Genomic DNA, 231,862 nt, shown 5'->3' on the forward strand with positions numbered 1-231,862 from the left:
GTTGTTCAGTCATTTCAGTCCTGTTCAATGCTTCATGACCCCATTTGGGGGTTTTCTTGGCCAAGATGCTGGAATAGTTTGCCATTTCTTTCTCCATCCCATTTTACAGATGAAGAAACCAAGGCAAACAGGGTTAAGTGACTTGTCCAAGGTCACACAACTAGTAAGTGTCTGAGGCCAGACTTAAACTCAGGAAAATGATTCTTCCTGACTCTGGACCTGGCACTCTATCCACTGTGCCACCTAGCTACACCAGGCAGCAAGGAACCAAAGTCAGGGATAGCAGAAGAGAAAACAGGACTATATTGATAATGGATGAGATTGGTAGCTACTGTGAAACCCCCTCTTCAGAGGAGATAGAGCAGGAGGTGGTACAAATCTCCAGAACTTTTCTGTTTCTCTAAGTGCTTGGTGAACTAATATTGTTGAGTTCAAACCACCAGTCCCTTTCCTATTTCTTCTGTTTCCTTTGGACAGAGAGCAGAGGGAAGGAAGATCAGAAGAGAGATGATACATGATTAACAATTTCCTTACTGTGCTTCAGTAAAACATGTGGCCACAGTGAATTGTCTAGAACCTATGAATGAATTTAGTCCATCAGAAATATGAAGGAGAGACTCCAGATTTGGGGACGGGCGGTGAGCAGGGTTAAGATTTTCCTATTATGGAAACTTTTGAGTATGTCTCAGCTTATCCTCATGAATCAGGAGTGAGCTCTGGGAAAGAATTGACATGATTTAGTATTGGAGGGTGAATAACTCTATCATGTTTATAATCATCCAAGGCCCAGGACTTCCTGGGATTTGACTCCTGCTTGGGCCATTAGATAGGTGGCACAGTGGATAGAGTGCCAGCTGGAGCCAGGAAGAATCATCTTCCTGAGTTCAAATCTGACCCCAGACACTTGCCCCACCCCCCCTCCAAGAAAACTACAATTAAATTTGGAGATATATATGTGTGTGTGTGTGTATACATGTATATGTATGTACACACACACACATGACCGTACTATGCTTATTTCCTCCTATCCTCTGTTTATTTAAATGCGGATAGCATCTTCCTTCATATATCCAAGTCTTTTCATGTTTTTCTAAGTCAACCAGTTCATTTCCTGCACCACAACAATATTTCTTTCTGTATGCAAACAACATCTCACTTCATAGGATCTTTGACGTTAATTCAGGTGTTTATGATAGTCAGAATGACTTGGTTGCTCAAAGTTGTTCTTAAAACAGTACAGCTGTTACTGTATACAATGTTTACTTGGTTCTGCTCATTTTGCTCTTTGAGATATCTTGCTCTAAGCTATCTGGTTCCCAGCAGGAGAACTCTTTGTATTTTCTGTTATCTTCTAATCTGTATAACTTCTAATTTGTTTGCTATTTGCTTTAATAAACGTGTTTATTCACTATTCACTATTTGTGATGGTCTTTTGCTAAACAGTGTTTGGTGGGAAGGAGTTAAGCACACATAGGAGAAGAATAATACATTGCCCTCTGCGAAGAATCCCCTGAGGATCATGGAGGAAGAGCAGAGAACACTTGGTCAGAAGGAACATAAGAGGAATGACTCAATAATTCAATTTTAAACAACTTTAAATCCCTACCTAAAACTTAAAAACCATAAGAGGGTATGGCTTTGTGTATTCAATGATCAATATACTACCACGTTCAGACAAGTCCTCAATAAAAGCTTTTGTTTGGGGGAGCTAGGTGGCACAATGAATAGAACACCAGCCCTGAAGTCAGGAGGACATGAGTTCAAATGTGACCTCAAACACTGGATGCTTACTAGCTGTGTGATCTTGGGTGAGTCACTTAACCCCAATTGTCTTGTCTTCCTTCCCTCCCCCCCAAAAAAAGCTTTTGTTGATTATCTGAGACCAAAATTAGAAGCCTAACTCAATTTTCTTTGCATGTCATCTCCCCTATTAGATTGTAAGCTCCTTGAGGTTTCAGACGGTCTTTTGCTTCTTTTTGTATCCTTGGTGCTTTGTATGGTGCTTAATAAATGTTTATTGATGGATGGATGGATGGATGGATAGTATAAGGGAAAGAATACAAAAATTAAATCAGAAGACATTTCCCAGTTCTGTTACTTTGTTGTCTTCAGGAAACTACTGAGCTTTCAGGGACCTTCATCTCATTTGTAACACTGGCTAAGTCACTAGGCTGTGGTCAGGATCCAATAAGATAATGAAAGAGAAAACTTTGTAAACCCATACTGCAACAAAGAAAAAAAGTTATTATGTCTATTTTATTAATGCTTGGTTGCTTCCCAGCAAACCACCTCCTCACCTGCCAGCGTCAGTCGGAAAACAAGGTTCAGTCGATGTTAACGGGATTAGTAATTCCTGATATTTATACAGAGCCTCTCTCCTCTACAAGCAGCTGGGGCCCAGAACACCGCCTACTTCCTTTTTGCCCTCAATCAGTCAGGTCCAGGGATAACTTATTCATCTGCCCTTCTGACTCCTCGACCCATCCCTCTCTGTCTTCTTACTCGGAGAATAAAAACCAAAGCAATGTTACTATTGTTACTGCGTAGGGTGTGACAATCTACCATCCTATTTCTAACCAGGACTGTGCTGGAACCAGCTCCAACTGAGTCATGAAAGTTGTCCCAAAGCTCATTGGAATGGGACTCTCTCCTTACTGGTGGAGATAAAGCCTCTGCCCTCAGTGAGGGGAGGGGTGGAATTGATGAGGACAGAGAGCTTCAGTTCCTAGCCACTTTCCTTGGAGAGTTGACTCTGTCACACGCACAGAGGGTCATCAATGTAGCCTCTGTTTGAAGATCTCCATCACCCTTTGAGGCATCCCATACCGCTCTTGTTACTGTTGTCGAACTGTTTCAGTTGTGTCTGACTCTTCATGACCCCATTTGGGGTTTTCTTGGCACAGAAGGAGTAGTTTGCCATTTATTTGCCATTTCCTTCTCCAGCTCATTTTACAGATGAGGAAACTGAGCCAAATAAGGTTGAGTGACTTGCCCAGGGTCACATAGCTAATAAGCGTCTGAGGTCAGATTTGAACTCAGGCCCAGCACTCTGTGCACTATGGCACTCCCTAGCTGCCCACACTACTCTTGGACAGCTTTAATTCTTAGGAAGCGTTTTTTGATGTCTAGCCTAAATGTCAGTGCCATCAGTCAGTAAGCAAGCATGCCTGCCATGTTCCAGGCACTGTGCTAAGTGCTGGAAATACAAAGAGAGGCAAAACCAGTCCTTGCCCTCAAGGGCCTCATAATCTAAACCTTCCTTTGTCTCTATCCCTCACTACCCTCCCTTTCCACCTGTGCCCTTCGGCATCCCAGCTATGTGATTTGGAATCCCCCTTAGGTTGATTAACCGCCCTTCATATTAGATTTGTGGCACTTCCCCCCAATTACTTCATACATATTTTCTATTTAATTTTCTATGTACATAATTGTTTTCTCTCATTAAAATGTAAGCTCCTTGAGGGTAGGAACTAATTAATTTTTGTCTTTGTATCTATACATATATCCATGCATATTTTAACCCTAGCCCCTAGCACAGTGCATGGCATATGGTATGAGCTTAGTAGATGCTTGGTTAATTAAAATTAAGTTAAATTAAATTAAATTAAATCAATATAGAACCTCTGGCCAACAGCACCATCCATGAGATCAGGAGAGTTCCAGCAGGTGGGAGGGCAATGCAGCCAACTTAAGTGTGGACTGAGTGCCCTCTGGTGAGCACTGGGAGGTATTTAAGCCACTGGGAAAGCTTGTGCATTCACAGTATCCTCTGACATATCCACTGATTGGTGACAACTATATTCGCTACCCACATCCCTATAAGCCATGGATCGAGGGCTGGGCTTAGAGTCTGGAAGACTTGAATTCAAATTCAGCTTCAAGAGACTGACTCTATGATCTTGGGCAAGTCATTTAAACTATTTGCCTCAATTTCCTCAACTGTAAAGTGGGGGGAATAATAGCATTATAAGGCCGGATGGCAGGTCTCCTAATGCTAATGGATAATTCCTATTTAGGTTCAGGGTTGTTGGGAGGAGCAAATAAGACCATGCTTGTAAAGCACTTACAACGGTGTCTGGGATACAGTAGGTGATTAATATATATCTGGACTAGCCAGATATAGATGAGTATTGCTTTGGAACAATATGAAGGGTATTCTGAAAACCCATACCACTGGACATGTGGAGTTTCTTCAGCTAAAATGGGGATAATAATCCTTCGGTGGCTGAGGGTTAGAGAGGGGCACCATGATTTGCCCCCAAATTGTAGTCAGAATTTGAACACAGACCCTCTGACTTCTACTCTACCACACACCCAGTTACTTTGTTTGGCTCGGTTATGGGAGATAGTTGCCAGAAGGCTGAACACAAGAGGGCATTACTTTGGTTATAGCACTGGAAAATTCGTTTGATCCTTTAAAGGGCGGAAACATTTTTGTCGATCTAAATTGACGTGGGGCATAACAACCCTGCTTTGAATCCTTTGAAATACATAAAAATAGTGATTTTTAGTGACCTGTGATTTCACTGGTATAGGGAACCTGGGGTAAGGAAACTCCCTCCACCAGTGACAATAGTCTTAGGGAGGTCACCTTAGGGAACTGAGAATTTCAACAACTTACAGGGGATTTGAACAATTTACAGAGGCTCATACGGCCATGTCAGAGGCAAGCCTCGAACCCAACAGAAGCCCAGCACTAGGCCAGGCTGTCCAACAACAACAGACATTTAAGTTTATAGGAGCTTTCAGGTCAACAAGCACTCCCTCCAGGAAAGCCCTAGAACAGAATCTCAGAGGGTTAAGTGACTTGCTAGTTAGTGTTAGAGCCAGAAGAATTCAAGCCTAGGTCTTCTCCCTGGCTCTTTTCACTATGTATCAAACTCCTGTTGCTCTGCCCCACCATGCCCATGCATACGTTTACCTCATGTATAGACACTGTGCCTTTGTTACTGTTTTCTTGCTTATAAGTGTGTGTGTGTGTGTGTGTGTGTGTGTGTGTGTGTGTGTAGTGGTTGAGAGGGGAGGGAGAAGGAGTAAGTTGACACCCCTGATGAAATGATGGTGTATTGTTATCTTCATTTCACATTTAGGAAACCAAAGCAAGCAGTGATTTGCCCAGGGTCACACAGCTCCTAAAGTATTTGAGACTGAATTTGCACTCAGGTCTTCTTGACTTTAGGATCAGCATTCTATGCATTGCCTGGATACACTGGATGGCCAAAGATAAGCCATGTCCCTGATGGCCTTTAAAAAGCAAATTCAGTAGCTCTAGAGGCAGTCAAGTCCAGGGAAGCTTTAGAGTGTGTCCATTGGCAGCAGAGAAGAGAGCTAATTATGCAAGAACTTTGCTGTTGGTCTCTTCCTTTTTCCCTCTCTCATAGGCCAAGGAGGGGGGTGGTGGAGAGGAAAAGTTCTCTCTTTCTGCCAACTCTGAATTAGCCCTGGAATACTACAGCTGCGCTAATCACACCCGGTAGAAGGCAAGCCCAATGTGTCTGGGCAGGAGACAGCTTAGACGAGTATGATCTCTGAAAACTGAAAAGAAAGCCCTTCCTGGCCATTGGGAGTTAAAGCGAAGAAAGGAACAAGACCAGAAAACTCAGCTGAGTACCACTGAGCCCAGCAACACAAGGATATCATGAAAAGAAAAGGGATGTAGTGTTGTGAGAAGTTAGAGGTATGTGTTGCCTTGGCCACTTCTATTGCCTATATGCCTCCTTACTTAGGTACTCCATACTCTGCATACTGATTCCATGTATAGTTGTGTGCGTGTAGAATCTTCCCTGAGTTCATCATAGGAGTGCTTCACTATCATTGTTTAAGCTATGCCGTCTCAGTAAATGCCTTTCTTTAGAGATAATTGGATCTACGGGATGATTATTACAGGAAAATGCACTGGTGGGGGCTTGTGCATATCTATAAAGCACTTTGGAAGTTGAGGTAGCCACTCTTTTGGAAAACGAAGGTGGGGGAGAATAGTTCTTAGAGAGGGGAACTACATGTAATACTAGCAACAGCTATAGGGCTTTAAGGTGAACAAAGCACTTCGCATACATTAGCTCATTTGAGTCTCACAATGGCTTTTTCAGGTAAATGCTATGGGTATTATTATAGTGCCCAGCACATAACACAGTACCCGGCACATAGTAGGTGATTAACAAAAATGCTTGTTGACTGTCTGAGGGTTTCCTCATTTAAGAGGTGAGAAAACAGATTCAAAGCTAAGTGACTTGTTCAGCTTCCCACAGAAGCAGCTAGTTGGCATAGTGGGTAGGGCGATGATGGGCTTAATCACTGAGTTACTCAGGTGAGTTGCTTTGCTTTCATTTCCTCTCTTTAAAATGGGGATAATAATACTTACCTCCCAGGGTTAATGTGAGGATAGAGTGAGATGTAAAGCATTCTCCAAACCTTAAAGCTCTATATAAATGTTGGCTATTTATCATTACTATTATTATGGTAAGAGGCAGGATTCGAATCCAAGCTTTCCTCACTCTGCTCTGCATTTTCCTCCAGTGCACTATGCTTTTTCTTTATAGCCAAACTTAATCTAATCACTCCCATGCCCATTTGACTCCCTTTAGATTACAAGTTCCTTGGAGGAAGAGACCATGTCTTCCCAATACTCTATAACTCCCGCAAATGTTGGTGCCACCATGGAGGCTCGTTCGGCATTGGTCAATACTGATGGCTAACCAGGAAACTAGCCCAGGACACAGCTATTGGGTCTCAACAAAGACTGTGCAATACAAGGACTGCACTGGGTAGGAACTGGGAGGCTTTGGTTAACTTTACAAAGCAGAGGGCCATGGCACCAGATTACTTGCGTGTGTGTATATCTATCTGCCTGTCTGTCTGTCTGCATGCATGCATGTATGTATACACATGCCAGATAGGTGGCAGTAGACAGAGTGCCCGGCCTGGAATCAGGAAGACCTGAGTTCAAACCCAGCTTCAGACACTTCTTAGCTATGAGCTTGAGAAGGAAATGGCAAACCACTCCAGTATCTTTGGCAAGAAACATTACCCCCACTCTGCAAAAAAGGGTCATGCAAAGTCAAATATGACTGAAAACAACTAAACAACCTATACACACAGACACACACAAGGCATTTTTTTTTTTTTAGCAAGGCAATTGGGGTTAAGTGACTTGCCCAGGGTCACATAGCTAGTAAGTGTCAAGTGTCTGAGGCCACATTTGAACTCAAGTCTTCCAGGGCCGGTATTCTATCCACAGAGCCCCCTAGCTGCCCCACGGCATTGATCTTTGGAAGTAGTTATAAATTCTTTTAGGTAGGCCAGGCTTGTGGTCTCCAACCACCTCAGACCAGGCATCCTTCTAAGTCTCACCCTTTTGACAATAGTCACTGTCCTTGACGACAGTGACTTAAGGAGTTACCCCCATCCCATTTCCCCAAATATCTTACATAATAATTTTGTCCCAGATAGGCTAAGGCCACTCCTACTCATTTCTCCATTGTAATAAGGTGCTACTTTATTATATAGTGTTTTATGTCTCACAAAGGCTTTCACCTGCATGATCTCACTTCACCTCCCCAGACAACTCTGAACCTAAATAGAAATTATTATCCATTAACACTAGGAGCCCTGCGTCCTAGCAGCTAGCATTATCTTGCTGTTACTCTCATGTTCTGGGCCAGTCCCCTAATAGTTTAGGTTTGACATTGGAACCAAATGAGACAGTCGTAGGTCATCAGTCAACAGTTAATTGAAAAGTTGGAATTTCCCCGAGCCTCAGTTTCTACATCTATACATTCATGGTGTAGTGGAAATTCAGGTATGACCTTGTTTAAGTTATTTGACTGTTCTAGTTAGGGTTCTGTTTCCTTGTCTGTCAAATGAGGAGGTCGAACCTTGTGAGTGTAAGGATCCTTGAAGCCCTGAATCTACAAAGTCAAGAATGTTAAGAATTAGAAGAGGAAAAAAAAAGAATTAGGAGTATAGAAATTTAGAGCTGGACAAAATCTTACCAATCATCTTAGGGAGGCAGCGTGCTAGAGAGTTCTGACTTTGGAATAGGAGGACCTGTGTTTAAATGGGCAAGTCACAACTTCCCTGGGCCTCAGTCTCCTCACCTATAACATAGGTGCGTTAGACTTGATGGCTTGAATTCCGTTCCAGATCTGTGAGCATCTAATGTAGCCCAACACCTTTATTTTACAAATGAGAAAACTGAGGCCCAAAAGGCTGAACCAACTTGCCCAGGGTCTCCTGATTTCTAGGCCAATGCTCAGATTCACATTCCAGGGGGTCTTTCCCTTCCAAAGTCCTGGGACCAGCCCTACATGATCAGGTACATTTTGATAGAATGGGACTAGGGCCTGATTGGAAAGTTTGTGTTTCCTGCCACTTACTTCTTACTAGGAACAGTTTGATGTTTTATAAACTTAGCTGCTAAAGAAATATTCATGCGTCACCTTGGTCAAGTGGAACATCTGAATTGGAAACAACATACAAAAGGCCCAAGGAAACTCATGGAGTCTCTTAAGAGATTTACTCTCCATACTACCTTCTTACCAGGCCAAAGTTTCTGGAATACTTCAAAGCTTGACTCTGTACCCTCTAGCACTTGTCCTAGTCATAGAATATATAAAGTTTTTATGGCTCTCTTTACACTAGCCCTTTGCAAATATCCCCCGACCCTTATAGATTCTTCCCTTGTACAAAAAAAAGTTAAGCAAAACTGACCGACACATAGATGTCATACCGATGCAACTATGCAACATTCTATACCTGTAGTTCCACATCTCTCTAATGACAGGAGGGAAACCTGTCATTCTCTATCCACGGGGACCAAGATCAGTTGGTGTACAGGGTGTTCCTAAAGTCTAGACACATAGGCAAAAATGCATATTTTCAAGAAATGAAATGAAAATTTCAACCACATTTTATTTAATTGGAATATTAACAAGTAACATCTTCAATATGATTTCCATCATTTGTGATTGTATTGGCAATTAAGGAGGGCTTTTAGCACTTATTCAATCAAGTGCCCTTGAAGAGTTTGGCCTTTGTTTCCTTGATTAAATTAGGAGTCCTCGATGACCTCCTTGCCTCAAGGGAAAGCCTAGTTTACATGGGTTTGAGTGACATGTTTGTGACATCAGAGGCTTTTAGACCATGTGGGTTTAAGTAGCATTTTTGTGATGCTTTTAGGTCACTGGGTGAGTTGCATGTGTGACTCACCTTTGATCCTGAACAAGATATGTAAACACAGAGGTTGGCATTCTCCTTTGGAGCTCTGAGCCACAGGAGGAGTGGCGTGTGACTCTGGGACAGCCGTTGTCGAGCTCCCGGCTGGTGAACTCAGATGTTGATGCTTTTTCGTAACTGAGTCGTGATTTGGTCTGTTTCTAATGTATGTTTGTAGTTGTATTTGCTCTGAAGTTCAGGGTTCTGGCTTTTCCTCCTGAACTAAGTGAGTTTATATGTATATGTTGGATTAAAATGAGATTGTTAACCCCTTAATGTTACTTTCCTTAGTAAAGCAGATCAGAAGAACCTGGGCTGGCAGCGTTCTTGTTGTTGGGCTCGTGTTGGTCTCTCACCCCAACAGCTGCTAGCCGACTTGTCGCAACAGTGATGCAAAGGTTGATGCGCTCTGCAAGATTCACGTGAACTCAATGTAATAACTCCACATTGCCATCAGTTTTCCTATGTGTCCAGACTTTAGGGACACCCTGTACTTCATCTGAATTCAGCTGGCAGTGTTTTTACAAACATTATCATGTTCTCCTAGTACTGCCTTCAGTTATATGACACGGAGTTGGAAGAGACCTTGGAGAGCGAACCCCCACCCCCATCCCCACCCTCACCCCAGACAGCCAGAGACAATGGTGGAGAACTCCAAAGGTTTTCACCCAGGTTAGAATGGCACTTTGTTGGGGAGGAGGTGGCTCACCTGGGAACTTCTACCCAGAGCTAAAAAATTGGGGAAAGGAAACCACAAACGGCAGACAAAATAGAGAATGTTTCTAGCTACCTCCCAACCAGGCAAGGATGTATGAATAGACAGACACACAGATATTAGGATAATAAACACACTAGTCCTTTTATTCCAAAAAGACCAGGCCACAGTGTTTAGACATGGTTTGCTCTGTTTTAAAACAGCTACAAGAATAGGGTCCCCCCCCCCCGGATTTAGGGGATAAGATCCTATGCCCTTAGCCCTTAGGGGGTCCCAGCTCCCTCAGGGACTCAGTTGACAGTACATTTCTAAAAATCCATATTCATTTAAATGTAAAACCCTACAGGATTTTTTTAAAAAGTACCAAATAAATCATCATTGTGTCAGTCCAGCGAAGAGGTAATAAGGTATTTATTAAAAACTTTTTCACCCAGAGGCAGTTAAAATTTATAATTTAAAACTTATCCCACTACAAAAGGAGAGGGGAGGGGGAAGAGAATAAAAACTGTGCAAACGTTGACAACAGGGACTAAGACAGACAAGGAGTAGGGGAAGGGGTCATCCTGTCCATTGGGGATGTCTCTGGATTCCAACCTTACCCCCTACCGAAGAGGGTGGGGGAAGGGGATGGTGGTTGTTGGAGAGGCTGAAGAAGCAGCAGAGGTGCAGGCCAGGGGGGTACTCCTGTCCAATCCTGGATGGGCCCCGCCCAGACCTCCACCAGGGTCAGCACCCTCCGTGGTAGGACCTTCAGTAGTGTTGTGGCACTTAAGTCTTTGAGCAGCCTCTGTATCTGCAACGATCACTCTACTGGAGAAAGAGAAAGAATGGGCAACTGGCATCTTCACGGGATATGAGCAGTCCTCAGAGAGTGACCCAGCCCAAAGAGGCATCCAGAGGGACTGGGTGGGTCAGGTTGGGGTGGGAAGGAGGGAGATGGGTAGAAAAACACCTAAGTGTTCAGGGGAGGCTGGACTCCTTCAAGTGAGAGAGTTCCTGAGTCTAGTATAGAAAAAACCCTGAGCTATAAGCATTTCTGAAAGCAGCCTTGGCATGAGAGACTGGGAGCCAGTGTGTGTGTGGTGTATGTTTTCACCTGTCCCTCCCGGGGTTTTTACGGGTGGGGTTTTCCATGAGCAGAGCACTTAAGGAGATGGAACAGAGGAATCCCTGTTCTCTGGGCCTTGGGCACTCCCCTGTACCACCCAAGACGCCTGGATGCCTGTCTGGGGTGGGGTCCCTCTGATTAGTCTCAGGGGCTCCCAGAAAAAGCCCATGGTGACAGAAAGAGTGGAGGAGCCCCTGCCCAGGACCCTCCAAGGTCACCTACCTCCCCCATTATTGTGTCTATGTCCCACTGCAACTTGCTGGGAATACCACTCCCCATAACTCCTGCAAAGAGAAAACCATCACTGCCTAGCTGGGACCTAGTGAGGTTAAGGAGCATTCTATTCAATTCAGTAAACATGTGCACAGAGAAGGACTGTGTAGGTCCTCCAGTACTATTCCTGTGTGCTACAGGAGATACTGGGAACTAGACACATGATATAAAAATGGCACCTTGTAGAATGCAGGAAAAAATACCCCAGGTTCACCGGGACAATGTATTATCCAGTCATAAGGGAGTCACACCACTGAGTGAATCCTGGTTCTTTTTTTTTTTTTTTGAAGAGGGTAGAAAGGGAAACAAGGGGAAGGCATGGAGGCACACTCACCCTCTGTCACCTTCCAAAGTGCTCTGGATCTCCTTCAGGACTCCTGCAAAGAGAATCAATTCACAAGCATTTATATATACCAGGCATTATGACGGCTGCTGGGGGTACCATGGTAAAGAATGAAACTCCCTACCACGTACTACATTGCATGTTTTAAAAATCTTACTGCAGTTTCAGCTATTAAAGCTTAAATAGAGTAATAGACAAATGTAAATAAAGCCCTGTATCAGCATATCAAGAACAAATGCAAAGCAATGAGCTGCAACTTAGTCGGGAGGGAGGGCAGGGCAGTTGTGTGGTGGTGGTGGCAGGTGAGAGGAAATCAGGAACTGAGAATGGGATTTGAGCTGTGTTATCAAGGAAGAGAGGGAAAGACACTGCCCTATCCTAGTGGTCAGGGAGGAGCTGGGATGTGTTGCCTTAAACCCAAATATCTTACATGTGTTGACAGTCACACTTTACACGTACTGTGGGACGGGGGTGGGTAGGGAAGGAGAGGGAAAGTGGGTCTGGTGGTGCCCCATCTTCCTTCTCTTGCCAACGAACTCAGGATATTGCCCATAAGGTGCATGGTTCCCAGGACGGGCCTTTTTGGGATCTCAGGGAAGTCATTCACTAAGCCTCATCTCTGTTCTTAGGCTTCTTGCTAGGATGAGGTGTAGTACTCATCTCCATTTCTTCCCCAGTTCAGATCCTCTCAAATTTCCCACTTACTCTCATCATTGAGTAGGGCCCGTTCCATCAATGGTTCCTGACTCCTCCCTGCAAGGAAGAGGAGTCCACAGACCCACTAAATCCTGACCCTGGTTCCCCTGGAACTCTTCCCCACATTATCCCAACCCTGGCACCAGGGGAGTATTCTAAGGCTGTGGTTTGCAAAGTATGGTCTGGGGATCCCTGTGGGGTCCTCAAGACCCTTTCACAGGGTCCTCGAAGTCAAAACCACTTTTGTAATAATACTAAGACATTTCAATTTCTAATATGGTGGATAGCTACAAACCCACATAAATAAAAGCTCTTTGGAGAGTCCCCAACAGCTCGGGGTCTGCCTGCATCCCGCTCCAGTGTGGCCAATTGGGAAATATTAACAAAATAAATAAATACAGTAGAATATGGGTAATACTAATGTCGATGTGCAGCCCAGAGATGGGTTTGGTGGACCCCTTCTAATTGAGTATGACACCACTGTCCTAAGGAATGCCCCCTTTTCACTCCCAGCTCAGACAGGCATGAAGGGTACAGCTCATGTGAGATGACAAACATCTGTAAAGGGAGCAATTTCTTCATCATCAACACCCCACTTGCATTCAGAATTTCCCCCTTATTCTCATTCTCATGAAGCTTCTGTCCCACCCCAGAGGCTCCTTTAATGTACCCATGGTCAACAGGTAGGTTTACTCACCGCCTCCATCTCCCAAGCTCTCCGAGTTCCTGCAGGGAGGTGACAATGAGGTTTTCTAAGAGCCAGGAAGCAACTTTTGCTTAAGTTGGTCCACCCAGCCCCCAGCCTCCCAATTCCTGCTGCTTCCTGGCCACTGGGATGGAGACATTCAAAGACGGGGGAATTCTTCCATCTGCTTTCAGACCACAGCTCCCCTCTTGAACCAGCTTGCTCTCTCACCTGGCTTTGCCTGGGGCCTTCTTGACGCCTGATCCGTTGCGGGGAGAGCAGTGGTTCTTGTTTTCTGCTGTATCCACTATACAACGAGGCTCAACCAGCCATTTTGTGGAGAGAGAGAACCTCTCAAACTCCGAGGGCGAGATCAGGTAGAAGCCTGCAGAGGTAAGTAAAGGGGTAAAGAGATGGCAAGGTGTGAATCTAACAGGAAATCCAGGGAGGCAAGTGAAGATCCCCTCAGGTCCCAAGCTTCCCCTTTCTTTGATAGCCTCTTCGGTACATCTCATGTCCTGCCGCCATCCAGCCTCTGTCCAGGCACCCACTACTATCCTGAGCATGGCTGAGGGTTTTAACCCTTGGATCAGTAAGCAGAATAATGTCTTAGGAAGACGCATGAAGGTACTCAGCTTTCTGCCTCCACCCCTACCCAAAGGACAAGACAGACAAAGGGTACAAGGGCATGGAAGTGATAGGGAAGGCCTTCTTGGTTTGGGTTGTGGGGCCCCAAGGCCACTGTACCTTGGCCATATTTGGTGAAGACACAGGAAGCGATACCACTAACGTCCTCCTTACGGATGCAGCCGTATCGTACCTGGGGCTTGAGGAAGGGCAGGGAGACTACCTGCACATCACCCAGATTTGTGAGGACCGTTAGGTGGTGTTCTCCATAGTCTTCTGCCTTGCAGCTGCCAAAGTGGGCTACACTGACCCGCCGTACCCGTGAGCCCTCCAATGCAGTGAGTTTGAGTTTCAGCTTTGCGCTAACCTTGGGCAGAGTGAACACCTATTGGGAGAAGGGGGAGGACAGGGAGAACACGATATTATTTATCACCAAAGCTCCCCTGAGAGCCCAGTCCTTCCAAGGTCATCATTTACAAACCTCCCAACAGGAAACTTCATTTTCTACCCTCCCCCATGGTCCTCCCTCTCTTATGTACTGGCTTGTACACATGCCAATCACATCTCCTGGGGGGAGGGGGGACTCGAGATGATTTCTTCCTCATTCCTCACTACTGAAGCCTGTCACTTCCTTCATCTAGGTTCTGCAGAAAAATTAATTTCAGAGCACATTGTATACAGTTACAGCCACATTGTACAATGACTAACTTTGTTAGACTTGGCTCTTTTCAGCAATGCCAGGTTCTAACACAACTCCAAAAGACTCATGATGGAAAAAGCTATCCACATCCAGAGAAAGAACTATGGAGTCTGAATGCAGATTGAAGCACACTATTTGCTCTCTTTTTTTTGTTTTGTTTCTTCTTTCTCAAAGTTCATTCCATCGGTTATAATTCTTCTTTGTATCATGACTAATGCGAAAACATGTTTAGTGTGAATGTATATGTAGAGCTTATATAGAATTGCATGCTGTCTTTGGGAAGGGAGGAGGGGGAGAAAATTTGGAACTTAAAAAGCTTGTGGAACTGTATGCTGTAAACTAAAAATAAATAAATGTAACAAGAAAAAGAAAAATTAACTTCAGGAAGCCTTTCCAGGTGATTCAGTTGTCAGCACTCTTCATCCTATCCTCACACTTCTCCTCACTGTCATACATCCTATCTCTCCCTGGAATCAGGGCTCACACCTTCTCTTCCTTCTAGATACCCAAGATACCCCTACAGAGCCCTATACATGGGTGACCTACTGGGTCACCCACCTGAAAATAAGACTTGGGTCCAATCCCAATGTTCCAGTCTGAGCCTCCTCTACAAAGTAGCCCTGGTTTGCTTCTTCTGGGTTATGTTAATGGAAGGGATGTCCCTATGCCCAGCTACACTCAAATCAGTAATCATTTATTAAGCACTTTTTATATACCAGACCCTGCGCTAAGTGCTAAAGATACAAAGAAAGGCAAAAGCACTAGCAGAGAGGGCTGGTTTCTATTAGTCTCAAGATCAGGAATTAGCCCCTGCCTGCCGACTACCTTGAACTGCTCCTCAGACACAACAAGGAGCTGGTGGCTGCCCTGCATGTCTGGGCTCTTCGAGAGGTCGTGGGCTGCCTCCAGGGGCTCAGGGAGGGGCAAGCCTCGCCCATCCAGGACCAGGATGCCTATGACGGGGGCACGGTGCATCAGCTGGATTTCCTTGGCTAGAAGGAGAGAAGGTGAGGCAGTGATGAAGTGGAGGCATGCCCCTTGACCAGATTCAAGGACTTCCTGTTTTATGCCACGAGAAAGAGTCTGGTCTCCCCCCTCACCCCCCATCCCTCTCCCACTAAGGCCAGACCCTCCCAGCCACCACTCACCCTGTTCAGCTCTGATCGGTTCCTCCATTCTCCTATCAGGAGGTGGGACACGCAAGGAAAAGGCATAGACCGTACCGCCATTGGTGCCCACCCACAAGGAAGGGCAGTGGCAAGAATCTGTGAAGATACAAAGAGTCCTGAGCCACCCATCTCCCTGGAAGTGGGGCAGATTATCCCAGTACACTCACTTTCTAGGCAGCCTAGAAGAGCCAAGACTAACCTAGCCAGGATCAGCAAGTCACTGTGGACCCAAAAGACCACTTCTATGAAGTCCTTCCCCCTTCCCCCCATCCCAGATACACACACGCAGGCTCATATCCTCCACTCTAGAAAGTAGGACTGACAAAGGGACAGCATTATCTTAATACCAGATGAGGAAACTGAGGGACAGAAAAGTCTAATGTCCAGCATTATACACTTAAGAAGTGGAGAATGCAGACTCAAAGCCAGGTACTCTGACTCTAGACATTCTGAACATGGTAGAAAGGAGGACAAGGAACAGAGAAGAATTTTCTAGGGTTGCTGCAACAGGGCAAAGTAATGCTGAGTCAGCTAGTGGTTACTCCTCTCCGCCCCGCGCCCCCCACTCCTTTCCCCACCCCAACTAGACTGAACAGAGGCTGCTCACTGTCCCGAAGGTAGGTGTCAGCGAAGTAGAGGGTCCGGACAAAGCCGGTGAATGAGTCCTCTGCCGACCTCGCCTCAATCTTCCTCTGCACTGGGGCCAGTTCCATGTTTTGCAAGCCTACTCGATCTGCCCTGGCATTCGGCTCCTGCAACTAAGCCAGAGAGGGGGTTGGGGATGAGGTGGATAGGAGAGGAATAGCATAAGTAAGGTATGAGACACAGAAGGGAGAGGTTTGTAAAGCAATACCACTACTGGGTCTGTGCCCCACAGAGATCGAAGAGAGGAAAAGGACCCATGGGAGCAAAAAATATTGATAGCAACTAGAAACTAAGGGATGGCCCACCTGTTGGGGAATGACTAAACATCGGTAATATGGATGTAATGCTAGTCAATGCGCCATAAGATATGACAAAATGGATGAATCTAGAGGAAATTAGAAAGACCTCCATGGAGGACGGCAAAAAGAAATGACGGAAAGTAGGGGTATGATGCCAGCAATGAGACTGTGAGACATCCACAAGGGGCAGGACAAATGCTTTTTGTACCCTGGCCACAAGGCAGCCAGAAGTACCCAGGGAAGCATAAAGAAGAACCTATTATAATACTGGCAGTTTGGGGCTCTCTGCTTCCTGGGAGCCAGATCAGGCCGAGAAGAAAGAAGAAATTAACTTCTCTTCTCTCCAGGCTTACCTCTCCTAAGTTGCCAGCCATGCGCCGCTTGCGACCGGATGTCCTGCTCCGGCTCATTCTTCGGAATGACTGCCTCAAGGATTTCTTCAGAGACTTTACCCGGGACAGGGGACCCTCCATGGCTAGTTGGTCACTGGGGTGCAGTGTACATCTAGGGATGGACAGACACAGATCAGAGGCCCTCAAGTGGAGGCCTGGATAGCCATGCAGCTCATAATAAGAGCTCCCAGCAGAAGATTGAAAGGGAGTAAAGGAAACACATGTATACTTATCTCTCCTTTTCTCCCTCCTTCTGTCAAAGGAGGTGAGATGGAACTACTGAGGTGACAAGATATAGCCAAGAGACCTGACTTCTACCTATTGGCACCCCTGGCTTCCCTTTAAGAGTCAGCTCAAATCCTACCTTCTTGGGAGGAGGTGGGGAGTGGTCTTTCCTATTCTCACCTGCCAGTGCCTTCCACTACATTGTCAGATTATCTTGCATGTACATAGTTATTTACCTGTTGTCTTCTCCATTAGAATGTTTGCTCCTTGAAGGCGGGGACTATTTTTTAAACTATATTTTGTATTTAACATGGTGCCTGGGGCACAATAAGCCCTTAATAAATGTTTGGGGTCTGATTAGGTAATGACTGTCTTCTGCCTGAGTTGCATCCCAGATCTTTCCATGTCTCAACCCTTCTCCCCAGGGGAGGTGCCAACTCACTTGACAAAAATCTGTTTCTTCTGCTGGTGATCAAAAAGCCCAAAGCCATGACTTGTTCCAAAGGCCACAAGCTTCCACTCCGAGTGCAGGGCCAGGGAGGTGACCACTGCCGGGGGCTGGCACTGAATTAGGATGAAAGGCTGGAAGCCAGGCTCGAAGCGGATGGGCCCTTGCCGAGCCCGAAGCCTCTCATGCCCCTTCCACCGATAGCCTTCTTGATCCTGCAACAGGTTAGCTTCCACATGGTCCACCGCCTGCTCTGCCTCCTCATCATTCAACTCTAACACGAGCACCTGGGGGGGGGGGTGGAACAGAGGGGCTGAGGTTGGTAGCTGCCTGAGAGCAGAAGGGCCCAAGCTCCAGCACCTACCATGTGAGCTATGGCTCTAGGACGAGAGGCTGCAGTGTATAGCCAGGGTCACTGAGTAATGGAAGGTAGAAGGGGAAGGGGTGCAAGTTAGGCTGGAACAGAATCCATCCTTCCCTCCCTCTGCTCAGGCCCTCAGTCTCTTACCTGCCCTGCAGTCCCTGCCACTGCCAAGTAACCGCTGTATTTGCAAAGGAAGATCTTCTGAATCCCCAGTCGTGGGTCATCGCTATAGGGATCAAAGGAGCCAACCTGACCAGGGTTGGCAGGAAAAAGTGAGACCTTCCAAATCAGCTCTGAAAACATGTTTTCCCCAATGCCCACCGCCTGCCCGTTCCTAAAGGAGCACCTGCCTGGCCTTACCTTCCTCAGGGGGGGCCACTCATCCTCCCCCAGTGCATTGAGGTTGTCGTTGGGGTCAGTGTCAGTGAGGAACACACGGACTGTGCTTAGCTTATAGAGCAGGCGTAGGCAGACGCCTGAGGCATCCCAGAACCTCACTGTGCCATCCTCATGTCTGCGGGCAGAGCGATCAATGATGAATAGGGGAAAAAGGATGCATTTGGATATGATGGAGTAGCATGGGGACACACTCTGGGAAAATGAGTGGAGTGACTCAGCATACCTGCCCTGCGTGAGATAGACTGTCACACTTACCCAGTGAGCAGCAAGTCCCTCTGAGGTGGATCCGGGGCCAGACTGGTGCCCCCATCGATGGGCCACACCTGAAAAAAACATGACCAGACCTCAAAAGCTGAGCCCCAAAAGTCTGGAAATGCTAAGGAGAAGAAGGCCAGTTTGAGATGGGTGTAATCTTCCTGGTATAACTACGCCCCAATTTGACTTTTAGCCAGATGTGGGAGGCTTTGAGGAAGAAGAAGGGCCACCTTCAGGCCATAAACATACCATGGTGGAATAGCGAGAATTCTGTTTGTTTCCAGCTGCAATGATCCTCTCCCACAGCTTCAGGGAGATGCTAGAGACGTGGTGAGAGCAGGTGATGGCAGAACAGTGGAGAGATGCTAGGTACGGGGCTTGGATGGCTGGCCAGCCTGCTGTCTTCAAGTCAATCACCACCAACTCCTCTTCTGCCAGCACCACCATAGCATATGGCTCATCAAAGTCTAGGGAGATAGAATAGGACCAGACTCAGCAGTTTCAGGCTCCCTCCTCTGCGCTCTGCCAGAGCAGAGAAAACCACTATCTGTCCTAGCCCACTAGGAGGCAGTCTCATCTCCCCAAATCTAGGTTACCATTCCATAATCTAGATAGGAGCCCAGCAATATTCCCCAGAAAGTTGTACACATATTTGGTTACCCGCAACCAAAATTCCCCTGCCCACAGATTCTGTTGACCGTACACAGCTAACTTTGGGCCTGCTGCTGCAAAGCATGGACCCTTACGCTGGGTGAGTCCTAAAAGCAGGAAAATCAGATCACAGAGATGTCCTCTACCCACTCTCACATATGGCTCTCCAGGGATGGAACCATAGAATTCCCATCCCTCCATGTATCCTAATGAAAAGAACTAATTTTCATCTAGTTTTATAAAACCAATTAATATATATTTTTAAAAACAACCCAAATCTCTCCTTCAGAGATTTTCTCAGAAGGGATCAGGAATTCCCCAAGAGAGCCCAGTCTCATGTTTTCTGAATGTACCTACACTTACTGATCCCTCCTATACACATTCAGATTTGGGAATCCTTCCCAGAAGACACACCCCTCCTCCCACATATCAGGTCACTTGGCTGTGTGTGTGTGTGTAGGAAGTGGGGATAAGCTCCCAGGACAGGTGACAGGAAAGGAACAGGCCCACCTTTAAAAACCCCACTGGTTATAAATAACTTGCTGGGTTCAATCAGTGCCTTGCTCACCCTTTAGGACAAGGTTGTTAAAAGTTTGAACTCATTTCAGAGATGGAACTTTGTGATCCTTGCCCAGGGGAATCCCAGTGACCAAGCAAAACCCTTATCCACTTACCCCTACAGCACTGGAAGACCAAAAGACTACTGACTTCTCAACCTTCCATCCCCCTACCAGCATCACCCAAGTGAGTCTCCCGATTTTGGCAAATCTGTTCTTGGCTCCTGAAGCTCCCAGTCCTTTATAGGACCTTTGTACTTAGGAAGGAAGGGTCTGTGATTTTTGTTAATTTATAGAATTTCTAGGTGTGTTAGCTCCACTGAGTAACAACTCCAAGCTAAGTGGGTTAAATCCTACTAAGTTGCCAGAGGCACAAATCAGGTAAATAACTTTCCCAGGGTGAAAAAGCTAATAGCTATTAACATCTATATAGTGCCTTTTTTTTTTTTAACATTTTTTTTCAGGGGGAAGGCAGGGCAATTGGGGTTAAGTGACTCGCCCAAGGTCACACAGCTAGTAAGTGTGTCAAGTGTCTGGGGCCGGATTTGAACTCAGGTCCTCCTGACTCCAGGACCAGTGCTCTACTCACTGTGCCACCTAGCCGCCCCCATAGAGTGCTTTTCAAAGCTCTTTCCAGTTATCCTATTTGATCCTCAAAATAATCTTGAGGGTAGGTGTTACTATCATCCCCATTTTACAGATGAGGAAGCGAAGGCTAGGACAATGACTTGCCCAAGCTCGCACAACTAGAAAACGTTTACGGTAGAATTTGAACTCAGACCTTCATGATTTCTAGCTTTCACTCACTGTGCCACCTAGCTGTCTACAGGACAAGATTCTTGGCAAAGAAACCACAGACTGAAAATAACAGTACAGATTGTTAAGTCTTGGGGAGGGGGAAGGGAAGGGAGAAAAATTTAGAATTCAAAATCTTACAAAAATGAATGTTGAAAAATATCTTTACATGTAATTGGAAAAAACCAAAATACTACCAAGTGAAAATAACAGTAACACACGAGCATGAGCCAACAAGAGAACGACGGAGCTGACACTTCCTAATTGGTAAAAGCAACGACAATCTAATTAAATCAGACAAGGTGGTAAAAAAATGAAATTATCAAGATTATTTGAAACAAGGATTTGATATCCTCTATCATTAATTATGAATCTTGCCCTAAGTGTACATGGTGCCTTGAGATAATGAAGTCACAGCATGAAACCACTGTAATTAACAAGAGTCAAAAACTTCAGCTTTTGCTGTTTGAAAATGGTGTGTGTCACCTACACAAGCATTCATATCTGTGTACAAACTGGGAAAGGGAATTTTTTAATCTGTTGAGAAATTTACCAAGTGAAGAGTTTCAGGAGTTGAAATTAATAGGTTAAATTTTTTTTTTTTACAACGCAATATCTCCTGATTAGTTTGCCATCAGGGAAGATGTACATGTGCTGACCATATTTCAAATAAAAACCTTTGCATATGAGTGGATGAGACTGAAAAATGTGTATCGTGATCTAGTAAGCACAGCCAACAATCCTCTTCTTTGACTGTGCTCCACGTTTTTGTGCAGCTCTGCCTCATTTAAATTCAATTCACTCAAAAGTCAAGACATCACATCACCCTTGTGATGTCATTGGCCCCCTTCAAGAAGGGAGGTTGATGAACATTTTTGTGAGGTAGTCTTTTTCTGCCATGACAGCCACTAAAACCAGAAATCAAACTAGACTAAATAGAGAACTGACCATTGAACCACTGCATCACAAGATTAAAAAAAAATAACAAAGCAATATGAAATCACATCCATGCTGCCGAAACATTACCAAAATGATGGTCAATTAATAATTTTAGCGAAAGAAAAGGTTTCCCTGCTAAAAATGATTTTTAAACATAATTTCATCTTTACCTCATCCTTTTTAATTCCTATTTTTGTGTAGATTTTATGATGAATATACTCATTTACAATGCATATGCACATACATGCACATGATTTATAGATATCTGTATATTGGAGATGCTCAATTTTTTAAAAAATAAATACATGATCACAGAAAGGCTTGGAGACCACTGTTTTAAGGCACTGAAAAACAAGACACAATATGAAGATACAAGAAAATACATGAAGACATCTAAGTGATGCAGAGCAAGATAAGCAAAATCATAAAAGGCATACAAACTATGAAAAAAAAAATAAAGCTGGAGGCAGAAAAGCTTTATGGAAATTCTGACTGCCTGGGAAGAAGACACAGTACAAAAGGATCTCCTATTTGCTGGTTACTTCTTAAGATGGATACAGTAGAATGTTTTGTTTTTCTTTCCCTTTCTGAGATTCAAATAGAACATGGTTTCATAGTGATAGATGAAGGTGGGGGGCAGTGATCATTGAAGATACCTCCCTCTTATTCATTTCTTCTTCCTAGGGGGTTCTCTGTTGACAAACAGGGGTTCCCTACCTGGGGGACACGAAGCTAGTAAAGAGGGTATGGGGAATATTTAGCAAATAATTATGCCATCCTATTGAAATATTACAAAAGTGGCAGGGTTAGTGATAACTAACAATTTAAGGATGGAGAAAGTCAGGTATTAGCAATTTAATCCAGCATTGTGTAATGGAGAGAGGCCTAGACTTTCCCAAGACTCAGTTTCTTATTCACTAAAAAGGCCAGATGACCTCTAAGATCTCTTCCAACTCTGGATCTAAAATCTCCTGAATTAGGAATAACAACCCTGCTCCCTGTTACCAATCATATCCAAAGCAAGAAACAAAGTGGAGGCTGAACATAATTTGGAGGATGGGGTATCTCTTTTTAAAAGTACCAAGAATTAAACTGTTGTTTGACAAGAAACAGAAACAAGGGTCTCTAATTTATTTGATTGTGTTCTGATAAACATTTAACAATTTTATGATCCTAAGTATTGAACAAAGGATTCCTTATGAGAAAATTAATCTCTTTGTTTTATTTATGGGTATACACATGGTAAACACTTAAGTTTATTACTTTTCAAACTGAATAGAAGACATGGAGGTTTACTGAAAGCCAATGTCAAGAGAAACCAAAAAAGGTTGGGGACCCTAGTGACAGTGGACAGACAAGGACTTTGGGCAGTGGGTTCAGGTATGGCTAGGGTGAAGTGGACATACAGAAACACGGGCTTACCTATTAGTGAATGGCTAAACAAATCGTCGTATATGGATGGAAAAGAATATTGTTGTGCTGTAAGAACTGATGAAATGGAGGACACTGGGAAGACTTCTATGAACTGATGCCAAGGGAAGTGAACAGAACTGAGAGAAACATTTATGCCATGATAACATGACAAAGAAAAACAACTCTGAAAGACTTTAGAACTCCAATCAGTGCAATGATAAATCCGGATTGCTAAAGAGCATAGCATGTTACCCACCTCCTGCTAGGCAGATGATAGACTTAAAATGCAGAATAAGACATATAACTTTGGACATGGCTAATATGGGGATTTGTTTTGCTGGACTGTGTATATTAATTATGAAGATTTTCTTTTTTTAAAAACTGTTCATTGGGGAAGGGCCAATGGGAGAGATAATACATGCTTAAAATGAATGAATTTTTTTTAAATGACAGGTCACAGAACTAAAGAATGATGGTTCCCCACTACAAAAGCCTCCCATTTATAGAATCTAAATTTTTTTTTCAAATATCTTTGTTTCTTATGAAGTATTATCTTCCCAATATCTTTGTGAGGCTATAATTCTTTCCATGCTTGCAGAGAAGAAACTCAGGGAGGACAAAGGCACCTCCTTTTATCCTTCGGTATTGTTTTGTATTTTAGCAATTCGTGCCTGCCTTATCTCCCTGACTACATCATCATGTCAGTCACCTGAACCCCGTCTTACTTGTTTTTTCACCTCTAAAGCTTAACACAAAAGGTGGCACAGTGTCCTTAGCTGAAGTTTGTTGTGGAATTCAGTGACTTAGCAGCGTCACACAGAAGGTGAGTGACAGAGCAGGCTTAGAACACCACTGGACTGTAGCCCTAAGAGGATGGCATGGCAAACAGTAACCTAGGTGTGTCAGGCTCTCCAGAGGAGGAAGTGGAAGGAAAACATAAGGGCTGAGTCTGAATGAAAGACTTGGTAGGCTCAGTGAGGACAGAAGAACACAGACAACAGCAGGGCCGGGGTAGTCCTGGGATTGCCCTACCCTTTCTTCTCCAGCTCAAAAGGCCTCATTAAACTGGAATAATTAGGAGGAGGAACTCCTACTCTCTCTTTCTCCCTCCAGGTTTCAATATCAGCCCCCTTTGATCTCACCCAAGTTTGAAGACTGATTCACCCCTGTGCTATTTGATTCAGGCTGTGCCCAGCTTTTGCAAGGGAAGACTGGGGTGGGGGTGGGAGGAGGATAGGTCTCTTAAAGTCACCCTGACTACTCTCCCTAGCCCCCACCTTGTTTCCCTTAACACAAGAGTTGGTAGAGTAGATTTTTAAGCAGGAAAAGTCATGACTGAGAGCAAAAATTACGAGCGAATTAGCACTGACTCTCGGAGGATGTGGATACAAACTTTACCTCTATGTAATCTTGGGCAAATTGCTTACGTTTCCTAGGCCCAAGTTTTCTCAAGTACGACTTGAAGGGCTTAGACTAAATGTCCTCCAATGCTCATTTTTGACTCCTTCCTCTGCCCCTCCTTTCAATTCAAATACAAATGTTAAGGACCTATTACAAGGAGAGGGAGGCTTGAAGTCATTGAGACCCGGGTTCAAGTCTAGCTTCTGACATATACTGGCTTTGTGACCTTGAGCTAGTCATCTAGCTTCTCAAATGCTCTCGATGAGTGGTGTCCAATAGAAATGAAAGCCACTAACCCACGTATTAGGATCCCTGTAGGTATAGATTGACTTAGAAAACCATTTGATTGATATTCTTTCTAGCTGAGTGACCCAGGGCAAGTCACTTAACCTGTGTCTAATCTAGTTTCTCCAACCGATAAACGGGCATGAGAATAGTAGCACCCACTCCCAAGGGCCATCTGGAGGACAAAGATGAGATAATATTTGTAAAACACTTCCCACAGTGCTTGGCACAGGGTAGGCAATATATAAATGTTAGCGACTATCATTATGGTTATTGTAACTATATGTAGTAATATAGATAACTCTATATGCTATTATATTATTATCATATGTTGCTACATTGGCAAAGGGAGTTTCCTCACTTAGCAGTTCCCCTATATTAGTGAAATCACAGGTACGGTCCCCATTCATATTAGGTAGGTGGCAAGTGCTGGGCCTGGAGTTAGGAAGACTTGAGTTCAAATCAGGCCTCAGACTCATTCTAGCTGTGTGACTCTGGGCAAGTCACTTAACCTCCGTCTGCCTCCATTTCTTCAACTGTGAGATGGGTGTAATCACAGCATCTATCTCCAAGGGTGGTGGTTGTGAGGATTAAGTGAGATGTTTGTGCTTAAAAAAAAAAAATGCTTTCTCCCCTTCCCTCCTACCCCCTCTATCCCTCTGTGAAGGCCTTCTTCGCTTCATCTACTGACCCACAGCTCACCAGAGTCGGCTTCTGCGAGGACGGTGAAGTCAATGACGCGAGAGGTGAAGTCAAACGCTGTCTCCTGGCTCCCATGAGTCACGGAGATGCTGTGCCGGTCTCCATAGCTGGCTCGGGGCATGCCGCCCTGGAAGATGATGTAGGGCAGCCTGGGAGTGGGGAGTCAAACCAGGAGACACAATGAGCTCTGCCAGGGGGGAAGTGGGGGCGTGCATTCAAGGCAAGGACAGAGGGGAGCATCCTTCCTACTTTTCTGGAAAGGGTCGCTAGACAAAGAGGACAATCTAAGATATCCTATGACCTGCCTTGTCCTGGGGAGTCTGATACAACTTGTCTCCCTTCCCGGGAGTCAGTTTCCCAGGCAGTGATGGTGACAAGGACATAACACTATATGCTCCTAAGTAGGAAGGGAGATCTGGGCTTTTTCTCTTAATTCACCCCTTCCCTTTCTTTCTGAATATGCCATTTTTCATAATGAAACATCGTAGGGCTGAAAGGATACTGGGAATAGGACTCCCAGTCATTGATGTTGGATGCGTACATATGTGTAAAGAGAATTAAGGTTTATAAATGAGTCAGGAGTCTTTCCCCTCCCTTCCCAGAAGGACCTGAATGCTCTTGGCTCCCTTTCTTATTCCCCGATTCCTATTCCCCTGTTGGGTTAGGGGCCAATGGCTTCCACTCACGGTGGATGGCAGACTGGAAATCATCACCGATGTGTTTCTATCAAGCAGAAAAGTGTGTGCTTGTTTAGGGAATATGGGTCACTTTCTACATACTGGGGATGGGGGTGGGGGGGAATAGATGGTAGAGTGAAAAAGAGAAGAGGGAAAAAACCAAGAGGCATACCCTTTCCTGGTCTTCAGCCAAAAGATTTTAGAAATAGCTTTACAAGGATAAGGACCTGGGTTAAAAAAAGGAGAAATGGAATCGGTTAGAGAACACACAGGCTCATCGATTCATACGTCTACAGATGCAGAGATCTGCTGAAGAGACCAATGCCTGGGGCCCTGGCGCTGAGAACCAGGTACACCCACGCCCACTGACCATAAGGCACTCTGCTTTGCACCGGCTCAGGATGCTGGGCTTCACTGGACACTTTCCACTGGCAGTAACTCCCATCATAATGGCAACTGACAATGCAACCCCCGTCTCGCTGCCAGCAGACATTCTCCAGTTGCTAGAGGAGGGGAGAGGTGGGAAGGATATCAAAATTGAGTAGGCAGTTTTCCCCATCACCTAAACCCTCTCCCCCAGTTTAAATACAGAGGGTTAGTACCATAGCATGGTGCAATGGAAAGAATCAGGGGACCTGGTTTGAATCCCAGCTCTGCGTCCCTTCTCTGGGCCTCAGTAAAATTAGGGGGTTGAACTCATGATGCAAAGTCCCTCCAGTTCCACACCCTAGGATCCCATACAAGTTCCTCTAGAGTGCTCAGAGTTCGTAGGATATCAAGGGGTAGGGACCATGTATATTTGTTCTGCCCATGCCTATCTGTCATCAGTACCAGGCACTAGCATCAAAAGAAAGCTATCGGATGCCCATCCTACTCCCCCACAGCCCCTGGGCATGCTACCTACCTGGCCACTCAGGAAGTGTTGCAGCACCCGGCTCTTTTGAAGGTCCCAGATAACAATGAGGCCCCTGCTATAGCCAATCAGGACCTGGGTAGGGTCCTGTGGGTGTTCCTGTAGTGCTTCCACCATCTCAAATGCCCGCCAGTGCTGTGCATCCTTGGGCAACCTAGACACAAGGAATTGACAAACAGACAGGTTCCCACCATAGCCAAGACTTTGTGGTGGGAGAGGAGTGTATGATGCTGATGGACAGCTCAGTGAGGTAGTGACCAAGGGAGCTGCGTTCTCTCCTCTTTCTGCTGCTGCTGGTGCAATGTAAGAAAGTCCCTGGCGGTGTGAGCAGGGAATGGATTCCCAACTACCCCAGAAATGCCAAAGGAACGGTGGATCCTAGCAAATCTACAGATGACTGTTTAGCATAAATTGTAATACGTATCCTCCAATACTCCAGAGCTGGAGGTCAGGCTCCTTGCTGGGGCCCTGGCTTATTTCAAAGGAGCCAATGTTCTCAAATGCCCCAAAATATGATGGTAAGCCCTGCTCCAGAAGCTGGCGCTTTGGGGTCAGTCCAAAAGCCAGACAAAGCAATCACACACGGTGTCTGATGACTACCCAGAGATGAAGTTCAAATCTGAACAAGTCCCAAAGTACCCAAGCTTCTTCAACAAGGGGAGAAAAGTCACTGTCTCCCTACCCTACCCCCTACTGAGGGCATGATCTGTCCTGAAATCTATACCCAACTTGCTCAGTCCTGAGATGGATAACTGAATGAGCTCTATGTTTTATATATACTGAATACCACCCCAGGTACACCCCTCCTTTCCCCCAACTCACTCTGGCTTCCCAGTCCTTTCAAGTTATACCATGGCCACAACTACTCCCTCACCCAGTGGATGAGGCTGGCCTTAGCCTGACTCTGTGAAAGTCTGCGGAGACCCTCAGCCCAGCTCACCATTGCAAGACAGCCTCAGTACTGATAGTCTGGTCCTCTAGCATCTGGAAAGAGGGCAGCTTCTCCACAAATATGTTACCACTTTCAGTGCCCAGATATAGCAGCTCTTGGGAGGAATGAGGCAGAATCACTGTGATCTGGGTGGCGCTGGGGGCAGCCCTGAAAATGGAAAATTCACTGTTGTATTCCAACTGCCAAAATCCCCAGTTAAGGCAGAAAATATGGGTGAGTGTGAGGGTCTAGGGAAGGTGGGGGGCAGGTTGTCTCTGCGAAGTCCCACTCATAAGAAGTCAGGCCCCTCCCCTTCTGAACTTTCCCTCCCTCCCCCTCCAGAATGTACTGTGCTTTGGAAATCTTGCTGAGATGGACAAGAAGACAAACATCAGTTACTCTCTGCATCAAACCCAGACAAATGGCTGTGAACTCTGAAACCTCAATGCTTCTTACACCATGCTGGAGAAACACACCAGATACTTTCTGAGGCCCTCTGTGTATCCTAGCCATCCATTTGGGCGGCTCCCACAAGCTGGCCCCAGGTACACGCTGAAGCCATACTCTGAGCTCATCCCAAGGTGAACCGAGCTCTCTGCTGGTACCAGGGGCAGGAGGCAAGGGGGGGTGGGGTGCGGGGTGTTAGAATTTGGCCTCTTCGTTAGAATCTAGGGAGGGGTAAGGACCTAGTCTCTGGGACTTACCCTGGGGGGCCCCGAAGTGTGGAGAATTTCTCTTCATGCAGCTCAGATACCCCATTTCTCTGGTTTAGGCTCCAGAGGTGCAGACTGTTGTCATCCAGTAAGGTGATCAGTTGGCACTGAGTGGAGGACGGGACAAAGATGGATGTTGGGGGTGAGATGGGGGTTGAACATGCTGCTTAAGTTAGCTGAGGTTGTAGGGGGAGGAGTCGGGGAGGAGGGCTAGTCGTCTTGGACAAAAACCCAAGGATCCTCTTACCACATTTGGTCTGGGGGATTCTTTGTGTACCAGTTAATAACAGGGCTTTCAATCTGCAGCTTGTAAAAGGAGGCGGCACCTCTCGTGTCCAAGGATAGCACCACTCCCAGTATTTTATGGCTATCATACCGTTTCCCTCCTTCCTCTCAGTTGCAACAAGGTGGGGTGAGGGAGGATAAAGGGAAAGCAAGACCCCTAGTCAACTGGTTTGCATTCCTTCTAGGTGAAGACAAGGCAAGACTCTGAATATCGATTGGGAAGAAATGAGGGGAGGGGGCTGGCAATCTTAGCAACAGTCTGCGCTTGGCTTTCTAAATCCTGCCCGATCTATTCCCCATGGTTCCAGAGCTACAGCCTGGGCAGTTGGGCAAAGCTGAGCCATCTCCTGTGATACCACCCTAAACCACCCCAAACCACCCCACTTCTCCCCTTTACCCCAGTCTGCACCTGTTATCACATTCCTTATTTTACTAGTATAGGACATCCTCACCTGGCCAGGGAGGAAGTGGATTTGTACCACAGCATTGTTCTCCCGGTGAAGACCCATGAACTCCACGCCGGGGGCACCATAGCTGGAAGCTGGTTTAGGAACAAGTTTAAAAGGAGAAGCCCCAATCCATTCTACCCAACTCCTAGGAAAGGTGGTGAAGAAAGCTCCCTCCCTTTCTGCCCCCCATCCCACGTCTAGCGTATAGAGCTAGGTAACTGAAGACTGTAAACTTCTCTAGCTCAGAGACCAGGGATTGGGCATTCACGAGGAATGATCATTCATTTTTCCAGTGGCCTTGGGGCAGGGAGAAAAACTAGTACTTTTTGTAAGGCAAGGAGACAGCAAGGGGTTAATTCTTTAGACACGCTGTTATTGTCAAAAGGTTGTCCCACTTTGAGGGTGAGCGGGGATGGCTTTACTTCTCTGTACTGTACCCAGACAGAGGCTTAAAGCTGCTGCTGCTGACCAAAGGTCCTCAGACCCCAAAGCTTCAGGGAGCCTAGCTTTCACACGGAGCATATACAAGGGACTATGAGAAACCCATACCATCCCCACCTCCTCACCCTAAGCAGCTGCTTCCAGACAAATCTGATGTATTACTGGTTGGTAACCAGGATATGCCCAGCCTTCTCAGGACTGGGTTGGTAATGATTAACCTGGCAGAGATGCAGGGCTGATTCACCCTACTAACAGGCAAGGCCCCATGTCCTCCCAACTATACCCACCCCTCCCACTTAAATTCAGCAAGACTTGTCCTGTCTTGTCCCTGTCCCCATCTCCCTTCCCCCAACTTAGGGCCCAGTTCGGATCAAATCTCTCCTCCAAGCAGGAAAAAAAAGAGGCATCCAGTCAAGGAGCCAAAGCAACTACATGCCTTTACTGTTTAATAATATGTCCTGGTTCAGTTCTGGAGATGGCACATCTAACTGAAAAGTCCTTAAAGAACCCTTGCCCCTGGTCCAGAGCCCTTTGGGGAAGGTTTAAGCATTAGATCTGAGTACATTTCATTTCCTGAAATGATCCAGAAAGCATTGGGGCAGCGGGAGAAGATTAACAATCCCAGTACAACTCAATGTGACCATTAAATCAGTCTGTACTCTTCATGGTTCTTGGAATGACCCCTTGGCTGCTCTTGGTCCACACTGGTCTCCCAAGAGCCTCTGGGTAATAACCAAGGGCCAGAATGGCAACATTTACCTATCTGTGCTTACCAACTTGCCAACCCAGGCCCAATCAGTCAACTAACATTAAAGGTGTCCTTCACTGTGTTAAATATTGGGAATAAAAAACAAAAGGGAAACAAAAACCCTGCCCTCAAAGAGCATATATTCTAGCAGGGAAATTAAGAGGTCTGGAGATAATGAAATAGGTTCCTTGCCTCAAGGATAACCCTCCAACCAAAGACCTTCTCAAAAGTTGTAGACCATGGACACTGTTGCAAGAAGAGGCCATAGATACCAAGGCAGCAGGTTGAAGTCAATGCATCGTATAGCAGCTAGGATACTGGACTTGGGAGTCAGAAGACCTGAGTTCTAAATCTAGCCTCAGAAATTTAATAGTCAGGTATCACCCTTGGCAGGTCACTTAACCTCTGTTTGCCTCAGCTTCCTCTGCTAGAAGAGCCTCTAAAATCTCTTTTAAGCTCTAAATGTATGACCCTACTCCTCATCTTCCCAAACCACCTACTCTTCACCCCCTCCCCCCACACTCGGGGGCTTGGGAGGAGCTAAACTCCTCACCTCTGAAGGCCCTGGGATCATTCAGCCTCCTTTTTTAGTCTGGTCATTTTCTAAGGTGCTGCAACTCCAACTTCCAGGCAGATGTCCAGGTACCATGGCTGGGAGCTGGGGCTCAGCCTCTCCATTGCAGCCTTGCTCCCCTGCCTCCTCCTGAAAGTATGATTTCCCCTCATAGCTTTGCAAACTCCTTCTAGGGCAGAGGCAACCTGGAGATTTTATATTTGTGCCATTAGCACATTGCTTAACACTTAGTAAAAGGACTTGCTTTTTCATCCATCTGGATTATTCCCAGGAGAGGTCTCAGGGGGAGAGGATTATTCCCAGGAGAGGTCTCAGAAAACAGGGGACCCTGCCCATTCCCCACCCCCATCCCTCTACCAGGGTACTCCACATCTGCACCCTTTGTTATCCCTCAGTAGGGATATAAAAAAAAAGGCAGTTTTTGCTGGTATTAAAGCCTCCTAGGAACTAAATAAAGTTAACCAAAGTTTAAAGTGCTAAGTAAGCACTTATCAATATTGTCAGTTGATTTGAATTCAATCTGTAGAATTCAACTCCCCCAGTGTGTAGTCTTGCCCCACCCCCCCATCAAAGGACAGCTTCCAGAGGACAGGGGAAGGCTCTGCTTTTGAATTTGTCTCCCTAGGGCTCAAACGAAAGACAAACAAGAGCTTTTTCACTTATTCGAAGGATCGGGTAGGGATAGGTAGGGTAAAATTGGAAGCTTAGAGGTCCGAGGGAGGAACACAGACATAGACCAAAGCCACTGCTTGTCAGTAACCCCCTCTCAGGTAACCTCCCCGACCTGAGACGGGCGGAAAAATCTGGGAGGAAAGGAGAGATGTCCAAAAGCCCTGTCCTTCCTCAGTAGGTCTTCTGGGAGCCTCTTTAGGGAAAGGGGGCCAGGGCAATGAAAAGGATACAGCTTGATGGCTCCAGACCGGGTCCCAATAGCCATGATCCGGAGGCAGGGGCTGTAGCCCAGGGCACTGGGCTGGTGGGGGAACCCATGTTCCACAGTCTGAAAAAGAGAGAGAACCCCACAGCCCCAAGTTAAGAAATCTGGCAACAGACAAAGAGAACTGCTCCATCTTCCTGCTTGGAACCTAGAGATCCCCAGGTCATGGCAGCAGTGATGGGCTTAGGCAGGCAGCACTGGGCTAATATTAGATGGCTCCATGGCTGGAATACTGGAAGTGGAGTCCAGAAGACCCGAGTTCCAATCTGCCTCAGGCTAGCTATGGGACATCCTGGGCAAGGCACCAAACCTGCCTAAGCCTCTCTTTTGTGGAAAACATAATAGCAACTACATCACTGGGCTGTGGTGAGGAACAAATGATTTAACTGGCAAAATGTAAGCCTTAAAGTATCAGATCAATGATAACTATCATGGTCATTATAATCTGATTCACTTCAATACAACAGGCTGTTATGGAGACAGGTGAAAAAGAGTATTAATGATAATTAGCATTTACAGAGCACTTTTAAGGCTTGGAAAACACTTTATAAATATTATTTCATTTAACCTTAACAATAATCCTGGGAGGTAGATGCTTTATTACCCTCATTTTAATAGATGAGGAAATAGAGACATAGAGAAGATAAGTGACTTGCTCAGGGTTACACTGCTGAGGCTAGATTTGAACTTAGGACTTCCTGACTGCTCAGGATAGTAATATAAAACTAATTAAAAAAAAAAAAAGAAACAACTCCACAAATGTTTCATCTAATATGGTATCAAAAAGTAAAGAACACACAAAAATCTATGAACTGACAGTTGAATAAAATCCACAGCTTATTACATAGATCCTTCTAGCATCAGTTACGTCTTGTCATTTGTTAGCTCAGTGTCTGGTACAGATGTTAGGAACTTGAATAGTCTTTAATGATAAGGCCAGCTTCAATCTTTGGCCTGGGGTCTAGACCATCTCATTTATGAATGTAAGCTACAGGGAGAGGGAGGTAGGAAAGAACATACAGAAGAACAAAATAAATATAAACATCGAATAATGAGTGGGGTGTGTGTCCTGAGTAGATAATTGGGAGGATAAAGAAAGGCCTCATTTAGGAAGTAGCACCTGAGAACCAGGGATTCCTAGAGGCAGAGGTGAGGAAGCTGAGTGTTCTGGGCAGGGGGACAGAAAGTGCAAAGGGACAGAGAGACCAGAGGGAAAACAGCACACACAGGAGGAGAAACAAGCTAGCCAGTCTGGCTGGATCATCGAATGTGTAAGAGGGAGGTAACAAAAGAAAAACAGGCTGGAGTCAAGATTCAGAAGGGCTTTAAATGCCCTTCTGAGATTTTATTATATTCTAGAGCAAGGATTCTTTTTTTCTGTTATGGACTCTTTTGGCTATCAGCTGAGTGCAATGTAGCCCTTCTCAGAAGAATGATTTTAAAAGCAAAAAAAAAAAAAATACATAGGATCACAAAGTAAGCCAATTATATTGAAATAGTTATCTATCTAACTGTTTATCTATCTATCTATCTATCTATCTATCCATCCATCCATCCATCCATCTTAAAAAAAGTTCCTGGACTCCAAAGGCTAATGACTCCTTATGAGAACCAAAGGAACCACTGACACTTTTTGTGCATGGAATTGACATGATCAGACCTGGCAGCAACTTGCTGGCTATGGAGAGGATGGATTGGACAGGGGGGAGGATGCAGTCAGGGAAGTTTTCTAATGTAGACGCTACCTGGGCTCTCTGCTTCCATACATAGCCAGCACACCTTTTACAAAAACCACATTGAGCTCAACAGAGAAGTAGAGTTAGAGTTGGAATTTTTTTTTTTAAAGAAATCAAGTTTCTGGGAAATGAAAATCAGAATAAGTGAGAAATAGGCACCCATCACTCCACTCTCCAAGTACCATATCCTGTCTTTCCTGGCACAGAGATCGCCTACTTACCTGTTAAATTATGGTACAATGGTTGATAATGCTAGAAGGGACTATGGTTGAGGAGTCTTTGATTAGAGGTGTCCGGAGAGCAGGAGACCGTATTTATTGGCACTGTCTCTCTCTCTCTTTCCAGTGCTTGTGACATCTTTTGGATGATGATGAATTTAAAAGATAAAGAGTCAGGTCAGCACCTCATCACCAACACCTACGGTGCCCTTGGTTTATGGGTTGTGAAAGAATATTTGTGCTGGATTTGGAAACAAAGGTCTTGGATTCAAGTTCTGAATGGACTGCTTCCTTTCTGTGTGACCTTGGAAAACTCACTTCCTTTCTTCTAGAACTCTGTGTCCTAATCTATAAAAATGAGGGGGTTGGGCTTCGTGATCTCTCTAAGGTCCCTTCCAGCTCTAAATCCAATAACCCTACCACTCCCTATGCTGGCTAGGGAGAAATGTCACTACAGGCAATAGAACAGGGCAAGTCAACAAGCATTTATTAAGCTCCTACTATGTGCCAGCAACAAGCATTTAATAAGTTCCTACTATGTAGCAGGCAAGAACCATTTATTAAGCTCCTACTATGTGTACTGAGGATATAAAGAAAGGCAAAAAAGACAGTTCTCAGCTCTCATGGAGCTGAGTCCAAGAAGTTATTTTCCCTACACTCAAGGCTTTAGTTTATCAGTAAAATTAAGGGATCAATCCACAAGCATGGAGGGGGGGGTCTTTCTTTTGTCATTCATGCAATAAACACTTATGAAGTGATAGTCCCTACCCTTGTTGAGGGAATTACATTCTACAGTCAGAATTTCCGGACCAGAACTCGTAAAAGAATAAATTCAAATTTACTATTCATTATGTTAAAAAAAAAACACCCCAGCAACCCCTAAACTCAGTATTTGTCCTAAAACTATTCCTTTGAAGTAGATTCAAAGAGATATCCCAGCCAGCCAGGCCTGTAATCCCTGCTACCTGGGAAGCTGAAGGCAGTAAATCTCTGGCACTGGGGAGATTCTCAATTGTAGTGGTCTAAGCCAACTGGGCGTCTGCACTGTTGGGCTTTAATATGGTGAGCCTCCAACGGGGGCCACCAGGTTGCCTAATCCTTCTTCTCCCTTCCCCCTCAATGATCTCCAAAATCCCAGGAATACGTGAGAATGCTGGGGCCAGACAAATGATGCAAGATTTTAAAACAAAACACCAACATTTAGCCTTTCCTGTTGGATTTAGGCAGACACATTTGGGGGTATAGGGGTAATCTAACCTCTTGAGGATAGGGACTATCATCTTTACATTTTTGCATCCTTAGTGCCTGGCACTGCAGGCACTTAACTTTTTAAAGAAGCTGAATGCCTAAAGTTTACATACACCCAGACACTCCTCTCAACCTTGTCTGATCTCAGTAGCAGAAGGTGCCAGGTTGTCAACTCAGGAAACTTGTAGTTCTGTCTTTCTCCCTTAGAAAGTGGCAAGCTCTGAGGTGGTTTAGTTGGAGAAGCCCCTATGCCAGGAGTGCAGAAAGAATTCTCCATCAAGGTCTACTTAGAAGTGACAGCTGAGAGAATCAATAGTAGGTGCCCAACCGTAGGACAAGACAAATGTGAAAGAGAGAAGAGGTGAAGGAGGAATGGGAGGCCATCTACTATTTCCCCAACTCCAGTTATTTAAAAAATGCCAAGCCTGGAAAAGCCCTGATTAGATAGTCAGTTTGAGGAATGTAAACATCCTCCCCCTTCCCACCCCATACTCAATGGGAGGGCACCACAGTCAGCGTGAGGGAGAAGGGGGAGGGAGACCAAGTCATTGCAGAACTACCAGATCTCATATTCCACACACTGAATGGGGGAGGGCTCTGAAAATGGCAGCAGTGGGGGAAAACCTGCCCAAAGTGTCAGGGAGCATGAGAAAGAGCAGCCAGGCTCAGAAAACTGGGTTTCATGGAATACCAAAGCATGCAGGGAATCTCAGAAGACTAGATCCAGGATCTTAGGTTTGGAGGTAGAAAGGATCTCAGAGGTCATGCAGTCCAATGTTTTTCATTTTATAGAGGAAACAGGGGCCCACAAAGGTGATGTGACCAGTCCAAGGTCACACACAGAGTAAAGACTGGAGCCAGTATCTGCACTGAGGTTCTCTGATATATTAAAGCCAGCAACCTTTCCACTATCCCATGTCAGAGAAGAGTTCTCAGAGGGCACAGTGGAAAAGGAGGAGGGGAGAAGAGGACAGCAAGTTGGGAAGAGCTGGAGTTGTTTATTATCTTACACAAGGTAGGTACCTAGACCAGGTAACTCCCTTAAGGACAGGACAGCGTAGTCTTCCCTTTTTTCAGTGAGAGAAGGACTCTAGGTGGGAGAAGGAGATGCTGCCCAGAGGAAGAATCATCTTACATAGCGCTTACGATGTGCCAGGCACTGCGCTAAGCATTTTATGGTTTTACGTCCTTTTATCCTCACAGCAACCCAAGGAGGTAGGTGCTATTATTTATCCCCATTTTACAGGAGGAAACTGAGGCAAACAGGGTTAAGTGACTTGCTCAGGGTTACACAGCTAGTAAGTGTCTGAAGCTGGATTTGAACCCCGGTTTTGGTTTTCCTGACTCCAGGCCCGTTACTTTATCTACTGCACTACCCAGCCAGCTTGGGATATCAACATCTGGGGCATAACCCTGCTTACCCCATACTAGTCTAGTCTGGGCTCTCTTTAATTTGAAAATATTTTGAATGGTGCTACTGTAAAGGAAAATAACCCACATACAAAGACAGAATACCCTTGGTTGGGCAAGGATGACAGAATTATAAAAGAGTCAAAAGGTGTTGATTAGAGGTGAAAAATCCTGATTGGTGAGTTTCTCTCCTGAAGCCCCATCTGAGGAAGTGTTGTCATTGTTGTGCAGTCATTTCAGTCATGTCCGACTCTGTTACCCTATTTGGCAAGGATATGGAGTGGTTTGCCATCTTCTTCTCCAGTTCATTTTTACAGATGATGAAACTGAGGCAAACAGGGTTAAATTACTTGTCCAGGGTCACACAGCAAGGTAATCAAGTCAAATTTGAACTAAGGTCTTCCTGACTCCACTCTCAGTGCCCTATCCACTGTACCATGTAGTTGCCCTAAATTTAATGTGAGGAAGTACCTCACTTTTAACCCAAACCCAGTTCCTTACTCTCGGGGCTACTTTCCCACCTGTTCTCTCCCAACAAATTTCAGCTCCCTTTTATGTGCAGTCATCTTCAATGAGAATGTAAGCTCCACAAGGGAGGGCAGGGACTATCTTTATTTTTGCAGTATTTACATACCCAGCCCAGTAAAAATAGTGCTCTATCTAGTTTTAAAAAGGAGAACCTAGAATAGGCTCCTAGAGTGAGATAGTGGAAAGAGCATAGCATTTGAAATCTGAAGACAGATAACAGCTGCCTGGTTCAAATAACAAACTACCTGTGTGACCTTGGTCATAGTACTTCCTTTTTCAGGACTTAGTCTATCTTTAAAATGGGGATGGGGGAAGGGAGGGGTTAGATTAAATGATCCCAAAGGTTCCTTCCAACTCTGAATTTTATTATCCTCCCTCCATTCCCACCCCTCACCCCCGCCCCCCAGCAATCCTTCATATAGCTGGGGAAAAAAAAATCACCTTCCTTATTATAAACAGAGCTCAATAACACTCCCCTTCCCAGAATTTTTAGCGGCAGTATATGTTCTTTGGAGGCTTGTCAGAAGATCATTAGGTCATTGTAGCCAGCTGAGGTCCATTTGGATAAAAAGTTAATTTGTTGCTAAACTGCCTATAGCAAAGGCTTAAGTTGGTGACTTGCAACAATATATCCATTACCCCCACCCTTCAGCACCACAAGCTTCTACTGAAGGCACTCTGCCTAGCGGGAGGATCCGGGGTGGCAGCAGCAGGGTAGGCTGCCAATTTCTCCCTGCAAGGGTGGCAGTGAGGATAACTGCAGTCTGAGGGAAGGACCAAGCCATTCAGGGAGTAAGATGTCAAACTGGAAATGGGAATGGCTATATCAAAAGCAGGCAGTGGCTGCAAGTCAGGGAAGTAGCAAGGTCAAGAAAGCAAGGACAGCTGTAAAACCAAAGAAGCAGCAGCATATACATAGCTCAGGATGGGGACTGCTGAACAAGACTGAGGAAGGGTAATAATCAGCAAGCATTTATTAATCACCTTTTATGTACCAGTTGTGTTAGGTCCTGGGGATACAAAGACAGAAGAAGTGAGACAAATCGAAGCCTTCAAAGAACTTACGTACTGCTGGAGAAACAAGATGTAGGGTAGTAAAGGTATATACAAAATTAGGAAAGGCTTCACACACAAAGTGGTGCTTGTGCTGAGCCTAGAAAAAAGACAAGGGATTCCAGGAGGTAAAGGCGAGGAGAGAGTGCATTCCAGGCAGGGGAGGCAGCCAATGCAGAAGCCTAGAGGTAGGAGATGGAGGTTTGTGTATGAGAAACAGGAGAGAAGGCCAGTTTGACTGGACTGAGGAGTGAGTAAATGGGAGAAATATGAAATAAAGCTACATGGGTGGGGTGGGACCGGGTTGTGAATGGCTTTAAAAATGACAATCAGAGGAGGCGGAAACCTATGAAGAAGAGCTGAACAAATGGAAAAATTATTCCAAAAGAATGGTTGGCCCTAAAACAAAAGTAGAAAATCACCAAAGGGAACGGATTTCAGTGTTCTGGTTAACTCTACAAGTGATTTCTCACAGTTTCAGGTTTGTAGAGGAAAAAAAGAGTGGACTATGATGGAAGCTTCCTGTTCTAAACAGATTTCATCCCTTTATATAGACTGTGAGTCACTTGGTCTGAGCCCTTCCGGAACTGTCTATCGTTCTGGGAAAATGTAGCTGCTAAGCTCTAGTCTGGGCTATAACCTCTCCAGATCTCCCCCAGATGAAACCAAAGAAAATGAATGGCATACAGTAGGCATTTAATAAATACAGGTTGATTGACTGTTGACTAACAAAAGCAAGGTATGATTGGGGTCTGCATGCATTTGGGAAATATAAATTGTGAATGCAGGAGACACACACACACACACACACACACACACACACACACACACACACTCTTTTTTTAAATTTAATATACGGCTCGACAATCACTCAGGCTACATGTCAGATTCCAGATACACTGATGAAGATGGGGAGGTCCCACAAGTAGAAGGACTGACTCTAGTCTCCCTCACGTGGCCATGTTCTCAGCACGTTTCAGTCTGTGGCTAGCATGTGAAGTGCTAAACCAAGCAAAGATCATGGAGCGCATTCAATCATATTACTTTCACCCCGAAATACAAATTATCTGAAAAACATCTCATTAGAGCATGCTTATTTTGGGGCGTGGTAGCATATTTTTTAAAATCTCTCATGGTGGCAGCCAGGTGGTACAGTGAATGGGATACTGGGCCTGGAGTCGGGAAGACCTGAATTCGAATTCAGCACCAGACACGTACTAGCTACATGACCCTGGGCAAGTCACTTCCCCTGTTTCCTCAATTGAATAATGAGAATAATAATAGCATCTACATTGCAAGGCTGTTGTGAGGATCGAATGAAATATTTGTAAAGCACTTAGCACTTAGCACAGTCGCCCGGCATACAGTAGACACTACATAAATGCTAGCAATGATGATCATGACAGAGTGCTGGCTGGCCTTGGAAACAAGAAGATCTGAGTTCAAATCCTGCCCCACTCACTAAAGCCAAACTAGAGAATTGCTCCGGGTCATTCTGCCCTCTCTTACCTTCCAGCATTTGCATTTTCCATGCCACGAATTCACTCCTTTCATATCCCTTTTGAAATCCTTCTTTCCTCCAAAGCCCAGCTCATGCGCCACCTTTTCCAGGAAGCCTTCCCCGATCCTTCCCCAAGCTGAAAATGAGCCTTGATGCCTCAAATTTTCTGGGAGCATTCCACTTCTGGGTCTTTACCTCCCCAGTAGCATACATATTTGTATGCTGGTCATAGTCACCCTGCCCTCTCCCCCCCCACCCCACCTTCCCCTTTAATTCTAAAGTCCTTCACAGCAGGAACAGGGTTATTTTCCTTCTGTGTACCATCTCCAGCACTGCTTTGTAGTTTTTTTTCCCCCAGGTGTGGATATGTAATTTCAGGGGTATAGGGAACTCCTAGCGGACAAATTCTCCCCACTGGTGAAGAACAACGACTTGGCTTTAAAACATTAATTACAGTGAAGGGGATAATTGACTTTCCTGGATTATACAGCTAGTAGGCATCAGAGGCAGAGCCTAAACTCAGGTCTGCCCATGTCCAAGGTCAGCCCTCTACCACCACACAAAAATGGTAGGTACTAAAGGCAGCTTGGTGGCCTAGTAGACAAGAGGTTTACCTCGGAGACAAGAACACCCAAGTTTATTCCTTGTTGCTTCTTTCACTATCATTTTCTATGTTGTTAGTTTGGTTTGTTACTTTAAAACAGACAGGAGAGCCTGTGAACTGGGAGCCAGTGAACTTAGACACTCACTGCATCACCTGGGGAAAGTCACTTAATTTTTTTGTGCCTCAGTTTCCTCATCTTGAAAATGAGATGGTTGGACTTGATGGTTCTAAGGTCCTTCTGGATCTGAATTTATGATCGTATTTAACACTTGTATTGAGAACAAGGGAAAGGATCCCAGAAAAGAGAAGGCACGTAATGCTGCTCATAAGAGGATGGACTCTTAGAAACCAGTTAATGCAATCTCTTCACTTTATGAATGATAAGATGAGGAAGGGCTGAATACAAGATCCAGGATGGCAGCCCTCAAGTACAAGAGTTAATGACTATCTTTAGAGAGGGCTGGGCCAAAAGACAAGACGCAGGCATAGGAAAAAAGTGAGAAACTAGGATTTCTAATGCGGAAGACAACAACAAGGAAATACCAGCTGAGTTGGAAATGGGGTCCAATGAGAAATGTAGTATTACTTCAGGAACTATAATGGAGACTAACAGCAGCAATAAACAGCCCATTACTATAGAAACAGCCAGAGGAAGCAAAATCCCAAAAGTCAAGCCATTAATTTGAGGTACTGAGGTTTAAAGAGCATTAGTTGGAAGTAACACCAAGTCAGAAGGCTCTTTCCCATCCTATCCCACTCATACCCCATCCCCAACCTTTTTACCAATGTCCCTTTCCCCTTTAACCCTCCTGGCCTGATGCTGACCTCCCCTTCACCATAATCCTCACCTCTATTGGAAGGAACTCAGAATCCCTACACTCTGACCTTCAGGCCTACTCCCCAAAGGGTCCAGTGGGTCAGTCTCCTCCAGGTTCCTGGGTGTGTGGGGATAGATAGGTTGACATACCCTAAGAACTCCTTTCCATTCATCCTATACCTGAACCTTCCTATGTACTATCATCAGTGTGGGCTCTCTAAGATCCACCATGATCTTCCCTTTCTATTTGTATTTGCAGTGCTTGGCACATAGTAAGCATTTTAAACTTTCTTATTCATTGATTCATTCATTTGGAGATAAAAATCTTGGGGAGATCTGAAAGAAAGGCACAGAAAGGGCTTAATTCTTCTTGAAATGGAAATTCCTAGGTCCCTTAGCTCAGATGCCGTCTCCTATACCTATACGGGCTCTTTACTCATCTCCTAACAAGGTGATGGTGTTTCCACTCCCAATTAAAAAACTTATTTATTTATCTGTAAGCTTGCTTCTCTCTTCCTCCCTGTAAGTTCCTTAAGGGTATCTTCAGAATCTAGCACAATGCCTTGTAAGTGCTCAAAAAAGGTTTGTTGAGCTCATAGGTTATGAACAAAGCATTCTCAAAGAATTGCAAAGTATTCACAACTGCATGAAAGAAGGCTCCGAATCACTAATAATGAGAGAAATGCCAATCAAAACAACCCTGAGGTTTCATTTCACAATGTGAAAATTGGCAAAAATGACAAACGGTCGATGTGGAAGGGATTGTGGGATGATAGGCACATTAATACATTGTTGGTGGAGCTGTGAACTGGTAGACCTGTTACAGAAAGAAATTTTTGAATTATGCAAATAGTGACTAAAATGCCCCAAATTTTTGACCCAAAGACTTTATAACTGGGCTTAAGGAAGCCACTGATTAAAAAAAGTCTCCATATACACCAAAATATTTATAGCAGCACTTTCTGTGACAGCAAAGAATTGGAAATAAAGTAGAACCCTATAGAGTGTGGAATGGCTAAGCTAAGTGTGATACGTGAATATAATGGGCCATGACTATATTGTAAGAAAGAATGTGTGTGGGGCAGCTAGGTGGCACAGTGAGTAGAGCACTGGTAGAGCACCAACCCTGGAGTCAGGAGGACCTGAGTTCAAATCCGACCTCAGACACTTGACACACTTACTAGCTGTGTGACCTTGGGCAAGTCACTCAACCCAATTGCCTTGCCTTTCCCTCTCCAAAAAAAATAAAAAAAAGGAAGAATGTGTGTGTGAATACAAAGGAACATGGAAAAATCTACGTGAACTGATCCAGAATGAAGTAAGCAGAGCCAAGAAAGCATACATAGTAATGACATTGTTATGTAAACAGAAAGAACAACCTCATGTTGAATGCAGCAATATTACAAAGATAATAATTATAACCACTATAGATTATAAGTTATAATTATCAATATATTATATAATAGCAATATGTTAACATGAAGTAAATGCTAATATATGATTAAATTATATATTACAAATTATAATTATATATGATAAATTATTATATATTATAAATCCCATAAAGATCCAGTAAGACTTGAATGAAGAAATATGACAGGATGCTCTTAATCCACCCTTTCACGGATGTGGGAGATGCATATTCTTTTCTTACACACTGCACAGATTTCTGGACTTTTTCAATGAACTGATTAATTGTGCTGATTTTTTTCCTTTTTTAAAAAATATTATTTGTTATGTAGGATAGGAGAGGAAGGGTTATTTGGGGAAACTATGATGATATAAAAAGCAAAAGATATCAGTAAAAACTTATTTTATAAAGTTTGCTAAATTGAATTACATGTATACAAACCTGAATAACATTTAATCTAATGGTATGTGGTTCATTTACCCCATACTCTCACACCACTTTGGGGTAAGGTGAGGTTTGGTTGGATACCTCAGCTATGTGTCCTACACTTGGTCAGACAGGGGATGGAGAGGGAGACAAGGGTGTCACCAGAGGAGCCAAGGAAATTGGGAAAGGCTGAGATCCAGGGACATTGTCCAAGTATGATGGAAAGAATGCTGGCTTTAGAGGAAGTACAATCAGATTGGAATCTAGCTCCCTTCTAGCTTTAAATTCTGTGATCTTGTCAGTTATAAATGGGGAACGGGGGTAGTCTATATAGGACTACTATGCTATAGTCGGTCAATTAATTAGCATTTATTAGGCACCTGCTATGCATCAGGCACTTGTGTATCATTACCTTTTCCTGTATGAAATGAGGTACAAGGCCCTGCAAATGGTACCTGGGCCAGGAGAAGAGCACAGGGGCCAAGGGCTCTAGGGACTGCAAGTCCAAAGTTCAACAGTCAATCCTTTCTGTGTCATTCCCTCTATGATTCAAGGTCCCTGACAATAACATCCCCCAGGCTAACCTACAAATTTAACAAAAGCTGGTCAACGAGTGGGCCAGATATCTCAGCTACTTCATTCAACTTGGCTCTCTTGCCAGGCCAGAACAATCCCAGATCTCAGGTGTCCAGCCTGAGATGGCAGGTTGTCTGGCTATGACTATGACAGATACGGCTGCCTGAGACGATATTGCTGTCTGGTGGCAGCAATGGCTCGGTTCTCTGGTTTCCTAGCTTCCTATTAAAAGAGTCCATTGTTCTGCCTTCCTTAAAGGTTACCTGTGCCAAGTAGCAGGATGCGGGTTGTTCTCAGCTGCTGGGAGATGTCAATGTTGCCACTCTTAGGGGAAGCGGCTATTCCATGAAAAATGAACAGCTGACTGGGAAGGAGGAGATGGTATGTTGAAGACAGGATAAAACAGCTTACAGTACTCCCATTTCATAGCTAGAAATAGACCCCATCCTGCTACTTGGCACAGGTAACCTTTAGGGAAGGCAGAGAGAACAGAGAACAATGGACTCTTTAATAGGGGGTTAGGAAACCAGAGACCTGATCTATAGCAGGAGCCAGACTACAATGTCACCCTCTTTCTAGAGAAAGTACTGTTTCGTTCTCCTCCTCAGGAGGCTACTATGGGCCCCCAAATCCATTTCAGCTTACCAGGAACCAGAGAGGTCTCCATCCTGTTAAAATGGCTGTACCTCCAAACCTGCCCCCGTGCCTTTGAGGGGGACAGCATATGAGGAGCAATGGAAGCAATAAAATTTGGAGCCAGACAAGGAAGGGTCCCTGTCCTGGCTTCATCACTTGTTTGCTAGCTGAATGACCATACGCAAGTTACTTTCTGTGCCTAAAATTTCTCATTTATAAAACAAGGATGATAATGACAATCGCTCAACTTTACATAGAGACTTATACACATGTTACTGTGTTTGGTCCTCATAAAAACCTTGTCAAGTGGGTGCTACCATTGTCTCCATTTTACAGGCAAGGAAACTGAGGCAGACAGGTTAGGTACGACTTTGCCCCCTGTCACATAGCTAGGAAGTGTACAAGGCAGGATCTGAAGTCTTCCTGAATCCAAGTCCCAAACTCTATCCAAGGTGTCACCTAGATGCCTATGCAGGGTTATGAAGGGTTTTCAAGGGCAGAGGAGCTTTGTGTTTTATTCTAGAGGCACTGGGGAATTAATGAAGTTTCTAGGCAGAGAAAGGATGTGGCCAGACCTGTGAACTTAGGAATATTGATCTACTAGTCTTGGAGGAGGTTGGGAAGGGGAGAAGCTGGAGGCAGAGAAACCAATTAGTCTATGCACTGTGCCAATACTTACGATACCTCCCAGGGTGTGTGCTCTGTAACTGTGACATACTGTGCAAAATATGAATAGCTACTACCATTATGATTTGAGAGCTTCTTTTCAAAGGTTGGAAGAGAATAGCAAGCAGGAGCCTGAAACCCAGCCCAGGGGCCTGGCCTCCTGGGGATGAGCCTGGTTTGGAGAGCTGAGGTTTTCTTTCTCTGGTCCTGGGTGTGGTTCAGATCAGGTTCCAAGCTGGCTGCAACCTGGCTCCTTGTTTCTCCTGTTGTCACCTCCCACTCGCCCATGCGGGGTAGACAGGCCCCTCCAAAAAGAAACCGAACGCCCTGTAAGCAGGGACAGGCCCATCTCCTTCAGGGCTTTTGCCCCAAAGCCAGAAAAAAAAAAAGTCCAAAAGCCTACCCACCCATTGTACAGAAATAGCACAGGCTGTATGACAAGCAGGTTCACCTGTCATCTTATCAGCCACAGCCAGTCCAGACATGCTTTCAGTTTCACCAAGGGAGCTAGGCAGACACCGGAGGGAGAGCTCAGGGAGGCGATTCTTCTGACTTTAGGGGTGACCTCAGAACAATTCCTCTCTACATTCACTGGCTCCCAGGGGGCTCCCCCTGCCCAGAAGATGATGCAAATAGATCAAGCTAACAACAAAGAAAAAAAGGATAGAAGAAGCAACAAGAGACAAACACCAATAGGAGCTTAATAAATAATGCTTTTTGCCTGAGTGACTATGGCTCCTTTTTAGACTAGAGAGATATACTAAGATAAAAATTTGGATCTTAAGTACCAAATTCCATTTATAACTGATAGTGAAGATAAGAAATTTGGGAGAGGGAAGTTGGGTCTGGCCCTGTGACTTCAATAGCAGTAATACCTTACATTTTGTGTTTTATCATATCAAGTGTTTTACACATCTTCTCTCATTTGATCTTCTCAACAATCTCGAAAGGCGGGTAGGGCAGTTATCATACCCATTTTAGAGCTGGAAACACTGAGGCTTTTCAAGGTTAAGTGATTTGTCCACAGCCACAGTTATTGACTCTGAATCCAATGCTTGTAACCAGAGAGAGTCTTCATGACTGATTAGATAAACCTATCAACAGGGCAGTCAATACAGGGGCTTCCTTTTTGCTAATAGGGATAGAACAACTCCTCTACAACAGACCAGGGACATCCTCAGGAGGAATGCCACTGTTACTACTGTAGGAAATTGTGGACATGGCAATCAGGAGCCGTAGGTTCAAAAACCAATTCTACCCCAACTATCTGTGTAAAAGTATTTAACTCTCTCTGTTTCCTAGCCTGAAAAAACGGGGATACTTGAACAATGTATCCCATAGGGTTGTTCTAAGGAAACCACTTTGTTTAGCCTACAGTGCTAGAGAAATGTTTGGTGGGCCCCCAATAGACATTTATGAAGATATTGACCAGTCAGGTACAGATGGACTGCATAACCGGAGAGACGGCCTGTATCAATGAGATCGCAAGTCCGTTGGAATATTATTATAAGCAATAAGTAGGAGGTATTCAGCAGACCTGGGGGCAAGGGGGGCAGGAAGATAAATGCCATATTTCCCTGTGGGAAGAATGGGGAGAGGAGAGCAATTTGGCCCATTACAGTTAAGATGGTAGATAAGCTTTATACTCCTAGAAGGCAAGGACTAAGGGAATATGGCTTGGCCTATAAAATGACCAGCATATGACTATATGCAGACGTATTTAATAAAGGCTTTCTGAGGATATGAGGAAACTAGAAGTCTGCCAAGTCTTTGGGGGTGGGGTGCATTGAACTTGGAATTAGAAGACTTGTCCCAATTCTCTCACTAACTTGAGTTACCTTGGGGAAATCACTTGTTTCTTTGAGCCTCCATTTTCTCATCTGTAAAACAGGGTAATAATACCTGTCCGGCCAACCTCTCGGGGCTTTGGTGAGGATCAAATGATATAATGGATGTGAAAATGTTGTAAAGTACAAGTCAATGAGGAAATAAAAGTTATTATTAAGGGATGGGGTAGAAGCTAAACCCATGATTTATTTCATTGGCAGAGGGAACTCAGAGGGGCAAGAAAATTTCCTTCAGTCAAAGCAGGTCAGCACCTTCTCTACAATTTCTAGTCTTAGAGAGTCACGTAGAGGTCTGAAGGTTAAGTGACTTGCTTTGGGTCACACAGCTAGTTAAGGTCTTCCTGGCTCTAATCCATTTCATCACCAGCCACTCAAATTATTATTATACTATTATAATATACAGATGACACATCTATACTACATATCTATATTATTATAACATATGGATATAATATCTATATTATCAATATATAAAATCTATATTATTATGTCTACAACAAAATCCCTCAGCTACCACAATGTCACAGGAAACAGAGTTTAGTTACTAATAGTAACTGAAATTTATTATAGGACTTTAAGGTTTGCAGAAGTTTTGCTTCACCCCCTATAGCCAGTCAGGCCCTAAGACTCCACTTATCCCTGCACTGATCTCGACTGGGCAAAACTAGTTGTGCTCCTCTGCCCCTTAGAGCACCCCATCCCCATTTTCCATTACTTGCCCAGGGATTGACACCCAAATCAACACGGTCATGCATGCCCTTCATAGCAGTAATCTACTGCCCTAAAAAAATGTGGCCACTACTCTCTGGACTCCTTCATACTCTCCCATGTCATCTCTCCGATATCACTGCATTCAGCCCTAACATCACACTTATCTTCTGCAATCCCCATTCTACTGTTAACTGCCCTTCTTATTAGACCTTTGTCCTTCCCAGAAATTACTTCATGTATTTCATATTTAAATGTACCTGGTGAATTTTGTGTGGTGCACCCCTCCCCCATGAGAATATAAGCTCCCTCAAGGCAGGAACTGCTTCATCGGGCTCTCCTCACTCCAGTCCATCCCTCCACTCAGCTGCCATACTGATCTTCCTACAGCATGTCTGACTATATCATTCTTCTATTCAATAAATTCCAATGCTCCCTCTATCACCTCCAGAATCAAATGTAAAATAGTCTGTCAGCTTTTAAAAGCCTTTGTAACCTGGCCCTTTCCTACCTTTCTAGTCTTCTTACCCCCTTATTCACTTTGATAGTCTGTGATCCAGGGATACTGGTCTCCTGCCCGTTCATCACACAAGACACTCTACTTCCAGACCCTGCATTTTCCCTGGCTGTTCCTCATGCCTGGAAAACTCTCCTCACCCCTGCCTCCTGACTTACCTGGCTTTTTCCAAGTCCCAAGTCACATCCCACCTTCTGCAAGAGGCTTTTCCCAACCTCCCTTGATGCGGAGCATCTGATGTATGCTCAGTAAGTCCTTGCTGAATTGAATTGGAGAGGTCAAGAAAATTGTCTATGGTAACACAGAATCAGAGGCAGAATTTGAATCCAAGTCTTCCTCAGTCTAATACTCTATCATGCTTTTATTCATTGAGTCTAACATTGGGGCAGCCAGGTGGTACACTGGATACACTGAGAGCAGAGACTGTAGTCAGGAAGACCCAAGTTCAAATCCTACCTCAGACACTTCCTAGCTGGGCAAGTCATTTAACTTCTGCTTGCCTCAGTTTCCTCAGCTATAAAATGAGCTGTAGAAGGAAATGTTAAACCACTCCAGTAACTCTAACAAGAAAACCCCAAATGGGGTCAAGAAGAGTCAGACATGACTGAAAAATGACTGAACAGCAAAAGAGATAAGACTGGTGTGGTCCACATTTGGGTTATCTCTCTGCCAAGAGAAATTCCCACCACTCAACCAGAAGAGCCCAATAGAAGAGAAAAGAAAGCTTAGAGGCTCTTTACTACATCAGGCTGCTTTCAAGACCACCCAGCCCTGGTCCCTAGGGAGGGTCGGGGAATGGGGAACTTCCCTATGCTTGGGTCAGAGAGCTCTGCCAGCAGCTCTGATCTGGGTGCTTGGGGATAGAATGTCTTATTCTTTACCAAGCCCGTTTGGCTGGTTTCTGTGTTTGGTTTCTCTTCTATTTTCTGGGAGACAGGTTATAGCTTCTTACTAGGGCAATTCCCATACCTAGTTACAAACTGCATAATCATCTAGTAATCGCTAGTTAAAAACAAAAGAGCCCCTGCCTTCAAGGAGTTTTCCATCTTGTCAAATGCCTGCCCTCCCTCACCTGGGGTTTAACTCTTTTCAAACTGCTGTACTTCTACTTTGGAAAGAACAGACCCCACCCTACCTAGAGTGTAGCCCCAAAGAAGGACCCAGGGGCTGGGCTAGTGCATAGTGTATTAGGTACTGAATAAAGTTATTTTTTAAAAATGAAAATATCTTTATTTTGCTTATTTATTATGGGTATATGCATGATAAACTGTAGGATTTATTTCCTTTCATATTGAATAGGTGGGGCATGGGGGACCAAAAAAATAGTTTAGGAATTCCTGATGCTGTCCAACTGCTTGGCTTTGGGGAGCAGACCCGGGAGGTAAAATTACCCATTTTAAGTCACAGGTAGGAGAAATAACAGGCAGTACTCAAGTCTGAATCTCCAGATATAATCCTTGTCCCCCTCTCCAAAAGAAGGGTACAGGACGGCTTTGCCTAAGAACTGTCTAGCCCAGGTAGAGTAGAATTGTACTGCCCTCCACTAGTACTCAATACCTGCAAATATTCTAAACTGCTTTCACTTAAATAATGAGTCCAAGGAAGTTCCCAAGGATCATTACTCTCTCTCTCCCTACTTGGATAGTGTGGGAGTTGGGAAGTCTAGGGTCCAGTCTAGCCACTGATACTTACCAAGCACCAGCTGAGAAAGAAAAGACAGAAAAAACCAATGACAACAAAATAAGAGTTCTTGCCCTCAAGGAGTTTTCTCTTTGGAAATCTGAAGGAGCTGAGTGAGGCAGTCAGAGAAAATCAGGTCAGCCTCCGATTTCCTCATCAGTAAAAGAGGGATAATGATAGATAGCAACTACCTCACTAAAGCAAAGATCAAATGAAAAGTATAAAGCTTTGCTAAGTGGGGCAGCTATGGAGGACCGGCGTTCGGATGTGATCTCAGACACTAGATACTTACTAGCTGTGTGACCTTGGGCAAGTCACTTAACCCCATTGCCTTGCCTCCTCCCTTGGGGGAAAAAAAAACCTTTGCTAAGCCTGGCTACCCCAACAAAGACTAGCAGTTAAAGGGATTTTGCAAAGGCCTATCACCTGGGACTCAAAAGAGGGGTGGGTCCATGGACAGGAATTATTTTCTCCACCCTCATCCTAAACCAGGGTTTCTCAAACCCAGATGCATGGACAAGGAGTCTGTGGGTAGATTTCAGGAAGTTGAACTTTCATAAGGAAAAAAAAATTACATTGTCACTATCTTCTAACTGAAATTCAGCATTTCTTTCAATAATATATGAATGTAGGCAACAGTATTCTGAGAGGGGGGTCGGTCCATAGGCTTCACCAGACCAGACTGCCAAAGCAGTCTCATACAAAAAATGGTTAAGAATTGGCCTAAACTAACCAAAATAGCCAAGCATTTTGAGGCTGGGGCCCTCAAAGAAATCCCTCCCTTCAAAGAGAGTTTAAACTATAAAGTTACAAACAAAAGTCAGCTACCATAACACTGCCTTGAAAGGTCAGGTGTGTCCAGATCCAGGGATTTGCACCAAAAACACCGGAGTCACCCTGGTGATTGGGCAATCCCAGGATTCCTCAATAGCTGCATTTCCTGCATTTCATCTACTTGAAACAACAGAGCAGTTCACAGAATGAAGGTCCCTGAAAAGCCCAGGGCCTAGATCAAAGTGGGAGAGACCAGGCTAATTATGCCACAACACCTCCCAAATTGTGGGGTACCCACTCCTGCTTATAAACTGCCTCCCCCTCTTATTTATGGGGAGAAGACTCTCTCCACACACCAGTCGGGGTGAAGAGGCCTCATGGGATTCTGATTCCGGGTCTAGACTAGGTCTTAAGTTATAAACAGGCTTTGGCTCCTGGGGAAATTAGAAGGTAGGAAGATAGGGAGCACATTATAGCCAACTCCTGTCTATTCTTCCTTTATAAGAAAAAGAGTAACTAAGGTGGCATTCCCCCAATGGACAGTTAGAAGTCTATTCAGTAATCTTCTACATAAATCTTCTGAATTTCTGTAGGCTCTTTACTGGGAGAGTTGGGGGCTGGGGGGAAGGGCAGGTAGGAGGAGAAAGCAATCAGATGAAAGCAGCAGTATCCTGAACTGGCATCAGGGGAATATACCTGGCTTCCCTGCCTCCCTCCCCCACCAAAATGATCTCACCCTTTTCCCCAGGCAGGAAAATACCCAAAATACAACACCCATGGGGCATATTTCAGGCATTTCTGAGAGCTTCCACACTTCAGGAATGAAAAAGAAAAATTTAACTGAAAGGCAAATATGCTATTTCTATACAATAGCACTCTCCAGAACCTGTTTCCAACACCACCCCCCATCCACTCAGCTCCCGTTCTCTCTCAGTTCCACTCACTTACCTTGTTAAATTTAAAGAGATCCTGTTTCAGTCGCTCCCGGACCTGGTCATGTCCAGCTCTCAAGAACCTTCTCATCCTCCTTGGCTCCTGGCTGCCCCACCAATGACCTAGAGAAAGACCCCAAAATTCCGGCTTTGAAGTGGGGCAAAATATTCCTGATCATGGATAAAAAGCCAAGACAACGACCCCCTGGGATCTCTCAGATGGTACCACAACAGAGCCCACAATAGTGACACAGTTATAATCATTTCAGGGTTTAATAGCCACAGGGAGCCATTGTCAGGTTTTTACGTTGCAGACTGAATAACTCAGAATTCCAGCCTCACTCTCTACTAACCTACATCTTAACTATTCCTCCCCTCCTCAGTTCTATGAAAGGTCTGCAGTGCTTCAGATAATAAGCCTGGGAAAACAAATGAAAAATACTCACTGATACCACCTGCTTCAGACCTGGACTTCAGCTGCCAATGTTCTATATTACTTTTGATAACTAACTTATCCTGTAACCAAGACAGCAGCAGGAAAGCCTGGAGGAGGGAGCCATTTAACCTGACTTTATAGGTACAGTTCTGCCTAACAAGATGGCCCAGCACTGCCTGAAGGTTAATTGTTAACTTGTTTTCTGAAAAACCACAAGGCTTTAGTTTCATAGAAAGGGAGACTTCCTAGCTTTCTCACAGGAGGCTGAAGGGAGTGTGACAACTCAGTAATTTCCTTTAAATTTTTTTTTTCTTTAACTGGAAACTTAATTATCAACAAATGAATATTTCAAGATACAAAGAACAGAAAAAAATTATGTAAGAAACGAAATTTATTATGCACAATGGATTTCTTTTAAATAAATACACATACTAAGCCCAACAAGGTAGTGAAAACAATGCTTTGTGTTCCCTTCAGTACTTTTTTTTTTCCTTTGGCACATTAAAAAGTTTTTATTGAATTTTTTTCTATTATAATTCACAGTAGTTACTTTCTCCTTTCCTTTCACCCCCTTAACACCCCCACATTATTCTCAGCAGAAGCCCTTCTTTGAGATGTGTGTATACATATATATATACACATATAAATACATACATACACACATATTTATTAGTGGAGACTCCAGATTCAAGCATGAAGATGAAAGACAAGAAAAGCCCATCTCTTGTACATATACTCCAGAGATCTGAAACTACAAGATAGAATCAAGATCAAGAAAGCCAAAAAGAAATAAAAATAGGCTCTTTCAATCAGCTCAAGACTATACAAAAGTGATGGAAAGGGCTGGGTCTCCTCTGTAGTCTGCTACAGAAAGGCTGGAAGACCCTAGCACCCTGACTGGAACACTGGGGCCAAAACAGAGTTTTCTTAGTATAGATACTACAAGGGAAGGAAAAGCCAGCAGCAGAAACACAGGAAATCAGGGACTGGAGGACAGTATGACCCATCCATTCAAGAGTATTGAAGGAATCAATTCATGGGCCAAGCACGAAGTCCAAAACCAAGAACTGAGACAGCAGCTATGAGGAAGACAACACACAAAAACACTTGGAGTCAAGAGATGCCCAAGAGGTAAAAACATAAGAGAACAACACAATAACTATAAGCAGTCTCAGAAAAACAAAAATATCTTGAAATGAAGGAAGACGAAAAAATGAAATTATAAATAAGAGCTCTGAAAGAAGTAGGAGAATAAAAAGCTCAGAAAAAAAGATTTTTTAAAAAATCTTACTCAAGTATCTGACGCTCTGAGGCTTAGAACTTAGAACAACATGACTATTAGACAAGAAATACTATAACAAAATCTAGACTGAAAAAAATAGAAGAAAATATAAGGTATCTACTACCAAAAATTACCACCTGGAAATCAGGCCAAGGAGAAAAAATTTAAGAATAAGAATTCTTAAAAACCATAACCAAACAAACTTAAAAAAAATACTGGATACCATATTTCAAGAAAATAGTCTGGATCGACTAGAGCCAGAGGCAAAGGGCATACAGAAAAAATTCTTTTGAAATTAGTTCCAATATTATATAAACCAGAGAGACAAAACAGAGAAAGGTAAAAAGGTGATGGACTAGAGGTACAGAACAAGACAAACGTTTTTAGACATAGACTATACTTATTCATCTGGAAGAGTGGTGATGATAATGATAACACTGCCTGCCTCCCAGGGTTGTTGTAAGGATAAAATGAGATAATATTTGTAACTGTTCAGTTGCGCCTGACTTTTCATGATTCCATTTGGGGTTTTCTTGGAAAAGATACAGGAGTGGTTTTGCCGTTTCCTTCTCCGGCAAACAGGGATTAAGTGACTTGCCCAGGGTCACACAGCAAGTAAGTGTTTAAGGCCACACTTGAACTCAGGAAGGTGAGGAAGATAATATTTGTAAAGCATTTTGCAAACCTTAAAGCAAGCATTCTGTAAACGCTATATATTATTATTATTGTATATGTGATATGTAATCATAACATTCTTTGTATGGTAAAGAAGAAAAATATGACTCTTCAAGCAAATCAAAATAGTGGAGCCAACTGAGAATGCAGGTCTAATTCTGCATCTCTACTTTCTGTGCCAAGAAATGGGAGGTGTGTTGGTTTCATCATCAGTCTTTTGAAGTCATGACCAACGACTTGGCTACTTTGGTCAGAGTTCTGAGCTACTGCAAAAGTGTCCTTTCCTCCTCACTTTATTATTTACAGGCAGAGAAGCCTCTGCAGACCCAGAGAGCAGAAAAAAACCCAATTGCTAAGAAGTAAGGATGGGGAAGGGGAGGGAAATATTGGCAATACTTGGAACAGTCAATCCCCTCACCCCCTCTTGATAGTCATTTCTAACTTCAGGGAAGGACGTCTTTGAAAATCCCACTTTTTAAAACAGGGAAAAGGCCAGATCTCTCCAGCCAACCAATGCCTTCAGCAAAAGTTACCCGCTATCTACCTCAACTTGTGACATCAGAGCAGACATTGTAGACATCATATAAGCAGGTTTTGGGGAGGTGACCTGAGTCCTTATTTAATTCCAGTGCTGAACATGTTGGGAACTTCTACAATTGCTGTGGAGGTACTGGCTGCTGAGGACAGGAGAAAGCACGGGGTTACCCACTACAGAGATATGGCATAGTAGGAAGATCATCAGACTTCGAACCAGGAGATGTAGAGGCTCCAGCTCTCCCTTTTGCTAGCTATGCACTCTTGGGGAAAAAAATTACTTTAATTCTCTGAACTAGCTAATCTCTCGGGCCCCTTTCCACTCTAACATTCTGGGATTCAAAGGAAAATGAAAACATTCCAATTCGGTGCTTGTGACCCATGATTGGAACCCTGGGTGCTTCTCCAACTGTGTTTCTTCCCCCTACCTTCCACTGGCCCCAAAGCAACTTTCTAAAATTAGCTCTTTAAGATTAGACTTGGCAGAGCTGGAATCCTGGGCAGGCTTCTTCCATCATTAGCTAGCACTTCTGGGCTGCAGCAACCCAATGCTTTGTTGACATATGTTTAGGAAATGGGAACTCATTTTCCTATTAGCCCAAATGAAATAGCAGAAAATTGGAGGCCACTGGGTACAGTGAAAAAGTGGGCCTGGGTTCAAACGCCAGTCTGCTTCTTACTCCCTCTGTGTGACCCTGGACAAGTCATGATCTTTGTGGGCCCCAGTTTCCTTATCTGTAAAATGAAGGGACTGGATTAGCTCAGGAGTTTTTGGGTGGGTGGGTGTGTGTGTGTGTGTGTGTGTGTGTGTGTGTGTGTGTGTGTGTGTGTGTGAGACAGACTCTTCTGGCAGTCTGGTGAAGCCTATGAACCCCTTCTCCAAATTTCTTTAAATTCGTAAAAAACATAGGCTTATAAAAGAAACCAATTATATTAAGATACAGGTGTCAAAATACTTTAAAAAGGTAAGAAACCCTGGGTTATACGATCTTTGAGGTCCCCCTTCCAGCTAAACCTAGGAAATAACAAATCTACCACTCAGGACAAGCAAAACTCTTCATACAAAGCATTCGAAAGCCTAATATAATTGGGGGTAGAAGCCATTGTTTTTGGATTATCTGTGCCACTAATTCTCCCTACCCACACTCCAATGTAAGCAAGGGCATCGCAACATTAGCCAAAATATAGCCTTTTCAATATGTTTCAATCAGGTAACACTGATAGCAAGCCTTAAAAACTCAAATGCAAAGAGCAAGTTCATAGAAAATTGGAAAGCAAACAGAATACCAGCTTATATTTACACAGGTTATATATTTGCATAGAGTGTTGCATGGGGAGCCATTTAGTAAGTAAAGTACTTCCCTTCCTTTCTGGATTGTAAATAATGTCATATTTAATATAACTAGCTGGAGGCCTGCTGGGGAGTAGGCTGGCTTTAGAGTCCTAAGGTCAGTCCCCAACTTATAGATAGGCTGGATTCCAAAAGCCCTTTTGTTGATTATTTGGAACCATAGAAACCATGTTATAGACTGTGGCTGAGGCCTCAGGCTATCTCTCCAAAGTCAACATCCTCCTCCAATGCCACAGCTTGGGGAAGAGGGTAACCGATTTTCTAGGGATGGGACAAGTGGCATATAAACTCTAGCAGGTCCTACATCAAACTTAAAGCTTCAACCACGGGCCCGGTGACAGACTGTGCATATTGTCCAAGGACCTTGCTAAGTTTTTTCACAAAACAAAAAAACAACAATGCTTTTTTGGCAATAACACCTCGAAGACTGTCCCCTCAGGTACAAAGGAGCTATGAACTGACTTTGTGATGGGGACCAGTATTACTAATGAAATCATTAATCTTTTGAACTGTGGAAATAGTTGGAGGGAAGAAAAGTAGTTGAAATACTATTAATACTAGTCCCAAGTCCCAGTAGGACCTTTGAACTTCTTTGGGTTCCGAGGGAGGAGAGGAATGGGAAGCTAATGGACAGATGGAGCAGCAGGGCAGGTAGAAATAATATAGTAACATAGGGGAGGCATGGAAGGGGCTGGGGAGAGAAGTTTTTAATGGTTCCTGCAATAGAAGCAAGGTTTAATAAAGGAAGGTTTCAGGCAGAACAGGAATAGGGCAGCTCAAGTGACCTGTGCAAGGTCAGAAGCCTGAATGGGAGACAAACTATCCAGGTTCTATACCCACTCCAGCAAAAATGTGAAATTCACACCAGATCGAATAATGATCAAGAAATCCAATGAGAAATTATAGCAAGTGCTCCCTTCTAGCACCTGGGAGATAGTAAAGGGGGCCACCAGCAAAGGCCAATCCAATCCAGACAAGCACTCATGCAACCTTGACCAGAGACAGATCAAAGATACTTATAACTTGCAGGGTTCTAGGTCCAGAGGCAGCAAGAGTGGGTTTTCCTCAGAAAAATACATGGAGGTTAAAAAAAAAGTCCCAGTGTCCCCACCCTAGAAGTCCAGGAAAGCTTTGGTGACCAATGTGGGGTGCAGAGTGCCAGACCAGGATACTTCGGGTTGTTAGATGTCTTTACTGGCAGGTCCTGAAAGCCATGCGAACCCCAAAGATCCAGGGTGGCTTGACCCTGGGAGACTGTGGTCAAGTAGGGCCAACCAGTGGGGTGGGGTCTGGCCTTGGTCCAAAGCCAATTCATTAACTAATACTAGAAAGACGAGTAAATCAAAGGAAACACTGACTAGAAGACCAACATAAAAATTATCGTTGCTCCAGAGATTCCCCCACCCCTTCCCCTCAATAAAGGATCAAGTAACTCAATAATAATTGTAAGTAGATTCAAGGGCTATGGGAATACCTAATGTCTATGCTTTGATCTGCGACAGAAAAGTTTACCTGCTTCCCTCGTCATATGCACAAATTGGTCCAAGTCTCTACCAGCCCCGAGATCCAGCCAGCATTGACCCTGAGTCTTTTAAACAAACTCATCAGCTTCATCTCGATTGGGTGAGTTGTAAAGACTGCCTTTCCCGATTCTGTTTCATTTCAAGGAATATGAAAGTTAGTTTCCATCTCCCAAGCATGCACACAATGAAGCAGTAGGTACTGGTGCTGGGCGATACTGGGTAAAATCAAGCCCAAGACACCAACTCTGTCATGGGTCATTTACAGAGCAACTTTCCAGTCAAAGGCATTGGCAGGGATAGGTGCTAAAGTTCTGATGGATTAGTAAACTGCTTACCATCCTGGCAGGGGATCAAACCCGGTCTGAATATATCCCAATGCGGGTGGTGGTCAGTGTTTCTCCATGAATGAATAGAACCAGCCACGTCAGGGGTTTTCAAAACAAACAGCATGCCAGGCAGCAGAGACTGGTCCCCGCCATGCTGCTATCAGCAGCCATCCAGGGAACAGAAAATGGTTCTCTGTCACTCAAAGGCTCTCTCCTTTCTGGAGCCTGGGAAAGAATGTGTGTCTGTGTGTTTGTTGACCTGCAGCTGTAAATCAAGCCTGCACACTTAAAGGGACCCTGGAGAGCAAGGCTCAGGGTAGGATCTTCCCCGAACCCCGGAGACTTGGAGGAAGCAAGTCCGGCCCTATTTTGGGGGGACTTGAAAGCTCACAGTGAGGGATGCCCTCCTACATTCTGGGTCAAGATGTCAATTGTAGATTTCAATGTTAAGTGGTCAAGTTTCAATGTAGGATCAAAGAATTGCTGATTTAGAGCTGGGGAGTAAGAGGAGGCAGTCACTTAACCTCAGAGAGTTCCAGGCATCCTTTTAAGACTATAAAATAGAATTATTGGGAGTGGGGGAGGTTTCCTCATCTAGGAATTCTCTGTAGTAATGAAATCCAGCCCCTTATCCCATCCTAATGGTACAGGAAACTAGTTCCACCACCTCTTTCTATATGGGGACACTGAGGCCAACCTTGACTGCCTCAAGGTCACACAGCTAGTTCTACCTCCTGAGCTGGTACTTAAATCCAAGTCTTCCAACTCCATGGACAATACTTTTTCTCTTTGAAAATGCTGCCTTCCCTTAAAAGACTCAGGATTCCCAGGTAGCTCATTTGAGTGGAAATTCCCAGGATAAGTTTAGTAAACAAACACAAGGCTTAAGGGGGAAAAAAAAAAGAAAAAGAAGAAATCCTGAGGCTCTTCAAATAGGAAAGAGCTTTCTTTCCTGAAATTACTGCCTTTCTAGATAAACATTGAGCATCTTTTTTTGGGGGGTGGGAGTAAGAAGGGGTATCTTGGCACATAGCAGGTGCTTTAAAAATCCTTGTCATTTCCCCCAAAATTCTTTAAATAATTAACAAGAGAAATGTAAATAAAAAAAGCTCAGAGGTTCTACCTCACAATCACCAGATTTAAAAAGATGACCCCCCCCCAAAAAAAGAGTGACAGTTGTTGGCTGGGCTGTGGGAAGACAGACTTTGGTGGAGCTGTAAAATGGTCCAATCACTTTCAAAAGCAATTTGAAACTCTATCACAAAAGGCACTAAACTGTACACACATTTTGATTCCAAAATACCAGGAGGTCAAAGATATAGGATAAAGACTCACATGCACAAAAATAACCATAGCAGCACTTTTGCTATAGCAAAGAACTGGAAACAGTGGATGCCCACCAATTGGGTAATGGGTAAAAAAAAAATTACAGAGTATGAATGTAATGAATTATTACCACTCCATAATAAATTACAAAATTCACACATCTAGAGACACTCATATAAATGCAATGACCTGTCATAAACTCTGATGATAACCCATGCTTCCTACCTCTTGGCTGACAGATGACTGAAGTGCACAATGAGACGTGTTAAAAAACAGACCCAGCCAACATGTGGATTTGTTTCCCCAACTACACATGTAATGTATTTATATTTGGAGGGGTAGGAAGGGGCTGATATCGATGCTAAAACAAAAGAGGGGGGAGCTAAGAGCATCAATAAAATATTTTTAAAATCTAGAGGAGAGCAGAAGGACCTTGATGAGGGGATCCAGACAAGCAAGGCAATTAGTATGACTGTGTTGAATTTAATATAAGATTCACAGTTTCATATGTAATCGTCATCTTCTCTTTCTTGTATATAGAAACATTTGGTTATGTTAGTGTTTTTCAAGTTCATAATTTTAAAAAAAGAAATAAATATATATATTTTAAAAACTTGCTTGCTAATTGACTACAGCTGCCACAATGCCCCAGGAATATTGGTGGGGGAAGGGCACGGAATCCATCAACGGGCTTTTAATAAGCTCTAGGTAGGTGCCAGATACTGCTCTAAGGGCAGGGAGGACAAAAAAAAAAAAAAAAAAGAAGAAAGAAAGAAAGAAAAACCAGTCCCAGCCCTTAAGGAATTCACATTCTAAAAGGAAGGGGTGATTAGATTAAAGGTGGGCAATGGAACTCAAGGAGAAGCCCAGAAGTCCACAGAAAGCACACAAAAAGTTCAACAGAGGGGCCATTTTGTTCTCTAGGACTCAACCTACCCTTTAGGAGTCCTAAGGGTAGGGAAAAAACCACGAATTAAAGATCCATTTTGAGAGTCTTTGACCTTACACTTTGTATCTCACCTTTGTTTTGTGCTTCACAGTTTGAAATAGACTGGACAAGTATCAAGGAATAAACAAGTTCCAAGAGTAAAGTCAGGGTTCACATAGAGTAGTAAATGGCTGATTAACCTGAGACTTGAACCCAGGGCTGGTTCTTGGCTACAGAAGGTCTGTGCTATTTCCCATATGCCAAGATTCTGCTGCTGCCTCTCCATGGTGTTGGTCTAGAGCTCAGTTTTGGGGGACCACTACAAGCTGTGATAATACTGAATGACCATTACACATTTTAAATGAGAGAACCCAAAAGTCAGCTTTCTCTGGTGTGGAAAACATCTATACACTTCTCTATACAATGCCTCCCAAGTTTGTCCCCAGTCCCCAAGCTGGGAACCAGAAGAACAGGGCAGGGAGGCCTTGCATAACCATTTAGGGAGCTCCTAAAAAGTCACCCTCTTAAATGCAGTCAGGAGAATCATGCTATCTGGTGGGCTGGCTGTCTATTCTATATTCTATATAGAATGATTTGATTTGTCCACAAATGGGAATCATTTTCGCAGCTGATACACTTCAGTATCCCCACCAGAGGGACTCCTATGGCTGGGTCTTTGCAGATAGAGGCTTTTCTGAATCACATCATATAAATAATTTGCATTCTCTCCAGGCAGTAAGGCCAGGCCCAGAAGCTGCTCCTCAGACGTATAGATAGATAACTGCTATACACGCCTCCACCAAATCCTATTCACCAAGCCAGGTTTGTCCTCTGCTTCCTAAACCTATCTCCGGAGCCCCAACCACAGCTTCTTTTCTGGAATCAATCAGATCAAATCTAAATTCTCAGCCAGGCCTTCAAAGCCCTCATCAATTGGCCTTCTAAAATACCCTTCGGCCTCATCAATCACTTGCATTATATCTGACCCCTTTGCCCCAGGCGAGTCTGGTTATCTGGTATGTCTCTGTCTCTCCCTTTTACATTTTCTGCCCACCTCTTTCCCCATCATCTTATGTTCCCTCCGGCCTCCTTTCAAGAGTAGAATGCCTACTATGTGTCAAGCATTGGGAGTGGGGGTAGATGAATAAAGACAAGCTCAAGTCCCTTGAGCTTACTGTGTAGCAGGGGGATAAGAAGAACACACAAGTAGCTACAGCAAAATGGAGAATACGGTTCTTATCATGAGAGAAATGCTATAAGTGTAATGTAGTGGGGGAGGAGGGAGAGAGTGAAGAGAGGGTAAAAGATGAGTAAAGCTGCAAAGAAGTAGCAATTGAGGGAGACCCTGACGCCTGGGCAGAGTTAACAGATGGAGATTAGGAAGGAAGGGCATTCTAAGTGGAAAGACCAGCATAAGAAAAGGTTTGGGAGGAAGAAAAGCAACAGGGTGAATTCAGGAAGGTTAGTGTTCCACTTTTTCTGGAATTCCAGCAGTACAGAGTGTTAGAAAAAGTATTGGTGGCTAAAATTAGGAGAGAAACAGGTAACTGGGGAAAAGATTTCTGTAGTAAGTTTCTCTGATATGGTTTTCATTTACAAGACATGGAAGGAATTGACACTTACTACGAATGAGTCATTCCCTAGGTGCTAAATGATCAAAGGATAGGAATGGGCTATTTTCTAAGGAAGAAATCTAAGTTATCAATAGCCACTTTAAAAAAATGCATGAAATCAATAACTGGAAACACACAAATTAAAACACTGAGATTCTACCTGATATCCATCAGATGGGCAAAGTTGACAAAAAAGGAAAACTGCCAATGTTGGAGGGGCTGTGGGAAAACGGGTACATTAATATAGTGCTGCAAGAGCTGTGAATAGGAAAGCCATTCTGGAAAGCAATTTGGAACTATACCTAGAAAGTTACCAAACTGTACATGAGGCAGCTAAGTGGCTCTTGGTGGATAGAGCACTGGCCCTAGAGTCAGGAGGACCTGAGTTCAAATCCAGCCTTAGACACGTAATAGCTGTGTGACCCTGGGCAAGTCACTTATCCTTGTTTGCCTCAGTTTCCTCATCTGTAAAACGAGCTGGAGAAGGAAATGACAAACCACTCCAATATCTTTGCCAAGAAACCCCAAACCAGGTCATGGAGAACTGAACACTTATTGTAAAGACACAACAACAACAACAAAAAGGAATATACCCTTTGGTATATATACCAAAGAGATGAAATAGAGAGAGGGAACAAAACCACACATACAAAAATCTTTATAGCAGCTCTTTTTGTTGTAGCAAGACTGGGAAACTCATGGGATGTCCATCAGTCAGGGAATAGCTGAACAAGTCATGGTCTGTGAACATAATGAAAGATTACTATATTGTAAGAAATGATGAAGGGAATGGTTTCAAAGAAACAAAGGAAGGCTGACGTAAACGAGTAGAACCAGGACAATCTGTACAATAGCAGCATTGTAAAGACAACTTTAAAAGACTTTTACTCTGATCAATGCAATCACCAACTGTGATTCCAGAGGACTCAAGGCGAAAGGAGACCCACCTCCTGACACAGAGGTAGGTGATGGACTTAATGCAGATTTTTTGGAGGTGGCCAATCCACGTGCTTGATGATGTATAATTGTTATGAATGATTTGTTACAATATGATTTTCTTTCATGAGGGAGGGCAGTGGGAGGGAAAGTAGGTTTTTGTTAATTGGGGGGAAAAAAAGAATTAAAGAGCCCTGGATTTGGGGGTCATAGGACCTGGATTCAAATTTTGAGCCTGGCTACCTGTGTGACGTTGGGCAAATTCCTTAACCTCTCTCTGGATCTCTTTACCCCTCTGTAAGATGAAGGAGCTGGAATAGAAAATATCCAAGATCCCCTTTAGTTCTTGATCCTATGATCCAATGAGAGAAGCCAGAAAAGGTAAGGGTAAACTAAAGCATGGGGAGTCTGGACGTTACTGGGTAGGCAGCGGGAAGCCAATGCAGGTTTTTTGAACAGGTGTATGTTATGATCAGAGTTCTGCATTGGGAAGATTAACCTAACAGGAATATACAGAATGGAATAGAGCAGGGCTTCTTAACCTGGTGTCTGTGAACTTAAAAACTTGATAACTGTATTGCAATATAAGTGGTTTCCTTTGCAATCCTATGTATTTTATTTTAGGAATTTAAAAACATGACTTTGAGAAAGGGGGTCCCTTGGCTTTACCAGACTGTCCAAATGACATGATACGACACAAAACTGGTCAAGAACCACCAGGAAGGTCAATTAGTTTGCTATCTTTTTTTTAAAAAAAGAGACCTGTAATTTTCTAAGTGTAGGGAGAGCCAGCTGAGGAACTTTCTCTACCAGCACAGATAGGCCCCTCCTGGGCATTTTAAAGTCAGAAACTGCCTGAGGGCACTGAGAAGATTAAGTGTCTGTTCTAGGATCCTACAGTCAGTAGATGTCAGAAGCTGGGGTAGCTCTGGTGCAAGGTCCTAAAGGAAGACAGTGGAAAGGAGAGGATGAATCTGAGAAGAGTTTGGAGGTTGTGGGGTGAGGTAGAGGGTGAAGTCAAAGGTGACTCAGAGGTTTCACACTTGGGTAAATGGGTCATTATAAAGGAAAAAAACTGTTTTAGAACAGTTCCACAATGAAACAAGCCTCCAAAATAAATAGTGAGCTCCCTCTCACCAGAGGTGTCCAAGCAGAAATTAGATGTTTACCTGGCAGAGATGTTGTAGAAGGGAAGCCTACTCATGACAGGAGGTTAGACTATATGACCTCTGAGGTCCCTCCCAGAGTCCAGTTCATGAGTTTGTGTTCTCCAGCAGTGGCTCTCATTTCTTTTTAAAAAATAGATTTTAATGGTTATTTTTTGTTTTTGTTGTCTCCTGTGCCCCTTCTCCTCCCCAAGAGATGTCTTATAACTAGCCCTCCTTAATCCCTCTCAATTCCAGTACTTTCACCTTCTAATTATTTTCTGTTTATTTTGTATAGGGTTTACTCTGTATATATTTGCATATTCTCTCCTCCATTAAACTGTAAGCTCCTTGAGGGCAAGGACTTTCTTTTGCCTTTTTGTATCCTCAGAGTTTAGCACAATGCCTGGCATATAGTAGGTCCTTATTAAGCATTTATTGAAGTGAACTGAACTAAAAATTTTTAAAAGGAGAGAGATGAGTAGAAAATTCAGCAAAACTAATTTAACACATTAAAAAAAAAATCCCTGGACATTATATGTGATATTACACACAGAAGTCTCCAACCTCTTCAAAAGGAGATGGAAGGAGGTGTCCTCTAACTGTTCTTCTTTGGGGCCAACCTTGGTCTTTGTAATCTTGCAACATTCAGTTTCAGTTGCTTTTTGGTGATTCTTCTTTCCATTCATATTGTAATCACTGTGTATATTGTTTTCTTGGCTCTGCTCACTTCACCTTGTATCAGTTCATATAAGTCCTTTCATGCTTCTCTGTAGTCATCATGTTCTTCAATTCTTACTGTAGAGTAATATTCCAGTACATTCCACAATTTATTTGTTCATTCCCCAATTGATGAGAATATATTTTGTTTCCAGTTCTTTGCTACCACAAAAAGTGCTACTGTCAATAACTGAGTGTATGGAGCTTTTCATTTTGCCAATGACCTCCTTATGCATTTCTCTAAACCTAGTGGAATCTCTTGAGATTCAAAAAGTATGAGCATTTCAGTCCCTTTCTCTGCCTAATTACAAACTGTTTTCCAGAATTGGGTTTTCCCAACTCACAGTTCCACCAATAATTCTTTCACTTCTCTGGCTCTCCCTAACCTTTCCGACATTGACCATTACTGGGTTTTTTAAAATCATTTTTGCCAATTTGTAGCTCACATATCTCAAAGCATATGGTTTCATCTCCCCAATTATACACTTTTAACTCCTCAAGGAGTTGACAGAAATGACAATGTCTACCTTGTGCATCTCCCACAGGGCCCATTGTGTGTATTGAAAAGAACACGAAGTCAGTAAACAGGGTTTCTAGACCTGGGCCTGACACAACTGCATGACCTCGGGCAGATCATTTCACCTATATGAAATAAATCACCTATGAAACAGAGATAAAACCACCTTCCAAGTCTGGTGTGAGTACTCAACAAGATCATCTGGAAAGACATCTTTGAAAAAAATGAAGCACTGTTACATAAATGTTAGATATTAATAGTATAATGGTAGGCAAATGACAGGTGGCTAATAAATATTTGCTGAATACCCCTTCTCTCTGATTCTGTGTAGAGATAAGGTGAAGCAGATGTCACACAGCCACACAGTTGCAGCCCCAGATGTCTGCCACAAAAACCCAACCAGCAAATAGAATAGAAAAATCATTCAGGCTAAGAGATGGTCAGGTCAGGTCCAGGCTAGCCATCACCGCTCCCTAAAATGAAAATGACCTCTAGAGCAATGCGCAAGGTCTGGAGAGTCCTCTAAGGACTCCTCTCTTCTTCTTAGACCCTAATATCTAGAACACTTTGACGAAGAACTGCATAGCTCTCCAAAGGAAGCTAAGCTAACCTGACCTTGGGAAGCCCACTGATCCAGATTGGGGACAGACCCCCAAGACAATTAGAGCAAATGCCTAAGACTACTACAGAAGGAATAAATGTCTCCTCATCGCTCATCTCTAAATGTTCCATTTTCATTAACTTCATTCCCTATTAGTCCTAACCACATACTTTCTTTTCAGCTGAGCTAGATTTTTTTCTCCATTCCTCATGCATCATTTGCTCAATCACTGCCTTTAACACAAAGTAAGGATTGGGGGCAGAGGAGCAGTATAGTATAATGGGAAAGGGTATTGGACTTTTAGTCAGAAGACATGGGTTCAAATCTCACATCTATTAACTTAGCCAAGTCTTTGGGCCTCAGTTTCCTCAAGCATAAAATACTGGGGTTGGAATAAATGATTTCTAAGGTCCTTTCCAGCTCTAAATCCTATGTTCCCACATCTTATATTCCTCAACCTGGAGCAAGAAAGGCAAAAACAGAATTAAAAGAATATGGAACATAACCCAATGGGACTCCCCTCACCCCAAACAAAACAAAAACTTCATAAACAGACAGAAAAGAGATCATAAGGGGCCACGGAGCAAGTAAGTTGTTAGAGTTATTTTGTTAAGGTTATATATAACTTCAAGGAGGCTATGGACAACAAAAAAGAACCCACGTGTACAAAAATGTTTATAGCAACATGATTTGTGATAACAAAAAATATGCTCAACAACTGGGGGAAGGCTGAACCGTGGTATGTATACAATGAAAGCTCCCTGAGGGCAAGAATCGTTTCACTTTTGTACTTGTATTCCAAATACCAATCATAGTATACAATAAGCATACAATAAATGCTTAATAAAAAGCCTTGATTAATGGATATGAATGTAATGAAATGACTGTGCCATGAAGAATGACGAAAATGAAGAATTTAGGTGCTAGAGTGAACCCAAGACAAACTAGAGAAATAGGAGACTTGTATGAAGTGATGCAGATCAAAGAAAGTAGAACCAAACAGTATGTAAACAATGAGAAACAGCAAAACTCTGGTCAGACACAAGGTCAGTGGTGATACCATAAGGGCACTGTCAGGGTAAGCAAGTCAGCCTTGATGAAGCAGTATGGCAACCCGAAGGAGAGGCAGCCTGGTACGTGCTGCCACCACCAAATGTAAAGGCAATCACTAAGTGAAAAGATCTTTGCTGCCCATTGAATAGGCTTCAGCTGGGGCTCCAGGTGGGGCCAACCAAGAGAGGTCTGATTAGATCTTTGCTCCTAAGTAGGCCCCAAACCCCTAGTTACTAGGTGCTAAGCCAATGTGGGCGTGAAGCTTTCAGGGCCCTAAGGAGGGTTGCTAAGACCAGAGCTAATGTAGCTAAGTTTTGGTCAATCAGATGGCAGCTAAGGACTGTATAAAAAGAGAGAACAGTTGTTTGCTTGGGGCTCTCAGTCACTGGAAGAGAGGCGTGTGGCTCTGGGCAAGCTGTTGTTAAGAGTTCCCTGGCTTGTCAAGCCAGATGTTGATGCTTTCCTGGTAACTATAAATTGTGATTTGGTCCTGTTTATATTGTGTATGTTTGTAATTTGTTTGTATTTGCTCTGAAATTTAGGTTGCTGGCTTTTCCTCCTGAACTAAGTGAGTTATATTTGTATGTTAGATTAAAGTAAGATTGTTAACCCCTTAAAGTTACTTTCCTTGGTAAAGCAAATCAAAGAACCTATGCTGGCAGCATTCCTGTTCTTGGGCTTGTGTTGGTCTTTCATCCCCACAACAGCCGCTAGCCAAACTGTTGCTACACAAACTATTGTCATATTAACCACCATCTCATTTCAGACCCAGGCAGCTAGCTAAGTGGCACAGTAGAAAGAGTACCAGTCCTGAAGTCAGGAAGACTCACCTTCATGAGTTCAACTCTGCCCTCAATTACTAGCCTGGAGAAGTCAGGTCCTAAGCAAGTCACTTAACACTGTTTGCTTCAGTTTTCTCATCTGTATAATGAATTGGAGAAGGAAATGGCAAAACGCACCAGTATCTTTGCCAAGAAAACCCCAAATGGGGTCATGAAGAGTCAAACATGATTGAAACACAACTGTTTCTGATTCCCCATTGTCTAATCTATTCCATTCTCTCCACTTTTAACCAGTACCAGACTGTTTTTATCTTTATTCCTTTAATTTCCTTCTCTTGTCTTTTTCCCTTGGTGGCAATTTCCAGAACTACAGTAAGGAGAATGAGCATTCTTCCTTCACGCCTGTATTTACTGGAAAAGTTCTAATGCATCCCCATTGCATATGGTGCTTACTTTTGTTTTTAGACAGATGCTTTTTATGATTTAATAAAAGGTCCTAAAAAAAATAAATAAATAAATAAATAAAAGGTCCTTCTTTACCTATATTTTATAGGGTTTTTAGCATAAAAAAAGCATTGTACTTTATCAAAGGTTTTTTTCCTGTATCTGTTATGATGATCATGTGATTTTGGACATTTTGGTTTTTAATATGATTAGTTATATCATTTTCCTAATTTTCAACCATTCTTGCATCCCTAATATAAATTCCACCTGCTCATAATGAATAATTTCTTGGATAAATTGCTTTAGTTTGCCAGAATTTTATTTAAAAATTTGATTCAATGTTCATTAATGGTATTGGCTTACAGTTTTGTTTTGCTTTTCCCATGTTTTATATTTCCCTAGCTTAGGTATTAGAGAACTATATTTGTCTCATTTCTGGCAGGGTACTTTCATTTTCAACATTTGAAAATAATTTGTGAAGTATGGCTACCAAGTGTTCTTTAAAAGTTTGATAGAATTTTCACTGTGAACCCATCAGTACCAGGAGTTATTTTTTTCCCCCTTTGGTAGTACCCTTACAGCTAAATCTATTTCCTTTTCTGAGATTAGGTTATTTAGGATCTCTACCTGGTCTTCTGATGGTTTGGGTATTTTATATTTTTAAAAGTATTCCTCTATATTGTGTTTTCAGTTTTGTTGGCATATGACTACATGTTGTGATTATTCTTTCTGTTTCTTCTGGTTTTGCTTGTTTACTATTTTACAGAGTTGACTTTCTGCTCTCTTTTTGTCAAAAAGAAGGCCCCTTTCCACCAAATCACAGTAGATTAATTCCTAACTCAAGAAGTCAGAGGGAAAGGTATCAGCAAAAGGAACAGGAGTCATGAGGTTTGACCAGGAAGAGGAGAAACCAACCTAGAGTAGTCATCTGAAGGAGGGAAGGGAATATGCATTTATATATCATCACAATGTGACTGGTTGGGGAAAGGAAAGAGAATCAGGAGCATCTCTAGACAGGTGATTCTCAGACCTATTAATCTAGCATCCCTGACCTCCTGTCTCTCAATTCCAATCGCCAATTATTGGACATGTCCCAGTAATCCAGGTTTGAAGCTTCAGTGTCATCTTTGACTCCTTACTTTTTCTCACCCACCATGCAATCTATTGCCAAATCTTGGCAATTCTATCTTCACAACATTTCTCCTGAAACTTATTGCAACAACCTTCTGTTCGGTCTCCCTGCTTTGGGTTTTTCCCCCATTTGAGTGCACCTCCACTCAGCAGCTAAAGTGATCTTCCTATATATAGGACAGGTGTGGCCATCTCACCCCTCTACTCAAACTCCGATGGCTCCCTATTACCTGCTGGATCAAATATAAAATCCTCTGACTTGTAAAGCCATTCACAAGCTGGACCCTTTCTATTTTTTAGTATTCTCTCACTCTACTGCCTTAGCCTGTACTCTACAGTCCAAGACTGGAGTTCACTAGAGGAACAGATATGTAGATTTGGGAATTATCTGTAAAGAGATGATAATTAAACCCACAGGAGTTAATGCCATCAGCAAAAGAAAGTATAGATAGAGAAGAGAAGGCTCAGGATAAAATCTTGGGGTAAACCCCCATAAGGGGCAGGATATGGCTGATAATCTCACAAAGGAGACTGAGAAGGAATGGTCAGACAGGCAGACAGAGAACTGGAGTGTCACCAAAACCCAGGAAAGAGAGTTGTCAATGTCATATTCTGTAGAGAAATCAGAAAGGATGAGAAGTGAGAAAAAGCCAATGGGTTTAGGAGTAAAGAAATCATTGGTAACCTTGGAGAATACAATCTGAGTTTAGTGGTGGGATGGGAAGCCAGATAGCAAGGGGGTGAGAAATTGGTTAAAAATGTCCTCACCCTGCAGAGGATAATCTGAGAAAGCTGTGAGCTCCATCTTTTTCCCAATTCTATATCTCATAGTCAGAGGACCGGTATTGCCATTCTGTCCTTTTGCTTCAGCTTCAGAGTAAAGAAAATCTTCCTCATAAAACTCTTTGCAAGAGCCCTCCCATCCCCTACAGGCTCCTACACTTTGCCATTTCCATCACCCCCTCTCTCATTATTATAACTTACTATCTTTCTGTATCCTCTAACTTCTTCCCTACTGCCTACAAACATGCCCCAACATACACTGTCCTTAAAAAACCTTTACTTGACCCTGCCATCACCTCATGCTAAGGACTTGTAACTTTCCTCTCTTTCACTCTCTTAGAAAGTCTTGCAATCACTTTTTTTCATTATACTGTGTTATGGAAATGCTTGTTTTATTCCACATATTAAAAATAAAAGAAATAAAACATAAAAAGAAAAGAAAGTCTTCACCGCTTTAGGTCCAAAATCTAAGAGCCATCCTGTACTTCTCACTCTTGCTCACTCCCCACGTCCAGTCAGTCACCAAGTCTTGTTCATTCTACCCCCTTAACATCTTTTCTCCTCACTCATACCCAAACTGTTCTAGTCCAGGCCATCGTCCTTTGCCTCGACTATGGCAATAGCCTCTTAAGTGGCCTCCCTGCACCCAGTCTCTCTCCTCTTCAATCATCTTCACATGGTTGCCAAATTGGTGTTCCTAAACAAAGGTTTGAACACTTCATTCAAGAAGCTTTGGTGGAAAGGTCCCCTTTACCTTTAGGATAAAAAGCATTCTCCTCTGTTAGGCATTTAAAGCCCATTATACCCTAGCTCCAGCCCATCTTTCCAGTTGCTAGGCCATCACCACTCTTCTTGAGTTATGTCTTGCCACTGAACTCCAATGACTCTGGAGGAAAGAGTGAGGCTGATGGCTTTGCATAGCTCTGCCTCACTTAAATCCCTCTTGCTGTCACTGGTCCTCTTCAAGAATTAAAGGATGAACAATGACAATCTTTCTAGTCTTATTACATATTTTTCCTTCTACAAAGTCTACAAGCCAGACAAAGTGGGTTACTTACTACTCCCCACACAACATTTCTCCTGCGCCTTTGCGCGCTGTTCCCATGTGCCTGGAATGCTCTTGGAGCCCCTGTTTTCAAGGTTCACCCTTTTAAATGTCACTGCTTTGAAGAACTCTTTCTCTCCAAAAGAGGTCCCTCCAAATTATGTTTTGCATGTGTATGTATGTATAATCTCTTTTACTCTTTCTTTTTTACTCTCTTTTACTATTTCTTGTAAATATTTATTTGTCCCTCACAGTAGAATGTAGTAAGCTCCTTGAGGGGCAGGGACTGTCTCTCTTTTGTACTTCTATCCCTAGGATCTCAAAGTTTTCCTGGAACAGAGTAGGCACTTAATAAAAATTTTTGTTGATTGATGGAGAGATGAAAGGATAGGAGCTAATTCTTCTAAGATAGTACTATTTGGGGATGCCTGATCCAAGTGGCCAGCTAGTCCTACCTGGCCATTGTTTCAGAGGTCCTGCAGAAAAGAAAGATGTCAAACCCTAGCAAAGGATTGGGATGAGCAACTTTGGCAGAGTTTGGAGAAGAGGGCTCTAGGCAGTATGGTACAGTGCGGACGTGCTGGATTTGGGGTCAGAAGATCCAGGTTGGAATCCTGACTCAACCACCTGTGTGACCTTGGTTGAATCACTCCACATTTGTAAGCTTTAGTTTCCCTTCTCTTTAAAATGAGGGGGTTGGATTGGATGATCTCTGAGGTACTACCAGCTCTGAATGCATGATCCCATGCTCCCAGGGGATCAGGGAATAGCTCAGATAGTGAGCTATGGGAGAAGAGGTTGGGGGGATGGACATGGGAAGCAGGCCAGGAAGAATGACAGGAGATCCTACTCCTTTTCAGAAGGAAAAGGGCCAAACTGAGATGAATCTTTTCTATGCCACACTAGACCAACATGTTATTTTCGGCAAGCAGCAAGAGGATACATGCCCATTTCATAGTCCCCAGGCCTGCCGAATGAATGAGCTTTCTAAAATACGCTTCCCTGATGATCCAACTCTACGGTGTAAGCCGCTAATTTAAGAAGGTGTCCTCTCCTCTCTAACATCCTGCAAAGCTGTGGCTTTGGCATCATGTCAATCATGCGCCATTACACAATGCCCTCTTCCACTTAGGGCAGAGGTAGAGCCTAGTACCAAATGACAGGTAGAGGCGATCGAAAGGCCATTGGGCTCATGCCACTATTTCCATCACTGAGGATCAAATAAAATCCTCTGGCTTGTAAAGACCTTCACAACCTGCCCCTCCTCCCACCACCTTTCCAGTCTTCTAACACCTTCCCCTCCCAAGACTCAAAACTGTTGATGAATGAATGAGCTTTCTAAAACACACTTCACTGATGCTGCTCCTTATCCAGTGACCTGGGCCTCCACGTCACAAGAAGGACATTCCATTTCCTGAGTCAGGGCATTTTCACTGGCTGTCCCCCATGCCTGAGATGTTCACCCTCCTCATCTCTGCCTTCTGGCTTCCCTCATTTCCTTCGAATCCCAGCTAAAATCCTATCTTTTACAGGAAGCCTTTCCCAGTTCCCCTTAATTCTAGTGTCTTTTTCCTCCTCCATTTTTTGGAGGCAATTGGGTTAAGTGAGTTGCCTAGGGGCACACAGGTAGTAAGTATCTGGATTTGAGACTGGATTTGAACTCAGGCTCTCCTGACTCCAAGGCCAGTGTTCTATGCACTGTCCCACCTAGCTGCCTTCCTTAAGTTAATTATTTCAAATTTATTCTGTATACAGCTTATTTGTAGATAGTTTACAAGGTTTCTCTCCCATTAGACTGTGAGTTCCTTGAGAGCAAGTACTGTCTTTTGCCTTTCTTTGTATCCCCAGTGCCTGGCACATAGTAGGTGTTTGGTAAATGCTTACTGATTGACTGGCAACCCATACTAGCTCTAACAACTAAAACAGCTTTTGTAGTGCCTAAGATGCCTAAGGAGATGCCTCTTAGAAGTCCCATCAAGATTCATTCCCCAACCTGAAAGAAATGAAACCTTGACTAAGGTCCTGAACCAACCTCACACACCACCACAAAGGAGAAGGGTCAGCTATGACAATGAACATGACTGCTCTTGGGAGGGTGAGGATGGCACTGTGCTCAAGGACATTATGAGAGCTCTTCCTCTTCTACCATCCCTGCTACCACATTCAATTAGATTTAACCACAACTCAGTCACACCTTATTAAGGAGGGCTGGTGGGAGAGGGGGAGGGAGAAAAGGAAGGGAGGAGGGGGAGGGGAAAAGAGGGGGAGAATGAGAGAATCTTATACATTCCAACAGGTTCAGAAAATCAGATTGTAGGGATTTAAACCCTAAATTCTCTAGGCTTATTTAAATAAATTACTCTCTTTCACACTGGTCCAGACAAACCAGGATTCTTGCTGTCCCTCATGCATAACATTCTATCTCCCACCTTTGCATATGCCTGTAATACAGTCCCTTTTCACCTCTTCACCTCACATGCCATCCCAAAACGTAGCCTTCTCTGCTCCCCCAGCCTCCTGTGCCCTTCCCCCTACACATTACCTCCCTGGATAGAATGCAATCTCCTTTGGGGAAAGGGACTACTTATTTTACTTTTATTTTTGCAGCCCCCAGGACCAAGCCCATAGAAAGAGCCTGTTACTGATAATTAAGGTTTAGTTGCCACCCTCCACCACCATGCCAGTAGGGCCAGATAAAGATACTAATATTCCAAAGCAAAAGGTGGCAGCCAGAGGAAAAATGACAAGCCCCAAAATTCCAAAGAAACAGAGCTCAAGTCGGGCAAGTAAGAAATGTAAAGATTACACCCTTGGATTGCTGCCCCTTCAACTCCAAAATTTCTGTTTCCTTTTCTACTCCCTCTGTGCTGTACCATGACTGGAGGGGTGAGGAGATAGAGGAAACGATCGAAAATGAGACCGACGCACATAGAAAAGGGAGAGGGGAGTGAGAAAGAGAACAAGTAAGGGTACCAAGCATTTGTTTTGGTTGAGTGATGTGGGGGGAGCCACTTAGGAGCATCACTCAGATGCCCCAATTCCATTTCCAAGTTTCTTTCCCTTCCTTGGATTTTGACGAACAGCTATGAGGATATACAGCCATTTTCAAGAAAACAGATAGTTAGGAGTACAAAGAAAAGATAGCTAGGTGGTGCAGTGGATAGAGCACCGGGCCTGAAATCAGGAAGACTCATTTTCATGAGTTCAAATCCTGCCTCAGACACTAGCTGTGTGACCCTCGACAAGTCATTTAACCCTGTTTGCCTTAGTTCCTCATCAGTAAAAGGAGCTGGAGAAGGAAACGGCAAACCACTCACTCCAGTATTTTTGCTAAGAAAACCCCAAATGGGGTCAGGAAGAGTCAGACAGGAATGAAAATGACTCAGTAACAACAGAAGCACAAAAAGAGTGGCCAGACAGGGCCTCCCATTTTCTCTGACCCAGGAAAAGATTGAGATAAACTGCATCCCAGCCTCAGTTTCTCCAGACAGCAAAAGAACGTATGCTCAGGGTCTTCTGGCTGAGGTGAGAACCCTGTCCAGTAGCCTGGCCCCCTGAGGATTTTCCTAACCTGCTTTAAGGAGATTATCTGGCCCTGCAGCATGCCTGGGCCCCTCAGCACCCAAGCACTCAGTTACATTCCCAGGATGTCCACCTACTCTAAGCCCTGGGATCACTGGGCCAGTTGCCTCAAGAGTAAACTCTGGTCTTTAAATTCCTGAAGGTCATAGAAACAGGGCAGTTGCCCTACTCATTCCTGAGAAGCCTCTTCTAGAGGAAGAATTCAATCGAGCTCCCTTGAAAAGGGAAGGACTACTGGGGTGATTCCCCAGAACACTGGCTTGGCATATAGTGAGTGCTATGTAAGTGTCTTGCTTGTCTACACTCCTGCCATCCTTGTCCTTGGAACCACATGCCCCAGGTCCTTGGACTCTGAAAGGTGAGTTTTCACTTAATTTTGTCAGGAACCAGGCCTTTGCATTGCTTGCTGGCCATCTCTGACCAAGCTGCCACTAGAGTATGCCTCCTTCCCCTCCCCCCTTAACTTTCCAAATCCCCTTTACTTATACATTATTTTCTCTATTAGAACGTAAGCTTGTTGAAAGAAGTGATAAGTCTATGATTGCTAGCACCCAGCAGATAGTTCAGTACTTAACAAATCTTTCATTCATTCATTCATTCATTCATTCATTCCACTGCTAGGCCCTGGGGAAGATCTCCCTCAAAGCAAGCAGGCCAAATCCCCAAAGAAGGCCACTACTAGGCAAGTGCAAACAAGGAGGATAGCCCCTAAATATATGACCGATTCACTGCCTCCAGACAAGGTTGTAGTCACTCCCTGCTCTGTCCCATTCTTTTTTACCTAGGGCCGGGCACTTAACCTCCTCAGGTTCCTGGCTTTGCTCAGTGCCCTGGGCATAGAGTAGGTTTTTAATAAATGCTTCTTGTTGTTGGCCCTCAAATGAGAGGGTTAGATCAAAAGACCTCAAAAGGCTCTATATGCTCTATGTCTTTGAACCTCTGATCTCTGCTCACTTAGAATAAATATTCAGGATTCACTATGCATTTCTTTTCTCCATAGCAGGTTCAAAACCTAACTGTAGAGATTTGGCAGCAAATGAAAAAAGTCACCAAGAAGGTTAAGAAGCTCCTTGGCTCATGCCAGAGAGGGGACCTAAGAGGTGAGAACTTTTTTTGCTCAAGCAAAATTCCATAAGCAACTAATGAAGAGCAATTCCCCCATGGTCCTTGAAAAGTCACCAGGCCTAGGTTGGAAGAGTAAGTTGGCTAGCCAAGTCCTAGGACACTGGACCCACTGCAAGAATTTTCCAACTCCAGACACTCTAGGTATCTGTGCTTGCTTCTCCTAACTGGGCTCTATAAATTTTTTTGGTTTTTGTTTTAAATATCTGATAACTGTATTTCAATATATCTGGTTGCCTTTGTAATGATATATCATTTTTTGTATTTACAAACATCATCCTGAGAAGAGGTTGGTCCATAGGTTTCAGACAGCCAAAGGGATCCATGACACAAATCAAGGTTAATGATGCCCTGGCCCACTACTTTTGGCCCAGGCCCTAACAGCTCCACAAACAAGTACAAAAGTGTTACCATTTGTGGGATGCACCATCGATGAGCAACCAGGGCAACCTAGAGCTAGAGCAGGGATCTCTACCACATATAACAAGTCCAGTGACCAGATACTTCAAATAGTGAAGGAGCCAAGGCATTTTTGCAATGTGGTGAGGGCCCTGGAACTAAGATCTCCACAAAGTCTTCTGTAGAATAGGAGGTCCCCCCAGAAGGCAACAGGAGGCTGCCTGAGCCCTGGAAAACTATGTCTAATGACCACACACTCTAGGAATTTGTACATCCTGTTTGATGGAGGACCTGAAACAATGAGCCTAAAAGCTCAGGAGAGCAAACTCGAAACACAACACACAACTAATTCTCTCTCTCTCTCCAATACTTGTCAAAGGAGCAATCTGGCTACTTTCAGCAGTGGTTACTCCCTCTAACTTAAGCCAGCCCCTCTTCTCCCAAGTTAGTTTCAGAAAAAGCCTAAAATTAGGCTGTAGGGAACCCTGGTCTTCCAACCCCTAATTCTTCTATGAAACAGAAAAAAAGCACCCACGAACCAGCCATTTAACTGGGTGCTGGTCAACCAGGTTCTGTCCTTGATCCAAAAATACAATGCCAATTGAAACTCTACCATTATAACCCCCCACCCGAACAAACACACACACACACATACACAGACCCCAAAAAATCCCAGGTCAAGATTCAAAGTATGCAGAAAACAAAAGGTTAAAAAAGTTTTCTCGAGTCACTAGTAGGGCATGTAATGGAAAGCGTCGTAAGTCATGAAGACCTGAAACTTCGATGCTTACTAGCTGTGTGTGGCCCTGGACAATCTCCTTCGCCTCTCTGCCTCAGTGTCCTCATTTGTAAAACAGGGATAATATTAGCACTCAGTTCACTAGGATTCCAAGAGAATAAATGAGATAACACTTTAAAGCACTCTACAAACCTTAAAGCACTGTATAAATACTTATTATATTCATCTCAGGTTCAATGCCATACTGTCACCTCAGAAAGATGCAGGTATTTGTCCCAAGGTGGGGAGTGGGGATAGAGACATTTTTGCACTCTTCTCCACCTAGGAAACAATGGTGATCTCAGTCTCTTGAAATTCTGCCTAGTAGCATCAAAATTATTTGACCAACCTGCTTCAGACATGCTGTGGATCAGGGCTGTCCAAAATGATGCCACAGTGCAATTTATGTGCTCGCCTACAAGCATAGAAATTTACATAAATGCTTTAGTAAACGAAGCCAAGCTACTGCAGAGTTCTCACTAAAATGGCAAATCAAAATATATTGTCTATTGTTTCAATAAAAACCTAAGGTTGGACAGCCCTGCTATAGATAATGGCAGCTAGGTGTTAGTTACAGTGGATAGAGTGCTAGACTTCGGAGTCCAGAAGGATGAGGTTCAAATCCTGCCTGAGATAGCTGCAGGACTCCAGGGAATTTGTTTGGCCTGTTTCCTCATCTATAAAATGGGGTTAATAATATGGAAAGGGCTTTGCAAACCTTAAAGGACTATATAAATGCTATCTTTTATTATTATTATAAATGTGCTAATTTGGTGTAAAGGAAACAGGTAGGGGATTGGAAGGAGATAGTGACCTGTGATCTAGTCCTGGCTCTCCCATTTTCTCACTTTGTGATCCTGGGCAAGTGAGTTCATTTCTCAAGCCAGGCTTCAATGGAGTTATCAGTAGTAAAATGGGAAAGTCCATGGGATTTAAAGAGAAAGGACCAGACTTCGAATTCTGACATGTAATTGCTACCTGTAAGATCCTGGATAAAAATCCCTTCCCTTTTTACAGTATCTTTATCCGTAAAATGAAAAGGTTGGACTAGATTATTGCGAAGCCTCCCTCCAAACCAGCGATCTTACGATGACATGACCTCTACATTTCTATCATGATCCAAATCCTTCTTTGAAATCTCCTTCTGGACCATTTTGTTGACCCTGTGAGGTAACGGGGTAACGTTTAAAGCACTTGGCACCATTGCTGGCACATAGTAGGTGCTATACACAAGCTTATTCCTATTTTGTTCCCCTCCCCCAACCTTACCTTAGCCTGTGAGCTCCTTGAGAACTGGTCTGTCTCTTACCTTTCTTTAAATTCTCAGCTTTCTGCAGAATGCCTCCAACATGAAAAGGCACTTAATAAAGGTTTATTGACTCAGGTTCCTATCCTCCCTCTTCTAATTCGTTCCTCCATGCCTCAAATTATTTTTTTCATCTGCTTCTCTCTATCCCTGCCCCACACTCTAGCCAGGTCTTGGACCCTCTAGGCCTTTGTATGCTTTGTAGACATGCTGTATTGCCTCCCCGGCAACAGACTTTTTCATTAACTCCAATTTTCCAATAACCACGTGCAGCACCAGGTCCACAAAACCACACAATTTTATTCCAACCCACTACACCAGAAGCATGTGCGCTAAGGCCTCAAGTAAATGGCCAAGACAGATCCCTGATTTTTAAAAATCCAATCCAAGATCAGAATAGGGAGGTCAGCTCAGAAATTACCTTGGCACGGGAGCTGCCCTCTCAGACCCATTCCAGAAGCAGATGGGGAAAGAGTCGGAGAGGAAGGAAAAGTGGGTGTGAGGTCCTCCTCCTAAACCTCTGTAAATTCCCAGCTCTCATTACGACAGTGGTCAAACATTCCAGCCAGATCAGGAATTAAGAATGACTCCAAGATCCTTTTTTTTTTTGGACTTGGAGAACACTGGGATTTTCCATTTCTCCTCAAATCTCTGTTTCCTACCCTCTCTCTGATGTGGGCAAAGGTGCCTGACTCCCCGACTTAAGGTCCCAGCTTTTCTACCCAACCAGTGTCCAAAACAGCCTGGGAGGGGAAGGATGTGTGAAAACACAGGTACCGCGAAGAACAAGAGAGAGAGAGAGAAAGGGCTAAAATAGCCGTCGGACTTCCTGTGTCTGCTCTGCTGCGGATTAAGAGGCTCACAGAGTCCAGAGCCCCAGCACGCATTGAGCCGGAGGTGAGTCTCAAGGGTTAAATGGCTCCAACAGGTCCCTTCTGGGGGAAAGGAGAGCTAGAAAGTAACTCTCCGGATTAGGAAGCAGGAAAAAGCCCCCAAAGCCAGCAGCTGGGGTTGGAGAGGGTAGGGGACGCTCTGGCCAGGCAAACTCTGGCGTGCCCCTGGGCGCGGCACCCCCTCCCCCACCTGGGGCCGGGCACCTGTTCCACCTTAGCCAAGCCCCAAAAACGATTGTGCAAACTAGAAACCCAAGTTCCATAACCAATCACAGGAGGATTACGCGGAGGGAAGTTCCGGGCGGGCGCCGCTTTCTACAGGTGCTGCGCTCTCCCGGGAAGCCGCCAGGCGATCGGACCGTGAGACCACCAGCTCTGCACTTTCCACCGGCGTCCCTGCACGGAACTCCTCGGACCCTCGGAGGTCTTAGCTCCGGCCTCCGTCCACGCGCATCCTCACCCAGCCCACCTTAGCCTGTCCTCCCCGATCCCCGGGCGCCCTCAAGGGGCAGATCCCCAGGTGGTGGACTCACCCCCACGCCGTCTCTCACCTGCAACTCTGGACTGGCCGCTGCCCCAAGGCCTCGGCGTCTCCTGGAGGCTGCAGCCGGCTTGGTTTAGCTCCCCTTCGCCTGGCCCACGGGCTGCTAAGGAGCGGTCTCCTTCCTGGTCACCTCCACCGCCCCGAGCCGGGGAGGAGGTGGAGCACGCCCAGCTATTTACATAAAGAACGGGGAGGGGCTGCGATCCTCCGGACTAACCGCGACGCCCCGCCCCATCCTCCCTAGAAGCTCAGGGAACGGTGTTCCCTCGGTCCCGCCCGACGGCCCCCAAGAGACTCCCAGGACGAAAGTTCGTGGAACTGGGAAAGAACAGCTGGAAAATAAGCCAAGGGAGGAGAGGCGGGAGGGGTGGGGGAAGAACGACCAATCCCTGAATTAAGAGAAGGCAAAGGGCGGGCCAAAAGCTGAACGTGAATATTCATGAGATGGGACTCCACGCCCACCTCCTGGCCTACCTGGGAGTACCTGGGAGTACCTGGGAGCCGCACTACTGTCCCCGCCCCACCCTGTGTTCCACCGCCGGGGGGAAGCGTGAAGTAGTTCTCGAAATGTTGCCCTCTAGACCATCCCCCACTACCACGGACGGCCACGCTGGGGAGGGGCTGTCCTCCTGCCTATAAACTCACAAAGTTCGCTTCTGCTCCAAAGAGAGTCAATTCTATTACCTCACTAATAAAGGATTATTAGCTGACAAAACGTCCAGTTTCTAGGATGAATGAAAAAAAAATTAAGTGCTTGCTAGATGCCAGTCACTACCTCAAAGGGCTAGGGATACAAAGAATTTTTAAAAGGGACGGTGCCTGCCCACAGAGTGCTTACACCATAAGCGAGGACGACATTTAAACCAGAAGTGACCAGAGTTTTGTTTGGGGGAAGTGGAATGGGGTTCCCTGGGCATGCAGATAGTAAGATGGCTTGGGTGGATGGCTAGACTTGTGAAGGTGAAACATTGTCTGGCATCTTACTAAGTTGGAGGTGGGCAGCCAGAACTCTTCCTCCCAACTTCAGATAGCCTCACCACCCCACCATCCCAAACCCTTAGGGCATAAGAAAGGCTTTGGGGCTTGGCTCTGGCCCTTTTGTTGATAGCAGTAGAACCAATGTGAATGAGCTGGTGAATGTGGGAGCCTGGAAGGCAGGGGACACATGGGGACTCCATGATATGTCCCACAGAACAGCTGTTCCCACACAGAATAATTTAGAGCTGCTGCCTTATTGCAGCTCAGAGGATGGCTCTCTGTACACCCAGCCTCTTTACCCTGGCACCTTGAGAGTTGGCAGAAGGTGTTACCATCCTGCTACAGAAACCAACCTACCATCTCTGACATGGAAGGAGCAGGACCAAGGAGAAGGGGTCCTGAGGAAGTAGAAAGGAGAAAGCTAAGTTTTACCCTACTCTCCTTACTCAAAACCTAAAAATAGAGGAAAATGCTTTAGAATCAAGTGATGCCAGGCTGCCTACTCATCTGGTATGAGGCAGAAAACATTCTTGTCCCCCACCCCCATCCCCAGAAATGAGTTTAGATGGATGACACAGGAATAATAGTGGGTGACCACACAGGTCTTTGTCCTCTAGGGAAGGTCACAAAAGTGGAAATGAGGACAGAGTTGACCACTGCTTCCAGGTGTAGGAATTTCGTGGGTTGGAAGATGAGTGGGTAAGATTTGACAAACTACCCTAAAATACACAGTCACAGCAGACATAAGAAAGGGGTTTAATGATTTTAGCCTCATCCATGTTTCCCCAGATGGATCCAACCTTTCTTACATTAAAACAGGACCAAGATTCTCTTATCTGGCCTGTGGGAGGAAAGGTACTAGGTCCTAAGGACACTACTAAAGAATCAGAGTGAACATGAGGAATGTTCCCCAACTAAGGCAATACAACTTGCCCGGCATTTTTTTAAGCCTGCTCTCCTGTGGAGATGGCTTAGGCTTCGATGAACATCGGTAAAGGATGAAGGCTCCAATACAGGAAACAGTTGAGAATCAGGGGTCTGAGTGGTAAAGTCATTCCTGAGAGCAAAGCTTGCCAAAACTGAAGCGATGCTTTCCCCCATCATATCAGCTGGGTAGCTACCTCTGACCCAGGCCAGAGGCTATCCCAATGAGATCTGGAGGCCAAGTGGTTAATGTGCCAGGTCCACGGGCAGTGTGAAATCCCTGAAGCTATAGAAAGCAATGTCGCCATGATCCACCAGGGCAAAGATCAAGGGAACATCCCCGCTCTGAAAGGACAGCCGCTTGAGGGTGTGCAGGTCTGGGACAGGTTCATCAAATCTGTAGAGAGTGGAATGAGACATTGAAAGAGCCCATAACTCTAGTCAAACCTCCCAAGTTTCCCCAGACTCAGCCCAGGGCCCTGAGCCAGGAAATTAATGGTTAAGGTGAACCAATGCTAGCTTCAAAGTTTCCCCAAGGCTCAGGAGCACACTGGCTTTGTTTGTGGGTCCCTTCCCAACTTGACTACTGTGAAGGATGACAAAAATTGTGGCAGAGGTACCCCCAACACATACACACACACACAAATGGCCTCAGAATATACTGGTGGTAGCCTAGGTAGGTGGTACAGCAGATACAGCACCAGCCCTGGAGGTAAGAGGACCTGAGTTCAAATCTGTCCTGGGGATATTTATTAGCTGTGTGACCCAGGGCAAGTCACTTAAACTCAATTGTCTCCTAAACAACAACGAAAAACCCAAAACAAACAAACAAAAATACACAGGTGGTGAGGTCCTCTTTACAAATCCTTCCTCAGGTTAGGTAACGGAAAATAGTCTCCTAAGTTAAGGGCTTAGGACTGGGAAGAAACCACAACTGCAGGATTGGGCAGGATCTCAAGTCTTGATCTTTTCAATATGACAGGTTTCCCCCTCTATGCTAGGCATTTTATTTTATGCACTTTAAGAAAACTGATTCTGAGAATGGCTCCTGAGGCTGCACCAGACTGCCACAAACAACGATAAGAACCCCTGATCTCTGTATATTAATAGTCCCTTCTGTATTCCTACAGATAACCTTCACTTGAAAATCTCTAATGAGGGGAAACCCCACCACCTCTGGGGGGCACCCTATTTCACTTTTGGACAGCTTTCACTGTTAGGAAATTTCCTTGATTAAAGCCTACATTAACCCCCTTCGCAAATTCCTCCTCCCTATTCCCTCTAATTGTTCCTGGTTCTGCCTTCTGGGGTCAGGCTGAGCATGCCTAATCTTTCTTCCATGTGATGGTCCTTAAAATATTTGACCACAGCTACAGGTCCCCTAGTAGTCTTCTGTTTACCAAGTTGCTTCATCCAATCTTCTATGGCACGATCTCAAGAGAAAAGGGGGTGGAGGATAGGGGTGAAAAGAGAGAGCTGGTTTGCTTCTAGGCCTCAGCTCTTATTCCGGATCATACCCACTGATGCACATCCGAACATATGGCCTTCCTGGGTCATTTTTCCGGAAACTGGATACACTATCAGCCTGATAGATGTCAAAACTGATCTCCATGTCCCCAGATTTCTCCAACAGCCTACTGATAGACAAAAAAGAGATCAAAGGGCCATAAGACTAAAATGGTATAAGGGAAGAAGTGGGGGAGGGAAGGGAGCAAAGCATTTAGAAAGCGCCTACTATGGGCCAGGCACTGTGCTTTACAAATATAATCTCATTAACTAGGACAGGAACTAATATTTCCAGATACTTCCTTCATTCCAATCCTGGAGGCTGAGAGAGCCCACATATGTCCATTCATTCTAGCACCCCTACCCCTATTTAGCTCCTGAAGAGGACAGCAGTTGCTGAGTTGCCCTAGTCTGGAGAACTTAGGGCAGGGATTCTCCCTTCCAGCCCAATTACTTTATGGCAGAGATCAAAACTGGATATCTGGGGTGCTGAGGACCCAATGCCTCTAAGAACTCTGAGGGGGCTCCAGACTTCCCAACAACTGGAGAAAGACCACGCTAGAGACCTACCCATCAACTCCATCAGTGAGGTGAGTGGTTTGCAGTAAGGAGATCTGTTGTAGAGCAGTGGCTGCATTGGGAAGGAAAAAAAAAATAGAATCCACTATGGAGAGGTTGTCTGTGAATTAATCTGAACATTAAAAAAACAAAACAAAGCCCATGCATTTCTAGCCTGCACCATTTCTTGAAATAATGAGTTCCATAATCTAAATATCTGTTGAGTGACAGGGTTCTCTCATTTGTCCTAAACTTACCTCCCTCGAGCGTTAAAGGTATCCACCCCCGTCGTAGTAAACAAGTCTATTTTTATCACTTCTGTACAGTTCGTATTTTTAGAGACTTTGTTTCTCCATTCAACCTTTATTTTTATAGATGGACAAATCCTATTTCCCTCATCCTCCCATTAATTCCCATGATCATTTGACTTGTCTCTCTCTGGTCCTTTGCCATAGGGCACGTTCTCCTAGCCTAGAGTCCTGAATGGCTCTTACTAGGGTGCCCAGGATAGCAGCCAGTATCACCTGTAAAGTTTCTTCAATGCAGCACTTCACCTGTTGAGTCTGCAATGCATGGTTTTCAGGCCCAAAGCTCCCCCATATTGTCAAGCAGCCCTGCTAAAACCATATCCCATTTCAAAGCAGTGAGGCCTGCCTCTTAAGTAGCATACCAAACTGACCCTCTTAGAATTTAGCGAGGAACCTGGCTGCGAACGGAGGCCAAAAAGATCAGAAGACACTTATACCTGGGCTGACTGCCTGGCTGGGGTTCAGCAGGGGAGTGACTGGCTGGTCCCACAAGTTGGGGTGTCGATTCCAGGTCTTCTGCTGCTGCCACCGCCGCTGTAGCAGCTCCTTATACGCCCGCCAGCTGGTGCAGCGCTGCACTTCGGGGTCTGCGTTCACATCACTTCGGAAGGGAGTAGTCCCCCTTTGCTGCTCCCTCTCCCTCCTGGAAAGCTTCTCTTTCCGCTGATTTAGCTTCTGGCACCAAGAGGCTGCATCAATCTCCCTCGCAGCAATATTCCCCGGGAGCAACTCTGGAGCTGGGGCAAGCAGTAGGGTATGGGGGCGATCGCAGGCCATGTTAGGGAATGCAATTTTCTCAAAGTCCCATCGGGGCTTACAAGCTCCATTGTTCCCATTATCATCCGTTGCTCTATCCTGGCTTTCTCTTCCTCCCTTCAGGGTCCTACCATGATGCTCTGTCTGGTCAGGGACCTGCTCTGGGGATTCAGGAGGCCAACTGGAGCCCCCTGGATCCTTTACATGGCTTGATTCCTGGGCTTTCTCCTCCAGAGATCTGCTGTTCTGGCTGGGGGCACATTGGCTTGAAGTTGCCTGACTCTCATTGGTCCCAATCACCTCTGGCAGAGGATTCTCCAGCACTTTGGGTTTCTTATTAGTGGACCTGAAGGATGTGGGAAAGAAGCACATCTGATCCCAGAGGTATCACCAGTGGGGCACACCATCAAAGCTGGCCCTAGAGGAGAAGAATTTCTGGTGCCATAAAACAGCTAGCCCAAATCTTCAGCCCAAGTAGCTGAATGTTTAGTATTTGTGTCTCCAGGAATTTAGTGTTGGTGGGGTCACACACACAGCCCTCATTATCACCTCCTCCCATGAATCCACATACCTGTCTCCACGCTGCTCTCTCCCAGCACTGCACACCCCCATCCTACCCCCAAGAGCAGTCACTAGGCTGTTATAATCTGGAACCATTACCAAGGACTAGAATTCCTCCTCTTTCTCTTTCCATGATACTTTTCAGAGCTCCAAATACTGCTACTCTCCAAGTTAAGCTGCCTCTCATAGGGAGACTGGACCAAGCTGTAGAAAAACAGAGAGGTCACTATAGCCACTTTCCTTATCTGCATCCTCCGAGCTGCATCCCCCAAGAAGAGAAGGTAGAGAGCCAGGATCGTGGGTTGTCCCTCGTTCTTGAAGGTGAACGTGATGTCAGGAAGGTGATGCCATGACTTGCGAGTGAACTGGATTTAAATGAGAAAGGGCTGTGCAGAATCGCCAGACTCACTTTCTCCTCAGAAGCCACCTGGGTCCAGGGGTTAGATACAGATCAGGACTGGACATGGCTCCAGATGCAGTGGGAGACCTTGGCTTTTTCGAGTTAAGGTCTTTCTCAGGTCCCAGTTTGACTGAGGCAATGCCCATTCAGTAATTAAGGCTAGGTAAGAAATGAGGCAAAGAATGGCCTCTTTTACCCAATCAAAAGAAAGAAAAAATCAATCTGGGAGGGGAAGAATCTCAGGATTTCTGTCCAAAACAGACATAACTGATACTTATACTCACTCTGAGCCATCAAGGCCCAAACAATGACCAAGTGAGGCTTGGGCTGGAATCATTTGCTGGCCAATCAATGAAACCCAAAATGATTTGGGTTTAAGGCATGGTCCTTAAGAAAGAAATCTAGGCCATAAACCCCAAGACTGGAAAGAAGAGCAAGGACAAAAATATACACCCTAGAGCTAGGATTTTATGTGTATTAGGTGATCACATGGGGAGGTTTCTGCGACGGGAAAAATTTCCATTTATTCTTGCCTAGCCCTCTTTATAGCCCTTAATAATACAAAGTTATGAGAAGGTAAGTTGGGATTTGGAGTATAGGGTGTGACCTCAGGTTAAACTAACTGGCTTTGACTCTGGTGAACTTAAATTCATCAATGAGGATGATAAAAGACTATTAAGCCTAAGAATACAGAACATCAATTAACAGATTAAAAGAAACAAGACTGCTGATTCCTTGAAGGAAGGGATATTTATTTGTTGAATAATCAAGTTAAACTGAAAATGATTCGAAGCTGGATACTTTATGATCACAAATGACATTGATGTAATGTTTTAAGGTATGTAAAGTGTGCTATATGTGTGTGTATGTATATATGCAGATACGTATACATATGTGTACATATACACATATGTATAGACAGTTATCTATACATGTATATGTGTGCATATGTGTGTGTGTATACACATACACACATATATGTATATGATAGCTCCCTTATAGAAGGGGGTAGAGAAGGAGGGTAATGCACCATGGACCCCATCCTACTCCCAAAGGTAGGGTTGCAAATCATCCCAATTTTTCCCGACCCTATTCTTGGCCAGCAGTTTGTTCTCTGAGCTACAGCAGGTGGCACAAGATTCTCATCACCCCCAGTTTTTTGTTTCTCTTCTCATTGCTTGACTTTAGACTGTGATCATTTTAGCCACCCCCATCAGTCTGCTAGATTTTTTTCCAATCTCCTACTTGACTTAATACGGTCAAGACAGTGCTAGAGACCACAAGAAATTTAAGCAATGCACCTACCCTAATCACACGGGAAAGAAGGCCAGCTGAAAGGACCTGGGATAGAAAGAGAGCAACCAAGTTGCCCCAGATCCCCCGGTCTACAATAATTCGAAAGGTCTTACCTAGGCTGGAACCTCCGAACCACATAGCCTAGTCTCTTCAGGTGGCTGAAAACCTTAGAAAGGAAGGGAGATGTCAGATATTCACCCCAATCTGAGAAAGAGGGGAATCTTCTGGACAGTCTTCTTTCCTGGCACAGAATTCCCAGCCTTGGTTACTCAACACTCCCTACGGTATCTTATAAGCTCCCGAAGGACAGAAACTGTATTGCTAGATTCCTGTTTTCTCTTTCCTGCCCTGCTCCCTTATACCTCCCTTCTCCCAGGTTCCCTCCTTCCACCAAATGCTTACAGGGCTCTACACACAAATCAAGTGAATTCAACAGCCAGTTGGCTCTGGCCATTAGTTTTTAAGCTGCAGAGAAATTCTGTGTTTTAAATGCTGAGGTATCCTCCTCCCTCCAAAACCCAAGATACTGATGGGGAAGAACATTCTTGGAGTATCTCAACATTAGCACTGGTTACTGGGTAAAATTCCTAGTTGTGAATCTGGACAGGAAGGTGACATTTCTCCGCTGGTATAAACTTAGGACGGCATAAGCAACATGTCGCATTTATAGTTTTGTTGTCATTTAGCCATTCTAGTAGTGTCTGATTCTTCATGAACCCTTTTTGGGAGGTTTTCTTGGCAAAGATACTAGATCAGTTTGCCATTTCTTTCTCCAGCTCATCTTACAAATGAGGAAACTGAGGCAAACCAGGTTAAGTGACTTGCCCAAGGTCATGCAGAGAGTGTCTGAGGTTGGATTTGAACTCTTCCTGATTCCAAGCCCAGTGCTCTAGCCACTGCACCACCTAACAGCCCACTCACATTTACATAAGTACTTTACAAAGAAAACACTCTTCAGGACATCCTGAAAATATCCCATCGAGTTAAGTCCTACTTACCAGTAACTATTATCCTTGTTTTACAGATGAAGAAACTGAAGCTCAAAAGTAAGGTTAGAAGACTTGCCCAGGGTCACTTAGCTAAATTAATTCAATAAGCACTTATAAAGTACCTATTATACACCGAGCACAGTGCATACAATGACAAGAATAACAAGTCCCAGCCCCCAAGGGACTTACATTTTAACTACTGGTTCTAGGACTCTAACCTGTGAGTTGGTAGATTTGGATCCCACTCGGGTTATTTGCTAAACAGACACATGCTGCTCTTGACTTGTGTCTGTGAAGTTCACCCACTGATGTCCTTTTCCCTTGCCTAAGGGGCGGGGGATGGGGGAATACCTGGTACTGCAGAAAGCCTCTTGTACCCTGGGCTAATAGCATCTCATAGGCCTCCTGGATGGACAGGGGCAGGTCTTGGTAGAAAAGTTGGATGGATCCCTGGAAGAGAGAAAACCAAAGCTCTGACTATAAGTACTCCCTCTTCCCTCTATTATCAACAAGCATTTATTAAGCACTTACAGTTTTCCAGGGGCTGTGCTAAAGGCGAGGGATACAAATAAAGACAAAAACAGTCCCTGCCCTCAAGGAGATTACATGTTAATGAGGGAGATAAGATGCAAACAATTATATCCACACAGACACAGACACACACACATACACATGCATTCACATGCATGTCTATGTGTGTGCATCTGTGTCTGTGTATATGTAAATGGGAGGAAATTTATTCCTTACTTTCATCCTCCCTCTCCCCCCCATCTTCCAATGTAGAAAAGCAGACCTAAATCTCCCAGTAGTAGGACATAGGGAAAAAAGTCAGCCAGCCCTGATGCCTTTCAAAATATAAGAGATCATGACTTCTTGAAGGTTGTGCCATCAAAGCACAAAGCTCTGGCAGGTTCTACACCAACTTTTTTCCAACCAAACTTTTGAGCATGGGCCTCATGATGGACTATAGCTCACCTGGTTCAAAGACTAGACTAGCTACATTCAGAGCAGGGTGATACATTTTTCAGTCATCGCAGCTCTTGAAAAACAGCTAAGTTATGGGAAGGTTCTGGTTTGGGGCAGGGATATGTTGGGAAATGCAGATATTAAGCAAAAGATATTTTAAAAAAATAGTAATAGAGGAAGCAAGTGGGGGTAGAGGGCTGCAAATGCCCGAACCTCACTCTCATCTAGGTTGAAGAAGAAACAACATGTACATCTGAACATGTTGAGCGGTAAGAAAATGGTAGGGGAGAGACTTTGCTTCCCCCCAACATTTTAAAAATATTTTATTTTTTCCCCAATTACATGTAAAAACAATTTTTAATATTTTTTTAAGTTTTGCGTTCCAAATTTTATCCCTTCCTTCCTTCCCTGAGATGCTAAGCAATTTGATATAGGTAATACATGAGCAATCACATAAAACATTTCCATATTAGTCATTTTGCAGAAAAAGATTTTAACAAAAAAAAAGAAAGTGAAAAATAGTATGTTTCAGTCTGTATCCAGATGCCATTGATTCTTTCTCTGGAGGCAGATAGCATTTTTCCTCATGAGTCCTTTGGGATTGTCTTGGATCATCGTATTGCTGAGACTAGATAAGTCATTCACAGCGTTCATCATACGATATTGCTATTACTGTATACAATGTTCTCCTGGTTCTACTCACTTCACTCTGCATCAATTCATGTAAGCCTTTCTAGGTTTTTCTGAAATAACTCTGCTCATTTCTTAGAGCATAATAATATTCCATTACATTCATATACCACCACTTGTTCAGCCATTCCCCAATTGATGGGCATCTCCTCAATTTCCAATTCTTAGCCACTACAAAAGGAACTTCTATAAGTATTTTTGCACAAATAGGTTCCCTCTGCCCTTTTTTAAATCTCTTTGGGATATAGACCTAGTAACTGGAATGCTGGATCAAAGAATATGCCTGGTTTTACAGCCCTTTGGCATAGTTCCAAATTGTTCTCCAGAATGGTTGCATCAGCTTACAACTCCACCAACAGTGTATTAGTGCCTCAGTTTTCTCACAGCCAGGGGAGAGTTTTTCAGGAGTGTATGTAGATTGGGAGAGTAGGAGGAGGGAGGGACTCTTGGAAGGATGGGTCGGATGGGAAGTGGAAGAGTGGGAGAAGAAGATAAGGTAACAGGGATACGGTAAAAAGAGAGGCCAAGAAAGAAAATAGTGTAAAAATAAGATGGAGGGAAATTCACAAATCATAATTATAACTTTGAATGTGAATGGGATATTTATAGCAGCTCTCTTTGTGGTGGCAAAGAACTGGAAATTGCAGGGATGCCCATCAATCAGGGAATGGCTGAACAATTTGTGGTGTATGGTGTGATAAAATACTGCTGTGCTAATAAGAAATAATAAGCTCCAATGATCTTAAAAAGGCATGGAAAGACTTACATGAAATAACAAAGTGTGAAGTTAGCAGAACCAAAAGAACATTGTACACAGTAACAGCAATATTGTTTTAAGAATGACTTTGTGTAACTAAGTCATTTTGACTATCATAAATATACAAATTAAAAATAGAGGACAGATGAAGAAAGATGCTATCTACATCCAGAGAAAGAACTGATAAATAGAAATATGTATAGATTAATTTTACATGTATTAATATATAATGTATATTAATTTTACATGCATATATACTTATTTGTGTCTAATAGTAGCCATCCCTAGGGTAGGATAGGGAGGAGAAAAAAACTTACATGACAACTTTATTATTTAAAAGGAATGGCAAGTTGTACATAATAGGTTTGCAGTTTCATGTGCAATCATGTTTTTTATCATACTGTGTTATAGAAATGCTTGTGTTAATCCATAAATTAAAAATAAAAATAAAATAAATTTAAATCTATTACTTAAAATTTAAAAAGAAACCATGGACTCACATGACTAATTCTTCAACTTCATAAAATCTTTACATGGAACGTTATCCTTGATGAAGAGTAGATGCAAAGAAGCAGGATTCTGCTTCTGTATCAGACCACATATTTATACACACAATTGATAGGAAATTATATTGAATATTAGGTCTTGCTGTGCTTATCATATGACTATTAAAAAAAAAAGGAGAGACAATGTGGCACAGTGGATAGGGAGTAACCCTCAGTATGGAAGACTTGGATTTAAATTCCACTTCTGGAATATACTGGGCAAATCACTTAACCTCTCAGTGTTATAGTCCATACATAGCAAACATGAAGTCTGGGGTGCTGTATGCAGCCCACATTCTGAGTACTGGCTGAACTAGATTAAAATGTAATTGGAAAATATTTAACAAAAGAAATAAAGGGGCAGCTAGGTGATGCAGTAAATAGAGCACTGGCCCTGGAATCAGGAGGACCTGAGTTCAAATCCGGCCTCAGGCACTTGACACATGTACTAGCTGTGTGACCTTGGGCAAGTCACTGAGCCCCAATTGCCCTGCTCCCCCCCAAAAAAACCAAAAAACAGAAAAAGAAATAAAAATACAACAAAACAAAGAATATTATTAATATGTGATTTTCTAAGTCAATTTCTAAGGAATCCTTATGTATACGGTTTAGTGGCCCTGGTTTCTATTTGAGTTGGATACCACTGCTCAAGGTAGTGCCTAAGGATTGTGATATGCCGATCTATTGCAAGCTACTTAAGGGTAGGGAGTATGCTGTGCTTCATCTTTATGTTCCTATGACCTAGCCCAGAAGCAAATGGACGTAAGGGAAGGAGAGCTTCATCATTTAGAGTTCTTTAAAAAACAATAAAATCACAGATAGGGTTTTTTTTTTTGGAAGTGATTTGGTAGAGCAAAATGCAGTCTCGAAAGCCCTCTCCCAACAAGGTATCTCTCATGCATGTATTAAGATTCTACAAAGTTCCTTAACTAAAGAGGCAAACACAAGAGGTAACCTCATCCATGATCCTCTGATTGATAATATGCAATGAGGGGTAAAACAGAAAGTTAAATGCTTGCCAAAAGGTTTCTCATCAAGGTCACAGATGCTATAGTCACAGTGCAGAGTCCAAATAAAAAAGGGATTCTTATAGATGGTGAAACAATACTGACTGCATCAAGCCTCAGAATATCACAGAGTTTCCTCAATGAAATCAACTATCATTCAAAAGAAGTCCTAAACATTCCACCCAGGAACAAACCAATGAGCAGAGAATGTCTGTTGTCCAGACCACCGAGTCCAAGTTAGATGAGTGGTTCACTGGATTAGTCCACCAGCACAAATATCTTGGACAGTGACTATAAATAGACAATAAATTGGGGCCCAGGAATGAATGAGACAAAGAGAGCAAGGCCATACTGTATCGCGGAAATTGCATAGTGCTTGGAATGATCCCAAGCTGCACCAGAGGATGAAAACTTATTTTTAAATTCCAGTATTCTTGCGGTGATGCTAGATAGCTGCAAATCACGGGACAACATAATTTGCAAAAATTCAAATTTACAAATGACCCAAAAGGGTCACATAGATATATACATTGGGCCTAAGAATTGCCAACAATGCTCTCCATTTGAGAAAGCATCCAAGAGATGCAAAATTAAAAATGGGCTGGTCATATGAGCAACCAAGGGATGATACAGAGGCAGCTAGAGGATTGAACTGTTACCTGGAGAAAAGTTAAAGACCTACAGAAGGCCTCCCCTGCATTGGGTAGAGCCCTGACGTTAATAAATGGGTTGCCCTCTCTAGTTTTGTGAAGAGTAAACAAGTTGTTCCAAAAGTCTTAGTACAGGTGAAAACTTTGATAACTTCAGAAGTATAAATGCTACAAACTTATAAAAAACAGCATCTGAAAATTTAATTATTAACATTTTAAAATATTGGTGGTTCTCATTAAAAGTCAGCAGGATTGCTGTCTTGTACTATGCAAGTACAAAATTTGCAAATTTTGAGATTGGTAAAAACTTTCACCAGGTGTTGCTCAGTGTCTGAATTTGTAATCCTGGCCTTAAGATCATCCAAACAACCAGGTTTTTTCGCATACCTGACAGTTTCGATGTGACTCACAAAGGGTCGGACATGACTCGACAACCACAACAGCAATGTTCCAGGCACGTAGTATACATAGATATAATTGAAGTATGTGTCTTAGTTTTCTAATCTCAACCAGTCTGCAAGTTCCTTTTTGCTCGGACATCCCATACAAAAATACTTGCTCCAATAAATAAAATTCCACACACTCAACAGAAGACACTGTATAGTTTGCAAAGCACTTGCCACACAAATTACCTCTGTTTTACAAATAAGGCAGCTGAGACTAAGACAGAAAAGTGTTCCGACACATCAGGTACCCATCCCCATTCCATGGCAACTTACGCATTCCAACAAGTACAGGGCCTCTTCTGGGTATAACCGCTGCTGACCCCCTTCAGAGAAGCCCATGGTTTGCCAGAATTTACCCTACATGGAAGATAACGGAAATTATAAAGGTGGAGGAGGGTGCCTACTGGTCACCAGGGGTCCCCCTGTCCGCCGGCTGGGTGCTAGCACTCACTGCAAAGGACTTCAGAGTTACCACCCCATCCTGAGGACTCCACTCGGCAGTCACCAAGCTGCCCCTGGAGGGGAATGGAAAAGGGACAGAAAATCAGTTCTAAAATTATCACCGTTAAAAACAAACAAACGGTCTTTCTCCCCCGGGTTTGGGGTAGCACCCCCTGAACTGTGGCTTTCTTTGAGGTCGTCAGGACATCATGTCCCCTTCCTCTTCTTCCTTGTCTTTCTCTCCCCGAAAACTTTGTAAATATCCAGACAGTGGCCCACCACGTACCCCCAACACACACACACACACACACACACACACACACGCCTTAGTTTCTCTCCTCTCTCCCCCTTCCTCCCACCCCCTCCCCAAAGTCTCTCCCACCGTCGCTCCACTCGCTCCTCCGCAAGGAGGGTCCACAGCTCCTGTCTACACAGCCGCAGCTGCTCCTCCTGGGCCTCGGAGCCGTCGGGGAGGAAGAGCTTCTGGCCGTGGGAGCGCAGGGGCAGCTTCTGGTCCCGAGATCGGGCTGCGAATAACTCCTCTGGGCTGCAAGAGGAAGAGAGGGTTAGAGCGGAGGAAGGCGGGAGCAGAGAGACCTAAGTCCACAAAGTTTGCGGTAACAAAGGCCCTCTGCCCTGCTTGTCCTGCCTCCCAGTCTTTGCCTCTCTTCGGTCTTAGCTGGTCCCCCTTTCCTCCCAAGCTCACCTGAGCACGCGGCCAGCGGGAACCAGCACGGCCCCGGGCTCAGGCTCCAGCCGCTGCTCGGGCGCCGGCTCCATCAGGCAGACCTAGGCAACTCGGAGTCAGGCAGGCCCAGTCTAGCTCTACCTCCTGGACGCCGCGCGGCCCTAGCGCCCTTCGGATTCTAGGCTCTTGCAACCACCCTTCCCCCTCCCCGGGTCCTAGTGCCCATCCCATATCTCTTCCCGCCGGGTTGGAGACTTCCCGGGCTCTTCCTTACGCCACTGCTAACCTCTGTCGGGTTGGGTGGAACAAGACCGCGGGCTCAAGGATATTGCAAACAATCTGACTTTCGGAAGACCCTGATCTCCACCCCACCCAATCCCCACCAACATACATGTGTCTGCACACTCTCCTAGGGAAGCTTCTAAAGCAGGACTAGAGGAGCCGAGATCTGGGGGTGGATAGGGTGGATAAAGAAATGCAGGACCCCGGGGCATGATATGTTTGTCTTGGGTCGCTAACACTTTTTAGGAGCTAAAACGAAGCCAGAAGGGGACGCTGGGCCGAGAAAAGAGCTTGATTCGAGGTAAGAGAGGTGGGTTCCTAAATTTGAATTTGAAAAATATTTGAATATTTTCTGAAGTGGACGCGGGAAATTCTACAACTGTATCTTGGACCTATGTCCTCCTTTAGTCCTAACCTAGAAATAGGGGAATAGGGGTTTTGGGGTGTTGTTGGGGGGCGGAGAGCTGTCCGACCCAGGATAGTGCTGAAAATGAAGCTTTCACCCGTCCCCTCCCTACCGAGGTCCAGGCAAGTGTCTTCACACTTCCATTATCCACAACCCCAAACCGCAAATTCTGGGTTTTCCGGAGGCAAAGTTGTGTTTTCCCAAAGATTTTGTCTCCAGGGCGGGAACAGGAATAACTAGGAGAGTGCCTTAATCTGTCTTCTGGCTAGAATTGGTCTTGTACCTGGCTAAGACAGGTCAGCCAACTCACAAGATCGTAGATTTGGAGTTGGAAGGAACCTGAAAGGTCATTTAATTCAGTCAGCAGCCCAGAAAGGAGAAGTGGTTTGTCTAAGATTGCACAGGTAATGAATGAGTAGCAAAACTCGGATTTGGATGCAGGGGTCCCTGGCTCTAAATTCAGCGTTTCCTAATACCCCCCCACACACACACACATACACACTCTCTCTCCCTAGTAAAAAGCAAAAGAACCCAGGATTCCCAACTGTAGAATTCTTCCTCCGCTCCCGCCTCTCCAGAGGTGTCCTTAAGCACGTTTTAGGGGTTTGGGGGCGGTCCCCTGAGGCTCCCTAGTTCAAGAGTCAGAAAGATTAAGGAGCGACTGAAAACTGCAGGACGGTCTCAGGATCTTCCGCGAGATGGAGCCATTGCTCCAACTAGACACGTAGGTCAAGAATAACTGGGGAGTCACACCTTTCGGGGGGTGCTTCTGGAACCCAGGAGTGAAAGGAAAGAGGGGGAAAGTAGGTCCCCAAATATTGTTTCTCTCCCGTCTCATGTTTTCTTTCCCCCTTTGGGTCACTTTTCTTCTACTTCCTTTGTCCCTTAATTTGGTGCCTTCTGCTTAGGATACTATTACCGGCCACCTTCCCGGCTCCAAAGATTCTCTCTCTCTCGAGGAGTGGTACTGGGATAGTGGAAGGGGGGTGGCTAGGGAAGAGCGGGAGCGTAGGGTAAGAGACGCGCCTCACCTGGGCGCATGCGTCATGTCAGTTTCGGACTCCCTGGGTCGGGCCGGGACAGAAGCGAGTAGGCGGGGCGGAGCAGGCTGAGTGACAGTCCGACGGCTTGGCCGGGAGGGCCCCAGAGCTCCCGAGCTCCAAATCCGGCTGGAGGGAGAGGAGGGTGTGGGGAGGGGGATGGGCGGGATTTCCTGCTGGAGGCGCCGAGCCGGCCGCGGAGGAAGAGGAGAAGGAGGAGAAAGGAGAAGGGCCGGCGGGAGCTGTGCTCTGGCATTGCAGGGGGCTGAGGCGGGGGGTCCTGCTAACAGGCGAGGCGGCTGGACGTGGAAGCGGTGAGACCAACAGCCCGGGACTGAAGGGGGAGGAGAAGCGAGACTGGAGGAGGATACAAAGTAACTTTCCCTGCGGGATAGGCAGTTGCCCCCACCTCCCGACTCTATGCTTCCCTTCCTATCCTTTCATCCCAACTTCCAACCCCACCTCCTCTCCCAATCCCCAGTCTAATCCGAGCGCCTGTTTCCCCTTCCCCGTCCCCCTTGCATTGTTTCTCCTCCCAGGGTAGGGGGTTCCGAAGGGGCGGGGGGTGGGGGGAAAGGAGGCTAATGAGCCCCGTACCCAGTCGCGGGCGCCCTCTTGCTAGATAGCTGAGATTTGGGTCCTGGAAGCGGGGTGGGGGTGGGGGTATCCAACCTGCCAGAGTGGTGCAGGGAGAGCCGGAGGGCTGTTTGTTTTTGGGGAGGGAGCCCCCAGCAACCTAGGTCCCGGGTCTCCGCCCCCAGCTTCGGGGTGGGTGAAAGCGTAGGATTAGCTGAGAAAACTAATGTTGGCTTGGTATCAGTTTGGGAGTTTAGGACTTGGATCCAGGGTGAAAGGTAGGGGGGGAGGCAGCAATTGGGAGCAAGATCTTGCCTCTTCTCTGTCCCAAAAAGGGGGTCTACTTTATTCTCCGCACACACACAACCAGGGATGGGTGAGCAACAGGTGTCCAGTTTTTCTGTCCAATAACTCGGCGCTGCCTCCTTCCACTCACAGATTCTTTTGGGGGTCACAATCGCGTCCTGTGTTCGTCCCCTCCCATCCCAACCTTCCATAAAGAACCCTATAATACCTAGCCAGTGAACTGAGGCCAACTAGGGAATGGGGGATCAGATGTATCTTTAGAGAGCAGCCCAGGATGTATATGGAGGATGGGAGTCCTTAATTTAAAGTAGAGAATGTCAACTCCCACCCGTTGGGATTCATGCCCGGTGCCCTAGGCCCCCTGCTTTCCACAGCAAGGCAGTTGTGGGTGTTAGGAACCTGGGACTATGGGGAGGGGGGCTGCTCTACCCTAGTCCCCATGTCATACTACTAGAGCCTCTTCTGCCCCAAGTCTGAGGTGCTGCCAGATGCCCCATGGATATATGTGACTCAGCCTCCCCTTCCCAGAACTCAGTGCTTCCTCCCATCAACCTAGCACCCCCACCCCTTCCCACTTTTTTACATCATGGTTACCTCTTAACCATCTTGACAGGCTCAGCCCTCCTTCACCATAAAGCAAAAGTCATTCTGAGATTATCTTGGAGTTGTCCTGGGATGGCAATAATACCCAGAGTGTGCCAGATCTCTGGCTCCTGGCCTCCCTTACAACTGATACCTTCTTTCTTCAATTTCTTTAGGCCACAGCTGAAGATTTGAGTCTTCCTCTCCAGCAAAGAGACTTCTATTTTGTGGGGAATGCCTTATCTTTCCAGGATAGAAACAGACCCCATGACCTGCCAGTGGGGATGCTGGCAATTTTCAGGATAGGCATTGGAGTTCCTGTGCCAAACAGGGAAGGGTGGCGTGGCCAGTTCTGGCCCATCCCGAAGTTGTCAGAAGCTGCAAGCTGGTCTCAGTCCAGATCTTCACCCATCCCACGCGCCCTCCAAGATTGGTTTTCCTGCTTGTGGTAGCAACTTTCTGAGCACCTGGAACCAGGACCAGTCAGCTGCTGACAGCCAGCCAGTGGCCCACGGGCACTGCTCCTCCTCGCCTCTGGACTTCCATCCCCAGGACTTTTAACTGGATTTTTTTGCCAGGACTTCTGAGGAGCTGGGGCATGGCATCTTGAAGCCCAGGATATCCAGGGCCATCTCCTGCTCTCTGTGCCCTTCCCCTTCTGAGCCCCAACCTTCCAATTCAGGATGGGGAGGGAGCAGGACCTGATTCTTGCTGTGAAGAATGGGGATGTAGCTGGGGTACAGAAGCTGGTGGCCAAATTCAAGGCGGCTAAGAGCAGTGAGTTACCCCTGGTGTGACTGGAAGACTGCCCTTTCCACAGGGTTTGGGGAGGGTGACCTTGGGTGGGAAGCCTTGCATTTGGCAGCAGAGAAGGAGGGTTGGCTGAGGTACATCATTGGTTGGGGAAATTGAAGGTCGAGTCATGTTCTAAGTAATGCCACTCAAAAGGAGGGAGAGCTCAAATTGGGAGGAAAAAGGATCCCATAGTCCTTGTAGACACTAAGCTTCCTTGTTATGTGGCCAGGACTGATCTTAAAGGAGTCATTCCATTAGTAGTATTATCCTTACAGTCCTGTGGGTGGGATGAGTTGGAAACAGGCCCAAGAGGATTCATGGCTTTGGGAGGTTTAGCCCTCAACGGCTACATCTCCTGGCAGTATAGTAGCTCCAGAGTACCTAGTGTTCAGAGCTAATACTTTGGGGAAACCCCAAAGTTGTTGTTCGGTCTTTTTTTAGTCATGTCCCATTCTTCATGACCCCATTTGGGATTTTCTTGACTAGCATACTGGAATGGTTTGCCATGTCCTTCTCCAGCTCATTTTACAAACTGAGGCAAACAGGGTTAAGTGACTTGTCCAGGATCACATAGGTGGTAAATGTCTGAGGCCAGATTTGAACTCAGGAAGAGGAGTCTTCGTGACTCCAGGCTTGATGCTCTATCCACTTCACACCCACCTAGCCGGCCCCACCGTGTTCGATTCTGAACTTAAAGCAATGAGGTTATTGTTGGCATCAACCTATTTATTTCCTTTCATGGGATGTGAGCTTCCAGAGAGGTCCGGAAAGATTTTTAGGAGGGCAGGACCTTGAGGAATTTACTGGGACAGGTCTCTTCTTTGGGAGTTGGGCACCTGTCTTTCCATGAGTTTTGAGTGTTCTGTACATGTTGCCTTTGGCTAATATTTCTCTGAATCAATCAGCAAGCATTTATTGAGACCGTACTATTTGGCAAACAGAGTGCTAGGTGCGGGTGCTGGGCCTGGAGTTTAGAAGACCTGAATTCCATCCTGCCTCAGACATGTACTAGCTAGCTGTGTGACCTTGGGCAAGTCTCTTAACCTTTGCCTCAGTTTCCCCAACCACAGAATGGGATTGTTGTGAGGATAAAAGTACAGCACATGGCAACGAAGTTGGTGTTATGTAAGTGCTGGCTATTATTATTATTAGCTATAAAAGTGACCCTGCCCTCATGTAGCCTACATTCCCCTTGGGGGTGGGGGTGGCCTTGGGATGGGGAAAGGAGTGTGTTGGTTCCAAGCTGAAGGTTGTCATGCCCTTCCCAGTTACAAGGGTATATTGACTTGATTATTTTCCCCGAGCTTGAGTGGACGGGTCAGTGTTTGAAAAGGAGGATTGTTTGTTGTGGGGTGGGGAAGAATAAGTCAGAGGAAGGCCAGAGATAACCACCTAATCTCAAACCTTTAAAAGCAGATTTGAGTCTTGCTGTGCTCTAGGGGTCTGCAGACTGTGTGAGAGGGTGCAGCTCTGCCCCACACCCTAACCCTGTTTCCCTCTCTTGCACTCTCTTTTCCCTCCTTCTCTGTGTTGTTTTTGGCCTCCTGCCCAGCACGGCCTTGATTGAGCTGCCTCTGTCCTCGTGGTTTGTGAGAACACAAAGTGAGAGCCACCCCTACCCCCACCCCTTCCAAACAGTGGAAGATAGTCAATGAATCCTCCAGCATTTATTTTAAGTGCGTACTATGTGCCAGGCACTGTGCTGGGTTAGGCTGGGATTAGGGTTGGTGACTAGGGTCATCAGTGAATCTGGGAACTCTGCTGTCACCTTACCTAGGCCAGGCATTGTGCTTGTGACATGGCAGTAATCGGGCATAGTGGTAGGTAGAAGGGAGGGCACAGACTGCCTGGGACCCTTTTTCTTTTCCCACTGCTGGCCTGCATTCCAAATGAGCCAGACTGAGAGAGGTCTATCTCAGTCTTGATATGGGTGCATCCCGACCTCCTCCAGGGCAATGTGCCAGACCTGTGCTAAAGACTAGGAATACATAGACAGGCAAAAACAGTCCTTGCCATCAAGGAGATCACATTCTAAAGAGGGAGACAAGATGCAAACAATTGTGTCCTTGAATGAGATGTGTGTGTGTGTGTCTGTGTGTGTTAACAGGTCAGTCAGTCAGTCAACAAGTGTTTAGGAATCTCTTACTATGTTCCAGGCACTATGCTAAGAGCTGGGCATAAAAAAAAAAAAGCACGAAACAATCCCTGTTCACAAGGAGCTCACAAGCTAATGGGAAATATGTAAATACCTAGGTACATACAAGCTATAGCTTTACAGACTAGATAGAAAGTAACCTCAGACGGAAGGCATTAGCAGCTAGGCAGGGCTGCCTTGAGCAGAAATGAGGGGAGTAGGGCATTCTTTAGTTTTCTGTTCCTCCCGCTCTGTCTTGGAGTTTGGGGATGAGAAGGATAGCTATGAAAGGGAGGCAAGAGGACCCAGTTTCTTCCTCCTGGGAGGAAGCTACCTGAGGTGGCAGAAAGGAAGGTGCTACCTTCAGTGGCAATGCCAGATGCCAGGTCTTGGCCTCATTCTGAAGGAGGAGCAGTGTGAATGGGGCCTCTGCTCCCTCCCCTGCTGGGGATCTGGTCCATGGTGCTCCTGTCCTCCTCATCTCCTCCTCCACAGCTGCTCTAGTCCCCTTAACCCAGATGGAGTCACTGCCTGCCTTCCCTTGGGTCAACTATACAAGAAAGAGCCCCTTCCATCCTGACTGAGAAGCAGGAGAGGAGCAGGTGGCCAGGAGGAGAGGGGTAGGGTTGCCTGGCCTTGCCCCTGCCCCTCCCTTTATTCCTCCCCACCTCCATCCCTTTTCTGTACTCTTTCCTTTTTTAATCAGAGGAAGGGGAAAAGCATTTCCTGGTTCCTGGAGCAGGGAGGGGGTTTGGGGAAGAGGCACTGAGCTCATATCCTGTCTTCCCAGGCTAGCCTAGCACTCCCCACCCTGTGTCACCAAGGGTACTGAGACCCCTAAGGGGAAGAGGGATTTGGGCAGGGCTACCCGGGGGAACATCATTCTCTCTCTGGTACTCTCCTTGTGGTACTCCACCCCCACATGCTAACAGTCTCTCCCCTACCACCTTTCCGGTCATTGTTCTGGCCTGGCTGGAGCAATCCAGCATGACCTGGCCCTTGTTCCTGTTGCTGGCTGTAAGACTGAGTTTTTCTGCTGCTCCCCAGAGGGCGAGTTTTTGGCTTCTCTCTGCAGCAGAACCACCTACGTGCCAATAAGGAGCTGAGGAAGGTCTCCCTTGTCACTCCTGGCAGCTTCAGCTCAATGGGAGTTATGACCTTTGAACCCCAACCCTCACCTCTGCCATCACAGTGATGGGAGTTTAGCACTGAAGATTGTGCTGAGCTGATGATACTCTTATCTGTTCCTTAGGGAGTTGTCAGAAGAGGAAATTGAGGTCCAGAGGAATAATTCCACACAGTCATGAATTTAGCGTTTTTCCCCTTGACCATCAAACATACCCCACTTAAATTCTCCTAGGTCTGACTCTTATTTCTGCACATAACCCCTTAGGGGGGAGTCCAACTGACTTCCAGAGAGAGGGAGCCCGGGGAAGACGCCATGTCAGCGCTCCCCCCGCCCCCCCCACACACACATACCCTCTGTACAGTTGGCTTGGCTCATCACTAATGGAATGACATCCTGTCCTGCCTAGGCTGCAGGGGCATTTAGGGGGCCCAGCTGGGACCTAGGGACAGGCCTAGACCAGTGTGCTTGGCTCTCTGCCTAGGCCTGGGGTGGGCCAAGCTTCCTCCCTGGCAGAGATGGGAACTAGCGGGAGAAAGGGCCTTCTAGGTCCTCAGATCTCTGACAGATCCCTCTTTGGTGGTCTGCATAGAGCCCCTTTTCACCCTTCCCTCCTGCATCTAATCACACATGGACCACAATTACACTTCCCATCTCTATCCAATTCCCCCTAAGAACTGGGATGTGCCAATAGATTACAAGTTACTTGAAGGAAGGGTGTATGTTGTATTTCATCTTTGTATTCCCAGGACCTAACCCAGTGTCCTGCATGTGGTAGTTAACTAATAAAATATGAATTTAGTTTCTAGCCCAGCCCCAACATGTGGCCAGCCAGGGGGGCATCTCAATAATTATGCCAGCCAAGATTGAATGTTGGGTAACCCTATGGCAAGAGATTGTTGCTGGAGCCCATAGTGAAGAAACGGTCCCCAAGGCGTGGATGGCATTTGCCCTTCCATTCCTAAGCCTTAGAACCCCACACCCAAGGTTTCTGTCTCTCCTTTGCCTATTTCAGCAAGAATGTCAACCATGTGCTCCATGGGCTTGTTCGGCATAGGGCACAGCGTGCTGGCAATGCCACCTCCCCCCATACACCCCCTCATTCTCCACTGTCCCTAGAAGCAGAAGCTAGTCTGGGGGATTGTGGAAAGAGGAAGCCTTGGGCTGCTGTGGTGGCTCCTTGATTTTGAAGAGCAGGGCATCAGTGGGGAGTGGGTCAGGGGCCATGGGACTTGTGTTTTCCTGTACACCGAGAGGTCAGTGCCAGCCTTTGCAGGACTGCGGGCAGGGTAAAGAGAAGTCAGGCTGGTTGTGTGTGTGTGTGTGTGTGTGTGTGTGTGTGTGTGTGTGTGTGTGTGTGTGTGTGTGTGTATGTATGTGTGTGTGTGTGTGTGTGTTGGAGGCAGGGAGGGGCAGGGTATAGGGTGGGCTATAGAAGGGCTCTGGCCCTGACCTAACTTCGCACCCTTCCCTCAGAACTCCTTGGCTCCACCAAGAAGCTCAACGTAAACTACCAGGATACAGATGGGTGAGTGAGTGCAGTTGCTTTCCCCATGGAGTACACAGTTGGGAAACTGAGGCAGTGGGTAATAGGAGTTAGGAAGCCCCAAGGGGGCATATACTTAGGGTGTCATTGACTAGATTTCTGGGATCTGAGGAAGCCTGGGGTGGGAAGAGGGGTATCTGAGTGGGTGGGATAGGGTCATACAGACCCACAGAGCTTGAAGGCATGTAGCTGGGTGGTCATGGGGAGGGGCTTTCCATTCTTTTAGAGGCTATTCCTTCAGGTCAGATTCCTGCTGGGCCCCCTTTTCTCCCCTCTAGGGTAGAAATCCTCAGGCTCCCGCTCCCACGGCCCCCTCCTCTGGGCCCACTGAGTAGGGGGGAGGGAGATGGCCAGACAAACAGGCCTCTCAGCCCAGACACTGAGCCCTTTCATTCAGCCAGCCTCTCACTGCGCTCCCACGGTGAGAGGGGGGAGAGGGAGGCGGAGAAGGTTGAGGAGGGGAACATCGGGCAGAGATAGCCCAGCCCTCTCCTGCCACCCATTCCCTGGGTGGTTCTGGGGCCCAGTGGATGGACCGGGAGAGGCCTAGGGTCTGGGTGTCAAGGCGGTGGGATTCGTGCCGAATTGGGACGCTCTTCTGCTCTGTCCCCCAGGTTCTCCGCTCTGCACCATGCAGCCTTGGGGGGCAGCCTGGAACTGATGGCATTACTACTAGAGGCACAGGCCACAGTGGATATCAAAGACAGCAATGGTGAGAACTTGGAATTTCTCATCCTTCCTGGGTGCCCCAGCCTGGGCACTCTAGACCCAGCTAGGCAGCTGTGGTGAGGCTCAGTGGAGAGAACACTGGACTTGGAGTCAGGAAGACCTGAGTTCAAATCAAGCTGCAGTTTCCTCAGTCTATAACGTGGGGACAAGTATAGGAATGTTGTTGTGAGGACGCAGTTGAATCACATAGATGAGGTGTTTTGTAAACCTTAAAGTCTGATATAAACACCAATTAGTATTATTAAAGGCCAAGGTTTTTTAGCTTTTCTTGTGTCATGGATCCCTTTTTGACATTCTGATGAAACCTATGAATTTCTTCTCAGAATAGTTTTTTTAAGTTCATGAAATAAAATACATAGGATTACCAAGCAAACCTATTAGTGAAATACAGTTATCATAGGATTAAAAACAAAAATCTCATGGACCCCAAGGTAAGGGCTCCCGTTCTAGACTCACCCCCACTGAGCCACCATTTTTCAATATCAGCTCAGACGCTTCAGTCCAAGCGCCTTGTCTCTGAGGGTGCTGAATCCAGATAATTTCAGCAAGTTCTTCCTACTCATGCCCCTGCCAGCCTGAGAAGTCACCCTTGGGCTGTCCCTCTCTTCGCAGGCATGCGTCCCTTGCACTACGCAGCCTGGCAGGGCCGGCTGGAACCCGTGCGCCTGCTCCTGAGAGCAGCCGCTGCCGTCAATGCTGCTTCCCTGGACGGGCAGATCCCACTGCACCTGGCGGCCCAGTACGGGCATTATGAAGTGGTGAGTGGGTTCTTGGGGTGGCAGTTTTCAGAAGTAGATGCCATCCTGGGGAGTTTGCTTTGTCTCCCTCCCCTCCTTAGCACAGAGGGGCAAAGGCCAAGGCTGAGTACTCACTCTGTGTCCCCTCCTCAGTCAGAGATGCTTCTGCAGCATCAGTCTAACCCCTGCCTGGTTAACAAGGCTAAGAAGACCCCGCTGGATTTGGCCTGTGAGTTTGGACGACTCAAGGTGAGGCATCCCCCCCCCCCCTTGCCTTCGCTGTACCCCAGGTCATCCTTCCCGCTTTTGGTGAGGCCTCCTCACCCTGTGTTCACTCTGCACCCCAGACTGTACTCTGGGTATACAGTGGGAGGGTAGGATTTGAGTGCTCTTGGGATAGATATTTCTGGGACCTAAAGGTTCCTGACATGGGCATGGTACCCACAGGTAGCCCAGCTACTCCTAAATAGCCACCTGTGTGTGGCTTTGCTGGAGGGTGAGGCCAAAGATCCGAGTGACCCCAACTACACTACCCCACTGCACCTGGCTGCCAAGAATGGGCACAAGGAGGTTATCAGGTAACTCTTGCTCAGCCCCTGCTTCCTCTTCTGTGCGTTCCATCTGCTCTCTCCCTTGCTGTCCTTTCACCTCCCGGTCACTGCCGGTTCTTCTGAGCAGCCTGTAACCTCTGCAGCAAACTCCTCCCTCTTTCTCCTTCCCCCACAATCCTCCATCTCCTTTCTTCAGGCAGCTGCTGAGGGCTGGGATCGAGATCAACCGCCAGACGAAGACAGGCACCGCCCTGCATGAGGCAGCGCTCTATGGGAAGACCGACGTGGTGCGGTTGCTGCTGGAGGTAGGCATGTGTGCCAAGAGGAGGATGCCACAGGGCACATGGGCAGGCGAGGGCATTCCTTCATTTGACAAATGATCATTGAGCAACTCCTGTGTTTCAAGGACTAGGGAGGCAGAGTCACGGCACAACGGGTCAGGGAGCAGTGAACTTGAGTTCCGAGCCTGCTCCCAGATGCTTCTTATCTCTGTGACCTTGGGTAAATCAGTTCACTTCCCTGGGGCCTCCATTTCCTCATCTTTGAAATGGAGTTGGAGATGGCCTCCAAGGTCCGTTGCAGCTTTAGACCTGTGAATGTCATAGCCTAAAGAGGATGACTCTTGGAGGAGTTTCTATGGGAGTCATACCAGCTGACATTTTAGTTGAGGGGAGAATTATGATCTTAAAGGGAATTGATACACAGTGGTCATCACAGGGTGGTGTGGACGTGAACATCAGGAATACGTATAACCAGACAGCCCTGGATATCGTGAACCAATTCACTACTTCTCAGGCCAGCCGGGAAATCAAGCAATTACTACGGGGTGAGTGGGAATAATATGATGGGAAAGTAGGTGCTTCAGGAGAGCCTAGACCAGGAGAAGAGATGATGAAGTCAGCATGGTTAGGGATTGTGGGGTGTCAAGGACTTGGGGCGAGCTGAGAGAGAGGCAGAGGCCACTGGGGAGAATTTCACATTCAGCTTTAGTTTGGAGCTTGGGAGGGAAGATTGAGGCCAGCGACGGAGTGGGGAGGGGAAGGAGGGGCTAAGTTGGGAGATGTCCCCAGCAATGTTTGCATCATCTCTGTTCTCCTGCTCTCTCTCTCAGAAGCATCAGGGATCCTGAAGGTCCGGGCTCTCAAGGATTTCTGGAACCTCCATGACCCTACTGCCCTCAATATCCGGGCTGGAGACATCATCACGGTGAGGGATAGTGAGGGAATCCTAAGGTCCATTGCATTGATGAGGTTTTATGATTCTTTAAGGGGAAGGGAAGAGTCAGAAAGACTATAAGACATCAGAGGTGTAGGGGAAGGTGGAGATCTGAACAAGGGGGTCTGTGGACCTGGACACCTGCTGCTCTAGGTCCCCAAGCCCTGCTGAACCAGTTCTCCATGCATGTCGGCAGGTTCTCGAACAACACCCTGATGGACGATGGAAGGGACACATACATGAGAGCCAACTGGGCACTGACCGGGTGGGATACTTCCCACCGGGCATCGTTGAAGTGGTCAGCAAGCGGGCTGGGGTCACCATACCCCGCCCCTCAGCTGGGACCATACCTCTGCGGCCAAATTTTGCCAGGACCCCTCAGTTGCCAACTGATGACCCCCTGCACCCTCTCACTTATAGCCAACTTCCTCGGATTGGCATTAGCCCAGATAGCCCAGGTAAGTCTCCTGTTTGAGGGCTTGAAAACTGACACTAACCCATTCCTCCTAGCATCCTCCTAGAGGCAGCATGGTATAGAGCCCTGGTCTCAGGGATAGGGAAATCTGGGTTCAAATCCTAATATTCTGTGTGATGTCGAAAAAGCTAGCTAATCTCTCTGACCTTCAGTCCCTTCATCTGTCAGATGAGGATAACAGCCCCTAACTCACAGGGTTGTTAGGAGGATCAGACGAGATCATTTCTATAAAGCAGTTTTGAAACTCTGAAGTTCTCTATAAATGTCACCTCTCATAAGTTGCCGATAGTGTCAACTGGGCTTCTCATTCTTTTCCTCCTCTTCCCAGCAGCCAGTGACAGGAACAGCGTGGGCAGTGAAGGGAGTGTGGGCAGCATCCGCAGTGCAGGTAGCGGTCAAAGTTCAGAAGGCCCAAATGGACATAACACCGGCCTCCTCATTGAGAATAGCCAGGTATGGGGCTGAGTCTTTGGGCAAGGGGGCATTGTATGTAACAGAAAGGGTGCTGAATTGGGCTTCTTGGCCCAGCTGTGGTTCTTGGACTAGATCTAAGGTGCCTTCTACTATAAATCTGATCCTATACCTATCCCCATGGCTCCTGACTCTGCTCTCCCCTTACAGCCACTGACCCCTACTGGAGAAGACCTGTCTCTGCCTGGCCTGCACCCCACATCCCTGCCAGGTGAGGGGACACTAGCACTGGTAGGGGTCTATGGGCTCTACCCCATGACTAGGAAGTGTGGCCAGAATTCAGGAGGCTGAGATGGCCAAGACACTGCACTCATCTTACCACATCTCATTTGCCTCCCCCAGAAGGCTTGAGCCACTGGTCTCTGACAAACCACCGCCCTAGGGAACAAATCTTCAACCAGGATGTGAGACCAGAACAGCTGCTGGAGGGGAAGGTATGACCCCTATTTGGGAAGGCATCCCTACCTCCTAGACCTTGAGGTTAGAACAAGGTGGATGTGTGTGTATGTGAGAGTTGCAAGGAATTGTAATCAGACCTGGGTTGTTGGAGAAGGGTATGCTGAGGATATTGCCAGGGTATGCTTCATCCACTGCAAGAACTAAGGTGCGGGAGTCCAAGGAATCCAGTCCATAGGCTCAGTTTGGATGCTTCCTGGTTCTAACAATGATTATCACCCTCTACTCTCTCCTGGTTTTCCTCCTGCTCTCCGACTACTCCTCAGTCTTCTGAGTCTCCTCTCCTGATTCATCATCTGTGCCATGCCCACTGACTGTGGGTGTACCCCAAGGCTCTGTCCTGGGCCCTTTTTTCTCTCTACACCCTCAGTGACTTCGTCCACTTCTCTGGGTTCCATTACCGTCTTTATGAAGATGATTTCTTGACCTACAGTGGTGTGCAAATGAACTGGAACACAGTAAAATAATTTAAAATTATCGACATACAATAAACCTTCTAACTTTTTACATCTTTCAAAAGCTTTGAATGTGCTCCATGGCCTCTTTTTGCTGCAGTCCATGATTTGGCTTTGAATTCACAGGATTTTAAACCCATAGTCTGCAATTCTTCGTCATAAAGTCATTCTTTTATTACATCGACTATTAAGTGTACCTTTGACAAACAATTTTGCCAAGTCTAGCCTTGATTATGGCCCATAAGTTTTCATTGGTGCTTAAATCTAGCAATATCTCAAACTACCAAATTAAGCATGTTTCTCTACATCTCTTGGATACATGTCTTAACCTTTCATGACAGAGGGGCTAGCGTGAGGTTGTGTTGCAGTATCCCATCTCCATCTGGAAATTTCTGTAATTCTGGAATAATTCTGCTTCTGAGTATATCAATATGTTACTGATTTCCTCAATGCAAATAGGTCTTTTAGGCCCACTGGAAATTTAAAAAAAATCCCCAAAACATTTTTTGGAGTAGATGTTTTTGCTGTCTGATGAATATGTTCAGATATCACAGGGTCACTTTTACTTTTTCTGACGATGGTTTTGGTATTACCTCGAATGAAAGTAAGTTTCATTAGTAAGTCACCTTCAGTACTCCAGCTTTTATATTATCTTGTTCACGACAAGCCTTTTTTCTTCATAGCAACTTCGTATCTTTTAGCTGCTCTTTTCCTGTTCTTCCAGCATCAAAAAGCCTGCACTGTACTAGAGGAATTAACAATAACCCCTTCAGCTGCCAGGTCCCTCTGAAGGTTTTTACTTATGTTCTTGGGTGTTTAGCAATACTAGTTTGTCAGTGCTTGACCTTGTTTTTCGTTTTCCACACTTTCCTTTCCACTTTGATGTAACAATCCTGTTTTGAAGGATTCTTGAAATACTTGACATCGGTAGGCATTGCAATATCTCTAATTGTCATTGAAGTGTGCTCTTTAAGAGCTATAACTTTAGCACATTTCCTTGGAGAAATCACAGAATTAAAAACACAACAAATAAGAGTAATGAAACACATTTATGGCATGCACGTACCTGACATCATGCACCTGACAAGAGAAATGACTAAAAGTATGGGAAACCAGCTCAAATGGTTTCATCTGGTCAAGATTAGACATTTTCAGTCAGCCTAGTGTTGGTAGACAGATACACGCCTGACAATGGCTGTCACAAAATGAAAGCATAAAAATCGATCAAATTACTTGTCTCAAACAGTTTGCACTCCATCATATACTTCTGGCCTGAGTCTCTCTCCTGAGCTCCTCATCACCAGCTTTGCCTATTGGACAAATCTAGTCAGATGTCCAGTAGGCATCTCAATGTCCTAAACAGAGGCCCTGCCTTCCATTCTAAAAACTTAACCCTCTTCCAAATTTCCCTATTAATATTAAGTGTACCACATTCCTCCCAGTCACCCAATTTTGTTACCTTGGTGTCATCCTCAACTCCTTACTCTCATCCCACATATCTAATAATCACCAAATCTTGAAATTTCTTTCTCCCTATTATTTCTTGAATACCGTGCTTCTCTATTCGCACGGCCAATACCCTTATTCAGACCTTCACTGCATTTGGCCTAGAATATTGCAACATCTCATGTCTCCCTGCCTCAAGCCTTCCCTATGCCAATCCATCCTTCATATAGCTCCTGAAGTAATTTTCTTTTCTTTTCTTTTCTTTTTTGGAGAGGGGAAGGCAGGGCAATTGGAGTTAAGTGACTTGTCCAAGGTCACACAGCTAGTAAGTGTATCAAGTGTCTGAGGTCAAATTTGAACTCAGGTCCTCCTGACTCCAGGGCCAGTGCTCTACTCACTGTGCCACCTAGCTGCCCCAGTAATTTTCTTAAAGCACAGGTCATCTATTCCTCTGCTCAAAAAATTCCAATGGCTCCCTATGACTTCTAGAATAAACTTTGACATTTAAATTTCTTCAGAACCTGACTTGTTTCTACCTTCTCAGTCTTTACATCCCTCCTCAAACTCTTTCATCCAGCTATATTAGCTTATGTGTTCTGCATGTGTAACACTCCATCTCACACCTCCTGATCTTTGCACTGGCTGTGTCCCCTGCCTAGAGTGCAATCCATCCTCACCTCCATCTCATAATATCTAGTTTTCCTTTAAGACTTAGCTTAAGTACCATCTTCTACTTAAAGCCCTTCTTAGTCCCCACAGCTGCTAATGTATCCCATCCCAAACCTATCTCGTATTCATTTGTATACATGTATATACGCATATGGATGTACGTATGTATGTATTTATATATGTATATGTGTGTGTATCTGTTTCTATGTGTACATGTTCTCTCCCATTAAACTCACTGAAGACAAGGACAGTTTTAACTTTCTCTTTGTAGCCCCAACACTTAGCACAGTGCCTAGCACACAGTACATGCTTAATCAATGCTTGTAGATTAATTGATGGACGGGGTCAAGCTCTGGGCTGCTTGGGGAGGGAATCGAGGAGCAGAGCCTTCTGAGTTATCGTCCTTCCCTTCCTCCCCAGGATGCTCAGGCTATTCACAATTGGCTGAGCGAGTTCCAGCTGGAAAGCTATACCACTCACTTCCTGCAGGCTGGTTACGACGTGCCAACCATCAGCCGAATGACGCCAGAGGTCAGTGCTGGTGGAAAAGGGCAAGGGATAGGGAAGAGCCAAGGTAGGGAGGTGCCAAGTAATAGAATCTGATGGGCATTACCCTGCGTACCAGGACCTGACAGCCATTGGGGTGACGAAGCCTGGGCACAGGAAGAAGATTGCTACTGAGATCACCCAGCTTAACATTGCAGAATGGCTACCTAGCTATATCCCGGTGAGTGGCTAATTAGAACATACTGGGTATTGCGCCCACTCACCCCCAAATGCCTTGTGGAGGAACACAGTCCCCATCCCCACCCTCCACCGTTGGCACACTCCCCACACCAGGACAGATCAAGCACAGGTGGTCACGTGCCCAGGGCTAGATAGCACCCCCTGTACTGGGCTCTGGATTACATGCTTATCCTGAGGCTTGGAGCTGATAGCCACTGTTGCAGGCGGACCTGCTGGAGTGGCTAGGGGCCCTGGGGCTGCCTCAGTACCACAAACAACTAGTGAGCAGTGGCTATGATTCCATGGGGCTGGTGGCCGACCTTACCTGGGAGGAGCTGCAGGAAATTGGAGTCAATAAACTCGGTAAGCATGGTGAACCACCACCTCCAACTCCCAGCCACCCCAGGGACCTCCATCCAGCCTGCCACCTTTTCTAATGAGTCTGTCATGTGTCCATCTGGAAGCAGCTGGGGGAGAGGAGCAATCAGGGTGCCCCCTCTTCCCTGTAGTAGTCCTGGACTTGGAGTCAAAAGAGCCAGGTTCAGGTGACAACTTTGTCACTTTACTAAGCTGTATGAGCTTGGGCTAGAAAGTCTTAATCTGTAAAATGGGGATTAGCTCTGACCCTCACAACAATTGTGAACATAAATAAGTGCTTTGAAGTCACTGAGCATGAAACATGTAGAAGGGACTTTTTTTTTTGAGTGACTAGGCTAGGTGGCAGGGTCCTGGGACCCAGCCAGCCTGACTCCCTCTGCCTTTCTCTTCAGGTCATCAGAAGAAGCTGATGCTGGGAGTGAAACGTCTGGCAGAGCTTCGACGGAGCTTGCTCCAGGGGGAGGGACTGAGTGGGGGTGGGGGTGGGAGTGGGAGGCGAGTGGCCGGGGGTCCAGAAGTGATGGCCATTGAGGGGTTGGAGAATGGCGATGGCCCTGCTGGACCCCGGCTGGTCACCTTCCAAGCCAGTGAACTCAGCCCTGAGCTGCAAGCAGCCATGGCCAGGGGTACCCCAGAGCCGCTGACCTTGCCCCCAACCCGTTCCCCTAGCCAGGAGAGCATTGGGGCACGTTCTAGGGGTTCTGGGCACTCTCAGGAACAGCCTACCCCTAGACCCAATACTGGGCACCCCAGTCCCCCTCCGGAGAGGAATCTGCCAGAGGGTAACGAACACCCTTCCAGCAAGGACACACCCCCCTATATGCTCATGCATCCCCATAGTTCACCCCCTAGTCCAGCTCCCATGCCACCTTCTAGTGCCTCCCGGGCCTTCTCCTACTTGTCTGCTTCCCCTTCAACTCCTCCTGACCCTCCCCGACCCAAACGCCGCTCCCACAGCTTGAGCCGCCCAGGATTGACAGAAGGGGAGGCTGAAGGACCAGTGGGCAGTGCCTTGGACAGCTATGCTACCTTGACTCGGCGCCCTGGTCGAAGCACCTTGACCCAGGTTAGCCCTGGCTCTGCTCTGACTAGAGGGGCTCCCCGTAGCCAGTCCTTTGCCTTACGAGCTCGCCGAAAAGGGCCTCCGCCTCCACCACCAAAACGTCTCAGCTCTGTCTCTGGTACCACGCCAGACTCTCTGTTGTCTGGTGGGAGTCCAGGGCCCGAAGAAGAAGCCGTAGCATCCCGGAGACGCACACTGAGTGAACCAACTGGTCCTTCGGATCCCCCCAGCTCTCCTGCACCTGGGAGTCCTGCTTCAGACACAGAAGAGGAGCGGGGTTCTGAAGGAACATCCCGATCCCGGGGCAGCTCTGGTGAGGGACTGCCCTTTGCTGAAGAAGGCAACCTGACTATCAAGCAGCGGCCCAAACCTGCTGGGCCCTTGAACCGCGAGGTCTCTATCCCCCCTGGACTTGACTTCAACCTTACAGAGTCAGACACTGTCAAACGGAGGCCCAAATGTCGGGAGAGAGAGCCACTGCAGACAGCACTTCTGGCTTTTGGAGCTGCCAGTCCTACCCCAGTTGTCTCAGCCCCACTACCTTCACAGCCCACCATGGATTCCCCAGCACCTCCCCCACCCAGCTCCTCCACTCCCACCCCTTCTGGTCCTGCCTCTAACAATTCACTGACTCTTAACACCCCTGCATTCCCCCTCTCCACCAATACCTTGACTCAGATTCCTGGTCCCCAGTTGCCTGGGTCTGGCCTGGAGGACTCAGTGGCCACCCCTCAAAAGGGGGAGATGTCCCCAGCCCCACCCTTGGCCCTCATCAAAGTGCCAGTAGGAGGTATGAGGGGATGGCGGAGGGGTATTATGGGTTTTGAGAGGCCCTTTTTCCTATTGCAGATAACAGACTGGCCGTTTTCTTCCTCCTTAGGACCATCTCACAAACCTGTGTCAGTGGCTTGTACACAACTTGCATTCTCAGGGCCTAAGCTGGCTCCCAAACTTGGTTCTCGCCCCATCCCCCCACCAAAACCTGAGAGTGGGGGAGCACCCATTGCTGCTCATGCCCAGCAGAGACTAGAGCAGACCAGCTCTTCCCTGGCAGCTGCCCTGAGGGCAGCTGAAAAGAGCATCGGTGTTGAGGATCAAGAAGGGTGAGAGACAGGGGAGAGGAGAGGGTGGGGAGTAGGGGCAGTTGCTAGAAAGACTGAAAATTAGAAGCAGCTACCCACCCTCTCCCCCAGCCCCTGGTGTCATCTCCAGGAGCAGGGTGATAAATTCTACAGCACACAGATGAGGGCCATGGGGGTTTGTCCTGACACCAATCCTGTCCTCTCCCCTTCCAGCAGCCTTTCCCAGCCTGGCGATTCCAAACACATCCTGGATGATATCAGCACCATGTTTGATGCCTTAGCTGACCAACTGGATGCCATGCTGGACTGAGCTGAGACCTAGCTCTTCACGCAAAGGGCAGCATGTGGGACGTCCTGGCAGTGACACCTTCGCTCCAGCAAGGAAGGAGTTAACAGTACAAAGGGAAGGGCCAGGGCCTTCGAGAAGCAGGAGCAGAACTAGAGTGCTGTCTTCCTTCCATGCCTGCTCCTCCTGTAAGCCAATACCTGTCAGTAACCACAGCTCCACCCCTGAACAGCCCCTAGCCTGAGGGGCAAAGCAAACTTGTTGGAGCCTGACAGGCTCAGGGGCCCCAGCTCCAGCACCTGGCATTGTGTAATCTGACCTGACAGCTCTGCCCCCTTGGACATGGCCTCTGGGAAAAGCTTCCTCTCCAGGCTGTAAGGGACAAAGGCCTTGTGGTATTTTATTCCTGCCCATTCCTATCTCACTCCCATGCGGAGCAGCCCTGACAGGCAAAAGAACTTTCCCCAGAGAAGAAGGACTAGAAGGGGTTCGAGATGAAGGGATGGCTAGGAGCAAAGTTCAACCCCCTAACCTATCCGGGACAGTCTTCCTTGCTGTCCCAGCCGGACCTGTGTGTGTATATAGGACATGTAAATAGGCCACGCTGGGTATGGCAGCAGGGCATGGCACCGAGAAGCTATGAAACCACAACCAGGTGCCCACCAGCCTCATAAGCTTTCCCCTTCCCCCTACTGCTCTGACAAAGCTGCTGTGATGTTGGGCAGGGTGCCCAGGCTGTGTGATGGGCCTGGTGTTACAGGCCAACTTGTGTGTAATTCCAGATTTTTTAAGCAGAGAGAAAGGTGTATATTTTAAATGAAATATTCTCTATTAACAGGCAGGGAGGAGCTAACGCTACCTTGGGCCAGAGAAGTGCTCTGGTTAGGTCAGTAGCCCCCTCTCTCTGACCATTAACCCCTTCCCAACACTAACTTCAATGAAAAACTCATTCCACTCGATGCAGTTGTGTGTTTTGAATCTGTCTTCGCCTCCTCAGCTAAGGTTTCTCCCTCTACACATCTGGAGGTCACCCCTCTCTGCTCCTCCTCAGATACCAGTCAATGACAGATTCAATTTACAAGTTTTAATACAAATGGAGTTTTTACATTCGTCTCCAAAAGGCTCATTTCTGATAGAAAATATACACCAGTAAAAACACTCTCACATAGGAAAGACACTGGAGGAAGGGCTGGGAACCCTGCCTGCAGTGGCATCCAGCTGTTAGGGGTGTGACCAGGCTGCTCTCCATCTTCAGTCCCAGAGAAAGGAAGGCAGGAACTGCAGGCTCCTCTCATAGCTTGGGGAGGGCTGGAGGGAGGCTCAGAAGCCATACGCCAGCCCTGGGAAGACAGGGTTAAGGGAGGGGCCTGTGGCTACTGTCTTCTGTGGAGTCAGGGATGGGAAGATGAGGCAAAAATACCCCCTGCATTCAGTATCACCACCTAAGGGGGAGCTCAGTAATTGCTTAGGTGGGGCTTCTGCCCCTAAAGTCTGGGTCTATGCCAAATGGCTCAGGTGAGGGGCCCTTTCTGCAAAGGTGCATTTCATTCAAATGTACCCCAGGCTGGGCTCAGAAAAAAGTCTGGGACTGGCTGAGCCCCTGCTGGGCTCTAGGACTCCTCTGAAAGCATGTGGTAAAGGGAGAAATGGAAGACTCTAGAGTCTAGTAGGAATAGAGCAGGAAGGCTTGGCCCACAGGCCCTGGTTGCTCCTCCTACCTTGTATTAGTGTAAAGGGCCCAAGGACCTTCTCTCCAGTAGTTACAACCTCAATGCCCAAACACACAAGTGGTGGGGGGGGTGGAGGGCACAGGTGGAAGGTCACCAGGAAGGTGAGGATAGCTAGGTCAGAGGAAGGTGACTGCATCCAACAGCTCAAAAAGGGGAGTTCATGCCAAGTTTAGTTTCAAACTGTAGTTTCTGCCTCTTCTGGTATCGGACCCGAACCCTGATGACACAAGATGAACAGAGGGTTAGGACACAGAAGGACAAAAAGGAAAGCAGTCGATCAAATGGCAAGTAGAGAAAGGCTCGGGTGTTTTTCCATTATGGGTTGTGAGGAACAGATTTGGCAAACTGAGGGGGCTGGACTCATGTTGTTCCTCACCGGATTTCATGCAACTTGACACTTTCATTGGTGACGACCACAAGGATGAGGGAGAGGCAGCCCAGGAGCCAGGTGATCAGGGGCACATCTGCCAGGCCAAAGTTAATATGGCTGTCCCTGTTTGTCCAGAGCTGCAAGTCCACTGCCGTCTGCACAAGCTGCCCCAGAAGCCTGACAAAGGTAGGAGCAAAGACGTAGAGCCTGTGAGGTACAATCCTTACCAGCTCCCCAGTGTTTTGCTGGGTAAGCATTGGTTATCTATCCCTGTGTGACCCCTGAAATCACAAACGTCTACCTCAAACCTTGACTCAGACCCAGACAGCTGATCCAGAAGCCAATTTCCAATTTCTAACAACAACCCTCAAGAAGAGAACAAGCCCCGCCCAAAAGCTGGATATACTCACACCACAGGTACTGTTACGGTCCACCAGAGATTGGAGAAGGGGCTCTTTCTCCACAAGGGCTTGGTGCGGTGCACATGGGTGATGGAAATGAACACTGTTGGGGGGAGGGGGGGGTGACAAAACAGCCTGGGTTACCCATTCCCCATGTGACTCAGCCAAGGCAGCTACTGTCAGTCCTCATCTGGCAAAACTGGAGGAACCAGGCCAGAAGTTCCCAGAGGTCAGGACACTCACCAGTGTGTAGGACGATTAGGGCAGCTGTAAGTTTCTGGGCCAGCAGGAGCCCATTGGCAAAGTCATCAAACCAATTTGGAGCTTTACTGTCAAATCAGAAGGAAGCACAGCTATAAACCAGGGCAAAGGAGGTAGGCAGTAAAGAGTAAAAAAGGCAAAAAGGGAGACAGTGTCCTCTTAGAGGGTAAAGGAGCAGGGAGTCCCCTCACAGGAAAAGTTACCAGCAATGTAGGGGGGTCAGTGGTGGGGCCTACCTGCTCAGCATGATAGAGGAACAGTTAGTAAGGTTTCGGATCTGGGCACTCTCACAAAAACTCTGCAGGATGAAGCCAAAGCAGATGAGGCCCGAGCCTATGGTCAGGCTAAACTTGAGCAAGAAGCAGAGGAGAAAGTAGTGCTGGGTCTGTGGGAGAAGAGGGGCCATCATTCACAGGAGACAGGACCACCCCAATAAGCTGATCCTACCATTTCCTGCTCAGCCCTGAAACAATCTGATGGCCAAGTGCTGAGGATGAAGAGTATAGGAGCATCTGATGTCCACCCCACCATCAGATATTTGTTGTTAGGCACTAACTGACCAGAAGATGGATCCCCCCATAAAGACCTCCTTATCTCCAGATAACTTCAGTTTTGTCCAATCTACTTTACACCACTGCCACCACTGAGGGCTCAGGAAACCCAGAAATCGACTGAAATCAAGTGCAAAGGGGATACTGCCTCACCTACCTTCTTGGGGATTGAGAGAAGATTCTTCCCTGTAGCTACAGACATGACAGAGCTGTGTGGAGGCTTCCCAAGCAGGGAGACGCTGCAAAGCAGATAGCAGGGTCAGGGGATGTATGGCTCCTTGGAGCTCCACTTCCCCAATTCATCCTGAGGGATGACAAAAACCAGACCAAAACCATTGGGAGGGCAGGGACACTCACCATCCCCACCTGGATTGGCTCCAGGGTGTCCCATAAGGGGAAAGGGGAGTAGCACACGAACCACTAGGAAGTTGGGGTAAGGAAATGGGAAAGAAGTTCCCAAAGGACCGTGAACACCTGCCTCAGAGGAGCTGCACCCTGCATGGTTCTCCATGGAGCCCATGCTTTCAGGAGCACCAAGCCCCATTTTGGGATGCCACGTGGCTTCTCACCTTAGAAGGGGATAGCAGAAGCAGGACAGCCACAGGATGTCAGTGGTGCCCAGGAGTGGTGGCAATTGTACCAGGCAAGAAAGGAACTAGATGGAGGAAAACAATCCCAGAAGCAAGGATTAAAGAAATGAAAAAGGGGATAAACCTTGAGGATCTGTGGCACTACCCCACCGTAACCTAGCCCCACTACTCTCATTTGCTGTAAAGGGAGGCTCAGAGGGATCTGGGGGGAAGGGGGTCTGAGGACATGAAAGTACTTCGCCAGGCTCCCACCCTTATCTAAGTTACTCACAGCCACAGCCATCCCTCCTTAGGCTTCTATTTTCCCTCAATACCTACTGCCTTACTCCAACCTCACCTGGATAACTACTAGAGTCAGTTGGCATTGCAGCAGGAAGAGGAAGCACTTGCGGATGCCGTAGGTAGCATGACGGGCCTGCAGAGATAATCACACCGGATCTATCAGTGGGAAGGAGAACTGATAGGTGCGGGAATCAATCATCACTTCAACCGGAATGACCCTTATCTACCCTCCATCCTCTGGTTCCCAGGCTTGTCTTAGGCTCCTCTGAGCACACGGTGGAAAGCCTAAACCAAGAGCCAACAGCACAATTGTCCCTCTCGCTCTAATTCAACAAACATTTAAGAAACGCCTGCTATGCTCAAGGCAGTATGCTAGGCCCTAAAGAAAGATGAAAATGAATGAGGCCTCTGTGCTTGATCCTGGATCCTCACCTGCTCAATAAGCCGGATGATACTGATGCTCTCCTCCTGCCGAAAGGCCATGGAGCAGGCCAGGCTGTTGAGCTGCCCCGAGAGCTGCAGGGGAGACAGGCCATCTGAGGCCTGGGCCATGCTGGTGCTGGTGGCATAGCCAAAGGTCTCCCAGGAGCAGCGGGATGGATACAGGGGATCCAGGGCAATGCTGCTTGGTTGAGGGGAGAAAGAAGACATCAGGTCCTATCCTACAAAGATTTGCTGTTTCCTAACAAGATTTGGGGCCTAGACCCTTTGCTCTCATTCCCTGGCTGGCCACTCAAAGTACTAGCAAACACAGTCCAAGAACAGGCACAAGCCATGAAGTGAGTGCACACAGGAGAGAGCAGGCACATTCCCACCACTTCTAACACTGCCCCTCCTGCTATCATCACCACCACCCAATCCACCTGTGACCTCCCTGGAAGACAGGGGCCACCCCTCAGGGTCACATCCCGGAGTCCTGGCTCATCCAGACCTGATGTCACTCTGCGAGAAGAGGCAGCTGTTGCGCAGGTTGGCGGAGCTACCCAAACAGCACGTCACCTCTCCATACTCTTGCATGATCTTAATCATTTCACACATGGCTGAAAAGAGAGAAGGAAGAGACGGTCAACAATAGACCTGGGACACTCCCTCACAAAACCCAGCACCTGATCCTATGACATTCATGCCAAATATACTCTTCTAGCCCTGGGTCAAAAGGTCTAAGAGTGAGGAAGTAGGTAACCCATAGCCCTCCTGGAGCCAGGCACACCCACTGCAGCTCACGCTGTATATATATGTATATATGTGTGTATGTGTGTGTGTATATATATATATACACATACACACACACACACACACACACACACACACACATATATATATAGATATAGATATAGATATAGATATAGATATTGATATACACCTACTTACCACATATTTAATTTCTAACCCACAGGTTTCCAAGTTCTAATGACCCATATCTACCATAACACCCTCCCATACCTGCCAATAAAAAAGCTCAAATGTGGAGCAAGACCCTGCTGGCTGATCAGAGTTTGCATTTTCCTCATAGACAGAAACCTAGAGAGAAGAAGGTTCAACAAGATGGCTTTGAACTAGGGGCCATCTTCAAATATATAGGAGCCAAACAAATTTATTAAATAAGTCACATTTAAAAAAATAGCTTTCAAATGGTCAAATATATTATAAAGAAGCAGGAGGAAAACCAAATTAATAAAATTTTAAAATGAACGAGATGAAGTCACAATAAATAAAAAAATTATACAGTCAGATGACAGCAAAATTGAGGATTATAAACAAAAATGTAAAATGCCAAATTAGCAGAACATCAAATAGAAATCTTGGACAGTTCAATTTCGAGAAGAAAAAAAGGAAAAGAAATTGAACTAGTTGTAAGGAAACCACCAAAAGGAGGGGGTGGGGAGAGACCCTGGTCCAGATAAGAGAATCCTATCACACCTCAAAGAACAATTAATACCTACGTTATGGAAAATAACTATACTATTCTCAAAAAGCAAAAAAGAAAACACTCTACCCCAACTCCTTGAAGGAGACAAATTTAGTACTGATATAAAACGGTCATATGTGTTTTGATTCCTTTTTTGTTTTCCATGCACACAACCAAGAGATGGGCAGAAAAAGAGGCTTCAGGACATCACTGCAACTTGAGACTTAACCTCACTGGGAGTTTTACTTTAATGGGGAAAATTCCTTCCTTTATCAAACCTGCATGAGGAATACCAGAAGGGATCCAAAGCAAAAAGAAGAAGCCTGGTAGGGCTGGCGGGGAGGTTGGCCTGCTTCCTTTCCCAAGCTAGCCTGCTGAGGAGGGGGAAGAAGGGTCCTTTCATCCTACATCAGAAACAATGCTAGGGAAACAACAGCTCTCTGGGGAAATGGAGTATTAGCTCTCTTAGGTGAAAGGGGACCCTCCATAGTTTATAGCAGACTTCAGTGGAGGCCATTCCATGTGGGGGGAAATCAAAGACAAGAAAGAGACTGCTTCGTCACTCCAGCTGTTGTAGCAGGTGTGTGCCTGCTCAATGGGTATGGGGCCAGGAAGCCCATATGATGTGAAAATGGTACAATGGCCAGAGGCACCTGCATGATCTCAGTGAGACAATGAGATGCAGTGCGCAGACACAGCAGGAAACTCGATTTCCCCCACTTCCCTATGCCCAGTGGCTTTGTCTCTACCCTGAGCTGGAAGCCCCAGGCTCAAGTACTGGCTCAGCCAAAAGTGCAGTCAAACAGCTTCCTCAGGCCCTCTAACTGACTGGTCCACACTTCCCTCAGGTTTAGAGCCTATTTGACACCTGACATATCCAGTAAGAATTCCAATGCACCAACTTTCACCTGTACACTCATCTTTTATTATCCGATCATTAGTCAAAAATGGGAGGTGTTCTAATAAAATTTGTAAGAACTATATCCACCTAGCCCCCCAGAATTTACTGAGCCCTGCACTAGCTTTCTCCATACTCTAGTAAGAACTACAACCCCAGAATGACTTTAAGATAAGGGGTCTGACTCCTCCCCTGAGGAAGGCAGCCTAAGTTGCCCAAGCAACAAGACTTACTTTCAGGGGTGCAGTCCGTGAAGAGGGGTACCAGCAGAGGAACATTGTCGATGTTCTGTAAGTGTGGCCGTACTTGGTGGATACCCCGAGGCAGCTTGGCCTGCAAGGCAGAGGAATATAAATAGGCCTGGGTTGGGGCTCTGAATGAATGAATGAGATTCCTCCAGTCTGTTTGTCCCCAACAATATCCAGGACTCTCCCCACACCTCCGACCCATCATACTAGAGGTATAATTTACATGAGCCTGGAAGCATGCACACATCAACTATCTGGCGAGATTGTGGGATTTGGCAGGCAGGGTACCCTCCTACTCCAGGACAGTCCACAGGGAGCCAGGCTAGCTACCATACCCGGTTGCAGTCTTCTAAGAAGCTAGGGATGTCACTGTCGGTAGGCTGGAAGCTGATAAGGTCAGAGTGACCCTCCTCCTCCAGGAGCAGAAGCCCCTCAGCATCATCCCGGGACACTGCAAGAACGGAACCAAATCGCCTCAAGTTGAAAGCTACAGCTTTCTTGTACCCTTTCTTTTCCATGTCTTTAGTGACTAGAGCTTCCTTCAAGAAGTTCAGAACTTCATACCTGGAAGTCTCCTCTTCCCTTCCTCTGAGGACTGCTTTTACTTTAACAGGGGGAAACACCTTTGAACAAGTGATTACAGGGGCTACGTCCGGCAGCAGTTACCCCAAGGAGAAAAGATCTGGGAATCCCTGCCCCTCCTCTGCCCCTTCCCTTCTAACCACCCTCCTCTCACAAACCCAAGAGGCCGTGTCCTCACCCTGATGCAGGTCATCATGAAAGGAACCGGCATGACTGGGGCTAGAAGGGGGAATCTCAGAGCCTGGAACATCACCATTTGGTGTGAGGGAGATGTGGCAATTCCAACCTGTCTCAAGGCCCATCTTTTCTGCAAACACCTGAGGAAGAGGCAATAGAAACAAATAGAGAAAAAAAGAAAAGAAGAAGCCTGCTCCCCTCAGGTTGCTGAAGGAAGGAAAAGGCTAGTCCCACCTTGCTCTTGAGCTCATCCTCCAGGGAGAAGTAAACGAAGCGGATGCAGGCATTGACCAGCCCATCGATGAGGCGCACGATGTCCAGACGAGCCTGGTACTGGGATGACACCATACCCATGAAGATCTGGCCGCTCAGAGCTTGCATACAATCCTCCTTCTCCATCACTTCGCCGATCCCTTCTTCAGGCAGCGCAACCAATGCATTCAGGCCAGCCAAGGTACAGCCACAATAGCCAAATATCACAAAACCCAGACGGGAAGTCACACATATTGGATTGCCACACAAATGCAGGCATTCAGTGCATTATGTACATAGCAAAGTACGTAGACATAAGTCAACATCAGCATACACATGATGCAGTCAATCAGACAGACAGACAGACACACACACACACACAAATAACACAAAAAAAGACAATAAAAGACACCCATCAGTGAGTTGTAGGTTGTGGAAGAAAGTTGTGTGGACACAGGTGTCCTTTTCCCCTAGTCAACCCTATACATCCAAATTGCTTAATTCCCAAGCTCCTGGGTGCAAGAGTTTCCATGAGTAGGTCAAAGAGGAAAGGAGCATCAGTCCTCTGAGAGGCTCTGGTCAGGCAGGGGATAGAAAGCTGGCCCTCATACATCAAGAGCTAAAAGGGAACCAAGAAATCAGTCCAACCCCTTAATCTTACAGATGGGAATACTAAGTGTCAGACAGGTGAAAGGTCTTGCCACTCACACGTGGCAGAGACAGGATCTGAACCCAGGTCTATCAGACTCCAAATCCATTACACTATACTAACAGAACAAAGGCAGACAAGTGCTTGAGCCTCCCCCAGCCTTGAAGGCTCCCCTCTAGACCGACAGGGCCAGGCCAGTGACAATGACTGGCTCAGCCTCCCCTAGGAGAGAAATCAAAGAGAAGGCCCCGAGGCTGCCCTGGTACCGTCAGAGCTCCAGCTGTTGCGGCGAGTGTTTTGCTTGATGGGTATGGTACCAGGAAGCTCGCAGGAGGTGCAGATGGCACTGTGGCCAGGCACCTGCATAAGCTCGATGCACTTGCCATTGAGCTGAGAGGACAAGGCGCAGTGCATGGGCTTGTAGGCAAAGGCAGAGCAATAGCCTGAGAGGCAGGCTCGCTGGTAGAAATCTAGCACTTTCTTTCTGTCAGGGAAAGAGAAGAGAAGAGAATGACCCCAGGTGGCAGGGCAGTGGGGCTGGCTGCTCCCAACCCCTGGAGCCCTCAGACACCCACCTGTCTGAGCCAGAGAGCGGGTAGATGTCTGCTCCATCCCAGAAGTCTGTGCAGGCCTCCAGAACCACATCTGCTGTGCCGTGGGACAGCATCTGCTCAGTGCCTGTGACAGACAGGGCCAAGACTTACAGACGAGCTCCAGACTCCTGAATGGAAATCCCCCACAACCACCTCCGATGTCTTGGGCCCAGCGTTCTGAGGCTTCTGCAACAAGGATGTCTTTACAAAGATGGGCTGCACTCCTGGTGTCAAAGAGCCAAAGGGAAAAGCAGGAGCCAAGCAGCTCCATCACCCAGAAGCAGTTCGGAAGCTAGCCTACACCCAGGATAATTCTACATCAGCAACAACCACTAGTTACTGACGCCAGGCCTCGCATTCTCCAGGAGTCGAAGAAAAACAGGAAGACCAGTGTTTAAAAGTCTCTAGCCAGGTGAGGGTTACAAACCTCATCCCCATCACATCCTCAGCTCTGAGCACTAAGGCACATAGCTCCCCCAATCCTCTCTCATCCCTCCACGGTCCTTACAGCAACTCCAGGAAAACTCCCTTGAAAGAGCAGCACTACCATAGTGAAAACTATTGGCTGGGACCATTTCTTTGGGGGAAACTCCAGAGGCTTCTCTTCTAGATTTCCAATGAGACCCTCATAACTTGAAATGTTGGAGGACGTGTCCACTTTGACAGGTATACCTTCACGAAGCTAAAGCCTACCCAATTCTTGCTACAGATTGATTCTGGGGAATCCAGGGACTCATCTCCCCTTCCCTCCCTAGAAAGAGCCAACAATGGCCAGACCTTCTCCACAGGTTGCCCAGGTGACCAGGAGCAGTAAGCCAGGCAGCTGGCTACAAAGGAAGACATCATCTCCCTTCTGGTAACAGGCTTGGAGTATATGGGCCCCATTTCCCACCTCAAGGAAGACTTGGCTTGGGGATACAATGGGATAGCAGGCTTACTGGTGGTTGTGTCCTTGATAAAGAGGCTGATCATATGGCTCAGGGGTGGGCGCCGCTTGGTAACACGGGATAGTTTTCCCAAGGCTGTCTCCTTCACCATCTCAGCGCTGGGAAGGCGATAGAGTGCTAAGTGGTTTTCCTGTTTGAAGAGCTCTTTGGCGCCAGGAGTGAAGCCTGTATTAGATTGAGAGTGGAAGGAAAAGAAGCTCAGGGCCTCCAAAGGGGGACCTCAGGCATGCTTTTCTCCCTAAAGCCTATCTGGGCCGAACACATCTATCTTCCTGACCAAATCAACCTAATCACATAGCAGAGGCCACTTAAATGGAAAGGAACAGAAGTAAGGTCCGCTTGGGTTCATTTTATCATACAAACGAGCCTCAAACAGTATACAAATACTACAATGGCTTTGGAATCACGAGCTCTGGGCTCTTAGGCCATCCTCTTTCAGCTAGCTCCCAAGGTTAATGTCTATCCCCTCAGGATTCAGGCATGCCCCACCTATGGCCATCCCACCCCAGCTCCTGCCAGCAGAGAGGACAGGCTCCATACCGATGAGTCGGGCGAGCTCGCAGAGCCCCCAGGGCACATGTACAGGCAGCACAGCACTGTGGCTCTCCTGGAGTGCGATGTTACAGAGGTGGTCAGAGAAGCGGCAGAGGCGATCAGTGACGCTGGCATTGCACAGGTTCAGCAGCACATTGAGGCCGAGGGGCTTGAGGGAGGTGAGGTGCAGCTGCCAATTAGAGTCATCAAACTGGATGCAGGAGGGATTCTGCTGGTCCTGAGACAGGCTCAGCATCTCCAAGTGGTAGTCACATACAAAGTCATCCGCCTCGCAGGCATCCCCTTCGCTCACAGCCTGGATTGAGCAGTTCAGGCAGGAGAGGAGGGAGGGAGGGAGGAAGGGAGAAATGGGAAACATATCCATCAGTCTGGCCCAGACAAAGGTGAGACTGCTCCAGGCTTCACCCTCCTCCCAAGCTCCAGGGAAGGGGATTCTCAGGACTCTGCCAGAGAGAGTCAGTCAAAGCTCAAGGCCTCCCTGCCCCAGAGGCAGTCTGAAGGATCAGAGGGATGTCATGGATCTTCTTCCCTCAATCATCCCTCCATGTTTCCCTCTCTGCCTCTTCCAGTCCTGCCCCCTGAATCTCAAAGAGGACATAAAGAACCACTAGAAAAAAAACCAAAGGAGAAAGGCGTGAAATGATCTAAGGGGGGAGGAGGAGAGATAAGGAAAGGTTAAAAGATCATTTCACTTGGAAAAAAGATTTTAAGGGCCCCACTGGCTTCTTCTTTCTGGAAGACAGGTAAAGGAAAGGACAGAATTGCCCTGTTCTTTTTTCTCCCCTCACCTTAAATGGCTCCTCTTCCCCTCCCTCAATGTCCTTGCTGAAGCTCACATTGGAGCCAGAGGGATGTTTACTGCGCCCATGCAGCTTTCGGTGAGAGTGAGGTTCAGGTGGTTTGGGACCATCCCCAGGCCAGTCACCCCTTTCCTGCTCATTGGAGAGGTGCAAGGTGTCATTCAAGGGACCAGACAGCAAAGCGTCACGCTCATGGGGCTAAGGAAAATGTGAAAAGGGAGGGCTGAGAGAGAGGCCCCAGGGACTCCCTTCTTCCTCCCCATTAACTAGAGAAGACTGTTGTTCCTTCTAATGTTTTTACCCTCCTTGATCCTCCCTGGGGGCCACACTCACTGCCTCCAGTCAGTTTCCACCCTCCCTGAGGCCACTGGCCAGGCTCCAGGGGCTGAACAGCCTGGCCCAAATTTGGGCCTACAGGAGCCGGCCCGGCCGTACCTCCTCCACTACCTCAGGGTGGCAGAAGGAGCGGGTGGACAAGTCATCAGTCAGGTCCTCGTGGCTGCTGTGAGGTGGTTCCATCTTCCCGCTGAAGAACAGGACAGTCTCAGGGCTTGGATTGGGCCAGGACAGGATTCCTTGCTTGTCTACACAGCACAGCACCTGTAGTAAGAAGGGGTCTGATAAGGGAAGTGCCTAAGCACGGGACTCTGTGAGTGGCAGAAGAAAGGGAAAAGCATCTTCCTGCATCTGGGCACAAGCTGCCTGTTGACCACAGAGAAGAGAAGGCATCGTGCAAGTCGTGAGGACTCTAAAGTTCAAAGGAGAATTCCGGGGGAGGGAAGGAATAGAGAAGCATCAGTCTAAAGCAAAGCTTCTCTGGTCTAGGGGCAGAAAACATAGGGGGTGCGATGGCTAGAGTACTGGCCCTAGAGTCAGGGAGATCCAAGTTCAAATCCCACCTCAGACACTTTCTAGCTATGTGAATCACTTAACCTCTGTGTGCCTCAGTTTCCTCATCTGTAAAACAGGGACAATAACAGCCACTCCCTCTCAGGGTCGAGTGAGATTTATTTGTAAAGTGCTTTCCGACGCCAGCTATTATTATTACTATTATCAGAAGACAGGAGCTTCTCTCTCCAAACGTGGGGTTCCTACAGTGCCGCACCCTCCCCCAGCTCTCCAGGGATGACCCTCACCGTCACAGAGCCCAAGCTGTGCAGCAGGCTGGAGCTGTAGCTCAGCGTCGATGACTTTCCTTGGATCACCCTGAGGAAGTGTCCCCAGATGCAGCGGAGCATTTCCTAGTGGAGAAAGAAGACAGTGTGAGGACCATGAGGATTTGGGGCCTCAGATTTTGGGGGATCGACCCTACAGCTCAAAGGGAGAATTCTAGGGGAGGAGGGGGATGGAGAATTATCAGTTTAAAGCAAAGCTTCTCTGGTTCAGGGGCAGAAGACTAGGGGAAAAGGCTTGGATTCCGTCCACACAAGAAAGGGACTTTAGGCTACAGAGGCCCAAGGAGAGGAAGATCGGGTCAAAGTCAGGCAGAGGAGAATAAGTTCCCAGGGTTTAGGGGAGGGAACAACACAAGGTAGTAAGAATCTGAAGGTAAGGAGATCACCATTCTAGTTCACAGACCTGAGAGGAAACCACTTCTGTATAGCTGCTGAGAGTATCTTCTGAAAACTTGGCCAACTATATCAAGACATAAGAGCTATTATCAGTGAAAGAGAAAGGATATGTTGGAGCAGTAGCCAGTGCTGGCAGCAACCAGAACCCTGCCCTAAGCTAGTCTTAAGTTCTTCTGGAAGATGATAGACACTGTAGTCCCCATAGGAAAGAGAACTTGGGGGGTGGGGGGAGGATCACTAATGGTACAGAAACTCACGTTATGTCCTTCTCCTGGGCTAACTAACTACACCCAACACAGCGGTCTGATCCCAGTGTATAAGCCAGATTCTGGAGCCTAAGATACATCCCTGGGGCAGACAGCCAAACCCCTTCTTCTCTTCCTCCCTCTCCACCTCAGATGCTGTAGGGCTCCCAGCTTAGAAGACCTACCAGGGAGCTAGGTGAGGCTTTGCTCATCTGGGCCAGGACTCGGGCCTCCCCACAGGCTGTGGCCAGTACCCACAGGACTGGAAACAACAGTGGGAGGATTGGCAGGACACCATTCACCTGAGGAAAGAAAAATCTGCCTCTGTTATACCCTACAGATCTATCATACTGGCCCATGAGGGGAAAGGAAGGGAGGAATTTTTCTAGTTATGTGGCCAATCCATAGGTATAGCATCCCAGCAGTCCAGAGTAGGCGGCAAGTACCAACACAAGGGATTTTCTGACCGTGAAAGGAGTACAACTCAGGTAGGAGCTTAGGTATGAGACTCTGGCTTCACTTCATATTTGAAAGATGGCCTTCTCTTGGCCATCCCATTTCACACCCCACAAGAAAAAAATTTAGCATCAGAGTAGCTCAATAGAGAAGATCCTTGCACACCTGGGCTAAATCTGAGCAAAGGCTGCTCTTTGGTGAGGGGTATATCAGAGGACCCCACAGGTGGAATCAAAGAAAGAACCAGGCTCAAAGGAAGGAATCCACTACCTGCAGCTGGAGTAAGGTATACTGCCAAGAAGTGATCCCCGGAGCACCGAACACAAAGCGCAGGGCATTAGTGATGAGGAAGCTGGCCTGTTGGGAAAAGGACACTCTCAATACCTTCCAGCCTCCTCAGCATGAGGAGCAAAGCCTACACTCTACACACTTGCCCTTCATTTCTCCCGAAATTTGCCTGCTTACGTCTCAGGACCCCTGGCAACATTGCCTCCCATCCCCATCTAGCCCCTGAAATTAATGCACAGACAATGTCTGCCCAATCCATCTTGCCCCTGGCTGTCTCGGCCGACCCACCCTCCCCTCCTCCCACTCACCAGTACCACAGGGACTGCATATCGCAGCATCACTGACTGCACTGTGAACCTCTCATTGTCTAGGGCAGTCACTGGGCGAGCCAGGGCCATGTCCAAGCACCATCTGAGGGAAAGAGAAGCCTCAGTTCCAGGCTTCATCCAAGTAGCCAAGAAATGTCACATGCATATGTCACTAGGCCCCCAGACAGAACCATTAGCTGGCAAAATAGCCAGTCTCTAATCCTACCCCTGCCCAGCAGTCCCCCAAGCCCCTCTCCTGGCACAGTGGTCAGTCCAGTGACCAATGTCTCCAAAAAGTCCACACTGAGAACAGAGAAAGTGCTTGAGCTAACAAATTTCCCTCGGGATAAGAGTAGGAGACAGAGCAAATTGATGGGAGAAGGGAAGCATCCCCCTCACCTGATGTTGTCCAACACAGGGGTCTTAAGAACCCGGAAGAGCCGGTGCTGTTGGGGGTTCTGTGGTCCCTTCTTCACTTCCCCCCGTGGAGAGGGAGGAGGAGAAAAGGGGGGAAACAGGTCACCTGGCTCCAAGACAATGTGCTCATCGTCCTGTCAGCAAGGTGGGGCGAGATTGAGGCAACAGACAAAAGTGTCAGTGCCCAGCCAGCCCTACAGCAGCCTAGTTTATACAATCCCTGACAATGGGAGAGATTGCCTAGGGTAATGGGGATATCAGGAAGCAAACAGGCAGTTGGGATAGGGCCTTTTAAGTTTCCTGGCAGTTTAAAGACAGGAGAAAGGAGAGGGCAGGGATAAGAAGACAGGTAATAAATAGTAGACCATGCCCTATCCTGCCCAAAGACCCTGCTGAGAAACTGAGGAACTAGCTATGGCCTTGAAGCTTCAGGAATCAACTCTGATATGCTCCCACTACTCCCACAATATTCCCCAGGAAAGGGGAAGAAAAACCCTGAGTTACCTTGATCCCCCTCAGGGAAGCAAAGGATTCCTGACCTGGCCTCAGGGCAATGACATCTCCCTCCACCAGCAGGCTGACTGGCAGATTTACCAGGTGTCCATCTCGGTAGGCCCAGTGCAGGGACCAGGAAGGGGCAAAGGGCATGTGAAGATCAGGGTACATGGCATTTGGCCACCTGACCTCCTTACCATCCCCGAGGGCGTCTGGAAAGAAGAGGAGGAAAGCAGCAATGCAATCTTTGACAACTCTCCAGGTGAATCGGACCAATCTCTACTTGCTCCAAACCCGACCAGCTCACTGTCGTTTCTCCACCTTCACTCATACTTGCTTGCCTATCTCAGGGAATGTTCTCCCACATCTTAGTATGTACTCAACTCTGAATCATCCTTCAAGGCACAGCTTAAATCCCCGCCATCTGAACCAATCAAGTGACACTTCATCATATACAATCTTTACAAAGGATCATGGGTCGCTAGCTCCAGAGCTGGATCTCATATTTTGATTTAATTTTAATCTTTAACCTTCTAGCTCTGAGAATCGGACTAGGGCAGGGACAAGCACCAAGGCAAACCTGCTGCCAGCCTAGGTGGTCAAAGGTCTGGATGGCAGTAAGAGAGTTTCGAGAAGTCCAAGATTCTGCTATCCCAGGGCATCTTCACCAGCTGCCATGAAGGATCACTCCTCGTCCTTACCACTTATTTGATCGATGATCCCTCGAAGCCTTCTCTCCACCTCCTGGCGCTTCAGTCGCTCCTGCCTCCCGATGAGGATGAGGTTCAGAAGCAGCAACAGGAGAAGTGCCGTGGCATTCACCAACTCTACCCCATGGCTGGGCGGAGAGAGCTAGGTAGCTGAGGTGCCATGAGCAGAGCCTCCACCCCAGCTCATCCCCAGGGATTGAAGTATTTTCCTTCTTCCCACCCTAACTTCACCCCCCACCCCCTGCCCCTCTAGAGGAAGCTGCCACATTCAGATTGCCTCAGTCTCAGAATAGAAGAGATTTCCATACAGCTCAGGACCCTGGTCCAAGGAGTAACTCAGGGGCCACTAGCCTTTGTTCTCACTTGCCCTAGCTCACTGGGCAATTCTTGAGCTCCCCAGCACTATGGATGGGAGAGTAGAAACTTTCTTTTGGGACTGGGAAGGGGAACAGGAGGGGGAAAAAGCAGGTGGAGAACCACCTCTTTCTGGTAGCCACTGGGGCCCTCTGTTTACCTCCCGGCTGGTTGATTTCCATAGCAGCCTAGCAGCAGCAGCACTGCCAACAGCATCAGGGAGGCACCCGGCCAGTGAAAACAGGAACAGCGGTTACCATGGTGCAGGAAGCTTCTTTTCCATATCTCCTAAGGAGTAGGTAGAGATGTTGCAAATCAGCAGCTGGCTTCAGGTGCCAGAATGGGGCACCAAGGAGTCAGTCAGGGCAAGAAAAGACCCTTTTCTACTTAAGGATCTAGCCCCCTTCTCACACACACCTGCCCCTGACCTACTTTCTCATCTTTCAAAGCTATGATCTAAGGTGGAGACCAGCCTGTTGTTACTGGAGCGGGGGTCCAATATTTAAGAAGATTAGGATCCAGGGAACCACTAAAAGGGAACTGTTACCCTTAGGCTTTTAACAATGGTGCCCAGTGAAAAGGTCCAGATTTATAAACTCCATTAGAGCCTTAGAAGAAAGGTAAGAGTGGCCACATCTTAAGCTTCTACTAGGTTATCCTTGCACCCTATACTCCCTTTGGCAAATAAACTTCCCAGGCATCTTCCCACTCAATTGGCTGGGCCAGGATCAAAGGATCTGGGGCTAGGGAGGACCTTTGAAATCATTTAGCAGAGCCCAACTCCCCCATGTTACAGAGCAGGAAACTAAGAAGCAGAGTGGTTAAGGAATTTGCCCAAGGCCACGCAGACAGCAAATAACAGAGCTGGGGTTTGAAGGAAGGTGTTCCGTTCCAAATCTGGGGTTCTTTCCACTACACACTACTATTGCCTAAGTGTGGAAGGGAGGAAGGGGCAATGGCAGCATTGGGCTGGTATCCCACTACAGAAACGAGGGGAGAACCTCACCTTCCAAGTGAGGCTTTTCTTCTGCTCCTTTAGGTGCCCTTCCAGCACGGCCTCCAGCTGCTCTTTCAGTATACCAAGGGCCTTACCTGTAGATAGGCCCAGGGCCAAGGGAGGATCGCCCTATAGAAGAAAGCACAAAGCACTGTAACCACCTCATGGAAACCCTTCAGGTCGCTGCCAGAGGCTGTTTATGCTTGCATTTCCCTAAGTCCAACATTGTAAGAACAGACTCTGGGAGACCTAAGGTCCCCAGAAAATTCTAGCTGCATCCCATGTCCCTGGTTGCTGGGAAAAAAATCCTACCCTATTTCCAGACCAGACGGAAATGAGGTCTCAACAGCTCTGAGAGGGCCCTCAGGAGATGAGAACACAAGTGCATTAAGAGAGAGGACTGCCAAGGGCCAGCTACGGAGCATCAATGTATGATCTACACAATGACTCCAGCAATTTAAAAAGTCCACTTGGAGAGGCTCCGTTCAAATCACAATGGTTGGCACTAGCACAGCACCAGTCCTGTCAAAGGTAAAGGAAGGACACATCAAACTTAACATGGGGGAAGACACTCTGGAAGGGGGTTTGTTTGGGCATTTGTTGGGAAATGTCTATTGTGCCCAAACAAAATGTGTCAAGAGAATTAAGTTTTAAAAAAAATAAATGGAGGTCTGAAAGCAATACCCCTGATGAAGGGACTGATAAGCCAGGGAAGGTAGCTTATGTAGAGCGGGGGACCCTTGACCCTACACAGCAATCACAAATGAGACTCAAGATTTCCTGTGCAGTGATCCTGCACAGAGGATCGCTGGGGCACCCTGCCATCTCCATCAGCCCCCTCAGATTCCTTTACACTGCAGAGCCTGTGACTTATGCTACCACTTGCCTGCAGACCTATCTAACCAAGATGCCTACATTATTAAGTCCATTTTACCCCTCCCATTTCCTTCCTTACAGCCCCTATTCTTCCCTCCCACAACAAATAATTTGACAAGTATCCGTTAATGGGTGGAAAATGGGTGGAAAAACTCATACTCCTTTCCATCTGGGCACAGGAGGTCAAATAGGAATACACTCTCTTAGACATGGAGGGGCAGAAGGGGAAGCTTTCAGCAGCCTGCACTGGCTCCCCGCCAACAAATATGTCCAAACGACATCCCAGCTTACCACAGTGGCTTTAGGGGATTACGAGGAAAGGGTCTGCATCTTCCCACAGGGGATACACAAATTACTTTAGCTTATGGAGAAATAGCCACCTTAACTGATTTTAGAAACTATATACATTGTGGGGAATTAAATAAGACCACGTATAAGGACTGAAACAAAATTATCAATTAAAAAATTTATAAAGAAGAAACGGCCATTGGTGCAGGGAGTCCACATTCAAGGCATTTATCTATTCTCCTACTAGAGGATCCTGGAATTTACCCTGGCAATGGGTTTAGGCTTCATGGAAAGTGCCAGCTGAGACCAAGGCCTGTCTCATCCAACCCTTCACTGCCGAGCTTAAAAGTAGAGAAAAATCAACAAAGCGTAGGTGTGAATAAAGAAGGGCACCAAGGGAAAGCTTCTGATGACTTGGAGGGCCGGGCAAGAGAAATGTATCCCACCTCAGGGAGGAGAGACAGTGGAATTATAACCAGCCTTGAACAAATGATTCAGGTTTAGAAACCAAGAACCTCTCGTGTCCTCTGCCTTTGTATCTCTGCCTTCCACCTACACATATATTGAGGCTTTAAACACAGTTTATAGGGATGCTAGAGCTCAGAATGATAAGTCTCAGCAAGAATAGCCAACCAACCAAATAATGAACAATTAGAAATACCAGGAATTGTGCTAGGTACTGGGGCCACTGAGCCAAAAGAAACCCAAAGGGTCTTTGCCCTGAAAGAGCTTACATTTTATAGGGGGAGACAATACACACAACAAATAAGCACATATAAAATAAATACAAGGTAAGTTCTTTTGTAGGAGGGGTGGAGATATGGCACACCAGCAGTTTTGGAATCAGGTAGGGCTTTACATAAAAGGTGGCTCTTGAGTGGTGCCTGGAAGGAAACGAGGCAAAGAGGCGGAGGAGAGGAGGGAGTACATTCCAGGCATAGTGGACTTCGCAAGGGCTTGAAGATGGAAGACCATCATATGGGAGGAATAGCCAGAAAGCTAGTTGGAACTACAGAACATGAGAAAGGAGGTGAAGAGACACTGATGCAGCACCTACTATGAGCCTGGAACTACGCTATGTACCTTTACAAACATTATCTCATTTGAGCATCATAGCAACCCTCTGAGGAGGGCATTGCTGTTATACCCATCTTACAGTTGAAGAAACTGAGGCAAACAAGGGTTAAGTAACTTGCCCAGGGTCAGACAGCTAGGAAGCATCTGAGACGACATTTGAAACCACATATTCCTGATTCTAGGCCCAGCCTTCCAGTATCCAGCACCACCAGAAAAGGATATAATATTGTAGGGCTGGAAAGGTAGGCTGGGTGCAGGTTGTTAAGAGGCTTTAAAAGTCAAACAGAAGAACTTATATTTGCTCCTTGAGAAAACAGGAGCCAATGGTCCAACCAGTATTTTTAGAAAATTACTTTCACAAAAAAATTTTACAGCAAGTTTCTCTAATAAAGGCCTCATTTCTCAAATGCATAGAGAACTGCATCCAATTTATAAAAATAATAGCCATTCTCCAATTGATAAATGGTCAAAAGATATGAACAAGTAGTTTTCAGAAGTAATCAAAACTCTCTAGAGCCACATGAAAAAAGGCCCTATATCCACTACTGATTAGAGAAATATAAATTAAAACAATTCTGAGGTACCACCTCACACCTATCAAATTGGCTAGTACGGGGGCGGGGAACTTGGGGCTCAAGGCCACATGTGGCCTTCTAGGTCTCAAGTGCAGCCCTTTGACTGGATCCAAACTTCACAAAACAAATCCCCTTAATAAAAAGATTTATTCTGTAAAACTTGGACTTACTCAAAAGGCCCAAGGACCTAGAAGGCCACCTGTGGCCTTGAGGCCACAAATTCCCCAGCCCTGGGCTAATATGACAAAAAAAGAAAATGACAAATGTTGGAGGGGATGTGGGAAAATTGAGACACCAATGTACTGTTAGTGTTTCAACCATTCTATAGAGCAATTTGGAATTATGCCCAAAGGTCTATAAAAAACCATGTATATCCTTTGACTCAGCAATACTAGCACTAGGTCTGTATCCTCAAGAGACAAAAACAAAAAGGATAAGGACCTATATATAAAAATGTTTATAGCAGTTCTTTTATTAGTGGCAAAGGATTGGAAATGGAGGGGATGTCCATCAATTGGGGAATGGATGAACAAGTAGTGGCATATGATTGGGATGAAATAATATACTGTGCTATAAAGAAATGACAAGCAGGATGCTCTCAGAAAAACCTGGAAAGACCTACATGAACTGATGCAAAGTGAAGTGAGCAGAACCAGGAGAACACTGTACACAGTAACAGCAATATTGTACGATGATCAACTGTGAATGACTTAGCTATTGTCAGCAATACAATGATCCAAGACAATTCTGAAGGACTTGTGATGAAAAATGCTATCCATGCCCAGAGAAAGAAATAATGGAGTCTGAATGAAGACCAAAGCATACTTTTTTAAAAAAACTTTCTTTAGTTGTTTTTTTGGTCTGTGTTTTCTTTTACAACACGACCAATACGGAAATATGTTTTGCATGACGGCACATATATAACATATCAAGTTGCTTGCCTTCTCAATGAGGGGGGAAAGTAGGGAGGGAGAGAATTTGGAACTCAATTTAAAAAAAAAACAAGTGTTAAAAATTGTTTTTACGTGCAATTGGGGAAAAATAAAATACTAAATTAAAAAAAAAGAAAATAGAATTATTTTCACAGCTATGTGGAGGATAGAGAGAGGAGCGATGTAAGCCAGAGAGATTAATCAGGAGGCTATAGTAATAACATGAAAGAGAGGTGATGAGAGAGGATTTAGAGGAAAAAGAGATAACAGAAAAGAAACAAGAGATGTGAAGACATAAATAGCAAGATTTGTCAACTGATTGGGTATATGGAGTAAGGAAGAGTAGGGTACTAACTAACCAAAGTTAAGAACTTGGATGACTGGAAGGACAGTGGGGTCCTCATCAGAAATGGAAAAGTACAGAAGGAAGTGGGCTTCAGAAGAAAGACAATGTGTTCTGATTTGGATGTGCTGAGTCTAAAATGCCTATGGAACATTCAGTTTGAAATATCTGAGAGGCAGGTGTAGGTAAAAGAATGGAAATCAGGAAAGAGGCTAGGGTTAGATATATAGATTTGGGCGTCATGTGCATAGATGACCATGAAACCCGTGGAAATTAATGAAGTCACTGAGTGAGAGAGTGTAGACAAAGAACAGGACACACAACGGAGCTTCAGAGAATATTCACAATTAAGGGGTATGGTATGAATGATGAACCACGAAAGGAGACTAAGAAGGGATGGCCAGACAGCTAGGAGTGCCACAAAAACCTAGAGAAAAGAAAGTATCCATGAGTGAGCAATGTCAACTACTACAGAGAGGTTGAGAAACATGAGGTTTGAAACAAGGCCACTGGATTTGGCAACTGAATCACTGTGGACTTAGATGAAAGGATTTTCAAAAAAGAGACTGGAAACCAGATTGTAAAGAGCTAAGAAATAAGTGAAAGGAGGGAAAGTAGAACAGACAACTTATTCTAGGAGTTTAACCAGGAAAAAGAAGAGAGGTATTGGACAACAGCTCTAGGGGATGGTCATGAAATGAAGATTTTTTTTTTCAGTATAGGGAAGACTTGGGTATGTCTGAAGGTGTCAGGGAAGGAGCTGGTAGATTAGGAGAGTTCAAAGATCAGAAGGAGGATGGGATCACTCATGTGAGGTTGGCCTTGGCTAGAAGAAAGGTTACCTCTTCATCAGACTGGAATAAAGGAGAGAGTGAGAGATAATGTCAAGATCTTTTGAGATGGAGAGAAGAGAAGAGGGGACTTATGATAAATGAGCTATTTTCTATGTAACGTAGGGGGCAAGGCACTCTGCTGAGAGGGAGGCAGAAGAGATGTTGTGGGAGCCTGGAGGAGAGAAGTGGTGGGCATAGGGAATAAATTAGGGAGAAGTAATAGGGCTTAAATAACATAAATTTGTCATAGCCCCAGTCAGTCAGGTTGCATGGCTTTACCCAGCTCCATTCAGCAGCATGTGGGTAGGGGTAAAGGAGATAAATGGTGTGAATAACCTAGAATTAGAACTTAATAAGACATGGAATTGACAGGACAGAGGAACAAGGCACTCAAGAGTAGAAGACAGTGTGTGTAGAGGTGAACTGGATAACTTATAGGGTTGAGAATGGAAAGAGAAGTGTGTGAGGTTGGAGTAGGGTGATGGCCTGGGACCATACTGAGGGATGGAGGGATTGGAGGGTCAAATGAGGTAGAAGAATAGGTGGCAGAATGATAGGAAGTTATATTGGGGGGTTTTGATTATTGAAATGGAAGCCCTTGTGACATGACCAAGGGTTTGGCTATCTATGTGTGTGGTTGAGGCAAAATGGAGAAGTCATGGGAGTTGAGGAAATTCAGGAATTGTAAGATTGAAGTGTTTATGTCCCCTAGCATAAAGGCAGGAGTTGAGAAGAGATCAGGCAAAGAACTCCCTAAAAAGGAGGGAGAAAGACTTGGGGGCTGAAAGGCAAGTAGTAGGCTCTGAATTAGGCAGAAAATTTGAATGCAGGGAACCTTAAAGGGACAAAGACTGCTGAGTGACGACAGCAAAGGAAGCCTTCCTTGGGAAGCAAAGACTATTCTGATTTACCCTCCAGAAGCAGTATATCAAGGGGTAGGACAAAGTGCATCCAGTGTTGGAGAGAGTGGCCAGGGTGACAGTGTCATATGGGGGAAGCCACCAACAACCAGTAATTGGAAAACTGGATAAAGAGAGGAGAGATATAGATGGACTGGAAGAAAAGGAGAGAAGGGACATCCATGTCCCACAGAGCTAAAACTTCACCAGGGAGCCCCTAAGTCTGAAGTGAGGACCAAAGCTAAATTTCCAGTACAGTAGGATAAGAGAGCTACAAAAGGCACAGAAAAAGCTAAGTCCATACAAACAGGGCTGCTGGCACACAGCCCATTCTCTGACTAGGTATTTCTATCTCTCTCTTTAGGGATCAAAGATCTGTGACCCTCCCTTTAACTACTTCCCAGCACTGAAAAATCTTTAAGTCTAGCATGTCTCCTGTTTCCAAAAAAAAAAACAAAAAACAACCAAACAAACAAAAACCCAAAACAAGGACTAATGTCCCACCTCCAACACCAGGAACTCTACCCCCTCAGCAACCTCTCTTTGACCTCCCTCTCTCTGTAGTGTCTGGACATCCCATTTCCTTCCCTACGGTGGTGGGTGTGGTAGGCTGGGGCAGCTCCAATCCCTAGATTGGCCAGTCAGGCTCCAGCAGAAAGCAGAGAAAGTATCTGTGAGAGTTTGCTCCATGCCCCTACCTGCTTGTGTTGTGTCTAGCCTGGGGCACTAATCTCTAGACTGGCTATTAAGGAAAACACAGCAAAGGAAAAACAAGGCGTTCTATAATTACATGCCTTCCCAAGAAAGTGCCCGCACGCACAGGCTGGTGGTAAGGAGAAAACACAGCTTTCTGTGCCCAACTGCTCCCCACAGATCTCATTTCTCCTTTCAGCAAAGTCAAACTCATCTAACTGGGAGCACTTCACAACTAGTAAGTGGCAATATCTCACCCCATCTTCAGCAGGGATCTCCATGTTACAAGTCAACCCGTTGTCTCTTCCTATTTTTGCCCGAGTTTTTCCTCCTAATGTACCACATGCATGGTACTAGTTTCAGGGCTGAAGCACCGGGGTAAGCATCTTTATATTCTCCAAGGGCTAATCCTGTCACTTGTGACCAAATGGCCAGAGTAAGGTCCAGGGCAGAGCTGGATCTGGGACAGCAGAGGATGCCAATCTGCTGGCAGGCAGGCAAGTTCTACTGGCATTTCTAAGATCAGAGTGTGAGTCTGGGCTCCGGAGAGTTCTAAGTTGCCTCTGGAGAGGCCATGGCAAGGGAGAGAATACAGTTTGTTTTGGAAATAAGAACCTGGGTCTGCAAACTCAACCTGAGGTTCAACACATTCCCAGGGTTACCATTCTTATTTATAGAGGCCAATGGCCAAATGATTGGGGAGACAGAAAAATCTGCCCTAGCTTTAAGGACTCAATTTGGGCAAGATCTCCATTCTCCCATCCTAGGCCACCAGATCCAAAGAAACCTCAAATTCCCCAGCTCAGTCTCTCAGAGAAGTTATTGGGGGAAATGGATGATTAGTACAGAGGATCTATAAACTAAGCAGAAGAACCCCATCTGCTCTAGTCACAGTGGCACTTTTCAGTTTAAACAACCCTTCTCTTTGCCCCCGCCATTCCATGTTGTATGTTTTACACTCAATTGGGAAAAAATGGAGAGATTTATATGAGGCTCTGCTGCAGAGAATCCAGCTGCAGCGCAGACAGATAACGACACGAGAGAGGCTATCAAAAGACTCCCTAGTTCAGAATCCTCTCTATCTCAGCCTTGTCTTGCCATTAGAGAGCCTGGACACTGCTGGGCCTTGGGGACCAAGAGGAGCAGGATGGCCAGTCACAGCTGGTGTAACGTATATATCAAAAGAGCAACAAGTTTCTGAAACAGCGGCCCATGTTTTGGGACCTTGCTCCCAGCAGAAATCTGACTGCCAGTCATGTGGAGTCTCTCAGGGAATAGAGTTCCCTCTTCCGGGGCCCCTCAATACATCTATGGCATCCATGGTCAATATCACAATTGCTCCTTTCCCTGCTATCTCTGTAAGAGGCAGAGCAAGACAGCCTGACTCAATGACAGAAAAGAAATAACCAAGGTCCCAAGCTCCCTTGCCTCACAACTACCGCTTGAGATGGGAATGACAAGCTTAAGGCTCTCAGTTTGGCCTTAGCAAATCCCCTACCCACCAGACAGACCATCTCCTAAATGGAATTGGTCAGGGCCTGAATGCCCAAAGCCTCCAGGTCCAGTATCCTCTTGGCCCAGAAGAGGGGAAGCACAGAGACCCAGAGTTAGCTTCCCAGACACAGACCTCCCTAAAGCACAGATCACTAAACAGGCAGGTTTAGGACCCAGCTGTGTACTCCTCATTGCACCAGGAGTCAAGGAAGGAGACAGGCCTAGCTCAGCTGCTGAGAGCCAACATTGGGGGAAGGGTGGAGGCAAGGAGGAGTACTATACAGAAGGCCTAAGACTGGCATGGGCCTATCAGGGCTACCCCCAAGGATGGAAGCAATTCCTGGCTGAGAATCATGAAAAGAGAAGAAAGATAATAAGTTCACTGTGGAGAGACAGTAAGTTTGGGACATACTGAACTTAGGAGGCCTCCATCTTGGAGACATCTAGTTCAAAATGTCCGATAGGTGGTTGGAGAGGAAAGAACAGAACAAAGTGAAGAGTGAAAAAAAATAAGCAAATATATAAAAATATAAGTAAATATAAGGCACTCACTATCAAAAACAATTGACCTTGAAAATAGGTCAAAGAAATATAAGAATTATCAGGCTCCCTTGAAAACCACAATAGAACAAAAAAAATCTAAATTCAAGAAATCATAAAAAGAAAATTACCTAGATTTATTAGAACTAGAAGGCAAAGTGAAAATAGAAAGAATCTACCTGCTGAAAGAAACCCCAAAATTCAGTAAACCGTGCATACCCTTTGGCCCAACAATTCCACTATTAGGTCCATACCCCAAAGAGATCACAAAAGAAGAAAAAGTACCAAGTATTTTGAACAAAAATATCGTACATAAGTACATAAATATTTATAGTAGTTCTTTTTGTGGTAGCAGAGAACTGGAAAGAAAGGAGATAACAACCAATTGAGGGGATCGATAAACAAATTATGCTATATGAATAAAATGGAATATTATTGCACTGTAAAAAAATGATGAATGGGCCAGTTTGGGAAAAACCTGGGATGACTTGTATAATCTGATTTAGAGTGAAGTGAGAAGACCCAAGAGAATAATTTATACAGAAACAACAACTTTGTAAAGAAACACGACTACTTTGAAAGACTTAAGAACTCTGATCTATGCAATGACCCAATAAGACTGGAGCACAGGTAGGCAAACTGAAGCCCAAGGGTCAAAACAATAAAACTTTATTTTAAAATGTAAAAACCATTTCAAGGCTACACAATATGGCAGGGCCACAGTCTGTCTTCTGGACTCTGCTCTAGAATACTGACCAAAGAAAGCTACCTATCTCCTGATCGAAGGGTGATGGCTTAAGGTGTAAATTAAAGCTGTACGGCAAAAGTAACAAAAAAGTAAAATGTTAATTATTAGAGGAACTATATAGGAAAATGAGCACATGAATGAACCCTTCAGGGAGCTATGAATTGATGTGCAATTCTGGAAAGTAATTTGGAAGTATACCCTAAAAGTCACTAAACTGTGCACGTTCTTTGTACCAGTAATACCACTATTAGGGTTGTATCACCAAATAAATGTCAAAAATATAGGGAAAGGACCCATACGTATCACAGCAATATTTTTTGTTGTAGTAAAAACCTGGAAAAGTGGGTGTCCATTAATTGGGGAATAACTGAACAAATTATGGTATGTGAATATAATATTATTGTCAACAAGAAATGGCAAATAGGGATAGATTCTGAAAAATCTGGGAAAAACTGTATGAACTGATGTAGCACGAAGTGAACCAGGAGAACTATTTATGAAATGATCAAAACTTTATAAAATAAAGCAACTTTGAAAGTCAAGAACCCTGTGCAATGACCGATTATGATTCTAGAAGACTTAAGTAGATACATGCCTTCCACTGCTTGGTAGAGAGGTGATGGGCTACAGGTGCAGACTGAGACCTACAACTTTTCAGACATGAACCATTCAACACAAATTTGTTTTGTTTATCTACACTTATTTGTTATAAAGAAGAGCTTTTATGGGTTAAAAAAGGGAGAGGAAGCGAAATGAAAGAAAAAAATGAGCCATCAAACAGTTTAAAATCATGGAAGAAAAGAGAAGGGAGTTCATAAGAGGACACAGACAAGTAGGACAATATTGGTACTAGTGCATCAAATTTACATATGTGTGTATTTTAAAGCTGTACATAAGAAATCAATGGTTTCATATACAATCTTTTTCTGGCCTTCTTTGCATATGGAAATATCCACATTTGCGGATTATTTCCTAGTTCATAATACTTTTTAAAAAAGAGTAATGACAAACAACTCACAAATAAACTCTGACTGAAGCTAAAAGATAGCAGGGTAACAGTATTGATCCTACAGGTCTCCTCTCCCTCAATCCTTCCTATTTCTAACTCTCTCATCTCTTTCCTCCCATCTTCTAGAGCTACCAAAGAACAGGATGACATTAAGATATCCCTACACTTTCAAAGGAGTCCTCCCTGGCCTGGACTTAATGCTTCATTCATTTCCCCAGTGCTATCTTCCTTCAGGGAGAGAGAGAATGCTGACATTTCTTAACATAATGTCCCTTGGATAGGCCAGAGTGGATGCTGTCCATGTTATCACTCTGCTTGGGGCTGGGTCATTTAGGCTTTCCTCCATCTTCTCCAACCAACTCATGAGCCCCTCTGCCAGCTCAATAGGCACATCAGCTTTTTGGCTGGAAGGCCTCACTGCCTCTGGCCCACCTGGAGCTATTCTAGCTACTACTCCAGGACCCCTGAAATGTTCACAGACCTTAGGATGAGCACAAAGCAGGGGACAAGCCATTTTCAACAGAAATATAAAAACCAATGTGGCATACTCACTTTGCTGCACTTGCCCTGACTGGGCATCCACAGTTCTGCCTGCTTAAAGAGCATCGAGGATAAGGCCTGAGTAACCAAGAGTTAAACAAAACAATTTTCAATACCGTCCTTAAAGAGAGACAGAAAAAGAGTTAGAGGACAAAGAGAAGAGGAAAGGGGGAACAGAGGGAAGGGGAGAGAGACAAGAGGAGTAGAGAGGCAAGAGGGGGAAAGAGGAGAAAGGGAGGGAGGGAGAGAGATGAAAGAGGGAAGGGGGAAAGAAGAGGGAAGAGAAAGGAAGAGGAAAGGAAAGAAGAAGAGGGGAGAGAGAGACAGACAGACAAACAGACCGACCGAACACAGAAAGCCAGAGAGAATGTGAACAAGAAGCCCAGTGCTGCAGAGAATCAGGAGCTGCTCCAATCTGCTGATTAATTCAGCCTATTTCCAGTCACGCTGAAGATTCAGAGAGGGAGGAGGCAGCAGCAACAGCAGCAGCGGTGAGAGGGAGGGTGGGAGGCAGAATGGAGAGAGAAAGGAGGGAGGAGATTGAGAACAGTGAGGACAAAGTTTGTACAGCGTTCTGTGAGGTGATCAGGAGCTTGACCATGTGTCATATGAAACCACTAGAATTGAGCCACCCATGTCAGGAGAGGGGAAAGTGTATGGTCAAAGATGATGTGGAAAGAGAAAGGAGTTAACAAATAAGCACCACAGTAACTGGGGTAAAGAAAAGCATCCCTGCTGGATGCTACAGGAGCCAGAGACTGTCTTTAGCTCCCCAAGGGTTGCTTTATGAACCATTTATCCCATTACCTCTGAGGCATTTGGAAAGGTAAGAAAAAGGGTGGGGGGCAAGATAGCTATTTTCCAGTAGGAACTCCCCACAAGAGAGTGCTCGGAGTGACTTCCCTACTGCCAAGGAGCAGTTGTTCCTAGTCCTGAGACTGGAGGAAGGAAGAGAGAAAGGCAATGCAGAATTTTAATAGCAACACATCCTGTAGTGAGAAAAAGAGGATTGGAGTGGGGGAGGGAGGACAGCTACAGGCTATCCTCAGCTAGAAAGGACTTGGGCAGTGGAAGCTGGAAAACAGAACTTTAGGCCTAGATGAGTCAAGAAACCAACGGAAGTAAGCTCACACAAAGAAGGGCAAAATCAAAAGTCTAGCTTAGATGAACATCGTTTTAACTCCACACATGGATGCTTCCCTTCACCTCTACCTTCCATCCAGAGGTGATCGTCACAACTGACATTTACAGTGTTTTGAATATATAAAGCACTTCCTCCCAACAACCTGTGAGACAGGTAGCACAAGATTATCATGCTCATTTTATAGACGAGGAAACTGGAGCTTTGAGTGACTTGCCTAGGGACGTACAGCTAAGCAGAAGCAGAGACTGTCATCGTGCTGTGCCAAGTGAAGATCTGTAAAAGCAGGTGATGATGAATCCAAAACCCAGAATGAGGCAGGCCTGGAGGGCTACAGCTAGGTACAGGGGGCTCCCCTGAAGGATAACCACACCACTTCACCTCCAGAACAGAGGGAAGGGGTCTTACATGGGACTCAAGTCATTTCATGGGACCTAGAAGGTTTCTGAGCCCCGGTCTTATGTTGGTAAACATTCTTGAAGCAGATAAAACACCTATATATAGATCACAGAAGCAAGAGGGTGGCCCCAGAAGAATTGAGAAAATGCATTTCCACACATCCACTGCAAAGGTGGTAGACTACGGGTGCAGGATATTGGATATACCAACAGACACAGCTGATGTGGTCAGCTGGTTTCACAAAACCAACTTGCTTTTTTCCCTCTTTTTAAAATCTTTATTAAAAGAAATTATTTTTGGGGTAGGAGACAAGGACATATTCAGAAATGAACGTGATATTAAAAAAGAAGGCTTAATTGGAGGGGGGGAGGAAGGGGACATGGGGGAAGAAGAAATGAAAGGGACATGCCACAAGAACAGATGATCCCAGCTGCCCTTTCAAACAGTATCTCAGAAATCAGAGAGATCTGATAAGAAAGAGAACCTAAAGCCTCATGGCTGCAACTGCAAAGGGAGAGAAGCAGAGGAGCGAGAGAGAACGAGCCTGAGCATCTTTCTCTAGGGCACTCGGTTTCCTAGACGACACTGTTTCATACCACAGGAGGGAAGAAAGAACCTTGATACAACACAAGCTGGCCTCTCCCCTCCCCCTTCCAAACACAGCTCCAGGTAGGGCCCCAGGCAACCCATTGGCATAATGGGGGCAGAAAGGAGGACTATTCCACCTAAATGTGAAGGCTAGTGAGGTTCCAACACTCCTCGGCCACTCAGAGGACAGAGGCAAGGGCAGGAACAGCTCCCTATTCAGATAACTTCTGTTTATACAATCTGGCAGCAGTTTCAGAAGTCAGCCCACAAGAGGCCTGTCTGATACTCCCAAACCACGAAGTCCAACTTTGTCTGCTGCTGAGGCTGACCACATAGTAGCATTACTCATTTAAACAGACACAGTTGTGGAGATGGTTAGCTAAACCCTCAGTGCTGTGTGACATTACCTAGGAAGAAATGCTCACTGGTCCTGGGCTCGACCAGCGACACTGCATCGTGTCATATTTAGCAAAGCCATAGCACCCATTTCTCAGCAGTAGAAAATATAGGCAATCATTCTAAGAGGCAGGAGTTTGGACAACCACTGTTGTAGGACATATATTGTGGGCTGCAGAAAAGGGAATCAGATACAGGGAGACACAGCAAAAGATTGGGTATGAGCCGGAGAAGGAAGGAGGAAGTCAGGGGTCAGGAAATCAGCCAGTATCAGCCAAGCTGATCTTTAGTTCTGTAGCCAGCAGAAAAGCTACCCAACTACTAATCACAATCAGGCCAGTTTCATGCATTTCCAACACCACAGAGGCTGAAGAAGATTGATTTCCCACTCTGTGCTCAGGAAGTCCAGATCTGGCCCCAGCAAATATAAATTATAATTTTCCAGCCAGAATAGGAAGGGAGCAGAAAAATTCCATCATCAGCCATTTAAAGTCCAAACTCCTTAGTTTGGTTCTCCACAATTTGGCTATTACCCATCTCTCTAAATGTATTTCCCACTACTTCCCCACACAAATCTTCTGCTTGAGTCAAACTAGTTTACTGAATTTTCTCCAAACTTGGTATAAACAATCCTGTCTCAATAATTCTGCTCATGCCCCTGTTTGAAATGTGCTCTCTTCCACTCCCCTCTCCCCCCAAACCCATGCCCAATCCATATGCATAAATCTTGCCTTTTCTTCAAAGCCCAGGCTCAAGTCCCACCCCATGAAAAACCCCTTTTCTCAATCCTCTGATTTTTTCACTCATTTAGCACATGCTACTACCTTGAACAAGCATTGCTATTCATCTGTTTTTGTATTTGACCCCGCTCTCAACTAGACTTTAAGCCCCTCTGTCTGCCCAGTGGCAGCACAGTGCCTCACAAAAAGCAAACACTCAGTAAGTGCTAACGATACAGGTACTGTATCATGATGACACCCACCCTGGCCTCATCAGCTCAGGAAGGGGAGGAGGAGAATGCAGAGGAAATATGAGTAAATAACTTCCCAGAGATGAGCCTTCAGACCCTTCTTGGGCTTGGCCAGTGGATCTCAGAACTTTGATCCCTACGACAACAGGAAATGGTGTTTCACCATCAGGGTCAAGCCAGAAGGCAGTATTCTCTTTTCAAATCAGAGTCAGGGATGGGCTAAAGATATCTGTAAAGTATTCTTTTCTAAGACTTCTACGGACGAGATGACCTAGCAATCAGCTGGGATACTACTGGCACAGCAAATGGGCAGACATATATATATCTCCTTCTCCTCTGACTACACTTCCCTGCTCAACAGCATCAGCCCTGAAACTCAGACAACTAGGTCCTTCAATAAGTCTCCCAGCCCATCATGTCCTAGTTTCCACATGCTCTTCTATGGCTTAAGCACGCACCAGACCAACAAAAAAAAGCTAAAGAACAGCTCTGCTTTGCTCTCTTTAAGGGAAATTGGCCAGGACACCTTATCGAGACATAAGTTCACTGACCAAGCAATATCACTACTAGGTCTGTACTCCAAAGAGATAAAAAAAAGGAAAAGGCCCTCCACGAACAAAAATATTTATAGCAGCTCTTTTAGTGGTAGCAAAGAATTGGAAATTGAGGGGATGACCACCAATTGGGGAATGGCTGAACAAGTTGTGGTATATAAATGTGATGGAATACTACTGTGCTATAAGAAATGATGAGCAAGATGCTCTCAGAAAAACCCAGAAAGACTTACATGAACTGATATGAAGGGAAGTGAGCAGAAACAGCAGACTATTGTACACAGTGACAGCATTATTGTATAATGATCAGCTGTGGATGACTTAGCTTCTCATCAATACGATGATCCAAGACAATTCTGAAAGACTTATGATGAGAAATGCTATCCACCTCCAGAGAAAAAACTGATGCAATCTGAATACAGATCAAAGTATACTATATTTTTACTTTATCTTGGGGGAGGTTTCTTGTCTGTTTTTTTTTTCACAACATGACTAATGTGAAATATGTTTTGCATGTCTGCACTAATGTGGAAATATGTTTGTGGAAACATGTTCTGCACATATATTACCTATATCAAAATTGCTTGCCTTCTCAGTGAGGAGGGAAGAGAGAAAGGGACAGAATTTGAAACTCAAAATTTTAATAAACAAATGTTAAAAATTGTTTTTAAATGTAATTGGGAAAAAATATTAAGAAAACGAAAAAAGAAAAGAATAACAAGATTAAATTAATAAAGCTTGGCAATTGGATTAAAAAAAGGAGAAAGAGAGATAGGTTTAGAGCAAAACCCTTGGGGAGGAAATTCCTGGTTCTGTTTACAACAGAATCTCCTTCCTGACAAAGAGAACTATGGGAAGGTCGTAACGAGAGACAAAGACATTCTGGTAGTTGCACACAAAGACCATCCAACTCTCAACCCACCATTAGTGTCAGTGGCATAAGATTATTCTAAAGTGAGGATAAGATGGAGCACTATATTGAAAAATCCATACCACCAGCCAGGCTGACTTGTACCAGCTAACAAAGCCACTACCTAAGTGTGAATGGTACCCTGCAGTCTAGTTACAGAGGAGCCATATGTGGTGGTCAGCTAAACTCATATGAATCAACTGGTAAGGCCCTAGTAAAGATAAAACAAGCAAAATTACAAATCCTTGGGCAAGAGCTATAAGCAGCTGCTCTGGGCTCCAATCAGAATCTGAAAGCCCAGTAGAGCTTTATGCACTCTGTAAATTAATTCCACCTCATTTCTCTATCTTGTATTCAAGAATATCCACCTCTCTGCCTTCCAATCAAGCAACATTACCCCACCACCGCTACCCAATATACAGTCAACAGACAATAATCACACTACAAGCATAAGAGCCTTTCTGTTCCCTACTAATTTAGAAGAGTCCTCCAAATAAACAGAAGTCAACTTGAAGGACTGGGGGGAGGGGGGATCCAAAAGAGACAAAGAAAGAACTTCAAGGCAATGAAGGCCTACCTGGTGTTTCTTCAGGTCCATGGCTCCAAAGTGCAGTAGGCATGCCCAGAAGAATGTAGTAAGGACCCACAGAGAGGGTCCTCTTTCACACTTGCAAGCCCTAGTGACTATGTCACAGCAACATCACCTGGGAAAATACAAAGGGGGGTGGGGGGAAGAGAGGGAAATCATATATCATAGATTTAGAGCCAGAACTGAACTTTGAGATCATTTAGAACAAACCCTTCCAGTGTACAGCTGAGGAAACTGAGGCACAGTAAAGTTAAATGACTCAAGGTCACAAAGGGTAGTAAAGGGCAGAACTTGGTGTCTCCTGACTATACAAATCCAACATGCTTTCCACTATCCCGGGCTGCTTCCACGGTACATCCAGCTTGCTGGGCTTGGTAGCCAATAAGTAACACAAGGTTAACTTATGTGTGTTCCCACACACCGGCATGGGAACAGAGAGGCAGTGAGACGGACTGTTCCTGCTTAGGAGAGTGCCCACATTCCAGGCTCTTTCCTAGCAACCTATCTAGAAACAAGCAGTCAATCCTATACTAGTACAGTGACTTGAGGCAAAGAATGGGCTCAACGTCTCGTGGCACAGGGGCTGCTATCCGGACAGGATATTAAAGATCGGGGAAAAGGAGAGGGTGGAGTAGAATAGAGGCCTAAGTGCTCAGGGGGTGGCAGGGTATTCATCCCACTGCTGCCATCAGAAGCCAAATACTCAATTACTTTTACATATTTAGGCTCTGGCTGGCTAATCTCCCCTGCAGCCCCAGTAATAACGTCCTCCATTCACTGGGAACATACCCCATCACAGCAACCCCTTCGGCAGTTTGGTGCAATTTATCTGTGGGGCAGCATTCAACAAGGACTTACTAGAAGCAGGTCAGGAAGCTAGAGTCAAGGACCCAGAAGCGTCTGATGGCAGATTTGATCTGACAACACAACAACCTGGCAAAGCAGGTTGATATTATGCCAAAATGAAGAGTACCCACCACTTTCACTCCTAGATCTCTCGGAGCATCTCCCTCCACTCAGCTGAGCTTTAACAGCAAGAAGTCACACCAAGATGTGTTTGGCCCGAGTGGTATGGGGAAATCTGGCTTGATACCAAGTCATCCTTAGTCTGAAGGACTTTTGAGAGGCCTAGACACATCTTAGGAGCTCATCTCTGAAAGAGCCTCAGGTGGGCCTGGTACAGGACTCAAAATAGATTCATATGCTTTGGACTATGTGAGGACTTTGCCACTCCCATTCAACTGTTCTCTGGAGTCTGTAATGTCCAGGGCAGACAGCTCCTATGGCAGTTATTGAGTTGTTTTTCAGTCATATTTGACTATTAGTGTTCCGATTTGGGGTTTTCTTGGCCAAGATACTTGAGTGGCTTGCCATTTCCTTCTCCAGCTCATTCTACAGATGAGGAAACTGAAGCAAACAGTAAAATGACTTGCCCAGGGTCACACAGCTAATAAGTGTCAGAGGCTAGACTTGAACTCAGGAAGATGAGTCTTCCTGACCCCAAGTCCAGCATTCTAACCACTGCACCACCTAGCTGCCCTAGCTGTTCTAGGGCAGACTGCTGAGGAATTAACAGGATGCCCACCTACATGATTCCCATGCAGCGCACACAGCCCAGGAAACCCATATACTGCAGAGATTTGGAAATTACCCACTCCTTTCCATAAGCAAGCCCTGGTTTTTTTTGGCCTGTATCCTGATGCAGCTGCATCCTACAGTTTTAATCTGGCTTTCCTTGTGAAGTGCCCCCTGGGTGGTACTGTTTCTCCCACCTGACCAGACCTCAGCATTTACAGGCTGCTAAGGAGATTAGGCAGCATCAGAACAATGGACTCCACAATGCCCATCACCAGCTAGACATCACTAATCACAGAGAGCTAGAGGGAAGGATGATGTATTATTATCTTCTGGGATCAACGTGCGTTGAGGATAGAAGGGAGCAGAAAGTCCTCATTTCAATTGTTTCCAGTGTTTGATTGAGATGCCAAAATTTACAAAGACAAATATACCAGTGAAGTCCCCCAGCAAAGCAGAATTTTCTTTGGCACAAAGTAAGGCGAGGTTAATTTCAAGAGACAAAGAAGTTGGTTGGGTACAGAATGATACCTCTTCTTAAAGCATCTTTAAACAGAGTCTGTACAAGATACTCCTCACCCATTTAACTCCCAATCAACCTGCTCAGAACTAGATGCAGACACCGAGGCACAGAAAAGAATATTTGTTATTTACTAAGAGGGAGGCCCAGATGAATATGCCCTAAGGATACACTGAATGTTGATGGCAAATTCAGAAGGGGACCCCGGAATTCAAATTCAGTGCTGGGTCTCAAACCCTGGACTCCCCTGGGGAAAGCTGCCAACTGGAACAGCTACCTCTGGGGCTAGTAGCATCAGGGCCTCTTTAAAGAGGGGACAGCCAAAAAACCTCAGAGGAACTGGCTCACAAAGGAGCTGTCAAAAAACACAAAAGCTCTGATCCAAGAACCCTAGCAGGGAGGCCCAAGGCTCTGAAGCAGCCAGGTCCTCTGAAACTCTCATTCAGATTCCTAGTAGGCTAGCATCAGTGCTGTGGATGGAACAGTCCAGATCCAAGGACTTGCCAGCTCTTTTCCAACCCCACCCCATTCTCTCCCCATCTCTAAACAATGCTTGGAAAACAGAGCTAACTCAAGAGGGTCACCCAAAGAGAAGAGAGACAGTAAAATGGCTATGGGGTACAGTGACATTTTTCCTTAGGCAACCCAATGAAATGGGCTTAAAGGGCAGACCCACCCCTCCACGTAGCTGTTTTCCACCCTTGGGATATGTTTTATGTGTGTAGCAGCACCAAGGTTCCCATAGAGTAACCCAGGGTTTTTCAGAGGAGTCGCCACAAAGATGCTAGATGGAGACTGTTCCTATAAATTCCTTCCATTATCATTCAATGGGGATCTAAAGGTTATAAACAGTTATGCTACCGACTAGGACCACAGCAGCACAATAAAGATAGATAAGACAGGAGATCTTTCTAAAGGATGAAGTTCTTCCATCATTTCATACATTAGTCTAATGAAACTCAGTTATTTTTTTAGGTCTGACAGATGTTAAGGCTTTAAAGGCTAGTTCCACTCTTGAGAGAGACAGTCCTAGGCTAAAGTGCTCTGGAAAGGTTTCATGAAGGAGATGGGACTTGGTACCTGGAAAGGTACATAGGATTTAGATCACGAGAGAAAAATTCAAGAAAAAGGAAAGGAGTACAAAGAGGTAAAGACACATGAATGCCCATGGTATATCTGAAGACCATTCTAGAGTACAGGGTTTCCTCAGGGAGTAAAAAGTAAAGCTGAAGAGCCCAAATTATGAAAGGCCTCGCAAGCCAAGGGGTATGAACTTTATTCTGTAGGCAGAAGGGAACCATTAACTAGTGCTATAAGCAGGGTTTGTAATGCAGGGTATGCTCTGATTTTAGGAAGATTATTAATCTGACAGTGGTAGAATCCCCAGCAGGGAGATCAGTTAAGAGACTGTTACAGTGGCCCTAGCTTGGGAGGATGAGGGCTTTAGAATGGTCTGATAGAATATGAAACAGAAAGGAAGAGGGAAAGACTTCAGGTGACAGGCAGCCCAACTCCCACACATTTACTCCAGCAGAAACCTAAAAACAGCATAGACCAAATAATGAGCAAGAAATTCAATGAAAATCTACAGCAAGTGATTTCATCTACTCAAGAACTGCTTTTAAAAAGAGTCAATCGGAAGCCTATAAGCAATAGGAAAGGGGGCCTGCCAGAAAAGCCAGGCCGGAAAACAAGAGAGAAGTCTCCCAACACAACCAGAGATTTACATAGCCTGTAAAATTTTGTACCCAGAAAACAAGAGTGTATGGCTGCTATGAGAAAGCCCCAGGGGGGCTGGAAATTCAAAATGAAGCAGGGCTGATGTGCCCGGCCAAAGGCAAAACAGGAGGCAGACCTTGGCTCTAGTACAAAGCCCCAGTTCCAGAACTGTGGCTGAAAATTAGTTAAAAGAAGATACCAATAAAGAATTATTAGACATCCAGATATCCAAGAAGACAGCCCAGAACATGTCTACCTACAAGGAATGAAGCAAAAGATAAAAAACGAAATAAAAGCAAAAGAGAAAAGAAATGGAAAGTGAATTAAGTAACTTATAAGAGAAAGTGAAAGAGAAAAGCCTTACCCAAGAAACTGAAACCCTGAAAATTAGAATAGGTCAAACAGAAACCAATTACTACATGAAAACTAAGAAATATCAGAACAAAATCAAAAGATTGAAAAAAAAGATGAAAGATGTTTAATATTAAAAACAATGACCCAGAAAACTGTTCAAGGAGAATTAGAATGCTCAAAAACACTCTTTTTCAATAAATCATAAATGAAAATTGCCCAGATCTAGCCAAACCTAGAACCAGAAGGCAAAAGAAAGATATAGAAAGAATTCTCCAATTACCTCTTAAAATGAACCCTCAAAGAAAAAGTCCCCAAAATGTCGTAGCCAGAAAAAAATACTACAAGCATTCAGAAAGGACCATGGGACCAGTCAGGATCACACAAGACCTGGAAGCTTCTACCAAAAACCTGAGATCTTGGAATACAAATGACAAAAGATATAGGCCCATAACCAAGAATGATTTGCCCTGAAAAGCTGAGTATAATCCTACTGGGGGAAAAACAGACCTTTAATGGAGTCTTTCAAGAACTTCTTTTTTTTCTTTTTTCTCAAGCACTTTTAATGAAAAGACCAGCCCTGAGTAGGAGCTCTGAAGTACAAACACAGAAGTCAGAGAGACCTAGAAAGGTAAATTTAGATAAAGCAATTGGAAGAGATTATATAACGATGCAAGGCTTAACATTCCAAGAGGAAAGAGAAGAAACAACTATCCATTCAGCATGTCTTCAAAGGGTGCTGAGGAAATTGGGCAAAACAAAGGACCTGGCTGTTACACCAGAGTTTTAGAGTGAGGACGAAGGGAAAACAGTGTGAAACAGAGGAAGGGGATGGGGCTGATTGTTTCTCATAATGTAAACTTAGAGGAAGTGGTATTTACATATACACACTCACACACAAAATCAGGTGTAGAAATACACTAAGCTCAACAGGGAAAAAAGTGAGTATGGGTGGAGGGGGAGAATGTAAAGAGATTAGGAGAGAGGATAAGGGCAGGGAGAGAAAAGTCACAAGCAAAATAAACTTCAGCTTTGAATAATGAAAAGTGGGGTAGGGTGAGGGTGGATAAGGAAAACTGGGGAGCTGCAGAGCAAATGACAGTATCAGAATGTAATGGAATTATTACTGAGCAGTAAGAAAGGGGGAGAGATGATTTCTGAGAATCATGGGAAGACTTGTACAAATCAATGCTTGGGGAAATAAGCTGAACAAATGAAGAATGTACACAATAAAAACATCGTAAAGAGAGGCAATTTTTAAAAGTTTGAGAACTCAGATGAAAGCAATGACTAATCACATTCCCAAAGAGCCTGTAGGTTACCCACCTTTGGACAGAGGTGGTAGAGTTAAGTGGCAGAAGGAGACACATTTTAGAACATGGCCAGAGTATGGATTTGTTTTTCTTGACTAAGTGTATTTGTTTCAAAAGCTGTTTCTGTTTTCTTCCTGTTCTTAATGGAAGGACGATTTGGGGAGGAGAGCAATAGTGATGCCAAAAAAAAAGGCAAGAAAAGGGGAAAACATGCATTTTTAAATGCATATACAACAGAAAGAAATTCAGAAGGAAGCACAAACAAGCAGGAGAGCTGTAAGAGTAATTTGCTGAATTTATTATGTACTTAAAAAAAATAAGCAGCATGGAATAGAGTCATTATTTTATATACAATCCTCTCATATTCTACGTTGTGGTATTTGTTAAATTCAGAATTTCTTAAAGGTCATAAAAAACACGAAAGGAAGGGGGAGATGTTTCCTATGGCTACATATAGGAACAAGACCATATGTTAATTCTCCAGAAAGCAATTTGAAGGAAAAGACAGCTAAAGGGCCCCTCAGGAGGAGTTTAGGGTAAAAAGGAGTTGAATAATCCAGTTTTTTAAAATTCTTTTAACAAAATCTTAGTGAGGGCACCGCTGACAGCCAGACCTTGCATCAGAACATGGGCAGCTTCCAGTTCTGATTCAGTCTGAGCCTTCTCACTGTTTGTTACTTGGCAACAAACCCCCTTAGCCTTAGGGTCAGGGCCTAGACAGCAAAATCTATTTAAAGCAGTGTGGTTGGTGGAGAGAACACGAAACTTGGAGCCAGAAGACCTGGGTTCAAGACTCAGCTCTAATAATTTACCAGCTGTGACCAAGGATAAGTCATTCCATCTGAGACTCAGTTTCCTGCTCTGCAAAATGGAAATCATGATATTGGGGCTTTCGTGAGAAAATACTTTCTAAGTGTGAGATACTGTAATAACTGCACGGCCTTCCATTTTCTCTCTACGACTTGTTCTTGCCCACATCTCTTTCGAACATCATTCCTCCTACTCAGGAAGGCTGATGCCACCATTAACTCCGTTTATAGAAGACAGTGAGGTTAAGTGGCCTGGACTATGCCTACTGGCCCCCACAGCAGCCTCCTCTACTGGGCTGATCCAAGGGCAGTTTAGCCTCGGTCTTCCACCTTGAATAGGCATTTCCACCTTGGGTAGAACCCCAAATGTGACCCTTGCCCTTGTCATGCCAGGTTACTGGAGTTGTTTACTACTGTCCTCAGCAGACCAGCTAACCTGCAATCTTTAGAGGGCTCTGAAGGCAAAAATTGTACATAAACAGTGGCTTCATTTTGAGGAAAAACACATTTCTGCTTCAATCACAGCCTATCCTACTTAATGAAAAGATGACTGGCTGCTTTTTGCCTGCTTATTATCCACCCCCAACAAGAGTCGTAGAGTTGGAAGCAAAAATGTATCACTGGCAACAGCCTCATTCTTCCAGGGTACACTGCGGGACTCCAAACCCTGGGTTAAATAAAGCCTCCAATTTGCAGAACCCTTACTTTAGTGTTCCCTTCTGTCCCCACACAAATTCTTTCCTAAGTCGGCCTCTAGGGAGGGGGCAGTGAGGGGAAAGGCGGATTGCCACTTTCACTCCTCATTAGCTATGCAGGAGTTAAGCTTTCCAGGAGAGTGATTCTCAGCACCCGGGGCTGGCACTCCCCAGCAACTGCTCAAAATAGAAATGTAAAGTGCTTTCTCCTTTCTCTCCTTCATTGCCTGACCCTTGTTCCCCTCTTACCCAAGTCTCCACAAGGAAGGATGGACTCAAGCTCCATTAGCCCTTATTTAATCAGGGGTTATATGAGTTTAAGGGTGGGACCATTTTATCCCTTATTAACGCCTCTCAATTTTCCTGCTCCCACTTCTGGTAGAAGTTTTAATGGGGAAAATGGAAGCTGCTCTAGCAGCCTAAATAAAAGTGATTTCTAGATCCTGGGTTCAAATCCTGCTTCTGACACATCCTGGCTATGTGGGTATAGCCATGGATAAATCTTAGTGTCCCCAGACAACTAAGACTATGACTTTCAAGTAGAGGGGGCCTCTTCACTGAGTGTTCCCCACACCACTGAAATCCCAAGTCAGTACAAAAAAAAAAAAGTGCCTTCTCCACAGCGTAATATAATTCACAGCTAGAAGAGACTTTAGCGATCATTTAGTTCACTGGTATCAACTTAAACAGAAACGGGGGCCACCAAACAGGTATGTAAGGATCCTTGAAGGCCATGTGTTGACTTAGTTTTTAAATGTAATATCTACATCTTATTATTTTTAATTTATTTTGTTAAATATTTCTCAATTGAAAATAAGTTTAATGTGAAGGTATATGTAGAACCTATATCTGATTACATGCCATGGTGGGGGGAGGGAGGGAGGGGGAGAAAATTTGGAACTCAAAAACTCGTGGAACTGAGTGTTGTAAACCAAAAAAAAATTAATTAATATAAAAAAAAGAAAAAAGAAAATTACATTTTTAACTTGGTTTGGGCCTCACTTAGGAGTGTTGCCCCACATGTGGCCTATGACACATCTTTCATCTAATCCCATTCCTTCATTTTACCGATGAGAGAACAGGCCCAGATAAAGGAAATAACCTGTTCATTTTGTTCAAGGTCACACAGGTGGTAAAGGACAGAACCAGGATCCATACTCTCTTATCCCAAAGGATATCCTCTCCATAATCAAGCTCTGACTATAGAGTGTAGGTGATGGGGTGCTGGACCAGAAGTCAGGAAAACCTGAGGTCAAATCTCCCTTCAGATACTTATCAGCTGTATGACCCTGAGCAAGTTAAATCTCTCTGAATAACTCAGAAAATTTCATTTAACCAGAAAGAGGAATGATAAAACTTCTTGATAGCACTTCATAGAGCTATTGTGAGAATCAGATGGACAAAAATTGTTTCATAAACCATAGCATGATCCATAAAATATCAGGCATTGTTATTTCAATAGACAGAATAGCATAGTGAATTAAAGGATCAGCGTGTTCGGACCTTCAAAACATCTCCTGAATCTGTCAGTTAATAAACAAGCATCTATTAAAAACCTACTACGTGCCAGATATTAAGTCAAGTGCTGAGGATACAAAAACAAAAAATGAAACAATGCCTGCTCTTGAGGATATTCTGTCACATGTTCATGTCTAAGTAGATATGGAATAAAAACAAAACAAATATACACAGTAATTAAATACAAGGTAGATAGGGAGGAAAGTCACCAAGAGTTGGGGGAATCAGGAAGGCACACCATCCCTTTCTCTCCACTTACAAATGGCTCCCACCCCCGTTCCGGCCCTCCAAGCTTAATTGATCTCTCTACCTCTAGTATCTCCAAATTCCCATCAGTCCTACACCCTGCTGCCAAAGTGACTGGCCCAATGCACGGATCTGACCATGTTATCACACTGTTCAATAAACTCCAATAGCTCCCTAGTACCTTTAGAATTAAATATGAATTCCTCCTTTTGACATTGAAAGCACTCCACAATCTGGCCCCCACCTACCTTTTCAACCTTATTACACATTACTCTCCTTCAAGTGCTGTACAGTTGGCCAAATTGGCCTTCTTACTGTTCCCCATACATGATACTCCACCTCCGGACAGGGGACTGTTTGTCCCCTCCATAACTGGCATGTGCTCTCTCCCCTTTTCCCTCCACTTCCCCCACCCCTGCAGCTGCTAGTGCCTCCCCTTCAAAAAAAATAACCTGGTAATTATTTTGTTAGAGACAGAGAATCCCCTGAAGTGGCTGTATATATTGGAATCTACCCTATTCAGAACTATAATTATGCAAACTATGGTAATTGGCATGGAAATATGCAGTGCCAATTTGAATAATGTGACAACTTCAGGCCCTAGCTATGCACATACACACACATATTTACACACACACACATACATGTGTGTGTACTCCTATTAACTTTTTATTATCATCTACTATCACCCATCTAATGGTCATGAAACAGCCATGATGTCAACTAGAACAAGAGTCAATAGAATGTAAATATGCTCTTTCTGGAAAGAACATGAGTCCCAGAAGGATAAGGTCTATTTCAAAGGTGAAACAGATATTTTAGCATTTTGCATGAAACTGAAGCACAGATATATAAAGAGACTTCTCAGGGGTCACATATGAACTCTGGAAGAAGATTCAAAAATACCTTTGTATCCCCAGCACCTAGCATAATGCTGTGGCATACAGTAGGTGCTTAATAAATGTTGGTTGATTGGGTTCATGTCCTCTTTCTGACACATACTACAGACAATTCTTGCTTTACGTAAATTCACATTCCACAAATTCGACTTTACATAAATTATTGTGAAATAAATCATTCCAGAAAAAATATGAAAATTCCTTATGCAAAACAGATGCTATACAACAATATAAGATGCTGTATGGTTGGGGTAACATAAATGGCAGCAGGAAACTGAGAAGCATCTTTTAAGTTAGTTTCTGCATGTCCATAGACAGTGAGTGATACTGTACCTCTCCCCCTGTGTTCAGTAGTAATCCTTACATTTTCGTCATGGCTGGTGGCAAACGGGATCTTGAAGGGAAAAGTGAACCATCTCATAAGCAGAAGCCAATAGACTTGGAAATGAAAATAATTAGAAAACATGAAAGAGGACAAAAATTGTCATCAATAAGATAGCACGTGAACCTAGTCTTGTGGTACTGACTGTGAACATCATAGTGAAAGATGCTGCTCAGATAAAGGAGCAGGCAAAAGGGAGCACTTGCATGAAATCTACTTATCTGTCAAAACAAAGAGAAGGTGCTATTCTAGAGATGGAGAAACTATTAACTAAGTGGATAGAAAACCAGACTCAGAAGAATATTCCTTTAAGCTTAATGACAATTCAAGCCAAGACTCAAAGGCTCTTTGAAGATTTAAAAGAAAAGTAGCCCGAAGGAACACAGGTATTTACACCAAGTGGTACAATTTTAAAATTGCATGATTTTAAAAATAGTGCAGGATTTCATAATTTGCAAGTGTCAGGAGAGGCTGCTAGTGAAGATACTGAAACCGCAAAGACGTTCCTAGAGTTCCTGCAAAAAATAATAGATGAAGGTCCTTATTTGCTGTAGCAAATCTTTAATGTAGACAAAACCGGCCTACTTTATCAAAGAATGCTATTTGAACCTACATTTTGGTAGAGGAAAAAACTATACTGAGACATAAAGCTTCCAAAAATGGTTACTCTTCTCCTTGGAGGGGATGCATCTGAGACTTGCATACTAAAACCTGTTCTTGTGTACTAGTCAGAAAATCCCAGAGCATTGAAAGGAAACAGCAGGGCCACACCACTTGTGCATCATTTTGCTAACTCTAAGGCATAAACAACATTTATCTTCTTTGAACAATAATAAGGGCATTCTTGAAGATTTTACTTATTTTGGATAATGCCCCAGGTCACCCTCCCCATCTAGATGAAAATGTAAAAGTGGGTCCACCTTCCACCAACACCAACTACCTCAATAATACTACCTATGGATCAGGGAGTGATTGCTACACACTACATTTGCCCTGGCAGTTGCAGTTTTGGCTGTACATAAGGAATTGACATTGAGAGGTTTGTGGAAATCTTAATATTTATCATGCAATCTGGAATATTACTAAGGCAAGGGAAGATGTAACAGAAACAAGTATGAAGTGAGTTTGGGAAAAAGCATGCCCGCAGTTCATTCCTGATTTTTGTAGATTTGACAAAGATGAAAAGTTTGAAGAAATGAGTAACAAGATTTTAAAATTAGCACAAGAACTAGTGCTAGGAGTGGATGAGAATGATGTGGAAGAGTCGACTGAGTCTTGTGGAGAAAAACTACTGAATGCGGACCCGACTGAGCTGCTAGCTGCAAGATTGCAGAAGAAAAAAAGGGAAGCTTAGGAACCCAAGGTTGAACCAAAAAAGTCAACAACAAAATAGCTGGCAGAAGCATTTCAACATTTGAGTGAATTTTTTTCTTGTATTGAAAAGCTGGATCCAAGTACTTGAAAATTTTTAAAAGTTCAAATACTAGTTGAAGATAGTATTACTTAATATTGTCAGATATATAAGGGAAAAAGAGCCACTACCTAAGCATCTTTCAATAGCTTCGAAAAAAAGTTGCACAACCAATTATAGTGATAAAGGCTAGGTATAGTAGATGGGGAAGGAACAACATACTACATACCTATGTTTAGTGTACAGTACTGTGTGTACTTTATCATTAACTTTACCTTTCATTTCATAATTCTGTTTATTATCAAGGTATTTAATATGTCTGCATGTTAGTATATTTTATGACTTATGTTAAAGGTGTTATTTTGTGTATGCCTTTGTTATAACGGCTAAGTGACATGGATCAGTTGTATTACGTAAAAATCGCTTTACTTAGAGGTCTGCTCACGGTTCATTTATGTAAAGGAGAACTGCCTGTAACTGTGTAACCACAGACTAGTCACTGAACCTCTGTGTGCCATGGAAAACTCTCTAAAAACTCTTAGACAAGTTGCTGCTCTGTTTTGTTACAGGGTACCCAATTCAATAGGTCCAGGCCAAATATGGAGGGACTTAAGTTTTATCAGACCATGAATCATTTCATTAGGGCAAGAGATCACCAGCCCTACCTGCCTTCCATTAAAAACAAACAAAATACTCACCAGAAATAATGGTCATTAATCATTTGTTTGTTTTTTTAATTAGTCAAGCCACTGATTCTACCTTAAGGGCTGTTAAAACTATTCATTCTTGCCCCAAAATTGCAGTATAGACCTATCATGCTATAGATATTACTAGAGAACAACTATGGACCACCTGGAAGATCCTTAGAGACCACTAGACTATTCTTTGAGAACCGTTGTTCTAGTGGAAAAATCCAAATGCTTAGATTCTCTTCTAGACTGTTAACACATGAGCCTAGAGAAGTTCCTTTATATATTTATGGTTCAATCTCATGTGTAAAAATGCTAGAATATCTGTTTTTCCCAGGAGTATCTAAAGGATAAATTCAATTTGTCTTTAAAACTGAATTTCTCCAATAAACGTGTAAAAGAACTGCTAGGTGATCATCTTCTCACTGGAGCAAAGAAACACCTACAGGGAAGGAAGACAGGCTTAGCGTAGTGGTTCTTTCTCTTCTGGACAAGTCATACTGTAACTAGAAGGGGAAGAAGGGATAACAGGAGGATATAACCAGACCAATAAAAGTTACGGTGTAGTTAAGGCTGAATGAAATATACAAAGCAGCGGAAAGAGGGCTGGATTTAGAGTAAAATTCCTACTCTCCTAGGTGGTGTATAGAAAGTGCTTTGTCAACTTTAGAGAGCCTCAGCCGCTATTGTTAACTACTTGTGTGATCATTTTGTGACTTTGGGCAGGTTGCTTAACCTGTCTGGGCCTCAGTTTCCTCATCTATCAAAATGAAGGAGGCGGACTAGGCAGCTTCTCAAGGGTCTTCCAGCTTTGAAGCTGGAACGCTAGGAGAATTTTCTTCTTCTCCCTGGAGTGGCCCTGGAAGTGGTCTGAACCAGAGGAGTCTCCGAAGGAGAGTAACAAGTGGTTCCTTAGGGTGTTGTGGAGGAAGAATGGGTGAACCATACACACATATGAACTTCAGAGAACAATAAAAAGTTTTAGTTTTCTAGATGGGTACTATTGTGTTTAAACTGTTGTCTGAGGAAGTGGGAGAGTTACCATCACTCCTACCTACTCAATCACATTCCCTAATATCTCAGCTAAAGTCACCTTCTGCAAGAAGCTTATGCCTTCTCTCCGAGATTATCATCTCCAATTTATCTGGTATAGTTTGCAGAGCTGCTTGCACATTGGCTCCCCCATTGGACTGTGAGCTCCTCGAGGGCAGAGATTTTTTTTTTTAGCTTTTTTTTGTATCTGCAAAGCTTAGCACCGGATATACGACTCAGGTGGTAGGCTCTTAATAAATAAATGCACATTGAACTTCCAAACTGGGACAATAGCAAACTAAGTTTATGAAAGAGGTCCAGGGAACAAAGCTGGGCAGCTCGGCTGCTCCCAGGGAAACAAAGCAGGTGCAAGACCTTTTGGGGGGAGGGGCAAGGGGGGGTGGTGTTTGGACACAAGGACTGAAGTCCTGCTTCCAGGCAACAGCTGAGCTGGGGGGTGGGGGGGTTTGCAGTTGGAGAAGGTGGAGTGGACTGCGATTTGGCTTGGCCTTGGGACTCCCCCAGGGACTATAAATATATATTACAACATCAGAGCTCAAAAACTCAGGGTCAAAGCCCATGCATGGCAAACCTGAGGCCCTGAATCAGGGATCCACCAGGGCCCACCCTTTGTGTATACGTGTGGAGGTTGTTGGGGGAAGGGGGTTACCTGGCCAGCTGGACCCCACCAGGAGGGAAGCCTGGGGCAGGGGCCCCGAGGGAAGGGGACAGGGAAAGGAGAAGAGAGGCAGTGGTCAGCCCCCTCCATTCATTCCACTTCTCCCCCGGGACGAACTCCAGGCGAGGCCCATTCTCCCAAGTGCAGACCCCAGACTCCCCAGGTCTTGGCCAGGACGTCAGAAGAGGAAGGGGCTACAGAGGGGTCAGCCCTGAACCAGACTGCTCCTCCCCATGGACCGGTCCCTGGCCTTCTTGTACTTACCAGGCCCTCGAGGGTCCTGTCCTTCTCTTGCCAGTCTTCGCCTCCCCCTCCCCTGCCCCCCCTTCCTCAATTCACCTCCCCTCCACCAAGGGCCGCCGCCATCTACGTTCCTGGCAATGCTAAAAGGAAAATCCCTCTTCCTCTCCTTTCCTATTACGAAGATGCCGGCTGACTGAGAAGCGTCCTGTGATTCTATTGGTCAATGACTAGTGTGGCGGCAGTTTCCCAAGATCTCATTGGTTCTGGAATAAGACGGGCTGAAGTTACTTCCGCCCTTCGAGGCCCGGGTAGGGGCAAACCTCTGCGAAATGACACCTGAGGAAGGGGGGGTGGGGAGAGAGAGAGAGAAAGAGAGAGAAAAAAGAGTCTTCCTGGCTCTGGACTGGCTGACCGCCCACGCCTCGGGGCGGGGTGCTGGAAGCGCCTCAGGGGCGAAGAGGACAACTTTCCCCTCCTCCCCGTCCTTGCCCTAGAGTAGAAAAGAGTCACTTTAGCGCATTGAGAAACCTAACACAGCAATCAATAATCTTAGCATCTCCCTCCCTTTCCCCGGTTCAATTCACCGGACGTCTATTGTGCAAGGCTCAGCTCTGGAGAATGTTCTAGGCCCCTGTTCTGAAGATACAACTGTGCAAAGCTCTGCTCTAGGGATACCAAAAAAACCAAATAGTACCTGCTTTCGGAGAGCTTGAGGCTTCCTAGATGATACACAAAATGTGTGTCCATACGTTAAACACAAGGTAATTCGAGGAGGAAGAAAGACAACACCAACAACTGGGTGGAGGTGGGACAGAATCAAGAAAGGCTTTATCATAGGAAGTGGCATATGAGCTGAACCTTAAAGGAAGCTAGGCATCCTGGCACAAGGCTGGACATAGAATGCTGATTTGGGATCCCAGAACGTAAGCAGAAATTTTTCCCGAACTTTCCTTCTCACATACTTTTCCCTCTTAAGCTTCCTCTTTCTTGTTTGTGATAACAAGGGGATGCTTAGGTCACAAAATCAGGAGCATCCTTCCCTCTTCCCCCATATACAGAAACATTGCCACGAATGAATGAATCAGAGTTTATTAACTGCCTGTTATGGGTCAGGCACTATGGTAGGACTTAACTACAAAAGTGATAGAGTACCCAACCTCAAGGTGTTTACATTCTAATAGGAGGATACAGGTAGTGGGGGCCGGAAAGGCTTTTGGGTTGGAGAATCATAGGATTATGAACTGAACCATAGGCAGATGATTCTTATGTTCTTTCAAGTAGTAATGGTAGCTTTGCCCTAGGGCAAGAGCAAGAGAAGCAGGAGAATGGGCAGGGGGTGGGTTTGGGGAGAAAGTGAGGAGGTAAGGAACAGAGGACAAGATGGGCTTTGATTGCCAGATGAATGGTTGAATGGGATGTAATGTATGGACTGGGGCTGCATAGATCTAGCGGTAGATTTTCATCCATTCACTCCCTCTTGGTACAATGCCGAAGTTAAGAAAGGGGGTGGAGATGGGGGAGGGGTGCCTGTCCTTTGAGTTGCTATTGCTGATGGGGCAAAGGAAGCAGAGGCAGGGTAGATGGTACCTGCATTGGGTAGACCCACAACAATAACAATCATAATACCTAATTTATGTAGCAGTTAAAGGTTTATACCGTACTTTACTATCCCTTAGACTGTTATGTTACTTTCTTCCATATCCCCAGGCTTAGCACTGTGCCTGCTTGTTGTTCAGTCCTTTTGTTCTTGTCTGATTCTTCATAACCCCATTTTGAATTTTCTTTGCAAAGATACTGGAATGGGTGCTTAATAAATATGCATTGATTGACTTATTGACCATTGAATTTGGTCCCAAGTAGCAGAATCTCATGCCTGAACAGTGCAGTTTTCTCTGAAGTACTGCAAAGAAAATCCGAGTTGTTAGGGGAATTACTTGGGAATCTCTTCCTAAGCTATTAAAATAATACTGTGTCAGTCTTTGAGAACCCAGCAGGCCCTCATATCTCCATGTCCCCAGGTATGCCAGTCTGGAGTCTTATGAAAAACCTCCTGCCGTTTATATTAAAACAGCAAGATGGGAAAAGTTAGATTCCTTTTGTAATAAATTTCAGCCTTCTTTGAAATACTTATTAGCTCCTAGGCAGCCAAGTGGTGCAGTGATGAGAGCACTGAGCCTAGCATTAAGAAGACCTCTGTTCAAATCTGGCCACAGACATTTACTAACTGTATGACTCTCGGCAAATCACTAACCTCTGTGTACCTCAGTCTCCTTAACTATAAAATGGGGTAATAGCACCTACCTCACAGGACTGTTGTGAGGATCAAATGAGATATTAAATTTCACTTGATATTACAATTCAAATATTATTTATAACAAACATGTACATATGATATCAAATGAGGTAATATTGTGAGATAATATGTGCCTGGCACGTAGTAGGTGTTTAATTAATCACTGTTGCCTTCTTGCTTCCTTCCCTTCCCTGTGTGACTTTGGGAGGATGAAAGAGTATTGGATTTGGAGTCAAAGAAACTGATTTTTTAATTCTAACTCTACTGTTTACTATCTGTGACTTTGAGCAAGTCAGTTTACCCATCTTACCTTCAGTTTCTTCCTCTGCAAAATGAGGGTTGAACTAGAACTAGATTGTCTCTAAGGTCCCTTCCGGCTATGAAATACTATTTCTTCCTTCATTCTTTGGCTACCTAATGAAATGAAATTTCAGTACTCAATTACAATTTGTAAGTGATTGAATCACTGTTGAGTTGCTATATATACATGATATTCAACAACAAATTAAAATTTTGGCCAACATTTATTAGATTTTATGCCAAGGGCAGTAAGATTAAATGACTTGTCCAGGTTTCAAGCATGGATGGATAGGTGAACATTCATGCCATTCACAAAAATAGGGATGTCATGAACAGGAATATCTTTTGTGGGAAATATAAGTTTCTGGAAAGCAGTCTGGCAGAAACTGGGTTGAGACTATATACCAAGATAAGCTCCAAATGGATGTATAACAGATATGAAAGGTCACATAATAAACAAAATAGAGGATGTGGGAAGGAAATACCTTTCACAGTTATGAATTTGGGTAGAATTCCTGATCAAACAAGGAATAGAGATAATTGCAGGAGATAAAATGAACAATTTTGATTACATAAAATTCAAAAGTTTTTGGACAAATAAAATTAATGCAGTTTTAATTAGAAAGGGAAAAGGTAATTAGTAATAATATCTGCAGTAAGTTTCTATGATAAAGTTCTCATATCCAATATATATGAAGAACTGATAAAAGAACCAGAGCCATTGACCAATAGATAAATGGTCAAAGGGTATGAATTGGTGGTTCTTGAATAAAGAAATTCAAGCTTTCTATAGCCATATAGGGGGAAAATGCTCCAAACCACTAATAATTAGAGAAATGCAAATTAAAACAACATTGAGGTTTCACTATATGCCCAACAGATTATCAAAAATGACAAAAAAGGAAAATGACTATTGTTAGATGGACTGAAGGAAGACAAGCATACTAGCCAACATACTGTAGGTGGAGCTGTCTCAATAATGCTACAAACAAATAGAACCTGAATGTACCAATAATAGGTCCCTTTAATAAAACATATTCAAATGCCCCCAAGTAAAAGCAGTCCCCAAAAGTGATGAAGAAGCAGTTAATTGAAGATAAAAGCAATTAAAAGTAACCTGAAAGGTTCAAAGCAAGAAAGTTGTCTGGTGGCTTTAAGCCTTCACTGCCACTTGGGTCCCAAATCAATCTACCTTAGGACAAAGTTAATTCAAATTTGTCCAGGTTTGCTCCATAGCTTCATAATTCACGATAGTTTTGGTTGGCATTGTGGGAGTATATACATGAGGGAGTGAGGGGGGTGAACTTTAACTCAAACTTCCATGAGTAACAACAAATTATTCATTGGTCCAGACTTTCTAGAAAGTAATTTGAAAATATACTCGTCTTATATCACTAAACTGTATGTATCTTTTGACCCCCAAATTTCACTACTAGGCTGATACTCCAAAGGGATCACAGAATGAAGAAAAAAAGGGCTTATATGTACAAAAATATTTATAGTCACTCTTTCTGTAGTACTAAAGAATTAGAAACTAAGGAATTGATTAGCTGGGGAATGGTTGAATATATTATGACCTATGAATGTAATGAAATATTATTGTTCCGGAAGAAATGATCAAAAGGTTGGTTTCAAAGGAAATCTGAAAAGATTTTTATGAATCAGTGCAGAATGAAACAAACAGAATCAGAAGAGCTATTTATATAATGATAACATTATTATTAAAAAATGCTTTGAAAGATTTAGGAACTCTGATCAATGAAATAGCCAACTACTACTCCAGAGGACCTATCATGAAGCACAATGCCTACCTCCTGACAGAAAGGTTATGGTCTCAAGGAGCAAATGAGACATAAATTTTCAGAAATATTCAATTTATGGATTTATTTTGCCTGAGTATGCATATTTGTTACAAGAATTTTGTTTTTCCTTCTTGTTATTGTCAATGTTGGGGAGGGAATTGGGATTAGCAATAGTATTGTCCAAAAAAAAAGGATAAAAGAAGGAAGGGGGGGGGGGTCTTTGTAGCATTTTTTTTTTTTTAATGCTTGGAAAAACACATTAGCAGGACAACTTTGAAAGTAACATTGAATTTATTATATATTTAAAAGGAAAAGCTAAATAGATGTAATACAAATCTGTGGTTTCATGTTATAATCTTCATTATTGACTCTGCTATAGAAATATTATTTCTATCTTGTGTCTAAGTTCCAAATGTTTTTTTAAAAAAAACTTTTTTTTAAAAGAAAGATAACCAGTTTCTTTGTGGATATGATGTGTTTGAGGTGCTGTTGCGACATCCAGGTGGAGATATCCAAAAGACAGTTGGAGATATGGGTCTAGAATACAGGAGAGAGGTCAGAGCTAGAGATATATAGTGCTGGGAATAGTTTGCATAAAGGTCATAATCCAGTTCAGGACTGCCTCATTTAGAATTACTGCTGTACTCACCAACGCCCTAGGTTATTTTGCCCTCAGCCAGCTCATCCTGCCAGTCCCCAGCCTTGATCAGTCTCACTGTATACTTTCTTTACTACTTCTCTTGAGCCATAGAATACTGCTAGAAAAAGTCCTAAAACTACACAGACTGGATCCTCTGCAGAGGATCCTTACTGTTCTTTGACATCCATTTATTTGTCTCTTGTTGACTTTCTAGTATACTCTCCATGACAGCAGTTCTCAGCCTTTCTTCTCCTAAAGTCTCCAATCCTCCTTACCGCTCTGCACGTGACCTTGTTTATTAATTTACTGAGAAGAGCAAGGCTGACTACTTTCTTTTCATTTCAAAATGTCTGGGTCTATGCTAACCCTCTAAGCTCTGAGGAAAAGATGGCTTTCCTCCTTTCCAAAGTTAGCTTAATTCCATCTCCTTGAACCTCCTCTGGGAGACCTAGCTTCCTTCGTTATTACCTTTTTCCTCTTCAATCTCTCCTTTTCACTGGATCCTTTCTTCTTGCCTGTAAAACATCAAAGGTCTCTCCTATCTTGAAAAATGACTTCATGTGACTCAGTTTCCCCTATTTCTTGCCTTCATTTCCCAGCCAAATCAGTGGTCTTCATTTCATCATTACCCACTCCTTAACCTCCTGTAATCTGGCTTCTATCCCCAATATTTCTATTGAAATTACACTCAGAGATCACCAATGATCTAAACACCAAATCCAGTGGCCTTGATATCTATGTAGCATTTGACATTCTCTATTCATCCTCTCCTGCTTGACACTGTCTTCCTATAACACTAGGGTGACAGCAGCTTCCCCTATGTATGTGCTTGGCAGGGATCTCAGGTGATATTGGAGTGTTACAGTAGCAGTAGCAACAATTTCATTTGCTATTTGACACTACCTCATGGTTTGCCTTCTGAAAGCCTACAGTGACACATAAAGTGTCACTTTACCATTAACCAGCAAGGGAATGTAGTTTATAATTTCACCAAGTGCCTTCCACTAGAGTACACTAAGGCCATGGTCCCATCAACATCCCTTTGATGTATGTACTAAATATTCTTTCTGTGTCTATGCCCTAGAAATCAACAAAATCACTAGCTATAAAAGGCCTGATAGGAAAGAAACCCCTCTGGAACCTGATCAAAATAAGGAAACTCTGGTTCTAGTCTTCACTCTACCTCTGGGAAATTCCCTACCTCAATTTTGATGCTTTATATTGAATTTACAAAGATGACCAACTTTTCTTTGGCCAAACGGTTGATTTAGAATAGCAAACTTGCAAAGAAATTATCAAATGTTCCCCTCACTTGGAGGAGCATTCCACCCAACTATCTTCCCAAACATCCTACTTCACCCAAAGGTCATGGGAGGGAAATGGTAAGTGGGGGAGGAGCAATGCTGCTGCAGAGTGCCCAGGTCCAGGTCCTGGATCAGAATAGTGAAGCAAAAACAACAGGTAATGCTTGGAATTGGAATGGTCTCCCTGCCTTCCCACCGACTGATGAGATTTCACGGTATCTTCCAGCGCAGTCTCACTCCGCTTTCACCTCTATGATGCTTTGCCTCTGAAGCATTCATCCTTGGGATGTATTCTAGCTTTCCCTCGGGCTCCTGGTCTGAAGGGGAAAAGGGCAAGAACCAGCACTATTTCCCTTCGTTTACTATGTTGCAACAGCAACAACCAACTACCACTAGTGTGGAGAAGGAAAAGAAAAAAAGTCTGGATCTCAAGGATACTCATATGGGAGTAAGGAAAAGAATTCAATACTGTTGGCTTACTGTCTTCTTCAGGCCTCTGACCTCTCATGGGGCTGGCACCAGAGCAATTATCCATTCCCCTGGTATTCCACAAGTGTGGATGGGGTCTAGTCTTTCCCTGGTGGAGAGATGGAAAGAAGATAGGAAAGAGAGACCTTAGAAATGTTCTATGCCATCCCTCCCTCTGTTCCCAGCTGCCTTGTCTCCCCTTGGGATACACAACAATCCAGAAGAGATAAGGGAGTCTCACGTGGGCCCTAGTTATATTGATTTCTGAGTATCAGTTAACACTACTCTTTCTTCTGCTCTAATTCCTCTTCTTCCTCATGCTTCATTGATAAAAAGCACACACTAAAGTTCAGCTCTCTGATCTCTCTATATGCCCTCTATTTTAGAGATCTCATATTCTCTCAGCTTCAGTTACTATACAGACTCAATGAAATTGGCTGCTACATCATGGGAGACAGCCTTGGTCATTTCCAAACTAATCTTTAAACATGATTTTCATCAATTTTCATCACTTTGCTCCAAAACCTTATGTAGCCGGGCTATGAAGGATGACTTGTTTCCCTCCTTCTAGGGTAATCCAAGAGTGTGTTTGTTAATTAATACAATTTCAACATATTTATTGATTGATCAACTAAGCTCAGAACCCCTGCCAGTTCATTAAATATTAATTTAATAAATTAGAGAAACTTCCAATAATAGTTACTTATGTGTATCTATATCTTAAATCCCTTAATCTCCTATGATAGATAAATATGTACTAAATACTCTGGCCTCACTTTCTCAGAGTAAGCTTAGCTATATCTCTTCCTCATGTTTTAGGGGTACTCCTGAAGGGTTGAAGTGTATCTCTTCTAATGCTACTGTATCAAGTCCTCATTCTATTGTGGACATCTCACTACTAGCCCCAGTTTCATTTAACCACTTAACCAAGTCATATTTACTTTAAAGAGACAACAAGAATAGATGTAGAACATTTCCTCCCCTCTCCCCAATATTTTAAGAATATATATTCCCTTTTGCTACCTCCGTCCCTGGGGAGAGTGGGCTCATACCTAACTAATGCAGTTTCTACATAGCATTGGTCCCACCAAGTTTGTGTCCAAATGCACCTTTGCTGTTTAGCTCATTAAGGATAGCAAAGTCTCTTCATAAGAATTCTCTTCATTCTCTTCCTAAGATTAAGGTTACAAGCAGTTTCATAAAGAAAGATTTCTCTATCCTCTTTCTCCCTTCTTCAGCTTCTGTATTGGCAATCAAAATGGGTTTGAGTGACATGTTTGTGACATGAGAGGCTTTTAGACCACGTGGGTTTAAGTCGCATTTTTGTGACGATTTTAGGTCACGTGGGTGAGTTGCATGTGTGACTCACCTTTGACCCTGAACAAGATATATAAAACCAGGGGTTAGCTTTCTTTTTTCGGAGCTCTGAGCCACAGCAGGAGTGGTGTGTGACTCTGGGCCAGCTGTTTGTTAGGAGCTCCCTGGCTGAACTCAGATGTTCGTAACTATGACTTGTATTTGGTCTGTTTATAAATGTATGTTTGCGATTTGTTTGTATTTGCTCTGAAGTTCAGGGTGCTGGCTTTCCCCCCTGAGCTAAGTAAATAATATTTGTATGCTGGATTAAAGTAAATTTATTAACCCCTTAACATTAGTAACTTAGTAAAGCAGATCAAAAGGACCTGGGCTTGCAGCATTCTGTGAGCTGGTTGCTGTTGGTTTTACACCCCCACAGCAGCTGCTAGCCAGGTTGTTGAGACAGCTTCTCTCTAGCCATGACAGGAAAAAGGTGTATCTTCAGCTTCTCTCAGGCTCCAGCTAATTCAATATGATGAGTCTCTCCAGATTCCATCATAAAATTCTCTTTATTATATTTCTTTATGAATATAACAGAATAGTTCTAATTCTAAGAGGAATAATTTCACCTTACCTTATTTCTTTCTCCTCCATAGTTTATCCCATAGATTCTTGTATATGTAAATTAAACTCATATGTTCTCCTTGACTCTACAGAGAAGCATCTCACAGAATGATAGTTACAACTGTAGCACCAAACTATTCATTCCAAAACATTCCATTTGACTCTTAAAAATACAGTAACAGTGTCTGTAGTCTCCATGAGAATCCAGTGAAACAGGTGTTACACTTAAATGGTACCCTGGAGGAAGTGTTCTAACATCCATACCTAATAGATTTCTCATCATTTCCAATTACCACTGTCCCACAACAATACACCACAGTCTTGGAGGAAGTGAGGCAAAGGAGCAAGCACCAAAGCTTGCCCCTATCCACCAGATTTGCTCTCTCCTGGAACAAGCAAGCAAGATGAAGAATATCAAATGGGTGAACTCTGGCATAAAGTCTATTCTGTGTTCCCAGAGTCTTTCATCAACATGGGAATGCTCTCTGGCATACACACACACACACACACACACACACACACACACACACACACACACCCTTCCTTGCTGGGGCCAGAATCTTTTTAATCCCTTGCAAAAATCAACTTGGGTATACTTAAAATTTGTCATTATGTAACACAAAACCAGATGTAGCGATGAATGTTTGTAGATCTTGCTGCTGGAAAGCTGAAGCTTTTTGATCTCTTGAATTAAGGAGGGAGAATGAGAATTAGGAACCTACCTTGGTGGTAAGGGAACCATAGGCTCATCCTATTGTTACCTTGGGGATGATTTGTTATGGGGGCATGTCATAGGGTGGATGGACTTTTACCACCAAGGAACCTGGGACATTGCAGAAAAAGTTTAAATAAGAACTTGACATATCACTGGAACAATGGTTCTCATAGAAGATAATTCCGAAAGCCAATTAAATCAGTTGGAAATCTAGATGGAGACTGTTGTTTCTCTCTATTTAGTTGGTTTGGCAAGTTCTCCCAAGTGCTGCTGGAACCAGATTAAAATATTATTAGGAAATATTTAACAGAATAAAAATACAGTAAAACAAAATAATGGTAATTTGTGGTTTCCTAAGTCACAGATCTTTCTGTATGGTTTAGTTGTCCATTTCTGTTTGAGTTTGACACCACTGCTCTATATTCTCTGATTAGCCAACATTGGAAACAATTTGGTTCCACCATCAGAGTGAAGTCCCACCTAAGTGACATCAGACTTTAACTGGGGATCTCCTCTGGCATACCTCTGCACAGGACTCGACAAGCCAACTAGTGGAGCTTGTGTAGAATTGTGTAAATATGGCTGTCTATGCAAATAGCAGGATGAGGAGTGGTACCCACTGCCTAGCTTAATGGGTGGAGAGTGAGACTCTTGCAGAAGAAACTTTGAATGTGGCTCTTGAAACATGGGGTTGATTGGGAGAAAATCAACTGTCAACTTATGGGAGTGCTAGTAAAGTTGTATCGTGACAGTATCTATGACAGTATCTAGGCAGTAAGAACCTTTCTGCTTCACCCAAATTTAAGGCATCCAATGAAACCCTAACCACATTTGGTGGTCTTGAGTTACCCAAATTCTTGTATTTAGATTTGAAAGAAATCTGGGATAAGTCGTCCTAGGGTAAAGAGTGAAGTTCCACCAAGGCATGGCTCATTTTAACTGTAAGGTGGTGAAGGGAATGAGAAATGTTGGCACTATCATACTAGGTCCATACTAGGTCCATTTTTGTTGTTGCTTCTCTGTTCATTAGTTTTTCCGTTGTGTCTGACTCTTCATGACTCCATTTGTGATTTTCTTGGCAAAAATACTGGAGTGGTTTGCCTCTTCCTTCTCCAGCTCATTTTAGAGGTGAGGAAACTGAGGCAAAGAGGGTTAAGTGACTTGCCCAAGGTCACACAACTAAATAAATATCTGAGGCCAGATTTGAACTGAATAAGATGAGTCTTCCTGACTGTAGGCCTGGTGCTCTCTCCATTATGCCACCTAGCTGCCCACTGGTTCTATTAGGGCACCCTAATTTCCATTGGTAGTTTGTGAGCAGGCCAAGGGCACCATTGCCCAAATGGAGGAGGGTGGAAGACCTCTTCTGGGTTGAGTTGTGGTGTTCACTCTAGGATTAATGTAGTTTGTGCAAAGATGTCATGAACTCTTGGGAATTGGCACTTTTGTGGACACTTTTGGCAACTTCTCTATTGGAGCTGATAAGAGTCCTCCACACTTCATCCAGCTGATTGGAAGAGAGGTGCTACTTTGCTGATTAGCTGGAGAAAGGTTAAGATAGCTGCCACAAGCTCTTTGGAAGGGTAGCTGAATTTTGTGCAAATAGTTATCCAGGCTTCCAGGCTTATTGCTCTCTAGTGCCATCTATAGTCTAAGAGAGGGAATGGCAGGAAACTAAATAGGAAATTCTGCTTTGTCTAATCTTCTCCAAGCCTATTCTCACAGTAAAGTACAGCTAGCTAATAGTAAAACAGATACAAAGCTATATTTTCCTCTTTTTTCCTCTCTGTTGAACCAGAGAGAGCAGTAGAGATCAACACAGACAACTTGAGAAGCTTCTCATGGCTATCTTTTCTCAGCTTACTCTCCTAGTTCGTCCGATAGGTGTATCATTTAAATCCAATTCACTTGCACGTCATGGCATCACCTCCCTGATATCATGGCCCTCTTTAAGAACGAAGGACAAACAACAACCTATCTATAGCTCCTTCTCAAATATTCTTATATCTTTTCTTTTTAGCTCTATATGTTCAAAATCAGCTTCCTGGTAGTTGGTGAGCTATTTGTCTTTACCTTATGGAGTAAAACTCAAGAAATCTACTTTTCAGTGAGGTATGAATGCAACAGTCCTTATATGATCTTCCCAAAGACCCTAAACATTTATTTCTAAAATTCTAAAAAGTCACATGCAAATGAACGGGTGAGTTAGAATGCCTTGAAGCCATCCTTACTTTAGTCATTGATTTACCTTCTTTACATTAATCTTCCAGCCAATTCCCTATTTGCTCCCCAGAACAGTCTGTGCCTTTCAAGCAGTTTATTTGAGAAGCTGTCTTCCTTTTCCAGCTCTTTTTATTAGTTTTTCCTATATAAATTTTTAAATGTTTATTCAATAACCAAACTATTCACATACAAAAGAAGCAATATTTTAAACTAGTACAGCATTTCTTTACACAGCTCTACCTCCTGCCATTGTCTCCACTGTATGGTGCCTACAAGTGACTGGAACTTAAATCTTCTGGCATCACTTCCATGCTTCTCGGTTTGTATCACTTCTCCTAGTCCTATAATAACTACTCTTGCTGGCAGTCATCTACAGAAAACTGAGGCAGAGAAAATGAAAATGAAAAAAAGTTCAAATATGCAGCTGTCATATCTGGGATGGAAGTTCCTCCCTAATTCTAAGCAATATTTGCAATGTGACTGTAGCCCAGATCTTCGGGGATAGATAGATAAATAGATGGATGGATAGATAGACAGACAGATAGAAGATAGATTGATAGATAGAAGGATAGATAGATAGGTAGATAGACAGATAGATTTGTTGTTCAGTTGTTCAGTCACATTGTATTCTTTGTGACCCCATGGGCCACAGCATATCAATGCTGTCCGTAGGATTTTCTTGGCAAAGTTAATGGAGCGGGTTGCCATTTCCTTCTTTAATGGATTAAGGCAAACAGAAGTTAAATGACTTGCCAAGGGTCACACAGCTAATAAATGTATGATGCTGGCTTTTAACTCTGATCTTCCTGACTCTAGGCACTGAGGCACCTAGCTGCTACACACACACACACACACACACACACACACACACACACACAAACAATGAATGCATACACAGGCATGCATGTGTATGTGTATGTAGGTGTGTATCTACACATCATCGTTTAATATCATCAAAGCTTTGTTGTTATGTAGCCTTTAGGACAGATCATCCATGTCTATATTGGTCATTACTGGCCTGTGTGTATGCTGAATTCATAGCTAGCTAGTGCTTATACCCACCTCTGACATGCAACATCCAGCTTGGCATTGTCAAAATATGTCAATGGATTGTTTTTACCCCACACATAGAATTTTGTTCCATGCACATAGACTTTGAACTTTTCAATGACACCCACTTCAAAGCCAAGAACTCTAGTTTGTGAATGGAGTATTGAATCTCATTGTTGGTCAGTCTTCTGCTAGTGAATGTAATTGGTTTCTGGTAACCATCACTGTCTTGGTATTAGACAACTTCCCAGTCTTCTGAGCTGGAATCTGTGTATGGAACTTAAGACTTGCTTGGATCTGCAGAGCTCAACACTGATACATATATAAGACAGTTATCCAAGTCATTGAAAACTTTCTGTGTTTTGGAGAAATTTGGCAAATTTTTTTACCTTTTTGCTTTTGAGTCTCTTCAGTCATGTATACACAAGTGAAATCATTCAGTGGTTTAGCAACAATAGCATGGTTCTTAATAGTTTTGCAGTGATAACTGCTGAATCCTAAAAGTCTTGGCTATAGAAGATTCTGTGGATGTGACCAATTTAGAAGCACTTCTATCTTCTCCAGGTCGGTGCTCATACTTTTTGAGATTCACAGCATGTGAGTGACTCACATATCTAAGAGAAACTCTGGCACTTCTCAAGCAAACAATAGCATCAGACCAAAATTCTCTTGACCAGAGGTGTCAAACACGCAACCTGCCTGTGGCTGTATGTGACCCCACAATGCTCCAAACCAGATTAAAATGTAAGTGGGAAATATTTAACAAAATTAAAATATAATACAGTGATTTAAAATTAAGTCAATATGCAGCCTGGAGAGATAGTTATGTACAGAATAGTGGCCCCTCTTCTTTTTGAGTTTGACATCACTGCTCTGGAGGACCCATCCAAGTTCATCAATACTTCCAGATAATAAATGTCTCTGAATATTTTCTTTTTTTAAAAAAAATATTTTTTCTTTTTTTCAATTACATGTCAAGACAATTTTTAGCATTCATTTTTACAAGATTTTGAATTCCAAATTTTTCTCCCTCCCTCCCTGCCCCTCTTCCTAAAATGGTAGGCAATTTGATATAGTTTATACATGTACTATCATGTAAAACATGTTTCCATATTAGTCATAGTTGTGAAAGAAGAAACGATCAAAAGAAAAAAAAACAAAGAAGAATAAAGTCAGTGAAAAAAAGTTTTCTTTGATCTGCATTCAGAGTCCATCAGTTCTTTATTTCGATGTGGATAGCATTTTCCTTCATGAGTCCTTTGTGCTTGTCTTGGATCATTGTGTTGATGAGAAGAACTGAGTCATTCATAGTTGACCATCACACAATGTTGCCTATATTGTGTACAGTGTTTTTCTGGTTCTGCTCATTTCACTTTGCATCAGTTCATATAAGTTTATATAAGTCGTTTCAGTTTTTCTGAAATCTGCCTGTTTATAATTTCTTATTGCACACTAATATTCCATTACATTCATATACTCCAGCTTGTTCAGCCTTTCCCCAGTTGATAGGCATCCCCTCAATTTCCAGTTTTTTTGCCACCATGAAAAGAGATGCTATAAATATTTTTTCACATGTAGGTCCTTTTCCCTTTGTTATGATCTCTTTGGGCTACAGACCCAGTAGCAATATGGATGGATGTAATTGTATGCACAGTTTGGTTGCTCTTTGGGCAAATTGCTCTCCAGGATGGTTGGATCAGTTTACAACTCTATCAATAATGCATTAGTGTCCCAGTTTTCCCACATTCCCTCTAAAATCCAACATTTTCCATTTTTGTCATATTAACCAATCTGATAGGTATGAGGTGGTACCTTAGAGTTGTTTTAATTTGCATTTCTCTAATCAAAAGTGATTTAGAGGATTTTTTTAAGTGACTATAGACAGCTTTGATTTTTTCATCTATAAACTGCCTGTTCATATCCTTTGACCATTTATCAATTGGGAGATGGCTTGTATTCTTATAAATTTGACTCAGTTCTCTATATATATGAAAAATGAGGCCTTTATCAGAGACATTTGCTGTAAAAATTGTTTCCGAGCTTTAAGGTTTCCTTCTGATCTTGGTTGCACTGGTTTTGTTTGTGCAAAAGTTTCTAAATTTAATATAATCAAAATTAACTATTTTACATTTGGTAAAGCTCTCTATCTCTTGTTTGGTCATGAATTCTTCCCTTCTCCATAGATCTCACAGGTAGGCTATTCCTAGCTCTTCTAATTTGCTTATGGTGTCACCCTTTATGTCTAAATCATGTACCCATTTTGACCTTATTTTGGTATATGGTGTGAATTTTGGTCTATACCTAGTTTCTGCCCTATTGTTTTCCACTTTTCCCAGAGGTTTTTGTCAAATGATGAGTTCTTTTCCCAAAAGCTGGGGGGTCTTTGGGTTTATCAAACACTAGATTACTATGGTCATTTACTACTGTCTTATGTACCAAATCTATTCTACTGATCCACCATTCTATTTCTTAACTAGTACCAGATAGTTTTGATGATTACTTCATAATATAGTTTGAGATCTGGTATGGCTAGGCCACCTTCCTTTATATTTTTTCATTAATTCCCCTGATATTCTTGACCTTTTGTTCTTCTTGAATTTTGTTGTTACTTTTTCTAGCTCTATAAAATAATTTTTTGGTAGCTTGATTGGTATGGCACTGAATAAGTAAATTAACTTAGGCAGAATTGTTATTTTTATTATATTGGCTCAGCTTACCCATGAGCAATTGATGTTTTTCCAATTGTTTAGATCCAACTTAATTTCTATGAAAAGGGTTTCAGAATTCTGTTCATATAGTTTCTGGGTTTGTCTTGGCAGGTAGACTCCCAAGTATTTTATATTTTTCACAGTTATTTTAAATGGAATTTTTCTTTCTATCTCTTGCTGCTGGGTTTTGTTGATCATATAAAGAAATGCTGATGCTTTATATGGGTTTATCTTATATCCTGCAACTTTGCTTAAGTTGTTAATTATTTCAAGTAGTTTTTTAGTTGATTCTCTAGGGTTCTCTAAGTATACCATCACATCATCTGCAAAGAGTGATAGTTTTGTTTCCTTGTTGCCTATCCTGTTTCCTTTGATTTTTTTCTTCTCTTATTGCTATAGCTAACATTTCTAGTATGTTGAGTAATGGTGGTGATAATGGGCATCCTTGCTTCACCTTTGGTCTTATTGGGAAAGCTTCTAGCTTATCCCTATTACCAATAAATCTTGCTGATGGTTTAAATAGATACTGCTTATCATTTTAAGAAATGCTCCCTTTATTTCTATGTGCTATAATAATTTTTGATAGGAGTGGGTGCTATATTTTGTCAAAAGCTTTTTCCGCATCTATTCAGATAGTCATATGATTTCTGTTGGTTTTGTTTTTGATATGGTCAATTATGTTGATAGTTTTCCTAATATTAAACCAACCCTGCATTCCTGGTATAATCTCACTTGGTCATAGTGTATAATCCTTGTGATATATTGCTGTAATCACCCTGCTAGTATTTTGTTCAAAATTTTTACATCAATATTCATTAGGGAAATTGGTTTATAATTTTCTTTCCCTGTTTTAGCTCTTCCTGGTTTAGATATCAGCCTAACATGATGACACTACATTTGTGTCATAAAAGGAGTTTGGTAGGACTCCTTTTTTTGTCTGTTTTAGGAAATAGTTTAGCAAATGGTTTATATAGCATTGGAATTAATTGTTCTTTAAATGTTTGGTAGAATTCATTTGTGAACCAGATGGGTACCATGTGTTGCTGAGAAAAAGGTATATTCCTTTCTGTCCCCATTCAGTTTTCTCCAAAGGTCTGTCATATCTAACTTTTCTAATATTCTGTTCACCTCCTTAGTTTCTTTCTTATTTATTTTTTGGTTGGATTTGTCAAGTTCTGAGAAAAGACAGTGAAGGTCCCCCATTAGTATAGTTTTACTCTATATTTCTTCCTGTAACTCATTTAACTTCTCCTTTAAGAATGTGGATGCTATACCACTTGATGCATATATGTTTAGTATTGATATTACTTAATTGTCTATGGTACCTTTTAGCAAGATGTAGTTTCCTTCCTTATCTCTTTTAATTAGGTCTATTTTTCCTTTTGTTTCATCTGAGATCAGGATTGCTCCTCCTACTTTTTTTAACTTCAGGTGAAGCGTACTAGATTCATCTACAATCCTTTACCTTTACTCTGTGTGTGTCTCTCTGCTTCAAGTGTGTTTCTTGTAAACAACATATTGTAGGATTCTTTTTTTGATCCTGTATGCTATCCACTTCCATTTTATGGAAAAATTCATCCCATTCACATTCACAGTTATTATTACTGTATATTTTCCTCCATCCTAGTTTTGCTTCTGTCTAACATCTCCTCCAATCTGCCCTCTCTTCTGTCAGTCTCCCCCTGCCCCTTTACTTAATCTGCTCCTCTCCTACTTTCCTATTGGGTAAGATAGATTTCTATATTCAATTGATTGTGTATATTATTCTCTTTTTGAGCCAATACTGATGAGACTAAGGTTCAAGCAATGCCTGTTGCCCACCCTCCCACCTTTCCCCTACTGTAATAGATTTTTTGCCCATCTTCATGTGAAATAATTTATCCCATTATACCTCTCCCTTTCTTCTGCACCCACTGTACTCCTCTTTCTCATCCCTTAGTTATTTTTTTATGTCATTACCTCAAATTCACCTTATACCCAGACTCTCTGTTTATATCAGGGGTGGGGAACTTGCAGCCTTGAGGCCACATGTGGCCCTCTAGGTCCTCAAGTGCAGCCCTTTGAATCTAAACTTCACAGAACAAATCTGCTTAATAAAAAGATTTGTTCTGTAAAATTTGGGCTCAGTCAAAGGGCTGCACTTGAGGATCTAGAGGGCCACATGTGGCCTCAAGGCCACAGGTTTTCCACTCCTGATCTATGTATATTCCTTCTAGCTATACTATTAGTGGTGCAACTTTTAGGAATTACAAATATCATCTTCCCATGTAGAGATGTAAACAGTTCAGCTTCATTGAATCCCTTATATTTTCTTTTCCTTTTTTCCCTTTTTAGACTTCTCTTGGGTCTTGATATTGGAGATCCAATTTTTTGGTTCAATTCTACTCTTCTGCTTATGAAAGCTGGATTTCATTGAATGACCACTTTTCCCCTTGAAGTATTATGCATGATTTCACAGGATAGGTGATTCTTGGTTGTAATCCTAGCTGCTTTGCCTTCCAGAATATCATGTTCCATGACCTTCGATGCTTTAATGTCGCAGCTGCTAAGTTCTGTGTAATCCTGATTGTGGCTCCCTGATATCTGAATTGTTTCTTTCTAGACACTTGCAGTATTTTTTCCTTGACCTGATAGTTCTGTAATTTGGCTATAATGTTCCTTGGAGTTTTTATTTTGGGATCTCTTTCCTGAGGTGATTGGTAGATTCTTTCAATATCTACTTTCCCCTCTGGTTCCATGATATCAAGGCAATTTTAACCTTGATAATTTCTTGAAAAATGCTGTCCAGGTCCTCCTTTTGGTTATGGCTTTCAGGTAGTCCAATGATTCTGATATTGTCTCTCCTGGATCTATTTTCCAGGTCAGTTGTTTTTCCAATGGGGTATTTTATATTTTCTTCTATTTTTTCATTCTTTTGAATTTGTTTGATTGATTCTTGTCTCATAAAGTCATTAAGTTCCACTTGGCCCAATTCTATCTTGTAAGGAGTTGTTTTCCTTGGTTAGTTTTTGTACTTCCTCTTCCATTTGGCTAATTGTGCTTTTTAAGGAGTTGGTTTCTTCAGTGGATTTTTGTATCTCCTTTTCCATTTAGCCAGTTCTACTTTTTAAGCAGTTGTTTTCCTTTTCCAAGCTGTTGGCTTTTTTTTTAAATAATTCTCTCTCATCACTCTTATTTCTTTTCCCAATTTTTCTCCTATCTCTCACATGATTTAAAAAAAAAAAATTTGAGCTCTTCTGTGAGTTCTTTCTGGGGTTGAGACCACTTCCTGTTTTTGTGTGGGGCTTTGCCTATAGGTGTTTTGATACTGTGGTTTTCTTCTGAGTTTGTGTCTTGATTTTCCCTGTCACCATAATGACTTCCTATGTCAGATTCTTTTTCTGTTGTTTTTTGCTCATCCTTTTTGGTCTCTTTCCTTACTTTTAGACTTGAACTCAGCTGCCAGGGTAGAAGGGGCACTGTCTCAAGCTTCTTGTGCCAGGAGCTACAGACCCTGGCTGTTTATCTGCTGCTGCACTGATGTTGCCCTGAGGCCCACAGGGGACCCTCATATCTGATGCTGCACTGAGGGGGCTGAGCTGGGGGTAGCTGGCACTGCTGGAGGTTGTAGGAGTTTGGAAGCTTACCTGTGGTGAGCCAGTATCCTACTGCTGGTGTCTGGCTTGTGCTGAGGCAAGTTGAGTGTTTCTGTGTTTCCCTGGGGCCACACTGAAGCATAAAGAGGTCTGGCTGCTGGAGGCTGCCTATCTGCCTTGGGTGCGCTGAAGCACGTGGTGGTTCTCGAGCTAGAATCTGCCCATTCCCCTGGCTATGCTGAAGCATTTGAGAGGATCTCGATGTTGGCATTTGCTTGCTCCACCACGCTGGGGCTTAGGATCTCCTGCAGGTTTGCTGAGGCGGAGCTTGCTGCTGCCTTGTTGGGAGGCTTCCCCTGAACTGTGTTCCTCTTTAACCTGAGTGAGACAGACCTTTCCTGCTGATCTTCCAAGTTTCTTGGGCTAAAAGATTGTTTCACCCTGTCTTTTTGCAGATTGTCCTGTTCCAGGATTTGTTTTGGGGTGCTATTTTGTGGTTGTTCAGAATTGAATATGAGAGAGTTATGGCAATTTACTGCTTACTCCATCATCTTGGCTTCCCAAAAGTCCCTTCCAACTGTTTTTTCCATCAGCTACAGTCTCTGATGAAAAATGACTACCACACTGAATTCTTCAGCAAAATAAAAAAGATCGAACTAAGTGATCTCAAAGATCCCTTCAGGCTCTATGGTTCTATGATCCAATAAATTCAATTGAATTTTATCTTTCATGTCATGAAGGCTATGCTCAGAGAGTAGTTTGTCCTTCCCTGTTCTGGTGGCCTACATGGGAACTTTGAGTCCTGATTCCAGCCATGTACTTACCCAGTACTGGAAGGACTTAGAGTTTTGGCATGACATGGAGTATCCTGAAAGAGCCTTTTCGCCTCCCCCTGCCCTGTGACGTGGCAGATGAGAACAGGGGCAGTAGTGTATCACTTAAAAGAAGAGACAGTTTCTGGCTTAGCCTCTATGCTTTCTTGAAGGGACATCATATAAATTTGGGATTTACAGCAAGAGTTAAGGCTGCCTTTTCTCCATTCCTGCATCTTAGTGACCATAGGCATGTGGCAACTAGAAAAGGAAGAATCCAATAGGTGCGCTTGCACCTAGATCCCTGGATGCCTTTTCTGCTTTGTTTCTTCTCTTGGGTGGGTGATTGGACATCACCTTCAAAGTAGAAGTGTCCGTGTTCAAAGGCACGAATCTGTGAGGTTAGAAGGTCCTAGGTCCAGTGAAAGGGGCAACTGTAGGAACCATTAGTCATGGTAGGGGCAGTGAAAGAAGCTCAATATGAATTTCAGAGAAGATTCAGACTTTAGAGGTTCAAGTTATTTAGGGAACAGCTTGCTCTGTCTGCACATGCTTTTTGAGCACTGCTAGTTAGAACATTATGTTCCACAACAGTACAGCACGAAGGTGAAATGTAAAATGTCTAATTAGCAGTCTTGTGAACTGCTTTATGTTCTGATGAAGTTTAAGTATCATCCTCCAGCAGACTGTAATGACAATTATAAGTTAAGTCACTGAATCCTGTTTTTAAAGGCTTTTTAAAGTCAAATGCCTACTTGTAAATGTCCTGTGTTTAGTATCACTTTTGTGTGTAGGAATAAATTACCTGTTCCATACCTACTTTATATTATACATTAAATACCTTTTCTTACTCTACAAGAGGCAGCTGGTGGCACAGTAGATAGAGTTCTAGGGTTGGAATCAAGAAGACCTGAATTCAAATATGATCTCATATGCTTAGTAGCTGTGTGACCCTGAGCAAGTCACTTAACCTCTCTTTTTCTCATTTTTCCTCAACTGTAAAATGCTGATAATAATTGTACCTCCCTCCCAGGGTTGTTGTGAGCATCAAATGAGATAATACTTGTAAAAAGCACTTGGCACCTAGTAGGCGCTACACAAACACTAATTTCCACTCCCCGTTTGTGGGGAAGTCTTAGGTATGAGAAAATAAGTAAAAATATCTTCGAGGAATTAATGAAGGGGGCTTAATGATAAGTGTAAGAACACAGAGCCTAATCCTCTCCCATTAGAGGAAGAAAATAAAGGTTGAGAGTAAAGAGAGTAGGCAATGTTGGATAAAAAAGGGAGAAAAGAGAAAATGCTCCTCTACATTTTATAAAAGGCATTTGGGACAATGCTAGCTTGAAAATCATACACTGAGAAATGTGTTGGATTGTCACTCCAGCAGCCAAATAGCTCAATTATGGTCTAAGGCAGGGGCTCTTAACCTTTTTCGTGTCATGGATCTGTTCGGCATTCTGGTGAGGTCTGGGCCCCTATTCACAATTACGTCTTCAAACGCTTGAAATTAAATATATAGGATTACAAAGGAAATCAATTATATTGAAATAAAGTTATCAAGATATTAAAAGGAAAAAAAAAGCTCACAGACCCCAAGACAAGAACTCTTGTGTTAGAGGTAGGCTCTCCCAGGACTGAATCTGGTCCAATCATATGGCTAGGTCCAGAACACAGCAAGGCAGAGTACTTCAGTCCCTTGGGCTCCTATGAGGGTCTCTCAGAGTTAAATTAGTATTATGCGTCTTTTCCCTACCGTGCTCAATACTTCTGTCAAGTACCTTATGTGTGTGTGACGTTATTGAAATCTGTAAATATCCTTCAAAAATGAATATTGGTGGAGGCAACTGGATGGATATCAAAAGTAAATTTGCAATTCACAGGGTTATCACCTAATAAAAAGGAGGGAAGAAGACTTCTTTAGCCCCATGGCTTTTGAAGTAGCTGGAAGGCACTTCCTATGGTTTTTCTCTCCAGCTTTGTTTTGCTTTTCAAGATGCTGAGTTCCTATCTCGTTTACCTCCAGATGCTAAGACATTTGCTCATGGAAAAAAATTTAGGTGCCTCTCACTTAGTAAGTGCTTAATCAATGCTTGTTAATTGATTAATTGGCTAATTCCAAACAGTCTCCACCAGGTGGTGATATGATTCACAAGATATATGGGGCAGGACAGGCTGTAACGTCATTATCCCTCCTAACTCCCTTCAAGGCTCAGCTCCAGGGATTCCTCCTACATGAAGCTTTCTTGCTTCCTCTAGCTAGTAGTTCCCCACCACCACCACCAGTATTTTATATTTCCCTTGTATATGACCACACAGATGCACACAGGATAGACAAGAGAAATGAAAGGGGAACACCTTGGAGCTCCTTTCTAAAAAAATGAATTCTGATAGAAGTATAATGAATTCCATCATACCAAACAGAACCTAAGGATATGTGTTATTGATATATTTTCCCTAAACCACTGATTAACAGAAAACTCATTTCTCAAAATTATGCACTTCAGGGAATGTATAAGTCAAAGTGGCATCATGGATCCAGGAAATGATTTGGAGTTGGGATCGTATGGGTTTGAATCTAGCATTAGAGACTTTTTAGCTGTATGACCCTGGGAAAGTCACTGAAATTTCTCTGAGCCTCAGTTTCTTCATCTGCAAAAAAGGGGATAATAATAGCACCTATGCTTACATGGTTATTGTGAGGGTTAAATGAAGTTGTTCATGTAAAGTATTTTACAAACCTTTTGTTTTTGGTGGGTTGTTTTTTAGTTGTGTCCAACTCTTCATGACTCCATTTTTTATTTTTTTTGGTAAAGATGCTGGAGTGATTTACCATTTCCTTCTCTAGCTCATTTTACAGATGAGGAAACTGAGACAAACAGGGTTTAAATGATTTGCCCAGGGTCACACAAGTAGTAAGTGTCTAAGGTGGGATTCAAACTCAGGAAGAGGAGTCTTATTGACTCCAGGCCCAAGACTCTACCCACTGTGCCACCCAGCTGCAAACTTTAGTGTACTACATAAATGCCAACCATCATTACCAAAACCTTAGTATATTGCACTAAGAAAATGTTTATGATTATACTCAGCCTATATGTCAAAATTAGAATTTGTTCTGTCCAAATGCATTTAAATTGAAAGGAGTAACCAATGTATGAAATTGAGAAGGTTAGTTATTTATATTCAATTAGAACATGCTTTTAAAAGTTGTCATGAATGATGATTAATGCCCTTTGGAGAATTACCTTTGATTTGTTTATGGAAAGAGTGATTTTTTTTAAGATTCATGTAGCATCTATCTCAACTCTTTAGCTTGAGCAGTTGAATGAAATGTTTCATTGAAATAAAAAAATCAATAATCCTATAATATGGAATATATATAAATAGTACATAATTGTATCTATGTGTGTGTGTGTGAGTGTGTGTGTGTGTATTGAGCACACAAAATGCTGTCCTAGGCAGGCACTGGAGAGAAGACTCAAGCCCTTACACTGAGGAACTTGTCCTGATATGGTTTGGGGATGGAGTGTGGTTAGATGCTTGCTGAATTCCAGACGCATTTTGTAACTCCCCTTCCATAACTTTGGAACTGAAGCTTAGGTCTGTTTGTAGTTTCAGTGATCTTAGGCTGCTTTTACAAATTCCCCCCTCCCCCCTGCCTTTCTCCCAAAATATCCCAGGGAGGTTGGTAGCAGTAAAGTATTATTAGCCTTATACTTGATGGAAATAAACCTATTATGAGATGCAAAAAGGTTATTTTGCTCAGGATCACACAGTGAATCAGTTGTGGGCTGGGGATTAGGATACATTCCAAATCTCTTTCCTCACACTCTTTCAAGAAGCACAAAATATGCCACTTCCCCCTGCTCTCTCTGAGTTTGCAGTGGGAGACATTATTTAGAGAACAGCTTGCTCTTTCTACACATGCTTCTCCATCATTGTTGGCTGGAATGTGCCGCTGTAAGACTCCCAGAACAGAAGTGAGATTTTGAGCTTAATTTAAAGTCATGGTATGCTAAGTCTTGCTTTCCTTTATCCTTGGCAAGCTACTAAGTTACCGAGCATCAGAGTGAAAGATTTTATTTATGAGCCACAGACTTTAAATATTTAATTCATTATTTATATTGATATCATATAATTAATACTAATATATGGGCATTAATATTAATATGGGCAGCTAGGTGGTACAGCGGATAAAATGTCAGGCCTGGAGTCAGGAAGATTCATCTTCCTCAGTTCAAATCTGGCCTCAGATACTTATTAGCTGCGTGACCCTGGGCAAGTACTCAATCCTGTTTGCCTTACTTTCCTCAGCTGTCAAATGAGCTGGAGAAGGAAATGGCAAATCATTCCAGTATCTTTGCCAAGAAAACCCAAACAAGGTCACTAAGAGCAGGACACAACTGAAAACTGCTGAACAACAAAAATCTGAAATGTATTTATCACCTATATTTCCTGTTATATACCCCCTTACTTAGGGGCAGCTAGGTGGTGCAGGGGATAGCGTGCTGGACTTTGAATCAGGAAGAACTGAGTTCAAATTTGGCCTTAGATACATACTAGCTGTGTGACTTTGGGCGAGTCACTTAACCTGTTTGCCTCAGTTTCCTCACCAGTAAAATACAGATATATAATACCTACCTCTCAGGGTTGTTATGAAGATCAAATGAAGTAATTGCAGGGCATTTAGCATGGTTCATAGTAAGTACTATATAAATCTTAGCTATTATAATTACTTCTCTTCCTGGGGATTATCGCTTGTAATAAAAAAGAAAAGAAAAAAATTTCAGCAAAGCTAAATCCAACATTAGACATAGTTAAAACGTAGATTTTTAAATCTATGACAAAATAATTGAAAACTAATTTAAATTGGTCAAAATTTAGAGTTGGGAGAAATCATTACAGAGAAGAGACCCACCTTCTTCATTATCACCAGCAACAGCTGCTGACCAACTACAACCAAGAGGAACATAAACGTAGGAATGCTGGAGTGGCAGCACCCCCACGCCAGTACTGCTTCTAGCCCATTGTCCTCAGCTATCATCCTGGGAAGGAACTCTTGTCAAGATGAAGCCTGGCAACTGCTCCTGCAGATGCCACAGCCACGTTTGTTGAAGACCCAGGAAAGAAAGTTCTTACCGCCAAAGTCCTAGGTATTGTCGAATGGTACAACATCAGAAACTGATATGATTTTATCAGTGGAAAAGACCTTAAAGAAGAGGCATTACCACCTGTTTAGGGTGCTAACACACCCTAAGGATCATGGGACCTTTCTATCTGACTTGTGGCTGAAATTTTCAATACATGTTATCTCCCTCATTAGAATGTGAGCCCCTTGAGATCCGGGACTGCCTACTTTTATATTCCTGGTGCTTAGCACACAGTAAGCACTTAATAAATGCTTTATTTATCAGAATTTCTTTTTACTCTGTAGCTCTTTGTACTTTTATTGCACCTTCACATTCTGCATTGTAGGATAGTTATTTGTGCACGTATCATATCCCTACCAGATTGTAAACTCCATAAATGAGGGGAATGCAACTTACTCTTTATTAAGCACAGTGCTTTGCACATAGTATGACTCCAGTCCCCTTCAAATGAATGAATTCTATTTTGTATTTGAGTGCTGGTTGGCAAATGGAAACTATTTTCCACATTTCTCAAGGTAAGACAGTGGTGCGTGGGCAGTTATTTAGAGAGAAGACAAAATAATATTCCATAAAAAAGTCCAAGCATTATCTTTTGAAAGAAGGGCTTGTTGAAAGAAAGAGCTATTGATATCTTCTGAGCTGAATCATCAGTTTCAATTTTTGAAAACCTCTTAATTACCTACTTGGGAGAGGGAGGCACATTTTCCAGACCCAGACTATTGAACTGATAGCAAGTCAATGTGATCTGCAAATTGACCTTTGATTTGTATTTGGCTGGGGAAAAGTAGCTGAACAGGCCTCTTAATACTGAAACTGAGAAGCAGATTTGTGTGGCACGTCCCTAAACCTCCTCTCCCACACTTCACTTTCTCTATACTCTGTTTCCCTTCCCTCTTCCTCATCTTTCTACCTTTCTGTGCCCTACACCAAAAGCTTCTCAGACACCACATGGATTATCCTGGTGGGTGGTGGTTTTCACATTTTCTTAGTTGCAAGATCTGAGAAGAGCATCATGAACCAATGGCTAGAGGAAACAACTAGGAGTCAGCACTCTTGGGTTCTCCTTTTTAAAGTTGACACTAAGTCACTACAACCTTGGATATATCTCTTACTGCTTAACATTGAATAAATGTCAAGTTATCTTCTGATGGACTGAGCATCCCTATATTATTGTACCTGGTCTTTAGGATACAGTATTCAAAAGCAGACCACCTTGTAGACATAAGTTAGTTTTATTTTTGAAGGTTTTTTTTTAACGTGGAATTTTTTCTTAATTTGTAACTTTTCTGGAGACGAACATGGGGCCTATCATCTGCCTAGCACAGTGTTTTGTGCATAGTGAATATTTTGTTTTCTGAGAGAAGAAAGGGAAGGAGGGAGGAAAGAAGAAAGGGAGGAAGAGAAGAAAGGAGGAAGGAAGAGACGGAGGGAGAAAATGAGAGAGAAAAGAAGAAAGGGAGGAAGGGAGAGAAGGAGGGAAGAAGAGAGGGTAGAGGAAGGAAAGAAGAAAGGGAGGAAGAGAAAAAAAGGAGGAAGGCAGGAAGGAAATGAGGGAGAAAAAGAAAGAAAGGAAGAAAGGGAGGGAGGGAAGAAAGGAGGGAGGGCAGAGGAGGGACAGAAGAAAGAAAGGGAGGGAGGGAGAAAGGAAGAAAAGACTGTTTGACAGTAGGATTTGGAGAAGCTAGGTTTCTTCGCCCAGATCCTTTTGCCTTCGGTGCAGTTAGGCTTCCTAAAGAAAGGTCTTTAAGGAGAATTAATTTCTCTTTGCCTCATCTTCCCTAATCAAAAGCTAGAGCAAATGAAGACTTCGTAAAGGACTTTGCATGTAAAAGACTTTGCTGTCATTAAGTGATAGAGCCTTTGTTAGGTCATACAAAATGTCAGCTGTCATTCCACCTGGTAGTTCTCTTCACATATCTGGAATTAACTGGGGGCTTAGTTCTTATTCTTTTCCCCTAGTAGTCCTGTCCTTTCTACTTGTGCCTACAGAAATGGGTAATGGGGCAGAGACTTGTCCTTTCTTAGCTCCTTTCAGATTTTCATGGCTTCATTGGAAGACAGATACATTTTATTTTTTATTTTCCCTTTTATCAGGAAACTTGGTTTGAGGTGATCTCTCCTATCTTGAAGTAAAGGGAGTCCCTTTCAACCTGAAATGAAATGACACCGTAAGTTCCTTTGAGATGAGCCTTTTCTGGGTTATAGATATGCTATATTTTAATGGATTACCTACTCCACCATTTTATAGCTGGCAAATATACACATCCACAAAAAAAAAAATCATGCAGGAGATCTAGAAGAATTTCAGAGTATGATTACTGTAAGTGGGGCCTAAAGCAAACAAACAAAAAAACCTGAGTGTGTTTTAGACCTCTTGGATCTGGTTTTCATGAAGATTTGTGAAGGAACTCCTAGTGTGTTTGCTGCAGGCTTGAGGTTCAATTCTCTGAGCCCCTTGGTATTTATTCTAAGCTGTGCCTGACTCAGGCCAGTGTCCTAATAGTTTAGGTTCAATATTGGAACAAAATGAGATACTCATAGGTCATTTAACAATTAACAAAAAGAGATTTACTTAGCCATAGCAGGAGAAGGATAATCAACAAGGATAGGCATTGAGGACACCTTGAGCTGAGTGAAATGAGTGATGCTCTGTTGCCTGACTTGCCCACTGGGACCCATGAGCTAAGTTTTAGAGCAGCCCTGGAGCTCCTTGTGGCTGTTTTGTAGTCAGGCAAAGAGGAAATAATGTTAACAGTCTGAGCCTTTAGTCCTCTGAGCCAACCAAGCCTAGATGAGACTTTCAATACCTTTTAAGGAAAAACTAAGGGGTGAGGATATTGCTCCTACCACAGTATAGGATGATGAATGGGGAAAAGGACAGTGGGATGGCTTAGGAAGAGGATAGGAGCAATATCTTCTAGAGTCCCTACCATGTTGCCTTGGCTAGTTTTCCCCTAAAAGGCAGGGAAGTTATCCTCAAGACTGCTTGATCTAGAGGACTAGTACTCAAGCCACTGGCTTCCCAGTTGCCAGAGCATAAAATGCCCTGCCCTCAAGGAGTCAACGCCCCTCACACTTGACTGATATGAGTCAATCCTGACATATGAATCAACTGACACTTCTGACTCACCATGCCTTTCTAACCAGAAGTATTTCCATATGAAAACCAGGCAAGCTGCATCTACCTGAACTAGTGCTGTGGCCTCACTGAGTGTCCTTTCCATGCTACTGTTAAGTTGGTTTCTTTTTTTGTTAAGTATTATTTAGAAGTGTTTCATTTTGTTCCAATCCCTCTCCTTCAAGCTCAGGGTTTCATGGTAGTGCAGTTTGATGCCTTCCCCTGGCCCTTCCTCTGTGTGTGTTACTGAGCCTCCTTGCGAGTTGGTGAGGGAGGATGTAGGGATGTACCTAGGAAGGCATTTCCCCTAAACTGAGGACTTTATCTGCCATGGGACAGACAAGATCATGGCTTTTTTAAAAATGTTTTTATACAAAAATTTAAAGATATGTGAACACCAAGAACAAGAACAAAAAACCAGACCATCCCGAATTAGGCTTGGCCCAGAACAAGGGTCTAAGCTAGATTTCACTAAGCAAATAAAATTTTGACAGGCTTTTAGAAAAGTATGCCAATATAATGAGTATTTATTAAACACTAGGTGTCAGTAGACAGTGCCATGGAGTGGATAAAGTTGTAGTTTAGGATTAGGAAAATCTGATACTTCCTAGCTCTGTGACCCTGGGAAAGTCAGGGACACTCTCTATGCCTTGGGCACTTCTCACCTAGTTTTGGTCTTCTGTCTTTTTTAATGGAAACTATTCCTACACCTGAGGTGATGCACAGCTTATCTTTTCTTTTTTTTAACTGTATGTGCAAAGTGCTGTATTACATATTAAACATACAAAGATTTTTTTTAAATGACAGTATTTACCCTCAGAGAGCTTACTAATTAGGGTCTTTCTAAGACATCAAGGAAAATAGATTTGAAAAGGTAAGTACTGAACTGGGAGTGCTTGTTTCAGAGAGTTTGAAAAATATAAGAAACCAATTTTGTAATAAAAACAGCTGCCTGTACATTCCTGTCTTGTGTCCTCTCTCTCTCTCTCTCTCTCTCTCTCTCTCTCTCTCTCTCTCTCTCTCTCTCTCTGTCTCTGCCTCTCTCTCTCACACACACACACACCCCACTTTTTGGTGATCTATTCTCTGCATCATGAGATGGATTTAATGTGGCATCTCTAAGCTATAATAAGACACATATGTTCACTTGAAGAAAAAAAAAAGCAATGTGATTCAGAGGCAGCACCCAAGTAGTCCCCATGCAGAAGAACTTTTAAATGGGGAGCTCCCTTCTCAATCTAAATAGATTTTATTTTCATCCTTAAACTGACTCGGGTAAATGTCAGGGCAGGGTGAGGCTGAGCTATGATATGCCATTAGAACCCTAGTGTTGTGGCCTCATTCCCATCATTCCCTACTCACCAAGCCCACATTTCCTACATTCCCATGGGGCCTATGCCCATTTTGTCTTCTTTCCCCAGGGATGGAGAGGGGCTTAGGGTCACATAGCTTTACGCTCAGCTGCTGGAATGTCCAGCAGAGAACAGTGATCATAGGCTACATAGAGGGAGACGTCCCTTTCTGCATTCCCCACCACGTCCTGCTGGAGTCCAGTTTTGGTTCTGTTAACTGTAAGGCTCTGGCAGTTTCCTGGGATTTACTTGGTAAATTTAAACTTGTTTAAATCTAAAAATGCACCTGTTCAGTGGATAAATCTTGCTATTTGTCTCTACACAGTTAAAGCATGTGTATGTATGTGTATGTGTGTATAGCCACTTAGCTAGAAGAAATCTGCTAGTCTACTCCCTGTCTCCTGCTTCTAACCTATTTAAAATGGATAACCATTCATCTTTTTTTTTTAAGTGTGATATACTTGATGAAAGATCAGTACTTACTGGGCAGCATACTGTATTATGCTTTTTTAGATGGCTGGGCAAGGAGGTTATCACTGACCCAGGTTCAGTATTGAGCTAAGGGTAATGTGGAATATGACTCAGGATTATTAAAATAGGGAAAATAGAGAAATCTCCATGGTTGACCACACCCATCCCTCAAGGTCTATAGGATAAGGTTTGTCTGGTGGCCTAGAAAATCCAAATAATCATCCTCAAATGCTTAATCCTTTTTTGGGAGCCTTACACTTGTTCAGGGCTTATCTAATTCCATTTTCTTTTCTCTCAGACTGAACCTTGGTCCTAGGTTGGGTGAGGATGAAGTTCTGTTAGAATTGCCCTTGCAGTGGCAGGGACTGTTTGGAAAATTTTGGTGTGTCATATGTAGAAACACCTGCAGATTTTGTCCAGATCTCTGCTTGGATCCCTCACATATTTCAGGAATCCCTGGAGAACATTTGCGTGTCCTATGCTGTTGCAGAGACCCAGAGGAAGTGGGTTGAGAAAGGGCATATTGAGTACCGAGACAGGCCCTTGTTAAGGACTAAGAAAGCAAAAATCTCTGGTAAACTTTGTAAAAGAGTCTTTGTTGAATGTACATAACTCTGTATTGAATAGGGAGGGGAAGGTGAATATGATTTTCACCTATCCGTGTGGGACTATATGGGATTGCGCCACATTGACCATTTTGAGACCCTTTCCTGAACGGCACTGGAGAAGCAGTACTTTTCCTGGAACCCCCAAGGATTATTCTAAATTGGAGATATGGACAATGTGTTAAAAATTCATCCTGATTCGGTAAGGAGAGCAACTTCTAAAATGGGGAGGGAGAGGACAGAACATATTGGGGAAAATGGCCAATGACGTTCCAGTTCTTTTTTTGACTCAATCAAGGCTCACACAGCTAGTAAGTGTCTGAGGCCAGATTTGAACTCAGGTCCTCCTGATTCTAGGTACAATGCTTTATCCACTTCACCACCTAGCTGCTCTTATAATAGGAGTAGGTAAACAACATCCAATCAGTCAGTACCTTGTGCAGATAAGCAGCAATTTATCAATAACATGTCATTTTAAAAAATCACAATGCCATTGTAATTCTATGAAATATAGTGGGTCCATCCAGAGAGAAGAAATTTCCAAGGATGGGAAAGTAAAAAGAAAAAAATGTCAAAAATTGAATTGGAAAAAAGATTCTAGCAAAAGAACCAAAAAACCGTTTAAAATTAGTATCTGGAATAAGCAAAAAATTCCCAGCAAAAATTCAGCAAAACTGAAATTAAAATTCAGCTCAACATTCTAGATAATTTTTAAAAATTTTCCAGGATGAATTCCAGGATGACACTCAGGTGTCAATTGTGATACCTGAGTCACTGAGGAAGTTCTGATTAAAAGGAAAGACAAAATAATAAGAAAAAGGGAAAAAAAATGGGAAAAAATACAATATATCCTAGATGAGTTCTCTATCCCAATCCCTCTCCTCTGCCCCCAGCCCCCACTATGTGACATACTTGATACAGAATGAATATGCACTGGGCAGGTAACACTTGATGTATTATGTTAGCAGCTCAGATCACGGTCAGCTCGTGGCCTATGCTCTGTAATTCTACAGAAAATCAAGCTGTCAGTTGATTAATTAATTAACAGTTGAGCAAGACACTCCACCTCCCAGCCAGTAGACCCTCTTGAGTTTACTCAGGATCACCTCACTGCTGTATCAAACTACGTCCTGTCAGATTGACGAGAATCATAATGTTGTTGTTCAGTTGTGTCTGACTCTTGGTGACCCCATTTGGGGTTTTCTTGGCAAAGATACTGGAGCGGTTTGCCATTTCCTTCTCCCGCTCATTTTACAGATGAGGAAACTGAGGCAAACAGGGTTCAGTGATTTGCCCAGGGTCACACAGCTAGTAAGGGTCTGAGGTCGGATTTGAACTTAGGAAGATGAGTCTTCCTGACTCCAGGCCCAGCATTCTATCCACTGTGTGCCCCCCAGGTATCCCAAGAATCATAATAGCTAACGTTACATAGTATGTTAAGCTGCAAACCACTTTGCTTGTATTATCTCATTTGACATTAATCACAGTAGTATCATATATATGTTGCCTCAAGGTTTGCAAAATGCTTTACAAATGTTATTTTATCCTCCTGACAAACCTAGGAGGCAGGGGCTATTGTTATCCTGATTTAGCGGATGATGCAACTGTAGCAGACAGAGGGTAAATGATTTGTCCAAGGTCATATAGCTAGTATCTGAGGCTGGACCTGAACTCAAGTTTTCCTGAGTCCAGGTTGGTACTATGAGTATTCCCATTTGTTGCAACAATTCAGCTAGCAGCTGCTGTGGGGGTGAAAAACCAACACAAGCCCAACAACGAGAATGCTGCTGGCCCAGGTTCTTTTGATCTGCTTTACTAAGGAAAGCAATGTGAAGGGGATTAACAATCTTATTGTAATCCAGTATGAAAATATCACTCACTTGGTTCAGGGGGAAAAAGCCAGCACCCTGAACTTCAGAGCAAATACAAACAAATTACGAAGATACGTTATAAACAGACCAAATTCATAGTTACCAAGAAACCATCATCTGAGTTCAGCCGGGAGGCCCTTAAATCAGCCAGCTGCCCAGAATCCTGTGCCTCCAGGATTGATAGCCTTCTCCAAATAGCTCTGCTCTCTCTTTTTATACACTCTTTACGTCATCGGGACGACCAGAACTTAGGCTCCTGCTATTGGCACTGGTCTTAGCAACTCCCCTTAACACCTTGAGGGCTTCGTGCCCACCTAGGCTTAGCACCTAGTAGATGGGGGTTTGGGCCTGGGGTTTAGCTTAGAACTGTAAGAAAGAGAATTATTGATTTATTTTTTACAATTTCCAAAGGCAGAAGGAACATGTATTCAGGGACCTCTCTTTAGGCAATGAATGAGTCAGCAGTTTGGTTGGTGGGGCTCTGACTAGTTGGGCTGGTATTAGAGGGGGGGAGGCAGGGCAATTGGGGTTAAGTGACTTGCCCAAGGTCACACAGCTAGTAAGCTGGGCTAGTATTAGAGGTGGGGCCTTCACTACTTTCCTTCATAGTTTCCTGTGACCTAGTTTTAAAAGGAAAACTGAAGGGGCAAAGACAAGGATTAAGTCAGGGAGAAATAGCATCATCTATACAAGCATGGCAGGACAAGTAAGAGGGAATGATTAATATCTCTGACAACTCAGTTCCCCAGCCCAGCATAAAACTACCATACCACGTAGAAACAACCGTTTCTATGCAATCTTACAATGTTTAATAAACCATATGGTTATGTAGGATGTCATTTGCTTGTATCTTATGGATGTGATGGTTGCTTGACAATGAGCAGAAAATTTCCCAGATATGGGGTGTGGGTGTGGTGAGTCATAGAGATTTCCATATGCTAATAATACTGAGTCATATTTCCTATTGCCCTTAGACCACTGTTGAACCTAGGCCAATGAGGTAGCTTAATGGTTAGAACTTTGGACATGATAGCAGGAAGATCTGAGTTTCAATCCTGCTTCAGACATTTACTAAAAGTATGATGATTGACAAAGTACTGCTTGTCTTAGAACAAGACATTCCATCTCTCAACTGTATATTTTCATGGCCATGCCCCTTGCCAGAGGGCACCTACGTGTCAAAGTGGATAGAATGCCAGGGCTGGAGTCAGGAAGACTCATCTTCCTGAGTTTAAATCTAGCCTTACTAGCTGTGTGACTCTGGGCAAATCACTGAACCCTGTTTGCCTCAGTTTCCTCACCTGTAAAATGAGCTGGAGAAGGAAATGACAAACGACTCCAGTACCTTTGCTGAGAAAACCCCAAATGGGGTCAAGAAGAGTCAGACGACTGAAATAACTGAGAACAAACAAGCCCCTTGCCTAGAACTCTCCACCTAATTTCTCCTTTCTGACTTCCCTAGTTTCTTTCAAGTCCCAGCAAAGGTCCCACATTCTAAAACAAGTCTTTCTCAGTCCTTAATATTGGTACCTTCTCTCTGAGATTATCTCCAATTTGTGTATATCTTGTTTTTACATAGTTGTTTGCATATTGTCTCTGTTATTAGATTCTTTAAGATTTTGTAGGTTTGGTATTTTTTGTTTTGCCTTTCTTGGGATCCCCAGCACTCAGCACGGTCCTAGCACACAGTGGACATTTGATAAATGCTTGTTGACTTGATGTGTGTAAAATGGTGTAATATCAGTTAAGTTGGGTGTCTTCCATAAACATATCTTGGACTATGATGATATATTTCAAGAGTAGTGGCTTTATTCTCCTTAATGGCACGAAAAGTTTGTTAAAAAATCTATTTTCAGCGGGAAGACTTCTGTGAACTGATGAGGAGTGAAGTAAGCAGATCCAGGAAAACACATATACACAATGACTACAACAATGTAAATATTGAACAATCCACATCTGTAATGACTATGAAGCTTAGTCCTAGAAAAGAGTTGAGAAAATTCACTTTTTTTTTTGCAGAGGTGATTCACTCTTCATACCTTTGCAATCTGGCTTTCAACCTCCTCAATTAACTGAAACTGCTTTCTCCAAAATCACTAATCATCTCTCTCTCTTTTAAAAAAAAAATTTAAATAATTTCTTTTTAGTTTCCAACATTCACTTCCACAAGATTTTGAGTTCCAAATTTTCTCCCCTCCCCCCACCCCAAGATGCCACCCCCTTCCCCCAATCTGCCCTCACTTCTATCACACACCACACACCCCCATCTCCTTCCCTTCTCCAAGAAAGATTTCTATACCCCATTGCCTATATATCTTATTTCCCAGTTGCATGTAAAAACAATTTTTAACATTCATTTTTAAAACTTTGAATTCCACATTTTCTCCCTTCTTCCTTCCCCACCCACCCTCACTGAGAAGGCAAGCAATTTGGTATAGACTACACATGTGTAGTCATGCAAAACACTTCCATAACAGTCGTGTTGTGAAAGACTATATTTCCCTCCATTCTATCCTGCCCCCATTTGTTCTATTCTCTCTTTTGACCCTGTCCCTTCTCAAAAGTGTTTGCTATTGATTATCATCTCCTTCTCTCTTATCCCCTTACCCCATACTCTTCTGTAGGGTAAGATAGATTTCCATACCCAATTGATTGTGTATGTTAGTCCTTCCTTAAGCCAAATCTGATGAGAATCAGGTTCACTCATTCCCTCTTACCTCCCCCCTCTTCCCCTCTATTGCAAAAGCTTTTTCTTGCCTCTTTTATGTGAGATAATTTACCCCATTCTACCTCTCCCTTTCTCCTTCTCTCAGGACATTCCTCTCTCACCCTTAGTTTTATTTTTTAGGGAGCGAAGGCAGGGACTCACCTGAGCTCCCCCACAAACTCCTTCGGATACCTCTAAGGGGTGAATATGCTCCCCCACAAACTCCTTCAGATACCTCTAAGGGGTGAATCTGAACAAATTCTAGAGTGACAGAATCCACAGAGAAACAGCATGTGGCAGATTTCCAGTCCAGGACAGCTTGGAGGGTGGACAGGAAGGGTCTGTTGCACTAGACTGGGAGAGGAGCATAGTCTAGAGTGGGCTGCACCAGCATGGACTTGACCGTGGCAAGGCTAGAGCAGACCCCAGCAGACTGAATTGCTGGTAGTGGTGGTGATTCCCAGATCTCTCAGAGCAGGAGGGGTATCTGTTGGAATTGGGTGAGAGAGAGGCACAATCCTGCACAGGGGCTGCTGCAGCAGTGACAACTGCTCCTGAGGCTATCAGCCCACAGAATGAATATTTGAAAGTCACCTATTTAAACTTCTGGGAGCCAAGATAGTGTAGTAAATAGTAAGTCGCTCTCATCCCCCCTTGTTGACCTCGAAAAACCCAGAGAATATTGCCCCAAGAAAAATCCTGGAATAGTGAAACCAGCAGAAAGATGGCAGTCTTTTGGCTCTAGCTCAGGAGGGTAGGGGACTAATGGGAAAGCTCCCTTTTGGTGTGGCTGAAGAGGACCAGCACAGGACGGGAGGCTTCCCAGCAAACCAGCAGCAAGCACCACCTCAGCCCGCCAGTAGGAGATCCTGAGCCACAGGGTAGAGGAGCAGGCAAGTGCCAACACTGGGCACACACTACATCCAGCTCAGCACCAGGTAAAATACTAGACCACTACAACATCCAACTGCAAGCACCTGAAGCCCCAGCACAGAAAACCAGTAGCCAGGCCCCTGGACCCCAGCACAAGAAGTCTGAGACAGTGCCCACTGGACCCAAGAAGCAGAGATCAAATTTAAAAGCCAGAAAAAAAGGCAAACAACATGAGCAAGAAGAATAAAAAAAATCAATGACGTTAGAGAACTATCTTGGTGACAGGGAAGATTAAAACACAAATTCAGGAGAGGACAACATAGTCAATATACCCACATCCAAAACCTCAAAGGAGAATATGAACTGGTCTCAAGCCCAAAAAGCCTTCCTGGAAGAACTCAAGAAGGATTTTAAAAGTCAAATAAGAGAGGCAGAAGAAAAATTTAAAAATGCAATTGACAAAATGGAAAAAAGTACACTGAAGAAAACAACTACTTAAAAAGTAGAATTGGCCAAATGGAAAAGGAGGTACAAAAGCCAACTGCAGAAAACAATTCATTAAAAATTAGAATTGGGCAACTGGAAGCTAAATGACTCTATGAGACATCAAGAATCAGTCAAACAGAAGGATCGAGGTCAGAGCCAAGATGGTGGACTGAAAACAGGGACTCACTTGAGCTCTCCCACAATTTCCTCCAAACACCTATAAAAATGACTCTAAACAAATTCTAGAGTTACAGAGTGAAACAAGTCTCCAGCCCAAGACAGCCTGGATGGTCACTGGGAAGGGTCTATTGCACTGTGCTGGGAGTGGAGCACAGCCCAGTGTGGGCCAGATCTGGCACAGACCAGTAGACCGGATGGAGCAGGCCTTGGGGCTCTGAATCACTGAGCTGTGGCAATTTCCAGACTTCTCAACCCACAAACACCAAAGACAACACAGCAAGTCAGTGGGAAAACTGCTGGACCTGGGTGAGAGAAGGGCATGGTCTGGCTCCAGCCATCGTGGGCAGAGGTGGCTTCAGTGGCAGTGGTGGCAGTAGCACCAGGCTGCTTCTGGAGCTCCAGACCCATAGACAGTGGGGGGAATCAAGCGGCTGATCAGAGCACGAGTGCAGGGATCTCTTTGCTGGCACTGAGTCAGGATTCTCTTACTTTGCCCTGTTTGGATCTGGGTCACAGTCCTGGTTGGCGGTCCTTGGGGGAGGAGTAGCACTAGTGTGGTGGAGCTTGTGGTAGCTGTTGCGAGGGAGTCCTCCTGGTAGTTCCTCCAGCAGAAAGGAGTGCTTGTACTCACAGAACAGAGCACAGGTCAGGAGAGGAGCATCATACCACCTCAGAATAGAAGTAGCTCTAAAAACAGCAGTGCAAAACCCCTGAAGCTTGGGACAGAGCACTCTCCACCCTGGAAGCAATCATGCCCTGACCAAAAGCTCAAAAGTGAAGTATTTGGCTGGGAAGATGAGCAAGCAGTGTAAAAGGACTCAGACTATAGAATCTTACTTTGGTGACAAAGAATATCAAAACATATAGCCAGAAGAGGTAAAGTCAATGGTCCTACATCAAAAGCCTCCAAAAAAAAATACAAATTGGTCTCAGGCCATGGAAGAGCTCAAAAAGGATTTGGAAAATCAAGTAAAAGAAGTAGAGGAAAAATGGGGAAGAGAAATGAGAATGATGCAAGAAAATCATGAGAAATGAGTCAACAGCTTGCTAAAGGAAACCCCCCCCCAAAATACTGAAGAAAATAACACCTCAAAAAATAGACTAACACAAATGGCAAAAGAGCTCCAAAAAGCCAATGAGGAGAAGAATGCCTTGAAAGGCAGAATTAGTCAAATGGAAAAGGAGATTCAAAAGATCACTGAAGAAAATAATGCCTTAAAAATTAGAATGGAGCAAGTGGAAGCCAGTGACTTTATGAGAAATCAAGAAATTATAAAACAGAACCAAAAGAATGAAAAAAATGGAAGACAATGTGAAATATCTCATTGGAAAAACCACTGATCTGGAGAATAGATCCAGGAGAGATAATTTAAAAATTATTGGACTACCTGAAAGTCATGATCAAAAAAAGAGCCTAGATATCATGTTTCAAAAAATTATCAAGGAAAACTGCCCTGATATTCTAGAACCAGAGGGTAAAATAGAAATTGAAAGAATCCACCAATTGCCTCATGAAAAAGATACCAAAAAGAAAACTCCTAGGAATATTGTAGCCAAATTCCAGAGTTCCCAGGTCAATGAAAAAATATTGCAAGCAGTCAGAAAGAAACAATTCTAGTATTGTGGACACACAATCAGGATAACACAAAATCTAGCAGCTTCTATGTTGAGGGATCAAAGGGCTTGGAATATGATATTCCAGAGGTCAAAGGAACTAGGATTAAAACCAAGAATCACCTACCCAGCAAAACTGAGTATAATACTTCAGGGAAAAATATGAATTTTCAATGAAATAGAGGACTTTCAAGCATTCTTGATGAAAAAACCAGTGCTGAATAGAAAATTTGACTTTCAAATGCAAGAATCAAGAGGAACATGAAAAAGTAAACAGGAAAGAGAAATCATAAGGGACTTACTAAAGTTGAACTGTTTACATTCCTACATGGAAAGATGATATTTGTAACTCATGAGATCTCAGTATTAGGGTAGTTGAAGGGAATATACATATATATAGACAGAGGGCACAGGGTGAGTTGAATATGAAGGGACGATATCTAAAAAAAAATAAAATTAAGGGTGAGAGAGGAATATATTGGGAGAAGGAGAAAGGGAGAGATAGAATAGGGTAAATTATCTCACATAAAAGTGGCAAGAAAAGGCAATATAATGGAAGGGAAGAAGGGAGAGGTGAAAGGGAATGAGTGAACCTTGCTCTCATCAGATTTGGCTTAAGGAGGGAATAACACACACAGTCAACTGGGTATCTTTCAATACAGGAAAGTAGTGGGGAAGGGGAAAAGGGAGGGATGATACAAGAGAGGACAGATTGGGGGAGGAGGTAGTCAAAGGCAAACACTTTTGAAAAGGGACAAGGTCAAAGGAGAAAATTGAATAAAGGAAGACAGGATAGGATGGAGGAAAATATAGTTAGTCTTGCACAACATGACTATTGTAGAAGTGTTTTGTATGGTGATACATGTATAACCTATATTAAATTGATTGCCTTCTCAAAGAGGGTAGGTGGGAAGAGAAGAAGGGAGAGAATTTGAAACTCAAAGTTCTAAAAATAAATGTTAAAAAAAATGTTTTACATGCACCTGGGAAATAAGATATACAAGCAATGGGATATAGAAATCTATCTTGCCCTACAAGAAAGTAAGGGAATAAGGGGAGGTGGAGTGGCGTGATAGAAGGGAGGGCAGACTGGGGAAAGGGGCAATCAGAATACATGCCATCTTGGGGTAGGGGGGTAGAGATGGGGAGAAAATTTGTAACTCAAAATCTTGTGGAAATGAATGTTGAAAACTAAAATTAAATTGTTTTAAAAAAAAGAATCAGTCAAACAAAATTGAAAGAATTAAAAAATAGAAGAAAACATAAAATACCTCATTGGAAAAACAACTGACCTGGAAAATAGATACAGAAGAGACAATTTAAGAATTATTGTTCTACCTGAGAACCATGATGGAAAAAAAAAGAGTCTGGACAGCATCTTTCAAGAAATCACCAAGGAAAACTTCCCTGAGGTACTAGAACCATAGGGTAAAATAGTCATCAGAAGACTCTACTGATCACCTCCTGAAAGAGATCCCAAATTAAAATGCCAGGGAATATTGTAGCCAAATTACAGAATTATCAGATTAAGGAGAAAATACTGCAAGCAGCCAGAAAGAATTTTATTTTTTAGATATCATCGCCTCATATTCAACTCACCTTGTGCTCTCTCTCTCTCTCTCTCTCTCTGAGTGTGTGTGTGTGTGCGTGTGTGTGTGTGTGTGTGTGTTTCCTCCAACTACCCTAATACTGAGAATGGTCTTATGAGTTACAAAAATCATCTTTCCATGTAGGAATGTAAACAGTTAAACATTAGTAAGTCCCTTAGGATTTCTCTTTCCTATTTACCTTTTCATACTTCTCTTGATTCTTATATTTGAAAGTCAAATTTTCTGTTCAGCTCTGGTCTTTTCCCCCTGAAGTATTATACCCAGTTTTGCTTGGTTTTAATCCTAGCTCCTTTGACCTCCAGAATATCATATTCAATATCACAGCAGTTTTCCTTGATAATTTCTATAAAGGTGATGCTTAGGCTCTTTTTTGATCATGGCTTTCAGGTAGTCCAATAATTTTTAAATTATCTCTACTGGGTCTATTTTCCAGGTGAGTTGTTTTTTTTCCAATGAGATATTTCACATTGTCTTCTATTTTTTCATTCTTTTGGTTTTGTGTTATAATTTCTTGATATCTCACAATGTCATTAGCTTACATTTGCTCAATTCTAATTTTTAAGGAATTATTTTCTTCAATGAGCTTTTGGACGTCCTTTTCCATTTGGCCAAATTTTCTTTTTCAGTATTTTGGGGGGTTTCCTTTAGCAAACTGTTGACTCATTTTTTCATGATTTCTTGCATCACTCTCATTTCTCTTCCCAATTTTTCCTCTACTTCTCTTACTTGATTTTCATACTCATTTTTGAGTTCTTCCATGGCCTATGACCAATTCATATTTTTGGGGGGCTTTGGATGTAGGAGCTTTGACTTTGTTGTCTTCTTCTGGTTGTATGTTTTGATCTTCCTTATCACCAAAGTAAGATTCTATAGTCTGATTTTTTTCCCACTGTTTGCTCATTTTCCCTGCCAATTACTTGACTTTTTAACTCTTTGTTAAGGTAGGACTCTGCTTCCACTGTGGAGGGTGTATTGTTCCAAGCTTCAAAGGTTTTAAAAAAGTGCAGCTGTTTTCAGAGATATTTCTAGGGACCTGTAAATTTTCAGTTCTTCCAAGGTTGTATGATCAAAGGAGAGGTATTTTCCTTTCTTGGTCTGTGCTCTGGCCTGTGAGTGACCACAAGCACTCTTTTCTGCTTTGGAACTGTGAGGAAGATTCCTTCTCCACCTCCACCAAAAGCTCTGCCATACCAGCACTCTTCCTCACCCCAGGACTGCCACCCAGGACTGTGACCCAGATCCAAGCATGTGCAAAGCAAGAGAATCCTGCCTCAGCACCAGCAAAGAGATCCCTGCAATCCCCCTCTGATTAGCTGCTCTCTCCCCCCACCATCTGTTGGCTGAGAGCTCTGGAAGCAGATGCTGCCACTGTCCTGGGGCTGGGGCCTGACCATGCTCCTCTCTCACCCAGGTCCGACAGAGTTTTCCTACTGACTTTCTAAGTTGTCTTTGGTGTTTGTGGGTTGAGAAGTCTGGAAGCAGCCACAGCTGGCAGTGATTCAGTCCCTTGAAGCCTGCTCTGGGTTTGTTGGGGGGCCCAGTCTATGCTGGAGCAGCCCAAGCTAGACCGTTCTCTTCTCTCAGACTGGTGCAACAGACCTTTCCTATTGACCTTCCAGGTTGTATTGGGCTGGACATTTGTTTCACTGTCATTTTGTGGGTTCTGCTGCTCTAGAATTTCTTTAGAGTCATTTTTACAGGTATTTGGAGGGGTTTGGGGGAGAGCTCAAGCAAGTCCCTGCTTTTACTCCATCATCTTGGCTCCACACCTCCCCCCCACCTCCATGATCTCTTAATTGCCAGATCTGATGGTCTTTGCTTAGTTGTCATGCTTCTTGACCTATCTGCTGCAGCTGCATTTGACACTGCTGACCACCTTCTTCTACATAGGCTGTCCTCTCTGGGTTTTTGTGACATTACTCCTTTCTGGTCCTCCTCTTAGCTGACTGACTGCTCCTTCTAGGTTTCCTTGGCTGACTCATCATCCATATCATGCTCCCTAACTGTGGGGCTTCTTCTTCTCCCTCTACATTTTCTCTCTTGATAACTTCATTAGCTCTCATGGGTTTGACTATTTTTTTTTTGCACAGGACTCACAGATCTATATATTCAGCCCTGGTCTCCCTTGCGCTTTGGTCCTGCATCATTATTTATCTATTGGACACTTTTCTTTGGGTGTCCTAGAGATATCTCATACTCAACATGTTCCAAACTTAACTTACTTTTTCCCCCAACTCCTCTGCTCTTCTAAATTTCCCAATGTCTGTCAAAAAAGCACTGGCATTCTTGCAGTTTCCCAGGTTTGCAATCTCAGCATTGTCCTGGATTCTTTACACTTCCATTGTCAAGTCCTGAAATAAATCAAAGCCATGAGTTGAGGAATAAAACCTCTTTAATTGAGATAACAGGGTAGCAATCTGCCACCCTGGGGGATGTCCCATGACTGAAGAGCAAAATGGATTCCCAACTCCAAGACCCATGCAAAAGTTTCTTATACCTTTAGAAGGATGGGAGGAAGAGGCAGCATGAGGAAGCAGAAGCAAGGCCTGATCATGAGACCTCACTAGTCCTTGGCAATCCAGGTAAGGAAAACCACTTCATTCTGGCTGTTTTGCCCTTCATGCCATGAATCCTAATGGAAGGGGGCAAGGACATTAGAAGCCGAGATCCAGCTTAAGCTAGGTTCCTTTATAAGGTAAAATCTCTGGGTATGGAAACTTGGGGTGTGGTTTACTTCAACCCAATCAAGAGTAAATATCTTAAGAGTAGGAACATAAGGACATTACTGAAATTCTGACATTATTAGTATCATTAAGGGAGTGACAGATAACATTTGGTATTAACAATTTTCCTTCACTATATAAACAATTTTGTCACCACATATACATTGGTGGACACATCTTGTTTCTGTCTTCACAGGATATCTCACATACTATTCTATCCCTTCTTTCCACTTAATCAACCACCATATTAGTTCAGGCCCTCATCTACTCTCAACCAAATTATTGCAACAGCTTCCTAATTAGTCTCCCTGCCTCAATTCTCTCACCACTCAAGTCCACGCTATGCACCACTGCCAAAATAATTTTCTTAAGTGCAGATCTAACCATGTGATTCCCCTACTCAATCAACTGAAGTGATTTCCTTTTTCCTCTGCTTAGCTTTTAAAGCCCTATACAACCCAGCCCCAACCTATCTTTCCAGTCCCATTAGAAATTACTTCCTGTACTCTCAGATCTAGTCAAGATGGCCTTCTTCTTTATTCTTCACACAGGATATTCTATCTCCTGTCTCTGTTCTTTTTCACTGGCCATCTCATATGTCTGGAATTCACTTCGTCCTTACATCAGTCTCATAGAATTCTTCTCTTCCTTCAGTCTGCAGCTCAAATGCCATCTTCTCTACTAAACTGTTACTAGAGCCCCCTATTGCCAGACTTGATTGGTGTTGGTTTTGCTGAACTGCTTTTCTCTCTCTTTTTTTATTCCTTATTGCAGTTATGGTACTCCTGGGTAGGGGATATATTTGGAAATAAAGGTGATATAAAAACAGAAGATGTTAATACATTTTTAAAAATCTTTGAAGAAAAATAGTCTACCCCCCCCATCTTTGTTTCCATTTTCATTCTAAAATTCCCTAGGAATAACTTTACTTGCTTGGATCTTGGATCTCTTGCCACACTGAGGGACAACAACTGGTAATATCCAAAAAGGCCCAGTCCTTACAGCATGAGCAATATGGCCTTCTTTATATCAACCCAAAAAGAGGCTCCATGAGCCTGCTTCCAGAAATATGTGATGACATGTAATAAAGGGGCTCATTTCCTGCTTCAGAGTATATTTAGGTATTTTGTGCTTCCTGTCAGCTTACTGGATAGTGCAGGAAGAAATACTTTTTAATTGGCTAATAATCCAGAATTGAATGTGCATGTAAAAGGTGTGAACAGATTAAATCTTCTTGAGACAAGAAGTGTTTGCTGCAAGCTTCCAGGAAAGAAGTAGCAGATGCTGCTACCAAATGATTTATCCTCCCACCCTGGTGACCTTATGGCCCCGGGAGCCTGTGACCATCTCTGTCTCAACTGTCATTCATGTTTTTTCTTTCAAGATCTTAGGTGAATAAGTATTAGAGATGGAGTGAAGCGGGTTATGACCTTGTGAGCTTTAAAAGGTCAAAGGAGTCATGGGAGGTTCAGTAACTAGTGTCCATGGAAGAGTTGGCTTGTAACCACAAGAGCTGAGCTTGGTGGGGAGCCAGCCCTGTGGAGCCACCTGCTTGACCCAACCCAGCAGTGAATCAACCTGGCATCTGAGACACTGTGACCAGTAAGTTGGGAACTACTCTCCCATTAGCTAGGCCACATCCAGAAACAAACTTGGTGGAAATAATGCTTTGTAGCAACACTTTACATTTCAGCCCATTCTTCCATGGACCAAGTGGGTATACAGAGGAAAGAATATACCCCAGTTTGGGGAGGGAGGGGGAATGATTTTGTATTCAGGATTTTACCATAACTTCTCCATAAATATCCTTTGTAAAAGCTAATTGATATTAATTGGTTAAAGTGATATTGAAGAGAGGGCAATTGGGGAAATACTAACTGGCAATTGATACTGGAGGGAATATACTGAATGGGGAATAAAGATTATAAGGACTTAAAAAAAGATACCTTAACCCCTGAGGGTTGTCTCTAAAATTCTAAGGAGAACAATAGCCTGAGGACCCAACCTGCAAATGTGAATGTAGATTGGGGAAAGTGACACCAGTGCCTATAAATGCTACACTGGGTTTTACTTTTCACTATTTCTCTCTGTTTTATGAAGTTCAGAATTTTCCATTGTTCTTCTCAGTAAGATTTCACAAACAAGTTTATATTCTAAGTTGTCTTTGACTACCATATCTCTCTGGTTGGCAAATAAATCTAGTATTTGGTATTTAAGGTGTTTTTTAGGCTTTTTTGCTTTCTTATGACAATTGATTTATATTGGTTAATCTTATTGTGAAATTATTTTATTCAGTGTCTGTGTCCTTTCTTCTAATCATTACCCATTTTTCATTACCAATAGATTGTTTGAATAGGTCAGGATTGAGTTCTTTCAAGTAAATTCCTTTAAAAGAAATTTTTATTAGTATATTTTACATTATTTAATTGCCTCTGCATCAGTCCCCCTTCCCCCCATCATACCTTATAGCAAAGGATTTTTTTTAAAAAAGAAAAAGAGGAAAAAAAAACTCAGCAAAGTTAACCAATACATTGAAAAAAAAAATCTAGTTTTATATGCATCATTTACATTCCTTATCATTTTCTCATTTTTATTCCTTCTTCTATCTTTGTACTAATTTTGATCTTTGTGCTAATGTTACTGGTGTGCCTGTACTGAGACAGATGATTCAGGAATGTCTTCCACATCAAGAACAAGTCACTTCCTATATCTGTAGATATAATCAGCTTCATTTTTGTGATGTTATTTGGTACTTGTCATGTCCAATGCTGCCTGATTCGCAGGCCAAAGAAATTATTCATGTTACACAGGTGAAGGCTTCTACATCGACTCCAAGTCTTCGGCCTCTCATTCCTTACTTCTGACTCATGTTTTCCAATTTAATGCACACCATCCTCATCTATTTCCACTTTTTCATTAAAGTCACTGAACATCAAAGAATATGTTGATTAACATGGAGGCTCTTATCGTGTTCTTCACAGAATTTCTCCTCCTCTTCATCCGTTGCAGCAGATGGCCATGCATAAACTACGATTGCTTTCCAGACTTTTTATGAAGACTTATTGTGGGCACTGCAATGGGAGATAACCAAATGACCTGTGAAATGATGCCTCTTTTTGCCTTTGAGTGCACAATGAAACCAATTCTACCAGTTCTGTTGTTTGTCTCTCCAAGAATACACTGTGAGATGTTCTTCCTTTAGGTACAACCTTTTTCTTCCTTTTGGTTTCATTTCTAATATCAATGTCAAAACTGATAGAATTCAGCTCTCTCAGTCATCATCTGTTCATTGGTGATTGGCCTAAGGTCTCACATTAAGGGTCAAGATAAAATTTGTGGACAGTATAAAAGCTCAGTGATTCTTAGCATCTTCTGTCTTCTGCTACTTTGCCACCATCACTGCAAAAGGGAAAAAGGTTACATAGAACTAAGGGACATTTTGGAGTTGTCTTTTTTCCATAGGTTGCCAGGGCCAAAGAATTCATTGCCAAGTGGCTGCTCTAATGGTGATCAGCCTCTGTGAACTTAGCTAGGCTGGTCTTTAAAAAGCAGACTTGGTCTGTTGCCTGCACTATGCTTGAAGCCTTTCCAGCTTGAGAGAAAGTGCCAGAGCTTGACCTCCACTGGCACAGCCTTTGAGAACCCAGGGGCATTGCCATACCCTGATGAGGCATTGGAGTAGGACTCTGTGAGGGTGTAACATCTTCTGCTATTTATACAGCTCTTGTATCCAGCATACATTCTCAGCAGCAGAACTACTGGCCTGACTCATTTCCAGCATGTGGGTTTCTTAGCATTTTATAGCACAGCTATATAAAGTAAAAATTATTCACTCTTTTCTTATATATTTAAATATTCAGCATGTGCAGTATAGACTCTATTCCAGTGGTGTTCTGCAGCTAGCTAGGTGGAGCCACAGTGCAGAGAGTTCGAGGCCTGGACTCAAGAAAACTCATCACCCTGAGTTCAAATGTGACCTCAATCACTTACCAGTGGTGTGACCATGGGCAAGTCACTTAACCCTGTTTGCCTCAGTTTCTTCATCTGTAAAATCAACTGGAGAAGGAAATGGAAAACCACTCTAGTATTTTTGCCAAGAAAACACCAAATGGAATCACAAAGAGTCCTTACAGGACTGAAAGACTGAACAACAACAACCAGTGGTGTCAACCTCAAATAGAAATGGAGCCACTAAACCATATATAAGGATACCTGCTGCTGCATATTGACTTAGAAATCTACATATTAACATTATTTATAATCCATTGTATTTTTATTTATTTTGTGAAATATTTCCCAATTACATTGTACTCTGGTTTGGGCAGCGCTCTGGAGTATTGCCTGTGGGTATTTGACACCTCTGTTCTACTCATTGGTTTCTAGGCAGTTCTGGCAGAATGGTCAGTTTGGGGTCAGATTGTTTGTAGGGGATCAGTTGCTGTAAAAAAAAAAGCTCCCTGGTATTAGGAGAGGGATGTAGTTTCCTGATTTGAGACAGGGATCTAAGAATGTGGTCTATTCCTAGCTCAATGCAGGTCTCCCTGGGAGACTTGGAGCAAGTTCCTTTATGGCTTGGGTTTCCATGTAAAGATTAGAGGAGAAGAAAATGACTGTAATTTCTTTGTGATATAGGATATTTAACAATAAGGGCTATTGCTGGGCTCAAGGGGCTTGGCTCATCGCGTCCACTCCTTCTCCATCTAGGACAAGGGTTCTTAACATTTTTTTTGTGTGTGTTATAGACTCCTTTTACAGCCTGATGAGGCCTAGGGACTCCTTAGAAGAATGTTTGTCAATGCATAAAATAGAACAGTTGGATTAACAAAGGGAACCAATTATATTGAAATATAGTTATCAAAATATATATTTTTAAAAACCAAATTCACAGATCCCAGATTATGAACCACTGATCAAGGGGGTCTCTCTACTCTGGAGCCAGACATGTTGTCCAGACCACTCTGAATCCTGGAGGAACCTGGCCTCTAATGAAAAGGGTGAGATTCCTTTTCTCTCACTTTCATTAAGTCCCTCCTCCCCTACCCTGTGAAAATTTACTTAAAACATATCTACGGAGGCCATTAGGTGGCACAGTGAGTAGAGCACCGGCCCTGGAATCAGAAGGACCTGAGTTCAAATCCAACCTCAGACACTTGACACACCAGCTGCATGACCTTGGGCAAGTCGTTTAACCCCAATTGCCCTGCCTTCCCCCCTGCAAAAAAACAAAAAAACAAAAATGCCATATCTATGGCCTCTCCAAAGGGAGCAGAAAGAAAAAAGGTACTCCATATATAAAAAGAATCAAGTATGGGATAGGTTATTTTCAACATAAAAAAGAAATGCTAAACATGCTGACAGAAAGGCTTTAAATAGAATTCAATAACTTAATGCATAACTTCGGTTATAATCCCTGAGAAGTTGAGACTTAAATCTCATCCAAACACAAAGCAGTCTGTGGAACTGATGAATAGGCATGATTACATTTATCCTGGCTCTGCACAGTCTCCCTAAAATCTATATTTTCTGGCCACCTAGACCAAGGCTTGAGCTTCTCCTCCTGTTAGTCTCCATCCTTTTCCAATACAAAAAAGAGATAGTATACGTAAAGTGCTTACCACAGTGCCTAACGCATAGTAGACACTTAATAAATACTTGTTTCCTTCCTCTCCTCCCCCCCCCCGCCCCCTCTTTGCTGCCTATCAGCTCTGACCAAGAACTTCTGCTCCTCTTGAAATCACAAGATCATCTCCAAGTTGATGTTCAGTCATTTATATTCAGGAATAAAATGCAGAAAAGGAAACTAGAGCTCTGAGATCCAGTCTCAGGCTTGCCACCTGAGATGGAATAAAAAGGCAATCTGTACTTCCTCTCAGCCCTGGTGGAAAGAAGCTGATACACAGATGGCAAGGGAGGAGCAGCACAATGATGATCATTCCTTTTTAAAGGGTCTAACCTTTCTCTTGATGGACAATAAGGAGAGTGCTTCATCATCCTGAAAGCAGTCTAGGTAATAGCTTGGTGGCATGGCTGGATCTGGGGTCAGGAAGACCTGGGTTCAAATCTAGCCTCAGACACTTATAACTGGGCAAATTGTTTCTCTTCTCAGTATCGGTTTCCTCATTTGTAAAATGAGACAGCTGATCTACATGTCTTCTAATGTTCTTTTTAGTTCTAAACCTATGATTTTTTGAATTATGTTAAATGAGATGAATGCTACCTCTCTTCTTTCATGTTCAAACTCTTTAGGCATTAGATTGTAACCTAAGGTTTAGAACAAGAAAGGACTTAAGTAAGCATCAAGTCTAATATTCCCTCATTTTACAGATGAGGAATCTATGGTGTCACCCTTTATGTCTAAATTGCGTACCCATTCTGACCTTATCTTGGTGTATGGTGTAAGATGTTGGTCTGTACCTAGTTTCTGCCATACTGTTTTCCAGTTTTCCCATGAGTCTTTGTCAAATAGTGGGTTCTTATCTCAGAAACTGAGGCAGGTGAGGAATCTAAGACCTAAAGAGTTGGTGTGACTTCTCTAAGGATGCTAAGTTGCAGAGCTAAGATGTCCACTCCAAACTCAGCACTCTATCAGTTTAAATCCATGTGTCCCAACAGCCTTAACTGGATCTTAGATCTTCCTTAAGCCTTGGGAAGCCTCAGTTTTCATCCCAACCAATGAATTCTATTCCATTCAGCAGACATCTATTAAACCCCTATGAAAGACATCCACTAAAGTCTTCTTCTGATGCCTCATCAGTGGTGTGGTGTGGAAGTGTGGAAGTGATGTGGAGGTGATATTGGCTTCTCATAGTCAATATCAGTGGAACAGCAGCTCTGGCAAGCCAGAAAGATATTGAATGAATGCAGGCCTGGAGATGGATCTTATATCTGCAGTCCAAGGATCCACCTAGCTATATTCAGAGAGTCTCGTTGCCAGGTTGGTTTTAGGGAGATGAACTTTTTTTTTTTAACCATCAAAGACCACCTACTGATCATAAAATGGTCATGCGCTACCTGGGCAGAGAAAGTACCCACACCGATAAAATTATCGAACTTTCAAGTCTTGACAACATTTATGTAAGGGACTATTCTAGGTCTTGCCAATACAAAGATGGAATAAGACACAACCCCTGCTCAGAATGCCTTTACAATCTAGTAAGGAAGATAAGACATAGGCACAAATAACTATGCAACAAGGCAGAATGTGATCTCAGCAATTCACAATTATCCCACTTTAATGTTTATGAAGCTGAATGAAAAGCAATATGGAGATGCTGGGCTTGCAGTCAGGAGGGACTGACCCCAATCCTGCCTCTGGGCACTTACTGTCTCTGTTACCATGGGAAAGTCCCTTTCTGAGTTTCAGTTTCTACATCTATAAAATAGGGTTAATAATACCCCTGATTACTTACCTAGCAAGGTTGTAACAATCCAATTGGATAACATGGAAAACACTTTGTAAAGATCAAAGCCCCATATGAATTAATGTCAGCTTTCCTCATAACCTGAGTCCTGTGCTTTCCACTATATTATGTTGCATCTCTGTGTAAAGGAGAAGTACACACGAAGTGCCGGGAGAAATGTGAGGCTGAAGAGATGCCTTGCAACTGGGAGGGGGCAAGGAAAAGACTTCCTGAAGGAGAGGAGTACTTGAGCAGAACCTTCAAGGAAGGAGTTCTTTTAATTCTGAACTTAACAAACATAAAATAAAAAGTACATTTCTATATATACATTGTAGAACAGAAGGGGATTGTATGTGAACCTGTGAAATTGTGTTATGTAGAGTTTGCTTTTCTTTTAAAATGTAGACTTATTGTATAACTTTCAAAGCTGTCCTTATCGTCTGTGTCTCTCTCAAGAACTTTGGCACTGATTGGGTGACATGGGAGACACTGGCTCAACATGGCGTGTCCACATCAGAAAAGGTGCTGTGCTTTGTGAACAAAGCAGAATTCAAACAACTCAAAAGAAACGCAGGATGCCCAAGTTTGGAGTATCCACCTCAAATGTTCACACAGACTGTGCCTGACCAAGCATTCTGAGCTCGTATTGGCCTGATCAGACACAGTTGGACACGTTGAATCTTAACTCTAGCATAGTGATGTCATTTTGGTCTTCTTCAAGAATGAAGGACAACAACCACCAACCGTCTATGATTTGTTCTGCTATTCCTTCTGTTCTCTTCTCGTTAAAAAAAAAAAACAACAAAACCTAATCCTATCCCTAGACATCCTTCTCTCTTCCACCCCATCCTTCACTGAAAAGAAAAACTCTTTTTTTATTAATAAATTTATTTTTCAGTCTTCAACATTCACTCCTACAAGATTTTGAGTTTCAAATTGTCTCCTCATCTCTCCCTTCCCCTCCCCCACTCCAAGATGGTATCCATTCTGATTACCCTTTCCCCCCATCTGCCCTTTCTTCTATCCGCCCCCCCTTCTTTTATCCCCTTGCTTTCTATTTTCCTGTAGGGAAAGATAGATTTCTATACCCCATTGCCTGTATATCTTATTTCCCAGTTGCATAGAAAAACAATTTTTAACATTCATTTTTAAAACTTTGAGAAGAAAAACTCTTTTTACAAATATGTATAGATGAGCAAAACAAATTCCCATATTGACATTGTCCAGGGAAAGGGAAGAAAATAAGCATTTATATAATACCCGCTATGTGCCAGGCACAGTACTTAGCACTTTACAAATATTATTTCATTTGAGTCTCACAACAACCCTGGGACAGAGGTGCTGTAATCATCCCCATCTTACAATTGAGGAAACTGAGGCAAACAGAGGTTAAGTTACTTACCCAGGGTTACGTAGCTAGCTAATAAGTGTCTAAGGTTGGATTTGAACTCAAGTCTTCTTGATTCCAGGCCCAGCACTCTATCCACAGTATCATTTAGCTGTTCAATATGCCCTCTGAGTCCATTACCTCTCTATCAGGGAATATTTTTTATGGATCCTCTAGAATTGTGATTGGTCATTGATCAGAGTTCTTGTCTTTCAAAGTGGTCTGTCTTTACAATGTCATTATATATAAATTGTTCTCCTGGTTCTGCTCACTTTATGCTGCATCAGTTCCTAAGAGGGCTTTTTAGGTTTCTCTAAAATTGTCCTCTTCATCATTTCTTACAGCATGGCAGTATTGCACTGCATTCAAATACCATTATTTGTTTAGCCACTCTCCAATTGATAAGCACCCTTTTGATTTCCAGTTCATTCCCACCACAAAAATACCTACTGTAAGATTTTTGTATACATTGGTCCTTTTCTTCTTTGATTTCTTTGGGAAATAGGCCCAGTAGAAGTATCACTAGGTCAAAGGGTATATATAGTTTAGTGATGCTCTGGGCATAGTGCCCAAGTGCTTTCTAGCATGGTATGAACAATTCACAGCTCTATCAACAATGCACTAAGGTGCCATTTTCCCTAAGACCCTCCAACACTTGTCATTTTCCGTTTTTTGTCATCTTTTCCAATATGATAGGCGTGAAGTGAAACCTCAGATTTGCTTTAATTTGTACTCTCCAATTATTAGTTATTTAGAGCATTTTTCTATAGTGAAATTGGATTTCTTCCATTGAAAATTTTGTATTTTTTCACCAAAGATTAACTGGGGAATAGAAATTGTTCTTACAAATTTGAATCAGTTCCTTATGCATCTTAGATTAAGACCTTTATCAGAAAAAATTTCTGCGAAGATTTTTCTCAGTTAGTTGTTTCCTTTCTAATTTTAGCTGCATTAGTTTTGTTTGTGCAAAAAAAAATAGTTTTATGTAATTAAAATTGTTCATTTTATCTTCTGCAATTCTATCTATCCCTTATTTGGTCATAAACTCTTTCCCTATCCATAGATGTGATAGGTAATTTTAAAGGAAGAATTTCAGTGGGTAGAGATGGGGCAGGAATCTATTTTAATCATAAGGGATAGTATGAGCAAAGGTACCAAGACCCATGAGGGCAGGATGAGACAAGGGGGCAGTGAGTAGTCCCAATATGGATTAAATTTAGAAGGGAGCAACTGAAAGATAAAATTAGAAATATAGGTTGCTACCAGAATGTGGACAGCCTTGAATGTCAGGATAAGACATTAACACTTTGTTATGTAAGTGATGGGGAACCACTGAATTCCCTGAATTTTCCTTTTTGATCCTGAGAAATAATAATTCCACTGTATATGATGCAACTGGATACTTCCTACATATTCCAGACCGCCTGGCACAGAACTTTTCCTGTCATCCTGAAAGACTAGTCCAACTATGGTGATAATAACTAGTATGTTTTTGGAGAAGAGAACCATAGCATTCCTTTGCTATTTTAAGCTCTTTCCCAAGGAAATTTTTGTGTCTACACTGACACCTAAAGGTAAAAAGGAGAATTGTTCTATTTTCTTGCTTCTGTAAGGATTGCCTACACATCACAAAATTATGGAATGTTACGGCTATAAGGAACCTTAAAGATCATTTAGTTCAACACTCTACTTTACAGAAAAGGAAACTGAGACCCAGAGGAAGTAAGCAATTTGCCAGAGGTTGCATAACTAGTTAGTAGCAAAGCCAAGATGAGAACTCAGGTTTTCTGATCCCAAATCCAATGTTCTTTCTTATGTCAAAACTTCCATTTTTTTCTTCAAAACAGATTTTTATCCGGTCTCTGTCCTCTCAGTGCCCCTCCCTCAAATACATAACATAGTTTGCTAAGATACATAGGAGGTAACAAGGAGTGTTAAGGACATTATCATGTAGAAATTGTTTGGATTGTGGATTAAAACTCAGGGCCACATTTTTCATCCATACAAGAGAGAAAGTTTGTATGTGTTGAACCAGATGGGAAGGAAAGAAGGAAGGAAGGGAAGGGAAGGGAAGGGAAGAGAAGGGAAGGGAAGGGAAGGGAAGAGAAGGGAAGGGAAGGAAGGAAGTATTTATTAAGTGCCTACCATGTGCTAGTACCACATTGAGTGTTTTACAAATACTGTCTCATTCGATCTTCACAACAACCCTGGGAGGTAGCTGATACAGTTATCTCCATTTTACAGTTTGATGGAACTGAGGCAAATAGTGATTTGCCCACCAAGGCATTTAACTTCAACAATATTAAAAAGAGTAGAGGACTTGGATTATGAGGAGAGCTGACATTTATTTGTATGGGAGGATGCTTTCCAACTTTGCTATAGTATACAGTATAGCAGCCCCTCCTGTTACCGCAGGCTGTCTGGCGGTATCTCCAAGGGGCCACCCTTCTAAAACTATATCTCATGAGCCCTCAACAAATGTTCATTCTATTAATGGACAGTCGGTAGACACAAATGGCTCTCAACAAAAGCATATACTGGAATGGCATAGTTAGATAGTAGCTACAAAATATTCTTCCCATTAATGTGAGATGTACTCTCCCATAAATAAGCACATCATGAATAGGAAAAGTGGTCAGAAACAAACTAAAATGGTTATAAGCCACACATGTAGGGAATGTAGCCAAAGCAATTCATAACTCTAGAATACTCTAGAACTACAGAACTTCAGTGTCCTTGATTTCCTTTTGTAGTCCCCACAAAGCTCTCTTCTGGGTGCACAGTTTCTGCTGGCAGGATTGCTCATCTGGATTCCCAGGGTCTGCTTCTTTCTACAACTCAACTCCTGATTGCCAGGGTTTGCTCTCTTTTGAGTCTGAAGCTGGCTCCCTTCTTTGCTGCTAATGGACCTTTTCATTGAAGCTATTTCCTGCTTTGAGGAATTGCCTCAGTATCCATGTCTGTGAGAAGATTATACCTCTGCTCCCTCAATTCCATTTCCAACTCTCTAGAATAAATTCTCCAGTTGCTAGATAAGGCATCTCCTTCTAGTGAGTATACATACAATAATTTTTTAAAAAACTAATTAAAATAGAAGACCTTAAAATATAAAAGCAATAGTTGTGTATGGGGAGGGGAGGGAATTCCTGTTTCCCCCATTAGATGAAGTGCTAGATTCTTTCTACTTGAGTGCTGGCTTCTACCTCAACTGCCTCTGCCTGAACTTTGTCTTTTAAGGGTCATTGGAGGGCATTCTCTGTCGTTCTTCACTCTCTTCTGACTCACTCAACTCATACCTCATAAAGAGATTTTGTGGTTGGCTGCATTTTTACAGTTAGTTTACTATCTCCTTATCAGATCTTTTTCTGTTCCTTTATGCCAGTAATGTGTCATATAGTTCTGAACAAGTCCTTTTACTCAGGTATTTCTCGTTGTTCTGTTAGAGTAAGATATGAACAGCTTGATGAGGGCAAATTAATGAAAAAGTTTGCAAATTGCTTTGAGATCCTTAGATGACTGGAAGGAAAAGGGAAAAAGTCAATGGAAGGGACAAAATGTTATGGATTTTAAATGACAATGGAAATTGTCCTAATGGGAATTTTTATGACTAGAGAAGGTCAAATCCAGAAGGAAGATTGGAGTCCATCAAGTCCAATCCCTTCATTTTGTGTACATGTAAATCATGTAGTCATGGATAGGCCACTGGACTTGGAGTTAGGAAAACATGGGTTCAAATCCTGCCTTAGATACGTACTAGCTGTATGACCCTAGGCAAGTCATTTAATGTTCCTAGGCCTCAGTTTCCTTATAGGTAAAATGAGGGGGTTGGATTTGATGGTCTTTAAGGTCCCTTTTAGCTCTAAGTCTATGAGCCTATGTTTAAAAAAAAAAAAACAACTGAAGTCCAGAGAACAAAATGGCTTACCCAACATCAAAAGAGTGGTAAGTAACATATTCAGGATTCAAACCCAGGTACCATGACTCCAAATATGAGTCTTACCAAAATGACTCAAGTCAGAAAAGGGGAATTTAAGCCACATTAGTTGTGGCATCCCTGTGCTTTCCGTCCCCCCGTTCTCTGTCCTTGCAACATGACTTTTTGTCCATTCTTTGTTGAATCTTATTCCTCCTATAATTCAAATACCATGTTCTCCATGAAGTCTTTTCTACTGTATCCTCCCTGGTTAGCAATATCCTTTTCTCTTCAACAGTAAAAGGAAAGTTTGGAAAGGGTGGGGAAGGATTTGGGGAAAAGATAATGATTTCAGTGTTGTCCATGTTGAGCAGCTGTCTTATCTGAGCTGTGTACCTCCTCCAACATTTCGCACATCACTCTGAACAGTAGTTTTTAAGTATATTTTTGTGGAATTGCATCAAATTAACTGAGGTTAGGCACCAGAAAGAATTTCACCTATAAATGAATTAGAACTGGTTACCAAGAAATTTTAACTTAATCATTAATTTATGTTTCACACTTAAAAAAAAAAACCCAAGATAGACATCCATCTGCTTAGATTGCTTGGGAATGGTATTTATAAAAAGTGGGGAGTGAACTAAATAGGCTTTCGATAAGTCTCATTCTAGATTTTTGAGTTATATATGTTTAATGAGCAATTAGGGTCACCACAGGTTCTGTAGAATGCAGGTTGTAGATAACGATTATCTTCTTATTACCATAATTGTACCATAGAGAAAGGTTTGTACTATTGCTTTTCCTTAAAGCAGAAATGGGAGGTCTTAATGTAGTAGTATGGGTTCAGTCTGTGGAGAAAATATTATTTATTCATATTTTTTGAAATTAGCTTTATGTGGCTAGAAATGTATAATCCAAAGCTTAGCATAGAGGTTATGCTGACCTCAGAGACCCTCCAGGGAAGCCGGAGATGGCTGTAAGGAATGCTTAGATCCTACCCAGATCTTAGGTTTACCCAAAACCACCTGGGTCTTACATCCACACAAAAAGCTTGTGCTTTGGGTCTGCCCAACAGCTTTTAGCTTCACCCAAATTTTATTGAATGTTTATATTTACCTACTGATAAACATTTCAAGCAAACTTCTTCTACTTGCTCACTACCCACCTGCTTGTTCTTCTGCCCTTGTTTGAACTCTATAGAATGTAAACATTACAGAGACTCAGGACAGAGCCACACCTTTTTCAGGCTCTCTCCTCTGCCAAATGACAATAAAATTCTTTCTAAAAACCTTTTTAGATTTTGGTGTTTGTTCTAGACTGACAAGTCTCAGCAGATACTGGGCTATGGTTATTTCAGTAATTCAGGGAATGTGTAATCTTAATTATGTGGATGCTTTTTCCGGGGGTGCAGATTGCAGCCTGTCCGTGTCTTTTCATCCCATGTGTCAGGATACTTTTATTAGTATTCTGCAATAGAACCTACCCAACTAACATGATGATGGCCAGAATGCCATAGGCATCTTGACATTATATGAGTACTAATATAGTACATGAGCCAACCATTGATTATCCTTCAGTCTTCCTTCATGCCCAACCCATCTAACTTTCAAGTCATACATCTCATTCCTAGCTGCTTTTATGCATAATTTTTCTTTATTGTTTTATTTAAACTTTTTGCTTTTTAAAAACATCTCTATCACTTCCTAATCCCTCCTTCCCCCCCAAACTTTCCTTTGTAAAAAAGAACAACTAAACAAAACAACTCATTATCCATGCCTGACAATGTAATTGGGCATAATTTTTCATTAGTGGTGTAATAATAATAGCCAACATTCATATTTTATGTTTCTGCAAATAGCTTTATATGTATATATATATATATATATATATATATATATATATATATATATATACAAATATATATATATATATATATGTATTAACTCACAACATCCCTGTGAAGTAGGTGATATTATCATTCCCATTTTACAGATAAGGAAACTCAGGCTCAGAGAATGACTAAACATTTGAAGTGAGATTCAAAATCAGATCTCTCTGACTCCCAAACCAGCCCTCTATCTATTACATTATTTAGCTGCCTCATAATATGCTTGTCTATTGACTCCCACCATACACGCCTCCACTGTACTTTGGGTGACACATACTTTTAATTCTCTGTAGATTGCGATACTCTATGATTCATAGTCATAGAGTATCACCTGAAGAATGTTGGTTATAAAAGGGGTTTCTGTTTCAGGAAGAAGTTTGGGGTCATTAAAAGCACTGAGCAATTCCCCAAATGCAACCTACCCCACCAACCTCCTGTTCAATTCTGAGTCTAGTTCATTGTCCTTCTGCAGTATCTATCCAAGGTACCTATGGACCAACAGTAGTTCTCAAACTTTTTGGCCTTAGGGCCCCCTTTATATTTTTATAAATCATCAAGGACTCTTTTGTTCATGTATGTTACAGCTATCAATATTAACTATATTAGAAATTTTAAAAGAAAATTTTAAAACTTTATTAATTAATTTAAAATAACAATAATAAACTCATTATATGTTAGCTAAACAACAATTTTAGGAAAATATCTTCCAAAACAAAAATAATTAGTGAGAACAGTGGCATTGTTTTTTTTTACATACCTTTTGCAAATCTCTTTAAAGTCTGGCTTAATAAAAATCAAATGGATATCTATTTCAGGAAGAAGTTTGGGGTCATTAAAAGCACTGAACAATTCATTAAATGCAATCTAGCCCACTGCTCTCCTCCTGTTCAATTCTGAGCCCAGTTCATCATCCTTCAGTAGTATCTGTCCAATATACTGATGGACCGGTTTTATGGACCAACAGTAGTTCTCAAACATCTGCATTCAATCTGTAACAATATATTGTTTCACTTGAAATATATGAAGAAAATACAGCCTCACTGATATAGGTAGTTGGAAAAGGGAGTAGTAGGCAAATAACATCTTAGCATTATTTTGAAAATAGTTTTAATCTCATACATTTGCTGAAAGAATCTCAGGACCTTAGGGGTCCTTGGACCACACTTTTGAGAATCTCTATCAGTTTAGAAAACAGACATTATTCACAGAGGCAGCTAGGTGGCGCAGTTGATAGAATATGGGAGTTGGAGGAAGGAAGACCAACATTCAAATCCTTTCTGAGATACAAGTTGTGTGATACTGGACAAATCCCTTATTCCCTCTGAATCTCACTTTCCTTATAACATGAGGGGGTTCTGCTTGATTTTCCTCATGTGGATTGGTAAACTGAGGCATATTGAGGAATTAAAAATCTTATTCAGAAGACTTAAAAAAGGAGACAAAAAAAAGTCTATAGAAGAAATATAAAAACTACTAACCCATATGCCTATCTCCCCATCTTTACAAAATCTTTTTTCAACTAAATGTTTTGTCAGAAACTTAACTTTAAATGTCAATATAAACAACTATACTTAGTTCATAACTATATTCTTGAAATTTTATTTTACTTTTTCATTAACAAAAATTTATTTTCTCTTCTTTCTACATTCTTCCTCCATAAGGAGAAAACCAAACCAAACCAAACCATGTGACAAAAATGCATTGTCAAGCAAAACTAATTCCCACATTGACCACATTAAAAAAATATGTTGGGTAGCTAGGTGGCGCAGTGAGTAGAGCACTGGCCCTGGAGTCAGGAGGACCTGAGTTCAAATTCGGCCTCAGACACTTGACACATGTACTGGCCGTGTGACCTTGGGCAAGTCATTTAACTCCAATTGCCCTCCCAAAAAGCAAAAAAAAAAGTCTTAATTTGCATCCTGAGTCTATCACCTCTCTGTCAGAAGGTGGGCTGCATGTTTCATCATGGGTACACTGGAATTGTGTTTGAGCATTGCATTGATTATAGTACCTAAGTTTTTAAAGTTGTTTGGTCTTACAATATTGTTGTTATTGTAGAAATTATTCTCCTCGCTCTGTTCACTTCATACTTCATTGCTTCACACAAGTCTTCCTAGGTTTCTCTGAAATTGACCCCTTCATCTTTTTTTTAACCACACAATAGTATTCCATTACATCCATATACTATAATTTGTTTAATCATTCCCCAATTGATAGGTACCCTTTTAATTTCTAGTTCGTTGCCACCACAAAAATACCTGATATAAAATTTTTGTATACATGGGTCATTTTTCTCTTTCTTTAATCTCCTTGGAGTATAGACCTGTAGGGATATCACTGGGTCAAAGGGCATACATAGTTTAGTAACATTGAGGGCATAGTTCCAAATTGCTTTCCAAAACAGTTAGACTACTTCACAGCTCCACCAACTCCCACAGCCCCTCCATTGTTTGCCATTTTGTCTCTCATTATGATGGAATAAAGAAACCGAGAGATTATATCCAGGCAATGATTTATTTGGTAATCCATGTGGTAGAAAAACAAACTGGTAGCCAAAGATCCAAAAAGTTTGGTTTCTCATAATTAATATACAATTTGGAGGGAGTGAAAAGTAGGAAATACAAAATTACAGGGATTAAGATATCTGGTTTCTTACGGGGATAGGACTGGGGAACACAGAGGTGAGAGGGAGAGGGTATTCTGGCGATATCCTTTTTAAGTCAGGTGAAAGTGGGGAGGGGGAATACACTTGTGAAATCTCCTAAATCAGGTGACTTACATAGAGTTGAAACTTAACTTCACAAAATGGAGTCATTAATGCTAATTGTTAATATAACATTTACCCCTCCCCTTTGATACTTGGGGTCGGGATCACGTATTTAAACATTTCTGGACAGAGTGATAGTCTATTTTAAGGACACCAAAGGGCAGAGAGAATATAAGCAGAGTCAGAATCCTATATATCCCCTGAGGAGACAAACCTTGTTAAATAAACTTTATGGATGAATTAAATCAGGTTTCAGATCAAACTGCTTAGAGGGCGCACCATAGACTAATTTGAGAGGGGAGATTTACGTGTACCAAAGAAACCAAGAACACTCAGCAAACATAACCATCATGAAATAAAAGGCCAAAGTAATACAATAATGATAAATAACATCAAACCCCTTTATAACTTGGCAACCTACTCCCAGTGTCCATTTAATCAGCACATTTCATCCTGAGTCCCGGGTAGATATCCCAGGTAGTTGTCTGATCCCCAGAAACATCTTCCCTTGGATATTCTGGAATAGGTTGCATTCTCAGGGCAATTCTGAAGGGAGCTCCTCCTAGTAGACCTGCTTCTTTGGTTCCAAGTCATTTGCAGAGATTCCTAGATAAATATGACTGTAACAAGACTCAATACAATTTAGTACAACCTCCTAAATTTGCTTTTCCAATAACTAGTTCATATGATTAAAAACCAGCTGAAAGAAGGATCTTAAAAAAATCCATGAGGGTCTGACTTGGAAAATGAGCCCTTCTGTCTCTTAAAATTATCAGACAGAGACTTCAAAATGAGAAAATAATTTCACTTTCTTTACAATTATCCATGCAATTTTCTATGTAAAATCCTTAATCCAATAGTGACGATTTATTGGAATATGCAAGCCTGCATATTCCATGAAAAACATTTGGAAACCAATTATATATGTGTGTGCACCTGACATAAGGAAAACTCCCTTAGCTCTGTTCGATTCCAGGCTTGAGTTATAGTTAACAGCCAATAATGCAAAAAATGTTCCATATCATTCACAGGGTATTTAGAAAGAAAAACAGTACAATGGCATCTTACTTTAGCCTATGGCAAGGCCATCCCCTCAATTTTTCCCAGGGACAGACATCCACCTGTAACAGTTTCTAGACTGCACTCTCTTTGGGCATTTCCCTTGAATGGTGGACCATTGGCCTCATGACAATTCAGACAACCATACCTCAAATCAAAACTTAGAATAACATCAAATTATAGTGCCTAGAGATTTTTACCTTAAATAGCAAAATTTAACTGATCACAGCTTAGGCCTAGGTTATTTCCCTTGTGTTACAGCAGTTAACAGTGAACACATATAAGGACATCTTATTTACCTTTCATTTATAATTTAAGAATAATTATATTCTGGAGTTTCAAACATACAGTGAATACTTGATAATTAACTCTAAACCCCAGAAAAAATGCTAACTATAGCAAGCCTCTAATGTGTATTTCCTGTTCACCCAAAGATGACAGTGAAACCTTTGAACTTACGGTCTATTGTTAAAGTTGGTTCAGAGATGTAACTTCAATACAGACTATTTCTTAACAGTTATCTCATAATTTTCATAAGCGATAGTGAAAAAATCTATAAGATAAAAATCAAGTCTACCATAAGGAAACTAGTAAGTTTTCTCACTTTGGCTGGGTGTGGTCCCTGTTTCTCAAATTTCAGTACTTCTGAGTGTTACAATATGTGGTCAGCAGGGCTGATTAGATTTTATGACCTTTCATGAGCAGAAAGTCCCAAGGAACCTCACACAGTAGGACAATTTAAAGAAGACGTTGCTACTTTTCTCCCAACAATAAATTATTGCTTTAAAGCAAATGTAGCTCATTAAATATTTAAGTTTTCAAATATTTTTACCATGTTCTATTAACAGTTCAATTTATAACCTAACATCTTCCAGACTAAAAAAAGAAAAGTTACTTTTCTAACAGCATTTCTGATACAATGTTTTTCAGTACTTCATAATATAAGAAAAAGTGTTAGAAACACAATGACAACATACATAATGTCATGCATTTAAAACATGAAACAAAACTTATTATCAGTCAGGTGACATCAATTCAGTGGAATGCAGTTCCAGATTATTTTACATAGAAAACCATTCATTTTATCACTTTTGACATTCAATATTAATCACATCTAAAACCCACTATAGAGTGATACTGTATGGAATAATTGCTTTCAAAGAAAGAATTAATAATAATATCTAGTTAACATTTGTATTGTGTTTACTACATGCCAGACATTGTGTTAAGCTCTTTACAATTATGTAATCCTCACAACAATCCTGGGAGGTGGGTGCTGTTATTATTATTCTCTTTACAGATTAGGAAACTGAGGTAAACAGAGGTGAAGTAACTTGCTTAAAGTCACACAGTTAATAAATTTCTGAGACCAGATTTTAACTCAGGTCTTCCTGCCTGATCTGTGCATTTTCCAACATATTGTTGTAATGCTAAATAGCAAATGTTGTATTAAGGTCTGATTTTATATAATTATCCTAATAGGAGAATGTATCTCACTGTAAATGAGAACACATAATGATTTAGCTTCAGAACAAAATTTCAACCAAATCAAATCTAGATTTATAATCATTAATAGTGATATTAAAATCTCAATTTTTCCAAGGGCCCACTGTTTTCAGTTAGTTCATGTTAGAGAAATTTGTGGTGGCACTCCCAGCTCCCCATCACTTTTTCTTTATTTCTTTTTAAATCACCCAAAACACCAAATCAATTCTTTTGTGTACTTAATCCAGCCCCACATGAGGTTTTTCAATTGTAACTCCAGGAAGGTCAAAGAGGACAGGGCATGTAGGCAAAAAAAAAATAAAAATAAAAATCTACTTATTAAAAAAAAGGAGGATGTTATCTTCAAATAATTCAAAACTACAAACAGATTTCTGTATTTTCCATATCATAAAAAATAACAAAGTTTCTTATAGTTTTCTTATCTTAAGGGGATCAAAACCTCTTTCCCCAAACTCCAAAATCCTTTGCTTTCAAACCCTTCATTCATACTCAGTATAAACAGGCTACAACTGTCTTTAGCTTTTCTACCTGTGAGAAATGCAGTCGTGGGGATCGCAGGACTTCCTGGGCAGGGCCAAATCCCTGAGGAAGAACCACATAATGGTCCCTTAGTCTGTGGGGATCACAGGACCTCCCTAGGCAGGGTCAGACCCTGAGAAAGAACCACTCGATGGTCCTTTAGAACGGTTGTGGGGATCACAGGGCTTCCTAGGGGTTAGACCCTGAGGAAGGCCCAAGTGATGGCCCCTTAGGACAGCGGTAAGATCACAAGGCTCCCGAGACAGGGCTGGAAGACCCAAATTATGGCCCTTAAGGAGGCTGTGCAGACCACAGGATTCCCTGAGGAAGTCCCAAGTGGTAGCCCCCTTAACACCTCTGTGGGGATCACAGGATTCCCCAAGGCAGGATTAGGAAGTAAGCCCAAGATGTGCTTCCATAACTCATTGCTTTCCTGGTAGCATAACCTTAGGAAGAGCCATGTGATTTGCCCTTTCTCACCCAAAGAACTCAGGACCAGAGTGGGCAGAGGAAGGCATTTATTATACTCCTCAAGAGAGTGCCTTCATATGAATGAAATGGAAGATTTTTTGCATTATTGGCTGTTAACTGTAACTCAAGCCTGGAATCAAACAGAGCTAAGGGAGTTTTCCTTATGTCAGGTATACACACATATATATAATTGGTTTCCAAAAGTTTCTCATGGAATATACAGACGTGAGTATGTTTTAGCAACAAATTGTCACTATTGGATTAAGGATTTTACATATAAAATTGCATGGATAATTGTAAAGAAAATGAAATTATTTTCTCATTTTGACATCTCTGATAATTTTAAGAGACAGAAGGGCTCATTTTCCAAGTCAGACCTTCATGGATTTTTTTAAGATCCTTCCTTTAGCTGGTTTTTAATCATATAAACTAGTTTAATACACAGTTTAGTTGCCCGTTGGGTATAGTTCCAAACTGCTCTCCAGAATGGTTGGATCATTTCACAACTCCACCAATGATGCATCAGCGTCCCAATTTTCTCACATCTTCTCCAATATATATTTTTCTTTTCTGTCATATTAGCCAATTTGATTGGTGTCATATTAGCCAACCTAAGGTAGTACCTGAGCAGTTTTAATGTACATTTCTCTAATAAATAGTGATTTAGAGCATTTTTCATATAATTATAGATAGCTTTGATTTCTTCTTCTGAAAACTGCCTGTCTATATCCTTTTACTGTTTATCAATTGGGGAATGACTTGTATTCTTATAAGTTTGACTCAATTCTCTATATATTTTAGAAATGAGGCCTTTATTAGAGACACTGGCTATAAAAATTGTTTCCCAGATTTCTGCTTCCCTTCTAATCTTAGCACCCAAATTTCTAAAGAAGTTAAATAAGTTACAGGAGGAAATAGACAATAAAACTATACTGGTGGGGGAGGGCTCAACTTTCCCCTCTCAGAACTAGATAAATCAAGTGGTTTTTTCCTGCAAATAATGAATAATATATGAAATATGAAAAATAATAAATTTTATTGCAAAATAAACAAGTAAGAAGTCAAGGGGGTGAGTAGCATTTTAGAAAAGTTAGACATGACAGACCTGTGGAAAAAACTGAATGGGGATAGAAAAAAATACATACATGGCACCTACATAAAAATTGATCATGTATTAGGGCATAAAAGCTCCCAATCAAATGAAGAAAGGCAGAAATATTAAATACATCCTTTGAAGATCATGATGGAATAAAAATTACATTTATTAAGGGCCATGGAAAGACAGATTAAAAATTATTAGGAAACTAATCTAATCCCAAAGAATGAGTGGGTCAAAGAACAAATCATAGAAACAATCACTAATTTCATCAAAGAGAATGACAATTATGAGACAACACACCAAAATTTATGGGATACAGCCAAAGTAGCACTTAGGGGAAAATTTAGTACAGTACTTTATGGGAAAATACTTATATCAATAAAATAGAAAAAGAGCTGAGCAATGAATTGGGCATGCAACTAAAAAAGCTAGAAAAGGAACAAATTAAAAGCAATTTTAAAGTCTTTTAATTTGCAGTAGAAAGTTCCTTCTTCAGATCAAATTTAGGATCCACTGAGTTTTTTTAAATTTTGGACCAATTTTTGCACAACTTGAGAGCTCTATTCTTAGTCATCCCCTTCTGAATGGGAAGTTTTCCCTGTCTCAGGCCAAACTTCCATAATGGAGTATCCATTGGCTTATTATAGCTGGTTCCCATGGCTCCCTCATCAGGGACCATTCATCCAACCTTCTGAATGTTGGTTCAGGAGGATGTGGAGGGCCAGGGACAAGTGGTCCTTCACTGAAGAAGTCCATCAGTAGAGGGGGCCATCTCTAGTTGCCCTGATCTATATCTTGCCACTGGACCCAGATGGTTCCCAAGGAGAAAGTAAAGCTGGTGACCTTGCACAGCCCTCCCTCACTTAATACAATTCACTTGCAAGTCATGGCATCATCTTCTGAAGTGATGGTCTTTTTGGAGAATGAAGGACACATAACAACCATCAGTAGAAATCTTATTTAGGGTGTTCCTTCAGCTAAGGTTCCATCATTATACAGAATAAAGAAATTGAATAATTATATCCAGGCAATGATTTATTTGCATGTGGTTGAAAAACAAACTGGTAGCCAAGGACCCTGAAGCTTGGATTCTCACAATTAATATACAATTTGGAGGAAGTGAAAAGTAGGAAACACAGGGGCTTTGGCATTTGAGAGTGCCACTGACCTCCTGTATTAAAATGCTAGCACTATTAATAAAATGATGAAATTACCCAGAAAAAAATGAAAAAATAGGAACCAGAGGATTATAAGGATTGAGCCATGTGATTTCTTATTGGTGGAGGGGGGTTGGGAGACACTGAGATGACAGAGAGAGGGATATTCTTTAAGCAAAGTGAAAGTGCTGAGGGGGAGAACCCTTGTGAAACCACTTAAATCAGGTGACTTACATGGAGTTGAAACTTAATTTCACAAAATGGTAGAGAAAAGCAAAATGGAGTCATTAATGCTAATTTTTAATATAATCCTTTTTTTGAGTCAACTTTGTCAATCTGATAAGCTTCAGGTAAAACTTTAAAGTTGCTTTACTTTGTATTTTTCTAATTGGTGATTGGGAGCATTCTTCATATGGCTATTGGTAACTTAGATTTCTTGTTTTGAAAATTATCTGCTCAATCCCATTCCAAATAATTAAAAAATTCATAAAATATTTGAGGGACAATCTACCAAAACCCACAAAATACTTATATAGATTCAATAAAAAATGCTCCCTAAAGAAATAAAGAACAATTTATATAATTGCAGTAATATTCAGTATCCATGGTTGGGCTGTGCCAATATAAGAAAAATGACAACATGACAAAAATTAATTTAGTTTTAATTGTATACCAATCATATTATCAAAGGAGTATTTTATAGGATTTGATAAAACAATAATAAGATTAATCTGGAAAAATAAAAACTATAGAATATCAAGGAAAATTACAAAAAGAGAGAGATGAATATGGAAAAACTCTTCTAGATTTCAAGCTATATTATAAAGTAGCAGTCATTGTTGTAAACTAAAGAGAACAAAATCTAATACAAAAATACTTGGAAAAAATAAAGTAGCAGTCATCAAAAGCATCTGGCATTGGTTAAAAATAGATAAGTAATTCATTGGAACAACAAGAGATAAAAATAAAAAAATGGAACTCAATAATACAGTGTTCAATAAACCAGAAAATATGGGGTAGCTAGGTGGTACAGTAAGTAGAGCACCAGCCTTGGAGTCAGGAGGACCTGAGTTCAAATCCGGCCTCAGACACTTGACATACTTACTAGCTATGTGACCTTGCGCAAGTCACTTAACCCCAATTACCCTGCCAAAAAAAAAAACCAGAAAATATGAATTATTTAGGCTAGAATTCTCCATTTGATTAAAAACTGTTGGAGAAACTGAAAAACAGTTTGGCAGAAGTTAGGCTTAAACTAATATCTTATGCCATTTTGTTTACAATACATTCCAAATAGATATATAAACAATATTAAAGATCATACTATCAAAAAAGTTAGAAGAGAAGCAGATTATATGTCTTTCACAGCTGTGGGTAGGAGATGTATTCTTTTTTAAAATTTTTGATTAATTAATTACTCTTTAGTTTTCAACACTCTCTTTTGTAAGATTGAGTTCTAAAATTTCCCCCCTCCCTCCCCTCATGTTATGCAATCTGATATAGGCTATACATATACAATCATATTAAACACATTTCCACATTAGTCATGTGAAAGCAGAATCAAAACAATAAAGAAAAAAACAAAAGAGAAGAAAATAGTATGCTTCAATCTGCATTCAGATTCCATAGTTCTTTCTCTGGATGTGGATAGGAATTAAGAATTAGGAAATTAGGAAACCCTGGCCCTTTCAGACATTACCTCACTTAAAGTTAGAGCCTGAGAAGACCTTAGCCTGAAAGGGCCAGGGTCTCCCACTGCATCCTGGGCCATCTCCAGTGGTCCTGGTGAATATGGCTATGGAGGAGAAAGTGAGGCTGGTGACCTTGCACAGCCCTCCTTCACTCAAATCAAAGTCAGCTGCCAGGCATGTCATCATTTCCCTGATGTCATGGACCTCTTTGAGAATGAAGGACAAACACAACCTGTGAGTAGCCTCTTCTCTCCTCTCCTCCATTCCCCTCCCCTCCCCTCTCCTCCACTCTCCTCCTCTCCTCTCCTCTCTTTTCTCCTCTCCTTCCTTTCCCTCCTGTCCTCTTCCCTCCCCACCCCTGCCCTGCCATTGTCCCCTCCTCTCTCTTCTCTTCTCCTCTCCTGTCCCCCTGCTTTGCCCAAAGGAAGGTACATTTCAATGGCCAAAGGCTGCCTCCTTAATTCTGGGTTTACTGGCTAGATTTCTTTCTCAAAAACCAAGCCTTAAACCCAACTCACTCTGGAGCCCATAGATTGGACGACAATAGGTCCCTGCCCTCTTAGCACAGAGTGAATGTAAATATTAAATAGTAATTGTTTCTCTTTTGGGCAGGAACCCTGAGGGTCTTCCCCTCCCAGTACGACTTTTTTTTTTTTGAGTTTTTGATTAAAGGGGCAATCCCTTGTAACTTCCTAAAGAGGTCTATTCACTCAAAGTGAGAACCTGAAAAAATGAGGAAGCCAAGGCAACAAAAAAGGAACTTGCTCAAGTTTATACCATTAATAAGTAATTTAGGAAAGCTTTGAACCCAGATCTTTTTATTTACATCTTTAAAACATTTTAATAGATTTTTTAAAAAAAATTATACATTGGGGAGAGAATTTGGAACTCAAAGTTTTAAAAACAGATGTTCAAAAACAAACAAAAATGTTTTTGCATGCAACTAGAAAATAAGATACACAGGCAATGGGGCGTAGAAATTTATCTTGCCCTACAAGAAAGGAAGGGAAAAGGGGATGGGAGGGGAGTGGGGTGACAGAGGGGAGGGCTGACTGGGGAACAGGGCATCCAGAATATATGCCATCTTGGAGTGGGGGGAGGGTAGAAATGGGGAGAAAATTTGTAATTCAAACTCTTGTGAAAATCAATGCTGAAAACTAAATATGTTAAATAAATAAAAAAAAATTATACATTGCCTCTACTTCAAGATATATTCCTCCCCCTTTCCCACCTGGAGAGCCATCCTTTCTAGCAAAAAATTTTAAAAAAGGAAGAAGAAAAGCAAAACTAACTGATATATCAATCCAGTCCAGTAGTATACAAAATGTTTTATGCCTATATTCCCTAGCCTCAGCATTTTCTTTCTTTTTTTAAGTCCTCAAAGCAAAACAAAATCACTTTCAGGCTGTCTTGTTTGAACTGATGAAATTTGGGCTCTCCCAAAGCTCCCTGAGCTCTACCAAATTTCTCCTCCAAACAACTTTAAAATAAACACCTCAAAAGAAATTGTGGATCGGCAGAATCCACGAAAGGATGAGATAAAACAAATCCCCTCTAACATTTGTCATTTTCCTTTTCCCTCACATTAGCCAATCTGATAGGTATGAGGTGGCACCTCAGAGTTGTTTTAATTTGCATTTCTCTAATTGATAGTGATTTAGAGCATTTTTTCATATGACTATGGATAGCTTTGATTTCTTCTGCTGAAAACTGGGGAGTCTCATTTCTTTTCCAATATCTCCCTATAAACTTCTAATTTTATTCATAAAAATATTTAAAACTTAAAAAAACCGCTTCATCTTATAGTTGAACTTGTGTCTAAGTTGTTTTTTTAACTTGAGGCTTTACTTGTAGATATTTTATAGTCATTCTCTTCTTCTGGGTTTGTGTCTTGTGTGACACTTTCACCATAATAGCTTTTTATTTTAGGAATTTTTTTTTTATTCTTTCAGCCTACTTCTGGACTTCAGACTTTGTCAGAGACAGGCTCAGCACACTCTGAGGGAGTGTCTGGGTTGATTTTGTGTCCTTTAGGTTTCTACCATTGCTCTCTTGGGAATATTAAGTGCTATATTAGTCTAGGATCTCAGAGACATGTCAGTCTGGAGACCTGAAAGCTTTTAGTGCTCCCCAAATGGTCTGATCCAGGGCAAAGTCTGAACACTACCTTCATAGCATGAACTCTGCAAGCTTCTGACCTATGTTTGAGTCTGAACAACACATCTGTGGTTTTGCTGCTCTTGAAATTTCAGTAGACTGCTTCTGGACTCAGATACTGTTAACTAGCTGGGAAGCCTGTTAATTCATATCAAAACAACTGCAGGCTCCTATTTGGTCTAGGAGTCTTACTCTCATTATTCCTCCTTGCTCAGTATACAATCTATGACCTTGTTCCTCACCCTGGAATGCCACCCCTAGATGCAGGATCCTTCCTCCGTCAGCCCTGGATCTATGATCTGGAACTGGGTAGTCCCTGAACAGGGCTGCCCACTGGAACCTATTTCTGAACACTGCATAAGGGTAGGTCCCTCTTTGCTAGATTTAGAACCTCTTCTTGCCTTGGTGCACAGTCTCTCCCTGCACTGGAATGCTCTACATAAGCATTCCTGGCTAGACACTATTCCCACTAAACATAGTCCTCTTTCTCCTTCTCCCTATGCAAACTTGTGTTGGAAAAATGACTGTGATTTTTTCCCTTGGATTTTCCAATCATGTCTCTGTCTGGTGCATTTTCTAGAGCTGATTGGAGAGTTGTTTGTGGGAGCTTGGCTATATTTCTTTTCTTCTGCCATCTTCTTCCACTTTAACTTATTTCTATATCTATATTATACTCTGTGTGTGTGTGTGTGTGTGTGTGTGTGTTCCTACCAGTTCAGATGAGTGACCTTCATGAACTGTCCATTTCCCCATCCCTGCCTCTATATTAATATATTTTTCTTCTAATGCACACCAATTATGAGAAATAATAAGTTTCTCTTCCTAATTTCCTTAATATGTTCCTTTTTCTTTATTCTCTTAAACCAAGCAAAGTAGTATGAAACTCCACCGAGGTCCTGAGATAGTATTTCTTTGTTCTCTCTTTGGCTCTTAGGTAAAGGGCCAATTATTGCCTTGTCCTCTTTTAGGATGTTAACACTTTATTATCATTTATCTTTTCAAATTGCTTACAAAAATTTATCTTTCTAGGCTTTCCTTGTATTTTTGAGTTTGCATTGTAAAGTTTCTTCCCAGCTCTGGTTCTCCCAATAGGAAGGCTTAATGTATTCTATTTTATAATTCTATTATCAAAATTCTCC

At 43.5% G+C, this 231,862-nt stretch overlaps 4 protein-coding genes across 29 annotated transcripts; 1 reads left to right on the plus strand and 3 right to left on the minus strand.

Annotated features, from left to right (window-relative positions):
- Positions 1 to 10,047: 10,047 nt before the first annotated feature.
- LLGL2 (LLGL scribble cell polarity complex component 2) lies at positions 10,048 to 79,140 on the minus strand. Of its 8 annotated transcripts, none has more exons than XM_036756393.1 (26): positions 57,046 to 57,103; positions 51,272 to 51,378; positions 31,933 to 32,030; positions 29,271 to 29,352; positions 28,525 to 28,640; positions 27,830 to 27,988; positions 26,881 to 27,043; positions 26,347 to 26,479; positions 26,149 to 26,203; positions 25,300 to 25,448; positions 18,806 to 19,023; positions 18,557 to 18,624; positions 18,263 to 18,416; positions 18,047 to 18,151; positions 17,533 to 17,825; positions 16,827 to 16,977; positions 16,137 to 16,287; positions 15,509 to 15,625; positions 15,186 to 15,352; positions 13,781 to 14,045; positions 13,265 to 13,418; positions 13,046 to 13,074; positions 12,358 to 12,405; positions 11,644 to 11,686; positions 11,259 to 11,320; positions 10,654 to 10,735 (listed from the first exon to the last, which is right to left on the minus strand). In XM_036756393.1, the coding sequence occupies exons 1-26, from the start codon at positions 57,059 to 57,061 to the stop codon at positions 10,731 to 10,733; spliced, it is 3,108 nt and encodes a 1,035-aa protein (XP_036612288.1). In that variant the 5' UTR covers positions 57,062 to 57,103; the 3' UTR covers positions 10,654 to 10,730. The 8 variants fall into 8 exon arrangements, with proteins under 8 accessions (XP_036612285.1, XP_036612283.1, XP_036612281.1 ...); XM_036756392.1 differs by having other exon boundaries at positions 10,655 to 10,738; XM_036756390.1 differs by lacking the exons at positions 11,259 to 11,320; positions 57,046 to 57,103 and adding an exon at positions 79,038 to 79,140 and having other exon boundaries at positions 10,048 to 10,738.
- A 1,608-nt stretch (positions 79,141 to 80,748) lies between these two features.
- Positions 80,749 to 93,629, minus strand: TSEN54 (tRNA splicing endonuclease subunit 54). Of its 2 annotated transcripts, none has more exons than XM_036758269.1 (11): positions 93,515 to 93,629; positions 93,191 to 93,355; positions 92,819 to 92,882; positions 92,641 to 92,724; positions 87,658 to 87,756; positions 86,431 to 86,483; positions 84,721 to 84,825; positions 83,742 to 84,406; positions 83,009 to 83,069; positions 82,450 to 82,566; positions 80,749 to 81,329 (listed from the first exon to the last, which is right to left on the minus strand). In XM_036758269.1, exons 1-11 carry the CDS (start codon positions 93,586 to 93,588, stop codon positions 81,179 to 81,181), a joined length of 1,638 nt encoding a protein of 545 aa, XP_036614164.1. In that variant the 5' UTR covers positions 93,589 to 93,629; the 3' UTR covers positions 80,749 to 81,178. The 2 variants fall into 2 exon arrangements, with proteins under 2 accessions (XP_036614164.1, XP_036614163.1); XM_036758268.1 differs by having other exon boundaries at positions 82,450 to 82,569; positions 93,515 to 93,589.
- A 1,798-nt stretch (positions 93,630 to 95,427) lies between these two features.
- CASKIN2 (CASK interacting protein 2) lies at positions 95,428 to 113,987 on the plus strand. Of its 11 annotated transcripts, none has more exons than XM_036757544.1 (20): positions 95,428 to 95,538; positions 96,865 to 97,465; positions 102,220 to 102,271; positions 102,904 to 103,001; positions 103,631 to 103,776; positions 103,909 to 104,004; positions 104,203 to 104,333; positions 104,503 to 104,611; positions 105,024 to 105,132; positions 105,418 to 105,512; positions 105,718 to 105,979; positions 106,325 to 106,449; positions 106,618 to 106,678; positions 106,810 to 106,901; positions 109,914 to 110,024; positions 110,119 to 110,220; positions 110,444 to 110,582; positions 110,990 to 112,450; positions 112,541 to 112,763; positions 112,956 to 113,987. In XM_036757544.1, exons 2-20 carry the CDS (start codon positions 97,372 to 97,374, stop codon positions 113,050 to 113,052), a joined length of 3,603 nt encoding a protein of 1,200 aa, XP_036613439.1. In that variant the 5' UTR covers positions 95,428 to 95,538; positions 96,865 to 97,371; the 3' UTR covers positions 113,053 to 113,987. The 11 variants fall into 11 exon arrangements, with proteins under 11 accessions (XP_036613439.1, XP_036613441.1, XP_036613443.1 ...); XM_036757546.1 differs by having other exon boundaries at positions 112,959 to 113,987; XM_036757548.1 differs by having other exon boundaries at positions 106,328 to 106,449; positions 112,959 to 113,987.
- A 110-nt stretch (positions 113,988 to 114,097) lies between these two features.
- On the minus strand, positions 114,098 to 161,278 carry TMEM94 (transmembrane protein 94). 8 transcript variants are annotated; one of them, XM_036757533.1, is made up of 32 exons: positions 161,161 to 161,278; positions 147,047 to 147,173; positions 130,674 to 130,793; positions 129,828 to 129,955; positions 129,305 to 129,441; positions 128,613 to 128,815; positions 128,091 to 128,242; positions 127,692 to 127,794; positions 127,366 to 127,452; positions 126,825 to 126,941; positions 126,402 to 126,458; positions 125,960 to 126,064; positions 125,259 to 125,423; positions 124,812 to 125,021; positions 124,009 to 124,318; positions 123,460 to 123,633; positions 122,504 to 122,606; positions 122,195 to 122,412; positions 121,262 to 121,443; positions 121,029 to 121,167; positions 120,604 to 120,719; positions 120,254 to 120,353; positions 118,145 to 118,253; positions 117,646 to 117,835; positions 117,269 to 117,346; positions 116,911 to 116,996; positions 116,499 to 116,580; positions 116,027 to 116,175; positions 115,773 to 115,858; positions 115,539 to 115,632; positions 115,135 to 115,305; positions 114,098 to 114,975 (listed from the first exon to the last, which is right to left on the minus strand). In XM_036757533.1, the coding sequence occupies exons 2-32, from the start codon at positions 147,065 to 147,067 to the stop codon at positions 114,903 to 114,905; spliced, it is 4,065 nt and encodes a 1,354-aa protein (XP_036613428.1). In that variant the 5' UTR covers positions 147,068 to 147,173; positions 161,161 to 161,278; the 3' UTR covers positions 114,098 to 114,902. The 8 variants fall into 8 exon arrangements, with proteins under 8 accessions (XP_036613428.1, XP_036613429.1, XP_036613431.1 ...); XM_036757534.1 differs by having other exon boundaries at positions 125,271 to 125,423; positions 161,161 to 161,272; XM_036757536.1 differs by lacking the exons at positions 147,047 to 147,173; positions 161,161 to 161,278 and adding an exon at positions 141,524 to 141,583 and having other exon boundaries at positions 124,812 to 124,955; positions 125,271 to 125,423.
- Positions 161,279 to 231,862: the final 70,584 nt, after the last annotated feature.

This window comes from Trichosurus vulpecula, chromosome 4 (genome assembly GCF_011100635.1).
Source record: "Trichosurus vulpecula isolate mTriVul1 chromosome 4, mTriVul1.pri, whole genome shotgun sequence".
Lineage (NCBI taxonomy): Eukaryota > Metazoa > Chordata > Mammalia > Diprotodontia > Phalangeridae > Trichosurus > Trichosurus vulpecula.

What these genes read in the sequence shown, in the direction of transcription:
- LLGL2 (XM_036756386.1), bottom strand. An exon ending in AGGGACTTGCTGCTCACTGG is followed by an intron (nt 18,417 to 18,556) that starts GTAAGTGTGACA and finishes CTCTGCCCGCAG; the next exon opens with ACATGAGGATGGCACAGTGA. An exon ending in AAGGCCCCAGGCAAAGCCAG is followed by an intron (nt 13,075 to 13,264) that starts GTGAGAGAGCAA and finishes ACCTCCCTGCAG; the next exon opens with GAACTCGGAGAGCTTGGGAG.
- TMEM94 (XM_036757529.1), bottom strand. Translation starts at nt 141,577, where the DNA reads ATGCTCTTTAAGCAGGCAGAACTGTGGATGCCCAGTCAGGGCAAGTGC. An exon ending in CACGGACTGCACCCCTGAAA is followed by an intron (nt 118,254 to 120,253) that starts GTAAGTCTTGTT and finishes CTCTCTTTTCAG; the next exon opens with CCATGTGTGAAATGATTAAG. An exon ending in TTCTCTCAATCCCCAAGAAG is followed by an intron (nt 116,176 to 116,498) that starts GTAGGTGAGGCA and finishes CTTCTCCCACAG; the next exon opens with ACCCAGCACTACTTTCTCCT.
- TSEN54 (XM_036758268.1), bottom strand. Translation starts at nt 93,588, where the DNA reads ATGGAGCCGGCGCCCGAGCAGCGGCTGGAGCCTGAGCCCGGGGCCGTG. An exon ending in CCCTGTACTTGTTGGAATGC is followed by an intron (nt 87,757 to 92,640) that starts GTAAGTTGCCAT and finishes TCTCTCTTCCAG; the next exon opens with GGATCCATCCAACTTTTCTA. An exon ending in CAGCCAGGCAGTCAGCCCAG is followed by an intron (nt 83,070 to 83,741) that starts GTATAAGTGTCT and finishes TTCCCAATGCAG; the next exon opens with CCACTGCTCTACAACAGATC.
- CASKIN2 (XM_036757538.1), top strand. Translation starts at nt 97,372, where the DNA reads ATGGGGAGGGAGCAGGACCTGATTCTTGCTGTGAAGAATGGGGATGTA. An exon ending in GCACCCCACATCCCTGCCAG is followed by an intron (nt 106,679 to 106,809) that starts GTGAGGGGACAC and finishes TGCCTCCCCCAG; the next exon opens with AAGGCTTGAGCCACTGGTCT. An exon ending in AATTGGAGTCAATAAACTCG is followed by an intron (nt 110,583 to 110,989) that starts GTAAGCATGGTG and finishes CTTTCTCTTCAG; the next exon opens with GTCATCAGAAGAAGCTGATG.